At 44.9% G+C, this 243,793-nt stretch overlaps 11 protein-coding genes, 7 non-coding genes and 1 pseudogene across 45 annotated transcripts; 6 read left to right on the forward strand and 13 right to left on the reverse strand.

The window, feature by feature from the left end:
- Positions 1–309: 309 nt before the first annotated feature.
- LOC112584186 lies at positions 310–499 on the reverse strand. Its single transcript, XR_003108525.1, has one exon. It is a non-coding gene; the product is annotated as a U2 spliceosomal RNA (small nuclear RNA).
- Positions 500–4,730: 4,231 nt separating this feature from the next.
- On the reverse strand, positions 4,731–4,921 carry LOC112584179. Its single transcript, XR_003108519.2, has one exon. It is a non-coding gene; the product is annotated as a U2 spliceosomal RNA (small nuclear RNA).
- Positions 4,922–9,812: 4,891 nt separating this feature from the next.
- On the forward strand, positions 9,813–9,919 carry LOC112584041. The gene has a single exon (XR_003108400.1). It is a non-coding gene; the product is annotated as a U6 spliceosomal RNA (small nuclear RNA).
- A 3,757-nt stretch (positions 9,920–13,676) lies between these two features.
- Positions 13,677–13,867, reverse strand: LOC112584174. Its single transcript, XR_003108514.1, has one exon. It is a non-coding gene; the product is annotated as a U2 spliceosomal RNA (small nuclear RNA).
- Positions 13,868–23,263: 9,396 nt separating this feature from the next.
- Positions 23,264–23,454, reverse strand: LOC112584175. The gene has a single exon (XR_003108515.1). It is a non-coding gene; the product is annotated as a U2 spliceosomal RNA (small nuclear RNA).
- A 7,257-nt stretch (positions 23,455–30,711) lies between these two features.
- On the reverse strand, positions 30,712–30,902 carry LOC112584185. The gene has a single exon (XR_003108524.1). It is a non-coding gene; the product is annotated as a U2 spliceosomal RNA (small nuclear RNA).
- Positions 30,903–36,699: 5,797 nt separating this feature from the next.
- On the reverse strand, positions 36,700–36,890 carry LOC112584182. Its single transcript, XR_003108521.2, has one exon. It is a non-coding gene; the product is annotated as a U2 spliceosomal RNA (small nuclear RNA).
- A 14,411-nt stretch (positions 36,891–51,301) lies between these two features.
- TMEM106A (transmembrane protein 106A) lies at positions 51,302–65,562 on the reverse strand. Of its 7 annotated transcripts, none has more exons than XM_025280075.3 (10): positions 65,422–65,562; positions 65,040–65,123; positions 64,020–64,246; positions 63,435–63,498; positions 62,121–62,274; positions 61,417–61,557; positions 61,265–61,308; positions 60,537–60,590; positions 55,525–55,618; positions 51,302–51,467 (listed from the first exon to the last, which is right to left on the reverse strand). In XM_025280075.3, exons 3-10 carry the CDS (start codon positions 64,225–64,227, stop codon positions 51,348–51,350), a joined length of 879 nt encoding a protein of 292 aa, XP_025135860.2. In that variant the 5' UTR covers positions 64,228–64,246; positions 65,040–65,123; positions 65,422–65,562; the 3' UTR covers positions 51,302–51,347. The 7 variants fall into 7 exon arrangements, with proteins under 7 accessions (XP_025135860.2, XP_044794851.1, XP_025135857.2 ...); XM_044938916.2 differs by lacking the exon at positions 51,302–51,467 and adding an exon at positions 52,738–53,683 and having other exon boundaries at positions 55,533–55,618; XM_025280072.3 differs by lacking the exon at positions 51,302–51,467 and adding an exon at positions 52,738–53,683.
- CCDC200 (coiled-coil domain containing 200) lies at positions 53,744–55,565 on the forward strand. The gene is made up of 3 exons (XM_006042611.3): positions 53,744–53,966; positions 54,414–54,463; positions 55,437–55,565. Exons 1-3 carry the CDS (start codon positions 53,792–53,794, stop codon positions 55,461–55,463), a joined length of 252 nt encoding a protein of 83 aa, XP_006042673.3. The 5' UTR covers positions 53,744–53,791; the 3' UTR covers positions 55,464–55,565.
- Positions 65,563–65,683: 121 nt separating the features above from the next.
- NBR1 (NBR1 autophagy cargo receptor) lies at positions 65,684–96,052 on the reverse strand. Of its 7 annotated transcripts, none has more exons than XM_006042613.3 (22): positions 95,912–96,052; positions 92,527–92,637; positions 91,258–91,320; positions 90,519–90,537; positions 89,732–89,754; positions 81,410–81,604; positions 81,020–81,097; positions 80,313–80,527; positions 79,668–79,835; positions 79,035–79,244; positions 78,089–78,248; positions 77,709–77,999; positions 76,518–76,664; positions 75,961–76,036; positions 75,327–75,437; positions 74,908–75,072; positions 74,614–74,691; positions 73,047–73,464; positions 72,508–72,602; positions 71,820–71,877; positions 70,985–71,099; positions 65,684–67,493 (listed from the first exon to the last, which is right to left on the reverse strand). In XM_006042613.3, exons 2-22 carry the CDS (start codon positions 92,626–92,628, stop codon positions 67,320–67,322), a joined length of 2,961 nt encoding a protein of 986 aa, XP_006042675.1. In that variant the 5' UTR covers positions 92,629–92,637; positions 95,912–96,052; the 3' UTR covers positions 65,684–67,319. The 7 variants fall into 7 exon arrangements, with proteins under 7 accessions (XP_006042675.1, XP_006042676.1, XP_006042674.1 ...); XM_006042614.3 differs by lacking the exon at positions 95,912–96,052 and adding an exon at positions 95,548–95,703 and having other exon boundaries at positions 81,020–81,094; XM_006042612.3 differs by lacking the exon at positions 95,912–96,052 and adding an exon at positions 95,548–95,703.
- Positions 95,762–167,383, forward strand: BRCA1 (BRCA1 DNA repair associated). 8 transcript variants are annotated; one of them, XM_025280062.3, is made up of 24 exons: positions 95,808–95,872; positions 96,445–96,714; positions 97,585–97,695; positions 102,610–102,663; positions 111,594–111,671; positions 112,641–112,729; positions 114,795–114,934; positions 115,993–116,098; positions 120,137–120,182; positions 121,175–121,251; positions 122,190–125,606; positions 125,977–126,065; positions 136,502–136,673; positions 141,790–141,916; positions 143,697–143,881; positions 146,497–146,807; positions 149,528–149,615; positions 152,222–152,299; positions 152,794–152,834; positions 158,301–158,384; positions 162,949–163,003; positions 164,543–164,616; positions 165,231–165,291; positions 166,168–167,383. In XM_025280062.3, the coding sequence occupies exons 3-24, from the start codon at positions 97,616–97,618 to the stop codon at positions 166,290–166,292; spliced, it is 5,577 nt and encodes a 1,858-aa protein (XP_025135847.3). In that variant the 5' UTR covers positions 95,808–95,872; positions 96,445–96,714; positions 97,585–97,615; the 3' UTR covers positions 166,293–167,383. The 8 variants fall into 8 exon arrangements, with proteins under 8 accessions (XP_044794847.2, XP_025135847.3, XP_025135854.1 ...); XM_044938912.2 differs by lacking the exon at positions 96,445–96,714 and having other exon boundaries at positions 95,762–95,872; XM_025280069.2 differs by lacking the exon at positions 95,808–95,872 and having other exon boundaries at positions 96,384–96,714; positions 122,190–122,306.
- A 10,545-nt stretch (positions 167,384–177,928) lies between these two features.
- On the reverse strand, positions 177,929–184,085 carry RND2 (Rho family GTPase 2). Its single transcript, XM_006055698.4, has 5 exons — positions 183,880–184,085; positions 183,307–183,394; positions 182,094–182,203; positions 181,280–181,414; positions 177,929–181,092 (listed from the first exon to the last, which is right to left on the reverse strand). The coding sequence occupies exons 1-5, from the start codon at positions 183,979–183,981 to the stop codon at positions 180,826–180,828; spliced, it is 702 nt and encodes a 233-aa protein (XP_006055760.1). The 5' UTR covers positions 183,982–184,085; the 3' UTR covers positions 177,929–180,825.
- A 1,343-nt stretch (positions 184,086–185,428) lies between these two features.
- On the forward strand, positions 185,429–192,221 carry VAT1 (vesicle amine transport 1). Its single transcript, XM_006055699.4, has 6 exons — positions 185,429–185,923; positions 188,812–189,019; positions 189,413–189,583; positions 189,688–189,777; positions 190,312–190,553; positions 190,717–192,221. The coding sequence occupies exons 1-6, from the start codon at positions 185,510–185,512 to the stop codon at positions 190,798–190,800; spliced, it is 1,209 nt and encodes a 402-aa protein (XP_006055761.1). The 5' UTR covers positions 185,429–185,509; the 3' UTR covers positions 190,801–192,221.
- A 149-nt stretch (positions 192,222–192,370) lies between these two features.
- Positions 192,371–206,089, reverse strand: IFI35 (interferon induced protein 35). Of its 2 annotated transcripts, none has more exons than XM_006055700.3 (7): positions 205,924–206,089; positions 194,058–194,147; positions 193,616–193,763; positions 193,439–193,545; positions 193,151–193,337; positions 192,949–193,055; positions 192,371–192,719 (listed from the first exon to the last, which is right to left on the reverse strand). In XM_006055700.3, the coding sequence occupies exons 1-7, from the start codon at positions 205,927–205,929 to the stop codon at positions 192,528–192,530; spliced, it is 837 nt and encodes a 278-aa protein (XP_006055762.2). In that variant the 5' UTR covers positions 205,930–206,089; the 3' UTR covers positions 192,371–192,527. The 2 variants fall into 2 exon arrangements, with proteins under 2 accessions (XP_006055762.2, XP_025135862.2); XM_025280077.2 differs by having other exon boundaries at positions 194,058–194,150.
- Positions 201,980–203,199, reverse strand: LOC112583575 (annotated as a pseudogene).
- A 1,526-nt stretch (positions 206,090–207,615) lies between the features above and the next one.
- RPL27 (ribosomal protein L27) lies at positions 207,616–210,024 on the reverse strand. 2 transcript variants are annotated; one of them, XM_025280079.2, is made up of 5 exons: positions 209,878–210,024; positions 209,554–209,743; positions 208,466–208,635; positions 207,812–207,922; positions 207,616–207,700 (listed from the first exon to the last, which is right to left on the reverse strand). In XM_025280079.2, the coding sequence occupies exons 2-5, from the start codon at positions 209,632–209,634 to the stop codon at positions 207,652–207,654; spliced, it is 411 nt and encodes a 136-aa protein (XP_025135864.1). In that variant the 5' UTR covers positions 209,635–209,743; positions 209,878–210,024; the 3' UTR covers positions 207,616–207,651. The 2 variants fall into 2 exon arrangements, with proteins under 2 accessions (XP_025135864.1, XP_006055763.1); XM_006055701.4 differs by having other exon boundaries at positions 209,554–209,636; positions 209,878–210,022.
- A 5,911-nt stretch (positions 210,025–215,935) lies between these two features.
- On the reverse strand, positions 215,936–224,052 carry RUNDC1 (RUN domain containing 1). 2 transcript variants are annotated; one of them, XM_006055704.3, is made up of 6 exons: positions 223,579–224,052; positions 221,592–221,597; positions 220,363–220,521; positions 219,195–219,393; positions 218,623–218,742; positions 215,936–218,226 (listed from the first exon to the last, which is right to left on the reverse strand). In XM_006055704.3, the coding sequence occupies exons 1-6, from the start codon at positions 224,050–224,052 to the stop codon at positions 217,361–217,363; spliced, it is 1,824 nt and encodes a 607-aa protein (XP_006055766.1). In that variant the 3' UTR covers positions 215,936–217,360. The 2 variants fall into 2 exon arrangements, with proteins under 2 accessions (XP_006055766.1, XP_006055767.1); XM_006055705.3 differs by lacking the exon at positions 221,592–221,597.
- A 402-nt stretch (positions 224,053–224,454) lies between these two features.
- PTGES3L (prostaglandin E synthase 3 like) lies at positions 224,455–230,335 on the forward strand. Of its 6 annotated transcripts, XM_025280082.2 has the most exons (8): positions 224,455–224,591; positions 224,963–225,076; positions 225,182–225,248; positions 225,354–225,452; positions 227,977–228,066; positions 228,890–228,943; positions 229,747–229,774; positions 230,133–230,335. In XM_025280082.2, the coding sequence occupies exons 1-8, from the start codon at positions 224,584–224,586 to the stop codon at positions 230,138–230,140; spliced, it is 468 nt and encodes a 155-aa protein (XP_025135867.1). In that variant the 5' UTR covers positions 224,455–224,583; the 3' UTR covers positions 230,141–230,335. The 6 variants fall into 6 exon arrangements, with proteins under 6 accessions (XP_025135867.1, XP_006055765.2, XP_025135868.1 ...); XM_006055703.3 differs by lacking the exon at positions 229,747–229,774; XM_025280083.2 differs by lacking the exon at positions 228,890–228,943.
- A 3,068-nt stretch (positions 230,336–233,403) lies between these two features.
- Positions 233,404–242,660, forward strand: LOC102401393 (alanyl-tRNA editing protein Aarsd1). The gene is made up of 12 exons (XM_006055706.3): positions 233,404–233,565; positions 233,717–233,848; positions 235,797–235,956; positions 237,667–237,724; positions 238,117–238,273; positions 238,370–238,486; positions 238,715–238,845; positions 239,173–239,239; positions 239,417–239,508; positions 239,941–239,995; positions 241,084–241,178; positions 242,433–242,660. The coding sequence occupies exons 1-12, from the start codon at positions 233,527–233,529 to the stop codon at positions 242,566–242,568; spliced, it is 1,239 nt and encodes a 412-aa protein (XP_006055768.2). The 5' UTR covers positions 233,404–233,526; the 3' UTR covers positions 242,569–242,660.
- Positions 242,661–243,793: the final 1,133 nt, after the last annotated feature.

A 243,793-nucleotide genomic window follows, 5' to 3' on the forward strand; every position in this document is an offset into this window, starting at 1 on the left:
CACGGTTACAACATGGGGGAAGGAAAGGCCGATAATGGTCTGGTTTTTCTGTTCCTGCATTCCAAGAAGACTCTCGTAGGTTTTATCTGCTCTTTCGCCCTTGGGTCACCACAGGAAATAGACAGGGAAAAGCCAAGCACAACTAAGCAATTGAATCAAACTGAAAGAATCAAAATCAGCCTAAAAGAAAACAAAACAAAGACAGGGGAAAAGCCACACAAACCCCACAGCCCAAGTGAAAAACACAAAAGAGAAGAGAAATCTTCCGAGGAGAAAGGCCAGAAAAGAAACAAGCCTACCATTTGGGGGTGCCGGTTTTGTCCTCAGAGAGAGTGCGCCATTCCTGGGAAGTGCTGCAACACAGAGCAGGCTCCGATGCCAACTGCTTGCTCCAAAAACTCACTTAACAGTATTGTTCCCAGATAGAGGAGGTATCAGATGTTAAGCCGGTAAAGAACAGATACTACACTCGATCTCAGCCAAAAGGCGGAGAAGCAATGGTGCTCTTTCGGGTGGCAGCCACCATCCTCCCCTCCTCTCCATTCAGCTCACCGTGAGCAACCTACCCGTCAGTCGTCAGTCAACATTCCTGGCTCTCTAGCCCATGTCCGCTCCAGACCAGTGAAACAACTTGTTCTCCACATTCTGGTCAATTCTCACATCTCTTCTGGCTCCCTGGCCCCCATCCTTCCCGGGACAATGACTCACTATGTGCATGACCCACCCTCCTCCACCCTGAGGGCGCGGCCAGCATCCTCAGGCTCTGCCCATGCACCATAGGTGCCAGCTCCGGTCCGAAGGCAGGGGGACTGTGCTTGGGGCGCGGGAGCTGCAGGACAAGAACGGTCCGGGTGCTCCCGAAGCCCGAAGTGAGCCCGGGGTCGTGGCTGTGCATCCGGGGGAGCCGCGTGAGCCCCAGGCCGCCAGACACCAGACTCCTCCCCACGGTCCTGGCCAGGCTCCTTAACTGAGACCCTGGGACGGTAGCTCAGCTGGTAAAGAATCTGCCTCCAATTCAGGCGACCCCAATTCGATTCCTGGGTCGGGAAGATCCCCGGGAGAAGGGATAGGCTACCCGCTCCAGTACTGTTGGGCTTCCCTGGTGGTGAAATCTGCCTGCAGGGGATCTGTGGGAGACCTGGAGCCCATTCCTGGGTAGGGAAGATCCCCTGCAGAAGGGAACGGCTACCCACCCCAGTATTCTTGCCTGGAGAATTCCACGGACGGAGGAGCCTGGTAGACTACAGTCCATGGGATGGCAAAGAGTCGGACACGACTGAGCGACTTTCACATCACCAGGCGGGCGCTCTTGTCTTTTCTCCATTCTCCGCAAAGCCCCTAGAGAGCTGCAGGGTCTGTGAGACTAGCACAGTGGGCCCTCCCCCTGACCGACTCTCTAGTTCTGTCAGACCTGAGGGGAAAGACCCCCCACCCCCCGCCCCGGGGACTGCCCCGCAGGACAGCCACCTGGCAGTCACTGCCCTGCATTCTTTGCTGTGATCACACCCACTTGGATACTGGACACCCTAGAGAGGATTGACGCTGTTATCATCCTCGTTTCACTGTCGTGATCAACGAGACCAGAGAGGCTAAGAAACTTGCCCTGGGTCACACGGCTAGCAGGCAGCTGACCTGCGGGGTTGACCACTGTGTCCCAAGACCCCGCCCGGTCCTGGAGCACAGGCCCCGCTCACTGATGGTGCCTCCGAGGGGGAAGCCACCAGAAGAGGAAGGCGACTTTGGAGGGGCGCAGGGTTGCTGGCGACACACGCGCCGGTTTGCTGGCACCAGGCCCACAGCACCAGCGTTTCTATAAGGGTGGGTGGCACCTGGGGTCACGGCCTCACCTGACCCTGCCTCGGCTCATGGCTCCGTGACTCCCTGCCGTCCTGGGTTTTCCCTCTCTCCTGTGGGAGGGAAAGGGGGGCGGGGGGGGGGGGTGCGGGGAGTGATCTGTTTCACACCTTCTCAGGGAACCCTAATAACCTGCCAGCCAGATTAGCTCGGAGGCCCCCTCTGGACGTGCCTGGCAGGAGTCAGCCCTCAACTAGCAAACACTAGGGAGAAACAGTGACTTTGCCAGACACTTCTCTGAGCCGTCATCTCCTGGTGGGAATCTCGGTTCTAAGAAAACCTAACGTGGGCCCGTTTTCAGCCATCCCCCTCCCTTCTGCCACCAGAGGCGCCCCTCTGTGCCCCAAGATGGTTTTGAGTTTGTGAGTATCTAGCACCAGAGAGACATATCATATACAAATACACACACACACACACACACACGTAAATATGGACATGTTTTTTTAACTCCGCTTAACCACAACCCCACTTGCTCCAGGCCTTCCTTATCCCTCTCCGCCCTCCACCCCAACCCTCGTCTCACACCCCGCTTAGCCAAAACTGTTCTTATTGTTCAGTGCCAAGTCGTGTCAACTCTTCCTTGACCCCATGGACTGCAGCACACCAGTCCCTGTCTCTGTCCCTCACCATCTCCCAGAGATTTTCCAAGGTCATGTCCAGTGAATCGGTGATGCCACCCAACCCTCTCATCCTCTGTCACCCTCTACTCCTTCTGCCTTCAATCTCTCCCAGCATCAGGATCTTTTCCAAGGAGTCAGCTCTTCGCATCGGGTGGCCATAGTATCAGAGCTTCAGCTTCAGCACCAGTCCTTCCAAGGAGAATTCAGGGTTGACTTCCTTTAAGGTGGACTGGTTTGATCTCCTTGCAGTCCAAGGGACGCTCAGGAGTCTTCTCCTGCACCACAGTTCCAGAGCATCAGTTCTTCGGCCTCTGCCTTCCTTATGGTCCAGCTCTCACACCCGTACATGACTACTGGAAAGACCACAGCCTTGATTATACGGACGTCTGTTGACCAAGTGATGTCTTTGCTTTTTAACACACTGTCTAGGTTTGTCATAGCTTTCCTGCTAAGAAGCAATCGTCTTCTGATTTCCTGGCTGCAGTCACCATCCTCAGTGATTTTAGAGCCCAAGAAGAGGAAATCTGTCACTGCTTCCCCATTTTCCCTTTCTATTTGCCAGGAAGTGATGGGACCAGATGTCATGATCTTAGTGTTGTTTTCTTTCGTTCTTTCTTTTTTAACACTGAGGTGTTTTTCTTCCAAATTATTTATGGATTTATTTTTGGCTGCACTGGGTCCTTGTTGACACATGCAGGCTTTCTCTAGTTGCGAGCGCGGGCTACCCTCTACTTGTGGCTTATGGGCTCTAGAGTGCGGGCTCAGTAGTTGTGCCACAGGGGCTTAGTTGCCCCATGGCCTGTGGCATCTTCCTGGATCAGGGATTGAACACATGTCCCCTGCATTGGCAAGCAGATTCTTAACCTCTGGGCCACCAAGGAAGTCCAATGTTGAGTTTTAAGCCGGCTCTTTCCCTCTCTTCTTTCACCCGCAGCAAGAGGCTCTTTAGTTTCTCGTCCCTTTCTGCCATTAGAGTGGTATCATCCGCAGATCTGAGGTTGTTGATATTTCTCCCGGCGATCTTGGCTCCAGCTTGTGACTCATCCAGCCCGGCATTTCGCATGATGTGCCCCGCGTAAAAGTTAAATAGACAGGGTGACAAGAAACAGCCTGGTCGGACTCCTTTCTCAAGTTTGAACCAGTCACTTGTTTCGTGGAAGGTTATAACTGTTGCTTCTTGACCCGCATACAGGTTTCTCAGGAGACAGGTAAGATGGTCTGGTATTCCCATCTCTTTGAGAGTTTTCCAGTTTGTTATGACCCACACAGTCAAAGGCTTGAGCCGACTCAATGAAACAGAGGTAGAGGTATTTCTGGGTTTCCCTTGCTTTCTCTAGGATCCAGCGAATGTTGGCGATTTGATCTCTGGTTCCTCTGCATTTTCTAAACTCAGCTTAAACATCTGGAAGTTCTCAGTTCACGGACTCCTGAAGCCTAGCTTGGAGGATTTTTGAGCATAACCTTACGAGCACGAGAGATGAGTGCAATTGTCCCCTGGTGCCTGGGCAGATTCCCACAGCAGCTGCTCTTCCCACCACACTATCCGGTGCACTTAGATCAGCGCCCAGCACCTAGATCTTGGTCGCATGCCAGAGTCAATGGGAAAGGACAAAAGAAGACAATATGGGGAAGTCGTTCTGGTTTACACGTGATTTGAACTTTGTGCTGACCCGAACAGCCTGCCTTGTGTATCCAAAAGACACAGTGGCTCTTACTTTAGGCCCTCTTCTCTTCTAAGTAATAATAACTCCAAGTAATAATACAACTTCTTCAGTGGCACTGGCCTCGGTCAGTCAGTCCACCTGTATAAATGAAATCCCAATACAACCAACACACAGACTGAGTTTAAAGCCCATCATTTTAACCTAGACTCCAAGTGGATCTCGGTGCCTTTAAGCGGGAACTGCCTGAAGTCAGAAAGCATGAATACAGGAATAATCTTAAGAGATATCAAGAGAAGGCAGGTGGGTAGAGACAGAAGATCTCATTCCTGAGTCTGAAGGCAGGGTAGAAGGACCTGCACTTAACGAGGTTATGAAACAGAGACCCTCTTAAAGAAGTGGATACAGCAAGCGAGGTTTAAGCCACAGTTTTGGCGCTTTACCCTCATTGAACGTACTCACTTACGCTGCTCTCACAGATTGTCAGGATCGCTTGCAAAGCATGTAGACAAACCTGAAACACTTCCTGCGATAGCCAAATCCTTTACAAGAAAGGGCCGGTTTCTACCTTTGGGTACATCAATAAGGGTCCCCGAGGGGGTGCACCGTTCCTGGAGGTACTGCAATACCAGGTCGATGCGTGGAGTGGACGGAGCAAGCTCCTATTCCAACTCCTTGCTCCAAAAATCCATTTAATATATTGTCCTCGGATAGAGGACGTATCAGATATTAAACTGATAAGAACAGATACTACACTTGATCTTAGCCAAAAGGCCGAGAAGCGATACCGGGTCACCGCCCGTCGCGGTCACCGTCCTGCTGTCGTGCATGTTGCACTCAGAGTGACCCGGGTCCCCGCTCACTCCAGGTCTCCCTTCCTTTGCCTCGTTGACAGTGCTCTGGCGGCATTACACCAGACTCTCGAGCAGAAGTTGTGTTCTCCACATTGTAAAAGAGAAACCCCGCATCTGCCCTGGCTTTGTGGTTCTCGGGCGGAAGAGCCGTCTCAAATCTGCATGCCCCGCCCTCTGTCGCCGAGACGGCGCGGCTCCGGCGGGACCGCAGCGCCCTGGGGACGGCCTCGGGGCGGCGGCAGGGAAGCTCCTCCTTGGTGCTAGTGGAGAGGAGAGACCCGACCGGAGGGGGTGCGGGGTGGCCGGCGAGAGGGACCCGTGCGACGAGCTGTTGGCCGAGAGTTTTCCTGAAGACAAGGTCGCAAGACTCACTCGCCAGAAACGCCCGGACTGCAGTGTGGTACACAGGCCTCCGCCTGCGGAGAGAGGGGCTCCGTAGGGTCGGGTGTGTGGAGGGGGCTTCCCGGCCAGGCGGAAGGCGGATGGCCCACAGAGGGGAAGGGAGGGGGCGGGTGGATGCGGAGGGCGGGGCCGGGCCGCGGGAGGGGTTCACTCCAACTCCAGCGCCCTTGGCTTTCGGTGCTTCTACGAACCAAACCGATCCCGGGCCTCCTACCGAAAGCTCCCTCCGCCTAGGACCTCCTTTCCCTGCTCCTCGTCCTCAGCTGTGGGGCTCGCTGGTGGCTCAGGTTGTCAAGAATCCGCCTGCAAGACAGGAAACCTGGGTTCAGACTCCTGGGTCGGAAGATCCCCTGGAGGAGGAAATTGCAACCCATTCCGGTATTTTTGCCTAGGAAATCCAGTGGACAGGGGATCCTGGCGGGTCACAGGATCCCGAAGAGTCGGATGCTACTTAGAGACTGAAAACAAAAAGAAACATTCTGTTGATCTGAGTTGTCACAGCCACGAGCCACATGCAGCCAGGGAACGCTGGGCAGGTGGTTCCTCCGAATTCAGAGGTACCACTGAATCCAGAGGTACCAAGAATTCAAAGGTTTCCACTTTCAAGTGGGAAACACACATGGGATTTCAAAGACTTAGTATTAAAAATCGTAACATATCTCTGTAATGCTGATATTAACTACATATTGAAATATTTTGTGGTATCTGGTTTGTAGGCGGGGAGGGGAGGGTGTGTGCCCGAGGGTTTGCAAGAACCCTGAGGAGGGATGGGGTGGAAACTTCCCTGCCTCGTCATTGAAAGCATGGAGCTCTAACCACGGACCACCAGAGAATGTCTGAGATATCTTGAGTTAAAGAGCATGTTAAACTTAATTTCACTCACTTCTCTTATTTTTTTATATGCCTAAGAATATTTGCATTTACCGGCAGGAGGGAATACCCTGGTGGTTCAGTGGTTATGCCTGAGCGCTTTCAGTGTGGGAGACTGCATTCCATCCTTGGTTGGAGAACTGGGATCCCAAAAGTCACACAGTGTGGCCAAATTAAAAAAAAAACAACAAAAAAAACAAACCAGTTATGTGTGTGCCTCACATATTTCTTGAAAGCACTGTTACAGATGGAAGTGCTGAGAGGCTAAGCATCTTGCCTAATGTGAAAGAAGTTAGGATTTGCATTCAAGCATCCTGCTAACCACTGGGGCCTCAGGAGTTTCAAACCAGGAGTCCTGCTATTTTAATTGTGAATGATAAGAATGCCTCTCTGATGAGGGTACTTGTGAAGCTACACGAGGAAATGCAGCACATTGGAATGTCTTAATGAGTATATCCTGGGGAAAGTCACTTCTTGCCTGTACAATAGAAATGATTCCATTTGAAGTCTTGCAAACTATCTACACCTACTCACCCTGAGCCTCCTGTTTCACATCCCACTCTCCCTGGTCTTGTATTTCTGCTGGCTGCCAAGTGGCTTTGACACCCATGATGCTCACGTGGCATAGATACACGTGTAGATATGGACGCGGACACACAGAATGTAGGTATAGTCACAAATATACAGTCATTAGTGCTGTATTGCCTTTCACCTTGATGGGAATCCTTTTCTTCGCTGGTCTATTCTCAGCACCTATGGTAGTGCTCTGAATATACTTGATTTGTGATGAATCAATTGATGTGTTGAGTGACAGGATGAGGGTCCAATGAGACAATGTATACCGTGCTTAGGCTGGGTCTGACAAAGTCTTCAAGTTTCTGAATCAGAAATTTTGAAAGGAGGCCCCAGCTCTGTGTTTATCAAGTCCTCCAGATGATTCTGACAAACTCCCAAATTTGAGCATGCAACCATTCGTGTGGGTCAGACAACATGGGTGACTTGACAGAAATCTATGAAATCAAGAAGCCGAATCAGGGACTTCTCGGTGGTCCAGTGGTTAAGTATCCGCCTCCCCGTGCAGGGGACACAGATTGATTCCCGGTCTAAAACTGAGATTCCCCCACGCATCGAGGCAACTAAGGCAACATATTTGCTCTGAGGGCTCTGGAGCCCGTATGTCACAACTAAGACCCAAAACAGCCAGAGAGTAAATACACGTTTAAAAAGCTGAATCAAACATGTAAGATCTCTGGGGATTGGCCCCTGTTGCGAAAGCTCTAAAGAGTCCCTCAGCTCGGATAACTGGCCGACAGCGAGTTCCCTGCACAGCGTGGGTCTGGCTCTCTCCCCTCAACTCACCTCTGTCTCTCTCTGGTGGGCTTGTTCCTCCCCGCTCGCAGTTGTTGGCGGTTGCTCCCATGGCCCTGTCACCCTCTTGGGGCTCTGACTGCTGTTCCTTCCTGATCACCCAGTGCCCCTCTTGATGCCAAGGTCTCCCCAGGTGCCACTGTCCTGTGAAGATGGATGCTGGAATCTGTCCCCGGGTGGATCTGTCTCCTAAGAGGCCACAACCTGCTTCAACTGCCTCTTCACAACCTTCTCCATCCTCCAGCCTCCTCCCGCCTCTGCCTTCCCGGCACCAGCTATTAGGCCCTCAGGAAAAGCATAAGAAATGTCACTGAAATCAAATTTCCTGCTCAGAAAATGTTCATTTACATCTCATCTCACCTCTCCAAAAAACACTCGAGAGGGGTGGTTTTTCCATTCCCAACCTCAAACCGTAGTGAACGTCTGGTCTGAAAAGGAGACTCCAGGGGAATTCCCTGGAAGTTCAGTGGTTAGGACTCCATGCTTTCACTGCCAAAGGTACCCGGTAGGGGATCTAACATCCCACAAGCTGGGTGGCATGGCCAGAAAAAGAAACAAACAAAAAACCTCAGAAGAAGGGGAAGGAACCTGTCCAACACCACACCACTTTGCTTCAGAATTAGGCAGTGAGAGACTCATCCACCAGGGGGCAGCATCTGCTCCTTTTCCGCCCTCCTGGGCTCTGGGACTTGGTTTTGGAGGAGTTGCCTCTGAATGGGCCCCTGGCTGGCGAAAAGGGTGTTTATGGGCCCCTTCCCCTCAGTTTTTCTTTCACATTCATTCTAAGTAGTAGGCTGTGTTTTCCCCATTTTATTCCTTCTTTTCTTGGCCTTGGCATCTTATTTCCCAAACCAGGGATGTAACCTGTGTCCTGTACAGTGGAAGAACAGAATTCTAAGCCTGGACCACGGGGGAACTCCCTCTCCAGTGTATTCTTGAGGAAGCAAAGAGGGAATTTGAAATTCATGTCTTTGTCATTCCCTGGCGGAAGCCGATCTTGGATCTCGTCTCCCCTCCCGTCCCTCCTCCTGCAGACTCCTCTCCTCCCTTCAGTTGTGCACTCAGCAGGTCCTTGGTTGGGATGCAGCGGAGACAAGGATGTCCTCAGCTGCTTCCTAGGTGAGCCTCACCCATCCTGTACCCTCCCCTACTCCAGAGCCTGGGTTGTCCTGGGGAAAGCGACCTGGAATCATCTAAGCCCCACATTACATACTGAGGAAACCAAGGCTCCAAGGGGGGAGGTGGCTTTTCCAAGCCAGTTCACTTGTCAGGACAAGACTCATGATGACTCTCAGCCCAGGGTTCAGCCCACCAGGCCTTGAGGGGGGCCTCTCTCTCCAGGGTCATCCCTTCATGGCCTCTGTTTTTCTCCTCTAAGAAATCCCTCTTCCCCAGTAAAGGTCTGAGGGTTCAGTAGTACCCAGACCTTGCCTGGAAGTACCGGGTTTTTAGGTATCCCTCCAAACCCCCAAGGTGTCAGGGACCGCAGACCAGGAAACTCCTGGCTAAGGCTGGGTGCTTGGTTCCCACACTCAAGGAAACCCTTGAGTATATTTAGTCAATCCACCATGTAGTCATGAATCATGGAGGATTTCCTGATTGCCTGCTGTGTGGCAGGCACAGTGCTGGGCACTGCGGAGCTGTGGCTGAGAAGAACCAGCTTCTGGACTCAGCACTTAGTCTGGTGGGGAGAGAGCTCTGAGGAAGACCCTCCACTCAGCAGCTAGAATCTGACCCAGGTCAGGGGGCCAATGGAAGGAAGTAGGTAGGTCCCAGCGAGTCTGTCCTTCTGTCTGGAATGCTACCTTGCCTCCTGGCCACTTAAACTTGCCTCTGATGTCACCATTGTAGAGGCCTTCCTGAGCACCCCCTCCTCCATGTAAAGTAGTTCTCCCCCCAGTCACTGTCCAGAACATTCCCCTGTTTTATTTTCCTCAATGGCTTGTGTCACTATCTGAAATGACCCTCTTGAGTCACTGTCTGCCTCTCCCTACTTCTCAGTATAATGTTCACTCTATGAGGGCAGGTCCTGATCCATTTCACTGAGGCTTTCAACCTGGCAGGCACTCCATCCATGAATGCTCAAAGTAAGAATGTTTGAATGTTCTCTCTAGGAAATCCTCCAGTGCACTCTGTCCTGGGCTGTGATCTTGTGGACAAGGGCTGCAGAAATGAGGCTGCCAGTGCTTGCTTCAGCAGCACATATACTAAAATTGGAAGGATACAGAGAAGATTAGCATGGCCCCTGCGCAAGGATGACACGCAAATTCGTGAAGCGTTCCATATGTTTAGGACATGGAAGCAACCTAGATGCCCATCAGCAGATGAATGGATAAGAAAGCTGTGGTACATATACACAATGGAGTATTACTCAGCCATTAAAAAGAATACATTTGAATCAGTTCTAATGAGGTGGATGAAACTGGAACCTATTATACAGAGTGAAGTAAGCCAGAAAGAAAAGCACCAATACAGTATACTAACGCATATATATGGAATTTAGAAAGATGGTAACAATAACCTTGTGTACGAGACAGCAAAAGAGACACTGATGTATAGATCAGTCTTATGGACTCTGTGGGAGAGGGAGAGGGTGGGGAGATTTGGGAGAATGGCATTGAAACATGTATAATATCATGTATGAAACGAGTCGCCAGTCCAGGTTCGATGCACGATACTGGATGCTTGGGGCTGGTGCACTGGGACGACCCAGAGGGAGGGTATGGGGAGGGAGGAGGGAGGAGGGTTCAGGATGGGGAGCACGGGTATACCTGTGGTGGATTCATTTTGATGTTTGGCAAAACTAATACAATATTGTAAAGTTTAAAAATAAAATAAAATTTAAAAAAAAAAAAAAAAAAGAAATGAGGCTGCCAGGAAACAAAATGGTCATTAATGGAGGAAGGTTCCATGGGCTCCAGGCTGGATGTGGAGATGGGGACTGGAATTCCCATTTAAAGGATACTGGACTGGGCCAGTCCCCGGTGTTGCCCTGACAAACTGGGTCCCTTCCTTCACCCCCACTTTGTCCCACCTCGTCCTTGCCATTTGTTTATCAACGCCTTTCCTGGCAAAGGCAAAGGATGAAGGATGGGGGAGAGACTGCCAGTTTCAGGTCTCTTATCTTTAATCAAGTGACAGGTTCCCTCTTGGGTGAGAGGCCCAGGAGATGTAAGAGAGGAGCTGCTGCTGCTGCTGCTGCTGCGTCGCTTCAGTCCTGTCCAACTCTGCGCGACCCCACAGACAGCAGCCCACCAGGCTCCCTCGTCCCTGGGATTCTCCAGGCAAGAACACTGGAGTGGGTTACCATTTCCTTCTCCAACCCATGACAGTGAAAAGTGAAAGTGAAGTTGCTCATTCATGTCTGACTCTTAGCAACCCCATGGACTTCAGGCTACCAGGCTCCTCCGTCCATGGGATTTTCCAGGCAAGAGTACTGGAGTGGGGGTGCCATCGCCTTCTCCGAAGAGAGGAGCTGCTGCTAAGTCACTTCAGTCATGTCCGACTCTGTGCGACCCCATAGACGGCAGCCCACCAGGCTCCCCCGTCCCTGGGGTTCTCCACGCAAGAACACTGGAGTGGGTTGCCGTTTCCTTCTCCAATGCATGAAAGTGAAAAGTGAAAGTGAAGTCGCTCAGTCGTGTCCAACTCTTCGCAACCCCATGGATTGGAGCCCTCCAGGCTCCTCCGCCCATGGGATTTTCCAGGCAAGAGTACTGGAGTGGGGTGCCATTGCCTTCTCCAGAAGACAGGAGCTAGGAAGTTTCAAAGATTGTGAAGGAATCAATACCTGTGAAGACGTGGTCACAGTCCACTTCAGCTAATTTCTAGCTGGGTGACTTTCACAAGTTTCTTAACCTTTCTGTTCTTCAGTTTCTTCTTTTAGGGAAAATACACTTGGGTGGAGCCGAGAATTTTAAAAATTCCTAGAGCTGAGAGTCTTCCCCTGGGGACTCCAGCAAACCCACACTGTTTCAGAGATCTGTTAGGTGTTGGGAGCAGGGCCTTGTCCACAGGATAGAAGAAATAATCCCATATGAAAAAGAAACAAAACTATACTAAAGGATCTGGACAGCTCCGTATTTCAGTGGTTTGAAAGTTAAAGGAAAATTTGCATAATGTTGGTCCATGGATAGAACCCTCACAAGAAACAGTACTCCTAAGTAAACCGCCCCAACAGGACAACAGAAAATCACACGTTGATAAAACAAAACAGAAACCTTCACATGAGACAGGTACCCAGAGCAAAACAAGGAAAACACTGGAAAAGATGTAAGAAGCCTGTTGTTCATACTTGCTCTTTTCCCTGAGAGGGGGGCACTATTCCTGCAGGTACTACCATACCAGGTCAATGGGTGGAGTGGACGGAGTAAGGTTCTATTCCAACTCCCTGCTCCAAACATCCATTTACTAACATGTCCTGGCATAGAGGATGTGGTGTTGTTTGGTTGCTAAGTCCTGTCTGACTCTTTGTGACCCCGTGGATTGCATCATGCCCAGACTTCCCGGTGCTTCGGTATCTCCTGGAGTTGCTCAAACTCATGTCCATTGATGTGGTGATGCCATCCAACCATCTCATCCTCTGTCTTCCTTCTCCTGCCTTCAATCTTTCCCAGCATCACAGTCTTTTCCAGGGAGTGGGTTCTTCCCACCAGGTGGCCAAAGTATCGGAGCTTCAGCTTCAGCATCAATCTTTCCAAGGACAATTCAGGGTTGATTTCCTTTAAGACGGACTGGTTTCATCTCCTTGTGGTCCAAGGGACTCTCAGGAGTCTTCTCCAGCACCACAGTTCCAAAGTTCTTTGGCCTCTGACATCTTTATAGTCCAGCTCTCACATCCCTAAATGACTACTGGAAAGACCACAGCCTTGACTATAGGGACCACTGTCGATAAAGTGATGTCTTTGCTTTTTAACACGCTGTCTAGGTTGTCATAGCTTTCCTGCCAAGAAGCAATCATCTTCTGATTTCCTGGCTGCAGTCACCATCCTCAGTGATTTTAGAGCCCAAGAAGAGGAAATCTGTCACTGCTTCCACATTTCCCCCGTTCAATTAGCAATGCAGTGATGGAACCAGATGTCATGACCTTAGTGTTTTTACTACTGAGGTGTTTTTTTTTTTTAATTAATTATTTATTTTTGGCTGCACTGGGTCTTCATTGATGCTAGAGTCTTCTCTAGTTGCCAGCGGGTGCTACTCTCTAATAGTGGTTTATGGGCTGTGGAGTACAGGCTCAGTAGTTGTGTCCAAGGGGTTTAGTTGCCCCAGGGCATGTGGAATCTTCCTGGACCAGGAATTGAACCAATCCCCTATATTGGCAAGCGGATTCTTAATCACTGGGCTAGGAATGAAGTCCAGTACTGAGTTTTAAGCCCGCTTTTTCACTCTCCTCCTTCACCCTCAGCAAGAGTCATTCCTTCTGGCTTATTCATGATTTGAACTTGTGCTAACCTCAAAAGCCTGCCTTGTGTATCCAAAAGACACAGTGGTCTTACTTTAGGCCCTCTTCTCTTCAGAACTCTAAGGAATAATACAACTCTGTCAGTGGCACTGACCTCTCCTTGTCAGTCAGTCACCTGGATAAACGAAATCCCGGTACAACCGACACACTGAGTGGAAAGCCCGTCATTTTAACCTCGATTCCAGGTGGAATTTGGTGTTTCTGAGCAGGAACTTCTTGAAGACAGAAAACAAAACACAGAAGTAATTATAGAGATCTCAATAGGCGAGGGGGCATAGAAACAGATGTTTCAAGCTAGTATTCTGGTTTTATGCTGAAAATGGCATCAGGAGAGACTGGGGATATCAAGTAGGAGCCTGGACACCAGCTCCTTTTGTAAAGTATAAAGTCAGAAATGAGAGCAGGAAAACCACTTCCCCAAGACTGTAAGGCAGAAAAAGGGGTGATCGTCAGGACAACAGAGGCTTAAGCAAATGCCTCAAACTACACCTGCCAAACTGTAGAAAAACAAGAGACCAAGTTCCAGACCCGGTTGATTCCAGCAAAGAGCCAGTTCTGCCTTTGGGTACTTCCATAAGTGTCCCCAAGGGGGTGCACCGTTCCTGGAGGTACTGCAATACCAGGTCGATGCGTGGAGTGGACGGAGCAAGCTCCTATTCCAACTCCCTGCTCCAAAAATCCATTTAATATATTGTCCTCGGATAGAGGACGTATCAGATATTAAACTGATAAGAACAGATACTACACTTGATCTTAGCCAAAAGGCCGAGAAGCGATACCGGGTCACCGCCCGTCGCTGTCACCGTCCTGCTGTCGTGCATGTTGCACTCAGTGTGACCGGGTCCCCGCTCACTCCAGGTCTCCCTTCCTTTGCCTCGTTGATAGTACTCTGGCGGCACTACACCAGACTCTCGAGCAGAAGTTGTGTTCTCCACATTGTAAAAGAGAAATCCCGCATCTGCCCTGGCTTTGTGGTTCTCGAGCCGAAGAGCCGTCTCGAATCTGCATGCCCCGCCCTCTGTCGCCGAGAAGGCGTGGCTCCGGAGGGACCGCAGAGCCCTGGGGACGGCCTCGGGGCGGCGGCAAGGGAGCTCTTCCTTGGTGCTCAGTTCAGTTCAGTTCAGTCGCTCAGCGTGTCCGACTCTTTGCGACCCCATGAATCACAGCACGCCAGGCCTCCCTGTCCAATACCAACCTCCGAAGTTCACTCAGACTCACGTCCGTCGAGTCAGTGATGCCATCCAGCCATCTCATCCTCTGCCCTCCCCTTCTCCTCCTTCCTTGGTGCTAGTGGAGAGGAGAGACCCGACCGGAGGGGGTGAGGTGTGGCCGGTGAGAGAGACCCGTGCGATGAGCTGTTGGCCGAGAGTTTTGCCGAAGACAAGGTCGCAAGACTCACTCGCTAGAAATGCCCGGACTGCAGTGTGTTACACAGGCCTCCGCCTGCGGAGAGAGGGGCTTCGTAGGGTCGCGTGTGTGGAGGGGGCTTCGCTGCCAGGCGGAAGGCGAATGGCCCACAGTGGGGAAGGGAGGGGGCGTATGGATGCGGAGGGCGAGGCCGGGCTGCGGAAGGGGTTCACTCCAATTCCAGCGCCCTGTCCTTCGGTGCTTCTACGAACCAAACCGATCCCGGGCTTCCTACCGAAAGGTCTCTCCGCCAAGGACCTCGTTTCCCTACCCCTCCTCCTCAGCTGTGGGTCTTGCTGGTGGCTCAGATTGTCAAGAATCAGCCTGCAAGACAGGAATCCTGTTTCGGAAGATCCCCTAGAGGAGGAAATGGAAACCCACGACTGTATTCTTGCCTAGGAAATCCCATGGACGCAGGAATCTGGCGGGTCACAAGGTCCCAAACAGTTGGACACTCCTTAGCGACTAAACAACAGGAAATATTCTGTTGATCTGAGTTGTCACAGCCACGAGCCACATGCAGCCAGGGAACTGTGGGCTAGTGGTTTCTCCCAATTCAGACGTACTGAAAGGGGAAAAAACACATGGGGATTTCAAAGACTTAGTATTAAAAATTGTAACATATCTCTGTAATGTTAATATTAATTACATATTGCAATGATGTTTTAGAGATCTGTTTGTGTGTGTGTGTGTGGCGGGGGGTGTGCCCCAGGGTTTGCAAGAACCCTGAGGAGGGATGGGATGGAAACCTCCCTGCCTTGTCATTGAAAGGATAGAGCTCTAATCAGTGACCACTGGAGAATTTTGAGATAAGCTGAGTTAAAGAACATATTAAACTTAATTTCCCCCACTTCTCTTTATTTTTTTAATATGCCTAAGAATGTTTGCATTTACCTGCAGGAGGGAATTCCCTGGTGGTTCAGTGGTTAGGCCTCAGCGCTTTCAGTGCAGGAGTCCAGGTTCCATCCTAGGTTGGAAACCTGGGATCCCAAAAGCCACACGGTGTGGCCAAATTAAAAAAAAAAAACCAGTTATGTGTGTGCTTCACATATTTCTTGAAAGCACTGTTACAGATGGAAGTGATGAGAGGCTAAGCATCTTGCCTAATGTGAAAAGAAGTAAGGATTTGCGTTAGAATCCTGCTAACCACTGGAACTTCAGGGTTTTTAAACTGGTGTCCTGATACTTCCTTTGGGGATGATAAGAATGCCTCTCTGATGAGGGTACTTGTGAAGCTACATGAGGAAACGCAGTACATCAGAATGTCCAAGTGAGTATACCCTGGGGAATGTCACTTCTTGCCTGTAAAATAGAAATGATTCCATTTGAAATCTTGCAAACTATCTATACCTACTCACCCTGAGCCTTCCTATTTCACATCTCGCTCTCCCTGGTCTTGTATTTCTGTTGGCTGCCAAGTGGCTTTGACACCCATGATGCTCACGTGGCAGAGATACACGTGTAGATATGGACGCGGACACACAGAATGTAGGTATAGTCACAAATACACAGTCATTAGTGCTGTACTTTCACCTTGATGGGAAACCTTTGGTTTGCTGGTCTATTCCGAGCACCTAGTGCTCTGAATGTACTTGATTTTTGATGAATATGTGTTGAGTGACTGGATGAGGTTCCAATGAGACAATGTATACTGTGCTTAGGCTGGGTCTGACAAAGTCTTCAAATTTCTGAATCAGAAATTTTGAAAGACGGCCCCAGTGTTTATCTGTGTTTTATCTGTGTTTATCAAGTCCTCCAGATGATTCTGACAAGCTCCCAAATTTGAGCATGCACCCATTTGTGTGGGCCAAACAACATGGATGACTTGACAGAAATCTATGAAATCAAGATGCTGACTCAGGGATTTCTCAGTGGTCCAGTGGTTAAGTATGCGCCTCCCCGTGCAGGGGACACAGTTTGATTCCTGGTGCAGAACTAAGATTCCCCCATGCATGGAGGCATGTAAGTCTGAGTGCTCTGGAGCCTGTGTGTCACAACTAAGACCCGAAACAGCCAGAAAGTAAACGCATTTTTAAAAAGCTAAATCAAACATGTAAGGTCTCTGGGGATTGGCCCCTGTTGTGAAAGCTCTAAAGAGTCCCTCAGCTCGGATAACTGGCCGACAGCGAGTTCCCTGCACGGGGGAGCCTGATTCTCGCCCCTCAACTCCTCCCTGTCTCCCTCTCGTGGGCTTGTTCCTCCCCCCTCGCAGTTGTTGGCTATTGTTCCCAGGTCACTGTCACCCTCTTGGGGCTCTGGCTGCTGTTTCTTGCTGATCACCCAACAGCCCTCCTGAGGCCAAGGTCTCCCCAAGTGCCAGTCTCCTGTGCAGATGGATGCTGGAATCTGTCCCCGAGTGGATCTGTCTCCTAAGACACTACAACCTGCTGCAACTGCCTCTTCATAACCCTCTCCACCCTCCAGCCTCCTCCCGCCTCTGCCTTCCCAGCACCAGCTATTAGGCCTTCAGTAAAAGCATAAGAAACGTCACTGAAATCAGATTTCCTGCTCAGAAAATGTTCACTTACACCTGATCAGTATCAGTATCAGTTCAGTCGCTCAGTCGTGCGACTGAGGTCATGCCAGGCCTCCCTGTCCATCACCAACTCCCAGAGACCACCCAAAGCCCTGTCCATTGAGTCAGTGATGCCGTCCAACCATCTCATCCCCTGTCGTCCCCTTCTCCTCCTGCCCTCAATCTTTCCCAGTATCAAGGTCTTTTCAAATGAGTCAGCCCTTCACATCAGGTGGCCAAAGTACTGGAGTTTCAGCTTCAACATCAGTCCTTCCAATGAACACCCAGGACTGGTTGGATCTCCTTGCAGTCCAAGTGACTCTCAAGAGTCTTCTCCAACACCACAGTTCAAAAGCATCAATTCTTCGGCTCTCAGCTTTCTTTATAGTCCAACTCTCAAATGACTACTGGAGAAATCACAGCCTTGACTGGACGGACGTTTGCTGACAAAGTGTCTCTGGTTTTCAATATGCTATCTAGGTTGATCATAACTTTCTTTCCGAGGAGTAAGCGTCTTTTAATTTCATGGCTGGAATCACCATCTGCAGTGATTTTGGAGCACAGAAAAATAAAGTCAGCCACTGTTTCCCCATCTATTTGCCATGAAGTGATGGGACCGGATGCCATGATCTTAGTTTTCTGAATGTTGAGCTTTAAGCCAACTTTTTCACTCTCCTCTTTCACTTTCATCAAGAGGCTCTTTAGTTCTTCTTCACTTTCTGCCATAAGGGTGGTGTCATCTACATATCTGAGGTTATTGATATTTCTCCCGGCAATCTTGATTCCAGCTTGTGCTTCCTCCAGCCCAGCGTTTCTCATGATGTACTCTGCATACAAGTTAAATAAGCAGGGTGACAAGATACAGCCTTGATGTACTCCTTTTCCTATCTGGAACCAGTCTGTTGTTCCATGTCCAGTTCTAACTGTTGCTTCCTGACCTGCATGCATGTTTCTCAAGAGGCAGGTCAGGTGGTCTGGTATTCCCATCTCTTTCAGAACTTTCCACAGTTGACTGTGATCCACACAGTCAAAGGCTTTGGCATAGTCAATAAAGCAGGAATAGATGTTTTTCTGGAACTCGCTCGCTTTTTCCATGATCCAGTGGATGTTGGCAATTTGATCTCTCATTCCTCTGCCTTTTCTAAAACCAGCTTAAACATTTGGAAGTTCACGGTTCACGTATTGCTGAAGCCTGGCTTGGAGATCATACATCTGATCATACCTCCACAAAAACCACTTGAAAAGGCTGGCTATTCCATTCCCAACCTCAAACTGTAGGGAAGGTCCTGTCTGAAAAGGAGACTCCAGGGGTTTTCCCTGGCAGTTCAGAGGTTAGAACTCCACGCTTTCACTGCCAAAGGCAAGGGGTCAATACCGGCTAAGGGATCTAAGATCCCACAAGCCCGGTGGCATGGCCAGAGAAAGAAACGAACAAAAAACCCAAGAAGGAGAGAAAGGAACCTGTTCAACTTCACACCACTTTGCTTCAGACTTGGGCAGTGACAGACGGAACCACCAGGGGAAAGCATCTGCCCCTTTTCTGCTCTGGCCCGGGCTCTGGGACTTGGTTTTGGATGAGTTGCGTCCGAATGGGCCCCTGGTGGGAGAAAAGGGTCTCTAAGGGGCCCCTTCCCACAGTTTTTCTTTTCACATTCATTCTAAGTATTAGGTTGTGTTTCCCCCATTTTATTCTTTCTTTTCTTGGCCTTGGCATCTTATTTCCCAAATCAGGAATGTAACCTGTGTCCTGTACAGTGGAAGAACAGAATTCTAACCCTGGACCACTGGGGAATTCCCTCTCCAGTGTATTCTTGAGGAAGCAAAGCGGGAATTTGAAATTCGTGTCTATGTGATTCCCTGGCGGAAGCCGCTCTTGGACCTCGTCTCCCCTCCCATCCCTCCTCCTCCTCCTGTTTTTAGACTCCTCTCCTCCCTTCAGTTGTGCACTCAGACAGGTCCTCGGTTGGGATGCAGTGGAGACAAGGATGTCCTCAGCTGCTTACTAGGAGAGCTCCACCCATCTTGTACCCTCCTTTACTCCAGAGCCTGAGTTGTCCTGGGGAAAGCGACCTGGAATCATCTAAGCCCCTCATTACATGCTGAGGAAACCAAGGCTCCAAGGGGGGAGGTGGCTTTTCCAAGCCAGTTCACTTGTCAGGACGAGACTCATGATGACTCTCAGCCCAGGGTTCAGCCCACCAGGCCTTGAGGGGGGCCTCTCTCTCCAGGCTCATCCCTCCCATGGCCTCTGTTTTTCTCCTCTAAGAAATCCCTCTTCCCCAGTAAAGGCCTGAGGGTTCAGTATTACCCAGACCTTGCCTGAAAGTACAGGGTTTTATAGGTATCCCTCCCAACCCCCAAAGTGTCAGGGACCGGAGACCAGGAAACTCCCGGCTAAGGCTGGGTGCTTGGTTCCCACACTCAAGGAGACTCTTGAGTACATTTAGTCAATCCATCATATAGTCATGAATTATGGAGGATTCCCTGATTGCCTGCTGTGTGGCAGGCACAGTGCTGGGCACTACAGAGCTGCGGCTGAGAAGAACCAGCTTCTGGGCTCAGCCCTTAGTCTGGTGGGGAGAGAGCTCTGAGGAAGACCCTCCACTCAGCAGCTGGAATCTGACCCAGGTCAGGGAGCCAATGGGAGGAAGCGGTAGGTTCTAGCTAGTCTGTCCTACTTCTGGAATGTTTCCTTGCCTCCTGGCCACTTAAACTTGCCTCTGATGTCATCATTGGAGAGGCCTTCTTGAGCACCCCTCCCCCATGTAAAGTAGCTCTCCCCCCAGTCACTGTCCAGAACATTTCCCTGTTTTATTTTCCTCGATGGCTTATGTCACTATCTGAAATGACCCTCTAGAGTCATTGTCTGTCTCTCCCTATTTCTTACTATAATGTTCACTCTATGAGGGCAGGTCCTTATCCATTTCACTGAGGCCTTCAACCTGGCAAGCATTCCATCCATGAATCCTCAAAGTAAGAACGTTTGAATGTTCTCTTTAGGAATCCTCCAATGCACTCTGTCCTGGGCTGTGATCTTGTGGACAAGGTCCTCAGAAATGAGGCTGCAGGGAAACAAAATGGTCATTAATGGAGGAAGGTTCCATGGGCTCCAGGCTGGATGTGGAGATGGGGACTGGAAATCCCATTTAAAGGATACTGGACTGGGCCAGTCCCCGGTGTTGCCCTGACAAACTGGGTCCCTTCCTTCACCCCCACTTTGTCCCACCTCGTCCTTGCCATTTGTTTATCAACGCCTTTCCTGGCAAAGGCAAAGGATGAAGGATGGGGGAGAGCCTGCCAGTTTCAGGTCTCTTATCTTTAATCAAGTGACAGGTTCCCCCTTGGGTGAGAAGTCCAGGAGATGTAAGAGAGGAGCTAGGAAGTTTCAAAGATTGTCGAGGAAACAAGATCTGTGAATCAGATATCGTTCACAGCCCACTTCAGCTAATTTCTAGCCGGGTGACTTTCACAAGTTTCTTAACCTTTCTGTTCTTCAGTTTCTTTTTTTAGAGAAAATACACTTGGGTGGAGCCAAGAATTTAAAAAATTCCTAGACCTGAGGGTCTTCCCCTGAGGACTCCAGCAAACCCACACTGTTTCAGAGATCTGTTAGGTGTTGGGAGCAGGGCCTTGTCCACAGGCTAGAAGAAATAATCCCGTATGAAAAAGAAACAAAAGTAGTAAGTGATCTGGACAGCTCCGTATACAGTGTTTTGACACTTAAAGGAAAATTTGCATAATGTTGGTCCATGGATAGAACCCTCACAAGAAACAGTACTCCTAAGTAAACCGCCCCAACAGGACAACAGAAAATCACACGTTGATAAAACAAAACAGAAACCTTCACATGAGACAGGTACCCAGAGCAAAACAAGGAAAACACTGGAAAAGATGTAAGAAGCCTGTTGTTCATACTTGCTCTTTCCCCTGAGAGGGGTGCACTATTCCTGCAGGTACTACCATACCAGGTCAATGGGTGGAGTGGATGGAGTAAAGTTCTATTCCAACTCCTTGCTCCAAACATCCATTTACTAAAAAGTCCTGGCATAGAGGATCTGGTGTTGTTTCATGTTGTTCGGTTGCTAAGTCCTGTCTGACTCTTTGCAACCTTGTAGATTGCATCATGCCCAGACTTTCCGGTCCTTCAGTATCTCCTGGAGTTGCTCAAACTCATGTCCATTGATGTGGTGATGCCATCCAACCATCTCATCCTCTGTCTTCCTCTCCTGCTTTCAATCTTTCCCAGCATCACAGTCTTTTCCAGGGAGTGGGTTCTTCCCATCAGGTGGCCAAAGTATTGGAGCTTCAGCTTCAGCATCAATCTTTCCAAGGACAATTCAGGGTTGATTTCCTTTAAGACGGACTGGTTTCATCTCCTTGTGGTCCAAGGGACTCTCAGGAGTCTTCTCCAGCACCACAGTTCCAAAGTTCTTTGGCCTCTGACATCTTTATAGTCCAGCTCTCACATCCCTAAATGACTACTGGAAAGACCACAGCCTTGACTATAGGGACCACTGTCGATAAAGTGATGTCTTTGCTTTTTAACACGCTGTCTAGGTTGTCATAGCTTTCCTGCCAAGAAGCAATCATCTTCTGATTTCCTGGCTGCAGTCACCATCCTCAGTGATTTTAGAGCCCAAGAAGAGGAAATCTGTCACTGCTTCCACATTTCCCCCGTTCAATTAGCAATGCAGTGATGGGACCAGATGTCATGACCTTAGTGTTTTTACTATTGAGGGTTTTTTAAAAAATTAATTATTTATTTTTGGCTGCACTGGGTCTTCACTGATGCTAGAGTCTTCTCTAGTTGCCAGCGGGTGCTACTCTCTAATTGTGGTTTATGGGCTCTAGAGTACAGGCTCAGTAGGTGTGTTAAAGAGGCTTCGTTGCCTCAGGGCATGTGAAATCTTCCTGGACCAGTATTTGAACCCATCCCTTGCCATTGGCAAGTGGATTCTTAATCACTGGGCTAGGAAGGAAGTCCAGTACTGAGTTTTAAGCCAGCTTTTTCACTCTCCTCCTTCACCCTCAGCAAGAGTCATTCCTTCTGGCTTATTCAAGATTTGAACTTTGTGCTAACCTCAAAAGCCTGCCTTGTGTATCCAAAAGACACAGTGGTCTTACTTTAGGCCCTCTTCTCTTCAGAACTCTAAGGAATAATACAACTCTGTCAGTGGCACTGACCTCTCCTTGTCAGTCAGTCACCTGGATAAACGAAATCCCAGTACAACCGACACACTGAGTGGAAAACCCGTCATTTTAACTTCGATTCCAGGTGGAATTCGGTGTTTTTGAGCAGGAACTTCTTGAAGACAGAAAACAAAACACAGAAGTAATATTAGAGATATCAAGAGAAGGTGGGGGCATAGAAACAGAAGATCCAAGCTAATGTTCTCGTTCTCATTTGAAGATGGCATCAGGAGGGACTGGACTATCAGGTGGGAGCTTGGACACCAGCTCCTTTTGTAGCTTGTATCAAGTGAGTTATGAGGGCAGCAAGATACTCTTCCAAGACCGTAGAGCAGAACAGGGTTCTTTCAGAAAAATAGAGGTTTAAGCGGATCCCACAAATGTACACTTGCAGACTGTAGTAAAAAGAAAGTTCGTTCCTGATCTAGCTGACTCCAGGGAAGAGCCAGTTTCTGCCTTTGGGTACTTCAGTAAGTGTCCCCGACAGGGTGCACCAAGAACGGTGCACCCAGCACCTAGACCTAGATCTTGGTCGAATGCCAGAGTCAATGGAAAAGGAGGAAAGAAGATAATATGGGGAAGCCTTTCTGGTTTATATATGATTTGAACTTTGTGCTGAGCTGAAGAGCCTGCCTTGTGTATCCAAAAGACACACTGGCTCTTACTTTAGGCTCTTTCTCTTCTAAGTATTAACTCCAAGTAATAACACAACTTCTGCAATGGTACTCATCTCTCTTTGTCGGGCAGTGACCTGTATAAACAAAATCCCAGTATAAACAACACACACACTGAGCCGAAAACCCGTCATTTTAACCTAGACTGCAGGCGGATCTTCGTGGCTTTCAGCGGGAAGTGCCTGAAGTCAGAAAACATGATTACGGAAGTAACGTTAGAGACATCAAGAGAAGTAAGTCAGGGGTGCATAGACAGAAGATCTCATCCCTCATGCCAGGAAGAAAAAACAAAGCATGTAGACAAACCCAAAAAACTCCTTGAGATAGCCAAATCCTTTACAGGAAAGGGCCAGTTTCTGCCTTTGGGTACTTCCATCAGTGTCCCCGAGGGGGTGCACCGTTCCTGGAGGTACTGCAATACCAGGTCGATGCGTGGAGTGGACGGAGCAAGCTCCTATTCCAACTCCCTGCTCCAAAAATCCATTTAATATATTGTCCTCGGATAGAGGACGTATCAGATATTAAACTGATAAGAACAGATACTACACTTGATCTTAGCCAAAAGGCCGAGAAGCGATACCGGGTCACCGCCCGTCGCTGTCACCGTCCTGCTGTCGTGCATGTTGTACTCAGTGTGACCGGGTCCCCGCTCACTCCAGGTCTCCCTTCCTTTGCCTCGTTGACAGTGCTCTGGCGGCACTACACCAGACTCTCGAGCAGAAATTGGATTCTCCACATTGTAAAAGAGAAATCCCGCATCTGCCGTGGCTTTGTGGTTCTCGAGCGGAAGCGCCGTCTCGAATCTGCATGCCCCGCCCTCTGTCGCCAAGAAGGCGTGGCTCCGGCGGGACCGCAGCGCCCTGGGGACGGCCTCGGGGCGGCGGCAGGGGAGCTCTTCCTTGGTGCTAGTGGAGAGGAGAGACCCGACCGGAGCGGGTGCGGGGTGGCCGGCGAGAGAGATCCGTGCGACGAGCTGTCGCAAGACAAGATGGCAAGACTGACTCGCCAGAAACGCCCGGACTGCAGTGTGTTACACAGGCCTCCGCCTGCGGAGAGAGGAGCTCCGTAGGGTCGGGTGTGTGGAGGGGGCTTCCCTGCCAGGCGGAAGGCGGATGGCCCACAGTGGGGAATGGAGGGGGCGGGTGAATGCGGAGGGCGGGGCCGGGCCGCGGGAGGGGTCCACTCCAACTCCAGCGCCATTGTCCTTCGGTGCTTCTACAACCAAACCGATCCCGGGCCTCCTACCGAAAGCTCCCTCCGCCTAGACCCTCGTTTCCCTGCCCCTCCTCAGCTGTGGGCTTCGCTGGTGGCTCAGATTGTCAAGAATCCGCCTGCAAGACAGGAATCACGGGCTCGATTCCTGAGTCCAAAAAATCCCCTAGAGGAGGAAATTGAAACCCACGACTGCGTTCTTGCCTAGGAAATCCCATGGACGCAGGAGCCTGGCGGGTCACAAGGACCGAAACAGCTGGACACAGAGACTAAACAACAGGAAACATTCTATTGATCTGAGCCGTCACAGCCACTAACCACATGCAGCCAGGTAACTCTGGGCTGGTGGTTCCTCCCAATTCAGAGGTACTGAAAGTGGAAAAAACACATGGGGATTTCAAACTTAATATTAAAAATTGTATTAAAAAAATCTCTGTAATGATGATATTAATTACATATTGAAATGATATTTTAGATATTGTGTTTTGTTTGTGGGGGTTTTGCAAGGGTTTGCCAGAACTGGAAGAGGGATGGAACCCCTGCCCTTGTCATTGGAAAGCATGGAGTTCTAACCACTGGACCACCAGAATTTGAGATATCTTGAGTAAAGAACATATTAAACTTAATTTCACTCACTCTTCTTTATTTTTTATATGCCTTAAGAATATTTAAATTTACCTGGGCAAGGGAATTCCTTGGTGCTCCAGTGGTTAGGCTTCAGTATTTTCCGTGCAGGAGCCCAGGTTCCATCCTTGGTTGAAGAACTGGGATCCCAAAAGCCACACAGCGTGGCCTAAGGGGAGAGAAGTTATGTTTGTGACATATATTTCTTGAAAGCATTGTTACAGATGGAAGTGCTGAGAGGCTAAGAAACTTGCCTAATGTGAAAAGAAGTCAGGAGTTGCATTCAAGCATCCTGCTAACCAGGGGTCCTGATATTCTAACTGGGGATGATAAGAATGCCTCTCTGATGCGAGTACTAGTGAATCTACCCGTGGAAATGAAAGCACAGGGGGATGTCTTGATGAGTATACCCTAGGGAAAGTTACTTCTTGCCTGTAAAATAAGCATTTGATTCCAGTTTACAGTCTTGTGAGCTATCTCTGCCTACTCACCCTGAGGATTCCTGTTTCATATCCCACTTTCCCTGGTCTTATGTTTCTGCTGGGCTGCCAAGTTGCTTTGATACCCATGATGCTCATGTGGCATAGATATACATGTGGATATGGACACAGACACATAGAATGGGGGTATATTCACAAATATACAGCCATTAGTCCTGTATTGTCTTTCACCTTGATGGTAAATATTTTGTTTGCAAGTGTATTATCAGCACCTATGGTAGTGCTCTGAATGTACTTGACTCTTGATGAATAAGTGTTGAATGGATGGTTGAAGGTCCAATGAGACAATGTATAATGTGCTTAGCTTGGGCCTGACAAATTCTTCAAATTTCTTGATCAGAAATTCTGGAAGGAGGCCCCAGCTCTATTTTTTATCAAGTCCTCTACATGATACTGGCAAATTCCCAAATTTGAGCATGCATCCATTCAAAGCTATGCCCCCTCCCAATGTGGGTCAAACAACATGGGTGACTTGACAGAAATCTATGAAATCAAAAAGGGACTGAATTGAATCAGGGACTTTCTGGTGATCCAGTGGTTAAGTATTCGCCTCCCTATGCTGGGGACACAGTTTGATTCCTGGTCTGGACCTAAGATTCCCCCATACTTCAAGGCAACTAAGTTTGAGTGCTCAGGAGCCTGTGTGCCACAACCAAGACCAGATACAGCCAGATAAGTAAATTCTTTTTTTTAATTAAACCTATAAATTCTCTGGGGATTGGCCCCTATTGTGAAGGTTCTAAAGAGTCTCTCAGCTTGGATAACTGGCCGACAGCGAGTTCCCTGCACAGCGTCAGCCTGATTCTCTCCCCTCAACTCACCTCTGTGTCTCTCTCTGGTGGGCTTGTTCCTCCTCCCTCGAAGTTGTTAGCTATTGCTCCCATGACACTGTCACCCTCTTGGGGCTCTGGCTGCTGTTTTTTGCTGATAACCTAACAGCCCTCCTGAGGCCAAGGTCTCCCCAAGTGCCCGTGTCCTGTGTAGATGGATGCTGGAATCTGTCCCCCTATGGATCTGTCTCCTAAGACATCACAACCTGCTGCAACTGCCTCTTCACAACCTTCTCCACCCTCCAGTCTCCTCTTGCCTCTGCCTTCCCAGCACCAGCTATTAGGCCCTCATAAAAGCCTAAGACAGAGAAAGCAATGGCACCCCACTCCAGTACTCTTGCCTGGAAAATCCCATGTATGGAGGAGCCTGGTAGGCTGCAATCCATGGGGTCGCTAAGAGTCGGACACGACTGAGTGACTTCACTTTCACTTTTCACTTTCATGCATTGGAGAAGGAAATGGCAACCCACTCCAGTGTTCTTGCCTGGAGGATCCCAGGGACAGGGGAGCCTGATGGGCTGCCGTCTATGGGGTCGCACAGAGTCGGACACAACTGAAGCGACTTAGCAGCAGCAAAAGCATAAGAAATGTCACTGAAATCAAATTTCCTGCTCAGAAAATGTTCATTTACATCTGATCTTACCTCCACAAAAACCACTTGAAAAGGGTGGCTTTTCCATTCTCAACCTCAAACTGAAGTGAAGGTCCTGTCTGAAAGGATGACTCCAGCGGAATTCCCTGGAAGTTCAGAGGTTAGAACTCCACGCTTTCACTGCCAAGGGCAAGGGCTCAATACCTGGTAGGGCATTTAAGATCCCACAAACTGGGTGGCATGGCCAGAAAAAGAAACAAACAAAAAGACTCCAGAAGGAAAGAAAGGAACCTGTCCAACTTGAGTGAAGTCAGTGACTGAAGTCGCTCAGTCGTGTCCGACTCTTTGCGACCCCATGGACTGTAGCCTAACCAGGTTCCTCCGTCCATGGGATTTTCCAGGCAAGAATACTGGAGTGGGTTGCTGCTGGGGACCAGCCCTGGTGGATCCAGGGAATTCGAAGGGGAGACGGCTTCGGCGATCAGGAAACAACAGCTTACTTAAATGTTAATTAAAGATATAAAGAGTGGTTAAATAAGGATAGCTCAGTGAGAAAATTTAGTGAAGAAAAGAGGCTGAATAATTCAGCCAGAAGGTGAGAGAAAGAAAGACATGGAAGACCAAGCTTCAGTGAACAAGGCCCGCACTTTATTTTCCAAAGTAGTTTTTATATCTTAAGTTATGCATAGAGGATAATGGGGAAAGGGGTAGAGTCATGCAGTAAGCCAGGCTTTCTTCCTGCAAACTTATCATATGCAAAAGTTTAGGTGATTTGCATCATCTTCTGGCCCGGAGGCCTGTTAACATTTTAAGACCCTTTCTTCAGAAAACTTATTTTTCTCTAAAGGTAATTAGTCAGGCGCCACCCTCCAAAAGCATTAGATAAAGTTGCATTCCTATAGGGCAAAGGTGTGGTGGGCTATAACAAGAAAAAGAATTAACTCAAGGGTCCAAGGTTACAAACATTAAAGCTACCACTTACACCAATTATATTAATCAATACACTGCCAGGGACACAGCAGGTAAGGGATATGGAGACTTAGCAGCAAACATTGGCCCAACAAGTGAAAAACCCTTCACCAATACAATTTCTAATCAATCTTTTAACTGCTCAAAGGAATCTGTATTTAGACAGTTTAGAACATCTCATGCCTCTCACAGTTGGGAGGCTCTGAACAATCACATGTGGCCGGAAAAACCTATTCAGGCAGGCTAGAGGACTTCCAAAGGAGTTTGTAGGTTGAAACACTATCACACCCAGGAACTTTATTAACTGGAGCTGTAAGTTAACTCTTTTTTCAGAGAGAGGTAGTGGGGGACAGCCCCCATAAAGTCAGAGGTGTAGGTGAAAGCACAAAGCAGAAAGTAGGCAGTCTCTGGTTTGGGGGGTAGATGCTCGAGAATTTCCAGGGGGACTCCTGAGGCTCGATCCCGCCTTTGCGTATGCCGAGCCTCCTTCCTCATGACCTTTGCCACGGCGGAGTTCCTCACGCTGGCTCCCGGCAGGTTGCCATTTCCTTCTCCAGGAGATCTTCCCGAACCAGGGATTGAATCCAGGTCTCCTGCATCGTAGGCAGACACTTAACTGTCTAAGCCACCAGGGAAGATCCAACTTGACACCTCCCCTTTTCTTCAGACTTAGGCAGTGACAGACTCATCCACCAGGGGGCAGCATCTGCTCCTTTTCCTCCCTGGCCTGAACTCGGGGACTTGGTTTTGAATGAGTTGCCTCTGAATGGGCCCCTGGCCAGAGAAAAGGGTCTCTAAGACCCCCTTCCCACAATTTTTCTTTCTTTTTTTTTTTTTCACACTCAGTCTAATTAGTAGGTTGTGTTTTCTCCATTTTATATATTAACTAATTAATTAATTTATTTTTGGCCTTGGGATGTTAGATCCCCAACCAGGGATGTAACCTGTGCCCTGTGTTGTGGAAGAAGAGAATTGTAACCAGTGGACAGCCAGGGAATTCCCTCTTTGTTTTATTCTTGAGGAAGCATAGGTGGGATTCGAAATATGGCTCTTTGTGATTTCCAGTCTGAAGCCGCTCCTGGACCTCCACTCCCCTCCCCATCCCTCTACTTGCAGACTCCTCTCCTCCCTTCAGTTGTGCACTCAGGTACTTGGTTGGGATGCTGTGGAGACAAGGATGTCCTCAGCTGCTTCCCAGGTGAGCTCCACCCATCCTGTACTTTCCCCTATTCCAGAGCCTGGGCTGTTTTGGGGAAAGGGACCTGGAATCATCTAAGCCCCTCCTTGCATGTAGAGGAAACCAAGGCTCCCAGGGCGAGGTGGCTTTTCCAAGGCAGTTTACTTGACAGGGCAGGACTCATGATGACTATCAGTTCAGGGTTCAACCCACCAGGCTTTGGCAGGGGGTAGGGGGGGTGTGGGGGGTGGGGGACAGCCTCTCTCTCCAGTTCCATCCCTCCCATGGCCTCTGATTTTCTCCTCCAAGAATTCTCTCCCCAGTAAAGTCCTGAGGGTTCAGTATTACCAGACCTTTCCTGAAAGTGCAGGGTTTTATAGGTATCCCTCCCAACCACCAAGGTCTCAAGGACCACAGACCAGGAAACTCCCAGCTAAGGCTGGGTGCTTGGTTCCGACACTCAAGGAACTCCTTGAGTATATTTAGTCAATCCATCATGTAGTCATGAAACACGGAAGATGTTCTGATTGCCTACTGTGTGGCCAGCACAGTGCTGGGCATTGCAGAGCTGTGGTTGTGAAGAACCAGCTTCTGGGCTCAGCGCTTAGTCTGGTGGGGATCCAGCTCTGACGAAGAACATCAGTCAGCAACTGGAATCTGACCCAGGACAGGGAGCCAATGGGAGGAACTAGATAGGTGCCAGCTAGTCTGTCCTTCTGTCTGGAATTCTTCCTTGACTCTTGGCCAATTAATCTTGCCTCTGATGTCACCATTGGAGAGGCTTTCATGAGCACCCATCCCCCATGTAAAATAGCTCTCTCACCAGTCACTCTCCAGCATATTTCCCTGTTTTCCTTCATGGCTTGTATCACTACCTGAAATGAGCCTCTTGAGTCATTGTGTGTCTCTCCCTCTTCCTCTTTATAATGTCCATTTCATGAGGGCAGGCAGAGACCTTCAACCTGACAGGCACTCCATCTGTGAATGCTTAAAGTAAGAATGTTCAAATATTCTCTGTAATGTATCCTCCAATGCACTCTGTTCTGGGCTGTGATCTTGTGGACAGAAAGGGCTGCAGAGGTGAGGCTGCCAGGAAATAAAATGGTCACTAATGGAGGAAGCCTCCCTGGGCCCCAGGCTGGATTTGGAAGTGGGGACTGGAGTTCCCATTTAAAGGAGACTGGACTTGGGTAAGCCCATAACCTGGTGTTGTCCTGACAAACTGGGCCCCTTCCTTCACCCCCAACTTGCCCCACTACCTCCTTCCCATTTGTTCATCAACACCTTTCCTGGCGAAGGCAAAGGATGAAAGGTGGGGTGAGATTGCCAGTTTCAGCACCCTTATCAGATAATCAAATGACAATTTCCTTCTTGGGTGTGAGGCCCAGAAAATGTAGATGTTTTCTGTTGTACAACGATTGTTCACAGCTCACTTCTGCGAATTTCTATCTGGGTGACTTTGGACAAGCTTCTTAATCTTTCTGTTCTTCAGTTTCTTCTTTTAGGAAAAGCACACTTGGGTGGAATCTTGAATTTAAAAAATTCCCAGAGCTGAGAGTCTTCCCCTGGGGACTCCAGCAACCCTGAACTGTTTCAAAGTTCTGTTAGGTGTTGAGAGCAGTGCCTTGTCACTGGATAGAAGAAATAATCCAGTACTAAAGACAAACAGAACTACAAAGGGAGCTGGAAACAGCCTTATTACAGTGCTTTGAAATATAAAAGAGAAATTTAACATAAAATTGGTGCATGGATATAACCCTTACAAGAAATAGTACTCCTAATTAAACTGCCCAAACAAGAAAATAGAAAAACACACATTGGCAAAACAAAACAGAAAGCCCCGTACAGATCTGTACCCAGTAACAAAAAAATGAGGAAGACATTGAAAAAGATGTAACAAGTCTACTGTTCATACTTTCTCGTTTCCCTGAAAGGGGTGCACCATTCCTGGAAGTACTGCAAAGACAAGGTCTGTCCGTGGAGTGAACAAAGCAAGCTCCTATTCCCACTCCCTGCTCCAAAAACCCACTTAATATATTGTCCTCGGATAGAGGGTATATCACCTACTAAACTAATAAGAAGATAACTACACTTGATCTTAGCCAAGAGGCGGAGAAGCGATACCATATGCTCTGTCCTAGCTATCACCGTCCTCCCTTCAGCTCCAGTAAATGCACGGCGAGCACCCCAATCCTCAGTGGACATTTCTGGCTTACTCTCCTATGTCTGTTCCAGAACAGTGAAACTGCACTTGTTCTCTACAACATTCACATCCCTTTTCGCACCCCTGCCCATCTTTCCTCAGAAGAGGGCCCTAATTTACATGCCCCGCCCCTCAGGGGCGTGACCACCACCTTCCCACTTAGCTCTCTGTACCGTCCGTCCTCCTGGCCCCCGCCGCTCTGCAGAAGCTGCTGTGGCGCTGGAGGTCGCTGCGCTCGCCGCACACTTCCCAGCTCCGGGGAAAACGCAGGGCTTTTGCAGTTGGCCGCCTCAGGGGGTCGATGGAGGGAGCTGCAGGACGAGACCTGCCGGCTTGCTCGCAGAGCAAATCCTGGGTCATCATGACTGTGCATTTGGGAGATTAGGGTTTGTCGGGGGCCGCCAGGCAGACAGAGCCCAAAGCTTGAGCAGAGAGAATTACGAGGGCGGGGGAGGGAGAGGCAGGAACCCGCCTTGACTGAGAACGGGTCTCCGTCCCCCCCGGAACGGCTAGCCTCCTTAACTGAGACCCCGGGGTCGCCAGGCGGGCGCACTTGTCTTTCCTCCGTTCTCCGCTAAGCTGCTAGAGAGCTGCAGGGTCTGTGGGACTATCACAGTCGGCCCTCCCCTTAACCGACTCTCTAGTTCAGTCGAACCTGAGGGGAAAGATCCCTGACCTCACGACAGCCACCTGCCAGGCACTGCCCTGCATTCTTTGCTATGATCGAGCCCACTTGGATTGAGGAGGATTGATACAGTTATCATCTAGAGAGGATTGACACTGTTATCATCTTCATTTCACAGTCGTGATCAACGAGACCAGAGAGGCTGAGAAACTTGCCCTGGATCACTCAGCTAGAAGGCAGTTGACCTGCGGAGTTGATCGTGGTGTTCCAAGACCTGCCGGGTTCTAAAGCACAGGTCCCGCTCCCTGATGGAGTCCAGACCAGTGACTGCACTAGTTGTCTAGAACGTTCACGTCCGTTTTTGCACCCCCGCCCATCCTTCCGCTGAGGAGGATCATAATTTGCATACCCCGCCTTTCTCCGCCCCAGGGGCGTGGTAGGCCCTTCTAGCTCGGTCCTTGGCACTGTCCTGGCCCCTGTCGCTCTGCAGAAACTGCTGTGGCGCTAGAGGTCGCTGCGCCCGCCGCACACTTTGCACGAGAAGAGAGGGAAAGCCACAAGAAGAGGAAGGCGATGTTGAAGGACAGCAAGGTTACTGGTGGCACACACATAGATTTGCTGGCGCCAGGCCCACAGCACCATGGTTTTGATAAGGGTGGGTGGCACCTGGGGTCAAGTCCTCACCTGAGCCTGTCTTGGCTTCTGGCTCTCTGATTCCCTGTCGGCTTGGGTTTTCCCTGTCTCCTGTGGGAGGGAAAGAGTGGGGAGAGTGATCTGTTTCAATTCTTAGGGAACCCTAATAACCTTCTGGACAGATTATCTCTGAGGTCCCCTCTGGACATGCCTGGCAGGAGTCAGCCCTCAACTAGCAAACACTAGGGATAAAGAGAGTTTTTGCCAGACACTCCTCTGAGCTGTCATCTCCCAGTGTGAATCTTGGTCCTAAGAAAACCTAACTTGGGCCCCGTTTTGAGCAATCTCCCTCCCTTCTGCCACCAGAGGTGCTCCTCCATGCCCCAACGTGGTTTTGCCTTCTAACTTGCACCAGACCTGACATGCTATATGTGTGCTTTGTCTGTGATTCTACTATCTGCCTCCCCTTCTGCCCCTCCACCCTAACGACTGGGAAGATTCTCACTTGGACTGCTTTTTCCATCACTCTGTCACAGTCATTAGGCTAGTGCCCAGCACCTACATCCATTTATGGAATGGACGAGTGGGTGGATAAGTATTAAACTAGATATTATATCAGTCACACTTACCCAGCCCCTGACACGTGGTTATTATAATGGCTCTTAGGCTTCCCTAATTCATGATCTCTCTGCTTGGTTTCATGTTCCTCAGTGGTCATTTTATGGTTTCCCAGGTATTTGGGAATTGATCCTCAGACAGTTACATTCCTGCAAGGGAGTGTCTCACATTAAAGTGATTTACATCACCTTCTAGCTCATGCATAGGACCCTTGGGAGCTTGGTTAACTTGAGTAAGTACCCCTTCCCCATCATGCCCTGTTAAAGTACTAGTTGCTTAGTTGTGTCCGACTCTGCAATCCCAGACTGTAGCCCACCAGGCTCTTCTGTTCATGGGATTCTCCAGGCAAGAACACTAGAGTGGATTGCCATGCCCTCCTCAAGGGGATCAAACCTGGGTCTCCTGCATTGCAGGCAGTTTCTTTACTGTCTGAGCCAACAGGGGAAATCCCACCATGCCCTGTTCTCTGCTCAGACAGAAATTCTACTGCTGGCCCCAGACCTCATCCAGATGCCATGTGCCTTCACTAAGGTATTGTATCCTCAGAGTCCCTGATATCCTTGCCGTGAAGGAGTTAGGAGTAACAGGTCAGGATGGGACTCTAGGATGACCCGAAGAAGTCTCAAGCATTTCCTGTTTCTGCAGCCTGAGGAACCAGGTACCTTGTCAGACTCTTGCATTTTTGCCAAACTCACAGGTTATAGATTATATCTCATTGTTGTTTAAATATGCATTTCTATCTTTATAGTTGTATGAAAAAATCATATTTTTTATAACTAATTTTAAAGACTTTATTGAAGGACAGCATACAAAAATAATGTTAAAGTGTAAAACTTGATTAAATTTCACAAAGTAAACACAATTGTAACCATTACTCTGCTTAAGAAAAAGCATTACTATATCCTAAGAAGATGTCCTTCTGTCCCTTTCTTGTCATGACTCTCTTCTGCCTCTAAACAATGATATTTGTTATCTTTCCCAAGAATTGTGATTAAATTTTTTTTATTTTGGGCTGTGCTGGGTCTTCATTGCTGCGTGCGGTCTTTCCCTAGTTGTGCCCAGCGGGGGCTACTCTCTAGTTGTGGTGCCTGCGGCTGTCATCACAGTGGCTGCCCTTGTTGCAGCATGCGCACTAGAGGGCAGGCTCAGCAGCTGTGGTGTATGGGCTCAGTTGCCCTGTGGCCTGTGGGATCTTCTGGGACCAGGGATTGAACCATTACTACCTTCATTGCAAGGCAGATTCTTAACCACTGCACCACCAGGGAAGTCCCAGAACTGTGGGATTTTCTAGCCAAATTTTTTTGAGTGGTTTGCTTTTTTCTGATCACATTCTCAGGTCTCTTTGTAGAATACTGAGTTTCACCCTACCTGTGATAGATTTGCAAATATTTTTTTCCCAGTTTCTTTTTAATTGTGTAGATGTGAATTATATAAATGGATATAATATAAATGTTTATAAACACTTAACTTTCAGAGTCTGAGTTATAGTATGAGTTAGGTCATCAGGGAAGGACTCACCGAGACAGAGTGAGGAATGCAGGAGGTTGACAGTAGGGAAGGTTAATGCTTTGAACGATAAAAGGCAGGAAGCAGGAAAGAAGTTCTGAACCAAGTTGGCAGCTAGAGGAGTCCAGATTTCCACCTCACCCAACCCAACCCAACCCAAGAAATGACTGGGCCCTGTGACTCCATGGAGTTCAGGATTGAGGTCCCCAAGAAGTATGGGGCTCATTGTGTCCTCCGTTGCCTGCCACAGTGGCCTACTGTTTACGTGCCCATTGGGCCAGGCCGGGCATGGCCAGCTACAAATGCTGATGGAGTTATTCTGTCTGTTGATTGTCCAATGCCCTCCTCCTCCTCAATCCTGACAAACCACTTCTTAGATTGGCTGCTGTTGTGGGCCTGACCAAGTTTCCAGTCTTGGAGGCCCGCTATACAGTTTTTGACTCATGGTCTCTGTCTCATGGTAGCCATCTGTCTCTACAAATGCCTAGTAGCTTGCCAGAAGCTGCTTTTGGGAACATGGACAAGCCTCTGTTGCTGTGAATGTTGTGTCCTGGCTCTAGAGCCCTGAGGCCTTGCATTGCGATCCCCACTTTAGCTTACCACCAAGTCCCTCACTTCCCTTCGCTCACCTGCCTGTCTCTAAGATAATAGGGTCTGCCGGATCCGCTGAACTGAGTAGAAGGCTTGCCTCACCTCACTTGCTAGCTTTGCACCCCTTTCAGGCCCAGGCCCAGCTCCAAGCCGAACATGTTTTGGGTCACCTGGCTTATGAGCCCAGGCAGGATTTTTTTGTGTAGAATGTGTTTGAAGTTTACAGAACTCAGAGGCCCAACTAGGCCCTGTGCTCTCTTCTCTGTGGTCACTGTTGAAAGAGGAAACAATTTACCTCTCCTTTGAGAAAGGCTGGGCTGGATGAAGCACAAGCTGGAATCAAGATTGCTGGGAGAAATATTGATAACCTCAGATATGCAGATGACACCACCCTTATGGCAAAAGTGAAGAAGAACTAAAGAGCCTCTTGATGAAAGTCAAAGAGGAGAGTGAAAAAGTTGGCTTAAAGCTCAACATTCAGAAAACTAAGATCACGGCATCCGGTCCCATCACTTCATGGGAAATAGATGGGGAAACAGTGGAAACAGTGTCAGACTTTATTTTTCTGGGCTCCAGAATCACTGCAGATTGTGACTGCAGCCATGAAATTAAAAGACGCTTACTCCTTGGAAGGAAAGTTATGATCAACCTAGACAGCATATTAAAAAGCAGAGACATTACTTTCCCAACAAAGGTCCGTCTAGTCAAGGCTATGGTTTTTCAGTAGTCATGTATGAATGCGAGAGTTGGACTATAAAGAAAACTGAGAGCCGAAGAATTGATGCTTTTGAACTGTGGTGTCAGAGAAGACTCTTGAGAGTCCCTTGGACTACAAGGAGATCCAACTAGTCCATTCTAAAGGAGATCAGACCTGGGTGTTCATTGGAAGGACTGATGTTGAAGCTGAAACTCCAATACTTTGGCCATCTGATGCGAAGTTGACTCATTTGAAAAGAACCTGATGCTGGGAAAGATTGAAGGCGGGAAGAGAAGGGGATGACAGAGGATGAAATGGTTGGATGGCATCACCAAGTCTATGGACATGAGTTTGGGTAAACTCCGGGAGTTGGTAATGGACAGGGAGGCTTGTATGCTGCAGTTCATGGGGTCGCAAAGAGTCAGAAGGCCTGGTATGCTGCGGTTCATGGGGTCACAAAGAGTTAGACACAACTGAGCGACTGAACTGAACTGAGCTAGGAGACTATTGCAGCTGGTGCTCCACAGTAGGAACCCCTAAACATTGCTGCCTTTCTTGTTTTACTGTAGTATCACTTCTCACTAAGTTCACTGTGCTTTGTCAGATTTCTGATATGCCAGCACCTTCCCACTTTTTTTTTTTTTTTTCAAGAGTTCATACCATGGAAAAACGAGTCAATATGATATGTTACACTGCAGCCTGGACAATAAAAAATCACAAAAAGTTCTGTGGAATAAAAGTCTAAAGTAGAGAAACTGTTAGTTCATGTTTCAACCTTCTTAAAAAATAAATAAAAACCAACATTCAAAGTGTTTAGTTTACTACTACAATTTTTTTGAAGTATGATGAAGCCTGAAACTATTTACAAGGACGTAGTTTTAACAGGACTAACTTCGTCTCCTAAGTACTGAAAAGTAAAAGTGAAACTGCTCAGTCTAATCTGACTCTTTGCGATTCTGTGGACTGTAGCCTACCGTCTGAACCACCAGGGAAGTACTTTTTAGTCCCGTTTAAATCTAATTTTTATTACCAAAGATATTCCCCCGAAGGGGTGCACCATTCCTGGAAGTACTGCAATACCAAGTCGATGCGTGGAGTGGACGGAGCAAGCTCCTATTCCAACTCCCTGCTCCAAAAATCCATTTAATGTATTGTCCTCGGATAGAGGACGTATCAGATATTAAACTGATAAGAACAGATACTACACTTGATCTTAGCCAAAAGGCCGAGAAGCGATACCAAGTCACCCCCCGTCGCTGTCACCGTCCTGCTGTCGTGCATATTACAATCAGTGTGACCCGGGTCCCCACTCACTCCAGGTCTCCCTTCCTTTGCTTCGTGGACACTACTGTGAATGGTGCTGTACTGGACTCTCGTGCAAATTTTTTATTCTCACATTGTAGGAGAGAATTTATAACCTGCTGTAACTTTGTCATTCCCTGACGGAGGCGCCATTTCTAATTTGCATGCCCCGCCCTTTCTGCGAGGGTGGGTGTAGCCTTGCGGGTTGACAGCCAGCTTTTCTGCATGGTTTCTGCGCGCATGAGCGGAAGCTGGGCTGGGGCGGAGCTCTTCTTTGGCACTGGCTCAAGGGGAAAGGCAGGATTTGGAGGTGTTGAGGTTGGGCGAACCGAGGAGGGGTTCTGTGAAATTGACCAGCCGACTGGTCCGAGTACGAAAAAAGTCATCTGGTCTTCACTGTGAAAACAACAGGGTCCCACGGGTTGGCTCTGTCCAGCCATAAACCACTCGGAGGCTGGGACTCTGGGAGTGTCTGTCTACTGTCGCCTACCAGGGGCTATCGAGAGAACTTGAGACCTGAGATCTGGCCCTCTGAGTACTGCTGCTCTGTTGTCAGAATCCCCACCCTGCCCCGGCTGCAGGCCCCTAGGGCAAACCCCTTAACCTCCAGAGCTCTAATTCCCCAGAGAGGTGGAAACCTTAAAGCCTATCTTGTGGGGTTGTTGTTCTGTCGCTCAGATCAGATCAGATCAGTCGCTCAGTCGTGTCCGACTCTTTGAGACCCCATGAATCGCAGCACGCCAGGCCTCCCTGACCATCACCAACTCCCGGAGTTCACTCAAACTCACATCCATCGAGTCAGTGATGCCATCCAGCCATCTCATCCTCTGTCGTCCCCTTCACCTCCTGCCCCCAATCCCTCCCAGCATCAGAGTCTTTTTCAATGAGTCAACTCTTCACATGAGGTGGCCAAAGTACTGGAGTTTCAGCTTTAGCATCATTCCTTCCAAAGAAAGCCCAGGGCTGATCTCCTTCAGAATGGACTGGTTGGATCTCCTTGCAGTCCAAGGGACTCTCAAGAGTCTTCTCCAACACCACAGTTCAAAAGCATCAATTCTTTGGCGCTCAGCCTTCTTCACAGTCCAACTCTCACATCCATACATGACCATAGGAAAAACCATAGCCTTGACTAGATGAACCTTTGTTGGCAAAGTAATGTCTCTGCTTTGGAATATGCTATCTAGGTTGGTCATAACTTTCCTTCCAAGGAGTAAGCGTCTTTTAATTTCATGGCTGCAGTCACCATCTGTAGTGATTTTGGAGCCCAGAAAAATAAAGTCTGACACTGTTTCCACTGTTTCCCCACCTATTTCCCATGAAGTGGTGGGGCCGGATCTTCGTTTTCTGAATGTTGAGCTTTAAGCCAACTTTTTCACTCTCCACTTTCACTTTCATCAAGAGGCTTTTGAGTTCCTCTTCACTTTCTGCCACAAGGGTGGTGTCATCTGCATATCTGAGGTTATTGATATTTCTCCCCGCAATCTTGATTCCAGCTTGTGTTTCTTCCAGTCCAGCGTTTCTCATGATGTACTCTGCATATAAGTTAAATAAACAGGGTGACAATATACAGCCTTGACGAACTCCTTTTCCTATTTGGAACCAGTCTGTTGTTCCATGTCCAGTTCTAACTGTTGCTTCCTGACCTGCATACAAATTTCTCAAGAGGCAGATCAGGTGGTCTGGTATTCCCACGTCTTTCATAATTTTCCACAGTTTATTGTGACAAAGTCAATAAAGCAGAAATAGATGTTTTTCTGGAACTCTCTTGCTTTTTCCATGATCCAGCGGATGCTGGCAATTTGATCTCTGGTTCCTCTGCCTTTTCTAAAACCAGCTTGACCATCAGGAAGTTCACGGTTCACATATTGCTGAAGCCTGGCTTGGAGAATTTTGAGCATTACTTTACTAGTGTGTGAAATGAGTGCAATTGAGCAGTAGTTTGAGCATTCTTTGGCATTGCCTTTCTTTGGGATTGGAATGAAAACTGACCTTTTCCAGTCCTGTGGCCACTGCTGAGTTTTCCAAATTTGCTGGCATATTGAGTGCAGCACTTCCACAGCATCATCTTTCAGGATTTGGAATAGCTCAACTGGAATTCCATCACCTCCACTAGCTTTGTTCGTAGTGATGCTTTCTAAGGCCCACTTGACTTCACATTCCAGGATGTCTGGCTCTAGGTCAGTGATCACACCATCGTGATTATCTGGGTCGTGAAGATCTTTTTTGTACAGTTCTTCTGTGTATTCTTGCTACCTCTTCTTAATATCTTCTGCTTCTGTTAGGTCCATACCATTTCTGTCCTTTATCGAGCTCATCTTTGCATGAAATGTTCCTTTGGTATCTCTGATTTTCTTGAAGAGATCCCTAGTCTTTCCCATTCTGTTGTTTTCCTCTATTTTTTTTGCATTGATTGCTGAAGAAGGCTTTCTTATCTCTTCTTGCTATTCTTTGGAACTCTGCATTCAGATATTTATATCTTTCCTTTTCTCCTTTGCTTTTCGTTTCTCTTCTTTTCACAGCTATTTGTAAGGCCTCCCCAGACAGCCATTTTGCTTTTTTGAATTTCTTTTCTATGGGAATGGTCTTGATCCCTGTCTCCTGTACAATGTCACGAACCTCATTCCATAGTTCATCAGGCACTCTATCTATCAGATCTAGGCCCTTAAATCTATTTCTCACTTCCCCTGTATAATCATAAGGGATTTGATTTAGGTCATACCTGAATGGTCTAGTGGTTTTCCCTACTTTCTTCAATTTCAGTCTGAATTTGGCAATAAGGAGTTCATGGTCTGAGCCACAGTCAGCTCCTGGTCTTGTTTTTGCTGACTGTATAGAGCTTCTCCATCTTTGGCTGCAAAGAATATAGTCAATCTGATTTCGGTGTTGACCATCTGGTGATGTCCATGTATAGAGTCTTCTCTTGTGTTGTTGGAAGAGGGTGTTTGTTATGACCAGTGCATTTTCTTGGCAAAACTCTATTAGTCTTTGCCCTGCTTCATTCCGTATTCCAAGGCCAAATTTGCCTGTTACTCCAGGTGTTTCTTGACTTCCTACTTTTGCATTCCAGTCCCCTATAATGAAAAGGACATCTTTTTTGGGTGTTAGTTCTAAAAGGTCTCGTAGGTCTTCATAGAACCGTTCAACTTCAGCTTCTTCAGCGTTACTGGTTCAGTCGCTCAGTCGTGTCCAACTCTTTGCGACCCCATGGACTGCAGCACGCCAGGCTTCCCTGGCCTTCACCATCTCCTGGAGCTTGCCCAGATGCATGTCCATTGAGTCGGTGATGCCATCCAACCATCTCACCCTCTGTCGTCACGTTCTTCTGCCTTCACTCTTTCCCAGCATCGGGTTCTTTTCTAATGAGTTGGCTCCTTACATCAGGTGGCCAAAGTATCAGAGCTTCAGTATCAGTCCTTCCAATGAATATTCAGGATTGATTTCCTTTAGTATTGACTGGTTTTGATCTCTTTGCAGTCCAAGGGACTCCCAAGAGTCTTCTCCAACACCACAGTACAAAAACATCAATTCTTTGGCGGTCAGCCATCATTATGGTCCAACTTGCACATCCATACATGACTACAAAGCATAGCTTTGACTAGATGGACCTTTGTTGGCAAAGTAATGTCTCTGCTTTTTAATACACTGTCTAGGTTTGTCATAGCTTTTCTTCCAAGGAGCAAGTGTCTTAATTTCATGGCTGCAGTCACCATCTGCGGTGATTTTGGAGCCCAAGAAAAGTCTATCACTGTTTCCACTGTTTCTCCACCTATTTGCCATGAAGTGATGGGACCAGATGCTATTGATCTTAGTTTTTTGAATGCTGAGTTTTAAGCTAGTGTTTTCACTCTCCTCTTTCATCTTCATCAAGCGACTCTTTAGTTCCTCTTCATTTTCTGCCATCAGAGTAGTGTCACCTGTTTATCTTAAGTTATTGATGTTTCTCCTGGCAATCTTGAATCCAACTTGAGGGCATACAAAGGGAGCTAAGAAGGCGACCTTGGTTTAATAATCTAGAATGTGGATCCTGGTGTCCAATCAATGAGGTTCCAATGAAGGGGGCATAGCTGTGACACTGGAACAACTGAGCAACTGTATCGCAGAGAGACAACGCAATAAGAAACATTGTTTGGGCCAAGGTTTGCACTGTTTTCCTTACATCAGACTTTCAAAGTTTACCTACAGATGGATTGGTTGAGACAGAGAGGTTAAGCAGCTCTGCCTAAGACCACACAGGGGAAGAGGAGAAATCTGTCTGAAGCCAAGAGTATGGGACCTAGAAAAGGGCAAAGAAAGAGCCATTCTTGTGTGTCCAGCCCAGTATAAGAGTAAGTGTTGCTCAGCCTGACACACAGGTATTCTGTAGAGAGATAAGAACAAGCTGTCTGGTGCAGCAGTTAAGAGCAGAGACTTGGAACACTTGGCCTCTAATCCCTGTTTACCTGTTAATAATCACATGGCCTAGTCATGACTTGACCTCCTCTTAACCCTCTGTCTTCAATATATTATCTGTAAATTGGAGATAATGAGATGAGAAATTACTAGACATAATCTTAGGAATTATGAGAATGCCTGGCATATAGTTAACATGTAAGAACAAGCATTAGGGAAAATATCTCAGGCAAGTCACTTCTCTGTAGCTTAGCCTCTTCATCTAGAAAATGAGAATATTAACATGTAATCCTGTGCTTAATCTTCCCTCACTCACCCAGGGCCCCTACTCTCCCTTACCTGGTTTTATTTTACTCCATAGCATGTATCACCTGACATTTTATACATTTATATGTTGCTTTTAGCCTAATAGTATGTAAGCTGCAGAACAGAGACCTTTGTCTGTTTTATCCACATTTATATCCTCAATCTTTAGAATAAGGTCTGGCATATACTAGGCACTTAGTATATTTTGCCTAAGTAAATAAATGCATAAATATTAAATAATGCAATTTGTACAAATAGAAAGAGATCAGCAAACCTCCCAGCTTGTAGTAATTATTATGATATTGTGTTTCACTACATTTCTGCTTGCTTCCATGTTTATCAGGCCATCTTGTGTTCATTAGTTAAGATTCCTATGTGTTTTGATCTTTGGAATGGGGTGCCTTGGGTTGAAGACATGCATGGTCTGTGATTGCAAAGGAGTATCTCCCTTTGTAAATGAATGAGCCTTCTGGTTCATGCACCACCTTCTCGTGAGTTTGGTTAATGTGAGTCAGTGCCCCTCAGCCAGATCACATCCATGTGTACAGACCAAAGTGCCTATAAAAATACAGGCAACATCTTGGGTGTGGCTGACTGGCGAACCCTTGTCCAAGTGTCCTCCAGTCTCACTATGGACCCAGTTATCATTGATGCCAGGGAGTTGAAAATGGTAAATGAGAACAGAGACTGGAAGAGCACAGGCAGACTTCTCAACCAGTGCCTGTTTCCCACAGCTTTGTCCAACCATGTTATCAAACTTTTGCATACTATCCAATGTTATCTCTTACTGTGAGCAAGCTTGTACAATTTTTCATTTGCTTGAGATTCATTATTATTTTCTGTGAATTGAGTGTTCATATCCTTTGCACACTATCCTTTGAATTGTTGATATTTTTGCATTTCCATCTCTAACCTACTTTACGTGTGTCTTAGTACTTGAATTCAGATATAGATCTGGCTTTACTTTTTCTGGATGGCTACCCAGTTGTCCCAACATCATATATAAAATAGTCCATCTCCTCATCAGTTTCAGATGCCGTCTTTTTTTTTTGTCTTTTGGCCATGCCCCGTGGCATGAGGGAATCTTAGTTCCCTGATGAGGGATTGAATCCATGCCCCCTGAATTGGAAGCTTGGAATCTTAACCAGTGGACTGCCACAGAAATCCCTCAGATGCCACCTTTATCATATTAAAAAGTCTATATGCAATACTTCCCTGGCAGTCCAGTGGTTTAGAACCTCCCTTCCAATGCAGGGGACAGGGATTCAGTTCCTGGTCAGAGAACTAAGAGCCCATATGTTATGGGGCAATTAAGCCTCTGCACCACAACGAAGACTCAGAGCAGCAAAAAAAAAAAAAAAAAAAAAAAAAAAAAAGTCTGTATGTGTCTATTTCTGGACTTCTCTTTAAAAAAGAAAAAAAAAAAACTTTGTGATATCCTGTTTTTAAGATTCTTGGTTGAACTGATTCTTCGGTATCACACCTACTCTGTGCATGCCACTGTGTGGGTCCTGGGATCACACAGGTGAATATGACCTTTCTCCTGTGGTCAGCAAGGGGCACCTGCCCGTGTTCTGCCATTCCTCCTCTGGCTGCCACTCTACCACGTCCACTGCTCTTTGCTGCCATGGAAGCCCGTGACAATCAGATAAGGTCTGCCCACGCCAAGGCAGCCAACTTTGAATGCTGCTGAGTGTTCCATTCCTGGGCATCAGAAGTCTGCCTGGCCCCTGCCAGCTGGGGAGGACACCTCTTCAAGTCCAGGCTCACTGTGTCTGTTTTTCCTGGCCCTGCAGCAGCCCTGCCTTCACCTCAATTTTGACCCGGTCCTTTTGGATGGCTCCATCAGGTTCTTTTCATCACTTGTCAGCTTCCACAACTAGTTGAAGAGACCTGGAGGGAAATACCATCTTGTTTTCTCCTGATCTTCTCTCCCTTCTGTCTGGCCCTATCCTCTTACCCTCAGTTCTCTCCTCCTCCTTTTTCCCAGTCATAGAACAAAAAGCTTTCACTTTTATGACTCGCAACAGAACTGGATCCTTCTGTCTTTGCAGTGGGAAAAGGAGATTGTTTTTCCCAGCAACACGACCAGGGTGTGCATGGACCAGCAGAATGTCTGCTCCTCACCCCACATCCTGAATGTGCTGGGGATCCTGCACACAGTAAGTGTTTGTGTACTAGAGAGCCAGTTTCCTGTCCAACTAGACTGGATCCATAAAACTTGGGCTCAACCAACAGCTGGGCTTTGCAAAACTTGCCTGGCATTATTGAGCCTCAGTGAGTATCTCCAAATACCCACATTTCCTTTTTGGTCTTTCAGCAGCCCCAAACAGAAGGTGTCACACTCAATAATGATGCCTAATTTCCTCCATTCCAAGATGCACATCCATCTTTTTTTTTTTTTTTTAAGAATAGTTTCATTTATTATTTTTGGCTGTGCTGGATCTTCGCTGATGCTCAAGTTTTCTCTAGTTGCAGAGAACTGGGCTACTCTCTAGCTGTGGTGTGTGAGCTTCTCATTGAGGTGATTTTCATTGTTGCGGAACTCAGGCTCTAGGCGCGAGGAAGTCAACAGTTACGGCTCCTGGGCTCCAGAGCACAAGCTGAGTAGTTGTGGCACACAGGCTGAGTTGCTCCACGGCATGTGGGATCTATCCGAATCAGGGGTTGAACCCGTGTCTCCTGCATTGGCACGTGGATTCTTTACCACAGAGCCACCAGAGAAGCCCTATTTTTCACATATTTATATCTCAGAAACCAGGATGCACCTTACATTTGATGCCAGGAGAAAGCACTGCCAGTGTTTACATTGCAGCATGTCTAGAGAAAACAAGGGCACCTCCCATGAATGATGACATCTTCAATTAGTGAAATACTATAATAAAAAAAAGCCTCTGTTTATTGTGTCACATGGATTATTTCCTTTAGTCATCACAACCCCTCTAGGGTAGAGATATTATTACCTCTACCCTGCAGGAGAGAAAACTGATCAGAGCAGTGAAAGCGAAAGTCACTCAGTTGTGTCCAACTCTTTGTGACCCCCATGGACTACACAGTCCATGGAATTCTCCAGGCCAGAAGACTGAAGTGGGTAGCCTTTCCCTGTGGGTAGCCTTTCACTTCTCCAGGGGATCTTCCCAACCCAAGAATTGAACTGGGGTCTCCTGCATTGCAGGCAGATTCTTTAGCAACTGAGCTGTCAAGGAAACCCTGATCCCAGGAAGCCCTGATTAGAGCAGTAGAGCAGCTAGATCATGTTCCCACACCTAATAAATAATTCAGCTCTATTTCACAAGATTTACCTGGTCCACACATCTAACTATACTTTGTTCCTTCCACAACTAAAGATTATGGGTCTTGCATACTAACAAGCTTTATTAAAAGATGAAAATGTCCAAGTGACTACAATCAGGTAGCAGCACGAGAAAGTTCCCCAAGGGCCAATACGAGTTAAAATCCAGATTGGATGGGGTGAAGTGGGACATGGAATGGAATCTAGAGCTGGAAGGAGCTCTGAGGTCAGAGATGGGGTTGGGAGAGGCAGGGTGTACAGAAGCAGGAGAGAGGCTCTGAAAGAGAGATGAGGAGGGAAGGGGCACAGTCTTGGCAGATTTACCCTGAAAATCCTTCCTCTGGCAGGAGGACAGGCTCAGAGGGTTGAAAACAGTTCCCCTAATTCAGCCCAACCCACCTTCCCCACCCTGAGCATCTTTGCATTTGAACCCTATTCTTTCTAGGGTCTGTCCAACCCTTTGCGGCACCATGGACTGTAGCCCACCAGGCTCCTCTGTCCATGGAATTTCCCAGGCAAGAATACTGGAGTGGGTTGCCATGCCCTCCTCCAAGGGATCTTCCTGACCAAGGGATCGAGCCTGTATCTCCTGCATTGGCAGGTAGATTCTTTACCACTGAGCCACCTGGGAAGCCCTCTTTCTAGGGTAGGAAGAGAAGAAGAGGGAGAAACAAAGGGATACAAACAGAAACCCACAACCTCTTTTGCCCATTTAATTATTGAGACAGTTAAGTGCCTTTCTCTTCCTCTTCTAATAGTTATTTTCCACCTAAATGTCTGTAGAATTAGTTTATAGGAAGATATACGTGTTGTGAAAATAAATGTCCAATGACAAGCCTCAGATTCACATTTTGTGTCTGGAAAACTTTGCGTAACTATTGTTGCATATAACACCCCTGGGTGCTAGGAGGAGAAGGGAAAAGCACCTCTTTTAAAAAGGAATAAAAAGGGACTTTTCTGGTGGTCCAGTGGTTAAGAATTCGCCTTCCAATATAGGGGATGTGGGTGGATTCAAACCCTAATTGGGGAACTAAGATCCCACAGGACTTCCCAAGTGGTGCAAGTGGTGCAAGTGGTAAAGAACCTACCTGGCAATGCAAGAGACATAAGAGACTTGAGTTTGATCCCTGGGTTGGGAAGATCCTATGGAGGAGGAAATGGCAACCCTCTCCAGTATTCAGGCTTCCCTGGTGGCTCAGACGGTAAAGAATCCACCTGAAATGTGGGAGACCTGGGTTCAATTCTTGGGTTGGGAAGATCCCCTAAAGCAGGGCAAGGCAACCCACTCCAGTATTCTTGCCTGGAGGATCCCCATGGACAGAGCAGCCCAGGGAAACTACATGCTGCGGCTACTGAGCCCTCCATGCTCTGGAGCCCTTGTGCCCCAACAAAGATCCTGTGTACTGCAACTAAAACCCAATGTAGGGCTTCTTTGGTGACTCAGAGGTAAAGAATCTACCTGCAAATGCAGGAGACATGGGTTGGATTTCTGATCCAGGAAGATCCCACATGCCTTGGAGCAACTAAGCTCGTGGGCCACAACTATTGAGCCTGTGCTCTAGAGCCCAGGAGCTGTAACTACTGAGCCCACTCACAGCAACTACTGAAGCCCAAGTGCCCTGGAGTCCTTGCTTGGCAACAAGAGAAGCCACTGCAGTGAGAAGCTGGAGCAGCAATGAAGACCTGACATAGCCAAAATTTAAAAAATAAAATAAAGATCCAACACGGCCAAATAAATAAATATTCGACTCTTTCTGATACTATGGATTGTAGCCTACCAGACTCCTCCATCTATGGCATTTTCCTGGCAAGAGTACTGGAGTGGGTTGCCATTTCCTTCTCCAGATCTTCCCAACCCAGGGATTGAACCCGGGTCTCCCGCTTTGTAGGCAGATGCTTTACCGTCTGAGCCACCAGGAAAATCCAAATAAATATTACAAAAAATTTAAATAGGAAAAGAGAGATGTAACAAGATTCACAGACCCACTGGCTCCTCAACAGAACTGGGGCAACCCTATCAGCCAGCCATAGCCAGGTCCCCCCATTGATGGCAGGCACTTCCCGCACATCCCATGGTGTCTTCTAATGACCTTCAGAGGAGAGGCTCAGAGATGCTGAGTGACCGGCCTAAGTTCTCCTAGCTAATAGGTGACACAGCCAGGAGTCAACCAAAGTCAGTCTAACTCCAGAACCCTATGTGACTACAGTATACCAGCTGCCTGAATTGACAGACTCTCTATGAACCTGTTCTCTGGTTCAAGGGCTGTATCCTGCACCCTCCCTCCACCAGCACAGTGTTACAGGGTGAGGCTGGGTTTGAAGCCCCTTTTTCACCCACATCCCTCCCTTGTTTCCAGCTGCAATCAGCCTCTGCTGTTTCTAGAAAAATTTATATCAGTGCGGAAAGGCCAATAATCTACTTGATGGAATGACCCCCTGTTCTAGCCTCTCCACCTACTGGGGACCCAAGGAGTTCAAAATGAATCTTCCCAGAACGTGTCACTAATATGTGGGGTGATTCGAGCTCAAGGCAGTGGAGGATCCAAAGACCCAGGAAGAGCTTTTTATCTCTCACTCAATTGCCTAAAAGAATTTAGACAGGGGGCTTGTCTCAGAGAGAGTTATTATCAGAGAGAACTTTTATCTGAGAGACTCATCTGCACAGCAGGGCAAACAACTCATTACCAAATACATGATCTCTTTTTGTCCTGTGATTTACCCTCCTCTGTTTTTTTTGTTTTTTTAATTTGGTTGTGCCGGGTCTTAGCTGTGGCACATGGGCACATGAACTCAAGTTATGGCATTCGAATGCCTAAGTTGCAACATGCGGATCTAGTTCCCTGACCAGGGATTGAACCTGGCCCCCTGATTGGGAACATGGTGTCTTAGCCACTGGACCACCAGAGAAGTACCCCTTCCTCAGTTTTGAAGCCCTAAACTCTTATCCCATTCCTTAGCTCAGAATGGCATATTAGCCTCAACGTCCTTGGGTCTCATATTCTTTTTAAGAAATGTTTATTTTATTTTTATTTTTGGCTGAATCAGGTCTTACCTGCAAAGCTTGGGCTTCTCTCTAGTTGAGGTACCTGGGCTTAGTTGCCCTGGGGCATGTGGGATCTTAGTTCCCCTACCAGGGATGAAACCCGAATTGCCTGCATTGGAAGGTAGATTCTTCACCACTAGACCACAAGGGGAAGTCCCAGGCCCTTATATTCTTATGGGATCCCTGAATATATGTAATTACACTTGTTTTGCTCCTGTTCATCTGTCTTAGGGGTTTCCCAGGGGGCTTAGTGGTAAAGAATCTGCCTGCCAACAGAGGAGACGCAGGAGACATGGGTTCAATCCCTGGATTGGAAGGATCCCCTGGAGGAGGAAATGGCAACCCACTCCCATATTCTTGCCTGGGAAATTCCATGGACAAAGGAGTCTGGGCAGGCTGCAGTCCATGGAGCTGCAAAGAGTTGGACACAACTGAGTGCCTGAGCATGCATGCATGCAATCTGTCTTGTGTCCATTTGATTATTAGACCAGCCAAAGAACCTAGAAGCCCAGAGAATGAATTTTTCCTCCTCAACAGGATGCAAATTAGGTAGAATAATAAAGAATCCTAACCTGTAGCTCAGCAGTTTTATACTTCATTTCATATATTTCTCATCTATTAATCCATTTTGTCCTGTGTGAACCCTGTAACATCACTAGGTCAACACCAAAATCAGATTGATTACATTCTTTGCAGCCAAAGATGGAGAAGCTCTATACAGTCAGCAAAAACAAGACCAGGAGCTGACTGTGGCTCAGATCATGAACTCCTTCTTGCCAAATTCAGACTTATATTGAAGAAAGTGGGGAAAACCACTAGACCAGTCAGGTATGACCTAAATCAAATCCCTTATGACTATACAGTGGAAGTGACAAATAGATTCAAGGGACTAGATCTGATAGACATAGTGCCTGATGAACTATGGACAGAGGTTCGTGACATTGTACAGGAGACAGGAATCAAGACTATCCCCAAGAAAAAGAAATGCAAAAAAGCAAAATGGCTGTCTGAGGAGGCCTTACAAATAGCTGTGAAAAGAAGAGAAGTGAAAATCAAAGGAGAAAAGGAAAGATATACCCATTTGAATGCAGAGTTCCAAAGAATAGCATGGAGAGATAAGAAAGCCTTCCTCAGCGATCAATGCAAAGAAATAGAGGAAAATAACAGAATGGGAAAGACTAGAGACCTCTTCAAGAAAATCAGAGATACCAAGATGGGCTCACTAAAGGACAGAAATGGTATGGACCCAACAGAAGCAGAAGGTATTAAGAAGAACTGGCAAGAATACACAGAACTGTACAAAAAAGATCTTCACGACCCAGATAATCATGATGGTGTGATCACTCACACTCATCTAGAGCCAGACATCCTGGAATGTGAAGTCAAGTGGGCCTTAGGAAGCATCACAACGAACAAAGCTAGTGGGAGTGATGGAATTCCAGTTGAGCTATTTCAAATCCTGAAAGATGATGCTGTGAAAGTGCTGCACTCAATATGCCAGCAAATTTGGAAAACTCAGCAGTGGCCACAGGACTGGAAAAGGTCAGTTTTCATTCCAATCCCAAAGAAAGGCAATGCCAAAGAATGCTCCAACTACCGCACAATTGCACTCATCTCACACGCTAGTAAACTAATGCTCAAAATTCTCCAAGCCAGGCTACAGCAATACATGAACTGTGAACTTCCAGATGTTCAAGCTGGTTTTAGAAAAGGCAGAGGAACCAGAGATCAAATTGCCAACATCCGTTGGATCATCAAAAAAGCAAGAGAGTTCCAGAAATATATCTATTTCTGCTTTATTGACGATGCCAAAGCCTTTGATTGTGTGGATCACATAAGCTGTGGGAAATTCTGAAAGAGATGGGAATACCAGACCACCTGATCTGCCTCTTGATAAACCTGTATGTAGGTCAGGAAGCAACAGTTAAAACTGGATATGGAACAACAGACCGGTTCCAAAAAGGAAAAGGAGTTCGTCAAGGCTGTATATTGTCACCCTGCTTATTTAACTTATATGCAGAGTACATCATAAGAAATGCTGAGCTGGAGGAAGCACAGGCTGGAATCAAGATTGCCGGGAGAAATATCAATAACCACAGATATGCAGATGACACCACCCTTATGGCAGAAAGTGAAGAGGAACTAAAGAGCCTCTCGATGACAGTGAAAGAGGAGAGTGAAAAAGTTGGCTTAAAGCTCAACATTCAGGAAACTAAGATCATGGCATCTAGTCCTATCGCTTCATGGCAAATAGGTGGGGAAACAGTGGGAACAGTGGCAGACTTTATTTTTTTGGGCTCCAAAATCAGTGCAGATGGTGATTGCAGCCATGAACTTAAAAGACGCTTACTCCTTGGAAGGAAAGTTATGACCAACCTAGACAGCATATTGAAAAGCAGAGACATTACTTTGCCAACAAAGGTTCATCTAGTCCAGGCTACGGTTTTTCCTGTGGTCATGTATGGATGTGAGAGTTGGACTGTGAAGAAGGCTGAGCGCCGAAGAATTGATGGTTTTGAACTGTGGTGTTAGAGAAGACCCTTGAGAGTCCCTTGGACTGCAAGTAGATCCAACCAGTCCATCCTAAAGCAGATCAGTCCTGGGGGTTCATTGGAAGGACTGATGTTGAAGCTGAAACTCCAATACTTTGGCCACCTGATGCAAAGAACTGACTCACTGGAAAAGACCCTGATGCTGGGAAAGATTGAGGGCAGGAGGAGAAGGGGACGACAGAGGATGAGATGGTTGGATGGCATCACAGACTCAATGGACATGGGTTTGGGTGGACTCTGGGAGTTGGTGATGGACAGGGAGGCCTGGCATGCTGTGGTTCATGGGGTCGCAAAGAGTCAGACATGACTGAGCGACTGAACTGAACCGAACTGAACCCTGTGAGGACAGTAACAAGTATTAACTTTCTGGTTTTCCAGGTCAGGAAATGGAGTCTCAGAGAGGTAAGACTGGGCCCAAGTTCAGAAGAAGAGATAGAGGGTTGACTTGAGCCCAGCATATTAAATCCCCAGGACTAGGGTAATTTCTAATAAGCCACCTTGTTGTATTCACAGAGCTCAGACCCCAGTGAAAGTTAGTTGGATTTTTTTTTTAATTAAAAAATTTTTGATGGCTGTGCTGGGTCCTCTTGCTGCACTTGGGCTCTCTCTGGTTGCTGAGAGCCGAGGCTACTCTCTAGTTGTGGTGCACGGGCTTCTTATTGCGGTTGCTTCTCTTGTTATGGAGCACAGGCTCTAGGCTCATGAGTTTCAGTAATTGTGGCACACAGGATTAGTTGTCCCATGGCATGTGGAATCTTTCTGGACAAGGGATCAAACCCATGTCCTCTGCATTGACAGGTGGATTCTTAATCATTGGACCACCATGGAAGTCCTTGCATTTTCTTGACTCAGAACAGGGGGAGGAGATGGAGGACTAAGGGAGGAGGAGAGGGATAGGTCAGCAGAGGGCCAGATGAAGATGCTGAAATCCTGGTGTGGGTAGGAGAAAACCAGAGAGAAAAGTCAGACCACTTGGGAATTGTCCCTGGGGTCCATTGAAACTCAAAGCTAAGGTGGAAAGGTGTCTTCTACCTGCTCAGGGCCCCAGAGAGAAAGGTGCTTTAAAGATGTTCTCTGGGAGGCTTGGGAGGAACACCTCCCTTCTTCCCATGGCAGGGGAGGGGGGCCTGCCCAGTTGCCCTGGTAGTGGTCACATTGTGAGGTGGATCTGGTTACAGGCCACAGGGTTGAGGTGAGAGGAGACAGAAGCGGCGGGGGCAGTGGCAGCCTCCTGGGCTCTGCCTGCCCCCACCCCTCTGCCTCTTGTCACCCCTCCCTCCTGTCACCCTCACTGTCATGGGCAGTGCTTACCACTGGGAGGCCCGTCGGCGGCAGATGGCTTTGGACCGGAAGAGGTGGCTGATGGCCCAGCAGCAGCAGCAAGAGCAGGTGCATGAGAGGGGCCAGGTTCACTGGGGTCCTTCCAGGGATAGGGAGGAGATGGGGAGGGAAGACAGATCCCCAGGAAGCTATTATCTGGTGAATATTGTTTTGCTGGGAGCTGGAGGAAAGCAAATTCCTTTGATGTCATGGATGTGTGTGCGCATTAGGGTGACTCAGCTCTGCGGTTATACTAGGCTGAGGCCTCATGTGGGACCGAGGGGTCAGGCACAGGAGGTTTTAAAGCCGCACTGTCTGATAGGGTGGCTACCAGCCTGTGTGCTATAGCCCTTGAGCTAGGAGACTAAGTCTCCTAGCCCGTGGCTAGGAGACTAAGGGACTGAATTTTAAATTCTACGTACATTTATTTAAATATAAATTTAAAAACAAATATCCACTTTACATACTGACAAAATTTTAAGTATGTTTGGAACATCTTGGGTAAGTAAATCTACTTTCTTGATTGTAAATTATATGAACTCGAAATATCAAGTTAATTTTGTCAAACTTGCCTTTCTAAAACGAATTTGTTTTACTTTGCTTTTGGCTGTGATGGGTCTTCGTTGCTGTATGCAGGCTTTTTCTAGTGTGAGGGCTTCCCATTGCGGTGGCTTCTCTTGTGCGGAGCACAGGCTCTAGGGGCATGGGCTTCAGCATGGCTGGTGGGCTCTAGAGTGCAGGTTCAGAAGTTGTGCACGGGCCTAGTTGCCCCATGGCATGTGGAATCTTTCTGGACCAGGGGTCGAACCCATGCTCCCATAGTGGCAGGTGGCTTCTTAACCACTGGACTGCTAGAGAAATCCCCTGATCAAACATTTTTGTTACTATTAATGTATTTGTTTACGGTTGTGCTGGGTCTTCCTTGCTGCTGCAGCTTTTCTCTAGTTGCGGAGAGCAGGGACCACTCTCCAGTTTCGGTGCACAGGCCTCCCACTGCAGTGGCTTCTCTTGCTGCAGAGTGTAGGCTTCAGTAGCTGTGGCACATGGGCTGTAGAGCACAGGCTCAATAGTTGTGCTATACGGGCTTAAGTGCTCCTCGGCATGTGGGATCTTCCTGGGTCAGGGATCGAACTGGTATCACCTGAATTGGCAGGCGGATTCTTTACCATTGAGCTACCAGGGAAGCCCTGCAACCAAACATTTTTTTGAAAAATGTAATGTCTAAATTCAGATGTGCTGTTGAGTATAAAATGCCCTCTGTGTTTTGAAGACTTAGTACAAAAACAAACACTGTAAATTATCAATATTATCATATTGAGTTTTTATGTTTTGGATGTATTGGGTTGAATAAAATACATCGTTATACTTAGTTTCACCTATTTCTTCTTCCTTTGTTATGTGGCTAATAGAAAATTTTAAATTATATATGAAAGTAAAAGCGTTCATCTCCGAATATGGTACCCATTATATTTCTACTGGACAGTGCTGTTTGAGGCATTTGTAAGAGATTATTCTTTACTCTCTGGCACTGCAAATGGCCTTCAGTGCACACAGCTCTCAAGCTAGGAGGTAGGCGGTCAGAGGCTGTGTTTACTGGGCAGGGGCTGTGCCAGGGGGCACTGTTGCTATAGAAACAGTTTAGGGTGTGGGTGGGTGAGGTGAGATAGCTCAGGCTCCAGGCTCAGCCTTCAACTCCAGGGAGCAGAGACCCTGCAGCCACCTCCGCCTCGGGATTCCCTTGTCTTGCTTCCTGCAGTGTCTCTGGCAAGGTGGTGACTGGATGGGGTGGGAGGAGGATTCCACTTGTGGGGGCTTCTTGCCAGGAACTGAAGAAACGCCAAGAAGAGGAACGGCAATGTGAGGAGAAAACCCAGCCACCTCAGGAGTCCCGGCAGGAGTCGCAGCCACCCCTGGCGCAATCACAGTTGCCACCTATGCCACAGCTGCCGCAGGTGCCCCAGCAGCCACCACAGCCGCCTCAGCCAAAGCAGCCAAACGCCCAAGAATGTCTTACTCAGTGCACCTCCCAGTACATCCTCCAGGATTCCCAGAGGCCAGGTCCCCACAAGGACACATACCAAAGAGAGGTGACCAACCCTCATCGTCCTGGTAAGTAAGATGCCTGGCAGTGGGAGGTAGTGAGAAGGGAGTCCCTGGTTAGGGCCCAGATTCCATATTTGGGGGAATCTCCTTTACGTGGGAGTCATTCTCTCTGAGTAGCTTTGTGCCAAGTTAGGGTGGCAGAGAAACCTGCCAACTTCCACAGAGGGTGGCTGAGAAGTTGTCAGTCCCTCCTCTAGGATGAGGGGGACAGATGGGGGAGGGAGCCAACAGAGGGTGGGAGATGAGTTGTAGGCTTAGCAACAATATCCCAACCCCTGTGGGGTCTGGAACAGGGAAGCACAGGCTGGCTTCCTGGTAGAGAATTTTCAGTGTGGGCTGGGTCTGTGCCTTGCCTTAGATAGGGGCCATGGCCTTCCTGGTAAAGAATCCAGCTGTGCCATGTTCCATTCTCAGAACTGCCAGATGAGTAATTGTGTTTTGTTTCCTCATCAGGTGGCAAGAAATCTAGCCCAGATATGCAAACCAAGTACTCACGATTCACGGTGAGACAGATTCAGAGTGTGAAAGCCAGATAGCTTCTGGCTGTGTATCTGAGTGTGCTTGAGTGCAAGTGTGGGGGAGTCTAGAAAGGCTTCCTTGGCAGGACTTGGGAGAGGGGATTGAAGCTGTTCAGTCATTTCTGGATGGCCCATTCCTTGGCCCATAAGAATGTCTTGGTAGGCCCCATTGCTCAGCACTAAGTGAAGGAGCACTAAGTGAAGAAGTCTAGTTGGGAAGGCTGGACAGGTACAAAGAAGCAAAATCTAGGGGCTGATTAGGGTAGAGCCAGCTAGGCAGGAGGGAGGTAAGACCTGAAGTAAGAGGTATGGTCTCAGTTAGGATCACCACTCTCTGGTAGCATGACTCACTCTGAGCCTCAGCTGCCCATCCATTAAAGGAGAATGATACCAGTTCCACAGTAGAGGTGTCATGAGGACTGGGTTAAAAGGGAAGGCATTTGAAGCACTTAGCTTAGTGTCTGACTAATTGTAGACCATCAAACCCAGGAAGACTCTTGAGTGTCTTGGGAATTACATAAAACAGGATGAGCTTTGGAAATAGTTTTTTTTCCTGAAACAGGTGCCAAGGATGGGAGAACCCAATCCTAGTCCTTTAAGATGAGGACTGGGCCACTCACTACATTTCAGTTTGATTCCTTTGGCTTCGAAGTAATTAATTAATTATCGCTCAGTCATGTCTGACTTTTTGCAACCCCATGGACTGTAGCCTATCAGGCTCTTCCGTCCATGGGATTTTCCAGGCAAGAGTGCTGGAGTGGATTGCCATTTCCTTCTCCAGGGGATCTTCCCGACCCAGGAATCAAACCTGGGTCTCCTGCATTGCAGGCAGACGCTTTACTGTCTGAGCCACCAGGGAAGCCCTTTGGCTTCAAAGGGCTTACTTAATACAGTAAGCAAAAGCAGTGGGCCTGGGAACTGCTAACCTGTTTTGCCTCCTGTCTCTCCTTCTTCTCAGTCAACGAATTACATCCAGCAATGGTGATTCAGAAATAGACCCCAAGATCCCACTGGCCATCAGCAAAAAATCAGATAAACGACCCGACCTTCTTACCACCCAGCAACACCTCCACTTCAAAAGCCAGTCCCTCCTGATCCACTCTGGCAGAGGAGCTGAGCCAGGAATAAAATGATTTCTTCCTGGAAAGAATCGAAGAGACTGGTCAGGCTCTGTGAGACTGGGATGAGGAGGAGGGGCAGGAAGAGGATGGAGGGAGTGTGGGAAGAAAGTGGAAGGTAAGTCCCTGCTTCTCCAGGCAAAGCCTATGGGAGAACTTGGCTTTGCGCCCCTCAAGTCTACAGCTCCACTACTGGCCCTTATTTAGCAATGTTCAGTCTGTCGGGAGCTCATCAGGTTCATAACTCTCCATCAGCCCGGCCCCCTGGAGGATGCTTACTGAGATTCAGCTGGGGGAGGAGGGGTTGTATCACACCAGAGCAGACCTAGGGCAGTGATAGGAAGAAGTGGCAGACAGGGACCCCCTCCACCAAGTCCAGCGTCAGTCTGGTCCACAGTGGACACTCCACTGTTGATGATGAGAGGCAGGGACAGAGATAAAGAACTCAGGAAAGCGGGACTGCAGTCTCAGGCACAGGACACCTGACCTTAGGAAGAGGGGGACTCAGTTCCATTCAAGTCGATCAGTTGTGTACGACTCTTTGTGACCCCATGACTTGCAGCACGCCAGGCCTCCCTGTCCATCACCAACTCCAGGAGTTCACTCAAACTCATGTCCACCGAGTTGGTGATGCCATCCAGCCATCTCATCCTCTGTCATCCCCTTCTCCTCCTACCCCCAATCCCTCCCAGCATCAGAGTCTTTTCCAATGAGTCAACTCTTTGCATAAGGTGGCCAAAGTACTGGAGTTTCAGCTTTAGCATCATTCCTTCCAAAGAACACCCAGGGCTGATCTCCTTTAGAATGGACTGGTTGGATCTCCTTGCAGTCCAAGGGACTCTCAAGCGTCTTCTCCAACACCACAGTTCAAAAGCATCAATTCTTCTGCTCTCAGCTTTCTTTATAGTCCAACTCTCACATCCATACATGACTACTGGAAAAACCATAGCCTTGACTAGATGGACCTTTGTTGGCAAAATAATGTCTCTGCTTTGGAATATGCTATCAAGGCTGGTCATAACTTTCCTTCCAAGGAGTAAGCGTCTTAATTTCATGGCTACAATCACCATCTGCAGTGATTTTGGAGCACCAAAAAATAAAGTCTGACACTGTTTCCACTGTTTCCCCATCTATTTCCCATGAAGTGATGGGACCAGATGCCATGATCTTCGTTTTCTGAATGTTGAGCTTTAAGCCTACTTTTTCACTCTCCTCTTTCACTTTCATCAAGAGGCTTTTTCGTTCCTCTTCACTTTCTGCCATAAAGGTGGTGTCATCTGCATATCTGAGGTTATTGATATTTCTCCTGGCAATCTTGATTCCAGCTTGTGCTTCCACCAGCCCAGCATTTCTCATGATGTACTCTGCATATAAGTTAAATAAGCAGGGTGACAATATACAGCCTTGACGTACTCCTTTTCCTATTTGGAACCAGTCTGTTGTTCCATGTCTAGTTCTAACTGTTGCTTCCTGACCTGCGTATAGGTTTCTCAAGAGGCTGGTCAGGTGGTCTGGTATTCCCATCTCTTGAAGAATTTTCCACAGTTTATTGTGATCCACACAAAGGCTTTGGCATAGTCAATAAAGCAGAAATAGATGTTTTTCTGGAACTCTCTTGCTTTTTCGATGATCCAGTGGATGTTGGCAATTTGATCTCTGGTTCCTCTGCCTTTTCTAAAACCAGCTTGAACATCAGGAAGTTGACGGTTCACGTATTGTGAAGCCTGGCTTGGAGAATTTTGAGCATTACTTTACCTTGCATGTGCTGCTGCTGCTGCTGCTAAGTCGCTTCAGTCGTGTCTGACTCTGTGCGACCCCATAGACGGCAGCCCACCAGGCTCCCCCGTCCCTGGGATTCTCCAGGCAAGAACACTGGAGTGGGCTGCCATTTCCTTCTCCAATGCACCTAGCATGTGAGATAAGTGCAATTGTGCAGTAGTTTGACCATTCTTTGGCATTGCCTTTCTTTGGGATTGGAATGAAAACTGACCTTTTCCAGTCCTGTGGCCACTGCTGAGTTTTCCAAATTTGCTGGCATATTGAGTGCAGCACTTTCACAGCATCATCTTTCAGGATTTGGAATAGCTCAACTGGAATTCCAACACCTCCACTAGCTTTGTTCGTAGTGATGCTTCCTAAGGCCCATTTCACTTCACATTCCAGGATATCTGGCTCTAGATGAGTGTGAGTGATCACACCATCATGATTATCTTGGTTGTGAAGATCTTTTTTGTACAGTTCTTCTGTGTATTCTTGCCAGCTCTTCTTAATACCGTCTGCTTCTGTTAGGTCCATACCATTTCTGTCCTTTATTGAGCCCATCTTGGTATCTCTAATTTTCTTGAAGAGATGTCTAGTCTTTCCCATTCTATTGTTTTCCTCTATTTCTTTGCATTGATCGCTTATCGGACTGGCCCCCCTCCTCCCCCAAATCCATAGGCTTCTTCCTCCCTGGGTCTCAGCCTTTCCATGTAGCAGAGATAGGTAAGAGGCTCTAAAGCCCCCAGATATTCCCCTCCCCACTTCCTGAAACTGACAGATGGGGGTCCCCAGCCTCATCTCCTGTTCCACTTTTTACTGGTAAGGGGGGACGGTGCCTGGGTCCTTTCATTCTAGGATGGCCTTTGGGTGGGAAATTAACACATTCTGGTATTTTTGCCTAGAGAATCCCGTGGACAGAGGAGCCTGGAAGGCTACAGTCCATAGCGTTGCAGAGTGAGACATGACTGCAGTGACTCAGCATGCACAAAGGAACCTCTCAGTGCAGTGTTTCTTGAGAGGAGCACTTGGGGGAGGTATGGGGAGGTGGGGGACACAGAACAAGAATATTAAAGTTGGATGGGACTTCAGAGATACGTAATGAGAGAAAGGGAGAGAAGACAGAGAAGGAGGGCATGTTCCCAAGGGGTTCAGGGACTGGGGAAGAGACCTTGATGCCCACCTGGACATTAAGAAATAGGCTGTGAGACAGGGAGTGTCCACCAGCAGCTCCTTTCCTAATTATAGGAGACCTTTATTTTGCTTTTTTAAACACTGTTAAGTACAGTTTAGTGAATACAATATAAATCCTTTACATTTTCCAAACTCCACACAGCACAAGCTCCAGCCTGGACTTCATGGACTTTCATGCTGTTGCCAGCACCACTTTGACCCCAGTTATTCAGGCATGAAAGCGTGCAGAAGGCATGAACTCCTTCCTTCCTCTTGTCCCCTGGTCAGCTAGTCATCAGGTTCTGTCCCCACTTCCCTTTCTCCATCCTTCCTACTTCAACTTTCCCCACCGTCCAAACTCACCTCTCTGCCTGTCTGAGTGATAGAAACCACAGTAAAGGTGACTGTGGCGCCATCTGGCCTGTCTGTGTCCACCCACATGGGCTCAGGTTGTGACCTCCTTCAATAAATACCTTTTAAAATGACTCTGGCTTTGTCTCTGTTTTTCCTATGCAGGCCCAGAAGGTGCCAGGTGCCTCCCTTCCCTCCTCTCCTTTTGTTCCTGCTGTGCAGAGAATAATATTAATAAAAGTGTTTTATGGAGAAGAGAAGCTTTAGCTGCAGAACAGCTCTGTGTTCCTGGGGACCCAGACCATCTATAACCAGGAAGGAGGCAGAGCCAAAGGGCCTTGGCCAAAGGGTGGGCAACAAGTTACCAGGAGAAAAGCAGGCCATCACCAACGATCTGTCACGTGACCAAAGCAAAAGGCCCTAGGGACAGCATGGGCTGATCCCTAAGTCATTCCCATCACTGGGTGGAGAACTGGAAAAGGATCCATGGAGTCAAACCAGATAAAATGAACGTTTTCTCTGCATTCAGGCAGGAAGAAGGCCTTCCCTGGAGCAACAGGCAACCAAGGTGCGCAGCATAGGAATGTGGGTGCTGCTCCATGCCTCTGAGGCAGCTGAGGAAACGCTGGGTCAGACTTTGCTCAAGACACAATCAGAGGCCTCTGGTATTGGCCTCTAGAAGAATCAGGCTTCTGATCCTGTAGAAATCAGAGAGGGTGTGTGTGTGTATTTGTGTGTGTGACAGAGAGAGAGAGAGAGAGAGAGAGAGAGAGAGAGAGAGAGAGAGAGAGAGAGAGACAGACACTGTGTGTATGGGTGTATGTGTGAGAGAGAGACAGTGTGTAGGAATGTATGAGTGTATATGAAGTTAACTTCCACAGGAAGCTTCCCCTGCTGGGGGTGCATGGCGTGGGGAGGGTATGATAAAGTAGGGTTTTTCCTTTGGCAAAGTCACTATGGTCCTACTGGGCACCACGGAGCTGTGGGAAGTATAGATCGGGCCGGCAGGCAACTGAGGCTTGAGAGTAGCGGACAGGTCACGGCGGGTGAGAGACCAGCAAGTGGGGCACAGACGTGTTTCCCCGGCATTCCACATATTCATAGCTCTGGAAGACCAGCTGCTCGGAACGGCTCAGGTAGGAATAGGTCAGGGTGCCCCTGGGGAGGAAAAGCAGGCTTTGGTGCTGTGTCTGGGAGGAAGAGGAAAGCCTTGGCCTTGCTCTGTTCTCTGGGGAGGGCTGGCTTCCTGCTCTGTCATGGCTCCTGGGACAGCTGCCCCATCCGGGTCCCGGGCAGCTCCATGGGTGTCACATCAACAGCTCAGAAGCAAAGTGGACCCTAGAGGAAGGGCTGGACCTGCCACTATCAAGAGCCAACAGATACATGGAGTCAACTTGGATGACTTCCTTCCCACTAGGGGGAGCTGGAGTCAGGAGGTGGGGGAGGGGGGACTTCCCTGGTGGTCCAGTGGCTGTGATTCTGAGCTTCCCATTCAGGGGACCCAGGTTCAATCCCTGGTCAGGGAACTAGAGTCCACATGCCACAACTAAAGATCCTGCATGCTTAACCTAAGACCCAACAAAGCCAAAATAAATAACTATTAAAAAAAAAAAAGAAGAAGTGGGAGAGGGGATACCAGGGCTTCAAATCCTACTCACTGGATGTGCAAAAGCACGTGGTGGACTTTGATTTCCAGCCAGGTACAGATTTTGCTGAGAAAGACAGAGAGGAAGAACACGGGACCACATTTCACACTGAGCAGCCTGTCAGTTCAGAGGAGACCTGCAGTCCCAGGCCCCTGGCCTCCTTTCATGCGGAGGGCAAGGACCCAGGCCACTCCCACCCCCTTCCAGCTCCCTCTGCCTAAGGTGAGCACTTCACTCCCCCAACCCCCACTGGCTTGGCCCAGGCATGTGCTGGTCGTTCCCTTAGTAGAAGACAGCGAGTCAGGCTGAAGAGCCCAAAGTCATATATTGTAAAGGTGAAAGTGAAAGTCACTCAGTTGTGTCCAACTCTGCGACCCCATGGACTTGTACAGTCCATGGAATTCTCCAGGCCAGAATACTGGAGTGGGTAGCCTTTCTATTCTCCAGGGGATCTTCCCAACCCAGGGATCAAACCCAGGTCTCCTGCCTTACAGGCAGATTCTTTACCAACTGAGCCACAAGGGAAGTCCCATATATTGTAAGGATTAACCCAATTCTAGCCTGGTTTTCATTCCAATCCTGCTCCAAACAGGGGCCCTGAACTCTTGCACACTGCAGTCTTGGCCATAAGTATGCAGGCTGAATGCAGGGTTGCTAAGCAATCAAGAAATCTGGTGGGGATTCAAACTGGGTTTCCAACCAGGAAGGAGGTGAGGGAGAAGAGATCAAGGGCTACTTACTATGTGTTTTCATCCCGTATTGTATTGGTCACTGCATAAAACATCTGTCAACCAAATGGTCATAGGGTTAGCCCCAACTGCAGCTGCCCCCTTCCTCCCACCTGTGTCCACACACTTGTGGGGTGTGGGGCTGGCCAGTGAGAAGGAGTCACCTGTTCACTGGCCAAAGGGCCGATGTGGAGAAGGAGGCTGTGGGAGACCTGTCCCACCACGAAGGACAGGTGCAGAACCTCGACGGTCAGCTGGGTCACAGTGATAGGGCAGTAATTGTTATTGGAGATATTCAAGATACTCTGGGGAGGAAGACAGGGAAAGGGAGGGGTGAGAGTAACCATCCTTGGCAAGAAGAAGTCAAACAGTTTAAAAAAACCCCCAGCCTGATTGAGCCCCACCCCAGTGAGAGCTTCAGCTGCTGGGGCACCAGTGCCAGACCCCTTGGAGGGGTCACCATTAACTAAGACCATAAAAGTGAAAGTATTAATCGCTCAGTCTTGTCCAACTCTTTGTGACCCACGGACCAGGCTCCTCTGTCCATGGAGTTCTCCAGGCAAGAATACTGGGACATTAAGCTGTCTCAAAATCCAGTCTCACCCTGCAAGGCTCTTGCTGTTCCCCTGCCCACCTGGAAAGTCTCAGGCATACCCACTCCCTAATACTGCTCTGGCCTCAATTCTAACCTCTCACAGTTCCAATCCTACACAATCTCTCAGGGGCTTCTCCCCAGGCTTCTGACATCCTCTGAGTGCCGTAAGATCCCTGGCTACCCATGTCCAGGGTCAGAACATGGGACAAGGGCTTCAGAGGAGTGGTGCCTGGAAGGTGGGGTCAGAGCCCAGGGGCACAGGCACCCACCCACCGTTATGTTGAGGTAGACATTGGCCACATCAGTGGCCACTGTGGAGGAGTTGAGGCCCACAGGCTGCACGGCGATTGTCCGGGGAAACAGGAAAAAGACGATGAGGGAGGAGGTCACCAGGCAGATGGACACTGCCAGGAACACGGAGAGTTTCCTGTGGGAAAGCAGGACCCGGGTAGGGAAGTGGAGAAGTCTGGACACAGAAGCAACCTGGCCAGGGGTGTTCAGATACTCTTCTCTGTATACAAGGCTCTCTTCTGAGTTCCCCCCACAACTGGACACTTAGCTCCTCAGGTGTGGAGGACCAGCCTAGGGTCAGGGGTGGCTCAGAGTGGGGAGAAGCACAGGACTGAGAAGCCAGCAACTTGGTGTCCATCCCCAGCTCTCTGTACCCACTGGCCCAGTAACTCTGAACAACCCATTTAACTGCCCTAAGCCTCAGTTTCCTTGTCTATAAAATGGAGATAATTCATTGTACCTAACCTACCTCATACAATCTGTTATAGGCTAATTCAGGAAAAGCCACCAATTCCCGGTCCTGGTGCGTAGTCAAAGGCTAAACCAATGCCAGCTATAATCACTGGAAGAAGTCTACATGAATTTTGAGAGTTCTGAATTTTAATACTCATATTCAGAACCAGACATCATCTGTCCATCTAATTCAAAATTGTAATACCCATTAAAGAGACTGCACCTTGGTAGCACCTTCTAAGAGGCACTGCCAGATTTGGACTCTGATGCAGTGGTCGGGGAGGGCTGGGTGGTGGCTCCCAGATGGAAGCTGAGGACCCTGGGAGGAGGAGCTGCAGGGATTCATGTCAAACGACCCAGATGACAAAGAGTCACAGGCCCCCACAGTGAAACTCAGGGCTGCCTCTGAGGTTCTGAAGGGTCCCAGGTCAGGGAGGAGCTGGCTTTCCATCTCTATGGGGAAGAGAACAAGCAGGTCTGAACTGCCATAGCAAAGGAAGTTCTTAGGAAAAATCACTTCCCCAAACCAATGGCAACCTCCTCCATCCTGGAAGGACTTGCAGAGTCAAGAGGTCCTCTCTGTCTTCAAAAGGGAGCCATGCTTCTTGGAAGCAGTGATGCTTTGGATACCAACTAACCTCAGGTGGTCTGCTGTGCCCTGAGATTCTTTAACTAGGAAAATCTGTGGAAACAGGGTGCTAATATGTTTGAGCCCAATGAGGCTCAGGCTTTTGGAGGAGAACCAATGGAGAAAATTTAGTAGAGGAGGGCACATTGGGATGACAAAGAGGAATTGCCCCCATGGGCAATGCCTGCAGAACTCAGGTAGGAAGAGGGGCTTACGTGTGCCTGGGCTTCAGCCTCTGGTCCCCATAGGGGATAAGGGCCACCAGCTGCTTCTCTAGCTCTGTAGAGAGAAAGAGGGTGAGGAGGGCCACGAAGTGTTCATGCCAAGTTTCCTGTACCAGCCTGCGAGAAGCACCCCTCCATCCCACAGAGCAGTCTCAGAAGCATGCTATCTCTGACCCAGGGCAGGACTGGGGACACTGGCTGTTGGCAGCTCAGATTTGCCATCTCTCGAATGGAGGTGAGATTTTCATTAACATGGGTGAAGAATTTCTGCAAGTCACCACAAGTCAGAAAAGCCCAGTTTCTTTGGAGAGGTCATGGTAACTTCCTGAATCCTACGGCAGGGTTGCTAAGGAAGCAGAGAGGCTGGAAATCCCCTGGGGTTGGGTGGTACAACCAGGGCAGGAGGAAGGTCTCTGCAGAGAGCCCAGGGAGGGTTAGAATCTCCCTGGGCCAGCCTGAAACTGGGGACTAGGAGCTGGACTACCTAACAACATCCAGGGAGACTCAGAGGGGCCCGCTGGCTGTTAAGAGCCTTTCCTGGATCCCAGGCTACTTCCAGAGCCTGCGGCTACTCACCTCGAGGAATCTCCCCACTGCCCTGGCAGGTGGGACAAGTTACAAAGCCAGCACTAGCAGCCCTTTCACAAGGCACACAGGAACAGAAAGGCTTGCTGTTGCCCGTGCTGGAGTAGCTGGCAGCCTTGCTGCCAAAGGCTGGGTCGGGGGGCAGGATTAATTTGTTCTCATCCTCCTGAGAGGCCAGCTGGGAGAATGTCTCACCCATTGTTCAGGGGTATTTTTCACTGATGAAAAAAGAACAAAATTCAGTTAGCATGGATGCTGGGTGTCACTCTGGTTTTAAGTTTTTGAGATTGGCAAGGGGCCCCGCCACAATTTCAGCAACCTCAAGCCTAAGAAAGTGAAGGTATGGAAATTCAAGCAGTTAACACAGTGGCTCTCAGATCAAGAATCTCTGCATTTCAACTCCTCTCTTTATAGTAGGACAGCTCAATTCCTGAGAGGGAAAAGCAAAGCAGAGGTTATTTCACTTTAAGGGACTTTCATAAGTGAAAGCGGAGCACTTATTTTGTTCTGGAAAAGTTGCTGAGCTGTCACCGATTACCAAGGAAGGAAGTTAGATAGGGCTGGCTTGGGGGCAGCAACCAGGAGAATCCCTTCATCCTCTGAGACAAGGGATTCTGAAGATGTCTCTCCAGTACCCCAGGGGCAGAAATGCCTGAGGTCTCCCAGCCTGGGTGTGGAAGGAAAGCTTCCATTCCTGAACCTGGGCAGGTACTGGTGTAATAGGAAGGTATGGATTCTTTGGAACAAGAAAGAAAAAGGAAGCTAGACTGGCCACAGATGTGGCTTAAAAAACCCCTAAAAAGGTCGCGGAAGAGAGCATAAACCTCTTCTATGTTGCTTTCTGAGTTGGGATGGGAAAGAATGTCTGGGGGAGGAGCAACGTCTGGGTAAGTCCTTTAAGAGGAAGAACTGAGGCTAAAAATCTAGATTCTACCCTAAAGAGTGGAGTCAAATGAATGGGCATCCTGAGCTGAACTCTGACCTTGGGGGCTAAAATAAAATGAGCCTCACCTGGCTTAGGTCTGAGATTCCCGGGCTCCTCTCAGCTGCCAGAGGACGAGAGATTTTTGGAGTACGTAATTTGGGGACGAGAGCCTGTAAGGGAAGGGTGGTTCCAGAGTCCTGGGGGAAGCGAATGCCCCGTTGGGGCAGGTGGGGAGCCGTGACTGCGGCCTACCCATAGCCCCAGCTGCCTTACGCCCTACTCTGAAGCTGGGCGTGGACTGAGAGGCTAGGATTTCATCGAAAGAGGATTTTAAGTCCCATCAGACACCTCGAGAGACCGTTAGCAGAGCTCGGTACCTGCGTGTTGGGCTAGGAGGAGGAGGCACAGGAGGGGCCTGGGCCCTTGTCTCCCAGAGGAAAAGTAAAGGAATTTCTCAAAGCGCCTTACCCTCGGGCGACCGCGGCGACAGAAACGCCTGCAAAGTAGAACCGAAACTGCGGGAGCCGGGGTCTGGCCCCAACCTTTGATTCAAAGCCTTGGGAGGCTCCGCCCCGGCTCCTCCGAACCCTCCCTGCCAGGGCCCGCCCCCTCCCTGCCAGGGCCCGCCCCTCCCTGCCAGGGCCCGCCTCTCTCAACATAGCGGCCAGAACGTTTCTCAGCTCTTCAAGGGCCACGCGAGGTCCTGGACGAAGGTATCAGCCAGGGCAGGTAAGAGTTTCAAAGTTTATTTCACCATTCTTTAAGCGGTTACGTACAAGTACAATGGGACAGACGACTGGACCCTTACAATACGACTCCGATGGTCAAGACAGATCCCGTCCCAAATCAACCCCAATTAATTACACACAACCGGCCGCTCAGCCTCTACCCAGAAGGCCCCATAAAAACGTTTTAAATAACGAACAGCCTGGTTGGCTTGCAGTCTGAATCCTGGCCTATTTAATAGCATTCAAGAGTTATACTGTAAATAAACATCATTATGGCTAATGATTACATCATCATTCATTGTAATACCAACCAGGTTATACAATACTATTATCCTTCCCCCTTCGGGCTGGGGCCGGGCCGGGGGGTGGGGGTGGGGTGGGGGGGTGGGGTGGGTGTCAGATTTCTTCTTTTTCTGCAAGCAATTTTTATGACTAAAATCTTTAGTGTTTTTTGTTACCTCTTTACCAGCTGTACCCAAGACTCCTTTCTATAAACAGAGTGAGGACTTTGGACCTTTTTAAGCAAGTTCTTTCCCCACTCACTCTGGGGTTAAATTAAACCAAAACTTTTTTCTGTGAGTTTGCTCCCCATCCAAGTTTTGTAAAACAGCCTCTTTTTCTTGTTCTGAGTTCTCCTGAACAGATTTCAAACATTCAAGAGACATTCAGGACTTCCTGAATCCCATTTCAAAGCCTCACACCCACTCATCTGCCTGCACCTGAATTTTACTGAGATTCACATAATAAAGTTCAGTTTTCTCATGTTTCTATACAGCCCTTGCCCACTCTACTGTAAATAAGACCTGCCCCCTGACATAAAGAAAAAAGGTAACTGTTAAATTTACTTTTTCCTTTAATAGAAGAGTTTTCTTTCCTTCTTTATAGGATTAGCAAAATATTTCACACTACCTAAATTTTTTCCCTTAAATAAAATACAAATGTATGCAAAATTGCTACAACAGACACTGTTCAACAGGTGCTGGTGGGTTAATTAGCACACTCCCCGCTCCTTACTCAGAAGTGCAGAGACGGGATATACTTCAACGCATCAGTGGGGTCTTTAGAAAACAACAGTGCTGATTTCCGAGACTTGCAGAGAAATGATTTTCTACTTGAAATGGGAAGAGTAACAAAATTCCTATCATGTTCTAGGTGTCATTTTAATACCACATAGCTATTTAAGCTTGGGACAGGTTAGAGAAATTATGAGAATAATTCTGGAAAACAACTTCCAAGGTTAATTCCTTTTAAAAACTGACAACAGATATCCCCATAAAAACATCCACGTTAAGCAAAGAAAAATACTCAACTTCAGTACAAGCAGAAAGAAAAATGGTTCTATAGGAAGTTTAAGTTATACTCTTCAGTGCACTAAAACAGAGAAAGGAGCTTTATCCAAATCAACTGAAAAATGCTCTTCCTACAATTCACCTAATGTCTACCGTGAAAATTTAAGTTCTGGTTTTTTATTTGCTCCAAAAAATACTGCAATGGCAGGTACTGTCTGGATAGTTCAATGATGGGCTCTATTATAGATTCATCAGATTAAAAAATAAGCAAGGGTCTCTACCCCATGCCCCAACAGAATCAAGATCATCTCTGAGCAGCAGGCAAAGTTATTTAATACGAGGCCACTCCTCAGTAGCGGTGGCTGTACCAGTCGTTGTTGTTGACCTGAAGGAGTTCTGTCACCACCTGCAGGATGTTGTAATTGTGTTTCTTCAGCAGCCTTAGGTTCAACTGCCTGTCACAGAATCCCATTTCAAAGAGATGGGCCATCAGGGCTGCTGTCTGATCTTCAGAAACTATTGGCTGTGTAGAGTCAAGAAAAGCAGAAAAACAGTTTCTGTAAAAATCTGTATTATTTTGTTGAATAATTCTAATCTTTCCAGATTTATTCAAAACACTAGGTAATTAGGTGCAAGACTATGGCACTCCTGTCAACCCAATACCAATGGGTCTTTTGAGGGGATAAGAAGGACTGGGAAAACTCTATTTTGGATGAGGTATGTTTGTATCCCAAACCAGGTAACAAATGAACTGTCTTTAGAACTAGATGAAGGAAGAGATGCAAACACACTCTGGAAACCCTGTGAAGATAAAGGTGATCATGATGATGGGCCAAGGAGAAGAGCTGTTACTAGAAAAAAGTCTGGGAAGTTTAATCAAATACGCAAAGGAGCTGGACCAGAAACTGCTCAGGAAATGATATCCTGGGCAATCTTCTTGGCTTTTTTTTAAAATAAAGAATAGCAATTCTTAATTGCTAATTTACTTAATCTTTTATTTTTACTTTCCTCTTTGGGCCAAGTTCATAACCTTCCTAAATCCTCCAAACACTTGGAACACCCTCTTATTTACTTAACAGCTGTGTCGAGTACCAATTTTCTTCTTAAAAAAAAAAAAAAAAAGAGAGACACAGGTTAGCTAGTATTTTGCAGGTGGTTGAGTGGATTAAAGCTCAACATTCAGAAAACTAAGATCATAGCATCCAGTCCCATCACTTTATGGCAAACAGATGGGGAAACAGTGGAAACTGTGGCTGACTTTATTTCTCTGGGCTCCAAAATCACTGCAGATGATGACTGCAGCCATGAACTTAAAAGACATTTACTCCTTGGAAGGAAAGTTATGACCAACTTAGACAGCATATTAAAAAGCAGAGACATTACTTTGTCAACAAAGGTCCGTCTAGTCAAGGCTATGGTTTTTCCAGTAGTCATGTATGGATGTGAGAGTTGGACCATAAAGAAAGCTGAGTGCCGAAGAACTGATGCTTTTGAACTGTGGTGTTGGAAAAGACTCTTTAGAGTCCCCTGGACTACAAGGAGATCCAACCAGTCCATCCTAAAGAAGATTAGTCCTGAGTGTTCGTTGGAAAGACTGATGTTGAAGCTGATACTCTTAATACTCTGGCCACCTGATGCAGAGAACTGACTCATCTGAAAAGACCCTGATGCTGGGAAAGACTGAGGGCAGGAGGAGAAGGGGATGACAGAGGATGAGATGGTTGGATGGCATCACTGACTCAATGGACATGAGTTTGAGTAAACTCTGGGAGTTGGTGATGGACAGGGAGGCCTGGCGTGCTGCAGTCCATGGGGTCACAAAGCATCGGACACAACTGAGCAACTGAACTGAATGGATTAGGATAAGAAAGCATGTCAATATGTTGAGCACTGTCTCTGGTATTTCTCTCTTCTACTGTTTCCTTCTATTTCAGAGTAAGTTATCCATCCTCCTTTCCAGGTTAGTCCTGAATGAACCTTACTTTGTATCTCATTACCTCTCGTCACCTCGGAAATATTTTTCTACTAATTAACCTCTCTCATTTTGATTGTTAACTTCCTTTGCTACTGGCTCACCTTTAAAAATGTCTCCCTTCGCCTTACATGTCCCAGCTTTCACTCTCCTTTTCCCTTTGTATAGTCCAGCTATTTGAAAGTGAGGCACAGTTGTACTCTTAAAGTCCTCTCTGCTCCTTCACACTCCTGTGCAGCACCTGACACTTCTGGCCATGCCCTCCTCATTAAAACTCCCTTCCCTAAGCTCCAGCGTAGAACTCCCTTCCCTTCCTCATTCTCCTCCTAGTTCTCAGTCTTCTTTGCAGAGCACTCTTTCTTTCCATGATCCTTAGAGGCTGCTCCTTCCTTTATCCATTCTTCCTGGAAAATTTTATCTAATTTGTGGCTCCTGTTATATCTTGTACATAAATGACTTCATTTCCAGGCCAAACTTCTTTTCTCTGTAATTCAAATGTATAAATCCAACTATACTCTGGATAAACTGACCTGGGTCTCAAATTCAACACCAGCCCCAAACCGACTTGATTTTCTTTTCCTCCTGCTCAAATATACCCTTCTTATATATCCTCTCTTAATGAATGTTACACTGACTACCTAAACCAGAAACTTTTATCCTTGACTTCTTTCTACCCTTATGGCCTCCAAGTTCTGCCATTTCTATTTCTCTTCTACCCTTCTTTTCTTCTTACACGTGGATTCTCAGCTGGATTTCTTAAGGCTCCCTTAGCCTCCACACTATGGAGGAGTGGAGTGATCTTACAAAGAACAAATCTGATCATGTTAATTACTTCCCTAAAATCCTTCAGAGGCTGCCCACAGGTTCTAAAATAAAATCCAAATCACTTAACACAGCATCCCACCTACATCACTGGTCTTGTCTTTTCTTTCTCTTCTTAGAACAAATTTACCTTCCAGGCTCACATTTCCAGATCTCTTCACTGGCTACTGTCTGTCTACCCTTTCTGACTCTGATTCCTGGCGAACACTTTTAGGATGACTTCAGGCATCATCTACCAGGAAGCCTTCCTGTGCTGCACTGCGGGGCCAATTATCAGACTGAGGTGTTCCACCGGTCTGAGAAAACTGGCATAGTATCTTACACTGCACAATAAATGTGTGGTTTTTTTTAATTAGATGAAAGATTCCTTAAATTCTATAGTGCTTTTCAATTTTCAAAAGTTTCATAGACAAATGTCTGTTTACTTCACTTGTTTCCCACCACTTTGGGCAGGAACTAGTGTCTGATTCCTCTTGTAGCACTGGCACCTGGGAGAGCTCCACACACATACTAGGTCTGCAACAAACATTAGGTTTTTTTTCTTTCCTCTCTAAACTTAGCCAAAGTCATATAAGAGGAAAGTGGCCAAGTCTTTGTGTTTTAATCAAAGACTAAGTTTTGTGATACATATATCCGATGGAATTACTCAGCCATAAAAAGGAACAAATCTGAGGCAGTTTTAGAGAGATGGATGAACCCAGAGCTTGTTATCCAGAGTGAAGTCAGAAAGAGGAAAACAAATATCGTATATTAACACATATATGTGGAATCTAGAAAGATGGTACTGATGAACCTATTTGTAGGGCAGGAATAGAGATGCAGACAGAGAACAGACTTGTGGAAGGAGAGGGTGAGAGAAATTGAGAGAGCAGCACTGAAACATATATGTCATCATATGTAAGAAACATACATAGCTAGTGGGAAGCTGCTGTATAGCACAGGGAGTTCAACCTGGTGACAACCTAGAGGGGTAGGATGGGGTGGGGGAATGGGCGGGAGGTCCAAGAGAGAGGGGACATACGTGTACTTATGGCTGATTCTTGGCTGCTATACGGCAGAATCCAACACACATTGTAAAGCAATTATCCTCCAATTAAAAGAAGACTAAACTTGAAGCTCATGCTTTCTATGATGATGTGCGCCTCTCTCCAGCCCAGGCAGATGCCACTGTTTTCACTAGTGACTTGGATTTGGTTCAGGAAAATAAAACATACACTGACCTGTGCAGTGACTGGTGGTCCAGCAAACAAGGCCTTGTACGCAGAGGCAGCAACAGACAAAGCCCCCTTTACCAGTCCTCCAGCAATGCTATTCCCGTGATGGTGGTGGTGGTGCCTGAGGAGGAAAGCCAAATTATCTCCCTAAGAAACACTAATTATTATCTTCCTACAAGATAATCTGGGTTCTCATTCTGGAAAGGAAATGAGATTTCCTGAAGAAAAAAAAATCAAATGTAAAATGAGTGTGTGACTGTTTTCCTATCCGTTTTATAGTTACAAATCTAGGTCCGACGTAGGGCTCAGTTCTTACTGTTACAAGATATGGGCACTGCAGAAAACACGTCACTCTGGTTAGCATGCCAGCTTTCAGCCCCAGTGGAAAATTAAAATTAATGTGGTCAAGGGCGCAGTGAGGTACTGGCAGTGTGTCTGCTCAGTTACCATCTCAGAGGAAACATCTCCCAAAGGAAATGTGGTTTTCTGAACACTGTATACGGGGAGGGGCCCAACTTGACACCGCTTTGAGACGACTAGGAGCAGAGAAGAAGGTTTGTCTAAGAACAAGTTACGAGACGCACAATGGGCTGGACCTTCCTGCCCTCCTCTGTTACTAAGCAGGAATTGAACCTTAGGGTGCTTCTTCCGTCTGGACTGGCAACACTCTTAAACATCAACGTTAGCCCTCTGCTCAGGGTTGCTCATGAGCTTCAGAAGAAATAAGAACAAGAAGGGATGATGGCTCTCCTCCGTCACTCTCAGGAGGGGGCACATGCTCTGAGAGGCTAGGACATCCACCTGCTTCAAAGAAGAGGCTGCACAGGCAAGGTCCAGTTACCTTGAGTGGTCATAGCTCTTCGGTCTGCTGTTTACAAGTCCTGAGGAGCCTCTGAGCTCTAAAAGCAAAAGAGCTGTTGGTTAGATGCAGCATCTAGAAATGCCTTGGATTTCCTAACTCCCAGCAGGGCTATTTCTGAGGCAGGTAACAATCTGATCACATTTCAAGCCTTTAATTTTTTGGCTGCACCACATGCCATGTGGGCTCTTAGTTCCTTGATCAGAGATTCGACCTGTGCCCCCTGCACTGGATGCAGAGTCTTAAATCATTGGGCCGCCAGGCAAGTCCAGGTTTTGTTTTCTGAGGAAGAGAGGGATGCCACTTTGAGGGTCTACTCATAACTCCAAGGTGCTATTCTATTTTGTAGATGAGGAAACAGACCTTCAGGTATTATCAACCTGCTGAACCATTGCAAGGTTACACAGTGAGGAAAGGCAGAGCTGGGGCTGAACCTAGACTGGGCTGGTTCCAAAACCTGTGTTCTTTCCACTACAGCACAATGCCAGCTTCTATGGGGTCTCATCTAATAAATATTAAGCTAGAAGATAGAACAAAAAGAGTAGGAGGGAGGAGCACAGAAAAAGTCAAAGGGCAAGTTTTGCAAAACTGCCAAGAACCACAGAGGGCCTACTTATACCTGGTTTCCATGAAAAAAGAGCACCGAGAGAAAGCTCAGGCAGGTCATTACCTTCTCTGATCTGACCAGGGACTGAAGAAACTTCTGGTACGGTAACTGGTAAATCCACTCCTGGGGAACCATGATGCTGTGCACTGGGAGGACTCCTTTCAGAAAGACATAATATTGAAAGTAAGTTGAGAAGGCACCTCTGGTAACGGTGGAGAAACAGCAAACAGGGCACAGCAGAGCTAGATTCTCTACAGAGGTTTCACACTGCTGATCCAGAGCACATGTCTGCATCTAGGGATCAGGTGGGAAGAGCTCACTCTTCTGTTTTCCTCTTCAGCCACAGTCAAGCTAGAAAGACTGGCTGCAGTCTGGTCACTCCCCTGCTAATTACTCAGCTAATTAAGGTTAACTAAAGCAAGTATTTCTTTAAATCCAGGATCCACAAATACTGGGAAGTACAGCTTTTATTCATCAGACTTTACTATGGGAAATCGCCATTTCCCCCGCTGACAGAGAAACAGGTTTTGAGATCAGATTGAGTCCTCTCTCTTTATTCCACCTCTGAAGGACAGCCCAGCAGAGTGGGGTACAGATGGTACCTGGGCAGCTGTGGTGGAGGCCCCACCACCTCTGGGGTTAGGGGCACTGTGTCCAGAGTCTGTGAGGTCATAAGGATGTCATTGATGTTGTGCCCCTGTGGCTGGTTGTCCCCTCCAGGGGGTCTCTCCCCAGCCTCGACTGGTTCCTGCCCAGCCTCAATCCCAGGCTCTCCTTCAGCCCCTCGCTCCAGGCCTGGCTGTGAGAGTGCAGAGCTGTACATGGAGTCCCCCAGGGGGCGGCTGGTGTCAAAGCACTCAGGCAGGATGATGATATAGTCCTCTGAAGAAGCAGAGGACTGACTCCGAACTTCATCTTTGAGCTCATCCTCTTCCTCCACAACAGCCTCTTCTTCAGCAATTTGGACAATCTCCTCCCTCTCGTCTGCAAGTGGTCCCTCTTCAGGTGAGGCAAATTTCACTAAAGGGTGAAAGCATCCAATTTTAAGGTACAAACTAAGAACAGTCCCTCATGCTTACCCTGCCCCATACCAAGCCTTGTGGGTCATGAGCTATAATTATGAAAGCCAGAGGAGAGGGACAAGCCAGAGGGCCATATTCAAAGTCTGAAGCTGCAAAGAACCAAAGTTCATAAAAACAAGGTCAGCAGAAACAATAAAGCTTCTGAGAACACTATGAACCTTAAAACAAGGAGGCCCTTTTCCTTATTCCCTTCAGGTGACAGCTAACGTAACTGTCAGAGCAACCCCAAGGACTAGACAATTCATGGAATTCTCCAGGCCAGAATACTGGAGTGGGTAGCCTTTCCCTTATTCCAGGGGGTCTTCCCAACCCAGGGATTGAACCCAGGTCTCCCACATTGCAGGTGGATTCTTTACCAGCTGAGCCACAAGGGAAGACCAAGCATATTGGAGTGGGTAGTCTATCCCTTCTCCAGTGGATCTTCCCGACCCAGGAATCGAACCGGGGGTCCCCTGCATTGCAGGCGGATTCTTTACCAACTGAGCTATCAGAGAAGCCCCTATCATATTGGGATGGTTTCAAATCGAAATTGCTAAACTAGCTAACAGGGCTATGAGAAGAGAAAACATCTGGTGCTAAGTACTGCAGGGACTATATGACTACTTTTGACTCCTTTCCTCCTCTTCTTTGCAAAGTAATGAGTAGTCATGACAGAAAACTGGCAAAACATGGATGAGTTAAGAAAAAAAATAACAACAAACTACCAATAATCTTATTGAGACAACTACTGTGAACATTTTGGTGTAAGTCCTTCTAGACTTTGTTTAGACTTTTTTTGTTATCCATTTGTACTCAAATGTTTGTGTGGAAATACATATATATTTTTTAAATACATAGTTTTAAAATTTGAGTGTTTGGATAGTATCTGAAATACATGAAATTGCTTCTGCCTATCTGACCTCTAGAAATTCTGCCACAAAGAAATTTATTACAGCAGAATTTAATCCCGAGAAACTTTAGCTTGGTGCTCCTGCTTCTGCCCACTATTTCCTGACTGTTGCCCTTGGGAGAAATGAGACAACTCAGCTTCTGGGGATGGGGGTGGGAGCGTAGGGGAGGGTTCTCTGCTGAGGGGCCATCCACTTACACGAAGACTCCTTATTGCAGAGCCCAGGCAGCACAGTTGGCTGCTGTTCCTCTGTGGCGGACAGCTGTGATTCAGCCCCTGGGAAAGTGCAGAAATGAATTACAGGAGCTGCCTTGCTCCTGATGCACACGTAGAGTCTAAAAAACCAACCATGATCCAACCTCTAACAAAGATCCCCCGTCTCCACTCTCATTAAAGAAGAGCACTTCTACCTGCTCAGGTCTGGCAATCACAAGTCAGGCATCACCCCGATGTGGGGGTGGGGTGAGGTCTGAGAATTTCAGGGACACTCACTCTGCGGGGACTTCTGTCTCCAAGGTGGTTTGTGATCCGGGGCGGCATCCAACGTAAGGGATCGGATGACAGTCTCACACACGAACTGGGTCCCACTCAAATCATCTTCTGGTTCCTCCATGGAAGAAACGTTCTCGGCCTTTTTCTTTACTGACACTGTGGAATCTGGAAAGGACAGAACTTTTGTCTGCACTTGGTGTTTAAAGTGTTGCAGAGCTTTCTCCAGTCACATCCCCATGCTGATACGATGCCAAGGAATAACTGCTGTCTGTGCTATGTGAAGGTGAGACTTCAAAATATCAGAGCCTATGGAAAACCCATTCACACACCAAGGTAAGGTTAGTAGAAGGTATGGATAACAACAGGGCGTGGTATGGAAGGGGAGGATGCAAATGCTTTACAAATATTTAACCCCTTACCAGGAAGTGCTTTAAATCCCGCCCCTTCACTCTCTTCCTGTATCTGCCCCAAGCCTGGCTTCTCTATTAAAGGACTGTCATGTGGCAGAGGAGACATGCAGGGAGTCATATCTGGAGAATGAAGATAGGAGAACCATCAACCAAGAAAAGGCATTGCATCATCAATACTCAGTGTCCAGAAGCAGCAGCTTCTAGGTTTCCTGCCACCTGCAGAACTAAAATAAACCCAGATATGCTCCAAGGCCTGTTGTAAAGAATTTTTCCAGACCATCAAGTACACAAGTATCTCAGGTCAATCAACACAGGAAGGATCATAAACAGTTGTTTGGCTTTGGAAGACCATGGCCAAGACACAGAACCATGAATGTAAAGTAACAAAGGGACACAAACACCTAGGAGAAATGGAGAAGAGGGTCCCTTTATGGTGGGGAAACTCTGTACAAACTTGTATTGTTGCCTCTGACTGACAACAGGGAAATGAAGGAAAATGGGCCCATGGGTGCAGTTTTAATATCACATTGTGGGAGAAATCCTTGCCTACTAATATCTCAGAATGACACAGTAACTACCAGAGTCAGGGGGGCAATACTACTGGGCCTGTTAATAAACAAGGTGGACCAAGTGACATTCTTACCCACAGGAGTGTTGTGGGGCACTCTCTCCAACTCTTGGACAATATTTATATCCAGTAGCTCAAAGGACAGCAGATCCTGAAAAAAAAAGGGGGGAAGGCATGTTAGGCTACTTGCAACACATGCTAGAGCCATGTTTTGTGTTAAAGGCAACTGAGCTCCACATCATCCTAGATTCAACTCGTGTTCAAATTCATGCCTCATCTCAGTCAAGTGAGAACAAGAAGAGTTAATGGGAACCAAACATTCAAATAGCCACTGGGAGAGAGAGCAGATGTAGTGGGGGTGAAGGAGAACCAGTTAGCCAGAAAGAAGAGGCAGCGAAGGGGAAGTTGTGGGAACCACAAGATAAGTTCCCAATTCAAAGAGGAAACATTTAGTTTGGAAACTTGCTTCCACTGGGGATGATCCTGCCATTTGATGCATCTCACTAGATTAGAGTGGTCTATCTCTAACTTCCTGGGCACCACCGACGGCTCTACCCTCCTCCCTTCAACAAGTTAAGAACTTGTTCCCCAGGGTTTTCTGTCCCTTCCCCTCAAAATGCTCAATCTTCCACCTGGGCAGTCAGAAGATCCACAGATGGGATGTAGAGCTCCCTCTTGCTGGGAGCATTCTTTGCCTTCTGTAGGATGCAGGTTCCTGGCCCTTCTGTCTGCTCAGTTGTTTCACCAGGCAGAATTTCTTCTTCAGCCAGAAAAGCTTCCTATGGAGAGAAACCATTGGGACACATTTTTGGCCCTCAACAGAACTCAAAAAGCAAGTTGACGGCTGCCTCCCTAAAATCAAATGCACTGTATATAGTAAAATCTTTTAATTTCACACTTTTCTATGAAGAAGCTGCAAAAAGAGTACAGCTGCTGCTGCTGCTAAGTCGCTTTAGTCGTGTCCGACTCTGTGCGACCCCATAGACGACAGCCCACCAGGCTTCCCTGTCCCTGGGATTCTCCAGGCAAGAACACTGGAGTGGGTTGCCATTTCCTTCTCCAATGCAGGAAAGTGAAAAGTGAAAGTGAAGTCGCTCAGTCGTGTCCGACTCTATCGACCCCATGGACTGCAGCCTACCAGGCTCCTCCATCCATGGGATTGTCTAGGCAAAAGTACTGGAGTAGGGTGCCACTGCCTTCTCCGAACGAGTACAGAGAGTTTACTAATTACCCACTTCATCTAGCTTCCCCTAACGATAGTAACTTAGATTAACCATAATAACAATAGTCAAAACCAGAACATCATCACTGGGTAACTTAAATTTAAGCAGTAAATAGGGAAGTTGCCTTAAACCAACATGCACAGGACTTCCCTGGTGGTCCACTGGTTAAGAATCCACCTGCCAATACGGGGGACACAGGTATGATCCCTGGTCTTGGAAGAACCCACGTGCTGTGGAGCACTAAACTGGTGCCCAAAACTCCTGAAGCCCACGCTCCACAACAAAAGAACTCATTGCAGTGAGTGCACCGCAATAAAGAGTAACCCTAACCCCACTCACTGCACTAGTGATGCCTGTGCAGCATCGTGAGCCAGAGCAGCAAAAAAAAAACAAACAAACATCAGAAAACTGTGCACCAAGTAACGACCAGGGTTAAGCACTGAGGGACACCTGCACGCAGATCTGAAGGACACACAAACAAAGTCCCAGAAGACTAGGCCCAATATAAGCATACTGATGTGTTTGGGGGGAGGGGAGAAGCTGGCCTTTCCAGGTTTCTGAAGGATCCACCAGCTGTGAACAGGCCCTTCCAATGCTCACCTCTTGCTGGCAGGTGAGATCATCACCTCTGCTTGAGCTCATCATGCTCTTTTCACTGTTATCCGGGCTCTCTGTGGAGGGGAAAGGATCCACTATGATGCTGCACCAGACCCGAGGCCCGAACTGCTGGCCTTTGTGAGAAAGACGCCAATGGGAAGTGTATGTCCCCTCCAAGGTTGGGGCAATGAACTCCACAGACACGACTCCCACATGGCCAGCCTTTAGGCAGGGAACCAAAACATCCTTCTTTTCAGTAGAAGCCAAAGTCAGGTTTCCCCACATGAACTTGAGCTGAGAAGAATAGTAACAGGAGAAAGTTTGTCAGTTAAACACTCTGCCATTTCAACCACTTCACATTCACACTTTGTGAGGAAAACTACCTTTGTGTCTGTGCTCCACTTGACATTTCCTGTATTTTTCATCCTCCAGTGTTTGATAAACTTGGTTCCTGGCTGGAGGTGAGTCCCATCAGGCAAATTCTCATCCACAAATGCTGCACTGAGTGTTGGCATAACTGGGGCACAGGGTTGCAGAGGGAGCCTGAACAGAAATTTAGATATTTAACTACTTGTGTTGGGTGTGATGTATTCTGAATATCCAGTATGTGGTTCAATATGCAGACCATGACCCTGGAGGGCATACTAGTGCATCTGCTTTATAATGGGAATTCCCTTACAGTCCAGTGGTTAGAATTCGTTGCTTTCACTGCTGAGGGCCTCGGTTCGATCCCTGGTCTGGGAACTAAGAACCCGCAAGCTTCATGTGGTGCAAAAAACCCTCCAACAACAACAAGAACAAACTATTAACATTTTTTAAGAAAACAAGCTGACCCAAGGAATTCCCTGGCAGTCTAGTGGTTAGGACTCCGTGCTTCCACTGTAGGGAGTACGGGTCTGATCATTGGTCAGTGGACTAAGATCCTACCTGCCCTATGGCACAGCTGAAAGAACAAAACAAGGGGACCTAACTCCTAAGTTAAAAAGCTATGGTGAGGATAACTGAAAGGGTCCATAAATACCACAACTAGAGAGTTGGGCTCTTAAAACATTTGCTCCTTTTGCTTCAAATCCAGACTGCCTTCAGTAAAAAGAGATTACACCAGTTTTTGAACCTTACTGGTTTCTGTTTTTCTGAAGAAGCCAACAAAGGAAGTGTCAAAGATAACTAGCAAACCACCCTTTAAGAACACAAAGATCAGAAAATGGGAAGTTTTAAGGGTTTGAGTGTTAGGAGTTAGCAATAATAAATAAGACAGAAGTTGGCTTAAGTTCCACTTTTAGATGGCTGGACCTAAAGCTCTGGCTCCTGCCCTGGCCCTGGGCTTACATCGGGGTGTTTGACTGCAGCAGGCTCTCGGGTCGACCCAAAGGAGATTTGGGGTTCTGCAGCCCATGAAGCGAATTCCATAGATGAATCTTCCTGTGGAGTTTAAGCTGCTTTTTAAGTTCCTTGACCTCTGCTTTACGCTGTTTCTTCTCAGCCCGCAACCTTTGCTTTTCTGCTTTAAGAAAGTTCTTATCAACTTGCTTCTGGAGCCTGCGAGATTAAAAAAAAAGTCTTAAAATACAAATCTCACAAACCTTGAAGCTATTCTGAGCCACCTGTGGTCTTCATCAGCGTCTGCTTCTAGTTTAGTTTCTTAATTTCTTTCTGCAGTTCTGGTTTCCATCTCATTAGCTCCGGATAATTATCCCTGTCACCGCACATCAACTGGAAAGGAGCTGGAACTAAGGAGACTCTTCTCTTTTGTCTTTTTTTGGCTGTGCCACATGGCTTGTGGGAGCTCAGTTCCTCAACCAGGGATCAAACCTGTGTTCCCTGCAATGGATGTGCAGAGTCCTAACCAATGGATGGACCACAAGGGAAGTCCAGGAGACTATTTAGTTTTGTGATCCCACCCTGTCACCAAAACCAAGAAGCCAACCAGAGAACAAACACCCCATATATATACGGTTTTACCTGGCCTGTTCCAGAGCAGCAGGAAGACGAGGAGTAGAGAACCTCGAGTGAGAAAACGGTTCAGAGGAACCCACAACAGGTCTCCTCAACTTCAGCAGGACATGATTGGAGTCATGGGCATACGGCCCCGATTCACAATCTTCGCAGATATTGTAGGATGGGCAGAGGCTGTGAGAAAAGGAATGGCACAGTGGGAAGGACCTGAGGTCAGAAGATAAGGACCCAGACTTCCATATATTTGCTCTATCATCACTGAGGTGGGAGCCTGAGCATGCCACCCACTCATGCCATGTCTCAATCCTCATGAATCAGTGAAGATGGTGACACTTCATCTATACCTACTTCAAAGGACAATCAATGGGAGGAAAGATATGAAAGCGTTTGGAATAGGGAGACAACCCTTGGGGATCCAATTTCGTTTTGGAGAACTTAATTTTGTCTGGCTCTCTCAATTCAAATGTATACCTGAACACAGCAATCTAATTACTCACTCTTCAAACAGTTATTTTCTCTTGTGGGTGAAGAGTAGCTTGTTTTCAGTACAGAGCTGCTGTGTCTGATGCTCAGAGTAAGTACACGCTTTATCCCCCAGAACATTAGAACCTCCCGCTTTAAGGGGTGTTCATTCCCAAGCTATTGCTTTACCTGCACTGGTAGCGCACACCCACGATACTCCTTTGGCAGCTGCTACAAGCAATATGCCAGCTGAACTGGTTTTCTGGCAAAAACAGTGTTTCCTCTGAAACAGGCATTGAAACTTCTGAGGGACACGAACCTAAGGATGGATGCTGGAGGACAAGCTTCTCATGTAATTTCTGTTCAAGCTTTTCAACCGTTTCTTTAACCACTTGCTCTCTGAACTAGAATACAGAAAAAGCAGGGGGAGGGTGGGGGGCGGAATTCTCTCAGTTCCAAGACTGGAAAAAGGCATGAAGATATAAAATAAACCTGAAACCTCACCATCTCTGGTATAAGAACACAATAATCAGATAATAGATACAGAATGAATGGACAGAAACATAGCAAAAAAAAAAGTCTAATCCTTCCACAGCTAAAGTGGCTTCAAAGCAAATATCAAGAAGCCCTTTGATGAGTAAATTTTTAACACTTCCTTCTCAAGGACAGAAATTTGTCTTTTTCCCTTACATCCTTAAACTCACCCCTTTTCTAGTACATCACTGCAAAAGCCAGGAACTTTCTTGACTAGAACTGCTGTAGTTTGGAAATTATTAGCTACCATTCTTCGTTCACCTGTACCAGAGGCAGCAGCCCTCTGGAGCTAGCTTTCTATCTCGTCAACAATCCATCTGTGCCAACACTGCTGCTAAACCCAAGCTGGAAAGAACACTCACTGTCTCTAGGTAGCTTGTGAACCAGTCAGGGGGCTTGTCTTGAGGCTGGTCTGGATTATGTGGAGCAGGTGGAAGCTGCTGCAAATAAACACAAATCCAAGATACTTTTTTTTCTTCTGTTTCAAGTAATTGTCCTATAATGTATTATTTTGAGGTTTCTTTTGTCAAATAATATTAACGTATAGTTTTTAAAAATGAGCATGAAAAAGTATAAGAAAAATGTCACCCTATTCATGGTCCTCTCCAGAAGTAACCACTGTTACCAGTTCAAAAAGTCAGACAGAGACGGTCACAATTAACTCCCAAACCTCTGAAGAACAGCTCAAATCTTAGACCAGAGACAATGAAACACAGGTCAGAAAAATCAGAGATAAGTCGTTCCCTTCGTACCTGTGTTGCAGGATCCTCTGGGGTCTTCATGTCTGACCCCAAGACTCTCACCAGTGAAGAATAATGTGCAAGTGGCTTCTTTCCTGTCCTAGCAACTGGTCGTTTTTCTGTTCCAGTGGGGGGTGGGGCTTCTTCACCAACACGGCACCCTTCATGGACTTGCATCTGCAGTTGGTTTCCCTGCTTAACTGCCATCTGAGAGCATAAGTTATGAAATAAAAACAATATTATGTGACTCTTTTCCTAAATAAAAATTCAAAGCCACAAAAACAGAAAAGGTATGGGAACATTTGCTGGAAAATATCACGATGTATGCTTCTCTGTATATCTGTAATATTTTTTTAATATTCTTTTATCTTACAGGTAAACTGTCTGCTGATTTCCCAGACTATACCTATTCCTCAAAATGGTTTCTTTCTTTTTTGGGGGTGGGGAGAGTGTTTTTTCAAACTTATTATGAAAATTTTCAAACATACACAAAAGTAGAAGGAGTAGTGTGATAAATCCCCAATGATTCATGCTTTTTTAAGTTAGGTCAAATGACAAACATGCTAACGCTTAGCCTGCTGTTTCTTTGCCAAGAATGTTAACTAGGAATGGTTTTGTTAAAAACGAAGTTTTTAGTGTAGCTCTTCATTAGTTGAGATGTTTTCATTAATTGGGTTTCATTAATTGTGTTGTTTAATTTTTAAAAATGTAAGTGTAACTGAGATAACATTAGTTTCAGATGTACAACGTAACGATTTGACATTGGTATACACTGTGAAATGATCACCACCTTTGTCCAGTTATCATCTGTTAATTGGTTTATAATGTAGGACTCCATTTAGGGATTCTAGTCTCAACTTTACAAAAGTCAATTTTAAGACTCAGAAAAGTTAGACTTATGTCCCATAGTTAAGTCTTTACCTTTCCACTAAGAATAGTATTTTGGGAAGCATGCTTAAGTGGTCACCTCTTTTTGAAGAGAATCTTCTCAAACACTCTATTTTTAAAAAACTCTACTTCAAGGAGCATTTGAGGTTTCAAGAAGGTACTCCAGCATCCAAGGAGAGATTAACGGTCAAGTCTGTGGGGTTCTAGCTCCTCCCACTTGTTACCCAGTGACAAGAACTGTTCTTTTATCTATTTTCACACATTAGACTTCTTAAGATTCCACTTAGAAACAGCACTCTGTGGCCAAAACATCTGAAAGCTCTTCTTATCTTAGGTCAGGGATCAGCAAAATTTCTTTTTTTCTTTAACTGAAGTATAGTGGATTTACAATGACTCAGGTCAGGTGTAGAGCAAAGTGATTGCAATACATATACACACACACTTTTTCAAGTTTCTTGTCCATAATAGGTTATTATAAGACATTGAATATAGTTCTCCGTGCTATACAGGAGGTTCTTGTTGTTCAACAAACTTTCTTAAAGGGCCATATAATAAATATTTTAGGCTTGTAGGCCATTCAACTTCTGCTACAACTACTCAACTCTGCCATTGTGGCACAAAGGTAGCCAGAGACAAAACACAATGAACGGGCAGGACTGTGTTCTAATAAAACTTTATTTATGTGGCCAGGACAAAGACAGAAATATAGATCAATGGAACAAAATAGAAAGCCCAGAGATAAATCCACGCACATATGGACACCTTATCTTTGACAAAGGAGGCAAGAATATACAATGGATTAAAGACAATCTCTTTAACAAGTGGTGCTGGGAAATCTGGTCAACCACTTGTAGAAGAATGAAACTAGAACACTTTCTAACACCATACACAAAAATAAACTCAAAATGGATTAAAGATCTAAACGTAAGACCAGAAACTATAAAACTCCTAGAGGAGAACATAGGCAAAACACTCTCTGACATACATCACAGCAGGATCCTCTATGACCCACCTCCCAGAATATTGGAAATAAAAGCAAAAATAAACAAATGGGACCTAATTAACCTTAAAAGCTTCTGCACATCAAAGGAAACTATTAGCAAGGTGAAAAGACAGCCCTCAGAATGGGAGAAGATAATAGCAAATGAAGCAACTGACAAACAACTAATCTCGAGAATATACAAGCAACTCCTACAGCTCAACTCCAGAAAAATAAATGACCCAATCAAAAAATGGGCCAAAGAACTAAATAGACATTTCTCCAAAGAAGACATACAGATGGCTAACAAACACATGAAAAGATGCTCAACATCACTCATTATCAGAGAAATGCAAATCAAAACCACTATGAGGTACCAGTCCACACCAGTCAGAATGGCTGCGATCCAAAAGTCTACAAGTAATAAATGCTGGAGAGGGTGTGGAGAAAAGGGCACCCTCTTACACTGTTGGTGGGAATGCAAACTAGTACAGCCACTCTGGAGAACAGTGTGGAGATTCCTTAAAAAACTGGAAATAGAACTGCCTTATGATCCAGCAATCCCACTGCTGGGCATACACACTGAGGAAACCAGAAGGGAAAGAGACACGTGTACCCCAATGTTCATCGCAGCACTGTTTATAATAGCCAGGACATGGAAGCAACCTAGATGTCCATCAGCAGATGAATGGATAAGAAAGCTGTGGTACATATACACAATGGAGTATTACTCAGCCATTAAAAAGAATACATATGAATCAGTTCTAATGAGGTGGATGAAACTGGAGCCTATTATACAGAGTGAAGTAAGCCAGAAAGAAAAACACCAATACAGTATACTAACGCATATATATGGAATTTAGAAAGATGGTAACAATAACCCTGTGTACGAGACAGCAAAAGAGACACTAATGTATAGATCAGTCTTATGGACTCTGTTAGAGAGGGAGAGGGTGGGAAGATTTGGGAGAATGGCATTGAAACATGTAAAATATCATGTATGAAATGAGTTGCCAGTCCAGGTTCGATGCACGATATTGGATGCTTGGGGCTGGTGCACTGGGACGACCCAGAGGGATGGAATGGGGAGGGAGGAGGGAGGAGGGTTCAGGATGGGGAACACATGTATACCTGTGGCGGATTCATTTTGATATTTGGCAAAACTAATACAATTATGTAAAGTTTAAAAATAAAATAAAATTAAAAATAAATAAATCAATAAATATGTGGCCAGGGTGAGGTCAGCAGCAAGGTGGTAAACAAGGAGTTTTGGGACATACGGCAAATGAATTTTACCGGTCGGATTCAGAAATAAGAACCTGAAACAGAAAACGTGGTGACCTAACCACCAATCATCTATAGACCTCTGTGGGGAAAGTTCACAAGGAAAGTTCATTTCCTAGCAAGGGAAAGCTTTACATTTTGAAGAAAACTAAAAAGTCAACAACATAGTAAGAAATTGCTATGGCAGGAGATGAAGGCTTAAACCTCACAGGAATCTCAATTTACAGATTTATATCCTGATCATTTGAAATATCTCTAATTAGCTAAAGAGGAAAGATTCAGGAAGCAACCTAGAAAAGTTACCAGTCCTTGTCAGAACTAGAAGTTGACCATCCTTTGTCAGAAGAATGAGTAGATCAACATTTGCTAGAACAATGTAGTACTGGTCAGGCTTTGTCTGAAGAACTCTGAGCTTTGAGCAGTCTCAGCCAGAAGAACAATGTAGCATAAGAGTAAACCCTCCTGCTAGTCCAAAGAAAAATATTAATTAAAAGAAAACATCATACCAAAAAACACAGGAAGAGGGACTTCCCTGGTACAATGGATAAGAATCCACCTGCCAATGCACAGGGCACAGGTTCAATCCCTGGTCCGGGAAGATCCCATATGCCATGGGGCAACTAAGCCTGTGTGCCACAACTACCATGCCCACATGCCTAGAGCCTGTGCACTGCAACAAGAGAAGCCACTGCAATGAGAAGCCTGTGCAACCAAGAGTAGCCCCCTGGAAACAGAGACAGCCCCCATGCAGCAACAAAACCCCAGTGCAACCAAAAAATAATAATTTAAAAAATAATTTTAAAGCACAGGAAGAATGTGAACAAGTACAAGATAACTGTGCTATTAGAGAACAAGAATTAGGAGGAAATAAGAGAGAAGAAGCTCTAAGGCTTTACTAAAAAGGCCAGTATCTTTTTTTTTTTGGCTGCACCATGTAGCTTATAGGATCTTAGTTCCCTAACCAGATAACCTGTGCCCTCCACGGTGAAAGCTCAGAGTCCTAACCACTGGACCACTCGGGAATTTCCACCAGTACTTTCTTTCTGGTGGAAAGGATTAAGATATCTGTTGGCTATTGAGTTCGGGTATGTACTATCCCTCCTAACACTGAACTAAATTTGTCAACAGAAACTGGACTGCTAAGCTATACTGAAAACGTTCAAACACTGTTTTTGTAAAAAGAAATTACATCTAAATACATGATTCCTTTTCTTCCTTTCACTTTTAATTTTTGTCCAAGCTACAGGGCATGTGGGATCTTAGTTCCCCATCCAGGGACTAAACGTGAGCCCCCCCTTTCAGAAGTGTGGCAGCTTAACCACTGGACCTTCAGAAAGTCCCTCCTTTTTTTTTAACTGAGGTATGGTTGATTTATAATACTATATACTTTCAGGTATATAACCTAGTAATTCATAATTTTTAAAGATCATATTGCATTTATAGTTATGATAAAATATGATATGGCTAAATTCTCCATTCCTTGTAGCTTATTTATTTTATATATAATAGCTTGCATCTCTAAATCCTTTAACCCTTTCTTGTCCTTCCCTACTGGTAACCATTAGTTTGTTTTCTGTATTGGTAAGTTTGTTTCTTTTTTGTTATATTCACATTTTACTTTTTAGATTCCACATATATGACAACATACAGTATTTGCCTTTCTCTTTCTGATCTATTTCACTAAGCTACATTCATATTATTGTAAATGGCAAAACTTCTTTCTTTTTTATGGCTGACTAGTATTCCTGGACTTCCCTGGTGGCTCAGTGATATCCACCTGCCAATGCAGGAGATGTTTATTCTCCCTGGATCAGGAATATCCCTTGGAGGAAATGGCAACCCACTCCAGTATTCTTGCCTGGGAAATCTAATGGACAGAGGAGCCTGAAAGGTTACAATCCATGGGGTTGCAAAAGAGTCAGACATGACTTAGTAACTAAACAACAACTTACTGTGGGTGTGTGTACACATCTTTATCCATTCATCTGTTGATGGACATTTAGGTTGCTTCCATATCTAGACTAGTATAAATAATGCTGCTGTGAACATTGGGTGCACACCTCTTTTCAAGTTAGTATCTTCATTTCCTTTGTATATATACTCAGGAGTAAAATTGCTGGGTCATACAGTAGTTGTATTTTTAGTGTCTTGAGGAACATCCAAACTGTTTTTCATAGTGGCCACATCAAATTTACATACCCACCAACAGTGTACAAGTGTTCTCTTTTCTCCATAGACCTGCCATCATTTGTTATTTGTGACCCTCCTGATGATAGCCATTTTGACAGGCGTGAGGTGATCTGTTTCTTATTTATTTACCTCTGAAGGAAGGCTAGCCTGGAGAACTGAAAGAACCTTTTAGTTGAGTGACAGGTGTAATACTTCTATCATTTAAATTCAGATGAAATACAATGTTCACAAAAATTTTTAAGTTTTATATATATATATATATATACACAACACACACACACACACACACTTAGAAAAGGCAGAGGATGCTAAGTCACTTCAGTCGTGTCCGACTCTGTGTGACCCCATAGACGGCAGCCCACCAGGCTTCCGCGTCCCTGGGATTCTCCAGGCAAGAACACTGGAGTGGGTTGCCATTTCCTTCTCCAATGCATGAAAGTGAAAAGAGAAAGTGAAGTCGCTCAGTCGTGTCCGACTCTATCGACCCCATGGACTGCAGCCCACCAGGCTCCTCCATCCATTGGATTTTCCAGGCAAGAGTACTGGAGTGGGGTGCCATTGCCTTCTCCAAAGGCAGAGGAACCAGAGATCATATTGCCAACATCTGTTGGATCATCGAAAAAGCAAGAGAGTTCCAGAAAAACATCTACTTCTGCTTTACTGACTACACCAAACCTTTGACTGTGTGGATCACAACAAACTGTGGAAAATTCTTAAACGGGAATAGCAGACCACCTGACCTGCCTCCTGAGAAATCTTTATGGAGGTCAAGAAGCAACAGTTAGAACTCGATATGGAACAACAGAGAAATTGGGAAAGGAGTACATCTAGGTGACGTACACTGTCACCCTGCTTATTTAACTTATATGCAGAGTATATCATGTGAAATGCTGGGCTGGATGAAGCATAAGCTAGAATCGCGATTGCTGGGAGAAATATTAATAATCTCAGACATGCAGATGACACCACCCTTATGGCAGAAAGTGAAGAAGAACTAAACAGCCTCTTGATGAAAGTCAAAGAGGAGAGTGAAAAAGCTGGCTTAGAAGTCAACATTCAGAAAGCTAAGATCATGGAATCCAGTTCCATCATTTCATGGCAAACAGATGGGGAAACAATGGAAACAGTGCAACTTTATTTTTTGGGGCTCCAAAATCACTGCAGATGGTGACCACAGCCATGAAATTAAAAGATGCTTGGTCCTTGAAAGAAAAGCTATATTTTCTAGCTTTTCAAACCTAGACAGCATATTAAAAAGCAGAGACATTACTTTGCTGACAAAGGTCCATCTAGTCAATGGTTTTTCTAGTAGTCACGTATAGATTTGAGAGTTGGATCATAAAGAAAGCTGAGCACCGAAGAATTGATGCTTTTGAACTGTGGTATTGGAGAAGACTCCTGAAGAGTCCCTTGGACTGCAAGGAGATCCAACCAGTCCATCCAAAAGGAAATCAGTCCTGAATCTTCATTGGAAGGACTGATGCTGAAGCTGACACTCCAATACTTTGGCCACCTGATGCGAAGAACTGACTCACTGGAGAAGACCCCAACGCTGGGAAAGATTGAAGGCAGGAGGAGAAGAGACGACAGAGGATGAAATGGATGACATCACTGACTCAATGGACATGAGTTTGAGTAAGCTCCGGGAGTTGGTGATGGACAGGGAAGCCTGGAGTGCTGCAGTCCACGGGTCACAAAGCGTTGGACATGACTGAGCGACTGAACTGATGCGCACATGCACATGCGCACACACACAGACAGACACAACCAGCTTACCAGGTATAGTTTGTCAACTCCTATTCTAGGCCAGAAACCAAGAAGGTTTTTCTAAAATACTTGGTAGAGTCTGTGAAAAAAATTGCTCAAGAAACAACTATAATGAAACTGTGTCAAAATATAAATGTGGGATTTTAAATATTATATAGTAATTATGTAAAAACTATGCATATAAAAGAAGTCTTGCTTCCTAGGGCAAGACAGGCTTATATAAACTCTAGACTCCTGATATCCAAGATTTCTGACTGAATGGGTAAAATAGTGAATGTGGGAAAGGTAGAGGAATTCTGAAGTTTTAAAAAGACTTTTTTAGTGAAACTACTGTAGCTTCTGAGAATTGGGAAATCGAAAAGCTGGGAGAGTTGAAGAACAGTAAAGGGGTGTTAGGGAACATCATGTGAGAACAGCTTAAAAGCAAAGAGCAAACAGGAAGATCGCATGAAAACTGGGGCAGAGAGAAATTATAAAGCATGTGAAATTCTTAACACAGATGGGTATTTCAACTGTGAGAAACCAGGAGAGGACATGGATATCTAAAACCAAGAGACTGGCTGGGAAATAAAGATTTCTCAGTAAAAAAACAAGAAAAAATTGGCTAAATGTTTGAAACAAGTGGCACCCAGAACAGCAGTTTTGACCATGAACTGGAAAGGGTAAATCCAGCTCCTGATTTAAAAAAAGAATCTTGCCTTTCCCTTCTTCTCTCCCTAGACCAAAAGTGATATGGAAAATGACTTAATCTGGATTAGAAGTTCAAAAAGGATAGTCAATGAAACGTCAGCTTAGCACACCTTAAATAAGTGACCTTGAGGAATGCTCTAATTGATCACTGACAAACAAGAGGCTAGTTGTAACTGCATGGTTACACCTTAAATTCTTCCACATTATAGTGTAATATTCTACAGGGAACAAAGTGAAGGAAGGAGATGAAAAGTATGAATCAGAAAGCATCAATCCGGAGTTTTTTGAATTCTGAAATGCCAGGATGGCGGCTTCGAGATCAGCAATATGAGATGCCATGATCAACAGAAAGAATCTGTACATTAGGATGTACCTTTTGTTGCGTGGTATGCCAAACTCAACCCAGTCTCCCTAAAAATGGGTTTTGCTGTGTTTACAGTCATTAGTTTCTCCCCATGGCTAACGGAATTCAGGCTCAAGTTTTAGTCCATAAATATTTTTTGAATTATTTGAAAATAAGATGAAATAATCATTACCTTAAGTGCTTCTTCATATTCTCCTAAAAGGACAAAAATACATACTGTGATTTTTTTTTTTTAACCAGCCCAAAAGATTCAATTAAGTACAGTAAATTCTTACTTTTAAAAATTCTTAGCTTACAAAAAAAAAAAAATTTTTTTTAGCTTACAATTGTTATACACAAACAGCTACTACCTTTTAGCTGACAAACTCCCTTCTCATGCTGTCATAAATAGAAGCTACTTGCAGATTAGTTCTCCCACTTAAATCCTTCTCTCTTTGCTACCGGAGCCTTCCAATTACAAAAACTCAATCCAGTTCCCTTACACTAGGTTTAATGAAGCTCAGGACTCAAGAAAGTTCAAGGATAATGTTAATACTATCATTTCAGCCAGTTAAAAATATACCATTGTTCCTATGGAAAATGCACCCATGTTCTGAACAACCATCTTATTTATACATGGACTTTAACACATACACCAAGTCAAGGAAAAAAGCAATACCAGGATAACAAGTTAAATGTGTTGAACTGGGAAGTGTATTTTCAAAAGATTAGCATCTTAAATATAAGAGAACCTCTCATTAAAGAGGTCCTTTGGGTCCAATCAAGGTACCAACCTACACACAAAAACTGCTAAAAAATAAAAATTTGCCATGAATCTAATGCCCATGGGTAAATGAGTGCATTTATCCCAAATTCTACTCTATTACCGCAACAAGATTTGAGTGTAAATGGAAAGACCAATGCCCATGACCAGATTAAGATTTTTAAATAAAGCTCAATAGGTTTTCTTAGGGACTCACCTTGACTGTTGATGGATACCTGTAAGGAAAAAAAACAACAGTGAATTATAAGCCTCTCATCAACTGAGCAATTCAGCATATCCAGCCCCACAGGACAGATGCAAAATCTAGGTTAGCGGTTCCCCTTTTCCAGTACCTGAACTAACTGTGAATAATTAATTTTATTGCTTAACTATTACATCTACCTTTATTTCGGGTCCACTGAGAAGCAGCATGGTATAGTGGCTAGGAGACTGGGCTTTGGAGCCAGAAAGTATGAAGTATGTGTATCAGAGGGTATGAATGGTACCCTACTCTACTACTTCCAAGCTTTTGCTCTTTTAGGCGAGGTTACTGAAACTGTGCCTCAGTTTCCTCATGAGTAAAACAGAAATGATGATAATAGTGTATACACATATAGTACTGTTGTTAGTGTGACACGTTATAACCACTCAATGAGGGTTTGCCATTATTTTTTATTATTATAGACTAAATAGCAGCTTGTGATATAGTTGAACATAAGATCACTATGTAGTTTTAAAAGTTATCTCTCAGATTTTCTTCTTCAATGTTGCTTTCCTATTTCTCAACTCCATTTCAGCTGCCACAAGTTGGCTTAGAACATGCAATTATCAAATATATTTAAATGCCTACACAAATGAGATAAACAGTATTCTGATATTTTTGAACACCATATCCCTCTTGAGAAATAAGATTCTCATTCTGGATACCTGGTCATGGGTACTATAATATACTTTACCTCTTCATTTTCCTCATCCAAATATTTTATTTGAATAGTGTTCAGATCAAACGAAACTTTTACCTGCAAATAAAATGTTCACACTATATGATCAAGTTATCAAAAAGGCAGGTTGCAATAGAACCCTAGAAATCATAATATAAAGGATGGACAGGGACTGCCCTGCTAGTCCAGTGGCTAAGATTCCACGCTCCCAATGTAGGGGACCTGGATTCGATCCCTGGTCAGGGAACTAGATCCCACATGCCGCAACTAAGAGTACATACAGGGCTGTTAACACTGATTACTCCTGAAGAGGTTGAAAAAGTGGGTGAAGGGTGAGGGGAGTGGAGGGATATTAATCTTTTCATTATATATATCTGGATTGTTTCATTTCTTATAACAGGCACATATTATACTTTTATAATTTAAAATTTACCATAAAGAAAAAAGGCAAGCTGTCAGCTCATTTAACTATTAGGAAAAGAAAGATAGCTGTTTTTGATTTTCAGATCATTTGACAAACAAGCTCCAACTTTCTGGATAATCATCTGTCCAGGCAGTATAAATATAAAGAAATCTTTCCCAGAAGACAGAGGACTAGATCAGATCATCTTTTGAGGTCTCTCCACCATGTCTTACCATAACACATAACCTAGTAAAAGTAGGTTTTTAACCAAAGCGTTTCATTAGACAAACACAGTTACACAGGAAGTAAAACATTCACTATCGCAAATCAAACAAAAACAGAACAAAGGGCAAACCTAGAGGAGGAAAGGCACTACCAGTAACAACAAAAGGAACAGAATGAGCTGCCGTGTGAACATCTGTGGCAGTTTTCCTGCTCAACTCTGAGACACTCATCCTCTTGACCTACCAATAAAAGCAACTGATCAGATCTTGAGAAACACAAATTGTATCTTTGGTGGTTCAAAACCCACAGTAACCTGTCTGCTCTCAATCAAGAGAATGTTAACCTGAGGGCTGGTTAGGGTGGGGCCCACACCAATTCATTCCTTAGGCTGTATCTAGAAGGAAAGAATTTCTAAGTCATATTTCACTTAAAAAAATAGTTTTACCTTTCCTTTCTAAACTCTTCAAGATGAATTTGTTTCCTCTATCAGGTACATCTATATGAACACAGAACTCTTGACAAAAATTATTTTCCAAAAGGTTCAGAAATGGTAAGTATGACAGACTTTACAGCTAAGAAGCATGGCTAAAAATAACTACTTTAGGGGAAAATATCCCTTCTTAAAGGATGAAGAAACAAAACAAAATAACACTCACCATAGCTTCCACATCAGCCCAAGTTGTATTTTCTGGGTCAGAAACTAGAAAGCTTTGAGTTTCATTTTTAAAAGTCACATTTAGTGTAACCTGTGGTTCCATGTTGTGGGGCTAGAAAAGGATGGGTGAGGGAGAGAAAACACATTAGACAGGTTCTGTAAATGCATAAACATTCAGTCAGCTAATATCTGTGAGGACCTAACATGGGCTAGGCTAGGAGGACACAGCAGTGGATGAGAAGATAATGTCCCTGCTCTTCTGCTATTTACAGTCTAATAGGTGGTTTAAAACAAATCTCATTGCCATATGTTTGCAAAGAGAATGTAAATTTTGGTCACATTCATAGAAATCATCTAACATTTGTAAAATCCTTTGGATTTTATGAACTTTATGATGACTGCTTAATTAAACACATACCTGCTGTTACATATCTACTAGTAGGATACCAGGATGAGTAAGGGTAGGACTGTACCCTTGGGGAATTTATATTCCTAAAGCTTGAAAGAGATGTTCTAATACATTTTTCTTGGAAAAGATGCCTTTTCCTAAACTGAGCAACCTAGGGTCTCTATTAGATCTATTTTAACAATTTAGAGGCTGAAACACTAGCCAAGAAACTACACAGGTGTAGCACTCAACACCCTTTATTCAAGTTCTTTTTTTTTTTTTTTTTTGGCAGTCTACTTTTTTTCTTTTATGGAGAATTTGAAATATACATAAAAGTGGAGAATAGTGATGATCTAACTATAATGATCAACTCAAAGTTACCCTCATTTCATCTATACTCTTCCATACCCCCAATATGGATTGACTATAGTCAACTAATGTTTAAAATCTAACTATTATGGGAAAATTTAAATCTTTACAAAAGAAGAGAGATAAATATACAATGAACCTTGAAAGACCCATCGACTGTCTTCATAATTACCAGCAACTCAGAACTAATCTTGTTATAGCAATGCCCTTTCCCTACCGGATTATTTTATTATTATTGTTTTTCTTTCTTGGCCACATCATGCCACATGCAGGATCTTAGTTCCCCAACCACGGATCAAATCTTGTCCCCTGCATTGGGAGCGTGGAGTCTTAACCACTGGACTGCCAGGGAAGTCCTTCTACTGGATTATTTGACAGCCATCATTTTATCCATAAAATAATTGAGGGTTTTACCTCTCAAAGAATTTTACTTACAAATTGCTAGACTGTTTTTTATGATTTTATAAAAAAGTTTAAATCTAAACGTAAGTTGTAATGTAAAAGAACAGCCTTTTCATGTTTCATATTTTTTTTTAAACATATTCATTAATGAATCCTGACTAAGCATCTACAGATTCAGATTCTGCTCCAGGCACAGACACTGCAGAGGACCAAGATTAAGTCTCAGGAGTTTACAGTGAAGAAGGGAGGGAGTAAAGTGATTTAGAAGAGCTCTGGCACATTACTAGCCATGTAAGTGTGAGCAGGTCATTTAAACTCTGAGCTTCAGTTTCTGAACCTGTAAAATAAGCCTGAGATTTCCATTTTGCTAACCTCACAATGCTATCATAAGGATTAAGTAAAAATGTGTATGCTGGTTCTTTGAAAACAGTACTTAAACATGAAAGTTATTATTATATAAATCAGCCTTTAGAATGTGACATAGTGCTGTTTTCCACAGTATAATGAACTGCCCTGTGAAACAATATAACTGTGAGACTATCATTAAAAAGGACCTTGAACTCTGAGAATCAGGGATTTGGGGGGATTTTTTTGTAAATACAAACACAAACATCCCCCAACTTTTTCCAATCTCTGTCTCCACCTAGAGCCAAGAGCGTTATCAAAATAGTTTCTGGCACCAATCCTGCTGCACCCCCAGAATGCAATTCTTGGGGTCCTTAAAATTTGGACAAAACTCTTGTCAACGCCCCAGAATCCTGGGCAAAAAAATCGAGGCGACTGACTAATTCATTCTGCCTATTGGATCTTCTAAAACACATTTCTCAGTTTTCAACTTCTGAGAAACACAATTCCACACTTTTGAGAATCCAAAAGGAAGCTAACCTTCTTCCCTCTTTCTCAAATTACACAACTGGAAATAAGTTCAGATACTTTGGAGCTCATCCAGCTGGCTGACTAGGGAGGTGAAAACAGGAAGTGGGAGATTCTAGTTTAGCTGGACTATAGCCTGGTCTTCAAAAAGAGTCGCCTATTTATTTGCCTTGGATGTGAAATTCTTTCAGCAAGAGCATTAGTCTTCAACTTGTGAAAATACCAAAGCTGTGGTTAGTGTCCTCTGTCACTGTAGTCAGTCAAGTCAGGTAGCTGGGGCCTAGGCCTTCACCTTTCATTAACTGGATTATATTAAATTCATGCTCTGGCTCAGCTTTCCCTGGCACAAGTCAGCTTTTCCTCTAAGTGGATTTTTCCAGGATCTCAAACATCCCTTTAATGAAGTTGACCTGGAACCTGAGCTTTGATTACTGTCTCCACCTGAGGCCTATCCTGGAGTTAAAATGTGTGACCTGAAAGCTGTGTGTTCCATAAAAAGGAAAAACGGTGCCTTTCCAATACCAGAGGTCCCGGAACAAGGAGACTTCCTTGTGAGGCTCCCCAAAAGTGGGATGAGGGGGAGTGAGGAGGCTGTATGGGCAATGTCATCTTTTTTTTTTTTTCTTGCAGACTTCATCCTAGTCTTCCAGTTATCGTTTCCTAGCACTCCTTGTCCCGAAGACAGTGTCACCACCCCCTGAGGACTCTCTCGTTTACTCTGCCCAGGCCTTTTTTGTCCTGGGGGGAGTATCGGCGTCCTTCACTAGAAGCTAGGCGTTCTGAACCACGGACCCTCCGTCCCTCCTGTGGTATCCGCCCCCTCGGCCCCTCAGAACACGAACGGCTTTCCCATCCGGCCACTGAAAGATCGGTTGTCCAAGTCACGGAAGAAGTCGCCCCTCTCCTTTGGAGGCTTCCTCCCGTGAACTTCCCCAAGTCCTCTCAGTGAGACGTGACACCACCCCTAGGTAACCGCAGTTGTTTCCTTACCAGCTTTCCGCCCCCGGGGGGCGCCTGCCGGAGGCCAATGCAAGAACCGTACGCTGCCAGCTCTCCTGCTATCCCCTGCGGGGTGAATCTAACATGGCGGACAGAGACAGGGCCTAGTCCCCAGGTTCTCTGAGTTTTCGACAAGATGATTGGTTCTTACCAAGTGTCCCTCAAAACTACAGCCCCACTGATTGGTCGAAGATAAGTTTGCGGGGGCGGGGCAGGAGGAGCTTGACCCTCACAACAATAACAAACACGGGGCACAGGGGCGGAACTGGGAGTGCGCAGCCGTGGGCCGGGGCCCCGGATGATTTCCCCTTCCCAGGTAAAAAACGCGCCCGTTGCATTTCTTTAGGTCACCGACCTTAGAGGACGACTTGCTGGAGATTCGCGGGGCTGGATGGGGACTGTAGTCTTACTAGGACTTGTAGGTTCTTTACTCGATATACGAAAACATAACACTCCAATCCATATCTGTTGACATGCATAAAAGCGCGAAGCTCTTCAATTTATCAACTGAGTTGTTAGACTCGTGTCTGCCTCCCGTATCGGAAGTTCCTCTCCATAAGACTACAGTTTCCAAGGAACACTGTGGCCAAGGCCTTTTGATCCGCAATGCATGCTGGAAATCGTAGTTTTCCCCTCACAACCCTATTTACCTAAACTTGAAACTCCCATTGCGGCGGAAAGGGTGAGGGAGCTGGGCCTCTCCTGCGACTGCTTTAGGCACTATCATGCGCTCATATTCGGGGTCCAGGGAGCGATCTCGACCTTAGTACAGCAATTACTGTGACGTAATAACCCTCAACTGGAAGCGTAGAAGTGAGAGGGAGGGCGCCTATTAGAAAACTCCGGGAGAACTTGGTCTCTTCCGTCTCTTTCTAATTACGTAAATAGGGAAAGAATGGATAACCAATCGGGAGCCCCCGAGAGACTCAGCGCTTTCTGCTCCGCCCTTCAGTTACGTGTCCGGTTCTTGCATTCTGAGAGGCTCTCGCTCGCGGCAGCCGCCGGTTTCCGTGGCAACAGTAAAGCGCGGGAATTACGGATTAGTTGAAACTGAGACTGCGCGGTGTGAGCTCTCGGGACCCAGGACTGTCCGGGGGCTCTTTCAGAGAACTGGGCCTCTGGGCCTAGGAAGCCCGGACCTCTTGTTCTGGGTAAAAGGTGAGAGAACCGTGGGGAAGGGAGAGCGGCCCGTGGGGTGCTCTGGGGCAGTAAACAGGTGTGGGGAGAGCCGGGGAGAGGTGACTCCTGAAGGCGAGCAAGACGGATGTTATCGGGCGGGGGGCGGGCGGAAGGTGGAACCTGAGAAGCCTAAGATGTTGAATCTGGGGAAGTCGTGGGGAAAGGGTCTATTTGTGGGTCACGGGATCTAGGGGGAGGTGTAGATGATAAGGGCGGGGGCAGGGTGTGTCCTAGGGGGAATCCTGATGGGTCCTGAGGGGGACGACATGGTATAAAAAGACGAGCTGGTATATTTGAGAAAGGGACCCTGAGGGAAAACGGGGGCAGGACTGTATCTGGGAAGAGGAAGAGAAAGGCCTTTGTGCGAGGCAGAGCCCTTAAGAACATGATTCTTGTGAGTTTCTGTGAAGGGGCCAGAAGGAAGTAGAGGGAGGAGCCTCCATAGGCCCAGATGCTGCTGGTACCGATGTTTCTGAGGAGAATCCTGAGTGTAGGCCAGTGGGAAAATCTGGGGAAGGACAGGGCTAGGAGCGTTGGTTGGTGTTGATTTTTATTTTAAGGACGAGAAAGAAAACAACTGTGATGATTGGAGAAATAGGAGGTTACATCACTCACCCAGTCACCCCACTGTGGCTTTCCCTTTCTTGGAGAACGAAAAAAAATCAAAAGGAAATGGTTGGAGGCTAGATGTGCACAAATAGAATTGAAATGGTCTTAATTACACAAAACGTTTAGAATTTTTTAAAAAATAAGGCTTTGGTCATTAGTTCTATGGTCTGATTCTAAAGCATTCCAATCTTAAATAACACTTAATGAAACTAAACTGTTGTTTATATAACCATTTTAAAGTGATTTATTTAGTGCATTGGAACACGAAGAAATGGATTTATCTGCGGATCATGTTGAAGAAGTACAAAATGTCCTTAATGCTATGCAGAAAATCTTAGAGTGTCCAATATGGTAAGTTGAAAATTTATTAATTTGAGATTCTTCTTGAATATCCAATATATCTTATGCAAATGAATGGAATTGACCTTAAGATGGTAAGGAGAAAAATTGTTATGTTTGTTAAGATTAAGCTATTAAAGTTGCTGCTTTTCTTAGCTGAAGACCTTTAAGAATATAGGAAATTTCTCCATTTTTTCCACTTGGGCTCTCCCTTTCCCTTTCTGTCACCTCAGCACACACAGCTCCCTGTCTTGAATGTCCACAAAGTGTCTTGATTGGTTCTACCAATGTAGAACCAGGGATCTGGTTTAGCTTAAGTGATATTTGGAGTTTTCATCCAGCTCTGTAACTAGCTTGATTACTTGGAATGGACATAATTGATAATGGGAATATAAAATCACGAATGCTTGATGTCAGTGAGTGGGTATGTCCTGGGAAAACCTTTGGCTGAAATTAGCCCTGTATATTTAAATGAGAATACTGCAAGTCCTCAAAACCTTTAGCCAGTTTCTTTGACTTTTATACCCCTTCATTTATTTAACAATTTTTATTTTCGTACAATTTTTAAAGATTGCTCTCCATTTACAGTTATTATAAAAGATTGGCTATATTCCCTATGTTGTGTTGGTTTGGCCAAAAACTTCATTCAGTTTTCCTGTAGGATGATGTGGAAAAACATGAACAAACTTTTTGGCCATCCCAATGTACTACATCCTTGTAGCCTGTCTTACACCTCTCACCGCCCAATCCTATTGTGCCCCTCCCCACTCTTAGACATTATGAGTGAACCTTTGTTTTTCTTTATCTACAATATAAGGAGGGGACTAGAATTCTAAAGACTTATAATTTACATACAGTGAAATGCAGAAAACATAAGTGTACAAGTCTTTGACTTTGGATAAGTGTATGTGTCTTTGTAACCCAGTCAAGATATGGAATATTTTTTTCAACCCCAGAAAGTTATCTTGTGTAGATTCAGGAGCTCTTAACTTACTGACCCTCCACGACCCTTGGAGGCCTATAGATACAGCTATATTCCTATATAGTTTCTTAATGAAATTTTATATCTTGTATTTTATATATTTAAAGACATTACTGTGAGAAGAGGATTCATGAGCTTTATCAGCTGCCGAAAGGAGTCAATGGTACAACAAAGGTTATGAACCCCAGGCTAAATGGTCTCAATGGTATCTATTAAATAAATTAAAATAAATCTATAAAATAAATTGAAAACCATATCTCAGAATTTCTTGGTGAAAAGCCAGAAAGGAAATTTAGAAAGTTTATTGATTACCCTCTCTCCTCTTATTCTCTAGTCATTCTGTCCTCTTCACTGATCTTTAGACATTGTCCTGTGTCTGAACTTTTTTGCTTGCTGCTCCCTCTGCCTACAACGTTCTTCCCCTAGTAATTGCATGGCTCACAAATCTTGATGGAAATACCATCTTTCAAAGAGGCAGACAGTGTTAATTCGAAATTGAAACACTCCCACCCTCAACATACTCTATCCCCCTTTCCTCCATAATGCTTAATTTTTTCGTAACTCATTACTACCTGACATTCTGTATCATTTATCCTTTTTCTCAACCCCTACAGAATATAAACTCTGGGCAGGGGTTTTTTGTTTTATTTACTTTGTATCATCAGTAGTTAGAACAGCATCTGGGACATAATAGCCACTCAGTCGACATTTGTTGAAGGTGTTAATAAACTAAATTGGTTCTTTGATATAGTTGTTTTTTTAATATGGTGATAGTGGTGAGTATTATTCAAAAAATAATCTGGAAAGTTGCACCTTTCCTTTGTTCTTCATGAAAGTTGTTTTTCATATTTGGAGTCAAGAAAATAATATGAAAGAAATGCAAGTTGTGTTTTCAGAGAGAAACAAAATTTATAAGTAACCTACCTTCCGCTTTCCTGGCCCTCAACATTTCAGCTAAACAAGAACCCAAGCTGAATGAGCTTTACAGCCAAATTTATGAGCCATCAGAGCCAGGAAAGCAGGAAATGACAATTGGGGGAAAATTACTTTTGAAACAGCATAAAACTTATTCATGATAATTACAAAGAGTGATCAAAAAGTCCTTAATAATATGGTATTTGGGTCCATTTACTTTACAATTTCCATGAGACTCAGTCATAATATTATATTCTTTCTCATTCTGGCAAATTAGTCCATCAATTAAAAATCTCAGATAAAGTAAAAATTAAAGACGTGAGAATGAAAGTTAATGTTAAATTTTATTATCAGTCAATTGTGTATTTTCCAGCTCTTTTTTTATTTTTTCAGTCTGTTTTCTATTAGACATAGACATGGGTTTTTAAACTAAAACTATTCTTGGTTGTTGTTAAACCTTAAACTCATTTAAGTGTAGGATGGGAATCATATTTAGTTCATTTTTTTTTAAACGTTGCCCAGAACTACAATTTTCAGTTATGTTTTAATAAATGATTCCTGATTGTGACTGGAAACAGTATTACTTATGTTAGCGGTAGGGTAGGTTTCCATCTTTTTTGAGGTCTCAAGCTGAAATTCCTTCTGCTGGCCTCTGAGTCACTATTGGCATTTATTTCTGATAATTGGTTTTTTTTTCTAACTTTTTACATGAATATATAAATTCTTTGACTTTCAGAAGAGTTTGCTAAAGTGTGTATCCTAGTGGGTGGTATGGTTGTATTTCGAACCTAACCTAGCTGCTTTTTCCAATCATTTACCATGTTGGAAACTCAAAATGTAATTAGTAACTTGCATTCAAAATGTAGAAGTAGGCCTAAAATATTTCCAGGTTTGAAGAATGTTTAAAAAATTCAAATCACTTTTATAGTAAACATTTACTCTCATCATGACCTAGAAGAAAACATTTACATTTTTTTTCTTTCATTCCCATTCTCCAGGCTTTTCCTTCATCAGTCATTACCTTTTTACATATTGGAATTTTCATCTGTTCAAAGTTTGTGTTTACAGTATGTTTGTATAGCTTAGTTTTTAATTACCATACTGAAATATAATTATTTCAATATTGAGTCAGTGGTGAGAATGAAAGCCATCTGGTATCATAGCTAAATCCAATTTCTCTTTTACTGAGAATTTCTTTTGCTATCTAGCCTATCTGAGGAATAATGATTTGGTAACAAATCAGAATTCTCTTTGTCCAGTTGTTTTTCTTCTTAAAATCACACTCAGTGCCAATAATAATACTAACATTGGTACAAATCATCTCAGGTTGTAAACATTTTCCCAAGTAGCATTTACTTTTGTTCTCACAATAGCCTTAAGACATTGGTAGAGTGGGTGACTGAGAAGGAAACTGAGCTTCAGGTAGAGTGGTTGGCCTGAGATCACTCTGCTAACAAAGAGAATTGCAGTAGAAACCCAGTCTTCTGACTTACTCTGGTATTTTTCTTTTCATTGCCCTATGCTGCGTCAGAAACCCCATGATTGCAAGAGTTATGTTACCGAACCTTCACAAGAGACTATTGTCCCCCAACTTTTCTTGTCATCCCTTTCTAAAATGTTAAATATTTAACAAGCCACATTCCTGTCACATACACAGGTTACCTGTTCTTTGATGCTTTGCTTGGACTTTACCAAAAATCAGTTTCTGAAGCGCTCATTCAGAATAAACACCAGAGACTTAAAACAGCCTGTAGGTCCCTCCCTACTCAGGCCCCCAGCTACATCTCTGACCTCTTCCACTAGTATCTCCACCTTAATCATTCTATCCTGGCCCCTGGCCTACTCACTGTCCTTCAAAAACCCTGCGCATGGTCCTGCTCAGAGACTGTCTTCTCTGGTCCCCTGCTGAAATGTTCTTCCAACCTTTGCACAACTGGTTTCCTCACATTGCTCAGCTGTCCACCAGTGTCACCCTTTCATGAGACCTTTTTTGACTACCTTGTGTATACACCCCTCTCCCCAACACACTGTACCCCCTTTCCCCTTATCCTGGTTTATTTTTCTTTTTAGCACTATTCCCATATATCTTTGTTTCTCAACCAACTATCTACCACAGCTAGAATGTAAGTTCTATGAGGGCAGTCTTTATTTTGTTTGCTGCTGTATTTCTATCTCTGGGAGCAGTACTTGCACATAGGAGAAGCACAATAAATACTTAATAAATTGTTAAATGAATTAATCTCAGGAGTGCCTTGAAATTTTGTGGTTAGATGGGCAGGGATGGCAATTTGGATGATATATTTTCTTTTCTGGAGACTTTATTTTTGTAAGTGTATTGTTTTCTGAATTTTCTTCAGTGAGGGTTTTTTACAGTGTTCTTACAAAGTAATCACAAACCAAACATCATGTACCTCCTGCAGTGATGTAATAAAAGTACACAGAACCATCTGTAAAGTGTTCTCGCCAAAAATTGAACCTGGTGTTGATCAAGCCTCGTTTACAGGAAGTAGAGATTAGAGGGACAAGTTAAACCATATTATAGCGTTATAATCAGCAAAATCCAGAATCTGGGAAATTCTACAGGTCAAATGACCTAGTTTTTAAAATAAATGACAAGGAAGGAAAAGAGAAGTCTGTAGATTAAAAGAAACTTGAGACATATCCACCAAATGCAGGATGTGTATCTTGTTTGGATCCTGACTTAAATGGATGTAATGATTAAATTTTTATAAGACAGTGAAGGAAATTGGAACATTAGTTGTATATTAGATAATGTTAAGGAAATTATTTTTTAGGAGTAATAATAGCTTCATGTTTATACTAAAAAAGTCCTTATCTGTTTTTTGGCTGCGCTGCACAGCTTGTGGGATCTTACCTAGTTCCTGACCAGGAATCGAACCCAAGTCCCCTGCATTGAGAGTGCGGAATCTTAACTACTGGATCACCAGGGTTAATGTACCCCAGAATACACTTATTTTTAAATGAATTACTGACCTTTGTTTATTTTCTCCCCCCTCCCACCTTTCTAGTCTGGAGTTGATCAAAGAGCCTGTCTCTACAAAGTGTGACCACATATTTTGCAAGTAAGTTTGAATGTTTTATGTGGCTCCATCATTAGCTTTTGTACTTATTCTTCATAATACAGAAAACAACTACTGAAGCTTTAGCTTCTTCAATTATGTGGAAAAGAATTGTAAGTTGCTTGTAGCCATAGTTTGAGGTACAATATTGGCACATTTATCTAGTGGGATATGAAATTACTTTGAAGAGCTGTTTGTTTTTTGTGTCCAAGGGTGGAAGCAGATTGCAGGCAATTGTGAAATTAGCAAATTGTGTTTCACCTGTCCCAGTTTTCTCCTTTCTGTTCATTTCTGGATGTCCTTCTGCTCTCTGACCTCTACGGTTCAGTGTTTGCCTGCTTCATAATCTTCATGAAAATAGAGAATCTGATATCAGTTTATATTTAGGCTGAAATTCATTCATACCAGTGATTCAAGTTATATTTTTAAGGATCTTCTCCTTTGGAATGGATGTTTCCTTTTTTTTAAGCCAGTTGGGGTTTGTTTTTTTTTTCCTTGTAGTTATTTATTTGTTTTGGCTGCACTGGGTCTTTGTTGCCACACTTTGGGCTTTCTCTATTGCAGTGAATGGGGTTACTCTCTAGTTACCATGTGCAGGCTTCTCATTGCGGTGGCTTTTCTTGTTTTGGAGCACGGGCTGTAGGATGCGCAGGCTCAGTAATTGTGGCGCGCAGGCTCAGTAATTGTGGCGTGCAGGCTTAGTTGCCCTGTGACATGTGGAATCTTCCTGGACCAGGGATTGAACTGGTGTCTCCTGCATTGATAGGCGAATTCTTATCCACTGGACCACCAGGTAAGTCCATGGATATGTTTCTTGGATAGAAGAATTTCAGAAAAGTTTGGTAGGTAATTTTGTAGAACAAGGGTTTTCTCCTTTCCCTGATGTTAAACTATGATTGAGACTTGCCCTGAATGCCAATTGTTTTTAAGTTTTTTTTCTATTTTAATTGGAAAGCTATGTCCATGGTAATGAGTCTACTAGCGTAAAAGGTTGTATGATGCAAAGTATTCTTTGCTCCTACCTCAAAACCCCTGCCTCCCCCTCCATCCCCAGGAGGGGGAAAAATCAATTTCTTAAGTAAGAAATTTTTAAATTCAAAAGTTTGTAACTTAGGACTCCTGAATGGTTTTCTTTAATTTCCTAAAATTATATTGAATTTTAAGTTCAATTATATTAAAAACTATGGGCCTGTGCAATTTTCTGGGAAGATACTTCATAATTTTCATCAGCTTGGAATGTTACTATAACCTAAAAATTCCTGAAAAACTTCTCATTTAAGAATAATAAGATGAGAGGGAGATTCAAGAGGGAGGTGACAAATGTATACCTATGACCGATTCATGTTGATGTATGGCAGAAACCAACACAATATTGTAAAGCAATTATCCTTCAATTAAAAATAAATTAATAAAAAAAATTATTGGAAAAAAAGGACTAACTGGAACTGGAGGAAACCTTCCCTTTGGAGGAATATCCTCTGAGCCCAAGGCTGCCAGCTGGCCAGCCCCTTCCTTCCTCTGAATCTTACTTTCTTCTTGCTATTTAGCTGTCTCAGTAAGGATCCAGAGGCCATTTCCATGGCCTCTCACACCTTTCCCAGGACAGCCCACTGGCCTAGCTCTCTTCCCAGCAGTTTCCTTCTCATTCCTCAGGCCCGTCTCCCTGGTCAGGTGCCAAGGCAGCAAGGCTTTATCACTGCTTCAAGAATTTTTAATTTTGTGGCCTCTAGAGGGAAGCGTCTCAAACTATCTGTGGTATAGGGGCAGTTTTTTTGTAGATCAATTTTTTTTTTAAGAAACTTTTTTTTTTCTAATATTTTTTTGCCTGTGCTGGGTCTTCATTGCTGTGCTCAGGCTTTCTGTAGTTGTAGTGAGCAGGGACTACTCTCTGGTTGTAGTACATGGGCTTCTCGTTGTGGTGGCTTCTCTTGTTTCGGTGGGTGGGTTTCAGTAGTTGCGGGATCCTAGTTTAGTTGTCCTGTGGCATGTGGCATCTTCCTGGACCAGCGGTCAAATCCATATCCCCTTCATTGGCAGGCAGTCTTAATTATTGGGTCACCAGGGAAGTGTGATCAATACTTTTGTAAAACATTTTAAAGTCCCAGTATTTAAAAGGTTACACACACAAAAAAAAGTAAAGAAAAGAAAAGGTTACAGAGCGCTGAAGACTAACCTTTTAAATGCTGGGACTCTCACTGTTGTTTGACAAGAATCTTTCTGAAATGTCCTGTATGCTTTCCTATCACCTGGAATAATGAATACACAGTATTGTAGTGTGTAAAGGAGAGATTAAATTATGAACATTCATTTCTTTGAGAGCCTGTGGAAAAAGGCACTTTTACAGACAGAGGAAGTAATAGGACCAGAGATATGAAGAGAAGAAAGAATACGTGCAGGAAAAAGAAACTAACTTTTCCTGTGTATTCCGTTCAGTTCAGTTGCTCGCTCAGTCGTGTCTGACTCTTTGCAACCCCATGAACAGCACAACCAGGCCTCCCTGTCCATCACCAACTCCTGGAGTTCACACAAACCCATGTCCATTGAGTCGGTGATGCCATCCAACCATCTCATTCTCTGTCGTCCCCTTCTCTTCCTGCCCTCAATCTTTCCCAGCATCAGGGTCTTTTCAAATGAGTCAGCTCTTCTCATCAGATGGCTAAAATATTGGAGTTTCAGCTTCAACGTCAGTCCTTCCAATGGACACCCAGGACTGATCTCCTTTAGGATGGACTGGTTGGATCTCCTTGCAGTCCAAGGGACTCTCAAGAGTCTTCTCCAACACCACAATTCAAAAGCATCAATTCTTTGGCGCTCAGCTTTCTTTATAGTCCAACTCTCACATCCATACATGCCTACTGGAAAAACCACAGCCTTGACTAGACGGACCTTTGTTGGCAAAGTAATGTCTCTGCTTTTTAATATGCTGTCTAGGTTGGTCATAACTTTCCTTCCAAGGACTATGCGTCTTTTAAGTTCATGGCTGCAGTCACCATCTGCAATGATTTTGGAGCCCAGAAAAATAAAGTCAGCCACTGTTTCCCCATCTATTTGCCATGAAGTGATGGGACTGGATGCCGTGATCTTAGTTTTCTGAATGTTGAGCTTTAAGCCAACTTTTTCACTCTCCTCTTTCACTTTCATCAAGAGGCTCTTTAGTTCCTCACTTTCTGCCATAAGGGTGGTGTCATCTGCATATCTGAGGTTATTGATATTTCTCCTGGCAATCTTGATTCCAGCTTGTGCTTCCTCCAGCCCAGCCTTTCTCATGATGTACTCTGTATATAAATTAATAGAGAGGAGCTATACTAGAAGAGAAAGGAGCCCTCAGAGGGGAGATACTTGCAAAACAGAGAAGGTGCAAGAAGAGACAGAAGGGACTGAAATAGAAAAGGGATGCAAGAAAGAGAAATGTTATTTATGAACAGTAATGAAGGAAAAGGAAATTAATTCTATAGAAAGATTTTGAGATAGAGTAGGGGTGGTTGAGGTAGTTGAGCTCAGTGAAGTTGGAGGTGAAGACATCTGTTGAGATTGAGAAGGTTAAATAAAGTTGGTAACTAGAGGAGAATGAAAAAGGCTTGCAATTCTTAATATGGAGGATATGACAAGCAGAAAAGGCAGCCATATTTTAAGTGGTATATTAGAATTAAAATTGTAATATAATGCCTGTGTGATATATCAACTTTTCATGAAGTAGCTTTTGTAATACCTTTATAGTCTAAATAACACCTTGATCTATATGAAAAGAAAGCTCAGAAAAATACCCCCAAGCATTAATTGGATTTTCTGAAAATGGACTCTAATTCTAACAATAAAGCAGCTTTGTTTTTGTTTTTGTTTTTAAACATTTATTTATTTATTTAGGCTATTTTATTTATTTATATAGGCTGAACCAGCCCTCAGTTGTGGCATGTGGGATCTAGTTCCCTAATTAGGGATCGAACCTGTGTCCCCTGCATTATGAGCACAGAGTCTTATCCACTGGTCCACCAGGGAAGTCCCTAAAGCAGCTTTGTTGACCAAGTAAGCCTGTAGATCTGAAGTCTTTCCTGAGATATACAAAAGCTACAGTAGTACCAGTTTAGAAAATGTTAGGTCATTCCTGCATTAGCTTGTAGTTTCTAAACAACAGATGAAATGTATAGTACTTTTTGAAAGCTCTAGACCACATTGTCCAAAGAGATATAATCTGAGCCATAAATCTAACTGAAATTTTCTTATAGCCACATTATTAAAAGATTTTTTTTTTTTTTGCTGTGCCAAGGCATGTGGTATCTTAGTTCCCAGACCAGGGATGGAACTTAATTCCCCCTGCAGTGGAAGTGTGGAGTCTTAACCACTGGACCACTAGAAAAGTCCCTACTAAAAGTTTTTTTTTTTTAGGTGAAATTAACTATAGTTATATATTTTTAATCCAGTTATGACTAAAATTTTATCATTTCAAAATATAAAAATGTTAGTGAAATAATTGACATTCTTTTTTGTGGTAAGTCTCTGAAAGCCTGTGTTTTTCCATACTTAACATACATCTTAGTTCAGACTGACCACACTTCGAGTGCTCAGTAGCCACATGTGGCAGCTGTGTTGGATAACACAACTCTAGAAAATTGACTACTCAAAGTGGGACTCATGGCTCTGCAGCAACCACATCACATGGGAACTTGCTAGAATCTCAGCCTTACCCCAAACCTACTGAATCAGAATGTGCATTTGAACAAGATCCCTAGGAGATTCTTATGTACATTAAAGTTTAAGAAGCAGTGTTCTGAAATGGTGACCTTTCTAGATACTTACTTGGAGGATAGTATTAATAAGAGAGACTAGAACAAGCATGGCTGAGGTTGAAAGACCAGAAAGACCAAGTAAAGCAAGTCTTGGGGTCAGTTAACTGAGGAGATCCAGAGAAGTGGTAAGTCAGTGTCAGGGAGGTTTCATGGCCAGATACATTAGATCATGATATCAGGGAATTCTGGAATGTAGCAATAGGTTGGTATGTCAGAGGGCCAGAAGTAGGCAAGAGATGGATAATCTAGCAAGTAGATGAATGTAGTCTTGCAGGAGTCTAGCAGCAGAAATGAGAAGTTCAGGGTGGCAGTTACAAAGGAAGAAAAGTGACAGCAACCCAGCCACGGGAGGTTGAGGGTCAGCAGTAAGATTCTCATCCTGAGGAGACAAGAGCCTTGACCCACGGGACTGTGATACTCGTGAAGGAAGTCAGGCAGAATCTCCCAGATGAAGAACTCAAGATAGCTTCTTAATTGTTGGAACTAAAGTACAAACTAGAGGTTTGATCAAGAAAACAGAGCCTTAATTACCCAAACTGACAAGGTTTGGTGGGACCAGCAACGTAAGTGGATGCTGAGATGCTAAGCGACGGAGCTGTCAGGGTCTTTATTTCCTCTAACAAGGGACCATATTAGTCCATTGTCTTAGCTCTGTTGACAGTAATCCAGGGCACACAGTATAACAATGTAGCCAAAAGTCAGCTTGCCTTTATTTTGCCTAGACTTAAAACTATTAATTCTTTACTTCCTGCCAGGATAGACTTGGACAAGCAACTCAAAATTAGATGAGTTTCCATAACTTGTTAAACTGTTCAGGGTACAGATATGCTCAAAAATGAGTACTCTGAAAAGTCCCCCAAATTAGTTTTGTGGCACTGTGATTTTACTATTCTCCATCAGCTTTTTCTTGTAAAGCTGAAGCTGCCCTTTGGAAAACATAACTACATTTGCTTTAAAAATGTATTGCCTTTCCTTAAGCATTGGGCTTTAGAAACCCAAGAAACCGGAAACTTGTCTCAGACCTTTTTGTTGAGAACCTTGTGTAGAACTTGTATACGTGTTCTCATTTAATCAGTGTATCACGTAGATTCTCCAGAGCTCTAAAATAGAGTTTAATAAATTCTTCAGAGCCCTGAAAGACATGCCAGTGTTCTGTTGATCTGTCAATGTTTTCCTTACCTCAGTCTTTTCAAATCATGTACAAGTTCATTTTCTCTTTCGAATTTAGTTAATAACCTTTATGCGTCTGTCCTTTTCCTAGCGTAAAGAAAGATTGCAACCCATATCTTGGTTGATTTCTACATATCTGCTTCTCTGGTGTTATTTGTGTAATTATGTACAGGCTACAACATCTATAGCTTAGCTTATCATCCTATAGCTTCCCTACTGTATTCTGCAGTCTTGTGTTTAGGGAATGACCTCCCTACCTCTACTCTGAATTGTTAAATTGTGCCATTTGCCAGTGCGATGCTTTGATGCCTCCTAGAGCCATTATGGTAGAGTGCAGGTAGTATTTGCATTTTCTCAAGGAGTGGTGGGAGAAGGCAATGGCAAGCCACTCCAGTACTCTTGCCTAGAAAATCCCATGGATGGAGAAGCCTGGTATGCTGCAGTCCATGGGGTGGCTAAGAGTCAGACACGACTGAGCGACTTCACTTTCACTTTTCACGCAATGGAGAAGGAAATGGCAACCCACTCCAGTGTTCTTGCCTGGAGAATCCCATGGACGGGGGAGCCTGGTGGGCTGCCGTCTATGGGGTCGCACAGAGTCGGACACGACTGAAGCGACTTAGCAGCAGCAGCAGCAAGGAGTGGTAGCCTCTATTTTGTGGCTCTTTTTTTTTTTTTTTTTTTTTTTTTTAAATTAAAAAGTTTATTTTTTGGCTACACCACACCAACATATATCTTAGTTCCCCCACTGGACCTCCAGGGAAGTCCCTGTTTTGGCTCTTTAAATGGACTTTTTATACAAAGCAGCTAACTTTTTGACACCCCCATTTCCTAACCTATATGCTGTCAAGTGCAATGTGGTCGTTCAAGCATCTATATAGGTGTAGAGGTGTAGAAGGACCCCTGGGTCTCCTTGACCAACCCTACCTACATTTACTTTATCTGGTGGAAAAGCCATGGGCTTTGCTATTGCAATACATTTAAGTTCTAGATCCAATATCACCTTTACCACTTACTTGATTACTGTGTGATCTGGGACAAATCTCTACTGTAAAATGAAGATGATACTTCAGGGTTGTGTTGATAGAGCAATGCATGTTAAAAAGGACATGCCCAGTAAAAAGTGCTTCTCTTAAGTGTGCTGACTCACCATTCCCACTGCCTTTTCAGTTCCCATAATCTTTTCTTTCCTGGTATCTTCTCTCTAATCCCTTCCCCACTCACCTCCCTCGCCATAATATCATGCCCTTTATAATGGCAGGGGTTTTATTTTCCTTTTTCACTGAATTTCTTGCATTAGAATGATACCTAACTTATTAAATATTGGTTGTATGAGTGAATCACTGCTTTTAATAATCATCACCACAGCTACTTCTACTGTTCTCTTCCCTTTTCTGTCTACCTCTGTTTTGGGTCTTTTGTCTTTTTCCTAAGGGAATGTTGATCTTTATGGACACCACCAGCCAATGGGAGCAGTAGTTTGCTTTATTAAGGAAGCTGACTCTGAACACATTGCAAAAGATCATCAAAGTCTTCTTAGCCATATTCACTGTCTGAGACAACCAAAACAATTGTTCTAGATGCCAAGCCATCCTAAAAGCCTGAGTGAGCCTCCTCCATTTCTTTGAGGTCTGGTGAATAGCTTGGTTCAACAAGTGTCTGGTTGAACAGACACTCTTTTGGGCCTTGTAAATATAAAAATGAGCATGTTTTCTTCCTGCTTTGAGGTTTTTTTTTTAAACATGTCTTATTGAGATATAATTTACATGCTATAAAATCCATCCATTTAAAGTGCACAATTCAGTTTTTTGTTTTGTCTGTTTTTAAAAATATTTATTTATTAGGCTATATCAGGTCTTGATTGCAGTGAGAGGGCTTCTCTATAGTTGGTGGTGCTCGGGCTCAGTTGCCCCATGGCATGTGGGATCTTCTTGGACCAGGGATTGAACCCATGTCCCCTGCATTGGCAAGCAGATTAGCAACCATTAAACTACCAGAGAAGTCGCTTTTCATGTGCTTATTGATCACTTGTTTATCTTTGGAGAAAATGGCTCTTCAAATCCTTTGCCCATTTTTTAATTGGGTTACGTCTCTTTTTTACTGAGTTTTAAGAGTTCTTTATATATTCTGGATACAAGTCCCTTATCAAATATATGATTAACAGATATTTTCTCTCATTCTATGGATTGTCCTGTCAGTTTTTTCATGGTATTATAAAGTTTTTAAGTTTGATATTCCTGTTTTTTCCTTTGGTTGCTTGTGCTTTTGCCATTTCTTTATTTAAGAAACCATTGCTTAACCCATGGTCACAAACATTTATATTTTAGTTCTTGCATTTAGTTCTGTGACCCATTTTGAGTTAATTTTTCTGTATTGTGTGAGGTAGGAATCTATATTTGGTTTTTTTTTTTGCATGTGAATATTTAGTTGTCTGAGTACTATTAAGATTATTCTTTTTCCATTTAATTGTCTTGGTGCTATTGTTGAAAATCACTTGACCATAGATGTATGACTTATACTCTCATTCTGTTCTATCTGTTCATCTATCTTTATGCTAGTACCATACTGTCTTGATTACTATAACTTTTGTATTGAGGTGCTAAGTTTTTAAACTAATTATAATAATTTTACCTGAGGTACCTACCATTTACATCTGATTATGCAGCCTGAAATGCTTATGAGTATATCATTAAATATGCTATATTAACTTTTAGTAAGTTTAATTTGATCATAACAGAAAGACATATGGATGTAAGTTCAGTTTTCATAGATTATTGCTTATGTAGTTTGGTTTTCTTCTTATGTGGCATCTAAAAACAATTAAAGAAAGCCACTTGTTGTAATTCATCTGCCATTACGTTTAAAATGGCTCTTAAGTGCAGTCAAGAGATTATCTTTTCATGGTTATTTGCTTTTTGAATATTCTCTCTGCAGAAAAAGAATATAACTTGAGTTCTTTTCATTCATTATAATTTATAGATTTTGTATGCTGAAACTTCTCAACCAGAAGAAAGGGCCTTCACAATGTCCTTTGTGTAAGAATGATATAACCAAAAGGTATATAATTTTGGTAGTTGATGGGAGGTTAGAAGTGACAATATCAGGAAAAAGTGAAAATTCCTTAATAATATAGTTGGTGTTTCTATCAAACCACTCATCAGTAGAAAAATATATAAAAGGGTGTTTAGCTGACATGGTAAATTATGTTCAAAATCATTTTTCTGAGAGTTTTATAGTACATCTGCCTTGTACAGTTATTTGCAATTCATTGCCTTTTTCTAATCCTTCTGAATGATATAAGAACTTACAGTCTTACCTAATATAGGACTGTACCACCCTTCCCCCATTATCTTAATGCTGATTTTATTTTTCTTTCTTGCACTTATTTCTACTTAATTTTTTACACACAAACACAGTGGATTTATATATTGTGTGTCCCTCTGGCCAGGATGTAAGTTCTGTTAGGACACTGGCTTTGTCTATCTTGGTCAACACTGTTTATCCAATGTTTGGTACATGGTAGTCAGTCAGATTTAAATGAATAAATAAATTATATTGTCCTACAACTTTCCTAAACCAAAATCTCTCTTTGGACATTGTTATCTATCTGTGATTTCAAAATGGTGTAATCATCATTTGGCAGAAATCCCTGAGAGCTAGAATTGGGGGTTTGGGTGGATGGGATTCAGATGTCAAGAATACTAAATTCTGTATGCAGTGGATTTATATCTACTGTGGATTCAAAGTACTATTATTTTAGATAGTTATAGGCTTTTGATAAGCTTGAATGGCAAAAATACATGTATATAAAAACAATACTGCTGTATGGTTTATTTTGCTGTCAATGATGTTTTGATTATAGTGTAATGTCACTTAATAGCTCTGTTCTTATCAAATAGTGTTTTTTGGTTTTTTTTTTTAACTTTTGCTGCATCTTTTTTTATTTGTTTAATGTCTTTTCTTATTTTAGTGTCCTTAAGTTGATAATCTCCTGCTAAGTGTGTCTTTCAATCAATTTACTTTCAGAAGCCTACAAGAAAGTACAAGATTTAGTCAACTTGTTGAAGAGCTGTTGAAGATCATTCATGCTTTTGAGCTTGACACAGGATTGCAGTGTAAGTACTGCATAACCCCAGGTACCAATGCTCAGTTCAGTTCAGTCACTCAGTCATGTCCGACTCTTTGCGACCCCATGAACCACAGCACAGCAGGCTTCCCTGTCCATCTCCAACTCCCGGAGTCCACTCAAACCCATGTCCATTGAGTCGGTGATACCATCCAACCATCTAATCTCTGTTGTCCCCTTCTCCTCCTACCCTCAATCTTTCCCAGCATCAGGGTCTTTTCAAATGAGTCAGCTCTTCACATCAGGTGGCCAAAGTATTGGAGTTTCAGCTTCAACATCAGTCCTTCGAATGAACACCCAGGACTGATCTGCTTTAGGATGGACTGGTTGGATCTCCTTGCAGTCCAAGGGACTCTCAACAGTCTTCTCCAACACCACAGTTCAAAACCGTAAATTCTTCAGCCCTCGGCTTTCTTTACAGTCCAACTCTCACATCCATACACGACTACTGGAAAAACCATAGCCTTGACTAGACGGACCTTGGTAGACAAAGTAATGTCTCTGCTTTTGAATATGCTATCTAGGTTGGTCATAACTTTCCTTCCAAGGACTAAACGTCTCTTAATTTCATGGCTGCAATCACCATCTGCAGTGATTTTGGAGCCCAAAATATAAAGTCAGCCACTGTTTCCACTGTTTCCCCATCTATTTGCCATGAAGTGATGGGACCAGATGCCATGATCTTCGTTTTCTGAATGTTGTACTTTAAGCCAACTTTTGCACGCTCCTCTTTGACTTTCATCAAGAGGCTCTTTAGTTCTTCTTCACTTTCTGCCATAAGGGTGGTGTCATCTGCATATCTGAGGTTATTGATATTTCTCCTGGCAATCTTGATTCCAGCTTGTGCTTCCACCAGCCCAGCATTTCTCATGATGTACTCTGCATATAAGTTAAATAAGCAGGGTGACAATATACAGCCTTGACGTACTCTTTTCCTATTTGGAACCAGTCTGTTGTTCCATGTCCAGTTCTAACTGTTGCTTCCTGACCCGCATATAGGTTTCTCAAGAGGCTGGTCAGGTGGTCTCGTATCCCCATCTCTTTCAGAATTTTCCACAGTTTATTGTGATCCACATAGTCAAAGGCTTTGGCATAGTCAATAAAGCAGAAATAGATGTTTCTCTGGAACTCTCTTGCTTTTTCCATGATCCAGTGGATGTTGGCAATTTGATCTCTGGTTCCTCTGCCTTTTCTAAAACCAGCTTGAACATCTGCAAGTTCACGGTTCACATATTGCTGGAGCCTGGCTTGGAGAATTTTGAGCATTACTTTACTAGCGTGTGAGATGAGTGCAATTGTGTGGTAGTTTGAGCATTCTTTGGGATTGGAATGAAAACTGACCTCTTCCAGTCCTGTGGCCACTGCTGAGTTTTCCAAATTTGCTGGCATATTGAGTGCAGCACTTTCACAGCATCATCTTTCAGGATTTGAAATAGCTCAACTGGAATTCCATCACCTCCACTAGCTTTGTTTGTAGTGATGTTTCCTCAGGCCCACTTGACTTCACATTCCAGGATTTCTGGCTCTAGGTGAGTGTGAGTGATCACACCATCGTGATTATCTGGGTCATGAAGATCTTTTTTGTATAATTCTTCTGTGTATTCTTGCCACCAACGCTCAAGGAGCCATCTATTAAAATGGAAGTTTGTGCAGTTATTTTATATGAATAGGTGATAAGACCATACCTTTTGGCCTAGGTTAATTTTAACTACCTGTAATTTTTTTTTTTAATATATGTATGTTTAAATTTTATTTATTTATTTTTGGCTGTGCTGGGTTTCTGTTGCTGTGCAGGCTTTTTTCTAGTTGCAGTAAGCAAGGGGTACTCTCCAGTTGCTCATTGTGGTGGCTTCTCTTGTTGTGGAGCACAGGCTCTAGGGTGCACAGGCTCAATAGCTGTGGCACATGGACTTAGTTGCTCCGTGACATTTGGGATCTTCCTGGATCAGGGATCTCCTGCATCGGCAGGTGGATTCTTTACCACTGAGCCACCAGGGAACCTAATACATTTTTTTTCTAACTGCAAAAATAGTGTTTCTCTTTGTAACTCACAGTTGCAAACAGCTATAACTTTTCGAGAAAGGAAAATAACTCTCCTGAGCATCTGAAGGAGGAAGTTTCTATAATCCAAAGTATGGGCTACCGGAACCGGGCCAAAAGACTTTGGCAGAGTGAACCTGAAAATCCTACCTTGGTAAGGCCACTTTTGTGTGTTCTGATAATAACTCTTTATGGAGCATGAGAGTTAGTGAATGCACTGGATGCTTTTGGATTTATATAAAGTCAAGTAAACAAGGGAAGATGGTCAATTAAGTGTCTGAACAAGAGTTAAAGGAGTTGAGAGAAGGTCCCTGGTTTTAGTGCTTTATCCATTCTGATGCTTGTCTAAGATGGCCACAAGGACACTGATGGTTTTTAGCTTGCTAGCTTTTGTTTTATTATTATTTATTTGCTAAATTTTAAAATAACCGTCTTATGGCACTTCTCCAGACATGAAGAAGTATCTTCTATTTTACTTCCTCTGAAAAGTTGCCGGGGGCGGGGTGGGGGGGGATCAGTTTTTAATACTTGAAAATTGCTTCAACTTTAAGTGTAATTGTCAAAGAAAATACAGAGATTTGCTCTATTGTTACTCATATGTGAATGAATAATGAGGATCTTAAAAATAATAGTTCTCATAGGACCAGCATTCATTTCTGAGTAGATGCTGAAGGGCCCAAAAAGAAGGAAAGCTTCATCAGAGTAATGTTGGGTATCCAAATATTCTTTCCTGTACTGAATATTAAGCTTGCTGGATTTTATTCTTTTCTTTTCTTTTTTTATTATTTTCATTTATCCTTTTTAAAAATTTACTTTATCTTAGTTATTGCCTCTGTTATCAGATGTGATTAGAAGTGTGTAGTAAATCAATTTCATTCCTTTTCTACACTATAATATAAAGTATTAGTTTAAAATATGCTTTCCCCATTTAAAAAAGAAAGAAAATGAAAAGAAAAAATATGCTTTCCTTATCCTTAAAAAAATTACACAGATGATACACACTTAAGTATAGAAAAATTTAGAACAACTGAGAGAGGGAGAAAGTATTCAAACCACAGAAGACTCGTACATCTTAGTGCATAGTTTGCCAAGTGTTTTTTTGAGGTTAGCTCATTGACAACTGTCTGTTTGTTTTGTCCAGAGCTTTGAGTTTCTCTTAGGGAAAAAAATGCATAGACCTTGCTAACGATTTGTTGATCATTTACTGCTTAGCAGGAAACCAGTCTTACTGTCGAACTCTCTAACCTTGGAATTGTCAGATCTCTGAGGACAAAGCAGCAGACACAATCTCAGAATAAGTCCGTCTACATTGAATTGGGTAAGAGTCTCAGATTTTGTAAGTTTAGAATAATAGTTGCTGGATTCCTTGTCTAAGAGTTTTACTAAAAACCTTGGTCACAATTTATGCAATGGCAGGGAGCCCTGAAAAGTAAGAATAAAATAAATTTTCTAGCCTTATGATGTGTGATAAATAATGTAGGAAGATGCAGGCCTCACTTTAAAGCACCTTACTTTATAAAGAGAACAAAACGAAGGATATGTGGTTTTCAGTTAAGTTCAGTTCAGTCGCTTAGTCGTGTCCGACTCTTTGCGACTCCATGAATTGCAGCACACCAGGCCTCCCTGTCCATCACCAACTCCTGGAGTTCACTCAAACTTAAGTATGTGCAAACACAGTTTGGGAAGATGGAGAGTAGGGCTAAGAAAGAACATGATGGGTGGGCTATAGCATTTGGGTCTAAGATTTGGAAGACTCAGCAGTGGCCACAGGACTGGAAGAGGTCAGTTTTCATTCCAATCCCAAAGAATGCTCAAACTACCACACAATTGCACTCATCTCACACGCTAGTAAAGTAATGCTCAAAATTCTCCAAGCCAGGCTCCAGCAATATGTGAACCGTGAACTTGCAGATGTTCAAGCTGGTTTTAGAAAAGGCAGAGGAACCAGAGATCAAATTGCCAACATCCACTGGATCATGGAAAAAGCAAGAGAGTTCCAGAGAAACATCTATTTCTGCTTTATTGACTATGCCAAAGCCTTTGACTATGTGGATCACAATAAACTGTGGAAAATTCTGAAAGAGATGGGGATACGAGACCACCTGACCAGCCTCTTGAGAAACCTATATGCGGGTCAGGAAGCAACAGTTAGAACTGGACATGGAACAACAGACTGGTTCCAAATAGGAAAAGAGTACGTCAAGGCTGTATATTGTCACCCTGCTTATTTAACTTATATGCAGAGTACATCATGAGAAATGCTGGGCTGGTGGAAGCACAAGCTGGAATCAAGATTGCCAGGAGAAATATCAATAACCTCAGATATGCAGATGACACCACCCTTATGGCAGAAAGTGAAGAAGAACTAAAGAGCCTCTTGATGAAAGTCAAAGAGGAGCGTGCAAAAGTTGGCTTAAAGTACAACATTCAGAAAACGAAGATCATGGCATCTGGTCCCATCACTTCATGGCAAATAGATGGGGAAACAGTGGAAACAGTGGCTGACTTTATATTTTGGGCTCCAAAATCACTGCAGATGGTGATTGCAGCCATGAAATTAAGAGACGTTTAGTCCTTGGAAGGAAAGTTATGACCAACCTAGATAGCATATTCAAAAGCAGAGACATTACTTTGTCTACCAAGGTCCGTCTAGTCAAGGCTATGGTTTTTCCAGTAGTCATGTATGGGTATGAGAGTTAGACTGTGAAGAAAGCCGAGGGCTGAAGAATTTATGGTTTTGAACTGTGGTGTTGGAGAAGACTGTTGAGAGTCCCTTGGACTGCAAGGAGATCCAACCAGTCCATCCTAAAGGAGATCAGTCCTGGGTGTTCTTTGGAGGGAATGATGCTAAAGCTGAAACTCCAGTCCTTTGGCCACCTCATGCGGAGAGTTGACTCATTTGAAAAGACCCTAATGCTGGGAGGGATTGGGGGCAGGAGGAGAAGGGGATGACAGAGGATGAGATGGCTGGATGCCATCACTGACTCGATGGACATGAGTTTGAGTGAACTCTGGGAATTAGTGATAGACAGGGAGGCTTCTCGTGCTGCGATTCATGGGGTCGCAAAGAGTTGGACACGACTGAGCGACTGAACTGAACTGAAGATTAATTATACTAGACTAGAAAGACTTATCTAGACTTTATCTACTACACCAACACCTTTGACTGTGTGGATCACAACAAACTGTGGGAAATTCTGAAAGAGATGGGAATACCAAACCACCTTACCTGCCTCCTGAAAAATCTGTATGCAGGTCAAGAAGCAACAGTTAGAACTGGACATGCAACTACAGACTGGTTCCAAATCGGGAAAGGAGTACATCAAGGCTGTATATTGTCACCCTGCTTATTTAACTTATATGCAGAGTACGTCATGCGAAATGCTGAGCTGGATGAAGCACAAGCTGGAATCAAGATTGCTGGGAGAAATATCAATATGCATCCTTATGGCAGAAAGTGAAGAAGAACTAAAGAGCCTCTTGATGAAAGTCAAAGAGGAAAGTGAAAAAGGTGGCTTTAAACTCAACGTTCAGAAAGCTGAGATCATGGAATCCAGTCCCGTTATTTCATGGCAAATAGATGGGGAGACAATGGAAACAGTGAGAGACTTTATTTTCTTGGGCTCCAAAATCACTGCAGATGGTGACTGCAGCCATGAAATTAAAAGACACTTGCTCCTTGGAAGAAAAGCTATTAACAACCTAGATGGCATATTAAAATGCAGAGACATTACTTTGTCCACTAAGGTCCGTCTAGTCAAAGCTATGGTTTTTCCAGTAGTCATGTATGGATGTGAGTTGGACCATAAAGAAAGCTGAGTGCAGAAGAATTGATGCTTTTGAACTGTGGTGTTGGAGAAGACTCGTGAGAGTCCCTTGGACTGCAAGGAGATCCAACCAGTCAGTCCTAAAGGAAATCAGTCCTGAATATTCATTGGATGGACTGATGCTGAAGCTGAAGCTCCAATACTTTTGCCACCTGATGTGAAGAACTGACTCATTTGAAAAGACCCTGGTGCTGGGAAAGATTGAAGAAAGAGGAGAAGGGGATGACAGAGGATGAGATGATTGGATGGCATCATCAACTCAAAGGACATGAGTTTGAGTAAGCTCCAGGAGTTGGTGATGGACAGGGAAGCCTGGCGTGCTGCAGTCCATGGGGTGGCAAAAGTTGGACACGACTGAGTAACTGAACTGAAAATTAATTATACTAGACTAGCAGAGAAGGGAATGGCACCCCACTCCAGTACTCTGGCATGTAAAATCCCATGGACAGAGGAGACTGGTAGGCTGCAGTCCATGGGGTCGCTAAGAGTCAGACACAACTGAGTGACTTCACTTTCGCTTTTCTTTTTCATGCATTGGAGAAGGAAATGGCAACCCACTCCAGTGTTCTTGCCTGGAAAATCCTGGGCACTGGGGAGCCTGGTGGGCTGCCGTCTATGGGGTCGCATAGAATCGGACACAACTGAAGCGACTTAGCAGCAGCAGCAGCAGCAGAAAGACTTAAGAACAGCTGAACTCAGTTCAAACAGGTCTCTCTATGCTTTATCCTGTAGAATATATTTATAATTGGAAAGAATGGCCCTGCTTTGGGCTCCCAGACACCACCATATGTTTGCCACAGCACTAAGCAGATTCTTCAGAAATTTCTTGTATGTCTTTTCCCCTTTTAAGATCATAAGTTCCTAGACTACAGATGTTGCCTCATAAAAATAATTATAATAGACAATATTTAGGAACAGTTACTGTAGTCCAGGCACTGGGGTTTTACTTGTGTGACTCACATAAGATGCATGACAAACCTGAGGTGGTTCCAACTATTACACTGTTTTATAGATGAGGGAATTTAAGGCACAGAGAGGTTAAGAAATTCTGCCAGTGTCGTAAAGCTAGTTAATGACAGAGCCACAATTTACACCTGGGAATTCTGGCTTCAGAACCTGTACTTGTAACCACAGTTCTCTATTGCCTGACATACGTATCATTGTTCCTGCCATGTAGTGTATGTGTGCTAAGTCACTTTAGTCGTGTCTGACTGTTGCGACCCCATGGACTGTAACACGCCAGGCTCCTCTGTCCATGGGATTCTCCAGGCAACAATACTGGAATGGGTTGCCATGCCCTCTTCCAGGAGATCTTCTTGACCCAGGGATCAAACCCATATCCTCTCCTTCATTGGTGGGCGTGTTCTTTACCACTAGCACCACCTGGGAAGCCCTGCCATGTACTGGGTGCTCAGTAAATATTCCTTGAAAATATGTTTTGCAACAAGTACAGTTTTTTGAGTTTAACCCTTTCAATAAAAATCCTTTTATTGATTTCTTATTTGGGGGTCTTTGGGGAATTTTTTTAGGATCTGATTCTTCTGAAGACACAGTTAATAAGGCCAGTTATTTCAGGTGAGTCAGCGTGCCTTTTTCTGTGAAACTGGCATTTTTGTATTTAGTTAATATTAAGGATTGATACTTCTTTAGGTCAGAATCATGGCATTGGAATAGACCTTAAAGATAATCTACTTTAACCTTCTTATTTTATAGCTGAGAAAATATCCTTTTTGTTTGTTTGGTTTCTTAGTAAAGCATTTGTAAGAGTTAAAGTAACAGTAGAACTCTGCACAGACTTGCTTCCAGCAGATGGCTGTGCTCTGGCTTAGTTCCTTGTGTACAACAGTGTTGACTCAGTGGTGATTGTGGCTGCTGAAAACATTACTCAGTTTTCAATTTTTCCTTCTACTGTTCCTAATTCTGTCTGTAACTCAGACTTTCTCTACATCAATTAAACCATAATTTGCAAGCAGCCCCAAAATGGATTACTTGTTAAATTGCTTTCCTTAGGAATTATTGCATGACCCTAAGATCTGTGATAGCTTGTCTGAACTATGATAATGTCACTGTCAATGAGATTTTGTTTGCAAGTGACATTTTCCTGATCTCCCGATTGGGAGAAAATGGTTTTTAGCTTGAGAAAAAGCCCAGAAGGCAGTGTTGCAAAGTGATATGTTCTTTGCATTCTACTGGAATGTCTGTTCCATCCCAGTGCTCCCTTTGTTTAGGTAACTGTGCTTGTGTTTTCATTAATACATACTTTAGGTTTTGTTGGTTTTTTCTTTACTATCTTTTAGCTATTATTCAACTGTCATTTAAATTTTGGCTCATATTTGTGTGTCCATAAAGCAATGTTCTATACTCCTGCTCTGATTTTTTGTGTTCTGTCTATGACCATTTCATTTTGACTAGAAGTTACCAAAGGAGAGTGCTGATTTCAGAAAGTGAATCAAATCGATCAGCTTATCACAGCCCTACCTAGCAAAGCTAAAATATTTGATTGTTTGACAACCCTGTGCACATATAAACAACTGTTTTTCACTAAGGCTTGTGTCTTTTCCTTATAGTGTGGGAGACCATGAATTGTTAGAAATCACCCCTCAAGGAGCCAAGGCCAAGACCAATTTGAATCCTGCAAAAAAGGGTAATGGCAAGTCTTCTAACTTAACAGACACTAAAGAGAGAATAGGTAGATACAGTATGGTAATTAGAGTATTTTGAAGAACCATTTAGAACATTTTTATAATTTACAATATCTTTTGGCAGAGTTAGGATATGGTGCTTTCCCAGATGTCATAGTACAGCCTGATCTATTTCAATGGCACTAGACCGGTTTGGTTATAATAGTACCCTATGTGATTGGTTGTTGCCTTTTTACTTTTAATTGCTGTGTTTGTATTTCATATTTTGCTTACTAGTACTCAGATACAGGGAATATTAGTCTGAAGATAGAATGTTATATATCTGATGCCCAAACTGCTTTTTTAAATTGAAGTATAGTTGATTTACAACATTGTGTTCATTTCTGCTGCACAGCAAAGTGATTCAGTTACATATATATAAAATACACATTCTTTTTTTTTCCATGTTCTTTTCTATGTTATGGTTTTATCACAGGATATTGAATATAGTTCCCTGTGCTATACAGTAACACCTTGTTATTTATCTATTCTATATATACTAGTTTGTATCTACTAACTCCAAATTCCCCCTCCATCCCTCTTCCAACTCCCTTCCCCCTTAGCAACCACTTGTCTGTTCTTTGTGTCTGTGAGTCTCAAACTGTGCTTTTAATTCACTGTTAAAGGTTAGGGAACTAGAAGGTGTGATTTATGAGTAGGGAGAATTCTGAAATTAAAATTTTAATTATCTTGAGCAGAAATAATGAGAATCTAGACAAATAGGAATTAAGCAAAAAAGTATGAGCTACATCTTCAGTATACTTGGTAGTCTGAGGTTAATTTCTCTAAGAATAGCCAGTTTCTTCATTACCCTCCAACCAAGTTACTAAGTTGTATTAAGTACATATTGTTTTCATAATAATTCTGTTTTTAAGCACCTTGTTGTTGTTGTTGTTTCCAGCTGCTTGTGAGTTTTCTGAGAAGGACATAACAAATACTGAACATCATCAACTCAGTATTAAAGATCTGATCACCTCCCAGAAGCATGCAACTGAGACGCATCCAGAAAAGTATCAGGGTATTTCTGTTTCAGACTTTCACGTGGAGCCATGTGGCACAGATACTCATGCCAGCTCATTACAGCATGAGAACAGCAGTTTATTGCTCACTGAAAACAGACTGAATGTAGAAAAGGCTGAATTCTGTAATAAAAGCAAACAGCCTGTCTTAGTAAAGAGCCAACAGAGCAGATGGGCTGAAAGTAAGGGCACGTGTAAGGATAGGCAGATTCCCAGCACTGAGAAAAAGATAGTTCTGAATACTGATCCCCTGTACAGAAGAAAAGAACTGATTAAGCAGAAACCTGCATGCCCTGACAGTCCTGGAGATTCCCAAGATGTTCCTTGGGTAACCCTGAATAATAGCATACAGAAAGTTAATGACTGGTTTTCCAGAAGTGATGAAATATTAACTTCTGACGACTCATGCGGTGGGGGGTCTGAATCAAATAATGAAGTAGCTGGTGCAGTGGAAATTCCAAATAAAGTTGATGGATATTCAGGTTCTTCAGAGAAAATCAACTTAATGGCCAGTGATCCTCATGGTACTTTAATACACGAAAGAGTCCACTCCAAACCAGTAGAGAGTAATATTGAAGACAAAATATTTGGGAAAACCTATCGGAGGAAGTCAAGTCTCCCTAACTTCAGCCACATAGCTGAAGATCTAATTCTAGGCGCATTTACTGTAGAACCTCAGATAACACAAGAGCAGCCCCTCACAAATAAACTAAAATGTAAAAGGAGAGGTACATCAGGCCTTCAGCCTGAGGATTTTATCAAGAAAGTCGATTTGACAATTGTTCCAAAGACTCCTGAAAAGATGATTGAGGGAACTGACCAAACAGAGCAGAAACGTCACAGGATGAATATTACTAGTGATGGTCATGAGAATAAAACAAAACATGATTATGTTCATAAAGAGCAAAACGCTAACCCAACAGAATCATTGGAAAAAGAATCTGTTTTCAGAACTGAGGCTGAACCTATAAGCATCAGTATAAGCAATATGGAACTAGAATTGAATATCCACAGTTCAAAAGCACCTAAGAATAGGCTGAAGAGGAAGTCCTCTACCAGGAAAATTCCTGAACTTGAACTAGTAGTCAGTAGAAACCCAAGTCCACCTAATCATACTGAGCTACCAATTGATAGCAGTTCTAGCAATGAAGAGATGAAGAAAAAACATTCTAGCCAAATGCCAGTTAGGCAGAGCCAAAAGCTTCAACTCATGGGAGATAAAGAACCTATAGCTGGAGCCAAGAAGAATAACAAAACATATGAACAAATAAGTAAAAGACTTGCTAGTGATGCTTTTCCAGAACTAAATTTAACAAACACACCTGGTTATTTTACTAACTGTTGTAGTAAACCTGAAGAGTTTGTTCATCCTAGCCTTCAAAGAGAGGAGAACCTAGGAGCAATTCAAGTGTTGAATAGTACCAAAGACCCCAAAGATCTGATATTAAGAGGAGGAAAAGCTTTGCAAATTGAAAGATCTGTAGAGAGTACCAATATTTCCTTGGTTCCTGATACTGATTATGGCACTCAGGATAGTATCTCATTACTAGAAGCTAAAACCCCAGAAAAGGCAAAGACTGCACCACATCCATGTGTGAGTCTGTGTGCAGCAATCGAAAACCCCAAGGAACTTATCCATAGGGATTTTAAAGATACCAAAAACAACACAGAGGGCTTTCAGGATCTACTGGGACATGACGTTAACTACCTCATTCAGGAGACAAGCAGAGAAATGGAAGACAGTGAACTTGATACACAGTATTTGCAGAATACGTTCAAGGTTTCAAAGCGTCAGACATTTGCCCTGTTTTCCAATCCAGGAAATCCACAAAAGGAATGTGCCACAGTCTTTGCCCACTCGGGGTCCTTAAGGGATCAAAGTCCAAGAGACCCCCTCAAATGTAGACAAAAAGAAGACAGTCGGGGAAAGAGTGAGTCTAAAAGCCAGCATGTACAGGCCATTTATACAACAGTGCACTTTCCTGTGGCTGATCAGAAAGATAGGACGCCAGGTGACGATGCCAAATGTAGCGCAAAAGAAGTAACTAGGGTTTGTCAGTCATCACAGTTGAGAGGTCACAAAACTGAACTTGTTTTTGCAAATAAACAAGGGGTTTCAGAAAAGCCAAATCTTATACCATCACTTTCTCCCATCAAGTCATCTGTTAAAACCATATGTAAGAAAAGCCCGTCAGAGAAGTTTGAGGAACCTGTAACGTCACCTGAAAAAACATTGGGAAGTGAAAGCATCATTCAAAGTGCAGTGAGCACAATCAGCCAAAATAACATTCAAGAAAGCACTTTTAAAGAAGTCAGCTCAAGCAGTGTTAATGAAGTAGGTTCCAGTACTAATGAAGTAGGCTCTAGTATTAATGAAGTAGGTTCCAGTGGTGAAAACATTCAAGCAGAACCAGGTAGAAACAGAGAACCTAAATTAAGAGCTTTACTCAGATTAGGTCTTATGCAACCTGAAGTCTATAAGCAAAGTCTTCCTGTAAGTAACTGTCACCATCCTGAAATAAAAAGGCAAGGAGAAAATGAGGACATGCTTCAGGCTGTTAAGGCAGATTTCTCCCCATGTCTAATTTCAGATAACCTCGAACAACCTACAGGAAGCCGTCATGCTTCTCAGGTTTGTTCTGAGACACCTGACAACTTGTTAAATGATGATGAAATAAAAGAAAATAGCCACTTTGCTGAAAGTGACATTAAGGAAAGATCTGCTGTTTTTAGTGAAAGTGTCCAAAAAGGAGAATTCAGAGGGAGCCCTGGCCCTTTCACCCATACACATTTGGCTCAGGGTCACCAAAGAGGGGCTGGCAAACTAGAGTCAGAAGAGACTGTGTCTAGTGAGGATGAAGAGCTTCCCTGCTTCCAACAGTTATTGTTTGGTAAAGTAACCAATACACTGTCTCCATCTACCGGATGTAACACGGTTGCCACTGAGGCAACAGTGTCTAAGGAAACAGAGGAGAACCTAGAATCATTGAAGAGTGGCTTAAATGACTGCAGTGGCCAGGTAACATTAGCCAAGGTGTCCCAGGAACATCACCTTAATGAGGAAGCAAGATGTTCTGGTAGCTTATTTTCCTCACAGTGCAGTGCAATGGAAGACTTGACCACTAATACAAACACCCAGGATCCTTTCTTGATGTTTGAGCGTCCTTCCAAACAAGTGTATCAGTCTGAAAGCGAGGAAGTTCTGAGTGACAAGGAATTGGTTTCAGATGATGAAGAAAGGGAAACTGGCTTGGAAGAAGATAGTTGCCAAGAAGAGCAGAGTGTGGATTCAGACTTAGGTATTGGAACCAAGTTTTTGTGTTTGCCCCCATCTGTTTTGTAGAGATGAGCTAAATGTCTATGCCTTTGGGGGAGCACATTTTAGGAGTTTCCAAGCACAGTGAAAGTAACTGTTTCTTAAACTTTAAACATGTTCCTCCCAGGGTGCTTTTCCTTTAAAAAGTCCATTACCCAGCTAGAACATCTTTTCTATTCAAATGAGATTTAATGCCCTAATTACTGGCAGACTTACATCTGGTTTTCGTTATGATTTCTTAGAGGAAATCATCTGGGTGTCCCCAAAGAGTATAATCATTTTGTGTGACATGAAAGTGAAGTTTGTCTTGCCATCTTTTTTTACATCTGAATCTATTTGTATTATAATTCAAGGTGAAGCAGTATCTGACCATGTGAGTGAAACAAGCCTCTCTGAAGACTGTGTGGGGCTGTCCTCTCAGAGCGATATCTTAACCACTCAGGTAAAAAGCACAAGGGAATGTGTATGCAGTGTTCTTTGCATTCACTGCTGTGCCTTCTGCCTTTTTACGTTTGCTTATATCATCCCTTAGAATTAATGGTATAACAGATGTGTATGGGATCTAGTCTCCTCAAATTGAATTGTAAATACCCAGATGGGACACATGGTGCCTTCTGTCTGTCTGTCTCTCTCTCTCTCTCACACACACACACACTTACCAGTTTATTCATTGCAGAACATTAAATACTGAACTTAATAAGAAAGTGAAACCTTCAGAACCGATTTGCCCTATAGCAAAAACGTATGTGAAAGCACTACTTTATCAGACAGAGGGGTGTGTTTCTTCTCAGTACCAAATTGTTACCTACAAAGTTCTCTTCTTATTAGAGACTATCTAACCTTTCACTGTTTGATGAATATTTCTTTCTGTTGTTTCTTTGTTATTCAGCTAGTTATTTGTTCTATAGTGCTGATAAGTCATCTTTTTAAAAAAAAAAACATACACAGTTTTACTTCCTGTACCTAGTGGTCAACATCCAATATTTTGGTTACATGTGAGGGACATAACAGCTTTGTCATATCTACAACATTTAGTAACGTAACTATTTCAGTGCTGCTGGCAGAATAGTCTAGAAAAAAGCCTTCTCTACTGAAAATTAACATCATAGTCCTCCCAGAACCTGGCTTTGTCTCCTAATTTTTATATTGTAGAAGTGGCACCAAACTTTTCAAGTTCTTATATTCAAAAATTCAGGCTCAGCTTATTTTTTTAGAGTACAATCACAGTGGTTGCTGGTGTGATACTGAAAAGAGTTCTATACCTGACTGTGTTACTTATTTCTGAACTATGATATACACTTTTTTTTTTTCTATTTTATTTTTTTTATTTTGGCTGCACTGGGTTTTTGTTGCAGCATGTATGCTTAGTTGCCCTGCAACATGTGGGATCTTAGTTCCCAACCAGGGATCAAATGTACATCCCCTGCACTGGAAGGCAGATTCTTAACCACTGGACTGTCAGGGAAGTCCCAATGCACATTCTTAAGGTGCAGATATCTGGACTACCTGGAATCATCCTGCCCTGACTTCTTTTTCTTACCAAATCTTAAATACACCTTCAGCTACTAGCAAGTGAATGACTTTTTTTTTTTTCTGAACTTCATGAAATGCCAGATTAGATAAAACTGAGAAAAGCCATATAAAGTTATATATGTGCATCATAGAAAACCTAGAAAATACAAATAAATAAAAATCATTCACAGATGAACCTTGAAAACATCATTAAGTAAAATAAGCTGGGTACCAAAGGACAAACTGTATGACTACTTTTATGAGGGACCTAGAATAGTTAAATCCATAGAGACAGAAAGTAGACTAGTAATTACCAGGGACTCGGGGGTGGGAGGAGTGGAAGTTATCCTTTAATGGGCCCAGGGTTTCAATTTAGGATGGTGAAAAAGATATGGAGATAGATACTGATGATGGTTGGACAACAATATGAAAATACTTTATGCCACTAAACTATATACTTAAGGATGGTATATTTTATCAGTTTTAAAACTCACCCAAAGAGAATGGTTCGGTAAATTTTAACATTTATCTCTGGAAGCATACACAAAAGATAGATAATAGAAGTTGCCTTCAGGTGGGGAAATAGATGATTAACAGAAGGAGAAAGCCTTATTTTTCTCTGAATATCCTTTTTTGTCTTGAATTTTATATCATGTCCTTGTATTAGTTATTTTTAAAATTAAATTCTGTGAGTTAAAAATCATTACTATTAACTTATTGGCATATATTCTTCTACTCTTCCTATTGTACACAAGGGTATGTGTTGTGTATATACCTTATCGTTAAAAATCATTCAGTTATATAATATATTTAAATTTAAAAATTTAAAAAATCATTCAGTTAATACTCTACATACTTATATTTTATTAATTTATTTTAATTGGAGGCTATTTACTTTACAATATTGTGATGGGTTTTGCCATACATTGACATGAATCAGCCACGGGTGTACATGTGTCCCCTATCCCGAACCCCCTTCCCACCTCCCTCCCCAACCCATCCCTCTGGATTATCCCATTGCACCGACTTTGAGTGCCCTGTTTCATGCATCAGACTTGGACAGGTCATCTATTTCACAAATGGTAATATATATGTTTCAATGCTATTCTCTCAAAACATCGCACCCTCAGCTTCTCCCACAGAGTCCAAAAGTCTGTTCTTTATATCTGTGTCTCTTTTGCTGTCTCACATATAGGGTCGTCGTTACCATCTTTCTAAATTCTATATATATGCGTTAATAAAATGTATTGGTGCTTTTCTTTCTGACTTACTTCACTCTATATAATAGGCTCCAATTTCATCCACCTCATTAGAACTGATTCAAATGCGTTCTTTTTAATAGCTAAGTAATATTCCATTGTGTATATGTACCACAACTTTCTTATCTATTCATCTGCCAATAGACATCTAGGTTGCTTCCATGTCCTAGCTATTGTAAACAAGTATTGTAAGTGCTGCAATGAACATTGGGGTACATGTGTCTCTTTCAATTCTGGTTTCCTCAGTGTGTATGCCCAGCAGTGGGATTGCTGAGTCAAATGGCAGTTCTATTTCCAGTTTTTTAAGGAATCTCCACACTGTTCTCCAGAGTGGCTGTACTAGTTTGCATTCCCACCAACAGTGTAAGAGGGTACCCTTTTCTCCACACCCTCTCCAGCATTTATTGTTTGTAGACTTTTAGATAGCAGCCATTCTGACCGGTGTGAGATGGTACCACATTGTGGTTTTGATTATTTGCATTTCTCTGATAATGAGTGATGTTGAGCATCTCTTCATGTGTTTTTTAGCCAATTATATGTCTTCTTGGGGAAAATGTCTGTTTAGTTCTTTGGCCCATTTTTTGATTGGGTTGACAATTATTTTTCTGGTATTGAGCTGCATGAGCTGTTTATATGTTTTTGAGATTAATTCTTTGTCAGTTGCTTCATTTGCTATTACTTTCTTTCTGAAGGCTGTCTTTTCACCTTGCTTATAATTTCCTTCATTGTTCAAAAGCTTTTAAGTTTAATTAGGTCCCATTTGTTTATTTTTGTTTTTATTTTCACTACTCTGGGAGTTGGGTCATAGAGGATCTTGCTGTGGTTTATGTCAGAGTGTTTTGCCTATGTTTTCCTCTAGGAGTTTTATAGTTTCTGGTCTTACATTTAAATCTTTAATCCATTTTGAATTTATTTTTGTGTATGGTGTTAAAAAGTGTTCTAGTTTCATTCTTTTACAGGTGGTTGACCAGTTTTCCCAGTACCACTTGTTAAAGAGATTGCTTTTTCTCCATTGTATATTTTTGCCTCCTTTGTCAAAGATAAGGTGTCCATAGGTGCGTGGATTTATCTCTGGGCTTTCTATTTTGTTCCACTGATCTATATTTCTGTTTTTGTGCCAGTACCATACTGTCTTGATGACTGTAGCTTTGTAGTCTGAAGTCAGGCAGGTTGATTCTTCCAGTTCCATTCTTTCTCAAGATTGCTTCGGCTAGTCCATACAAATTTTCAAATCTTTGTTCTAGTTCTGTGAAAAATACTGTTGGTAGCTTGATAGGGATTGCATTGAATCTATAGATTGCTTTGAGTAGTATACTCATTTTCACTATATTGATTCTTCCAATCCATGAACATGGTCTATTTCTCCATCTGTTTGTGTCATCTTTGATTTCTTTCATCAGTGTTTTATAGTTTTCTATATATAGATATTTTGTTTCTTTAGGTAGATTTATTCCTAAGTATTTTATTCTTTTTGTTGCAGTGGTGAATGGGATTGTTTCTTTAATTTATCTTTCTGTTTTTACATTGTTAGTGTATAGGAATGCAAGGGATTTCTGTGTATTAATTTTATATTCTGCAACTTTACTATATTCATTGATTAGCTCTAGTAATTTTCTGGTGGTGTCCTTAGGGTTTTCTATGTAGAGGAGCATGTCATCTCCAAACAGTGAGAGTTTTGCTTCTTCTTTTCTAATCTGGATTCCTTTTATTTCTTTTTCTTCTCTGATTGCTGTGGCTAAGACTTCCAAAACTATGTTGAATAGTAGTGGTGAGAGTGGGCACCCTTGTCTTGTTCCTGACTTTAGGGGAAATGCTTTCCATTTTTTGCCATTGAGGCTAATGTTTGCTGTGGGTTTGTCATATATGGCTTTTATTATGTTGAGGTATGTTCCTTCTATGCCTGCTTTCTGGAGAGTTTTTATCATAAATGGGTGTTGAATTTTGTCAAAGGCTTTGTCTGCATCTACTGAGATAATTGTATGGTTTTTATCTTTCAGTTTGTTAATGTGGTGTATCACATTGATTGATTTGTGAATATTGAAGAATTCTTGCATCCCTGGGATAAAGCCCACTTGGTCATGATGTATGATCTTTTTAATATGTTGTTGGAATCTATTTGCTAGAATTTTGTTGAGGATTTTTGCATCTATTTTCATCAGTGATATTGGCCTGTAGTGTTCTTTTTTTTGTGGCATCTTTGTATGGTTTTGGTATTAGTGTGATGGTGGCCTCATAGAATGAGTTTGGGAGTTTACCTTCCTCTGCAATTTTCTGGAAGAATTTGAGTAGAATAGGTGTTAACTCTTCTCTAAATTTTTGGTAGAATTCACCTGTGACGTCATCTGGTCCTGGACTTTTGTTTGTTGGAAGATTTTTGATTATAGTTTCAATTTCTGTGCTTGTGATGGGTCTGTTAAGATTTTCTATTTCTTCCTGGTTCAGTTTTGGAAGGTTATACTTTTCTAAGAACTCGTCCATTTCTTCCAAGTTTTCCATTTTATTGGCATATAGTTGCTGATAGTTTTCTCTTATGATCCTTTGTATTTCTGTGTTGTCTGTTGTGAGTTCTCCCTTTTCATTTCTAATTTTATTGATTTGATTTTTCTCCCTTTTTTTCTTGACAAGTCTGGCTAATGGTTTGCCTATTTTATTTATCTTCTCAAAGAACCAGCTTTTGGTTTTGTTGATTTTTGCTATAAACTCCTTTGTTTCTTTTTCATTTATTTTTGCTCTGATTTTTATGATTTCTTTCCTTCTACTAACCCTGGGGTTCTTAATTTCTTCTTTGTCTAGTTGCTGTAGGTGTAAAGTTAGGTTATTTGATTTTTTCTCTTGTTTCTTGAGGTAAGCTTGTATTGCTATGAACCTTTCCCTTAGCACTGCTTTTACTGAATCCCATAGGTTTTGGGTTGTCGTGTTTTCATTTTCATTTGTTTTTATGCATATTTTTATTTCCTTTCTTATTTCTTCTGTGATTTGTTGGTTATTCAGAAGCATGTTGTTTAGCCTCCATGTTTGTATTTTTAGCCTTTTTTTTCCTGTAGTTGACATCTAATCTTACCGCATTGTGATCAGAGCAAAGATGCTTGAAATGATTTCAATTTTTTTGAATTTACCAAGGCCTTATATTGTTTTTCCTATGTCACTAAATTTTCTTCAGTGAAAATTTGAATTGAGGGTTGAATATGAGGGTTTCAGGGCAAGATACACAGTTTGCTATCATGTACAGCACTGTAGTCTTATCTTGATAATTAAATAATTTGCCCATATCCCCAATGACTTTCTTAGTATGGAATTTTGGTGTTTGACACATGTTATTAATTATTCTTTAGGAAGACTGAACCAAGCTGTGCTTCTCCAGCCCTTGGAGCTACTTGGTAGCTCCCATTTTCCTATACCTTGGCCAGCACTGGGTAGTATCCAGTTTTAAACTTCTAAGTCTTGGCATCACTCTGAGGACTGTAGGTAGAGGGCTTGTCTCATCTTGGCCTGTTTTCTACATGGAGCAAATCCTTCTAGGACTGAAGCCTTCTGGAGTCACACCACTGCCTGTTCTCTGCCTGAACTGTCGCCAATATTCTCCACTTCTGCAGGATTGCCATGGTGACTAAATTTATGAAAGGATTTAGGAGGCCTTTTCTTTTTTATCTTTTTTGGCCATGCTGTGCGGCTTGCAGGATCTCAGTTCCTCAACCGTGGGTCAAACCTGTGCCCGCTACAATGCAAGTATAGTCTTAAACACTGGACCACCAAGGAATTCCCTAGGAAGACTTTTCTCTGCAGTTCCTATCATCTTTTCTGGGTGTGGGTTTGAGGCTCTGTCAACATGGCTTTCACCTTTTTATACTTTATGTTTTAGAGTTGTGTCTGGTTTCTGATTCCATCTGCTTTAGCTATATTGTAGAATATATGACATTCAATAAACTAAACTATCTCCTTGTTTTCTATATTTCTGATCTTACTCCTAGAGATGTATCTATTTGTTCAAGATTCATTTTGTAAAGTGTTTTTATCAAGCATTTACCCAAAATAGAGCCAAAGACAGATTTCAGGGCTAACTTAAATCTAGAGTACTGCCAACAAGCAAAATGGTTGAAGTGGGATCTTTTCCCAAAGTCTGTTTATACAGAACTGGGGAGACATTTAGGGGATAAATGCTAATTCAGTATCATTAGTGTCTGTTCTTTATCAAAGACTGATTAAATTCATTAATTCATGTCTGCATTAAATACTTACTAAATGCTTACTGTCTGCTGGGTGTTTTGAATACAAGAATGCTTAAGGAAGGATTCTTCCCATCTCGGAGAGTCAGGTATTACACTTTGGTACTAATACATTAGCAATATAAATGAAGTAGACTGAGGAATTATGTTCCTGATCAGTTCAGTTCAGTTCAGTTGCTCAGTCGTGTCCGACTCTTTGCGACCCCATGAATTGTAGCACGCCAGGCCTCCCTGTCCATCACCAACTTGCGGAGTTCACTTAGACTCACGTCCATCGAGTCAGTGATGCCATCCAGCCATCTCATCTTCTGTCATCCCCTTCTCCTCCTGCCCCCAATCCCTCCCAGCATCAGAGTCTTTTCCAATGAGTCAATTCTTCGCATGAGGTGGCCAAAGTACTGGAGTTTCAGCTTCAGCATCATTCCCTCCAAAGAAATCCCAGGGCTGATCTCCTTCAGAATGGACTGGTTGGATCTCCTTGCAGTCCAAGGGACTCTAAAGACTCTCAACACCACAGTTCAAAACCATAAATTCTTCGGCGCTCAGCCTTCTTCACAGTTCAACTCTCACATCCATACATGACCGCTGGAAAAACCATAGCCTTGACTAGACGGACATTTGTTGGCAAAGTAATGTCTCTGCTTTTCAATATGCTATCTAGGTTGGTCATAACTTTTCTTCCAAGGAGTAAGCGTCTTTTAACTTTATGGCTGCAATCACCATGTGCAGTGATTTTGGAGCCCAAAAAAATAAAGTCTGACACTGTTTCCACTGTTTCCCCATCTATTTCCCATGAAGTGATAGGACCGGATGCCATTACCTTTGTTTTCTGAATGTTAAGCTTCAAGCCAACTTTTTCACTCTCCACTTTCACTTTCATCAAGAGGCTTTTTAGTTCCTCTTCACTTTCTGCCATAAGGGTGGTGTCATCTGCATATCTGAGGTTATTGATATTTCTCCTGGCAATCTTGATTCCAGCTTGTGCTTCTTCCAGCCCAGGGTTTCTCATGATGTACTGTGCATAGAAGTTAAATAAGCAGAGTGACAATATACAGCCTTGATGTACTCCTTTTCCTATTTTGAACCAGTCTATCGTTCCATGTCCAGTTCTAACTGTTGCTTCCTGACCTGCATATAGGTTTCTCAAAAGGCAGGTCAGGTGGTCTGGTATTCCCATCTCTTTCAGAATTTCCCACAGTTTATTGTGATCCACATAGTCAAAGGCTTTGGCATAGTCAATAAAGCAGAAATAGATGTTTTTCTGCAACTCTCTTGCTTTTTCAATGGTGCTGATGTTCCTGATAGGAGATGTATTTTTAGTGGGGACTTCCAAAGGAGATATTCAAGCTGGACCTTAAAAAATGAGAAGAATTTTTTTCCAGGTGGGAAGAGAATGGAGGCAGTAAATCAAGGCAAAGTCACAGAAGCATGAAATGCCCAGGAAGCACAAAATTGTGACTGGAAAATAGGGCATATGTGGTGGTTTAGGGAGAAGTAAGAGATAAGATCAGAGTATGAAGGCCTATTTTGAATGCTGTACTTAGGAATTTATCATGAGAGCAGTAACAAGTAATAATTATATAGTATTCAGAAAGTGTTAACTTATTATCTGAGCAGTGGTGAACTACTAAGCTCCTAACTGGAAAAGAAGAGATATGATAAACATGGCTTTTAGGGAACCTTAGCTGTAGTGAAAGTAGAGATTAGAGTAGCAGAGTAGAAATAGATAAGAAAAGTAGGACTAATTCAAGAAACATAAGAATTCTAATCAGGAAAACTTGGTAACCAATTTGGGTTTAGTCTGCCAAATGTATCTGGCCAGTATCTATTGCGTATAGGGGAATTTGTCTGAGTTATGAAGTAATTGCTTTGGAAAAACCTAAAGGAAAGTTATCTACCTATTATTCTCCCATTACTGTTAATATTTTCTGGTTTTTCTAACCTATTTAATGGCCACAGAAGTTAGAGGTGATGATCATGACAGTAGTGACCAATAGAGCTCCTGAACCTCATCTGATATCTGCGATTTCATCCCAGATTACTGGGAGCCCTTGACTAGGAGGATCCAATCAATGATGGAACTACTCAGAAGCACCACGTGGTGGCAATGGTGCTGCTGTGGACACTCTGGCAGCACGGCAGTCTCAGGATAGCAGTAGAAGCCTTTGTGGAGCAGGGAATACATTTACCAATCATAAAAACCTCCTAAAAACTGTGAATTCAGTATAGCAGGAGAAAGTAGATGACTTGTTTTTAGTAGAGAGCAAAGTCATTTGCAAGGATCTGAAGAAGAAACAGAGTGAAGCAATTTGTATTTCCCCGGGGTTTGCTGGCAGCCATACATGCTCCTTCTAAAAGTAATGAAGAATTGTGTATTTTGTGACTTCCCTGGTGGTACAGTAGATGAGAATCCACCTGCCAGTGTAGGGTTTGATCCCTGGCCCTGGAAGATTCCACATGCCACACAGCTGCTGAGCCCATGCTCTAGAGCTCACGAGCCACAACTAACCAAGCGCACACACTGCAACTACGGGAGGCCATGTGCCCTAGAGCGCGTGCTCTGCAACAAGAGAAGCCACTGCAATGAGAAGCCTGTACACTGAAACTAGAAAAAATTCTCATGTAGCAAGGAAGACCCCACTCAACTAAAAATAAATTTTAAAAAATTTTTACAGAAAATAATTATATATTTTGGAGAGTGCCTTACTTATCTGATACTTTGCTAATCAAAAACCTTAGCCTAAGCAGGTTTCTTCTTCATCTGGAGAAATAAACATCAGGAGCCCCATAAGCAAGAGGAGCCTGTTATCTTGAGTTGAAAACAGTAACAGCTTACAGGCTTTCTGAGGGCTCTTTCTGTGGGCCCCTTTCTTCTAGCAGGTTCTTCGTGGAGATGGATCTTTAGGTACCCTGTCACTGTCTAGAAAGGCAGCACCACGAGGGCTGTATCCCCAGCCTGTGACAGTGCCTGGCACATAATAGGTGGTCAGCAAATAGTTAAATGAACAAATAGATAAGTTAATGAGTTAACTCGGTGCTCTTCCTGTTATAGATAAATGTTCAAAGAATCCCCAAAAAGGAAGAGACCTCACAAGCCAGAAATCAGACATTTTTATATGGACTAACTCTTATGCTAATTTTTTTTCTCTTAAACAGTAGTCTTTATTTTTACACAAAGCAGTATAAAATGAGGTAGTTCTTCAGTGTGTGACTTGGAGCTCGAAAATCCACCCTGAGTGTGAAAGAGCAACCCTTTGCGACCCCATGGACTGTAGTCCTCCAATCTCCTCTGTCCATGGGATTTCCCAGGCAAGAATACTGAAATGGGTTCCCATTTCCTTCTCCAATCATGCTAACTGTAAATACCAAAAAAGTACCTTAATTATTCTTTCACTCCCTAGCATTAAAAGAAAATAACTAACTTCAAAAGACCATCACCATTGGGAATTTCCTGACGATTCAATGGTTAAGACTCTAAGCTTCCATTGCAGGGGGCATGGGTTCGATTCCTGGTTAAGGAACTAAGATCTTGCATGCCCTGCAGCATGGCCAAATAATTTAAAAAAAATTTTTTTAAAGACATCACAGTTGGGACTTCCCTGGCAGTCCAGTGGTTAAGACTCTGTACTTCCACTGCTAGGGGATACTTGAGAGGGTTTGAGGAATTTTTCTTCCTCCTCTAACATTGTTTTGAAATAATTTCATGGGCATTAATTGTGTGAATATAGTCGAGTTAAAAGGTGTTCAGCCAGAACTCATAATTCCATACGAGGTGATTTCAGTTCCCATGCTAAAATTAATTGGTTTGACATATTCTTGCTTTCTGGCAAGTTTCTATTGTAAAAGCATATGACTTTTTTTGTTTCATTTTCTCGTGTCTGCAGCAGAGGGATACCATGCAAGATAACCTACTAAAGCTCCAGCAGGAAATGGCCGAGCTGGAAGCTGTGTTAGAGCGGCACGGGAGCCAGCCTTCCCACAGCTCTGCTTCCCTCACAGCTGATTCTCGTGGCCCAGAGCACCTGCTAAATCTAGAGCAAGACACATCAGAAAGAGGTTTGTAATACTGGCCAATCTCTGTTACCTTAAGCAAAATTCTTCCCTCTCTAAGCCTTTATCTCTTTCTGAAAGGTATGAACCCAGCACCAATATTTTATGATCTTTGCTCAGCATGTATTTGCTGAGTCACGTGGTGGGAAATCTTAGAGCCTTACTTCTAGTTCCTGCTTACAACTAATTTGCCATTCAGAGGGACCAAGAGTGTTAGTAAGTGTTGCTTTCTGACTACCCACAGTAAGAAAATGCCATGGGGGTGCCCACAGGGACCTGAATGTCATGGGGCAGGCTGGAAATAGGTGACCCCATAATTTTAGAAAGCTTACTAAAAACCACTCGACTTAACTCCTTATAACACTGGTGTCAGATCACAAAACTCTTATTTAATGTACTTTTTGGTTTGTAGAGAGATGTCTAGACATACTTCATGAGCTTTCCAGTTGGCTCAAGGGTAAGGAATCCACCTGCCAGTGCAGGAGACAAAGAGATGCAGGTTTGATCCCTGGGTCAGGAAGATCCCCTGGAGAAGGAGATGGCAATCCACTCCAGTATGCTTGCCTGGGAAGTCCCCTGGGCAGAGGAGCCTTGCAGGCTTCAGTCCATGGGTCACAAGAGTTGCACACGATTTACATACTTTAGGAACTGCACCTTGATCCACAGAAAGCCCAATTATTCATGACTGTTATCACCAAGACAAGAGGAGGCATTTGGAGTAACCGGACAGGTAGAGTTGTTCTGAGTTGGAAAAAGTGAGCACTGACCTGAGGAATAACCTCACATAAATGAAAGTGAGATGAAAATTTGAATTTTAATTAGAAAAGGGCTATGAAAGACAACATATCAGTCACTGTTCTAAATAGAAGCAAATATGTAGACACACAGATAAAATGCAAGACACAGGCCTGGGTCCTAGGGGAGAGCTGGTGCTTAGGAACTGGCAGGTATGGTGGGCCCTCCCACAGTGCTCTTTACAGCTATCTCAGTGATAGCCATCTAGCTAACTTAGTGTTAAAGTCCCTTCTTCATTGCTCCTTTCATCAGTGCTACAGGGGCCAAAGGGCCTTCATTTGAGTCTTTCTAGGAACTCTACTCTTAATTATTCAGTAGAATGGCCTTGATTGTAGAGTGTGCCTTGCAGTGTTTTTATGTTCAGAAACAGTAGCTCATGGATGAGAAGCTAGGAACTCTGTTGCTATGGCAGTGGTTCAAAATGTATTTGCTTAAATACGTTCTTTGTAACTTTATCTTCATTTAGTTCACCTCCCAGATAACGAAGCCCAAAATCTCTAACCCATCACAATTCTCTTTGATGATTTCACCATCTTCAGCCTAAAAACAGATGACTTTCAGTTTTAATGCACCAGATACAAAATGTTATTGTCTGGCTTTGAATATGTCTGTAAATTTGTTATCTCATCTTTGTGGGGAGGGTGTTTATTTTTTCCTGAAGATCTGTACACAAAATGTTTGTGTTTTTTTTTTCCCCAAATTTGCTATAGTTTTATATATTCTGTTTTACTATGAATTTGACAAACTGAAAATTTCTTCCAAATCTCTATATAAAACATTTTTCTTTAGAGAAAGCTTTTATTCTATCCTTTGTAATAAACGTATTCATTGGTCTGCTTTCTTATGAAATTATAACGTCCTCAGAAGGTAGTGGGTAAATGTTGAGAGGAGGGGAGGAGAGGATTATGAGAAGTTCCCCATTAAAAAAAAAGTTCCAACTCCACAGGGAGTATCTGCCATGACCACTTTTATTTGCATAATTTGAATATGTTGTTCAAAATGCTGAAATGCTACTTCTCAGGATCACCCATAAACACAATATTTTTTAATCATGATTTTTAAGTCTCTGATTTTTCCAGGCCCATTTTACCCTGTTAGACTGTTACTTTTTTTCATAGCCCTTATTAACTTTTAACAATATCTAATTTGTCTTGCATATTGTTTAGAGTTCCTTATTACCTCCCACTAGAGTATAAGATCCATGTGGGCAGAGAACCCTTACACCTGTTCCTGGAACACAGTAGGTACTCAATAAATACATTTTTTTTAATATATTTATTTATTTGGCTGTGTTGGGTCTTAGTTTCAGCAACAAAGTTGTGGCACACAGGCTTTCTAGTTATGGCTCATGGGCTTACTTCATGGCAGTGTGTAGGACCTTAGTTCTCAGACCAGGGATCAAACCTATGTCCCCCCTCGTTGTAAGGTGGATTCTCAGCCACTGGACCACCAGGGAAGTCCCCTCGATGAATATTTTAATTCACTTGATTAAAACTCTGAAGCCCAGGGACTTCTCTGGTGGTCCAGTGGCTAAGACTCTACACTCCTAACACAGGGGACCTGGGTTCAATCCTTGGTCAGGGAACTAGATCCCACATGCCACAACTAAAGATCCTACTTGCCACAACTACGACCCAGCTCAGCCAAGTAATAAATATTAAAACAAACAGAAAACAAAACTCTGAAGCCCACTCTAGAGTTACTGAAAGAAAATTTCTGGATATGGATTTTGGAGTTTTGTGGGTTTAGTTATGAAACATTTTGAGCATCAACTTAATAGCTTAAGTTTTGTTTCTTTTTCCCTCTTAAATTGGTGTGATTCTAACTGAAATTCAAGGAAACTGTTTTTTTGGCTACAGTGCCGTGGCATGTGGGATCTTACTTCCCCTACCAGCGATCAAACCCACGTCCCCTGCATTGGAAGCATTGGAAATCCTCACGCGGCTTCTTATCTTGGGAAAAGGAGTTCTGTTTACCTTCAGCTGTATTAAAATAACTTGTTTTTTAAATAAATATTTTATTTTTGAATAACTTTAGATTTCCTGAAAGGAGCAATGATAGTACGGAGAGTTCCTCCAGGAACTCTACCCCTTACCTAGTTCAGGTTCTCCAGATGTTGTCGTCTTGCATTACCATGGTACAATTGTCAAGACTAAGAAGTCAATATTAGTACATTGCTAGTAGTGAGTGACTCGACTTGATCAGGTTTCACAAGTTTTTATTTAAGATTCAGTATTCTTAAAGATGATAAAAGCCCCCTTTCTAAGGTCTATATCAAATGTCCTGTCCTCAGCCTAGATCTGCCCTACTGTTTATCTGAGGGTCATCCCCAAGTCTACATAATATTTTTGTGCAAACGTGTATTCTTAACCATTACAAATTATGTGTACTTCCCTCTGCAGGTAAAGCTATTTCATACCATGCACTTTGCTTTTTTTTTTTTGCTTTTTGTTTTCCTCCTGGATTACCTGTCATTCGTAAAGCAAACATTAGCATTTGTAACATCATAGTCTATTATAGCTGAGATAATTTTCAGGTACATCTGAGCTTTGTTGTCCTACAGTACATTCATTCAGGACACTTAGGGCTTATCACAAGTCAGTATCTCTTTCCTCCCTCTTCATTGTCTTTTCCTTTGATTCTTCGCAATACTTTGCATCAGTGCTTATTAGTACCTAATAGGCAGTCAGTAAAATTTATTAAATGTTTGGTCTGACCCATACTCCATACCCATGAAGAATATAACTAATGTTAAGATCCACAGATGAAGGAATGATTTTGGGGAGATTACAGTACTATTCCAATACTTGGGCACTGGATCCCTGCTTTTATGAAAAAAGGATTAAGGAAAAAGAAGAGCGGTAACATTTTTCCTGTGTTTTTTTAGGTAATACTGAGTTATTGCATCCTAACTCAGGGTAGCTTATTTTCTTTGTAGTTTGGGCTTTATTATAGTGAAAAGAGGAACTCGTATGTTAACTGTCCAGGTGATTGAATGACTTTTTAATATCTGTGTTTGTCTCTGAGTCCTTTCCCTTCCCACTCTTTCACTTTAAAAACAACCAAAAAAAAAAAAAAGAACCTTTTCCAGTGGTTAATTGTTTGATTTGTTTCCTTAGAGACTGCACATTACCTTCTATCAGTGATCACCCTATATTTAGGTGGAAAATGATGCCTATATTAACAACACTTTACTTTCCAGTTGAAAGAAAAACCCGCTGGTTTATGGTTAGACCCTCCTTCATTTCAGCACCTTACCCCCAGGGTGGGGTTCTTGTGTTCCTAGAAAGGCACAGGTCCAGAAAAGATGATTATATAGGAAGCTATAAATAATGTATTTGAGGATTAACTCAGGAAATCAATGATTGTTTCCCCCCAGGCTACTCAGTGTCTTAAAAAATAGTTTAATTAATACAGCCCTTTGTTTACATTTTTCTGTCTAGATTTATGGAGTTTGGCTTTCCTATAAAAGCTCAAAATAAATTACAGTTGTCAGTGACTTTGTAATGGATAGAAGACATTTGTAATGTTTATTTGTTTTTGCTTTTTAAATATTTCTGCCTTTAAGCCACTTTCTAGAAAGAAGTGGCACAATAATACATTTGGAGGAATTAATAAATAAAAAGGATGTACTAACATGCCAGAACTTTGCCTTGGGTCTCTTCTGTGTTTTTTCCTTTCTTGTACCAGTTCATCATTAGTTCCATATATTACTTCTAGGTTCCTTATCAGTGGGCACCTTGAGTTTTTCGTTTGTATTGGTTTTTCAGTTTATTATTTTCTTAATAATTGAAAATGTGAAGCAAAATGTCACCTCTTTTCTTTCTCATCTAACCCCTCCCTCATGTTTCCACACACTTGTAGAAGCTTAAACCCCATCCTATACAATCTTTGATGTGGAGGCAAATAGGGATGGAAGAGGGGTGTGCTTTGTGCCTTCTAGTACTTTCTTTTCCCTATTATATGAGAGGATTTGAGTGTAGTTTGTAGCAGAGATAAAAATTCATTTTCCTATTCTTGTTTCCTTATCATTCAGGGTCAAAAAATATAAATATATGATTTTTTCAACCTTGTCTCAGCTGGGTATCTTTATTTACCCAGTTTTAAAGTGTTCTTTTTTATTGTCATTATTATTTTTTAGTCATTTAGTTCCATTTGGTGCAGTATTGCTTGTGTTTATAGAATTCTGTCTGGTATACCTGTTTAAAAACCAATTTGATTGTCACAGATTGCTGCTTTTGAAAAAAATCAATAATCTCACCTAAATGATCACCATCAAGACAAAGCAGTAAAGTTGATTTCTTTGTTTTTTTCATTCCACTTAAAGCAATATTAACTTCAGAGAAAAGTAGAGACTATTCTAGAAGCCAGACTCCTGAAAGCCTCTCTGCTGACAAGTTTCCAGTATCTCTGGATAGTTCTACCAATAAAAATAAAGAACCAGGAATGGACAGGTAAGAAGTAATAAATATCAAGTCTGGGAAGCTAAATAGCACCTGTACTGACATTAAACTCTTATTGTTAATTTTTTTTTGCCATACTTTCTCTAGGTTTTTGTACATAGACATTTCTAACCTCTCATTGCCATAGGACACTTCTTTTGTTTAATTTCATGTTCGCTTTTCGGACCTATACCAGGCATGAGCTACAACATGAGGCATGCACAGTAGATCTACCCCTTCTCGATGTTGGAATAAAATAGAGAACTAGTGAGGGGTGGGAGGGAAGGAGGTTCAAGTGCAGGGATATATGATTCACTTCGTTGTGTACCAGAAACTAGCAACAATGTAAAGCAATTATACTCCAATTTAAAAAATGTTAAAAAAAAAAAAAATATATATATATATATATATGTATATAGAACTAAAACCTCAGTAAGCCTGGAGGCTGAAGGTAGATTTCTCTAAGGCCATACTTGCCCTCATTGAAGTTTTTGCCTTCCTAGAGAAAGTTTAGCTACTGATTTACCCCAGTAAATATTCAGAATATTTTTTAAGAGATGTTATTCACATCACTATTGATATAAGACTATGAAACACTACCTAGTTTTAAAAGTACCTTCATTTGATCTTGATAACAGTGAAAATAAAAGGACAAGTTCTGGACTTATTCCAAATTGATAGTCCAGTAAAGAGTCTCAGAACTGATAGAATCACACATCTCACCACTCCAGGAAAGAAAGAGAATTCATAATGTATGGAGCTTCTACCAAATATATGTCTATTTCCACTTATCTAACTGGGAATAGTGATATATTGTCAATAATGTAATCACACCATCTTTTCCAAACCTCTTGAACTGAACTGAGGATATATTTTTGAGGCTGGGATGCTGGCCTGGTGGCTGTGATAGAGAGTGAAAAGATTGGACGTCCATAGGCACTGAACCCGTGTTTAGAGGTAATGGCCTCATTGCCATGCTTTATCCAATTGAGCTAATCACCCATTTAATATTTAGATGAAATATTCCTCTTCCTCCTTCCCCATCCCAGTGTACCCTCCTGAGACTTCTATTAAAGAACCTACACATTGATTGAACTTCATCCCTCTACTAGACTCTTGAGCAACAGTTCAGGTCTTGCTCATCTTTAATCTGTAGAGCCTAGCTTTAATGCCTGACTCATAGTAAATACCCAATAATTGCTTGAATTAATTATCTGATCTCTGAGGCCCTTTAAATCTGTAGGTAAATATCTTATTCAGCAAAGTTCTAAACACCTGGAAGAATATAGTAATTACAATGTACATATGCTCTTCTAATGATACTTTATAGCTGATTTTTGTTTTTAGAGTGATTTTGGACATTGAAAAGGCAGGAAGTAGGGATGGTTCTATGAATTTTGCTAAAATTGGGTAGAAAGAATGAGTGTAACAATGTCAAAATTAATCAATTTTCTATTTTCATGAGAGCTGATTCTCATACATTCATTTGAAATAGTGTATAGAATATGAGTGTCGGTGGATAATTTGCTGAAATTTGCTGACCTGCTTTTAAACAGCTAGGAGATATGCTGCCTCAGACCAGCACCTGAGGGGAGATGTTACATGTCAGCCCTGACATGTTGGCAGACATCATGAATCCAGTCTCCTAGCCATCTCTTGTGTTCTCTTTCGCTAGTCATTCCCAATCTCCGAGACAGTGAGCTGTTTCACTTATGCCTTGGCTGTTCAGAAAGTGTGATTAGTCCTTTCACAAGCTGCAGCAGTGGTTTTCTGCTTTCTTCCTTTTTTCCAGGTCTTCCCCTTCTAAATTCCAGTTGTCGGATAATAGGTGGTATATGCACAGCTCAAGGAGTCTTCAGGACAGAAACTGCCCATCTCAAAAGGAGCCCATTAATGTTGCTGACATGGAGGAGCAACAGCTGGCTAAGTGTGAGGCCCAAGATTTAATGGGGTCTTTTTTGCCAAGACAAGATCAAGGTAATATTTCATCTGCTCTGGTGGAGAAAACACTTTTATTTTACTCTGAGTCTTACCTAAAGACATTCTGGGTGAATCAACTTTCTAATGTAGTAGTCTATCAAGAATGCATCTGTTATATGTAAACCCGTTAGAAAAATAGCTTGAATGTTAATCCAAGTGGAAAATTATTGCCACTGTTAATCTTTCTATATTGGTTTAACTCTAACAGTTTTGAGGATGAGAGAGTTCTTGGTACTGTCTAAATATTTTACTTCAACTGTTAAATAAGAGTTCTAGGGCCCTAGGGTAAAGTTTTAGGCCTGTCCTTTATTGAAAAATGAGTCAGATCTCTAAAGTAAGCTCTTGTTTTATGAATTAATGAATATAAATTGCTATATATCTTAGCCTTATAAATCACTATAACTGAAAGGTGTGTTTTATGGCTTGTAAATCAAGGTTTTAATCAGTAAAGAAAGTTTTAAATTAATCCTCAAAAACACATTGTCATAAAAGGTGCTCTTAGGCACCTAAATGTATTTGGCCATATTCACTGGGGTCTTTTTAGTAATCTCATACATTCTACTTAGCTGTGCTTACTTGCTGATGTAGTTACATTTTCTGAAATGCTTTGGGGATGGTGTATTTTTTTAATTTGGTAATGATAGCTGATAATTTATTGAGTGAAAAATTTAATGATACCATCGTAAGTAGCTGTCTCATTTTCAACCCTTTTTCCTTCCTTACAAAAGTATTAATATGTTCAGTACCAGATGGTTGGAGAATATAAGTAATAAAAAAGCCATTTCAAACTACCTATGTTCTTGTCATCAATAATGAAATATGCTGTATATCTTTAGCCAATTTACATAAACTTTAATTTTTTAATAAAAAATCATGATCAGTATTTCTTTGCCATCTTTAATATATCAGAAGCATGTCTTTTTTTTTTTTAATTTAAAAACATTTTGATTGTTTTTAGTCAACTATTTGTATTTTTTTTAAGTTTCACTGATATAGGCAGTACCAAAATCTTCACAAACAGTCCAAAGATTAAAGTATACATTTGCTTATAACTGAAACACTTTTCTGTATACCTGAAACTAATACAATGTTGTAAGTCAACTATATCCCAATATAAGATAAAAACTTTTTTGAAGTATACATTTGAATCAAAACCATCCCCTAAGAACTAAAATAGATAAATGACAGAAATTATAGAAAGCAGGCTTTATAATATTGCATCTAAGGGATTCTAAGATACAAACATATTTCATGTTAAGACTGAAATAAGGTAGCATCTTAAAAATCAGTGGTATCTTAGACTTCCCTGGTGGTTTGGTAAAGAATTTGTCTGCCAGTGCAGGAGACATGGGTCCAGTCCCTGGTCTGGGAAGATCCTACATGCCTCAGGGGAACTAAGCCTTTTTACCGGTTATCGGGCCTGTCCTTTAGAGCCCAGGAACCACAACAGTAGCCCCCATTCACAGCAAACAGAGAAAAGCCCAAGCGGCAATGAAGACCCAGCACAACCATAAATAAATAAATAAACATAATTCCTTTAAAAAAAAAAAATGGTATCTTTTAAAATTTTTAAGTTTATCTTTAATTGTGGTAAAAATACATAAAATTTACCTCTTAACCATTTTTAAGAGCTCAGCAATATTAAGTATACTCCCATTATTATGCAGTAGATCTCTAAAATTTTTCATCTTGTAAAACAAATTCTGTACCCATTAAATAGCAACTCCCTTTTCTCCCTCCCCCCATTCTCTGGGAGTCAGCATTTTACTTTCTAAGAGTTTAGCTATTCTAGATAGCTCATACAAATGGAATCATGCAGTATCTATCCTTTTGTGACTGACTTCTTTCATTTAGTATACTGTCTTCAGCATTCATCCATGTTTGTAGCATGTGACAGGATTTTCTTTAAAAACCATTGTGTGAGGGACTTCTCTGGCAGTCCAGTGGTTAAAACTCCATGCTTCCAATGCAAGGTGTTCGAGTTCTATCCCTGGTCAGGGAACTGGGATCCCACATGTCAAGCAGCATGGCCAAGACGAACTAAAAAAAAATTAACACAACTAACAAACAAAAAAACTGTGTGTGTGTGTGTGTGTGTATCACATTTTCTTTAGTCATTTATCCATTGAGACATTTGGGTTGCTTCCACCTCTTGGCTATTGTGAATAATTCTACAATGAAGGTGCGTGTGTACATTTCTCCATTTTATTGTAATTCAATGGAATACGTGATGAGTAAGGACTCCATTGTGATGGATGTGGCATGATTTTTTAAATCTCATTATTGGACATTTAGTTTGTTTCTAAAACTTTACTGTTATAAACATTGTTGCAGTGAACCTTCCCATGACTACACTTGTGCAGACCTCTTTAATGTCTTTAGGATACATTTCTAAAACTAGAATTGTTGACTGCGAGTATAAACACACAAAGCTTTTGCACGTCGTGCTAGATTTCCTTCAGAAAAGTTGTCACTTGGCACATCTACCAGGTGTTATTAATGTACCCATTTTTCTCTTAACTAACTTAATCTTTTTAATTCTTAGCAGACTAGATGTTATAATTCAAGATACATGGCCATATAGATTAAACTTCTTTCTTCATTCCTTCCAGAGGGAACCCCTTACCTGAAATCTGGAATCAGCCTTTTCTCTCATGAACCCGAGTCTGATCCTTCTGAAGACAGAGCCCCAGAGCCAGCTCATGTTCACAGCATGCCACCCTCAGCCTCTGCACTGAAATTATCCCAATTTCGAGTAGAAGAATCTACCAAGAATCCAGCTGCTGTGCACATTACTAATACTACAGGTTGTAACCTGAGGGAAGAAAGTGTGAGCAAAGAGAAGCCAGAAGTGATATCTTCAACAGAAAGAAGCAACAAAAGACTTTCTATGGTGGCATCAGGCTTGACCCCAAAAGAACTTGTGAGTGTCTCCAGATGTGTTTCCCTAATGACCAAGCCTTCATTAACATACTGCAGATGGTTTTAAATGGGTATTAACTGTAAATAACCTATAGGAAGAAATCTAGCCAACAAGCTCATTTCTATGTAATTTAATTTCCATTACTAATTTCTAAAAATTCATACCTAGATAAAACTATAGCATGAGTTATTTTTGTATATATTTATTAAAGGAAATAGTTATTAAATATTATCAGAAAGGTTAGAGTGTTGAGTATGATACAGAGCTTTTTTAATTTTAATTTTCTTTCTATTGAAAAAAGTAAGTATAAGGCATCTTTTTCCTACCTTGAGTGAACTTACCAGCATGATTAAATTTCAGCTGATTCTAAGCACATCATCAGATAGTAGCATTTTTCCATTGCTTATTTATTTTTATCCTGGCTTATTACATTGTTTTGATGTTGTTATACTGTTATGATAGAATACACACAACATGAAATTTACCTTCTTAACCATTTTTAAGTGTATAGTTCTGTTAGTGTTAAGTTTATCACATTGTTGTGCAACCAATCTCCAGAAGTTTGTTCATCTTGCAAAACTAAAATTCTATTCCTATTAAACAATAACACCTCAATCCCCCTGGCATCACCATTCTACTTTCTATCTCTATGAATTTGACTGTTCTTTGTTGTTGTTGTTGAGTTCTTAGTTGTGTCCGACTGCAACTCCATGGATTGCAGCACGCCAGGCTATGCCAGGACACTTCACTATCACCAGGAGTTTGCTCAAACTCGTGTCCATTGAATCAATGATACCATCCAACCATTTCATCCTCTGCTGTCCTCTTCTCTTCCTGCGCTCAATCTTTTCCAGCATCAGGGTCTTTTCTAATGAGTCAGTTCTTCACATCAGGTGGCCAAAGTATTGGAGCTTCAGCTATTTTCACTATTGAAAAGATTCAATAGTGGATGTCATTTATTGCATGCAGAGAAATGATTCACTCATTCTTAAATGAGGCCTCCCAGGTGGCATTCATGGTAAAGAACCCACCTGTCAATAACAGGAGGCATCAGAGATTCAGGTTCAATCCCTGGATCAGGAAGATCCCCTGGAGGAGGGCATGGCAACCCACTCTAGTATTCTTGCCTGGAGAATTGCCTGGAGAATCACATGGACAGAGGAACCTGGCGAGCTGTAGTCCATAGGGTCACAAAGAGTCGGACACAACTGAGGCAACTTAGCATGCACACACTCATTCTTAAATATCTGTCTTGATATATCCTTCCTGGGATAGAAGCCATTTCTCATCCTAGCTTGTTGATAGGTTAGCAGCTCCACCTGATCTCTGTGGCCAGATGTGTCTCATTACCAAAATGGCAAAAAGTAAGCTATGACTGCCCTAGTAGAGACAGTGAATCTCATCAATAATGCAAGAAGTCTCACCTCATAACCATGTGCCCAAAATAGCTGTTTGCTCTAATAATTCATATGTATGTCTGATAACGTTGCTTTTGGTCTTTTGCCAACACATCTAAAATTCTCATTTATTCGTTGAAAATTAGCATTTCTCATTCCTTTGTTTTGTGAGATCAGCTTTTCACAGGAGGCTAAAATGATGTAATCTTTCTTGCCCTGGGCAATCCTGAACTGCATATTAGATTCTAAGTGGCTTGGGTACTGTTGTCTTTAAACAAGCAAAGAGGAAAACTTTTCAGCTCTATTCAGACTTGCTGAAGTGTAGTAAATTTATTATGAAAGCTTCTGACTGTATTACACATGATTAATTCTGAAGCCCATATTAAGATGATCTTTTCAGCAGTTGCTCTTCTAACTGAACACTGTTTCAAGGCTGGGATTTCAGCAATTAATCAGTTCAGAATTGCTAATGATCCTGGCAGAGGGCAGTGGGAAAGGGGGGAGGATATCATTAACTTCTCCAGCTTGTCTTTTTCAGTGCCCTGTGGCAGTATGGAGTGAGGCAGCATGAAAGAAAGTTGCTGGGCCTCCATTGCAGTCTCGTGGCACCCATAAATACTGGCGTGGGTGGTGATGGCTAGTCAATGATGACCCTTAGTAAACAAAATTATTTACCAAGCAGTAGCTGCTAATTATGTCAGCTGTGTCCATAATGGATCTGGTTAATTTCTTTTACTGCCTATTGATTTTTTTATTTGGTTGCTAGATAATAGCTCAAAGGCTCTAGATTTCTTTTGAGGAGAGTGTGTGTTTCTTCCAATCCTTCTCCTTAAGAGAAATTGATAGATTTGTATTAACCTTTAGAAGCATCTTGAGTTGACTGTTTTGAAACTGTCACCAGGGTGAATCTAGTTCTTTATAAGCCACTTATCTGAGCATAACTTTCTGTATAGGCTAGTTACCCCTCAGTTTATAAAGTATAGACTCATAAATCTAAATTATAGTATAAAAGGGTGTCACTCCACAAAGAAACTGTCTTAGGGAATCAAATGATATCTTCATATCTGTTATTAAAGGGAAAATTAATATTATTTTGAATCTTTGGTTATAATTCTATGTCTGCTAGCACAGACTACTTCAGAATTTCTTCCTCTGATTTGTACATAATTTTTATTAAATTACTACTTATTTTGAGACTTCATATTAGAATAAAAAGGGTATACTTTTTATGAGAAGAAATGGAAATTCAAAACTGGGATAACTAATTCTCAAGCTGTGTACTAGAGGTAATTTATTATAATGTAATATTTGGTTTGGTTTCAGATGCTTGTGCAGAAATTTGCCAGAAAACATCACATCACTTTAACTAATCTAATTACTGAAGAGACTACTCATGTCATTATGAAAACAGGTATGCCAAGAGCCTTTACAGAATATGCTATATCTGTTGTGTAAAACTACATGAAGAAATGGGAGTATTTGTTAAGCATAGCATGAATGATCCTCTTCCAATAGTCAGTAAGTTGTTACCTGATGAAAGAAAAATAATAAGTTTTGCTACTTCCTGAACCTCTTTTGAACTGTGGTATTGGAGAAGATTCTTGAGAGTCCCTTGGACTGCAAGGAGATCCAACCAGTCCATTCTGAAGGAGATCAGCCCTGGGATTTCTTTGGAAGGAATGATGCTAAAGCTGAAACTCCAGTCCTTTGGCCACCTCATGCGAAGAGTTGACTCATTGGAAAAGACTCTGATGCTGGGAGGGATTGGGGGCAAGAGGAGAAGGGGACAACAGAGGATGAGATGGCTGGATGGCATCACAGACTTGATGGACGTGAGTCTGAGTGAACTCTGGGAGTTGGTGATGGACAGGGAGGCCTGGCGTGCTGCGATTCATGGGATCGCAAAGAGTCGAACACGACTGAGCGACTGAACTGAACTGAACTGAACCTCTTTTATTTTGGGTTAATATTGGAGAGTGATAAGCCAGAATGATGAATCACTTCTAGTCCACCCTGCCTGGACTACGCTGTGTGAGGGCTTTCTGGGTAGGACAGAGCCCAAGTCCTAAGAAACACATGGGGCAAAGAGAGGAATGAGTAGAAGTGAAATCTACTTATTCAAAATCTAGGTGGTTGGAAACCCTGGTTCCATGTCCACTCCATGTCCTCACTCCACTCAAACTCTAGTTTCAGTGTGGTTGAGAGTTTTTCAGGAAACAAGTCCAGTTATTGCTCTGAGATAGCCTAGCATATGAAAAAGGAAAAATTCATTTGTCCAACACCTTCCCCTTTTAAAATCTTAAGTTCCACTTATGTGATGACAAGGGAGACCTCAGAGGCTTTTAGTTGACTGTAAGGTAAATCTGAGTAAACATTTCAGGGCCACTAACAAAGCTCATTTGAAATTGGGCCTTACTGATACAACCCTAACACCAGAGCAAGTGAGATGATGATCCTGACACCCCCCCACACACACAACCCTACCCCCTCTAGAGCGAGCTCTGGAAGATACATGCTCTGTTTTGAGCACCATGCTTTCTTTTCACACTGGTCCCTGACAACAGTTTATCCAGAGGTAGATGAAGGGAATGGGGAAAGGGAATTCAGAGCAATGTCATTTGAAGAAGAAATGAAGAAATAAGAAGACCTAAGGAAACAAGACAAGTGTCTTCAAATATCTGAAGAATCGTTGTCTGGAGAAGGGGTTAGGCTTACTCATGGGCTCTAGAAAGCAAAGACGGGTTCCTGTGGCAAACAGAAGATGCAGGTTGAAGCCCACCTCTTAAAAACTGCCTAACAAAATGGATTCTCTAGTCCTCTCGGGTTTTCTGTTCATACAACTGTAGGTTCTTGAGCGTGGGGTCAAGACTCCTTGGCAGGGACACATTGCCTTAAAACCTCTGTAAGAGCTTTGGTTTCTACTGTATTACGATTGTACCACAGGGACAGAGGATAATGCTCACAGGAACCAGACAACAAAACAAGGTACCATGAACTAAGTACTGTTTTAGAGATGAATATCTTTAAACTTGAATATATCTTAAGCTATAGGTTTGGATCAAGGCTGCTGATAGTTGAAAAGAAAACTTTAAAATGCAAATTACATCGAAAGTGGTTCAAGTCTTTAAACCTAAAGGCAATAATACATTTGTTGCTTTTAAACTAGAAATGACCTAAAATTTCTGGGTTTAAAACATATTATTAAATCAACCTTCACAGCAGTTAAACAAAAAGCTTTAAACATTGTGTGTGGGCGGGGGTGGGGGTGAGGGGCAGAGATTTTTTTTTAATTTGTGAAGAATTCGGTTAGGAAGAACAGCAGTTGCTACTCCTGGCAGATGGCCTGCTGTGTTCAGGATTTAGTTAAATACATTTCTCCTGTTTAAAACTAAGTGTTCTTTCCTGAGTTACCTTAGTCCTTCACAGGGGCCTTTAAAACACAAAAAAATAAACAGAAGGGATTCTTCAGCTGCTTTCTAAAATACTTAAGTTGAAAAGAGGAAAACTATGAAAATACTTTTTTTTTTGGTCACTTGCAGGAGAATTAGGAATTAGGGTTAGGGTTCCCCAAGTAGAAGTTCTAGAGGTGAAAATTCATTGCTTACATTGACATTTCAAATTTAGGATTTCAATAATACTTTTTCCTTCTCCTTTCACATGTACCATCGAGTAAAATAGATCCTCCCCGTCCACACATATCAATACTACCAACATGGGTAATTCGTTGAGCACAATGACAGACACCTTTAACTGGCCTTGGCATCTAGAAAATAGGGCTGACATTTCCCGTGGTCTTGCCTTCCTATCAGCCGTTTCCAAACTTCCAAAGATCCACACTGGCTGGTTAGAATTACAAGTGCTTTCAGCCTCTTGAGTCTATCACCAGAGGTGTTGGAATCATCCATCTAGACTGATCTCAAGTAGTGTAAGGTGCCTGGGGTGCTTCAGCTTCTTAATGGCAGCCTTTCCTAATTGTGTTTTAAACTTCTAATCCTTTGGATGTTTTCCATTTTGCAGATCCTGAGTTTGTGTGTGAACGGACACTGAAATATTTCCTGGGAATTGCAGGAGGAAAATGGGTAGTTAGCTATTTTTGTAAGTACCGTATAATTTTTCCCCTCCTCCCTTTAACACCTCCAAATTGCATTTTGACACCTAACATTTTAACACCTAAGGTTTTGGCTGATGTTGAATCTGAATTAAGGAAAGGTCTTTAATGGTAACACTGAACTAAGTTTTATCTTTAGTGCATATGTCTTTGTTCAGATACGCTGGTGGTGTGGGGGGAAATGTTTTTCTTTTGATAACTAATAGGACCTAATCTGCTCCTGGCAATGTTAAGCATAAAATCTAGGGATTTATTTAATTGTAGGCAGAAATCCACATGCAGCAAGCACTTTTATAATGTTAAATTAAGCATCAGCAGTCTCTCTAGAAGGAAGTCTATTAAGGAGCTGTGGTTTTACAAAGAGAGGATCACTGTTCAGTGTTATTTCTCCCACAGTCTTATGTGAATCACTTCACCATCCACCTCCATGCAGGGAGGTCTTCTGCTCTTGTGTAACCTGTCTTTTCTATGATCTCTTCAGGGGTCACCCAGTCTATTAAAGAAAGAAAGATGCTGGATGAGGTAGGTACTCTGTTTTACAAACTAATCAAAGAGACTTTATACCATTGAGGCATACAGTCACCAAAAATTTATCTGCTTCCTGCTTTGCACTACTTTCTAAAGATTTTCTTTGACAATATGGATCATCAAGAGTTATGCAGGGATTTCTCTGGTGATCCAGTGGTTAAGAATTTGCTTTCCAATGCAGGCAATGCAGATTCAATCCCTGGTTGGGGAACTAAGATCCCATATTCCGCTGGGCAACTAAGCCTGCACACCGCAACTAGAGAAAGCCCACGCACTGCAGTGAAGACCCAGTGCAGCCCCCAAAAAAGAAAAAAAAGAGTTATGCAGAGCAAACTAGGCAATTCTGTGTTCTCACTTGTTTGTTTCAATAGAAACAATCCTTTCCTCAGAGAAAAGAAAAGGAATTTATAAAGTAGCAAACAAAGATTCATAAGCAGGAGAAACAGGCCCACCTAAATCTTACACACATACATACACCTTTGTAGAAAACTCATTCACAGTTGAAGAAGAATCCTTCATATTAACATGCAAATGTGTCTGTTTAGAAATCTGATTCCTTCAAAGAGATTTTACTCTTTGATACAGAGAACAGTGAAAGGTAAATAAGATAGAGCGTAGGAGGAGGAATAATTTTAGCACGACCATCTTAGAGCTGCTGGTGACAACAGATCAGGCAAAATAAAATACCAAAAAAGTTTTAAACTATTATGCACTATTCAATATATTCATAATTAATTGACATTTCTGTTGGTTTTAACTTTCAATGACATTATTGGGAGCCTACTATCTGCTGGACACCAGGGATACAGCAGAAAGCAAGACTGATAGGCCTCTGCTCTGGTGGGATGAATGTTCATTGGGGGGTGGGAGATACATAATAAATAAGATAAATAAAGATAAATAGATAAATAAAGATGTGTTTAAATATCAATAAACACTATGAAGAAATATACAGAACAACAGACTGGCAGTTGACTGGGGACAGAGGTTAACTATTAATATTTAGGTAAAGAGACCCAGGAAGCTTTCCGAAAAGCTTGAGCTGAGACCTAAGAAACAAGAAAGAATTGGCCTTGAAAGATGTAGGGAACAAATGTTATAGGCAGAGGTCTTAAGAAAGGAATGAGCTTGATTTGTTAAAGAAAAACAGGCCAGGGAGGAATTTCTCTGATGGTCCAGTGGCTAAGACTCTGCACTACCAATGCAAGGGGCCCAGGTTCAGTCCTCGGTCAGGGAACTGGATCTCACATGCTGCAACTAAGAGTTCACATGCTGCAGCTGAAGATTGTAGGTCCTGTGTGCTGCACCTAGGACCCAGTGCAGCCAAATAAATAAATATTTTAAAAAAGAAAGAAAAATGGGCCAGTATAGCTGGGGAGTTGGTGAATCTTATGTAGGCAGCTGAGGTTAGACAAGAGGATGGAGAAGGTCATAGACAAGGGCCAGATTTGGTGTGAGTCATGGTAAAGAGTTTGAATGTTATCTGTACAGTAATGAGGCCTGGAAATGGTAAGAGAGTTTAATTTGCGATGGTTGGAAATAAGACTTACTAATAGGTTAAATTGGAGGATAGGGTAAAGAAAGGAATTGAGAGGGTAATGCTAAATTTTTGTCCTCAACAATGAAGTGGATGTTCGGTTCAGTTGCTCAGTTATGTCCAACCTTTTGCCACCCCATGGACTGCAGCAGGCCAGGCTTCCCTGTCTATCACTAACTCCCAGAGCTTGCTCAGACTCATGTGCATTGAGTCGGTGATGCCATCCAGCCATCTCATCCTCTGTCATCCCCTTCTCCTCCTGCCTTCAAATTTTCCCGGCAACAGGGTCTTTTCCAGTGAGTCAGTTCTTCGCATCAGGTGGCCAAAGTATTGGAGTTTCAGTTTCAGCTTCAGTATCAGTCCATCCAATGAATATTCAGGACTGATTTCATTTAGGATGGACTGTTTGGATCTCCTTGTAGTCCAAGGGACTCTAAAGAGTTTTCTCCAACACTACATTTCAAAAGCATCAGTTCTTCGGTGCTCAGCTTTCCTTATGGTCCAGCTCTCCCATCCATACATGACTACTGGAAAAACCATAGCTTTGACTAGATGAACCTTTGTCGGCAAAGTAATGTCTCTGCTTTTTAATATGCTGTCTAGGTTGGTCATAGCTTTTCTTCCAGGGGCAAGCATCTTTTAATTTCGTGGCTGCAGTCACCATCTGCAGTGGTTTTGGAGCCTAAGAAAATAAAATTTGTCACTGTTTCCACTGTTTACTTATCTATTTGCCATGAAGTGATGGGACCAGATACCATGATCTTTGTTTTTTGAATGTCGAGTTTTAAGCCAGCTTTTTCACTCTCCTCTTTCATTTTCATCAAGAGCCTCTTTAGTTCTTCTTCACTTTCTGCCATAAGGGTGGTATCATCTGTATATCTGAGGTTATTGATATTTCTCCCAGCAATCTTGATTCCAGCTTGTGCTTCATCCAGCCCAGCATTTCTCATGACATACGCTGCATATAAGTTAAATAAGCAGGGTGACAGTATACAGCCTTGATGTACTTCTTTCCCAATTTGGAACCGGGTCTTTGTTCTGTACCTAGTTCTAACTGTTGCTTCTTGACTTGCATATAGATTTCTCAGGAGGCAAGTTAGGCAGTCTGGTATTCCTATCTGTTTAAGAATTTTCCACAGTTTGTTGTGATCCACACAGTCAAAGGCTTTGGCATAGTCAGTAAAGCAGAAGTAGATGTTTTTCTGGAACTCTCTTGCTTTTTGCTATGATCCAACGAATGTTAGCTTTTTTTTTTTTTTTTTTTTTTGAATGTTGGTAATTTGAACTCTGTTTCCTCTGCCTTTTCTAAATCAAGTTTGAACGTCTGGGAAGTTCTCAGCTCATGTACTGTTGAAGCCTCGCTTGGAGAATTTTGAGCATTTCTTTGCTAGCATGTGAGATGAGTGCAATTGTGTGGTAATTTGAACATTCTTTGGCATTGCCTTTCTTTGGGATTGGAATGAAAACTGACCTTTTCCAGTCCTGTGGCCACTGCTGAGTTTTTCAAATTTGCTGGCATATTGAGTGCAGCACTTTCATGGCATCATCTTTTAGGATTTGAAATAGCTCAACTGAAATTCCATCACCTCCACTAGCTTTGTTCGTAGTGATGCTTCCAAAGGCCCACTTGACCTCACATTCCAGGATGTCTGGCTCTAGGTGAGTGATCACACCATCGTGATTATCTTGGTCATGAAGATCTTTTTTGTACAGTTCTTCTGTGTATTCTTGCCACCTCTTCTTAATATCTTCTGCTTCTGTTAGGTCCATGTTGTTTCTCTCCTTTATTGAGCCCATCTTTGCATGAAATGTTCCCTTGGTATCTCTAATTTTCTTGAAGAGATCTCTAGTCTTTCCCATTCTATTGTTTTCCTCTATTTTGCATTGATCACTGAAGAAGGCTTTCTTACCTCTCCTTGCTATTCTTTGGAATTCTGCATTTAGATGGGTATATCTTTCCTTTTCTCCTCTGCCTTTAGCTTCTCTTCTTTTCTCAGCTGTTTGTAAGGCCTCCTCAGGCAACCGTTTTGCCTTTTTGCATTCCATTTTCTTGGGAATGGTCTTGATCACTCCTCTTGTACAATTGTCAGGATGGTAAAACATCTGCCTACAATGCGGGAGACCCGGGTTCAATCCCTGGGTCAGGAAGATCTCCTGGAGAAGGAAATGGCAACCCACTTCAGTTTTCTTGCCTGGAGAATCCCATGGATGGAGGACCCTGGCAGGCTACAGTTCATGGGGTCACAAAGAGTCGGACAGGACTGAGCAACTTCACTCACTCACTCACTCTGATTGTCAGGAACAATGAAATGAATGTTAGTGATGTTAATTAGATAAGGAAGACATGAGGGAGGAGCATGTTGGGAGGGGGAAGAGTGAGAGGCAGAATTAGAATCAAGAGCTCTGTTTTATTTATTTATTTTATAAATTATTTATTTATTCATTTTCAGCTGCTCTGGGTCTTCATTGCTGCAGGCAGCCTTTCTCTAGTTGCAGGAGAGCAGGGGCTACTCTCTAGTTTTGGTGCACAGGCTTCTCATTGCAGTAAGCGTCTCTTGTTGCGGCTTGCAGGCTCTAAGGTGCAGGCTCAGTACTTGCGGCTCACAGGCTTAGTTGCCCAGAAGCATGTAGGGTCTTCCTGAACTGGTATCCCCAGCATCGCAAGGCAGAATCTTAACTACTGGACCACCAGGGAAGCCCCATGAGCTCTGTTTCAGATGCATGGATTTGGGAAATTATGTTGTGTGACACCCAGTTAGAGGGGTTAGTAGGCACAGCAGTACGACGAGGACTGTTAATTTTAGGTGAAGTCGCTCAGTCGTGTCCGACTCTTTGCGACCCTGTGGACTGTAGCCTACCAGGCTTCTCTGTCCATGGGATTCTCCAGGCAAGAATACTAGAGTGGGTTACCATTTCCTTCTCCAGGGGATCCTCCCGACCAGGGATGGAACCCAGGGACTCCAGGGACTCTCCAGGGGATCCTCCCGACCCAGGGATGAAACCCAGGTCTCCCGCATTGAGGGCAGACGCTTTAACCTCTGAGCCACCAGGGTTCAAATAGATAACATATTTATCTCTAGACCCTTCTCACTCACATGACCAGGAAATATTCAGAGTTCTTTTTTTTTTTTTGACCATACCACGCAGCATTTGAGATTTTAGTTCCCCAGCTGGGATGGAACCTGTGCCCCCTGCACTGGAAGCACAGAGTCTTAACCGCTGGACCACAGGAAAGTCCCAGAGTTATTTCACCTAATAATAGCCTGTGATTATACTCATGGCTTTATTTTTCTTTGTAATACTCTTAGCAACAAATGTGGTCCCTGACAATCTGAGTTTCAGTAAGAATATTTCTAAACATTCTTTTCCCCAAATTCTCCCAAAAGCTCTAACCTCTCCAATTTGATTAGTCTTTATTTCCTCATCCTTGACCAGTCAAAATATGATTATGAAAAGCCTCTTTCTTCAGTATATTAAATGTATACTTTGTCATTTTGGTTTCATTAACCATAAATCTCTCAATGGGAAACCTGAGAAGCCCTTACTTTTTTAGATGGTAATACAAATTGATTTAAAAGATCAGGAATTCTCCAGTTATCTTTAAATAGCCCAGTATTAGCAGTTTAATCTAAATGCTAAGTGAATGTTTTGAGAGAAGATAGATGTTGAAAATTAAAATACATCGAGTCCCAGTGAGCTGAAAAGCCAATTGTTAGTTTCTGTCCAGAAAGATTTGCTTCAATGAATTGATTTCAGCAGCTGAGATGCTGGTCATTTCATTCATTCCACCAATAAGGATGATTTTGGGGGAAGGGGGTCAAAACTGCCTGGCAATACATTCCATAAATATTACGTATCTCCTCTGTTTCCATTGAAGGAAGCTTTTTCTCTGACCCTTGTGGTTTGGGTTTGGTTTCTTTCAGCATGATTTTGAAGTCAGAGGAGATGTTGTCAATGGAAGAAACCATCAAGGCCCAAAGCGAGCAAGAGAATCCCGGGACAAGAAGGTAAAGCCCTTCTCCCCAATGTTGACAAAAAGCCCACCTACTCCTCTGCATTCGGACCCGCTTCAAGGAGATGGTCTCATTCATCTTATAAGGGGCTTATAAGATGGTCCCTTACACTGCTGGAACAAGTAGGTGCGTCATAATAGGTTTTTTTTTTTTTAGCTTTCCTAACCCAACAAAGTAAATAAGTACAGTCGTTCCTCAATACTCTTGGGGAATTGGTACCAGGACACCCTGAAGATAACCAAAATCCAAGGATATTCAAGTCCCTTTTAAAAATGATGTAGCATTTGCATATAATATCTTCCCTTATATTGTTTTAAAATTTTTGCTTTGTTTGCTGTGCTCAGACTTTCTCTAGTTGCTGCGAGCAGGGTCTACTTTCTGATTCGGTGACTTCTCTTGTTGCAGAGCATGGGCTCTAGGGCATGTATGCTTTAGTAGTTAGGTCTCATGGGCTCTAGAGCGCAGGCTCAGTAGCTGTGGCACCCAGGCATAGTTTGCCTCAAGGCATGTGGGATCTTCCCAGAGCAGGGACCAAACCCATGTCCCTCCTACTGGCAGGCAGATTCTTAACATTGAACTACCAGGAAATTCCATTTCCCATATATTTTAAATCAACTTGAGATTACTTCTAATATCTAGTACAGTGTAAATGCTATATAAATAGTTGTCAAAAAGCAAATTCAAGTTTGCTTTTTGGAACTTTCTAGAAAAAAAAAATTTTTTTTTTTTTTTTTCCCCAAATATTTTCCATTGACAGTTGATTAAATCTGGACATAGAACTTGTTGGATCCAATAAGGTAGTAGGCCAACTGTATTATCTGTTTTATAAATGAGGGAGCTTAGAGGTTTAGAGAAGTTATGTAATTTGGATTTCCTTCTAGGGTGCAAATCTTAGCTGATAAATGGCAGAGCTGGCATTTGAGATAGATGTGAATCTAAAACCTTTGCACTTTCTCCTTTGCAGTGCTGTTTCTCTACAGCAATGTGGTAAGTGCTGTGAGGGGGGTGTACCCAGTGCTGTCTGGGGAGCATAGAAGAGGAATTGAAATCATTAGCAACATCTGTGCCATGTTCACTATATCCAGGGACTGCTAATTAATTAAGAATTTTACAGCAACTCTAGGAAGCATGTACTATAATTATGCCTATTTTATAGATGAGAAAATTAAGGCTCAAAGAGGTTGAGTATATTGCTCAAGCTCACACAGCTGTTTGTGAGCCCAACTAGAAGCTGAACCCCTGCAGTCTCCCTCTCAAATCTGACTCTTAATGACAACACCATAGTTTCCTGGCATGTTATAGAAGGTTTCATACAGGAAGAAAATTAATTATTCTAACAACTTTACAAATAAAAGACTATAGGCCCAGGAAGATTCAGTGACTTTCCTCCCCAGATCATACCATTGTGGATCATGTAGCCAAAATTATGTCATTCTCTCAGGGAGAAATCCAGGCAAGATTTCACACCTTCAGAAAGACACACGTACCCCAATATTCATTGCAGCACTGTTTACAATAGCCAGGACAAATCCATAAGTGAATGGATAAAGAGGATTTTGGGTGTGTGTATACACAATGGAATATTACTCAGCCATAAAATGGAATGGAATTGGGTCATTTGTAGTGATGTGGATGGACCTAGAGTCTGTCATATAGAGGGAAGTCAGAAAGAGAAAAAGAAATATTGTATATTAATGCAAATGTATGGAATCTAGAAAAATGGTACTGTTGAGCCTGTTTGCAGGGCAGGAGTAGAGATGCAAACATAGGGAACAGACATGTGGACACAGTGCAGGAAGGGGAAGGAGAAATTAATTAGGAGAGTAGCATTGACATATATACACTACCATGTGTGAAATAGATGGCTAGTGGGAAGCTGCTGTATAGCGCAGGGAGCTCAGCTCAGTCCTCTGATGACCTAGAGGGGTGGAATGGGCTGGGGAATTGGGAGGAAGGTTCACGAGGGAGGGGATATATATATATACACATATAGCTGATTCACGTCATTGTGCAGCAGAAACTAACACAACCTTGTAAAGCAATTATACTCCAACTTAAAAAAAGAAAGAGATTTCACACCTGCCTGTCAGGCCTGAGCTGGCTGCTCTTGGGTCGCTGAGTGCTGATGCTCCTGGTCTGCATTCCCTCCTTTTTCAAGTGTGCACCGCTGGGCATCTCAGAACATCCCCATACAGAGCACCTCCTATTCCTTTATAGGACTTGAGAGAGAGCCAACAGAGATGCTTTTCTGAGGAAAACTGCTTTGGGAGATGAGCACAGATCAAGCTCTGGAGCTCAGAAACCCTTGGGGTTGGCGTACCCTCACCCTTTGAGTCTATCAAGTAACTTCCAGATGCCAAGAAAAGTTGCTGCCCTGTTCCTCCTCCTGCTTGGGCCCCAGGGCAGCTCTGTGTGAGCCAGTCAATTGTTTTTATTCCACTGGATGCAAGGCAGAATCAGCACCAGATTCTTCCCTCCTTAAAAGGAAACTCCAGCGTTTGGAGTTCTGTCCTGCGTTTGTAATGGCAGTGACAGAACATGCTGGTCAAAGTAATGTCATTCATAAGACACCAAGTGTCACCGTAGTGTTTTCTTGTGGGAGAGAAATGTATTTGACGAGGTAAAATTTCAGATTTCCTATCTCATAACTAGACATCCTCATCAGTCAATGTCAGCCTGGATGTTGACATCCAGAATGGAATTAGGAACTAGAATTCCTAATCTTTTGTACTATTTGCAGCAACATTTGGCTCCAGTTGGGCTTCCCTGGTAGCTCAGTTAGTAAAGAATCCGTTTACAATGCAGGAAACCCTGTTGATCCCTGGGTCAGGAAGATCCACTGGAGAAGGGATAGGCTACCCACTCCAGTTTTCTTGGGCTTCCCTCATGGTTCAGCTGGTAAAGAATCCACCTGCAATGTGGGAGACCTGGGTTGGAGACCTGGGTTCAATCCCTGGGTTGGGAAGATCCTTTGGAGATGGGAACAGCTACCCACTCCAGTATTCTGAGAATTCCAGGGACTGTATAGTCCATGGGGTCCAACGAGTCAGACACGACTGAGTGACTTTCACTTCACTTCACTTGGCTCCAGCTGGCTGTCTGGAGACAACTTTTAGCATCATAATCATGTAGGTCCTGCCAACAGGTTTGGGATGTAGTTTATTTGTAGAGGTAGTAAGAATGGCACAGATGGAGGTTATCATTTACAACCTCCATCTGTGCAGAAGCAGACTTGTCCTGCTGTCTGTCCTTATTCCTCTGGCTGAGGTTAAAGTGGGAGGGGAGGAAGGAGAGAGGTGACTATTTCCTAAAAGGCCATCATGTGTTTTTAGTTTCCTGATTTTTCCTCTGCTCCAGTCTCTCTTGAAGCCATGTGAGTTGTAGGCTAGACAGTTTTCGTTTTCGTGGAATGGAAAGAAGGTGGGTCAGGAGAGAATACAGGCTACCAAAATCGTATGTATCCAGCCAATTGGCACAATTTCGACTTTTTCTTTAAAATGATACCTAATTCCTTCCCTAAGAACCTGTGCCAAAGCATGTGTAAGAATTTGCTTGTCTGGAAAGAGTCGCTACCAGCCACATGAAGCTGTTTACATTGTGATTAACTAAAATTAAATAAAATAGGAAGTTCAGTTCCTCAATCATCCTGATCACATTTCAAGTGCTTGTTAGCTACAGGTAACTCATTAAAGCAAATATAGAACATTTCCACCATCACAGAAAGTTCTTTTGTACAGTCTGTCGAGTACTGTGAGTAGAAGAGGTACCTGCAAGTTACAGTGTGATCTGTCTCCTGAAATTTATGCAGTCAGCTTAGCGGAGAGAGGCAGAATCAGGCTTCACTGTCAGATTAAAGACAACTTGGGTTGCCTGAAGGAACAATGGCCATTCGAAGAGCAGTGTGAAGGCAGGAACAGATGTTCTGGGACTAGAAGAAAAGGAGCATGTACACATAAAATAAGTATAAACCTCTTTGGCAATTAGGGTCAGGGTTCGTACTGATTTATCAAGTCCGGATAGATATCAAACTTCAGATGATAACTTGAATCTTTTGCCATCCAAGCCTTTTCTTAAATATAAAGGAGGACCAGTTTTTTTCTTCTCATCTTACAAGAAGTATATAGTTTACCTGCACAGGTCAGGGGAGAGCCTGAACCTGACTGGTAGCAAGGTGGGATGCTCAGCCCTTGAACGACAATGAATGACTGTCTGTAGAGTAAATACATATAGCACTTAAATTCTTAGAAAATCCATCAGTGTTGTGGACACTGGGCTGATTATCTCTGGAAAATAGCAGCAGAAATTATCAGGTGTTAAAGAAAAGGAAAAGTTCTTACTTTTCAGAGTCTCTATATTGCTTTGGGGGGGAAGTTGCCCTCCATGGCATGTGGGATTTTAGTTCCCCAACCAGGGACCAAACCCTTGCCCGCTGTTTTGGAAGTGCCATCATAACCACTGGACCACCAGGTTAAGTCCTCTATATTGCTTTTTATAAAATCTGTATCTTTTACAATGAATGTTTCTTTCTCTCCACCCCTCTGTCCCTCTTTTCTCCCAGATCTTCAAGGGCCTAGAAATCTGTTGCTATGGACCTTTTACCAATATGCCCACAGGTAAGAGAACTGCTGAATCCAGCACCAACCTTTCCGCTACATCATCACGTTATGGGGGTTCCCTCAGGTGGATGAGATATTCTAGAGGTTATTCTCTTTCTCTACCACCCATCAGACAAAACTGCACCTAAATAGCCTATGGCAGGGAACTAGCCCAGTGCCCCTTCTCAAGAGCTAGAAGGCAGTGAAGAGTTAGCACACAGTATGCTCTGTGCTCAGTGGGATAGAGCTGCTTTTACTGCCCTTTGGTCTAAGAAAGGGGGAAATAATAAGTTAGGGAGAAGATACCTTTTAGGCTTATAAATGTCAAGAAAGAATTCTGCTCCTCCTAAACCATCTTTATTTGAAACAGACAAAAGCACAGCAGCTGCCTAAGCCCTGTGGGCCTGGGGCCCCACTCAGGCCCAGAGCAGAGGAAGACTCTTGATGAACATTTTCTAATTAAATTCGATACTGAATGTAATGTTATGTTGAGAAGTGCTGTGGAGCTCAGCTCTGGAATTGTGCAGCACTGAGGTCCTGAGGTGTGTATAGATTTGGTTCGTTCTTTTCCAAACAGAGGCTACCGTCTGGCTACCCCGCTTTGCCTCTGTACCCACTTCTGTCCCAGATATCAGGTCCTCCTACTCCCCCAAGGACCAGATGAGCAGAACCTGGCAAAGTAATTTTGCTTTTGTCTTTATTGTTTACTGATTGGATTTTTATGAAATTTCCAAGTGCCACTCAGAGCTTTCTCAGTGTTTCTGTACTTTGATATAATGAGAACCGGGGTCTCTAGCAGCTGTCATTTTGGAGGTGAGTTAATGGACCTCAGTGTACTCAGCCAAACAAGAAGGAGCATCTCAGCAATCCCTAGAAATGGACTGACTGATGGCAAAGAGAACTTGAAGCTGCCTGGAAGCCACCCAGCAGTCAGTTCTGCTGATTTTCCAGGTCCAAGTGGCATATCTCTATGATCTCTTCTGATTTTTCTTCCCCCAAGTGATTTGATTCCAGCTCTGTAGACAGCCTTTCCCCACCCATGTGCTGAGTCTCTGTCCAGAGTGACTTGTATTTTTTTCTTGACTGAATGAATTATCTTCCCGTCTCTTGACATTTACAGTAATTACCACCAAGCATGGTGCTCTCAGTGGTTTTGATTATCAATTACCAACACAGAATTAAGCAAGGAAGGAGGGATGGCGGGTGGGTATTTTTTCACAGTATCTTAGCCAGTAATTTAGCAAATGAGTGGAAATTAGATCTTCGGTTGTTTTTTTTTATCTTCCGAAGAGTTTCATTTGAGAGACTTTGACCTTATCTACCAAGTGGCCTTATGGGTACTGATAAGCAAAGTAGGTAGCATATCAGTGGCAAATTGACTTACTTTGTAGAATTAGAATTTGTAGTTTAAGGCTTTTCTGTCCGTTTGGAGTGGCAAAACACGGACTCTCCCACTGAGTTGTTTTCCTGTAAGCCTTCATCCAGAGGAGGATGGGGTAGAGAGCTCAGGTAAATGTAGATTACTGTGGTGATTTTGAGTCTAAATGTCCTGTTTAGATCAACTAGAGTGGATGGTGCAGCTGTGTGGGGCTTCTGTGGTGAAGGAGCCCTCATCATTCACCCCAGGCCAGGTAAGTGTTTGGTGCCCTATCAGGAAGGACATAGTATCCTGTCCTGAGATTGAGCAAGACAGAACCCATGAGTCCCTAGGAACCCCCCAATGTACCCTCAGGTGCCTCACCTCACCCTGACCCTTCTCTGACCTTGTACCTGTGCCAGAAGACTCTATCTCTAAGGGATAAGTGAGAACCTAAGAGCTCCAGGTATTTAGCACACCTAGGGGATACTCTTTGCCTCTGTGGCATGTGTGCTCAGTTGCTCAGTTGGATGCAACTCTGCGACCTCATGGACTGTAGCCCGCCAGGCTCCTCTGTCCAAGAGATTTTCCAGGCAAGAGTGCTAGACTGGGTTGCCATTTCTTCCTCCAGGGGATCTTCCCAACCCAGGGATCAAACATGGGTCTCCTGCATGTCCTGCATTGGCAAGTGAATTCATTACCACCGAGCCACCTGGGAAGCCCTCTTTCCCTCTGACCCTGCTTTTTTACCATGTGCCCTTCTCCCTCATTTGTGTGGTCGTCTTCAGAGTATAGTCTGCTTCAGCAAACCATTGAGAAGTGGTGAAGTGACTGTCGCAAAAGTCCTGTTCTGACACCCTCAATGCTTTTTCCTTCCTGGGGGTGCAGGGTACTCACCCAGTTGTGGTCGTACAGCCGGATGCCTGGACAGAGGATGCTGGCTTCCATGGTGAGTCTCTGTAAGCCTTCATCCTGAGGAGTCTGGGGTAGAAGGTCCAGGTTAAGTGTGCAGATTACTGTGGTGATTTTAGGTTTAAATGTCCTATTTGTATCAACTGGGTGGAGGGTGCACCTGTGAGGGCTTCCAGAAGGCCATAGGCTTGTACCTGCGTCCTATGGGGCGGGATGCATTTTATTCACTACAGATTACCCAGTGCTTGATTAACACGGTTCTCAGCACACTTTACGTTATGTGCTCAATAAATATTTGTTGCATGAATGAATGAATGGCTGAGATGTCCTTTCAAAACATGTTTATTGTTTATTTTGTATTTTAAAAGTAGTGCCTGAATTGTTTCCCCGGGGGGGGAGGGTTAAATATGAAAATTCATCACATAAAATATAAAGGAGCACAAACACAATAAAATAATACCAGTAAGCCCAAGATCGTCCACTTGGAGAGGATCACCAGAAAGTTCTTCTAGGCCTCTGTGTGTGTGTGTGTGTCTGTGTATACACAGGTATGTTTTATACAGATGTGATCATGCTTATCAACTGTTTTGCTTTTTCACTTAAGATATTGCAAACATGTTTCCACATCATTAAATTGCAATGCTGTTTTGCTCTTTCTGTTGATTTTTCCTTTAACAGATTGGAGCTCATGTTAATAAAGTTGCTAGAGGCTGTAGGCTTTTACCAGTAGTCACTCCTGAGCTTCAGAGTAAGGTTCTATTAATATATCCTGAAGCATTGCTGAGGATCCGTGATTTTGCTCCTGCTGGAGGAGCTCTACAAACTCATCCAACCAGTTGCCCCGAGTAGATTTAGAGTCTCATCTGGGAAATGTGAACTGATACTAATCTGTGCTTGTGTTCTTTGTCCCCAGTGATCGGGCAGATGTGTGAAGCACCTGTGGTAACCCGAGAGTGGGTACTGGACAGTGTGGCCCTCTACCAGTGCCAGGAGCTGGACACCTATCTGGTCCCCCAGGTCGCCCAGAGCTGCTGCTGATTCCAGCCAGCCGTGTTTATTAGAGATAGGGCCTGTCTCTGCAGGACCCCAAGAATGAGCTTAAGAAATGGTCTTTTTCCAGGTCTAAGAGGCGCCTCTTCAGTACTTCCACAGCCCTGATTACTAAATATTTTATGTACATCAGCCTGAAAAGAACTTCTGACTCTGCAAGGGTCACTTAAAGATTTTCTGCCTCAGGTCTCCCTTTGAAATTTGCCATGAGCACAAAATTGTAGTAATTTTTCACCTGAAAAGAATTTAAAATAATTTAAACCCCACCAATTTAACAGGATGCTGATTCATTATTTATCAGCGGTATTCTCCGTCCGAGGGTGAGCTGGAGGCACAGAGTGGCTGGCCTCAGGAGAATAGCTGGTTTCCCCAAATTTGTTTCTCAAAAACCTTGTGTTCTTAAAGGCCAAAAGTCAGATCCTTCAATGGAAGGTGAGTGCTTGGGGATCTATGACATGACTTAAAATCAGAACAGTCCGAGGGCAGCTCTCAAGTGTTGGAATGGAGCATTAGGGAGTGAATCCAGAGGCAGGTAATGGATATAATATAAAATTTGAGGGTTATTTAGAAGAGAGGGGAGTCATACTGGTCCTAATCTCCTATAGTCTGGGCCATAGTTGTTGGATTTCTAAAGAATTTCTCAGCACTAATGTGCTCTAAAACAGAATCTTTTCAAGAACTGGTGTCCAAAGAGAGTCTTCTAACTCCCCATTAGTAATAAATAAAATGTTTATTGTAGCTCTGATATGTGACCCATTCCTCTTGAAATGTAAGATCTCTGATATGAATATTTCATGTCCATAAGATGACAGATCCCACCACGAAAGGAGCTTTTTGCTTTCCTTGAGGTAATTTTTTTGCTTCCTATTGCTGAACTGTACAGATTCATAAATAATTTTGTTTGCTGAAGGAAGAGAAAGTGTTTCATAAACTCATGATCCAGGACTGTTTATAACTGTTGGAAGGACTATGTCTTCCTTACTCCCCCAGTGTGTGGGGCAGTAAAGACTTGATTATACAATATGTTTTGTAAATGTTGTATTTTCACCTGCAAATAAACTTGGTAGCAAACACTTCCACCAAGTCTGATGGCTCACTTGCACACTTGCTCAGAGCTTTTTCTCACTGTACGTTCATCTCCTCTGTTGTTGTTGTTTAGTTGCTAAGTCATGGGTCCAACTCTTTGCCACCCCATGGACTGTAGCCCATCAGGCTCCTCTGTCCATGGGATTTCCCAGGCAAGAATACTGGAGTGGGTTGCCATTTCTTTCTCCAGGGGATCTTCCCAACCCAGTGATCCAACCCAAGTCTCCTGCATTGGCAGATGGATTCTTTATCACTGAGCCACCAGGGAAGCCCCTCTCATCTGTTAAATGGTGGTAATAATAGTACCTACCTCCTAGGATTATCAAGGGGACTTCAAAATCTTATTGTACTTGTTTTGTGTTGCTGCCATAACAAATTGTCACTAATCTAGTGGCTTAAAACTACACCATTTATTATCTTACAGTTCCTTAGGTCAGAAGTCCAAGACAACTCAGCTGGTTTCTTTGTTTCAGGTTTCACAGGACTGTGTTTCTTCCCAGAGGCTCTGGGAATTAATGTTTCCAAGTTCATTTCATGTTGTCCAGATTGTTCCTTGCAGTCTTATGACTGGGATATCTGTTCTTTGCTGGCTGTCAGCCAGAGGTCATCCTTAGCTTCTAGAGGTCACCCACATTCCAAACTCATGGCCTCTTACCTACATCTTCAGAAGCCAGCATTGCCTGCTCAAATTGTCTCACTTACGGGATCTCTCTGACTCCTGCTTCTACCTCATAACTCCTGCCAGACAAATTTCTGTTTCTGGTAGGAGTGTACCCACCAGGTAATCCAGGGTGCTCTCCCTATCTTGAGGTCCATAATTAGAGTTTCAAAGTCCCTTCACAGCAGCACCTAGCTTAGTGCTTGATTGAATAACCCCTGGGGCCAGAAATCCAGGGAGGACATCTTTAGAATTCTGACAACCCCTCCTATTTAACATGCTTAATCCACTGATAACTGTATCATCTTTTCTTGGTCTTTTCTCTGTTCAGAAATTAGCATCCTTTTTGACACAAAGAGAGGGAAATCCTTGCATAATTCAGTACTGCCTTATTTGTAAGGAAGGCAGATAGGTGAGGGAGAAACTAGAGAAAATGGAACTACCTGCCATTATTATATTTTTATCTCATTTAGTCCTTTTATTTATTTATTTTTTGTTTTGCTGAGTCTTCAGTGCTGTGCGTGAGCTTTCTCTAGTTGCAGTGAGCGGGACTCCTCTTGGTTGTGGTGCATGGGCCCCAGAGCAAAGCCTCAGTCGTTGTGGCATATGGGCTTTATTGGCCCTGTGGCATATGGAATCTTCCCACACCAGGGATCCAACCATGTACCCTGCTTCACCAGGTGGATTCTTAACCACTGGACCACCAGGGAAATCCCTCATTTAGTCTTCATCACAGCTCTGTGAGGTGGGTATTTGTCACCTCATTTGAAGACCAGGAGCTAGAAATTCAAGATTTTACTCAGAGTTTGCACAGCTAGTAAGTGACAACGCAAAGATCTGAACCCACACCCTTTCCATCCCACCATTCAGCTTTTCACCTGCATCTGTCACTGACCGTGGGTCAGAAAGCAGCGATTCAGGTCAAGGGAATTTGGGGAGAGGTGTGAATTATAAGAGGAATTAGTGCACTTTGGCTTTTTTTTTTTTTTGGCCACGCCATATGGCATGTGGGATCTTGTCGCCCACCAGGGAATTAAACCTATGCCCCCTCTATTGGACTGCCAGAGGAGTCCCTCTCTGGTTTCTTTTATGGTCTGTAGTGGGAGGCAGTAGAAAATTCCTACATCCTGATGGCAGCTGTCCTTGGAAAGCAGCCCTAGGCAAGGGGATTTACATGACTGGATCCTAGCTTCCTCACTTAGGGTTGTTTATCTTTCAGTTGTCCAGATCAGTCCAGTTCAGCCTCACCCACTGCGCAGCCTCTCTTGGGCCCAGGGCAGCTTCCTGTCTACCTGACAGAGAGTCCATAAAGGCAGGCAGGAAGCAAGTACTTCACAGTCTTCAGTCTGAAATGTCTCATTCCTGTGACAAGCCATGGCTTACTGGACCCTGAGAGTAAGCTAGGCCTCATCCTCCTTCCCCTATCATTGATGGGTTAATAGAAAAAGTGACATCTGTGTAGTATATCGTGCCTTCCCAGGAATCCTGGGTGAAAGCAGACTAAGAAGTTTTCTGTAATTGTTTCTTAAGATGTCCCAACAAATATCCACCCAATCTCTTTTCCCTGCTCTGCCTAACCTCTCCCAGAAGTCAGCTTCTGGGCCTGGCCTCATGATGCTTGGCAGAGCTTAAGAATCTTATCTGACGATGGAGTAAAGCTACTTGCTTTTTTGACCTCTGGCTTTAAGGTATCCTCCCACTTTTCCATCCCACAATCTTCAGCCCTTTCTGGGCATAGCAGCCTTTGGGGAATGATTTCCTGTACTGCCTTTTATCTCATTTCATGAAATGAACTTCTGCAAAGAAGCTGGAAGGGAAGGAGAAGAGGAGGGATTATCATTCAGGCACAGGGAGAGAGGCCTAGAGAAGAGCTCATAGATTATCTCCCTCCTAAAAAATGCAACCAGAATCATCCACAAAGTATCGGCTCAAAAACATTCAGGGGAAGAAAGGAATCAGTGTTGGGGAGGTTGGAGCGGAAGGAGCCAAGGTGCCCAGAATGTATCCTGTGAAGGCTGCAAGGAGCAGATAAGAGCAGCCCCAGAGGCAGGGAGCACAGGGAGCAGGGGAGGGTGAGGCGGGAACTGCAGATCCACCTATAGAACCCAAGAGAGAGAGTGGGGCTCTCTGGCCAGGAATGGGGGAGCTAGCTGTGAAATGGCTAAGCCCGGGAACCCTGTACCAAACTCCAAACTCCTTCAACAGCCTATAAATCTGCCCCTAACAAGGAGGAAATTAAATGAATCTGGGCAAATAGAAAAGGAGAACTGGAGACAGCCAGCTGCTGTGGAGAGCAGGGATCAGGGAGGTGCAGGAGGAGGATTCCGAAATGAGTCTCAGAGATCAGGAAAATCTTAAGTAATGGTTTGAGGGGCTGGAAGAAATGGAGAACAGGAGACTCCCTGCATGTTGTGGGAGCCAGCCAACCAGAGCTCAGGGACCTAGAATGAAAGGGCAGGTTAGCACAGTGATTCTCAAACCACAGTCCCCTGATGGGGAGTGAGAGGGGAGGCTGAGACAAAACCTGTTAGCTATGCAGATTCCAGGGCCTCACTCTAGACCTAGTGAATCAGAAACTGGGGGAAGAGCCCAGCAGTCTGAGATTCTGAAGCAAGTTCAGGTTTGAGAACCACTGGCTTAGTGGAAGGGGCTGCTAATTGGTATAAAATGTCACCCATGGTCTATTCTTTTGTCTCCAGGAGAAGTAGGTCTTAGGCCCCTTAAGGAAAACTAAGGTTCCTGGGGTCGTGAGTGGATCTATCTACAGAGCTGGCTCCAGTTGACTCCAGAATGGCTCTTTAAACAAATATGAAGCAAAGGACAAAGATTAAATTATATTAGCAACCTAGGAGCCGAAGAGCCAGGCTGCTTAAAACAACAGCTTGAGGTTTAGGAGGTTTTATTAATATTTAAATTGCAGTGAAACCACAGCTGCAGCCTTTGACTCCAGCATAGAGATATGCAAATGTGGCATTGCAACAAAAGGCAATTTCAGACAACCCTCCAGGTAATGAGAACAAATACAACAAATGATTTTATAATTTATCTTTATTGACTGACGGAAATCAAGCCCTTACGCAGTGAGAGGTAGCCACCAGCGGGCTCTGAAGGGAGAAGAGAAAGCTAGCCTGGAAGGAGAAAGGCAGGGAAGCCTCTAATGACAGGAAAGGCCCAAGGATGGCAAAACCAGAGGCCAATGGGAAGAAGAAGACTCAATTAAAAAGAGAAATGGAAACCCAGTCCTGGGTTCTGGGGACCATCTGATCTTGCCAGCTCTCAGGAGCAACAGTAATAATCACAAGGGACTTCCCTGGTGGTTCAGTGGTTATGAACCTGCCTTGCAATGCAGGGGTCAATCCCTGGTCTGGGAACTGAGATTCCCAACATACCATGGAACAGCTAAACCTGTGTGCCACAAATGAACCGGAGCCACAACTAGAGAATGAGCAATAAAGGTCCTGCATGCTGCAACTAAGGCCCAAGGCAGCCAAATAAATAATCATAATCATAAGTGACTGATCATTTGCAGCACTCCTACAAAGTGCCAGGCTCTATTCCCAACTTAAAAATGACATTTTGAGAGGTCAAGCAGCCTGCCCAAGTTCACACTACAGAAGGAGGTGGCAAAGGTTTGATTCAAACAAAGATTTGTGTAAGGCTAAATTGTGCTGGGAACCAGTCCTAGGAGATGATAACAAGGTTAATGATTGAGGGGTGACTATGTGCCGGTTCTATGGTGGACTCTTATGTGCTAGGCTTGTGGAAGAGTGGAGGAAAGATCCATTCCTGGCCTTCTAATTGCTTACTATTCAATGGGTGGAGCAAGGAAGCCACTGAGTACCTTTGCAGAATTGTATCTTCTGGGGGGACTTGCCTGGTGTTCGAGTGGTTAAGAATCTACCTTCTAATGCGGAGAATGCATATTCGATCTCTAGGCGAGGAACTAAAGTCCCACGTGCTGTGGGGCAACTAAGCCCGCGCACCACAACCAAAGAAGCCAACGTGCTCTAGAGCCCATGCTCCACAAGGAAGACCCAGCACAGCCAGGGGAAAAAAAAGAATAGCGTTTTCTGGTTCAGAAGTCCTTTGGGGGCTGTGTGGTGGGCTCTGCCTGCTGCGGGGCACCTCACATCTCCACATTATGAAGGCTGGCAAACAGGAACTTTGAGACCTAGTTTCAGAGACCCAGAATGATAAGGCCATTTGGCATGCAATCTTAGTGCAATGATTCTCAAACCAAGCCATGAGCCCCTGATGGGGAATGGGGGTGGGCGGAAACTGCATTCTCTAGGAACTTGTTAGATAGCAAATTCCATGGACTCACTTCAGACCCACTGAATCAGAAACACCATGAGGAAAGCAATAATTCCAAAACAAGCTCGAGGGATTTACCTGATGGTCCAGTGGCTAAGACTATGCACTCCCAATGCAGGGTACCCAGATTCTATCCCTGGTCAGGGAGCTAGATCCTACATGCTGCAATTAAAGATGGAAGATCCTGTGTGCCACAGCTAAGACCCAATGAAGCCAAACAAATAACTATTAAAAAACAAAAAGCTGCTCAAGTTTGAGAACCACTGGCTTAGTATTAGGGGCAAAACATCTCAAACTGACCCTTGGAGCTTGGATAGGATTTGGCTAAGTGGAAAGTCAGAAGATTCCAGAAGTCCCAGTTCACCCCTAACTGGCAGAATTGGGGGAAGGGTCCAGAAGAAAAGTTGGAAAGTCTTCTAAGGATGTATTTCTCTGACCTACCACGGCTCAGACTGTCCCTTCCAAGCTGAAGCCCATCCTCATCAATGCCTCACCTGCTGTTCTTTCAGGTATCCTAGCCACCATATATGGGGATTCACAGATTTCTGCTCACATTCTGTCTTGTCTTCAGTGTGTCCTGTTCTGTCATCTCTGCAGGCCCCAATATTGCCCATCCCACCTCCTCCACAGAGCCTTTCCCACTTCTTCCAGGCCAGAATCCCTCCCCAACCCCGCTGCCGTCCCCAAACATCCCAAAAGTTTTGCTTTATTTATGATACTTTCTAAGTTATTCTGTACATATTCTATGTTCTCTGTTTGACAAGAAGGTCTTTATGGGCAGGATTAGTATCATTTTATCTTTGTTATAACCTAGCTCTGTTCTTGGGGATACCTTGTTGGGTACCCAGTGAATATTTGCTGAATGAAGGGGTTGAAGGATAAATGAATAGACTCATTGAGTAAAGGCCTTATCCAACTGCTGGCCCCACCTGCAAGAAAACCAGCCACATTCTGCCACCGAGAGTGCTAATTTCTTTCAGTCCGTCCCACCCATTTTTCTAGCACCCAAATTCATTCTAGAAACAGTATGAGAGATCCAAATGTCCAAGAATCACTCTTCCTCTTCTAAGCGCACACCTACAGATTTCCTCCTTGATCTCATGAAGCCCACTGCTTTGTGATGAGTCAAACACCTACCTACCCAGACAAAGAAGGTGTTTCCCCACCCATGTGTCCTCCAGCAGGCCTTCCACAGACTGAATACTCGCAACAGATAAGCTGCTGTGCCACCATCACTGGAGAAATAACTAGGATGCTCACTATAATCTCCTTGCAAGTTTAAAGCACTGCCACAACCATTATTTCTCTCTCCTTGCGGGCTCCCTAGGAGATCAATAGGATAGAGATTGTGATCCTCACTTTATGGGTGATAAAACTGAGGTCCATGGGAATTCCCTGGTGATGCAGTGACTGGGACTTGGCGCTTGCACTGCTGAGGGCCAGGCACTTGCACTGCTTAGTCCCTGGCTGGGGAAACTAAGATCCTGCAAGCTGCACCACGCAGCAAAACAAAAACTGAAGTGTCCAGGGTCTGGTCAAAGGTCACCCAGTCAATTGATGGCACACCTAGAACTGACTAATCCAGGACTCCCTATTTATTAGAGCACAGATGAAAATACTCTCATTATGGTGTCTGAGCTATGTTTTGTCTGAGAGACAGTGTGTGGACTCCGGGTGAGTAGGGATACGGAAAGATAAAGTTTGTGACCCTGTAAAGCTTTTCCTCTGCAATCCTACAGCAGTTGGCACTGGTTAGTTCCAGAAGAGATTTTGTGGGGGTTTTTTTTGTTGTTTAAAACATCACCACATGTCCCAGATTGGGGTGGGGGCGGGAGGCAGGAATGAGGTGAATCCAAAGATAACAGACACAGGTAAGCAGATGTTTGCCATCTTCTCTTGAAAACAATCTCAAACCAAATGGCAGGAGAAACTCAAATGACTACTTATGTGGGTCTTCCCAGCTGTTAGGCTGTGGGACTCTGCAATAAACTAGTCCCAAGTGGAGAGAAAAATCTTCCCTTGGTGAAGCCTGGGGTCTGGTGAGGGGAGGTCTCTCCTGGAGGCAAAGGGCTTTGGGGGCTGTCTCAGGGCACTCTGCAGCTGCCAGGGTGAGAAGCCTTCTGGTGGGATCATTATCTAGCAAGCATACAGAGGCTGTGAAAGCCATGGAAACCGAGATTTGTGCTGGAGCCTCTGATTTCTAACCCAATGTCGGAAAAATTAAGGGAAAAATAATCTCTACAGGAATTCAAGAGGCCATTTCCTGGGACTTCCTTGATGGTCCAGGAGTTAAGAATCGGCCTTCGAATGCCAGGGAAGTAGGTTCAACTCCCAAATGGGGAACTCAGATCCCACATGCCCTAGGGCAAGTAAGCCCGTGGGCCTGACTCAGGGGTCAGGCCCTTTAATTAATTTAATTAATTAAAATTAAATTTTAATTAATTTAAAAAACAAGAGCCCTTTCCCTGAAGATGTGGTCCCAGGGCTGTGCTGGAGAAGACAGTGATAACCTCTTGCTTCCCACCAAAGCCTAATCTCTCTCCCCAGGATCCATCCTAAAGCGCAGGCTTTGTCTTCTCCGCACCCCCAGGCCAGCCCTGGGCTTTTCTCAGCCTCTAGCCCAACACCAACCTCCATTACTCCAACTCTTTGCTGAGGCCTCGGTAGCTTCCCTGTGCCTCTGGAGCCCGTGGGGTGTGGAGAGGGACAGAGGAGCATGACACCCTTGCCCAGAGAGGCGGTGGTTGCACTACACCGTGAATGCACTGCATGCCACGGAATTGTACACCTTAAAATGGATAGTTTCACCTTATGTGGGTTTCACTTTAATTAAAAAACAAGAACAGAGCTGCCCTGGCAGCTCTTTGGCGAGGAAAGAGAAGCTGGGCCTCTGGGAGGCTGTGAGGGTGGAGCCCCCTTGCCGGGAGTGGCAAAGAACGACAATGGGAAGGCCAGTCTGGGCCCACCCCCTCCTCCAGCAGGACCAGATGGGAACTGCGGCTGGGGAGAAAGGCCCAACTGGGGCAGTGCCGCCGCCGCCGCATACAGCACTCAGTGAAAGCGAGGAGGCCGCAGCCGCCGCTCATTTGCATCATAAGTGATTGGTTTTCCCTGCTCGTCCCTCATTAGGACACAATGGACAGTTGTTTGCTGGCGCAGCAGATCCATTTACTAAGGGAAAGAGGACACAGAGCAAGAGTGACTGATGGGCCATAGTAAGTTGGGGGGGAGGGGGGAGCCCGCCTCCCCTCCCCTGTCCCCTCTCCCCCCCACTGCAACTCCTGTTCTCACACAATGAGAAGGGACCCCAAGAGCAAGGCAACCCCCTCATTTTACAGATGAGGAGACTAAGATGCTAAGAGAGGATGAGACTTGCTAAAGTCAAACAGCGAGTTCATGGCAGAGCTGGGGCTTCTAGAATCTATAGTCTCACTTCTAAACTCTCATTTCAGGCTTCATTCCACTGGCCTGCCACACCTTTTCCATTCCCAGCTTGCCCCTCTACCTCTCTGTGGTCTCCTTCCTTCTGTTCCAGGCCTTGGATTTCATCAATTCTCTCTCCTGTGTCTCTCTAATCTATGTTCCCGCTCTCTCTGTATTTTTTCCTCCTGGTTTCTAGGCAGCTAGGATAATTACTAAACTTCTAATTAACCCCTGCCCTAACGAGGGTGGGTCTGGCAGGAGAGGCAGCAATTTTGAAACTGTCTTCGTGTGTTTAGGGGATTGTTGGGGTGTGGGAGGGCGGTTTATAAACCAGGCACTAGAACAGACACATGATACATGTTGCCTCATTCCATCCTTTCAGTTGTTGGAGGCAGTGATCTTACAGACAGGCTCAGAGAGGCTGGGGAAATTGCACAAGAGCACCCAGCTGCCAAATGGCAGCTATCTGACTCAAAAATCTCCACCTCGCTCCTCATCGCTCTCTGGTACAGAGGCTAAAGCAGGGTATGGGGGCCCCTGATTCCAGGTTCATTTAGGTACAACCTTGCTGAAGGAGGCCACTGCTTTGTTGCTTCCCTGAGGCAGAACCTGCCTCCCCCTCCCTACTTTCAGGTCCCACCTTCCTCTGGGCCCCTTTGGCATGATGGTGAAATTTCACAGATGCAAGCTTTTGCCCCTGGTTGGGGTGGGGGGTTGGTGAGATAGCAGTCAAGAGGGAGAAAACTGACAGACCCAGACTGTGGCAGTCCCCCTCCTGCTGACACCTCCTCCCACTTCCTTGTCTGCCCCTCCCCTTTGTGGGTCAAGCTTGCCAGCATCTGCGTCTGTCTCATTGTGCTCTGGGGGAAGGGGAGATTCGGGGTGAGTGGGTGTCTGTGTGCATGAACATAAGGCCTCCGGGTTCATTCTGACACTGAATGAAAAACTCACCAATTATTCGTCCAATCCCATTAATATGCAGACAGACATCTGTTATTTAGGAGTCAACAGCAGAGGCATTTTCTTAGGGGGGAGGAACACTCATGTATGTGTCCCTCTTGTTTCTTTGGCTGCTGGGGAGCAGGGGGGTGGATTGGGGGGGGCGGGTAGCTGTTTGGGAATCACCCCACATGCCTACACTGGGAGCCTCCCCTCTCTCTGACCCTCACTCCCAGCCTTGAGGAGAAGGAGTAGAAGGTTGGCTAGAAATGGAGAGAGACCTGGGAACCCAGCTGGAAGGGGGAAGAGGGGGAGGGGGCTGCACTGTATAGAACTCCTTTGTTGGCAGAGAGGAAAGTGGGGGGTTCTCTGAAGAGCTGAACCCCTTTCCTGGGGAAGAGAGTGGAGCAAAGGAGACAGCTGTACTAGGATCGCCTGCCAGGGTTCTGGCGTCCACAAGGAACCTCAGGGACGTGACCTTAGCCCCCAGCTCTGACCAGTCTGCCTGTATCTGGAGTGGGGTTACTATGGCAACATGGGGCCCTCACCCAGACTTCAGAAAAGGTAGTAATAAGTGGAGTTCAGAAAAATGGAGACCAAAGGACATCAGCCTTTGGAGGAGTCCCTAGAGCTCTCTCTGGCCCTCAGGATAGGTGTGGAGACATCTGAGCTCCCCTTCCTGTCTTCTGGTCTTCCTCCAGCCTGAAGCCCAGCACAAGAGGCCCCCTCAAAGAAGCTTTTCCTGCTTCCATCAGGTCTGCTTTAGAGACAGTCAAGCCTGGTGTCTATGTGGTAAATAATAAAGCTTGACAGCAACTCAGACCCAAAGGGGTCTGATCCAAAGGGTCAAACAACTTTTGTACATTCTTTCTCCTCTCTGAATCCTCAACAGCGCAGTGAGGCAGATATGGCCATCAACTCCCTTTTCCATGTGTGAAAACCAAGGTTCAGACGTGTGCAGGGCTCCTCAAAGGCTCCCCAGGGACGCAGCAGCAGAGCGGGGACCCAGACCCTTGGACCTCTGCCTCCAGATCTCAAGCACTTTCCATGACCGTCCCTTCTGGAAAGGCTGGGATCCTGAGGGGGATGAACCTCTGTCAGCTGTAGGCTCTTCCCCTCTGCCATCCCTTCCTTCCTCTCCTCCCTTCAAGGCAGGCTGATTGGGGGCGGGGGAGTGTGTTAAGAAACACTGGAGGCATCACAGTGTGATTAGTTGTTTATTTCATTAAATGATTAACGAGGCTACATTGTTTCCCAAAGGAGTATCTAATTTGTGGGGGAAACAGCTGCAGGGGAGGAAGCTGGATCTGACTTCTGCATCTGGGGTGGGGGTAGATCCCCCCCATTCCAGCCGGCAGGGGCCTTTGAGGATCTAGGAACAGAAACAGTCCCATTCCCTCCTCCTATCCTTTGGGCTCCTCAGCCCAGAGGCACAGCCTCCTCCGTGGAAATAAAACGTCTGGCAGCCCAGACCTGCAGAGGGGACAAAAATCTGTTCCCGGTGGTACTGGAAATGTATTAAACTTTGGGGGTTCCTCCAGCTGATTTATCTTCCTAATTATGTTTGCTTTAGGCAGATATTGAAATGCATTTGCGTTCCCTGAGCCCGGCAGGAGAGGGAGGTTGGGATGTATTTTGGCAGCTACAGGCTTGAGCCTGCTTTGTACCAAGGTGATGAGAAGCCACAGCCCCAAAATCCCAAGACAGTGGTAGTCAGGCCCCCTTGGAGGAAGGGTCAGGCCTCTAGGGCCAGACTGAGATCCACAGAGCTGGGCCCCAGCCCTCTCCAGCGCCCTCGGTCCAGGACTTGCAGAGGATCTTGGAGTTAGCCCCTAAGCTGGTCTCAGTTTCAGAGGGTGGGGTACCCAGTGCCCTTGAAGCTGTCCCAGAATCCTTGAGTAGACTGGCTGAGATGGACAGGGTCTCAGAGGAAGAGGGAGAATATGGAGTGTCTGACAAGCCAGGAGGGGGTGGGGATTTCCTTTCCTCTAAGACTGGACCCTGGCAAAGGGAAGGGAGAAGCTATTCGGCCACACAATGCAGTATGCAGGATCTTAGTTCCCTGACCAGGAACGGAACTCATGCACCCTGCAGTGGAAGCAGTCTTAACCACCGGGCCACCAGGGAAGTCCCAAGGGAAAAGCTATTTTAACAGCTTTAATAGCATCACAGAGCTGAACCCCCCAGCCCACCCCCCACCCCCACCCTGGGTCACCTCATCCAAACAACCATCTATCTAAGAAACCAAATCTGGTCACTTTATTTTCTGCTTGAAACCTCTTTGGCCACCTCACATCCCCAGAATGAACTCCTGGTTCCTTTGTGGGGCCTGCATCGATGTACCTTCCCAGCCTTGTCTTCCTCTCTCCCCGCCATGGCAGCCACAAACGTGCCATGTTCTTCCTCATCTCCACGTGTTCACACATGCTGTATCCTCCACTCAAGAGTGCCTTTCCTACCCCTTCCCTGCCTGGCAAACTCCTCTTCAACCCTCAAGGACCTGGCTCAGAGAATGGGCTTCTGAGGCTGTAAGGAGCTCCCACAAATGAGGCACCATCACACCGGGGGTACCTCTCTTCCCCACTGGGCTGGCCTCGAGCGTATAAGACTAGTGCTTTCAGAATCCCAGGCCAGTGTCGGGCACACAGTTGGTGCTCAGTACACACTTGTTCAATGAATGAGGGAGGGAGGGGCTGTGAATTAGAAGGGGGGGATCCCAGCAGATGGGAGGGTAAGGTCTGTGTTCTCTCCCAGAAGTGTGTCTCAAAAACGGGCTGGCTGGGGGAGGGGAGAGCCATGGATGGTTCCTGGGGGAGAATGTCACCGAAAAGAGGCCAGTGGGATCAGAGCCAGGGAAGGAATACAGGACAATGTGAAACCAGACTCCGGAGAAAACAGACTAGCACTGTCTTTCTTGACAAGTACTCTGGCCAGTCCCTCCACTGGCTTTCCTTCTCTATCGGAGGTTGAGGAGGTGTGACCCTCGACTCTTATCTTGTGCTCCCTCCAAAATTATCAAGTTGCTCAGGATGGAAAGATGGATTCAGCCCCTGCCCCAGCCACCAAGGAGATCCCAGAATCAAATGACTGTCCCCTTGGGAAACTTCACTCTGCATGGGGTCAGCTGGATGCAGAGGCTTTTAATGTCCTACCCCAGAGCTCCCAGGGCACCAGCTGATTCCAAGTTGGGGCTGGAGATAGTGATCAAGGGTCCTGGACCACTTCAGCAGGCCCCCTCCCACATTAGCTGGGGGCCCCAGTTGGGCTGAGTAATGAATTGCACATCAGTCCACTTTAAAACCCCCTAATGGCGTTAGGATTGTCTGGCTCATTAACTGAGATGAATAGTCCCAAGACACCTCTCTCTCCCACCTCTGGCTCCTAAAAGAACACTGCTGATCCAACCCACAGCTTTTTCCTCTGCTCTATCTGTGGGCATCGACAGGGAAGTTCTTCCTGAAGCCTAACTTTCCCTCCAGCTACTAGACACTGGTAGATATTTTTTTTTTAAGAAAGCAACAAAACTAAAGCCACAGTCATTTTCCATGGACATGGGCTTTATTTGGACTCTACTGGGGGAAGGGAGGGAGGGAGCCAGGACTGGTGGGTAGATGGGGGCAGGGGGAGAGGGAGAGGCTCCTCAATTTGCTTTTTAATTTAGTGCATGTTGCCTGGAGGTTAGGATGAGTGAGAACAGCTGTGGAAGTGAGAGGTGAGGAAGAAGGAAGGTCAGCAAGTGGACACTTTCCTTGGGGAAGCGTGCCAGGACCAGGATATGGGGACTGGAGGTGGGGAGGAAGGCACCCCTCATACACTGAGACTCAACCAAGGTCACTGCTTGCTGCTGGCTTCCCCAGACCCCTGGCCCCATCCCAGCCTGCTGCCCAGATGCCTGCTCTGCTAGTTTCCTCAACTTGCCTTGGACAGAAGCGGAATGAGGATGTGGGGAACAGTGGCACCCTTCTGCCTCCAACTCCCTTGTCAGGGAGAACTGTTCACTCGCCCGCCCTAAAGTCCCAAACAGAGTCAGGAGATCAGGAAGCCAGGACCAGCAGTGGGACAACTGTGCCCCAGGCCCCCCGCCTCCTCCCACAGGACCCCTCACATGAGGTTGCAGCTCTTGGCTCTATCCTTGTGTATCTCGCCCTCGTTTCCGTTCCCATTCCCATTCCCCCGGTCTGGCCGTCCTGCCAGCTGAGCAGATCGCTGTAGTCCCCGGCGTGAGTCAGTACGGCGCAGCTGCCTGTGGCCACGGCCGAGGGAGGCCACGGTGGCCACGTGGAAGACATCTCTGACGCTGCGCTCAGAGGACCGGGAAGAGCACTCTACATAGGACACAGCCCCCACCTGCTTGGCCAGCACGGTGCCCTGGAAGGATGGAGTGAGTGGAGAGGGTCATGGGACTTAGCCTGCAGTTCAGCAAGGGGGAAGGAAGCTGGGGCAGGGGGTTAAGGGATCAGGTCAGAGGCCAGGGCAAGGGATTAGCCAAATAGGGTGTTTTCAGAAAAGAGGCTGGGAGGGGCAGAGGTGAGAGGTCACAGATCAAGAGGCCCACCTGCTCATGCGTAACAGGGATAAGCCTCTGCTTGGACAGCTCCCTCAGTGTGGCCAGGTCAGTCCGCATGTCCAGTTTACAGCCAACCAGCACAACCTTGGCATTGGGGCAAAACTCTTGAGTCTCCCCTTGCCACTATTTGGAGCAAGAAAACAAAGTTATGCAGGGGTAGAAGGAGGCACAACATGTAGGAACCATCCCCCTGGCTCACAGCATGCAGGAATCATGCACCCCTCTAGTCTCTCCCATGTAATTAAGCAAGCAGGTGACACTGGTGGGCTTGGGCTGAAAAGCACGCAGAGCTGTGGGAGAAGGGAAAGAAGGAGAAGGCAAGGGTGGGGGCCATGCAGGGTTGGCCAGCTTGGAACCTTCCCATTCCCACCCCCTTTCCCAAATTTGTTCCTGGGAAGACCAATCCCCCCTCTCTTCCCACAACTGCAACTGAGAACTGGGGCTGCCTTAGCGGACTTCTGTCCATTCACCATGGGCTTTTCTCATGGAAATAGGGGCCTGCAGAGGACACCACAGGGGCTTTCCTGAGCTCCAGCAGCAGCATTCCCATCTCCACCATCCAGGGGCTCCCACATCCAGGGACAAGTAATCCCTTGAGTACTTCTCCCTGTTGTCCCTCATGTCCCCCAGATGCCATATCCAGCTCTAGGACTGACTTCCAGGAAGTCAGGGATGATGGGAAAAGTTGAGGGTGTCACACACTTTCTCCCTAATGGCCATGCTCAGCTTTAATTCCCTCCTCCTGGCCCATGCGTTTCCCTGTCCCCCTCAGTCTAGCTGTCCTGCTTCCCCAGGCTCCCACCTTCTTAAGGACACTGTCCAGTGTTTCCGGTCGGCTAATGTCGAAGCAGATGAGCACAGCGTCCGAGTCAGGATAGGCCAGAGGCCGGACGTTATCATAGTAAGAGGAACCTGAGAGAAGACAGGGAGGGAGGGGACAGAGGAGGGTCCTGAGAGTGAGGAAAGCCTGGAAGGGAATGGGAGACCTTAGCAATCCTGGCGGTTAAGGCATGCTGAGCAGAATGGGAAACAGTGGGTATTAGTCCCCATCAAGGAGTCTGTTTCTCCGAGGAGAGCAGACAGAAGGGAGATTAGGGGGCAGAAATAAGCTCTTCACTTCCCTAGGTGGGTCTCTAAAAGTAATCATTCTTAATCTCTTCTGGGTCTTTGAGAAGCTCATGAAATCATTCAACATTCTCACAAAATTTTGCATGTGCTTTCTGGGCTTTGACAGACATCTTCTATAGCTCTCCAGGGGAGCCAAGCAAAAATTTAAAACAAAACAAAACACCCTCCCTTTTTGGAGATGAATGGGCAGGAGCAGAGCTCTTCCACTCTCCTCCTGGGAACTGATCTTGGATTTCTACAGTTCAGTCTAGAGAAGCAGTTTCCTGCTGCACCCCCTCACCCCAAGAAATTCTAAATGTCTTTTCTAAACCCAGCCTTAGCTCCTAAGAAATATGTTCCAAAACAAAAGTCATTCCTTCCCAACTTTTCCAGGTATGCAGAATCCAGCTGAGGGGACAGGCTTTCTCCTTCAGGTCAAGGTTTCTATGTGTCTCTGAAAGCTCTGCCTCAGTTTCCCTGGCTTTAAGCAAAATATTGATTTTCCTTCCTCCTAGAATTGGATGGACTGGAGAAGACGATGGCACCCCACTCCAGTACTCTTGCCTGGAAAATCCCATGGACGGAGGAGCCTGGTGGGCTGCAGTCCATGGGGTCGCGAAGGGTCGGACACGACTGAGCGACTTCACTTTCACTTTTCACTTTCATGCATTGGAGAAGGAAATGGCAACCCACTCCAGTGTTCTTGCCTGGAGAATCCCAGGGACGGGGGAGCCTGGTGGGCTGCCGTCTATGGGGTCGCACAGAGTCAGACACGACTGAAGCAACTTAGCGGCGGCAGCAGCAGAATTGGATGGACGGGCTGGGTTGAACTAGAGCCTAAGGATCTAGTCCAGGGAGGGATTACTGGGAGGCCTGGAAGTCAGGGTGACCCCGAGGGACTTGGCTACCTGAAGTGTCCCACATGTTGAGCTCAATGCGGCGCTTGTCGATCTCAAAGCTCGCGGTGTAGTTCTCAAACACGGTGGGGACATAACTCTGCAGACACGAATGGGTCAAGATGAGATCCTCCAGTCCTCACCCCAGACAAATGCACTCCTAATTCCCACACCCCGTGTAGCCCAGCCCCAGGACCCAAGTTGGTCCGGTGTTGGGCAAAGGGGAGATCCCGGGAGCGGCTGCCTCAGCGGAATTTCTGCCAGGCTCCCGGACCCCCCTCTCGGTCCTTTCAGGCCCTAATTCTTCTTCTTTCCAATGCCTAGGACCACCCCCCTCGACATTTCCCTGGCGCCCCCTCCGGGATCCTCTGGTTCTTCCAAGCCCCATTCATCTCACCCTGCTCCCCAATTCCTCCCACCCCAAACCTCTGCAGTCTTTCCAGAAACCCTAACGCCTTCCCCAGTCTTCCAAACCCCTCTCTTGGATCCCTGGTTACCTCAGCACTCATTTCCGTCCGTCCCCCAGGCCCCAGAAACCCACCCCCGCGGCCCCAGCGCCCCCCTCCCAAGACGCCGGTTCCTCACCCCGGGGTAGGCGTCCTTGGCGAACACCTGCAGCAGCGCCGTCTTGCCGCACTCCGCGTCCCCCACCACCACGATCTTGCAGCGGCCGCTCTGCCCCTCCATAGTCCCGGCTACGCGCCGACCCCCCGCGCAGCCCCCCTCCCGGGCTCCGCTGCCGCCTCCTCCGCCGCTGCAGCTGCAGCCGCTCGGGCCGCCGACACCGGCATCTCTCGGGCCCGCGCCGAGCCCCCGCCCGGGGCCGCGGCCCCCCCCTCCGCCCCGCCCCCAACCCGGCGGCCGCGCCCCCAGCCCCTCCTCCCACCCCCGCTGCCGGGGGGCGGGGCCCAGAGGAGAGGGGCGGGGCCCGGGGCCCAGGAACAGGGTTCTTGCGCGCGGAGCGATAGGGCCCCTGCGGTTTTGGGGCCCGCTGAGCGGGGTTGTTTGACTGACTTCACTTCCTCCGGCCTGGGATTGGGGCGGAGTTCGGGGAAAGTTCTGAGAGGCAGGGTAGGAGCTGCACACGCATGAGGCTTGGGCCTTCTGCGTGCCCACGCGTGAACGTCGGTGTGTTACTGAGGACACGCGCGGGGGCACCCATCCACTTTCTGAACTGAAGGGGGCGCGAGAAGGTAGGGGGGAAAAGGAGTCTTTTTGGTTTAGTGTCTCTCTTCGACTCTCAAGTCCCGGCAGGGAGTCTTGAGGATATGTAGGAAAGGACTCCAACACACCTACCAGGACAATGGTGACGTCATGGCTTTCCGTTTCCATGGCAACGGCCGGTCGGGTCTGGGGCTGCAGTGATTTAACCGCGGGCCCGGACTAGCAGGGAAGCATGGACTGAGCTTCTCCAGCCAAGAGCAGGGTGGAAAGTTTTTGGGAAGCTGCGTCCTCTGGTGGATGCTTCGCGGAGAAGAGAGAAAGAAGAGGAAGACAGAACTGCCCAGGGTGACAGCCCTGCTGGAAACAGAGACAAGCTCTAAAATCATTTCAGGCTTGATTCGGAGCCTAACATTAATTAAACCTGTTTTGCATGTGCATGGCATCTTTTACCTTTCAAAAGCGCTTCTTTAAATAGAGGATACTCGATTTAATTGTATCTTTACCCTGTAAGGATAACTGGAGCAAGCAACATCATTTCCATTTTACGGAAGGAACAATTGAGGCACAGAGCTTTAACAAAGATAGATGGCTCGGTCACCCTGCTCCAGTTTTGCCACTGCAAGAACACAAAGAGTGGATCACATATGGGTAGTGTCAGAGCCTGAGGACCAGCTGGGTCGAGTTCCGCTCCACAGGTGGCTGGCTCCCCACATCTGACGGAAGTTCAGGTTTTGGGATCGTCCTTCAGACTGTCCCTCAATATATTTTAAAACTTATTTGTCATGAATACATAAATTAACTCGCTGTCTTCCTGATCCCAAGAATGACCTCGCGTGAGTCCGTACCCATAAGCTCGTCTCCCCTTCTCGCGCTCCCGCCGCACCTGCCGGGTGGCCCTAGCTCTTTAAGTCGGCGCACGAGGCCCCGCCCCCGCCCTGGCGCCCCGCCCCTCCCGCTCAGAGTCCGCCGCCTGCGCTAGTCCTGACGCGCCCCGCCTTCCCCAGAGGTGCACTCTCAGTCCAGCTGTGCGCCCACGTCGCGAGTCTCAGCCATGTCCGCCGAGAGAGAGGTAGCCGAGGCGGCCACCGCGGTGGCGGCGGCCGAGGCAGGGGCTGGAGAAGATGCCTCTTCGCAGCCCCCGAAGGCGGAGGCAGCCTGCGACGCTCAGCCGTCTGCGGCCTCCGAGGGGCCCGCCGCCCCCTCGCCGCCGCCGCCGCTGCTGCGCTGTTTGGTGCTCACGGGCTTCGGCGGCTACGACAAGGTGAAGCTGCAGACCCGGCCGGCCGCGCCCCCAGCCCCGGGGACCGGCCAGCTGACGCTGCGCGTCAAGGCCTGCGGGCTCAACTTCGCTGACCTTATGGCCCGGCAGGGGCTGTACGATCGGCTCCCGCAGCTGCCCGTCACTCCCGGCATGGAGGGCGCGGGCGTGGTGATAGCTGTGGGCGAGGGCGTAAACGACCGCAAGGTGAGCGGGCCAGTGCGGGGCAGGGCGGGGAGAGGCTGAGCAGGCTACCGGGCAGTGGGGCACGAGTGGGCGGGCGCCGGGGGTGTGGCAGCGCTGGGGAAAACTGGCACGAACCCGGGTAGACGGGCTCGGAAGAGCACAGGACAGGAGACTGTGCTCTGAGGCTCCTGGAGAACTGGGCTTATATTGGGGAGTGGGGGTTGAGATGGAACCCTTGCCCGCTCCCCAAACGTTTTAATCGTGGCCGCCGCCCAAAAGCGGCGGTGGTGCTGGGTGGGTGGGAAAACAATAAGGAGCCTATGCGCATGCGCTCAGTGAGCTTCCCGGCCGCACCCCCCCCCAACTCCCACCACCCATGAAACCTATTCGGTACCCCTGCCCCCTGAACTCTCCGCGGGTAATTGTCGTCTGTGACTCTGAGTGACGGTGGGGGCCTTTCCCCTCACCCCTGCCGAGGAAGCTTGAAGAGCTCTGTAGTCGGAGTTGGGCGGGGGCTCGGGGCCGTGCCAGAGCGCTAGTCACATGCTGCCCCGTGGTCTGTGGGGGTGTGAGGCGGCCCCTCCCAGAGCCCGGCCAGGGAGACAGGCACGCCCATCATGAAGGAGAGGGAGTCCGCCACCCGCTTCCCCGCACACCGGCCTTCCACTGATCGTGGGGGTAGGGGTAGGAGTGGGACTGCTTTGGGGGGCGGGAGGCGAGATTGGGTGTCTGGATCTTTGTCTTGGGCTCTCTGTCTCCCGTGACTGCAATATCTCCTCCGCCCGTGACTCAGCCAAGCGGACCACGACCTCAGGGGCGCCGCCCTTGGGAACTTGGGGCAGAACCCACCTCTGCCTTCCTCGGAGGGGCCCTTCGCCTCAGGAACCGAGCTGGTGCCCATTTGGACTGGGAAGGGGGTGGGGGTGTGGCACCGTGAGCAGGTTGGCCCAGCTCTGCCGGTCTGTGTCTCCTTTTTATTTATCATTAATCTTGGCCAAAACCCCAGACACCGAATAGATCCAAATGATCAACTGTTTGAGAGACCTGGGGTAATAAGGCCTTTGCACGTCGTTTGTTGAGGGGTTTTCTTTTCAAATCAGGCCCCTTTCTGGAGAGACTCACCAAAGGCAGGCTTCATCATGCCAGACCTACGGGCCCCAGATCCCAGAGCTGAAAATTTTGGATTTATTGTACAAGCATACATCGCCTTCCTCCTTAAAGGGCTTCTCCCTGGATTCAGCTTCCACCCCACCCTTTCCCCTGACTTCTAACTAATCCTACTCTGAGAAGGTGCTAAGAGGAATTTTTTTTTTTTTTTGATGGAGTTTTAGTTCATGTTACTGCTCAAGGCCAACTACCTAACCCCTTCTCCCCACACTTTCCGCTTTGAAAATACAGGATATCCTGTCCAGGGTAAGAATCTGATGTAAGAGGCTGAATTCTGAGGGGAGAGCCCTTCCTCACTTCTGATATCCGAGCTGGGGAGGGGTCCTGGGCTGAGGGATGAGCATTAGCCTTGGTGAGTGGATCTTGTTCTGGACCAAATCTGGGACTGGCCACCACCTAGACTGACCAGTACACTTTTCCCAGCTCTCGATGGTTATTTCTGAGTCCGCTAGTCCTGAGTCCTGGGGAGGCCATTCCCCAGACCTCCTCAGGCCAGTGCTTGTGAAGAAAGATGCTAGTCTCCCTCAGTACTCCTCCTCAGTGGAGTGTGGGGGCTTGAGGGCATGAAAAAAGGGTATGTGTGGGTGTCCCATCCCCCTACCCCATGGATCTCAAGTCTGGTTACTATGCCAAATTCCCATCATTCCTGGCAGGATCCAAGACAGACTCAGATTGTCCTGGAACAGATCCCACACCTCCCTCTTCACGCTCTTCAGAGAACCATGAGAGGCTTTCCTCCACAGACTGCCCCCTTTCCCCTGTCCTCCTCTTGACCCTGGTTGTTAAACTGGAGGGAAAGCTCCTGTTTTCTTTGCTCCCTTTCCCTCCTGCTAGGAGGCTCTTGTTCCGTTGGCTGAGGGCCTGGGGAAGGAGAAGAGGATGTCTTTTCCTGATAGGTGGGATGGTGTGGGTGGCTTTCCTTGTCCACTGCCCCTTTCCCCAGTCACTGGGTGAAGGTTCTTTCTGAGCCCTGGGTGCTACTCAGAGACCTTTACTTGCACTTCCGTATGGCCCTTAGCACATACTGCCCTATTCCTTCAGCTTTAAGATTGGTGACTGCCCCTCCTTGCTTCTGGTATTGTCATCATTGTCATGATTATTAGCTAACACTACGAAGTTCTTACTGTGTGCCAGATATTAGGCTAAAAAAATCACTGAATGATATATATTTTTTTGCCACTTAATCCTCATTAACTGCCCTGTTTTACAGATAGGAGACCTGGGGCTCAAAAAGGTTAGACAGTGTTTATTTGTCCAAGATCATACTGTCAGCAAACAATGGAGCCTTTTTTTTTTATAGCCAGAGCAGTTTGATATCTTCACCGGTATTTCATGCTGCCCCAACTATATGCTTCTTACACAATAGTAAAGTGTAAGATTTGTAAGTGGAGATAAGGCCAGTATCTTCCTCAGGGAGCTGACATGAGTTTTGAGTGTTTATATACAGTGATTACAATAGGCCCTGACCCTTGGTAAGCAGTCAATAAAGATACATGGTTATTGTTTTTGATGATATTACTACTATTATTATTATAACCATTACTCTGAGCCCTGCTGCTGCTTGTACTATTACTTCATTGCCAGGAAGAGGGCCTTGTGCACAGTGGAATGTCGTAAATTACTAGCAGGTGAATGAATGAGTGAATGAATGATGCTCTTTTTTTTTTTATAGTTGATGTACAATGTTGTGTTAGTTTCTGGTATACAGCAAAGTGATTCAGTCTCTTTTTCCATTCTTCAAGATAGGGGACCGAGTGATGGTGTTGATCCGGTCAGGCATGTGGCAGGAGGAGGTGACTGTGCCTTCGGCCCAGACATTCCTGATGCCTGAGGCCATGACTTTTGAAGAAGCTGCTGCCTTGCTGGTCAATTATATCACAGCCTACATGGTCCTCTTCGACTTTGGCAACCTACGGCCTGGCCACAGCGTCTTGGTACACATGGCTGCAGGTGACAGGCACCCTCCATTTATCCGCTTCCCTTATCCCACCCAGATTTCCTTCCAGGCCCCTTCCTTGCTGCATGTCTGGACTGTTGTCATGGCAACACTGGCTGCCTTGGCCTATGGTGCCCAGAGGCCTCTGCAGTGTTGTTGCCATGGTAACATTCAGGCACCAGGTCCAACCTGGTGTGCTATCCATAGCAACGTGCCCCCACCCAGCAGCCCCTCCTTGCCAGTCACCCTCCCCCCAGTTGTCAGTCTTGGAAATTAGACATGGGATGATGGAAGAAAGCCTCAGAATGAACCTAGGCAAAATGACGGGCTGGATCCTTGAGGGGTGGGAATGGGGAGTGGTGGCTAGGCAACCCATATCCCCTCCTTATGAAAGTGTCTTGCTTTAGGGGGTGTGGGTATGGCTGCCTTGCAGCTGTGCCGAACAGTGGAGAATGTGACCGTGTTTGGAACAGCCTCAGCCAGCAAGCATGAGGTGCTGAAGGAGAACGGAGTCACACACCCCATCGATTACCACACGACTGACTACGTGGATGAGATCAAGAAGATCTCCCCCAAAGGTCTCAGGGAATGGGAAGGGCTCGGGTGGCATGGGACTGGGGAGGGGGCGTGTCTCCAGATCTGTGGCTCCTAATGCTGTTCTTGGCCCCCTACTCTGTGACAGGTGTGGACATTGTCATGGACCCTCTGGGTGGGTCAGATACTGCCAAGGGCTACAACCTCCTCAAACCCATGGGCAAAGTAGTCACTTATGGTGAGTGAGTGGGCCAGATCAAGGGGGAGTTTGGGAAAGCATTGTGGGTCTGAGGGGTGGGATATTAGGGGCCCGGGGCTTTTGAAGGCAGAAGGTGTGGAGACTCCGGTGCTCTGAGAAAGCATTGCTGTTAGGATGGTCCTGGTTATTGCATTCAGGTTGCTGCCTCCTGGGTGTACCTACTGTCCTCTTTCATGAGTCATAGCAAATTCGGTGTTGTGTGTTCTTGTTTGGGGATTATTCCTGATACAATATCAACCTGTCTGCTTTCCTCTGTCCTACTTCCCGGGCTTCTTGGGCCAGATGCATTTTCATTTAAAAAACTACTTCACACCCAAAATAAATAAGTAAAGCTCAGAGCAGTCTTTGAGTCAGTTGGGCCAGGTAGCCAGCAGGTGGTAGAAGGTTCTTCTGTCACTCCTGGTGCCGGCATAGATAATTGTAAGGGGTCTGTAGCGGCAGATGAGCATGAATCCAGACACGCAGGGATGTGCCTGGCCCCTGGATTCACAGCTGTGTATCTTTATGCCTCAGGAATGGCCAACTTGCTGACGGGCCCCAAGCGGAACCTGATGGCCCTGGCGCGCACATGGTGGAATCAGTTCAGCGTGACTGCTCTGCAGCTGCTGCCGGCCAACCGAGCCGTGTGTGGCTTCCACCTGGGCTACTTGGAGGGCGAGGTGGAGCTAGTCAGCGGTGTGGTGACCCGCCTCCTCGCTCTATACAACCAGGGCCACATCAAGCCCCGTATTGACTCCGTGTGGCCCTTTGAGAAGGTGAGTGTGGTGGCTCTGCAGGGAGGGCCTGGGTAGGACACCCAGGAAGGCTTGGGGGTCCCCAGAGGAGGAGTCCAGGGAGGAGGAGGAGGGCTGACCCCTTTAGGCCGGCTCTTAGAAGAGCCGGATGGTGCTGAAAGCAGAGTCTTGTCTTCCTCTCCAGGTGGCGGATGCCATGAGGCAGATGCAGGAGAAGAAGAACGTGGGCAAAGTCCTCCTGGTGCCTGGGCCGGAGAAGGAGAACTAGGCCGGGGGTTAGGCAACCCTCGGGGCCCGGGAAAGAGAGAAGTTAGGAAGCCATATGCTGTTGGCCACCAGACCCTCACTGTTCGGTCCATCCTCCGTTGCCGCACGTTGCCCTCTCTCCCCGCAAGGCCCCTGTGGCGATGGCCTCTCCCATGCCCTGTTCTTTCTCTTTAGTCAGGGCTTCCCCCTCCCACCTTCCTGCCCTCTGAAGAGGTTGGGAAGTGACCACTTGGATGTCTGGGCCCTGCCAAGGGGACAGGGAGGGTCAGAGGGAGGCCAGCTGCTTCCTGCCCCCACCCTTTCCCCAGGCCCACTGTGCTGCTTTTGTGCCAAGATTAAGGTTAGCCAGTCCCTTCCCGTCTTGTTCTGTGTGCTTCCGCCTACCCCTCATCACCCGCCATGCCCCTGCCCCACACCTCCCCAAAGAATTGAAATGTCAGCTCAGGATATGGGGCCAATCTATGTGAATCCAGCATGTCCCTGTGTTGCCCTAGTGTCCCTTCAACCCGGGCCAGCCAGAGTCCCCCTTGTCGCAAGGCCTCGTCCTGTCGCCAACTTCTCGAGCACAATCGGGCTTCTCCCACCTCCAGGTGTTCTGCCGCTCTCAACCAGAGGTGCCTCTTCCAACTGGGGCGGGAGTCAGACCTGCCCCCTCTGTGGGAGGGACGTGGAGCCCCCTCAGCCCTCACTGAGTTCTCTGGATTTGCTCTCAGTGCCTTAGCAAAGGAAATCTTGCTTGTGTATGTGGGGGTCCCTGCCTCACACCTCCTCCCCGCCTTGTCCTCCCCAGTGCCTTCCTTGTTCTGCTGGAGCTGGGATTTCGCTGCTCCCCAGTCCCACAACACTGCCAAAAATCTGTGTGTGTGCCAGTGGGTGGGGGGCCAGCCCCTAGCCTCCTGGGGCCTGGGCCATGTCCTGTCTCTGGGGCCGTCGTTTCTCTGTGGTGGTGGAGGAGAAAGAGGCAGGGGAGCTTTCCCAACCTTGCAGCTAAGTGTGGCATTTACCAGCCAGAGCTCTGAGAGACGATGCCATCTGTGTCTTGTTCTGGGACCAACGTAAAAATCAAAGCACATTCTCCCTGCCGTCAAGGGAGGCAGCTTTTCAGTCAGCCCCAGACTTTGTTTACGTGGGTAAGGAGATAGAATAGGGGTTCAAAGTGGGGTGGTTTAGGACCTGGGCCACTGGAACCAAAGTGGGGACTTCCTGGGGCAGGGGTACAGTAGCTCCCTCTGCCCTGGGATCTGGGATGAGGGAGGGTTATTGCCCGAGCCATTGCCAATGGGAGGTGAGGGGGAGGGGCTCAGCCTCTTCATCGTCTGAATGAGGCAGAATAACATGTGAAGTGTGATTGTTTTCGCTTTTGTGTACCACCCCATTACCGAAGCTGCCTTTGTGTTTGTGTCAATAAAACACCAAACCCTGCGTCCTGGATCCTGCCTCTGATAGTGAAGGGGAAGGAGCTTGTGGAAGGCCAGCACAGCTAGCGGAAGGCTGAGGTTTCCCCCTCCCCCAGCCTCCTTCCATGCCCCGATCAAGTTTCCTTTCATGAAGTGAAATGAGGAAGAGGATCATGCCATGAGGGCACTTTTACTGTTCTTGCAGCATTTCACCGCTCCTAATCCCTCCCTCCGTTGACCAGCGTCATCACTTTCTCCTGTACGTGCCTCCAGCCCCAACCTGGTTTAAGAGCCTTGGCATAGGGGTGGGCTTAATGAGCAGGGCAGGCTCCTAGCCTGACTTCGAAGTGAAGACTGCCAGGCCCCGCTGTCCCGGGGGCACGACTGTCACAGCTTCCACCTCCCCGCCACCACGGGTGGGTTTCTGGAAGTGGATCTCCAGGACGTCTTGTAGCTCCGGGCCATCCAGGACATCAGGAATGTTGAGCACCAGCACCGACTGGGGCACAGGCTGGGGCCTGACCTGGAAACGGAGCCAGGAGATGGGTAAAGGCTCCTGTGGGCTGGGCTTGGGGAGGGGTAGAGGTCGGGGCAGGTGGTGACCCTGGGAGTATGGGAGGGGGCAGGAGGCCTGGAGAGGTGGGAAGCGAATAGGTCAGTGGGGTTTTGGGGCTGTGATTCCCTCCTTGGGCAAGTTTCTGGCATGCAGACAGGTGGCCTGGCCCAGTCCCCATCTTCATCTTCCCACTTACCTCGGCCTTCTGGATTTTCCCGCTCATATAGGGAGAGACTCTCAGACAGGACTGCTGTTTACCCAGTGGCACCATGAACTGGCCCATCTGGCACAGGTGCTGGGCCACTGCAGGGACAGGGAGCGGGAGACCTTCAGCATCCAGGGCTCTCCCTTCCCGTGGCCTGATGCCCCGGCTCTCATCTCACCAGCAAAGCCCTTACCTCTATCCTCAGTAAAGCCCAGCATGACACCCTCTTGCAGCAGTTCCCTCATCTCCACGTCACCACCTCCATTCTTGGTCTTGCCAAAGAAGATCTCCAGCTTGTCCAGCAGCTCTTCCTCACTTAACTTGAGCCCAGCAGGAAACCCACTGACCAGCACTCTCTGGTCATTCATCTGGCTGGACACCTGGGGAAAGACAGGAGGAAGTGGTCCCAGGCACAGCCCAACACCTTTGTGCCCAGTGCCTGGGGCCCCCTGCAGGTCCTAGGGCCCTGCCACTCTGTCACCTGGATGGTAGTCAGCATGGGTAGCTCCAGGGGCTGGACTTGAACCCTCAGCCGGAACCCTTCCACATTGATCTGATGCTCCTTTTGCTGCAGCACCTGCTTGGCCACTGGGGAAGGAGAGCAGGATTGGTCCTAGGAAGCCTCCCAGCCTCCCTCCCCGGGTTTCCTGGAGCTCACCATTGGGGTCATCAAAGGTCACCAGAGCAGAGCCTCCAGGCAGAGGGTAACAAATCCGCACATGGGAAACCACAGACTTGGCCATTGCCTTGCCCTCCTCAAAGTGTCCTCGGAACACCAGGGGGGACTCGGGCACAGGGAATGGGACCTGCGGGTAGGGGAAGAGAGGGTGATGCAGACTTCAGGGTTGGGGAGAGTCCCCAACTCCCTCTCAGGAGGGAAGCACCTCCGATTATATGTGACTGATGCTGAGTGCCAGAGATTAATCCTGAAATGAGAGCTGGGTGAAGAAGTGGAGTAAGTGAATAAGTGGATAAGGATACACAGAAAGGAAATGGCAGAGCAGGAGTGAAATTACAGAGTCAGACACGACTGAAGTGACTTAGCAGCAGCAGCAGCAGCAGCAACTTTCTCTACAAGGCCACAGCCCCTCGAAGCTTACCTTGTCTTGGGGGCAGTCCCTGAGATTCCTCTGCAGCTCCTGCAGCCTCATCTTTAGTCTGGCCTGTTCCTCCTGAAGGGCCTGGAGAGCCTGCTAGAGCAGAAGGGAACAACCAGAGAATGAATGAGCCAGGGGAAGGGTGCCGTGCTCTTCAGGACTCTCCAAGAGCAGGGCTGATGCTCAGCCTGAGAACAACCCAATCCATTTACCCTGGCCTGGGCTTGTCCTGGCCCAGCTTGAATGCCCTCATCTGCCGCTCTCAAGGGCAGGAGACTTTGCAGCAGCCATGGCTGGGTCATTCCTGGAGCCCTAGAGTTTAACAAACGCTGATCAAGGGACTTTCCTGGTGAGTCCGGTGGTTGAGAATCGACTTTCCAATGCAGGGGACGTGGGCTTGACCCCTGGTCTGGGAATTGAGATCCACATGCAGCCAGGAAACTAAGCCCACGTGCCACAACTATTCAGCCTGCGTGCACCACAAGCAGAGACCCAGCACAGTCCAAAATAAAACAGAAAACATCGATTGAGCTCCTGCTATGAGGGACTGGGCATGACACAGGGCAATGGAAGACAAAGGTCCAGCCCTCAGGCCTGTATAAAATGGTACTCAAGACAGTTCACAATCACACAATTGATGGTGGAGGACAGCAGGAATTTGGAGGAGGGACAGTCCTATAGGGGTTAACACAGCTAGGGAGACCTAGAGGAGGAATAGGGGCTTAGAGTTTTAAGATAAGACTATCAGCTAACATTTATTAAGCACTTACTGTATATCAGGCACTGTGCTAAGCCCTTTATATGAATTATATCACTCACATCTTGCAACAACCTTATTAAATAAATACACTCTTGCCCTTATTTTGCAGAGGAGGAAACTATAGTTCAGAGAGATCAAATGACTTGCCCACAGTCATCTGGCCCTAGGCAGTCTGACTCCAGACTCTTAATCTGTGCTTTACAGTGAAGAAATCAAAGTTAGACTAGGGGAGTAATTTACCCAAGATCTCCCAGCCTGTCCCATGACTGCCACCCTTTCCACTGTGCCAAGCAGCCTTTCAGACTGGGCGTGATTTGGGGCAGGTCCAGAGAGAGAGCGAGAGCTGACAAATGGCTAGGGGAATGACACCAGGGTTGGGAATAAATGCACCTTTGTTTGTGGATCGCTCACCCTGCAGTTGGAAGCCTGATAAATAAGGTCAGCTCAGGGAAGTGTGATCTCACTAGGAAGGATGGGACTCTGTCCTGGCCATCTCTGTGTCCCCAGCACAAAACAGGCATTCAGTAAATTGTGTGTTGAGTGAATGAATGAAGTGAACGAACGACATAACAGAAGCATATTACAGAGGGTGCTGAATCATTCAGGGTGAGTTCACTCTGTTTTAAGCAGACAAAACCTAGGGTTTGATCAAATAATGCTGGGTAATGAGTAGTGAGAAATAATCAGTGATTCTCAGAGGCAGCAAGATGACATCCATGAGTCAGGGGAGCCCATGTAGTGTCATGTGGAGAGGTGGGGACTCTGACATCCTGGAGACAGCATGTCCCCACTAGAGTGGCAACCCCATCTTGGCTCTAGCCAAGTTTTCTTCACATGGAATGTGGTTTCAGTATCCTATATCTTCCCATTTCTAAGGGAAATCAGAAACCTGGATTTTTTTTATTTGAAAAAGATGGCTTGACTTTAAAAAAATATGACAAATAAAATGCATTTTTCAATTGGATTCAGTCCATAACCTATCCTCTTTTTACTTCTGCTTTAAATCTTGATCTAATTATACATATTGTTTGAAAACCTAATAATTGGCAAGGCTATTCAATACGTAGCTTTAAATATGTAAATGTATTTATTTTTAAAAGCTTCATAAATACAATTTAAAAAAATATTCAAGAAGGGGAGTTTATCAACAGGGAAATGGAGAACTAGTGAAGATTTCTGAAAGGGGGAGTGAGGTGATGGATACAGTGTTTAAAAGAGCTCAAGTTGCCCATCAGAAAATGGGCAGAAGACCTATATAGACATTTCTCTGAAGAAGACATACAAATGGCCAGGAGGCACATGAAAAAAATGCTCAGCATCACTAATTATTAGAAAAATGCAAATCATAATTACAATGACCTCAGACCAGGTCGGAATGGCCATCATGAAAAAGTCTATGAATAATAAATGCTGGAGAGGGTATGGAGGAAAGAGGACCCTCCTGCACTGTTGCAGGGAATGTAAATTGGTTCAACCAATATGGAAAACGGTATGGAGGTTCTTTGAAAAACTAAAAATAGGGGCTTCCCTGGTGGCCCAGTGGCAAGGGATGTGGGGTGATCCCTGGTTGAGGAACTAAGCCCATGTGCCGCAATTACTGAGCCCTTTCGCCACAACTGGAGTCCGTGTGCCTGAATGAATGATCCTCATGATGCAAGGAAGACCCCATATACTGCAACTAAGAACTGACCCTGATGCTGCCAAAAAATAAACAACTAAAAATAGAATTACCCATATCATCAAGCAGTGTTGTTTCTGGACATATATCGGGAAAAGATGAAAACTCTAATTTGTAGAGTTTTCACTGACACATGCAGCCTAACGTTCATAGGAGCACTATTAATAATAACCACGACATGGAAGCAAGTTAAGTGTCCACCAGTAGATGAATTTGGATAAAGATGTTTTATACATACAATGGAGTATTAGTCATAAAAAGAATGAAGTAATGCCATTTTGCAGCAACATGGATGGACCTAGAGATTATCACACTAAATGACATAAATCAGATGAGAAAGACAAATATCATATAATATCACTTATATGTGGAATCTGAAAAAAAAGATGCAAATGAATTTTTGACAAAGTGAAGACAGACATAAAGAACAAACTTACAGTTACCAAAGGAGAAAAGGGGTGAGGGAGAGATAAATTAGGAGTTTGGGATTAGCAGATGCACATTACTATGAAGAAAATAGATAAACAAAGGACCTCTTATATCACACAGGGAACTTTATTCAATATCTTATAATAACCTGTAATAGAGAAGACTCTGAAAAAGAATATGTATATATGTATAAGTGAATTACTTTGTTATATACCTGAAGCTAATATAACATTGTAAATCAACTATACGGGAAAAAAAAAAAAAAGATTTCTATCTGACAGTGATGGAAGGATGAACTGGAGCAGCAGGAACTGTGGAATGAGGAAACAAACCCAGATTCTGCAGCTCTAATTCTTACAGATGTGACAGGAGCTGACCTGAGCCTCTGGCGGTGGGTACAAGGAACACGTGTGGGTGAGTATGTCCCTTGAGGAAAAGCCCCCAGACTCTGGATGTTGTATTAAGGAGACAGAGGGGACAGACTGGAGAGACAGTGCTGAGGTCGCACCTGGGTGTTCAAGGGTTTGGTATAATGTCATTGACCCAACAGGCAAGGGAAGAGAGCCAGTAGTTATTGGGGACCTGCTAAATGCCAGGCACAGTTGGAATCCATCCCATTTAAGTATCATAAAACTGCTTCCTATCTCCAATTCCCAGTGGAAACTTCAGACTTTTCAAGGACAACAAAGGCTGATTATAGTGATTTACTTGAATTCAGGACTGCCCTGATAGCTCACTTGGTAAAGAATCCACCTGCAATGCAGGAGGCCCCGGTTCAATTCCTGGGTTGGGAAGATGTCCTGGAGAAGGGAAAGGCTACCCACTCCAGTATTCTGGCCTGGAGAATTCCATGGACTGTATAGTTGATGGGGTCGCAAAGAGTTGGACACAACTGAGCAACTTGCACTTGAATTCAGCTATACATGCTATTTATTTCTTTAACATTATAACTTGGTCCCTAAGTGGAAGCCAACATCCATCAGGTGCTCAACTGAAAAAAAAAATTGCTATCCATTTTACATTGAGCTTATTGAGACTGTAAATTCTGGATACTTAGGAGTGAGTTAATGATTTGAGGTTCATTTGACTACATGCAAACATTCTTCAGAATGCTGAAGCTCCAATATTTTGGCTCCCTGATGCGAACAGCCAACTCATTGGAAAAGACCCTGATGCTGGGAAGGATTGAAGGAGAAAAGGAGAAGAGGGAGGCAGAGGATGAGATGATTGGATAGTATCACCGATTCAGTGGACGTAAACTTGGGCAAAACCGGGAGACAGTGGTGGACCTGGAGGCCTGGCATGCTGCAGTCCATAGGGTCGCAGAATGAGACATGACTTAGGTACTGAACAATAATAACAACAAATGCATTCTCCTCCTTATTTGTGAAGTTTAGAACCTGACCACCCCTACGATAAAATCTCATGCTGTCTGTGTTCATCATAGCAGTAGTGGCAGGCAATGTAACGTGACAATTAAGAACATAAATTCTGGGGCCAAATCTCCAGGACTGACATCCAGCTGTTCTTACTACTGCAAGACAATGGGCAAGTTGTTTAACTCTCTGTGCCTTGGTTTCATCTATAAAATGGGAATACTAATTTCTACCTATGTATAATTTTATTTGTAAAAGTAGTTTCTGGCATCTGATGAGTGCTATGTTAAATGTTTTGTATTTAAAAATCCCCATTTGATAGTTGAAGAACCTGAGATCCGTTAAGGTTAAATAATAAGGGGAGTTTCCTGGTGGTCTAGTGGTTAAGATTCTGGGCTTTCACTGCCATGGCCTGGGTTCAATCCCTGGTCAGGGGACTGAGATCCTCTAAGCCAGTGGTCCCCAACCTTTTTGGCACCAGGAACCAGTTTCACGGAAGACAATTTTTCTGTGGACTGGGGAGGGGGATGGTTTGGGGACAATTCAAGTGCATTACATTTATTATGCACTTTATTTCTATTGGGGCTTCCCTGGTGGCTCAGACGGTAAAGAATCTGCCTGCAATGCAGGAGACCCGGATTCGATCCCTGGGTTGGGAAGATCCTCCTGAAGGTGGGCACGACAACCCACTCCAGTATTCTTGCCTGGAGAATCCCATGGTCAGAGGAGCCTGACTGGCTACAGTCCATGTGGTTGAAAAGAGTCAGACATGACTGAGTGACTAACACTATTTCTATTATTATTACATCGGCTCCACCTCATATCATCAAGCATTAGATCCTGGAGGTTGAGGACCCCTGATATAGATTTTCTGCTCTGCACCATGCAGTCCCATATTACAGACTCTGGAGACATAGCAATGAAAAAAAAAAGGAAATTATGTTCCCCCTTCATCGGGTTATGTCCTAGTGCAAGTCATGCAGTGGGACCAAAAATAACAAAAAAGACCCTTAGTGGGCAAAAGTGAGTCAAACCCAAGGCTGTTGAAGACACATGGTGTCAGGAACAGGACTTGGTGGATAGGACTTTGGGTTAGAACAGTATGTACTAATGATAGAAGCCAAGAAGATGGAAGAACTCATCCAGAGACAGAATGAGTGATCTTTGGGACTTCCCCGGCAGTCCAGTGGTTAAGAATCCACACTTCCACTGGAGAGGGCAGGGGTTCGATCCCCAGTCAGGGAACTAAGATTCTGTATACTGTGCAGCACAGCAGAAAAAAAAAATCTTTGAAGATACCTAGTCAGTTTTCAGGAAAGATAAATGAACGCAGAGGATTCTCAGGTGGCCCTAGGGGTAAAGAAACCACCTGCCAATGCAGGAGATGCAGGTTTGATCCCTGGGTCGGGAAGATCCCCTGGAGGAGGAAATGGCAACCCACTCCAGTATTCTTGCCTGGAGAATCCCATGGAGAGAGGATCTTGGTAGGCTACAGTTGCAAACTCTTTGCATAGGGTTGCAAAGAGTCGGAAACAACTGAAGCAACTTAGCATGCACGCACGTAAAGGAATGCTGAGAGGAAGAAGAAGGCATAGTCAGGACAGGCCAGGGCCAGAATTAGGTAGTGTCAGAGACACAAAGGAAGAAGAAAAATAAAACAGCAAAAGAAAAAGAGGGCTACAGGGAAGTCCCCTCCCTCATTTGCTTCCATATTCACTCATACAACTATCAACTACGAGGCACTACTTTGTGCCGGACCCTACTCTAGGCTCTGGGGATACAGTAGTGACCCAAACAGAGAAAACTTCACTGTGGAGCTTTTACATTCTAGGGGATGAGCCATATGTGTGTGTGTGTGTATTTGTGCTCAGTCCTGTCTGACTCTTTGCGACCCCAAGCACTGTAGCCCTCCAGGCTCCTCTGTCCATGGGATTTTCCAGGCAAGAATATTGGAAAGTGAAAGTGTTAGTTGCTCAGTTGTATCTGACTCTTGCAACCCCATGGACTGTAGCCTGCCAGGCTCTTCTGTCCATGGGATTGTCCAGGCAAGAATACAGAGTAGGTTGCTATTTCCTTCTCTAGGGGATCTTCCCAACCCAGGTCTCCTGCATTGCAGACAGATTCTTTACCATCTGGCCCACCAGTCATTTCCTTCTCCAGGAGATCTTCCCAACCCAGGGATCAAACCTGCATCTCCTGCATTGGCAGGCAGATTCTTTACCATTGATATAGGCCATGAGTATAAACATGAGAATTATCCATGCAGAGATATTTAAAGTCACAAACTAAATGAGATCAACAAGAAAGGGTTCAAGTGCTGATTTCTGGGGTATCCGACACTAAGAGATCGGGGAACAAGGTAGAACCAGCTGAAGAGTATGCAGAAGAGAGGCTAGTGAAACTGGAGGGAGAGCAGGCATGAAGAACAACACGTTTAAGGAGGAAGAGCCTGGGCTGGGTACAGTGCTGCTAACAGGCCTTCTGCCAGGAGGCATGATAATGACCTCTGAGATTGAGCAAAAAAACCCAAAAAAAACAGTCCTGCTTATCATAAGGAAATGGTTGGCACACACACAAGGATGATTATTGTAGCCTTGTTTACAACAGGAAAAAAAAAAGAAATCTACATGGCCAGCAGGAGAGAAACAATTCAGTATAAAATATTAGGTGCTATGTGTTTAGTCTGTCTGTTTGTGATCCCATGGCCTGTAGGTCGCCAGGCTTCTCTGTCCATGGGATTTTTCAGGCAAGAACACTGGAGTGGGTTGCCATTTCCTCCTCCAGGGGATCTTCCTGACCCAGGGATTGAACTGGCATCTCCTACATCTTCTGCATTGGCAAGTGGATTCTTTACCACTGAGCCACCTGGTAAAGCCCATATATATATATTACATAGCGATTAAAACACATAGTAATGAGGAACATTTAACATGAAATGCTCACAATAAACCAAAAAAGCAAAATATAAAACTGCCTATAAATATTCACCCCACTCCAGTACTCTTCCTGGAAAATCTCACGGATGGAGGAGCCTGGTAGGCTGCAGTCCATGGGGTTGCAAAGAATCGGACACGACTGAGCGACTTCACTTTCGCTTTTCACTTTCATGCATTGGAGAAGGAAATGGCAACCCACTCCAGTGTTCTTGCCTGGAGAATCCCAGGGATGGGGGAGCCTAGTGGGCTGCTGTCTCTGGGGTCGCACAGAGTCGGACATGACTGAAGTGACTTAGCAGCAGCAGCAGCATTCTTCCTAGTCTGTTGATTTTAAACATTTTAACTCATGAAGATATTTATTAAAGTATAGAAATGCAAAAAAATTCTTGGAAGATGGACATCACAGTGTCATTAATAGAGGTTGTCTCTCAGCAAAGAATTTAGGGTGATTTTTTTTTTTTTGAACTCTAATTCTAGGTTTATTCAACACAATTCTTTTACTCTACTCAACAAACACAACATTATCTAAAATGCTACAAAGTTACAAAACTCAAAACAGAAAATTTATAGTACTGACTGTACAATAAAAGCCAGAAAAGCCATGTACACATTGCCAAGGTAACCTGCAGGACCACCACGAATACCAACACAGTGGGGGTTCTGTGGTGACCTGGCACACCTGGCTCTCAACTTACCAATTTCAGAAAGAGAGGGAGACGTGGGGGGTGGTGTGCACACACACGTCTAAAAAGAACCATTTGGGTAGATAACTGGAGATATCTTAGCCTAGAGGTCAGAAGAGGACTCAGGCAGGGGAGCAGGGCCAGGCTAACAGGAATGGCTGTTGTGTAAAAGCATGTCCTTTCCTGTGGGACTCCACAGGCCTCCAAGTCATCTGTAGAATGGGAAAACATGTTCCCACACTGGCGTTGACCCCTCACCAGGAGCCCCCTGTTCATCTCTGCTGGCTTTGCCACTGAACCGACTCTCAGGAAATAGAAATGTGGAAGCTTTCTAGCTAGAAAACAGGAGGGGATCTTTACAAGCAAGTCGCCAACCAAACCAAACCCACAACACTCTGCAGCCGGAACTCTGCTGCCCCAGGAACATCTCAACTGCTCCCTTCACCTTCCAAGTCTGCCCCTGAGGAGGGATTTCTTTTCTACCAATCCTTCTTCGGCTAGAAAAGTGACCGAAGTGAGTTGGATGGGGTAGAGCTTCAGTGGCCCTGATTATCAGGAGGAGTTGGAACTAGAGTGTCTCCTGTCGTGGCAGCAGCCCCGGGAGAATGGGATCGTGGGAGCGCCAGGGACTTGCGCCTGTCAAGGGGAACATGACTTTCTCCTCATCCCTGGACCTGCGCCATGTGGGAAGCAGTAGCAGCATTCTTCGGGGGCGGGGTGGGAGGGGATTTCCTGGGGGTTGGCCATAGCCAAGGGGCCATAGAAGCAGTAGCCGTGATGTTCTGGTCATTGATTTATTCTCTGTCCATGAGCTTCAGCGCCTTCTCAGTCTTATGTGGATTTTCAAATTCATGCATAGGCACAGCCTTTAAACAGATGGGGGTGGATGCTTTCTACAGGCATATGTCAATCATTTTAATTTTCCCAGAAGTGGAGAATATCTTCATGATGTGATCCTTGATCACATTCCAGGTGAGCCTCCCCATGTGTTCTTTGGTGGGTTTAGGGGAAGGGTTTTCCTTTCCATCTCTTTCGGCTGGTTTACATTTGGAGCGTGAACGCCACCTGTTGTCATGTCTGTGCCAAGAAGGACTTGGAGAGCCAGAGGAGCTGCTAGAGCTGGAGCTGGGGAACATGCTGGAACTTCCTGAGCAGCTTGATGCTGAAGATGAGCTGGAGCCACTGATGGAGACTGTGCTGGTGCTGGAGCCCAGACTGGAGGCAGAACTGGACCGAGACCTGAAACTGCTGCTACCACTGAAAGTGCTGTGCCTCTTTGACTTTTATCTCTGCAGGGACATCACTTTGCCAACAAAGGTCCATCTAGTCAAAGCTATGGTCTTTCCAGTAGTCATGTACAGATGTGAGAGCTGGACCATAAAGAAAGCTGAGCACCAAAGAATTGATGCTTTTAAATTGTGGTGTTGAAGAAGACTCTTGTGAGTCCCTTGGACAGCAAGGAGATCAAACCAATGAATCCTTAAGGAAATCAACCCTGAATATTCACTGGAGGGACTGATACTAAAGCTGAAGCTCCAATTGGCCACCTGATGTGAAGAGCTGACACATCAGAAAAGACCCTGATGCTGGGAAAGATTGAAGGCAGGAGGAGAAGCGGGTGACAGAGGATGAGATGGTTGGATGGCATCACCGACTCAATAGACATAAGTTTGAGCGAACTCCAGGAGATAGTGAAGGATAGGGAAGATTGGCGAGCTGTGGTCCAGGGTCTATGAGGTCTCAAAGAGTCGGCCACTGTTCAGCGACTAAACTACAAATGATCCTTCTTGCTTGACTCCTTGATGTCCCTTTTATCTTTAGACCCATACTTGGACTTTTCATCTGAGTGAACTTGGCATTTAGTAGAAGGCACCCTAGTCCTGGATTTCATATTATTTTCTTTGACTCCTAGTAAGCTCTTCTTACTATACAGAGGATAAGATGGTTGGATGGCATCATCGACTCGATGGACATGAGTTTGAGCAAGCTCTAGGAGTTGGTGATGGAAAGGGAAGCCTGGCATGCTGAAGGCCATGGGGTCGCAAAGAGTTGGATATGACTGAGCGAATGAACTGACTGACTGAAGCTCTTTTTTTCCAGTTCCGATGAAACCATTCCCCCTTCCTGAGGTGTTCAAAGCAGCAGTGGTGGTCTCAACTTATCTGAACTCTCACTTCTAACTTGAATCTGAGAAAGGATCCTTAATTGACTGCATTTGTGCCAAAGTGCATCATCTTCCCACCACTGTGGCTTCCTCCTACTCTCAGGGTGATTTTTCAAAATTACAGTTTCCTGAAACTACCTTCCTTATTTCCTGTTTAAGAGGAAAGTCCCTCTAAGAGAGTAGTTTTAGGACTTCCTTGGTGGTCCAGTAGTTAAGAATTTGCCTGCCTGGGATAAATTGACAGAGTAGCATTGAAGTATATACATTATCATATGTAAAATTTGATAGCCAGGGGAAATTTGCTGTATGACGTGGGGAGCTCAAATCCCGTGCTCTATGACAACCTAGAGGGTGGCATGGTGTGGCAGATGGGAGCAAAGTTCAAGAGGAAAGGGACATACATATACTTATGGCTGATTCATATTGATATATGATAGAAACCAATACAACATTGTAAAGCAATTATACTCCAATTAAAAATAAATACATTTAAAAAAATCCACTTGCCAATGTAGGGGACTCAGGTTCGATCCTTGATCTGGAAAGATCCCACATACCTCGGAGCAACTAAGCCACAACTACTTGGCCTGTGCTCTAGAGCCCAGAAGCCACAACTACTGAGCCCATATACCTAGAGCCGGTGTTCTGCAACAGGGAAGCCACTGCAATGAGAAGCTGGCATCCCGCAACTAGAGAGTAGCCCCCACTCACCGCAACTAGAGAGAGTCTACTTGGAACAGCAAAGACCCAGCACAGTCAAAAATAAATAAAATAAATTTTAAAAGAGAGAAAGCAGTTTTAGCAGAGTGGTAGGAGTGAGGTGGGGGTTAATCAAGATCGTCCTGGGGAACTAGGGTTCTGAAAATGTTGGTAATGTTAACAATAATGAGCAGGTATTGAGCACTTAGTATATGCCAAGCAGAGTGCTCAGTGTTCACTGTGTATTTTAGGGATTATGTAGTTTAATTCTTGCAGATAGGTATTCTTCTGTGGAAGTGTTACTGTTACTCCCACCACACAGATAAGGGAATAGGACTTAGATTGTAAGCATTAGAGAGGCTAGTAACTTGCCCAGGGTCACACAATTGGAGGAACCAGGCTCTGAAACCAGTCAGGCTGCCTCTAAAGTCTGTGGTCTTTCTTCCTACATTTGAGAGGCAGATGAAACATTTCCAAGCAAGAGATCTGTGTAACAGATGGGGTAGTATGAGGGTGAGAAAGGCTGAAGAATTTAGATGAGATTCATTCATTCAACAGGTGTTTACTGAGTGCCTACTGCATGCCAGGTACTGGTGATCAAAGTTGGACAGGCTGAAACTAAGCAGAGGGCTTAGTCTACCATGAGCAGGGGCATTCATGGGTTGGGAAAGGGGAGACCAGAGCAGACACGGGTTGTGGGGTGGGGGTTAGGTCTCAGAAGAGGAACACTTCTTCCCCTCATCCTGAAGAGAGTCCTAGGTTAAGCTGAAATGGAAATGTTAAGGAGGGGAGGAATTTGTTAAGGAAGATCTCAGGAGATAAAGGTGTGAGCAATTCCTGAATTTTTAGGGGTCACATAACCCTTTTGAGTATATAATGAAAATGATGGATTCTTTCTCCAGAAAAATGCACATCCACACAAGGAATTCATGATCTCCTGAGGTGCAGTTTTTAGAACTGTCTCTGAGGCAGTTAGAGGACCAACACCCTAGAGATGTCCCAGCCGGTCTCCCCCTGGACCTTCTGCAGGTCTAAGAGACTGGGCAGGAAGAGGCTTGCTTGCTAGACTCTGAGAAACCGGTAGATTCCTGGCCAAAAGGGGCGCTCCTCTGATTCTTCCCACCCCCAAGACCCTCCTCCTCACCGACATAGTCTGGGATCCGGTTGGCAAGAGGTGAACCTTCAGAGCTGGGCACACATCGGCAGAGTCCCCAGGAACTAAAATCTTGCTTGCACTTTGAGGAGCTTTGGTCTCGCCCACCGGAGCCTGGAAGACACTTCTTCCTTATGCAGGCTGTTTGCTTTCACTTTCTTTTCACCCAAGTCCCTGCCCCTCCCACACTCCACCCCGGGTGGCTTCCTGGTCTTCAAAGTCGACTTCCCCCAGCTATGAGGCCTCGGGGAAGTTACCCTACAAGCAAATACAAACTGAATGCTGGCCCATTCCTTCCAGCGTAGCAATCCCAGTACAGGCCTATTCGTAGAATTTTGTCTGCTTTGTTAATGGCTTAGAATGTTACCCAGAACATGCAGATGTTGATAATTGCAACCATGGTAGATAAAAGCCCCAAGTTTGCCAAACTGTGGTTAATAGCCAGCATTTGAGAGCTGTTACATGTCCAAGTCTGCTTTTCATGTATTAACCTTCAAAACAACCCCTCAAAGTTGGTTTTATTTTTTCCATTTTACAGATGAGATTCTAAACTTGTAGACACAATATAGAAACTTGCCCAAAGTCCCACTGCTACAAGTGATACAAACATCCAAGTACTTGAATTTTTGCCACAGAGGGTTTATATTTTAGTTCCATTTGTGACTCTTGAGTACGAAAGCTGTTGACACTTACTGGAGACATCCAGGGCTTCCCTGGTGGCTCAGATGGTAAAGAGTCTGCCTGCAATGCAGGAGCCCTGGGTTTGATCCTTGGGTTGGGAAGATCCCCTGGAGAAGGGAATGGGTCCCCACCTGTATTCTTGCCTGGAGAATTTCATAAGAGCCATCCAGCACTTAAGGGTGAGTCAAATGCAAGTATAATTAAATACTGCAGGATGTCTTCTATTTTCACCCAATCCAGGGTTTCCCACTATTTTGGGCCCCTTTCTCAATCTCTCTACCCCTCATGTTAAGTATGCCAAGTTTGAGGCTTGGCAAGTAGGCCCATTTGAATCCTAGTCCATTTAGTAGCTTAGAACCAGCTTAGCTAGAGAGCCTATTTCATCAGTAAAACCTGGTCACAGTGAAGTACCCAATGAGAGGTGAAATGTCAGCTAAAAGGGCCAAATGCCTTTTCTGCAGTACAGTGGTGCCAAGTCAGAGCCTAAACCCCTTTCTTGCCAGACCATTTGGGATCTCTCCCTTGTGCAACCAGGAATGGCAGCACTGTGGCTCAAGCCTTCATTGCTGGTGTCCGTCCCCATCTACAGCAGTTCTCCAGTGTGGTCCTCTTCTAAATAGGACTTGAATAATCTGGCACAGGGGTTCAACAAACCACAATTCAGCAATTCTCAATCCAAAGGAGATGGTGTGCTCTTAGAGGGGTCTTCGGATGTTATAATGTGTGTGTGTGTGGGGGGGGTTCTCTAAACATGTAATGGGGTGGAAGCCAGGGAAGCTTAAACAAGTCCACACCTAAAACTGTCCACAGTAGCTCTCCTGGGGCAACAGTTCAGTATCACATTTTACCCATTCAGTCAGACCAGGATTATGGGGCCGAGGACAGAAGTAGCCCATGTCTCATAAAAGCAGACATAGCTTTTATTTTACATTTTCCCACAATCCCTCATCCACTAATGTCATTTCCCAGTTTAATAACACAGGAAACAGGAAGACACATGCGAACTTTTTAAAAATATTTTTATTAACTGAGACAGACCTAAAACCGCAGCTTCTGGAAGAACCATTTGTTCTTGCCGGTCTTGTATCTGGAGGGGGGAAGAAAAAAGACACAAATGAGAGGAATCACAGAAGACAAAACTGTCTTCATGGAGGACAGTGAAACCACACTCCAACATTCACTACCAAAGCCTTCTTACCTCTCCTCAAACTTGACCTTTGCCTCTCGTCGGGCCTTGCGTTTGAGAGCAGGGTCTCTGAAGACATCCTTGTTGACAACAGTTTTGTCCAAGGGGATATCCACAGAGTACCTGGGGACAATGGCAGGAAGATAGGAGCAGCCCACAGGCCGCCAGGGCCCTCTCCCCTCCATCCCACTCCTGGGACATTGGCATGTTATGGCCTGACTCTACAAGAGTTATCATCAACACAGGCTAAAGCCGCAATGATATTTTCTGGAAACATCCAATTTTAACAAAATCATCTACAAAGATTCAAGCCACTGAAAAACTTCATGCTTCCTTCTCTCAATTTCCCACAACAACCCTATCCTATACTATTATCCTTGAGAGAGAAAGAGGGCAGGCCAGATCCTGTGTTTTACTGTGGCTGGAAACAAATGGAACAATCTCTACTTAACACCTAAGCTTGGCCAAGTCAGGCAAGACACTTCAGAAGTGTTTTCACAGGAAAAGTGAACAGTAAAAGAGACAATACTGGAAACCACTGCCAATGACAAATTCAAAATGATGCCTCTCCCCAAACTACAGTGGCTACCAGGTTGTCATCTTATTCAGTAGGGCAGAGAAGGGGAAAAGAGAAGTCACTTTCATTTCCATTCTTGAAATGCTCACCTTGTGGGCATGAGGTGATTATAATTATAAACTTTCACAAAAGACTTGATCTTTGACCTCTTGGCGATTTTCTTCTTGCCCATGGCAGCTGTCACTTTGCGGGGATAGCGATCAATTCCAGCAACCAGAGCATGGCTGTAGGGTCGGTCTGAGGTGCCGTCATCAATGTTCTGAAGGAGCAAGAATTACATGTTATCAGCCATTTAGGCCCTGTGCTAGAATAACCCTGTCCCTAGGCCTCTCAGACCCATTGCTGTAAAAACCACACAGCAAACATTCTAAGTGCTAAGCTAGATGCCCAATGAGTAACACCGAAAAGGGAGGTATCTTTCCCACTAGGAAAAATCTGGAAGGATACTTGGGAAGTAAGAGACTTAAATTGTAACAGTGAACGATTATAATTAGTGATTGCTATATGTCAAGCACCAGTTCTCAGGACTTGACATCTCTTAATCTCCAGGACTGGAACGGGTAGAAGCAGGGCGCCAAATCTGGCCGTCTAACTCCAATACCAGCCTCAGGGAGATGGAGGAAGGGGAACCAAGGGCGCCCCGGTCAAAAACAGTGGTGTACGTGACCAGAGCTTGGGGAAATGTCATAAAAGGCTGGAGACGTAGGCAGAAAGCAAACACCGAAGAGCTAGGTTATGCTAAGTAACCATTTGGACTAGAAACGATTTCTCCTCTTCGTTTCACGGAGTCCCTGCAGCGGCACTTACTACCTGATTGACCTCAGGTGAAACTATACCTCTAAACCTCTGCAGTAGAAAGCAACCCTACAGTAACTGTAAGGATTGGACATGACACCGATAAGACAGTGCCACGGACCAAGCAAGAGTTCATAAACGTTGGCCATTACTATTATTAAAAGCCTCTTTGACAGAGGACAGCGTTAGGTGTTAACTATCCAATTCAACTCCCGTTTGTTTATTTTGGGTCATTCTCAAAAGGTCTCATGCATTCACAAACCCTCCGCCCCGCAATGCTCGGGGAGAAATGCCCCCAAACTAGGTCTTGAATTTCAAGCTGCCCCGCCAGCCCAGCCCATTCACGGGATACAAAGGCGCACAGGCCCGGGGGAGCTGGTACCTTCACGATGACCGCTTTGCGTCCGGAGTAGCGACCGGCCAGGACCAGCACCACCTTCCCGGGTTTCATGAACTTGCCCATTTCTGCAGAGGAAGGAGAGGGGGTCGCTCAGAAATCCGCCAGCTCAGGCTGTGGGCCCCGGAACTTCAGCTGCGCTCACTGTCGTCTCGGTTCAGGTTGCCTGCGGGCCCTGCTCGCAGAATAGGACCTGGTAGGAAGCCGCCAGAGACCGAGGAAGGGAAAACACCATGCACCACCCCGCAACTCGACCCCTAGGCCGCGGATGGCAGCGGATTGGAAACCCCAAACACAGCCACTACTCACCGGCAGCTACCACTCGGGACTACAGCAGAAAGGAAGAAAGGGCACTTCCGCTAACCTTTCACCCCGGGGAGCGTGATCTCACTTCCTGTCCCGCCTCCTTGGGCTTCTCCCCGCCTCTTCCGTGGCGCTTAGAGTCTGTGTTGAAGGAGGAAGAAGCTCTTGAGAGGAAAGTAAGGTCTGGCGGCTCGTTTATTCAAAACAAACTTTATTAGCAGCTCCAGCAGTAGACGGGGCAAAGGAATTTTGTCTCCCGAGGAAGGCTTTTAAGATGGACACAGCTGCTCCGCTGCTCCACTTGTTGTAGGTCCTTTCTCTGGCGCTAGAGGGTGGGGAGACACAGTTTGAAATTTTCTTTTTTGCCTTGGAAGAATCAAACAAAATAGGACATTTATTAGTGCCAACTGTGTGCACTCACGCATAATGACGAGATGAAGATCAAGCAGACGAGGGTGCTTGCCCTCAACCTTTAGAGTTTAGCTACGTCAGAAACCGACTAAAATAAGTGAGAGGGTGAAAGATGAGCATGGTGATGCTAGCAGCTGTATGCCTTGTGTCAGGACAGATCAGATCAGATCAGTCGCTCAGTCGTGTCCGACTCTTTGCGACCCCATGAACCGCAGCACGCCAGGCCTCCCTGTCCATCACCAACTCCCGGAGTTCACCCAGACTCATGTCCATCGAGTCAGTGATGCCATCCAGCCATCTCATCCTCTGTCGTCCCCTTCTCCTCCTGCCCCCAATCCCTCCCAGCATCAGTCTTTTCCAGTGAGTCAACTCTTCACATGAGGTGGCCAAAGTACTGGAGTTTCAGCTTTAGCATCATTCCTTCCAAAGAAATCCCAGGGCTGATCTCCTTCAGAATGGACTGGTTGGATCTCCTTGCAGTCCAAGGGATTCTCAAGAGTCTTCTCCAACACCACAGTTCAAAAGCATCAATTCTTTGGCGCTCAGCCTTCTTCACAGTCCAACTCTCACTTCCAAACATGACCACAGGAAAAACCATAGCCTTGACTAGACGAACCTTTGTTGGCAAAGTAATGTCTCTGCTTTTGAATATGCTATCTAGGTTGGTCATAACTTTCCTTCCAAGGAGTAAGCGTCTTTTAATTTCATGGCTGCAGTCACCATCTGTAGTGATTTTGGAGCCCAGAAAAATAAAGTCTGACACTGTTTCCACTGTTTCCCCATCTATTTCCCATGAAGTGGTGGGACCGGATGCCATGATCTTCGTTTTCTGAATGTTGAGCTTTAAGCCAACTTTTTCACTTTCCACTTTCACTTTCATCAAGAGGCTTTTTAGTTCCTCTTCACTTTCTGTCATAAGGGTGGTGTCATCTGCATATCTGAGGTTATTGATATTTCTCCCGGCAATCTTGATTCCAGCTTGTGTTTCTTCCAGTCCAGTGTTTCTCATGATGTACTCTGCATATAAGTTAAATAAACAGGGTGACAATATACAGCCTTGACATACTCCTTTTCCTATTTGGAACCAGTCTGTTGTTACATGTCCAGTTCTAACTGTTGCTTCCTGACCTGCATACAAATTTCTCGAGAGGCAGATCAGGTGGTCTGGTATTCCCATCTCTTTCAGAATTGTCCACAGTTTATTGTGATCCACACAGTCAAAGGCTTTGGCATAGTCAATAAAGCAGAAATAGATGTTTTTCTGGAACTCTCTTGCTTTTTCCATGGTCCAGCGGATGTTGGCAATTTGATCTCTGGTTCCTCTGCCTTTTCTAAAACCAGCTTGACCATCAGGAAGTTCACGGTTCACATACTGCTGAAGCCTGGCTTGGAGAATTTTGAGCATTACTTTACTGGCATGTGAGATGAGTGCAATTGTGCGGTAGTTTGAGCATTCTTTGGCATTGCCTTTCTTTGGGATTGGAATGAAAACTGTCAGGACAAGTTAATGTATTTACATACATTATCTTTTGATCCTCATAACAACACTAGGAGATAAGTACTGTTATCTCTATTCTACCGTTGAAGATACTGTACTGTAGTTTGGAGAGGTTGAATAATTTGCCCCAAGTCCACAACTAGTAAGTAATTGAGAAAAAAGCAAAGCAAAAGCAAAGTGTTAGTTGCTCAGCCATGTCTGATGCTTTGCGACCCCTGGACTGTAGCCCGCCAGGCTCCTCTGTCCATGGGATTTTCCAGACAAGAATACTACAGTGGGTTGTCATTGCCTCCTCCAGGGGATCTTCCTTCCTCCAGTTTGATCTTCCAGGGATTGAACCCAGGTTTCTCGCATTCATCGCAGGTGGATTATTTACCCTCTAAACCACCAGGGAAGCTCTTAGACCATGAGACTGTTTGCCAAAGAAAACTCTTCAGGGACTCCCTGGTGGTCCAGTGGCTAAGACTCCACACTCCCAATGCAGTCTTCCAAGTTCAAGAGAAACCATCTTACAGTTTTTGCTCATCTGAACACTTACAAATCTGTAGGTCTTGGGCAAGCCATGGGAACAATCAGGGTTTCATCATTTCTCCTCTCGAGACTCTTTGGGGACCAATTTCCCCTGCAGCCCTCAGGACTTCAATGGTTTATCACCCTAATTATATATCAATACTTACATTTTTATATTAAAATGTTTTAACTCAGAATATGATGTTTTAGAGTTGGAAAGGACCTCAGAGGTTATCCAATTGGGCCTCTCAAAGATTAGAGGACAGTTCTAGAGCAGCAGTCATAGAATTGGTGGCACAGAGCAAGGCCCCCCCATTTCCAAGCCTGTGCTTTTGCCACTGCACCACACAACCTATCCATTTCCACCTCCATGGTCTTCTTTCAGCTCCCTTATTTGCTTCTGTCTCTTTTGCTGTTTCTCTCTTGGAAAATAGAAACAAAACCCTGAAATCTTATGTCTTGAACTCTTCTCACATGCTAAACTCTCCAAATCAAATTAGTAACTAAATCCTGTGAATTTCACCTTTTAAGTCAATTTTTTTTTTCCCACCAGCCCCCTAACTGATCCAGCTTCAGTTGTCTTCTCCAGTCCCTCCTCAAAACTTTGGGTGGATCAAAATTGCTTGGGATATTTATTAAATATGCATCACCAACTGAAGAGACCAATTCGGGTCTGGAGTGGACTCATGAGCTATAGGTCTTATTTTGAGGAACATCTCTAACACAACTCTTTTTAAAAATAATTGTTTATTTTTGGCTGCACTGGGTCTTCATTGCTGTGTAGGCTTTCTCTAGTTGTGGAGAGTGGGGGCTGCTCTTTAGTTGTGGTGCATGGGCTTCACGTGATGGTGGCTTCTCTTGTTGTGGAGCACAGGTTCTGGGTGTGTGGGCTTCAGTAGTTGTGGCTTGTGGGCCCTAGAGCTCAGGCTCAGTAGTTGTGGCGCACAGGCTTAGTTAGCTGCTCTGCGGCATGTGGAATCTTCCTGGACCAGGGATTGAATCTGTGTCCCCTGAATTGGCAGGCAGTGTGTTATTCACCAGGCAAGTCCTAAACACAGTACTTAAGTACTGCCTCTTAATCTGCCTGAAATCCTTTGTTGGCTCAAACCAAAGTTTGAACTCTCCCTTCCTGTCTTCCTTGCAGTATAAGTTCCTGTCTCCTCCACATCACCCTTCACATCCCCCCAGGTTCCAGCCAGTTCAACTACTCAAAGATCCAACCTCTTCTGAGCCCAGGGTCTTCACTCAGGCTGTTCCATGTTTCTTTATTCTTCGCCTCCACTGTAGCCAGGCAAAATCCTATCCAATCCATCCTTCAAGGCCACTCTAGAATTCTCCCAGGCAGAATTCATCTCTTCCTTCTTTATGCTCCCTCAGCAATCCAGTCCACACTTAATTTATTGTAGAGCATATTTTAGTTGGTTTGTGACAGTGGTTGTCAGAGTATGGTCCCTAGACCAGCAGGATCAGTGTAAGTGTAGGAACTTGTTAGAAATGCAGCTTCTGAGGCCCCACCCCAGAGCTACTAAATAAAAAATGGGATAGATCCCAGCACCTTAACAAGGTACTAAAATCTCCAATCGGTTTGGTATCTCCTTTGCTAAATCTTGTTCCTTGAAGGCAGAGAGAGGTAAGTCCTGAGCGCCTAGCCTGGCCCAAGCAGTTGGTGTGTGGTCAGTAGTGAATGAATGAAGGCAGAGCACTTTGGAAATCTTTAACACCTTGCAGATCATACCACGGACACTGCATTTGCACTGGATACATATCCATGGCTCCTTTTCATTTTGATGTTGCATAGCCTTAGACCTGGGCTGACAGTTGTTCCTCTCCTCCTTCATCCTGTCTGCCTCACTCCAAGCCAAGCAGAGACCTCTGTCCTCAGTTATATTACAAATGTTACCAGTGACTAGACGTGTGATGGCTGGCATACTTGTCTCTGTCTCTGATCTTTAAGTTTCATGAAGCACTTGGCACAACAATGGCTGTCCATCTCCCTACAGTCCAGTCATTTGGCAGCTGAAATTTCTGGCAGGTATGTGGAAAATACCTTGTTGTCCCCAAAGTGATGGTGAAGTGATGGGGTGGATAAAGGAGATAAAAAGATTTCGAAGCAGCCTGATGCAATGAGGTAACATAACAGTATAAAGATGATAGGATTTGGATTTGGGCAGCTTGAATTCAAATCCCAGCTCTTCCAACATGTAAATGGGGACAAAATATTTAACCCTATCTGCAGAAAGTTTTCCTCAACTACACAAATGGGGATAATATTGTCCTGCCTTACAAGTAGTGAGAATTAAATTAGGAAGGCACACACACAAAATGCTTCTCATGATGCCAGCATAAAAGCCTTCATACCAGTTAAGTTTTTGTGAGGATTATACTGGGGTGGGTGATCCAGTGCTATGCCACATGGCTATAGCACTTATCACCCACCCTAAACAAAGTTATGGTTTTTCTAGTAGTCACGAATGGATGGACCGTAAAGAAAACTAAGCACCGAAGAATTGATGCTTTTGAACTGTGGTGCTGGAGAAGACTCTTGAAGAGTCCCTGGGACTGCAAGGAGATCAAGCCAGTCAATCCTAAAGAAAATCAGTCCTAAATATTCATTAGAAGGACTGATGCTGAAGCTCCAATACTTTGGCCACCTGATGCAAAGAACTGATTCCTTGGAAAAGACCCTGATGCTGGGAAAGATGAAGGCAGGAGGAGAAAGGGACGATAGAGGATGAGATGATTGGATGGCATCACTGACTTGATGGACATGAGTTTGAGCAAGCTCTGGGAGTTGGTGATGGACAGGGAGACCTGGCGTGCCGCAGTCCAGACATAACTGAGCGACTGAACTGACTGACTGACTGAATTGGTATCCAGATGAGAGATTTTTTAAATACACTTTTATTTATTTTTAGATTTGGTTGTGGTGCGTCTTCCTTGCTGCATGGGTGTTTGCTCTAGTTGTGGAGCGCATTTCTCAGTGTGGTGTTCTCTTGTTGTAGAACATGGGCTCTAGGGCACACAGGCTCCAATAGTCGCAGTACGTGGGCTGAGTAGTTCCAGCTCCTGTGCTTTGCAGCACAGCCTCGATAGTTGTGTGTACAGGCTTAGCTGCTCCGAGTATATGAGGTCTTCCCGGATAGGGATTGAACCCGTGTTTCCTGCGTTAGCAGGTGGATTGTTTACCACTGAGCCACCAGAGAAGCCCCAGACATATGAATTTAGAAGTGCCAAATGTGGGACTTCCTGGTGGTCCAGTGAAGACTCTGAGCTCCTAATGCAGGGGGCCTGGGTTCAATCCCAGGAACTAGATCCCACATGCTCCGACTAAGACCTGGCAAAACCAAAAAAAAAAAAAAAAGAAGAAGAAAAAGTGCCAAATCCAAAAGTGGTACGTGTTGTTAGATTTGCTGTGGGGACAGGACTGTAGGCCTGAATAGAATGAGATGAAAATGGCAAGGGCACTTTTTCGTGAATTTTTCAAGGGGTAGGGGCAATACCACCAAAGCTGAGTTGATCTAGGGCAGAGGGCAGAGAAGAGGCAGAAAGGCTAGGAGCCAGACGTTACTCAAGGAAATACTGATCTGGATCAGATGGGCTGACAGCACTCAGACTTATAAACCAAAGCCAATGGTCTCTAAGGTCTTTGCAGAGAAGCTACACAAAATACTATGATTTTATTAGCAATCACAGGTATCATTTTCCACAATATTTTACACTTATCCTGTTTCACAGGAGGGAAGACTCATTCTAATGAATTACCAAGAATAGATCTTAAATAATATTTTACCCCCCAAATTAAGTTAAAATGCACTAAATAACAGTGCAGACACAAAGTGCAGCTGGCAATTTAATACATGAAATGATGCTGAGTCAGTAGTGTTGGGGAACCTATTTGGCTTTCCAGAAGGTGATACACTTTGCTCATCTTTGGTCAGTCCCAGAGCAGTATGCAAGCTGAATAGCAGATATGAACTAAAAAGGCTAAAACAGACCAAATATGACCAATCTAGAGTCAGTTATACAAAGAAATGCTCAGCCCGCTCTCCATCGCCAGTGATCGGCCACAGTTCCCACCCCTGCTGTAGTACTATCATGAGGTCAGACCTCCTCCACCAAGCAGCCTCCAGGACTCACGGAGCACAACCTTGAACACCTTGAACACATTTCCTTCTTGGGAGCTGGCAGGTGCACAGAGGAAAGGTTACTTGCCAGGGGACATGGTACCAGATGGTGGTTGTCCTTGTAAACCAGCTCCGAAACTAAAAGACCATCACCTGGGCCATGACTACCTCGTCAGAGACAGAATTCAGTTCTTACCTCTACGTGAAAAAGGGCTCATATTAGAATCAACCATGGGGAATTGCCTGGCAGTCCAGTGGTTAAGATGTGGCACTTTCACCACTATAGGCCTGGAGTCAATCCCTGGTCAGGGAACTAAGATCTCAGAAGCTTTATGGCACCACAAAAAAAAAAAAAAAAAAAAAAAAAAACCAATTGTGGTTAATACCCTTAGAAATACTGTTCTCAGATACTTCCACTCCCAGTTTTAGAGGAAGCTATGGAACAGACATGGCCTCCCCGATCCTGGGCTCAGGAAGACAGAGCCATTGGTATTCACAAAAGGAATTTAAATTCTGACCCAGGACTCTCACAAACCTGCTTCAAGTGAAGGAAAATGACTCCCAACTTGACTGACAGGAGCCTCAAGTTAAATCTCTTCCAGGACCAACAACTCACTCACCACTGTGAAGAGAATGCTTACAGCAACCTGGATTTTCTAAAACTCAGGTGTGGCATGATGAAGGTATACCCATGACTGACTTCTTTTCCACAGGCTCAAGTACATGTGCTCATATGTACACACACACCAGGGCTGAACCTTTTAACAAGAGGGTCTCCAGCATATCTTTCTGAGATGCTAAGTTGATGGGGAAAAGACTTTGTATTATCTGGCTGATGAAAATGTCTTTAGTCCCTCCTCCTAATTCTTGCTTTTACCCTAGAAGACAAGCATCTATCTGAGCCACCCACTGAGCAAGGTGCTGGTCTGGGGCCAGGGCACTCTCATCAAAAGGCATCTTTGATGTTCTTGAGCTGGCGCACAGCCAGGTCTACAGGGAGGCTGAACTTGAGGCTGCTGAGGCGGCTGAGCAGGTTGAGGGCGCTCTCAAAGCCTGTGTGTGCCATGTAGCTCCAGGGCTGGTAGTGGGGCTCGATGAGCGACCCCGACTTGCAGATGAGGTTCATCCAGGACACGAGACGCTGCTCGTTCAGTGCCATGCACACCAAGGCCTTCAGCTCCGAGTCTGCACTGCGCTTGAAAGGGTCGTGCTCCGTCAGCACCATGTGGATGGCTGTCAGCAGGCTCTGCTTGGGCGTTACCACAGTGTCTCCTGTGACAGGCAGGGCAAAAGACTGCGAGAGCTTTCGGGCTGGGGATTCCACATACGCACGGCCGTTCTTAGCATGGTAGTACTTTACAAAGAGCTCCCAGGGGTGCATGGCCTCGGGGGCCGAGGAGAAGGCAGGCAGGAGACAGGCGATGGGGGCCATGACGAGGCTCATCCCCGGTGAGGGGGCATACAGTCCGTGGGCCAGCAGGTCCCTCACAGCCACTGTCAGCTCCTTCCGCACAGCCACGGTCAGCTCATCCTTGCCTCCCAGAGAGAGGTCCTGGAGGCTGGCGGAGGTGATGATGTGGTCATGCGCCTGGTGCCTCAGGGCAAGCAGCTTCACCCTGTCGACTGATGCCTCCAGCCTCTTCAGTAAGGGAGAGTAGTCCCTGTCGCCCTGGCCCCTCGGCCACAGGGGCTGCGGGATCTGGCCCGTGGCACACCCGAACTGGCTGACGGCAAAGATCTGCAGCACTGCCAGCGCTCGCCGCATCAGGTGCAGCCCTGTCTCCCGAACTCTCTTCACATCTTCTGCCTTCGCTGTGTAGGAAACACAGTAACTTATCAGTGAGAGGCTGTAGTGGTCAGAGGCGCCACCTATAGCTTAGAAGCTGAGATTCAGTCTGGCTTCTGACCTCCAGTACAGGTCCTGCATGAAGCCAAGAGCCACCCAGGATGGCACCAGACTTACCTATTTTGGTTAATAACAACTATTTTGAGATATAACTCACGTAACATTCAATTGACCCATTAAAAGTGTATGATTCAGTTTTTGTTTTTTTTTTAATATTCAGAGTTGTGCAGCCATCCTCTCCCAAAGAGACCATGTAGCATTGGCATTTTCCATTACCCATTTCTCCCCAATCCCCAGGCCTAGGCAACTGCTAGTCCACTTTGTGTCTCTCTAGATTTGTCCATTCTGGAATCTGTACTTACTTTTGCTGTTTCCTGGAGGCAGTCTGCTGCTGCCAGTTCTGCTGAAGTCACTTCCTGTCTTCCCACTGGCCTTGCACTCACAGTGTCCACTCCCTGTCTGTAACGGGCTTCCTACTTCATCTGCAATCAGAGTTTATGAAGAGAAGACCCTTGTTTAGCCTCATTTTGGCAGGTTTTTAAAGGAGAAATACTATTTACTAGTGCCTACCATGTGACAAAACTTTTACAAATAGTATTTCATTCTGTGGAACAGTGACTAGCAATATACTAGCTGGCTCAATACCTATTTGCTGAGTGCAGGAAGCATGAATCATAATTTTATGGAGAAGGAGAGCCAGACTAAAGAGGTTAGGAAACTGCCTACCCTCTTTAGTCCATGAAGGACATGAAGTCGGTAAACAGGGCTGAGATTTTAACTCTATGGTTCTAAAATCCACGTCCTTTCCATGCCACTGTGTTGGCTCCCTTACCAAGTGATCAAACCTCTTTAACAGTTCATCAAGGACTGACCCTATTATGTTAGTACTCAAAAATACATGTAATTATGATGACGTCCATCCATCTGCTCTGACCTTGGATGAAGCTGATGAACATCTCGAGGTCTCGGATCTGAGTTTTCAGCTGCTCAACCAGCTGTTCTTTCACTCGGGCTGGGTTGACGATTTGAGCCACAGCGGCATCCACACGCTGCCGAAGCTCCTCAGTGGACAGTGAGCTGAGGTCCTCATTCAGATTCATGTCCAGTTTCTTTATTAACTCATCAATGATCACCTACCAAGACCAAAGCCATGAGTACACCCTTTGGAATTTTCAGGGACAGAGTTAGGGAGAAGGAGAATCTTGACTAGTTGTCTCCCTCCTACCCTTAAATGGAAATCAAATTTGTGGAAAAAATGGTGCAACTGCTGATCAAGGTGAGGGCACAGGCCCTTTACTTCTCTTATAGACATAAGGACACTTGGTTCCAACAGAATGGCTCTTCTTGCTGCAAATTGTCTACCTGGCCGGGTAACCTTCACTCAGGAGAACAACAGTGTGAATGATCCAAAGTGGCTGATGATCCCAAAAGCCCCATAAGTAGATTCCCTCATGGCCTCCAAGAGAATAAATACTGATTTCCCCTAGTCTCTAGTCCTTCTCATCCCCCATTGCGCTATTCTAGGCAACTAAAGGAAAAGCTCTGCAAAATACTCAGGCATGTTACAGCCAAAATATCCCAGTGACTATATGAGGAACAATGTGAAAACCATATAACTCCAGCTGTGCCAGAAAAACAGCCACATCACAGCTCCAGGAAGACAAACATAGGGGAGGCTGTTTTCTGACCAGCAGATTTACCGGTCTGCCCAGGTGTTGCTTTAATATATGCAGCATTAAAATCAGGAGTCCTGGAATATTTCTTACCGGGTGCTGGGGGAAAACTAGTTTATAAAACTACTATGAAGTGCCCAAGTAGAATGGTTTTAATGATCAAATGAAAGAAATTATTGTTATTATTATATGACTATTAATAATAACCACCACCACTTAAAAAAAAAAAGGCTCCATCATATTAGAAAGCTTTGGCACTTGTGTTTCCACGAGTGAATAAAGACTGGTCCCAGGTAGTAGCAACACTTCCCTTTGATTTGGGCCAGTGGTGAGGCCGAGGGTGAGCAAGCTGGGAAGGGCTATCCTGTGAATGCTGGAAGGGACAAAGGAAACCGAGGCAGTAAAGGAGGAGCCTCAGGGTCTGCTCACCCGCTGTCTTTCCAAGACCACGGACTGTGGAAGGGAATCATAACTGCCCTCTTGATAGGCAAACGTTTCCAGGTCGTCGAGCTGGGTTTTGAGCTGCAGGATCAGTTCCTTTTGCTTCTCCCTTTGGGTTTCCAGACGTTCCCGTTTCTCCTGCTCACTCTAAGAAAGGAAAAGATTTAGGTCGATTTCACAGGAAAAGAAAAAGTCAGGACATATTAAGAATCCTCTTAAGCCAATAATGACTAGTAAAATGTAAAATGCTCCCAAGTAACCCAAATGAAATACAGAATTCATGAGACAGACTCAAAAAGAATTATTTCATCCGGGAGAATATATTAAATGTGTGTTTTCTTTAAGAATTTCTCCTTCACTGGAAATAGGATATGAATACAGTGGGGCCTTTTGTTAACACTGCTTCCCTCTCCCACCCCACAAAATTCTAGTTAAGATTGACACAACTTATTTCATTCAGGAAGCCTTCCAGGAATTAAACATGCCATCCTCCATAGCCAATTCTCCTGAACAGTTGTGGCAGCCAAATTGTACAAGAGAATCTGGAGGTAAGGGTGTAGAGAAAGGCTTGGTAACTCATAACTAGTTTTTTAAGGTCAAAGCTCCTCCAATATATTGCAAAATCAAATGAATAAATGCAAGTGCCTAAGGCAGCAAAAAAAAATCTAAAGCCAAATAATAGGGATGGGAAGGTAATAAGTTTTCTTAAAAAAAAAAAAGGCTGGTAAGGTTCCCTAAACAGTGACTCCTTTTCTCACTGTTGGCCACCAGATCATTTCTGCATTTAAATGCTTAAAAATCCTTTGGAGAGGTTCTTCCCTGGTGGTCCAGTAGTTAGGAATCTGTGCTTCCACTGCAGGGGACGTGGGTTCAATCTCTGGTGGGGGAACTATGATCCCAGATGCAGTACTGTATGGCAAGAAAATAAAAACTCTTTGGAGGGATAAAGTCTTGCCAATATGTTCTCAAAAACTGGTTCTTCCTTGCCTTACTTTTTTTTTTGGCTGCACTGAGCAGCGTGAGGGATCCCTAGTTCCTGGACCAGGGATTGAACCCACACTCCCTGCAATGGAATTGCAGTGTCCCAGTCACTGGACTGCCCAGGAAGCCCCTCCGTTGTCTTTCTTGAGTATAAAAAGCAAAAGCAGCAAATTATTTGCAGGTGTAACCCTGCATTTTAAACTAGATATTAAATTTAATCTTAAAATGGTACTTACCAAGGCCTCCAGAAGTAAGGTATGAGAGAGAACAAATGAAAAATAACAAATTAACTTTTGTTTAGCTACTTTAAAAAGCAAGCCTCTTGCTTTAGTTTTGTCCAATAGAAAAGCAAGCCTTTTCTTGGGGGATATCGCTCTCCAATCCTTTCCCAAAGTCGTAGTTTTTTTCTTAGAATCCTGTCCTCTCCCACTGAGTGAAGGCCTATATCCTCTAAGAGGTTTCCTCGATTCCCCAGGCAGAACCGACCACATCCTCTGTATTTTATACACACTTTTACACTAGCTCATGTTACATTATAAAGATCCGTGTAGGAGTCTGTCTCCCCAGTTCTATGAACCCCTTAAGGGCAAAGGCCTTGATTGTACCCCCAGGGCCAAGCTCAGTGTCTGGCACAGGGTAAGCTCTCAGTATACATTTACTGTGTGTTACTGAACTCAATCATGTTCAGAAGGACACATAACTAAATACTGAACTCTTATGGTGAAAGTTGTTTAACTGGCCCAAAGGGAAAGAAGTAGCGAAATTTTGTTTTCATTGTAAGCCTTCCCAAGCTATGAAATCCAGGAAGAAAGAAACCAGTCATAGATAACTGATTCCATCTGTATGAGTGTACCAGCTGAACGCTTCACCTGCAACGGTAATTACTGAGTACGCTATCAATGGGAGTATGGGCAAACAAGTTTACTAGGTGAGAACAATGAGCTCTGGTGCAAGACAGGAAATAACAAATAATTTCCAGTATGAAGTGAGATAAAATACTGGTTAAAAAGCCTGAAAAACTGAAATCGATATATACTAAATCATTTGGTTCAAACACATCCCCACTTTGGTGCCACTTGTTCACGTGTCAATATATGCACACAAGACTGCAGCTGCACATCAGCTGTTTTGATCTCAAAACTTTTTTTTTCAGTTTTACTGTGCCTCCAAAAGTAAAAATGAACAGCCAAACATCCACAGAAAACCTCTGGTGCTCCTCACTCCTGAACAGAGCCCAAACACAGTAATTCTATCCTATTTGTTCCTTAAAAGCCTGGCAATTTGGGGACTTGTGCAAGGAGCTGCGGGTATGTGGAGAGAAGGGTGGTACAGTAAACACAGGATTGTACTGGAAACATTCAGATTAAAATAAGCAAGTCAATATCTGCTACTGATAAGTCTTCTTGGCTAAAACCAATTTTAGTGGGAAGAAAGCCACATGTGGATTGTAACCTAAACAATAAAAAGGTGGGGAAAAGAGAGCCCAACAAGCTACAAGCTATCTACAATTATGCACTTACAGAGGTTCAAAAACTGTAAGGAAATGTTGCCTGTGGATGTCATACAAATTCTCAGTACTTAGTGTCAGCTAACTGAATGAATCGTCACAGCTGCCAAAGGTGCTTCCTTCAGAATATCTAGTCATTAAGTAGGATGGGAAGGAGTTGTAAAATACCAGCATTAGTAAATTTATATAATCAGGAGTTGTGTTTCTTTCAATTACTGAGAACTTACTGTTTACCAAAGCTCTCACACAGGAGAATCTAAAGATAAAAGACATTCTCTAGATTCTAGGAAAGCACAGATAAGGAGTAGATCTAAATTTCCATGGATTTCAATTCGCTTGCTCTTCGCTAACCAATTTTCTCAATCCCCGGGGTCGGGGTACTCTATCAGCAAACGTGCTCAAGACTTAGATACTGCAAGCGATGACAAGGCGAGTGGGAGCAGTATTGTTTCAGCTGGTTGCTCTACTGTCTGAATACCCTCCTCATTCATCGCTCTTTTGCTTTTTATGTCACCACATCTGCATCTCTTTCCACACCTTTGGTGAACACCTCTCATCATCAGCTTTCCAGGCCTCTCCGTCTGGCCTCTTCTGGGACACACATACCCACCTAGACGAGCCGGTTCCTCACCAGTGCTACCTGCTTTCGAGTTACCATCCCTACCCACCCAGCCTTCTATTCCCATATCCCTCGGGGCCCGGCCCCAGCTGTTCACCTGGTCCTCGCCCCGTAACTGTGGTCGGTCCCCCGGCAGCCCGTCGCCATCATCGCTGGCGGGGTCCTCCAAGCCCCCGTAACCCAGGACGTGAGGGCAGCCGCGGAAGGCGAAGTCCTCGAGCTCGCGCAGGAGGCGCTGCTGCTCCGCCGGCGCCCCGCGCACCACCTGCCGCAACCGGAACTGCACCTGCGCGAAATGCGAAGACAGCGCAAGCAGCGCCGAGTCCAGCCGCCGCCTCTCGGCCCGCAGCCTCCTCAGCGTCCGGCCGGGGGAGTCCGGCGGGGAGCCGGGGACCACTCCGGGCTCCTCGGCCGCCGCCTCTTCGGAGAACGCCACGGCCCCGACTGGCGCCCAGCGCACTGCCTCGCACGGCGGCAGCGACTCCTCTTCCTCCTCCTCTTCGTCCTTCGCCTTTGGTCCAGCGCCCGCCAGCCCAGTTACCGGCTCCGCAGCCTCTTCGACAGCCGCCATGTTTCAGGAAACGCCGCCGCACGTCAGCCGCGCCCCCCTGATGCCATGGCAACGGCGCGCCAGCTGGGAAACCCGGGGAGCTGGTGGGCGGGGCTCAGAGGTCACCGAGTTCAGACGTCACCTGGGGCCCGACTTCCCTCGGTATTTAATTCTGCCCAATAGTTTTTTAAATTGAGTGCCTGGTTTGTGTCGGGCACTGAGTATACTGAGCACTGGAGAAACAGGTGAATGAAGCCAGGACAAGTCCTTCCGTGTGTATCGACCTCTAGCTCTTCCTCTGGTTCCGGCTGGCGGGTCGTCTGTTCCTAACCTGTATATTTCTGGAGACCCCGAGATGTGAAGGTCTGCAGGGACTGTGCTGTCCCAGAGACCCTTTAGAATGCGAATCCCTTGACTTAGGCCACGTTTCCCGTTCCTCTAAACCCTTTCCCCGACCATATAAGGAGAGGCAGCTGCTGGGGGCGTCCCCAGGATCTAAAGATAGCAGCCCCTGCCTCGGACTCCAAACGCCACAGGGCAGCGGGAGCAGCCATGGCACGGTAAGTGCTTCTGGCCGCCTCTTTCACTAGAGAGTCGCTTCTCTGTTTTCTGGGCGCTCCAGGTTCTGTGAGGTCCCAAGAGAGCCCTGGACTCCGGGTCTGTACCCTTGGGGTGGTGAAGAGAAATGTGACCTGAATATTCTCCATGTCTCCCTTACCTCTCTACTCTCTCACTTCTCCGCTTCTTCTCAGGTTCCCCCTCACCGCACACCCCAATCCTGTCAGCCCCTCTTCCACTCCCTTCAGTCTCATTTGGCCCCGCTTTGACCGTGCTGTAGCATAAAACGTCACTGTGTTTTCCCTCCACCTTTCCCAAATTCCCTGTCTTCCCTCTCACACGGGTATGAAGCCCCACCTCAACTCCTCTTCAGGCAGCATGCCCGGACCCTGTGGTACGACAGGCCCAAGTATGTGTTCATGGAGTTTTGTGTTGAGGACAGCACGGATGTCCACGTGCTCATCGAAGACCACCGCATTGTGTTCAGGTAACCCCCGCCCCCCTCCCCCTCCCACTTCCTGGGAATCTTTCCTTTCTCTGCTGCCCCCCACTCTCAGCCTTCCTCATCTCTTTAGCAGTATTGTCTCCTCAGCTGCAAGAATCCTGATGGAGTGGAGTTTTACAATGAGATTGAGTTCTATGCCAAGGTGAACTGCAAGGTAAGGGTGGGGTGGAACAGTAAGGACTGGATGGGAAAACTGTTTGGGAAATTGGAGATTCATTCTAAACCTCGGACCCTAAAAGTGAGGCTCTTTATCTGGCAGGACTCCCAAGATAAGCGCTCTGGCCGCTCCATTACTTGCTTTGTGAGGAAATGGAAGGAGAAGGTGGCATGGCCTAGGCTCACCAAGGAGGATATCAAGGTGGGTGTGTGGGAAGTGGCTGCTTTTTCTCCTATGTGCTCTGTGTACCCAGGTACCCAAGTTAGGTCTGGGAATCAGCCTTGGCTACTTTCCCACAAACATTCTGTTACTCACCAGGTCTTGCCTATTTGACCTCCTACATAATGCATTAAAAAAATTATTTGCATCAGGTCTTACTTGCTGCAGGCAGGATCTTTCATTGGGGTGCATGAACTCTAGTTGTACAAGGGCTTAGTTGCTCTGAAGCATGTGTGATCTTAGTTCCACAACCAAGGATGGAACCCAGGTCTTCTGCATTGCAAGTCAGATTCTTAACCACTAGATCCCCAGGGAAGTCCTCTCCTAAATAGTCTTGAATCCATGATTTCATGTCTTCCTAATTCAGGCCCTATCCATTACTGGGTGAGGTTTGTTGCATATTTTCAGCCCCTCTGCATTCAACATGGTCTGTCCGAAATACACATTTGACCCTGTCATTCTTCCTCTTAAAACCCTCCAGTGGCTTCTTTTTCTCTAAAAGTTGAAAACTGGCTGCCTGCTGGCTGGATCTGGCTCTCAGATTTGTTTTAGCAGTCTTCTCAGTGTTGAAAATTATTTTGAAGGGTTACTTACATTTAAAAATGTGGAGATTTCACCTCTTGGTCAGAACCACTATCTTCCAGTAATTCACCAAAATGACCAAGAGGGAAAGAGGAGGGGCACTCACTACATGTTCTCTAGGCCTTTTAGAAAACGTGGAGTTGTTCCTTTGGCCACATACATGTGAATCTACAAGAAAGGTGATGTTGTAGATCTAAAGGGAAGGGGCACTGTTCAAAAATGAATACCCCACAAATGTTATAATTGGAACATAGCAACACTGGAAGAGTCTACAGTGTTACCCAGCATGCTCTTGGCATCTTTGTAAACAAACAAGTTAAGGGCAGGATTCTTGCCAAAAGCATATTAAGCATTCTAAAAGCTGAGGTAGCTTCCTGAAATGTGTGAAGAAATATGGAAGGAAGCCAGAAAAAGAAAAGAAGCCAAAGAGAAACATCCTTGAGTTCAGCTGAAGCACCTGCCTGCCCTATCTAGAGAAGGACACTTCATGAGAACCAAAGGAAGGGAGCCTGAACTGTTGCAACCCATCAAGTTACGTGTAAAGAAAATAAAAGACCTGGATTTTTTTTTTTTTAAGTAGAGATTACGAAAAAAAGAGATTTCACCTAAAAATCCAGATTCTCAACTTCTCTCGGAAACTGAAGACTCTGACCACATTGGTCTAAATTCTCAAATGCCTAGAGTTTGAGCTTTAAATAGGGCATGTGCTCCACTTCACTTCACTCCTTTTCATTGTCTGACACGCTTAGGCATTTGAATGTGTAGCTTCTGCCGTTTAGGTTGAAGTCTCAGCACCACAGCGCAGTGTGATATATAAGCTTGTGATTTTGCTATTCCTGCCTTCTGCAGCCTCACACCACTTTACTCTCTGCCTCAGACTGCACATTTCAGCCACAGCAAACTGTTCGCAACTCTTTTTCATGCACCAGGCTACTGTTTACCTCTTACTGTGCCTTCTTCCTGGAAACTCTCCATTATCACTACCTTTGCCCACCTAACCCCTGCTCATCCTTCAAGGCAGAGCCCTGAAACCCCAAGAAGCCTGGTTTCCCATGCTACCCCCTACCTAAGCCACTGTCACTCTTTCCACACTGTATTATAATTTATTTACATTTCTCTTCCCTACTTCTTTTTATAAATTTATTTTTCTTATTTATTTGGCTGTGTTGGATCTAGTTGTGGCATGTGGGATCTTCACTGTGGCATCATGCAGGATCTTTTGTTGTGCCTGGACACTCTAGTTGAGGCGGGTGGGCTCCAGAGCATTCAGGCTTCAGTAGTTGTAGCTGGTGGGCTTAGTTGCTCCGTGGCATGTGGGATCTCAGTTCCTCAATCAGAAATCAAATCTGCATCCCTTGCATTGCAAGGTGGATTCTTAACCACTGGACTACCAGGGAAGTCCCCTTACTTGCTTCTTGATGGCTGAGACTCAGTATTAAATGTTTTAATAATCCCAGTGCCAGCCTCAGAATCACATAGTATGTGTTCAGTAAACACCTGTTCAATGAATGAGTGAACAACTTCTTTCCCTGTCTAAGCATGGGAACTTAGAATATCGGTGTCCAAGAGTTGTCTCTGATTCCAGGGAATGCAGCTTTGTTGACTCCTAGGATGCTTTATGATACAGTTATTTTTCTAGATGTGTTATCTCTCTAGTCAGTCTGCTCCTGGAGGGCAGAGTTTATGCTTTTCCATCTTCTACAGTGCCTGGCATTGTGCTTGGCACTTAGTAAGTTCTTGGTCAACCTTTGCTGCTGCTGCTGCTGACATGGCAGCCCAGAGTGGGGGTTAGTCAAAGGGGAAAGATGATACCCCCAATGACTCTCTTTCCCCCAAACATGATCCCACACACATGTCCACACTCATCTGTGCACCTCTGCTGCTGCCTTCCTGACCTGGGGCTCTATGTGCTTTTCTCCTGCAGCCAGTGTGGTTGTCTGTGGACTTTGATAACTGGAGAGACTGGGAAGGGGAAGAAGAAGTGGAGCTGGCTCAGGTGGAGCATTATGCAGAGGTAATTCCATTTTCTGCCCATCTCAGTCATTTCTGGTGGTCCTCTGCACACACTCAAGGATTGTCATCAACTGTGCTGTGCTCTGCTTAGTCACTCAGTCGTGTCTGACTCTTTGCGACCCCATAGACTGTAACCTGCCAGGCTCCTCTCTCCATGGGGATTTTCTAAGAATACTGGAGTGGGTTGCCATGCCCTCCTCCAGGGTCATCAGGCTAGGCAGAAGTACGTGAGCTCCCCTGCAGGCTGCTTATTGGTGTGGTAGTCTTTATATGTTTTGTGCATTGTTTAGTAGGGATGCAAGAAATGAATATTCTGTCCGTGAAACTAGAAACAGATTCATTTACTGTTTAGAGTAAAGCCTGTATTCTGAAGAAGTTTGGCAAAACCTTTTCCTACTTTTCTGTATTCTTGTTCTCTCTTCTGTTTTCTTTACATATGTGTGTGTGTGTTTCATGACCCAGACAGCTTCAGGGGAAACTCAAACTGTGCAATCTAAAAATTCACATCACAGAATAAATCACTGTCTCCCAATAAATTGCACCTTGCATAAGATATTTGGTTTCGGAATTTCACCTACCATTTATTCAAGTTGCAAAAACACTAATAGACGCTAACCCAGATTTGTTAGGGGGTGTGTGTGTGTTTAAATTTCCTTTTAAAAAGGGGATCAACGTACTTTTCTCCAGTTATTCCAGTGTTATATTAGGGGCTTTAAAACTGGGCAGCTGTTTGCCTGGGATCATTTTCCGGTGGTTCATTGATATGCAGGTTGCTCTTCCCTCACTCCTCTTATCTTTTGTGACTCCTCTTCTCTTTCTACCAGCTTTTGAAAAAGGTCAGCACCAAGGGACCACCCCCTGCAATGGATGATCTGGATGTAAGTAAAGTCTGTTCCTTAACTCTTCACTTTCCTTTCTGTCCTTAAAAATAAAGATACTAGAAAGGTCCCAGTCTCTAGCATATCATGATTCTCAGTGCACGTTAGCCAAATCGGAATTTGACACAGGAGGTCAAATGTCCTTCTTTAATGCTTTAGAAAACCCCAGAAAGCCCTTCCTCCTTTCCATCTCTTCCCTTCTGCTTCTCCATTTTAGAGCAGGCCTGGCCATGTTTATTATCTTTACAGCTGTAAGGACCAGTATAACATTTGTTGAAATTCTCACATTAAATGATTCATGGCACAGTGCTGTTTATTGAGTACCAGTGGCTTATTTTATCATCCAAAATTTAAATCCTTCTGTGTTAGGCTCCCTAGAAGTTGTGTGATTTAGAAAATCACCAAAGAAAACTTTGGAGGGAGTTACAGGGAGTGACAGAGAAGGCAATGGCACCCCACTCCAGTACTCTGGCCTGTAAAATCCCATGGACTGAGGAGCCTGGTAGGCTGCAGCCATGGGGTCGCTAAGAGTCGGGCACAACTGAGTGACTTCACTTTCACTTTTCACTTTCATGCATTGGAGAAGGAAATGGCAACCCACTCCAGTGTTCTTGCCTGGAGAATCCCAGGGATGGGGAGCCTGGTGGGCTGCCATCTATGGGGTCGCACAGAGTTGGACACGACTGAAGCGACTTAGCAGCAGCAGCAGCAGTAGCAGCAGCAGCAGAGCGAGTGAGCAGCTTTTGTGAACACAGATGTCCACTGCAGACTCTACAGGTGTTTCTGTCTTCTTTTTTCTCTAGGATGATTCTGACAGTGCTGATGCAACAAGTAATTAACTTTCTGTGACAGCAGAGCTGAAGAGGAAGCTGTGGCTATAGTTTAGTCACTCTAACAAGCCAGGACCTGCATCTTTGTCAGCTCCTTGATGGTGCACCAGCGTCCTCTGAGATCTCTGAGCTTTCCTAGAAGCTTTTTTATTAAGGGTCTTCCTTCTTTTTTTTTTTTTAAATTTCTTCCATTGCTTTCATTTTATTTATTATTATTATTTGCCGTGCTGTGCAGCATGTAGGGTCCTAGTTCCTTGACCAGAAATTGAACCTGCACCCCTTGCATTGGAAGTGCAGAGTCTTAACCACTGGACTGCCAGGGAATTCCCTCCTTCATGTTTTATTTTTTTTTTTCTTAGGCGCTTGATGTGGCTGCTGTATCAAATGGCAGGATAGGAGAGGAGCAAACAGATGGGGCCTTTGACTTCCTACGGATTGGCCATAATCTTTGTATTTGTACTCATCAAGGCTTTCTTGAGTATTTGAGCCTGTGTGTGTGTATGTCTTAAAGCAAAACCCACAGAAGCAACATATAGATTATAATAAATCTCTAGGAACTGTTCTCTGTCTCTTTCCTTCTGGTACTTCTTCCTCCTGGAGGCAAGCCTCTTCCCCCTCTATAGCTCCTTTCCAGTGGAGAAGTGGGTGTCAGATATCCTGGCCCTTACTGTCGAGATTGGAAGAAGAAAGGTGTTGGGAGCAGACTTGTAACCAAGCTGAGGAACTTTTCCACGCCCAGACCTATGCTTTGATCTTCAGAGCAGGATCCAGTCTTTCATTGTATGGCTAACACTGCCACATCTAGCATCAGCCAGAAACCCACTTCAGCTTCCTGCATACTCCAGAAATATCTTTACACTTTTAGAGCTAATTGTTACATTGGTTAATGCCTATGTCTCTTTACTCCTCCATTCATCAGCTACCTCATTCATCCATAAACATTTTTTGATTGCCTAATGTGTACTTAAACTGTGACTTAAACAAAATTCAATACCCAGACCTTGCCCTTGAACTCAGGGTAAAGTACTGAGATTTGTTTAAAGAAACTCTAAAATTTATATCAGTAATTTATGGACATAGTTTAAAAAATTAAATGTATAGAAAGGTGTACAATGTAAAGTAGGATTTGTATTCTCTTAATAGCTGTAACCACTAATAGTTTCTTCAATAAACATATCTATATACAATATTATATTATAAATTATATAATACCTATAATTTATATAATTATATATAAAACAATATACAACATATCTGGAACATAAACATACAGTATCCTGTATTGTGTATATACAGTACAATATATATTAAAATTTAACACATGCATGGGCAAATGCAGTGTGTGCGTCTGTAGTGGGACTCACACTATTATATATATCTTGCACCCTGCTTTTTTTCACTTAATGTATATTGGAGTTCTTTCCAAGTCAGTGTATATAGATCTGACTCTTCTTTATGGCTCCATGTTATTCAGTTGAACATATTTTCCATAATTTAACTAGTTCCTTATCAATTTGGTCTTTTTCAGTTTTCACGAAGGTAAAAACTGAAATTTCCTTGCATTAAAAAGTACATCTTTACATGTTTGGCAAGAACATTTGTAGGGTAAATCCACACCACCCCTCACCTCTACCCCCTGCCAGAACCAGGTGGGATCCTGTTTCTCCCACCAGGAATTGAACCTGGGCCCTGGCAGTGGAACCACTGAGTCCTAACTACTGGACTGCCAAGGAGTACATATAGTGTAAATTCTAGAAGTGAAATTGCTAGGTCAAAGAGCAGATACATGTAAACATTTTGAAAGCTGTTACTAAGTTGTTCCTAGATGAAATACTGATTTTCACTTCCACCACCAAGAGTGCTCCATTCTCCAAACCTTTTAGGTATTTGCCAAGATAAAATTATACTTGGCTTGATTTGCTTGATTTATTTATTTTATTTCCAGCTGTCCTGCAAGGCTTGCAGGATCTTAGTACCTGGACCAGGGATTGAACCCAGGCCTTCAGCAATGAAAGTGCAGAATCCTAACCACTGGACCACCAGGGAATTCCCTGGTTTCATTTGCTTTAAATTATGAGATCGCTTATTGTTCTTCAGTGACTAATGTTTCTTTTTAGAACCTCCCTCAGTAAAGAATTTGCCTGCAATTCACGAGACCTGGCTTCGATTCCTGGGTTGGGAAGATCCACTGGAGAAGGAGATGGCAACCCACTCCAGTATTCTTGCTTCGGAAATCCCATGGACAGAGGAGCCTAGCAGGCTACAGTCCATGGGGTTGCAAGAGTTAGACACAACTGAGTGACTAAGCACAAGTATTTATATATTATCTAAGAAAACTTTATGTCTTATTTGAACTTCATATCAACCTTATAAAATAATTAAGTCTTTTCTTAATAGTGCTCAAACAGGTTACAGTAAGTGGCAAAGCTGGGACCTGAACTTGTATAGCATATCTCTCTTCACCTACAATTCTGAAAACTGAAAAGTTCTAAAATATGAGTTTAAAAAAATTAACAACAAAACTCATCTGGCATCAAAACATGACCTAAAATGATGTTAGGCTATTTATGCTCCTGCTGCTAAGTCGCTTCAGTCGTGTCCGACTCTGTGCGACCCCATAGACGGCAGCCCACCAGGCTCCCCCGTCCCTGGGATTCTCCAGGCAAGAACACTGGAGTGGGTTGCCATTTCCTTCTCCAATGCATGAAAGTAAAAAGTGAAAGTGAAGTTGCTCTTTATAGTCTTTGTTTATTCGGTTTAGTGCATTTATTTCTCAGCATAAATATATTCATACATTTGATCACAGGGGGTTGCTCCAGAGTTCCAAATGGAACACATTAAGTAACATATAGGTATGGTCTGCATTACTGCCTAAAATCAGGAAAATCCTAAATTCTGAAGCATCTGGAGACTTCAAGCTTTTTATTAGTTAATTTAAAAGAACAGAACCTGGAGGAGGAAATGGCAATCCACTCCAGTATTCCTGCCTGGAAAAATCCCATGGACAGAGGAGCCTGGTGGGCTACAGTCCATGGGGTCCTAGAGTCCGACACGATTGAGCACTTAGCAGCAAAATAGCAGAAAGAAAGTTAATCTAAACTTTCAACTCGTTTAACGTTTTAAGACACTGATTGCAGTTTAGCTTATTTTAATCTTTTTATCTGCACTGTCCAATCAGGTAGCAATGGTCACACATGGTCACTGAGTACTTGAAATATTGATAGCCCCAACTGAGACGTGCTGTAAGTGTAAAATACACAGCACGTTTCGAAAATTTTGTACGGGGTGGGGGAGAAACTCTTATTTTAAAATACTCATTACATGATGAAAAAATTTAGATATGGTCATTTAAATAAAAATATTATGAACATATGTGGCTTGCATTATAATTCCATTGGGCGGCGCTGCTGTGTATTTTCAAACCACTACCATCCACGTTTCTATCGACTGGGCTTCAGCGGGTCCGAATTATGTCCCTCCCTTAGGTCCAAAGGGGCCAAACGAAGTGCTTTGACAAGTTCATACCGCAGTTCTGTCTTGTTTTTTTCTGGTCCTTTTCACAAACAGTCGCTAAACAATTCCGAGCGCCTGCAAGTCGCGTTTTGAATAAATTTGACCAAACCGCATCCCGTTCTTTGCCCTGCTGCGCCTGCGCAGAGACGCTGCCGGAGTGACGATTGTCCCGCTTTGCTCTCCGTCCGCCGCCGGGTGTTTCAGTGAGCGCGCATCCCCGCGTCCTGGGAGACAGCAGCGATGGCGTTTCGGTGTCAGCGGGACAGCTACGCCAGAGAGGTGCGGCCAGCGGGGCAGGGAACTTGCTGCTCCGAGCGGGTGCAGCGGTGCGGGGCGAGGGGGCGCCGCATGGAAGGGGCACCGAGCTGGATTCAGTCCGGTGCGCTGAGGGTTGGGGTCGGGGCTTACTTTCGCATCCCTTTCCACCCAGTTCACCACCACAGTGGTCTCCTGCCGTCCCGCGGAGCTGCACACCGAAGGAAGCAACGGCAAGAAGGAAGTGCTGAGCGGTTTCCAAGTGGTACTGGAAGACACGCTGCTTTTCCCCGAGGGCGGGGGACAGGTACCAGGCCCATCTCGCTCCCCTCCCCTCCCTTCCCTTCCCAGGAAGCCCTCAATTCCTTTCTCACCCAGTGGGAAGTGTCTTTTTTTCTCTCAGTCTCAGCTGTAATGAATACAGTTGGAAATTAGCTCAGTTCAGCTCATTTGTTCACTCAACAGATACTTATCAACAGATACTTATCTAGCCCTAACATATCCTCTTTGGTACTGTTCCAGGCTCTGAGGATAAAGCTTGAACAAGAAAGTGTCTCTGCCTACTTAGTGTATTTGTTGGAGGAAACAGACAAAACGGTTACTAGATAAAAAGTATACCAGCTCGGATAAGTTCTATGAAGAAAACTAAAGTTTGAGGGAAAGAGAGTGATGGGATCATCTCCTAGGTAGGGAACAAGTTATTTTAGTCAAGAACTACGGGAAGTGGGGGGTAAGCCGTTCCTGTCATCTGATGGTGCTGGTGGGGGTGGGGAAGTATTTCCAGGGAGGAAGAGTAAGTGCAAAGGACCTGAGGTCGGAATTCCATTAGCATGTTTAGCACAGTGGAAAAAGTTTCCTCTGAAGGAGCACAAGAAAGGGCAGACTTACCAGTGCTGTGATGGGGTAGGGACAAGATCCAGTGAGAACTTGAGAAAGAAGGATACTCACCTCAAAGGTGGGCATTGTGGGAGAGGCTTTCCCAGCAGAGAGAGTAGCACAGTGGAAGGCAGGGAAGCCTGAAAGAATCTGACAAGTCTGGTTAACTTCAAATAGTCCCATATAGTTGGAGCTTATGGTATGTGTTGATGACAGGCTGGAGATAGCTTTGGAAAGCTAAGTAGGGGCCATTTCAGAGGGCCTTGAAGAATGTGTTAAGGTATGTGGACTTCATTCAGGAAGCTGTGGTGAGCTATGGAAGTACTTAGGCAAAGAAATTATGTGAGAGAATGTACTCGGTAAACTGCCCAGCGTAGAGGTTTTCTGATCTGCTGAAGGAAAACCTGTGACATCCGGTATCCATAGTGGGTCTCATTTTATATACCACCTCTTCCAGGAAGTCTTCCCTGATTTCCCAAGATTGTTAGGTCCCTTTCCTTTGAGCTTCCCTAGAGCAATGTACTTTTTTGAACTATAGCAGGCTGTAGGTCCGGAGAAGGCAATGGCACCCCACTCCAGTACTCTTGCCTGGAAAATCCCATGGACGGGGGAGCCTGGTGGGCTGCAGTCCATGGGGTCACTAAGAGTCTGACACGACTGAGCGACTTCACTCTCACTTTTCACTTTTATGCATTGGAGAAGGAAATGGCAACCCACTCCAGTGTTCTTGCCTGGAGAATCCCAGGGACGGGGGAGCCTGGTGGGCTGCCGTCTATGGGGTCGCACAGAGTCGGACACGACTGAAGTGACTTAGCAGCAGCAGTAGCAGCAGGCTGTAGGTCATTTTGTAATTGTCTGTTGACATGTCTGTATCTTTTCCAGACTCTTCATTTGCATCAGGGACCATGTCTTATTTACATTGTATTCTTGGGCAGGCACAGTGTCTTGTAAGCACTTGTATTTTGTAGTACTTCATATTTTTATAGTTTAATTCTAGTAGCAGTGAAGAAGATAGAATGGAAGGAGGGAAAAAAATTCTGATCATTTTAAAAACTATTGAAAGAGAAGAATCTAAACCAAGCAATGAAAGTGAGGATTAAGTTCTTTGGGTTTTACTAAAAGTTTCCTTGCTATAGTTACAGTGTTTAATTCTGTTATTCTGTTCTGAAGACCAAGATATACAGGTGTTTAGAGTGAAGAGGACAGAGACAGTCCCCTCCTAGAACAAAATGGACCACCTCACTTCGCGTTGCCTTTCTCCCTTAGGGAATCTCAAATTCTGGGTGTGTTTCTCACGTACTTGCCCTGTAGAGTCTTTGATTCCAGGAGTTAGGTGAGCCCTGCCTGCCACCACTGATTATCTTTACTTCTTTACGCAGCCTGATGACCGTGGTACAATCAATGACATCTCTGTGCTGAGAGTGACTCGCCGGGGCACCCAGGCTGATCATTTCACGCAGACGCCCCTGACCCCTGGGACTGAGGTTCAAGTCCGGGTGGACTGGGAACGGAGGTTTGACCACATGCAGCAGCATTCAGGTAGATGGGCGGGATGGGACACATCTAGCAGGGGCAGTTGCTGTTTGGGAATGTCAAGATGATTGAGATATGGTGTGGGTTCTCCAGGAGTTAACCTTTTAGAAGAAACAGACATATTCAGAACCAGGATTCTGGCAAGATGTGATAAATGTTATAAACGCAAAATGAGCAGGACTTCCCTCGTGGTTCAGTAGTTAAGAGTGCCTGACAGTATGGGGGAAATAGGTTCAATCCCTGGTCCGGGAAGATTCCACATGCGCCACAGCTACTGAGCCAATGTGCTGCAACTGCTGAAGCTCACATATGTTAGAGCCTGTGCTTTGCAACAGGAGAAGCTGTTGCAGTGAAGAAGCTTGGGCACCACAACGGGGAAGTAGCCCTTGCTCATGACAACTAGAGAAAGCACACGCAGAGCAATGAAAACCCAGCACAGCCAAAGAAAAGAAACCTCCAAAATGAGCAGTTAAAGTATTAGAATAACTGCTGGATTTAAGCTACTAACCCCCACTGGATGTTTTCATCTGGATATGTCTCATAGCCTTGTTATACTCAAAATGTCCAAAATGGAATTAAAAAGCCACCCTCTCCCCCAGATCTGGTTTTTCGTTTGCCTTCTCTATGGTTAGTGCATGGCATCAGCATCTACCCAGCTGCTTGAATCCTTGGAGTCTGCTGAGACCCCTCTTTAGGGACAGCCAGTCAGTCTGCGTCCTGTCAGTTTACTTTCTCAATACTTCTCTGCCCACTTCCACTGGCAACGCCGTTGTCCTTGTCCCACCTCTCGCCATCTCTCCCCCGCCCTCTGTAATAGCCTCTTGGCTACTCTCCCCACATTCAGTCTTGCTACTTTGCAGCCCATTCTCCATAGAGCAGCCAGAATAATCTAAAACTGAAAATCCGATCAAGCCGCTTCCAGCTTTCAAGCTTTTCAAAGGCTGCCTGTAGCTCATGCTAAAGCCAAACATCTTGTCATGGGCTGTAAGACCAGCCTGGGCTTGTGCTTATCTACTCCAGCCTCATCCAGTACCCCTGCTTCCCGCTGTCTGCATCCTGGCCTTCTCTTGATTTCTTCAATATACCCTGCTTGTTTCCTCCTTCAAAGCCTTTGGCTGTCTTGTTCCCTTTGCTTTCACAGTTGGCCCTTCTCTTCCTCTTGCTTTTTTTTCCTCCTCCTCACTGTCATTGATCAGGGATAGCACCATATCTCTAGTATCAAGCCCTGTTCCTTGTATGTGTAGGCACTTGATAAATTTCTGTCAAATGAGTTCCCTGATGGCCTACTGGTGAGGGTTCCAGGTTTACGGCTGTGACCCAGGTTCAGTTCCTAGTTGGGGAACTGAGAGATCTTGTAAGTTGTGCAGTAAGGCCAGGAAAAAACAAAAATTCAAAACAAAAAAAATGCCTAAAAAATTTTCTTTTTGTCAAATGAATGGATGTGGCTCAATGAGAACTTGAGTTCAAATCCTGCCTCTGACGAAGTACATTGCCTTGGCCAGTCATTTATTTGATCTCTAGGCCTCGATTTCCTCATTTATGAAATGGCGTCATAAAGCTTGCAGAATTCTCCTGAGGATTTTCAATAAAGTATCTCTCGAGAGTATTATCCAGTGTCCAGCAGGTCTTCAGCAGAATTTCTGGGATGACATTGACATGGGGATTGTGTGACTGCCGGGGCTCCTTACTCTTCTCCTGTCTCCTCTCTCTGTTCAGGGCAGCATCTCATCACCGCAGTTGCTGATGATCTTTTTGGGCTGAAGACAACATCATGGTGAGCAGGGGACTGTCCGGCCTGGGTCCCTGACTGCCAGCTCCTCATGGGTTGGGGCAGGAAGATAAAATCTGCTGTGCTCACCTGGTCCCCATGAAGATGGGGTGGTGGATGACTTTGTGTTTTCCCCTGAGAAACATCTGCCTTTGCTTAGGATGAACATAGAATTTGGAGCCCAGTGACCTAGAGGGTGAATCCCAGCTGCATGACCTTGAGCACGTTCCTTAATATTAACCCCCTCACCTGTAAAATGGAAGTGACAGTCCCTGCCTTGTGACATTTTTGTGAGGATTCAATAACAGCATGTATATGAACATGCTCTGTAAATGATAATCTTCCTTATACTGTTCATCGTCCCCATCAGCATCCTGTGACCACTCTACTTCTGGCAGGGAGTTGGGGCGACTCCGGAGTGTCATTGAGCTGGACAGCCCCTCTGTGACTGCAGAGCAAGTAGCTGCCATCGAGCAGAGTGTCAATGAAAAAATCCGAGACCGGCTGCCAGTGAACGTGCGAGAACTGAGCCTGGATGATCCAGAGGTGGAGCAGGTGAGGGGAGAGCCAGCGGGGTGGCTTCTGGAGAGTGCCCACCCGAGGGCTCCTCATCAAAATTCAGACAGCCCTCCTCCTCTCCTCGTGTTCCAGGTGAGGGGCCGGGGTTTGCCGGATGATCACGCTGGGCCTATTCGAGTTGTTACCATCCAGAGCGTAGATTCCAACATGTGTTGTGGGACCCATGTGAGCAATCTCAGTGACCTTCAGGTAGGTGAGAAAGGGCTCTTGAATGGATGGGAGAGAGGGTGTCAGGGGTGGGGGATCACAGCAGGGCTGGGAGTGATGGAGGGGACACCTGAGGGGTCCTGAGTGAAGTCACTCCATTATTGCTCCTGAGCTGTTTTGGGAGATCTTGGTCTCTTTTACCCTCAGGTCCAGCACCTGCTGTGGCTTATCCATGTATATGTGTGTATGTTACATTCTTGCCTCATGTAGGTCATTAAAATTCTGGGCACTGAAAAGGGGAAAAAGAACAAAACCAACCTGATCTTCCTGGCTGGGAACCGGGTGCTGAAGTGGATGGAGAGGAGTCATGGCATTGAGAAGGCGCTCACAGCTCTGCTGAAGTACGTACGCCCCCTTCCCAGGCTCGACTCTCAGCTCCTGGGCAGCCAGAGTGTAGCCTGCCCACCCGTACTGGAGACAGAATACTCTTATCTCTGGGAGGTGAGATGCAGTCATAAATGCTGCAGTGCTTTGGGTAGTCAGCCGGATGCACACAGAATGGTTTCTTCCTTTATATCCTCTCCCCCCAACCTCCTGAGGCCCCCTCGAAATGTCCCCGGGTCCCATCTGGAGGGAGACACACTATCAAGAGGGGCATTGTTGATTTATGCCCAGCACCAGAAGCAGTTGGGAAACTGGGGAGGCCTCCACGAACCTTTCTCTTGCAGGTGTGGAGCAGAGGACCACGTGGAAGCAGTAAAGAAGCTGCAGAACTCCAGCAAGCTCCTGCAGAAGGTGATTTATCCATGGAGGGTGGAAAGGGCATGGGCTCTGCCTGAACAGGCTCCCAGACTCAGCCCCTCACCTGACCGGATGTGCATTGTGTCAGCAGTGAGGGGCAGGGGGAGGAGACAGTGCTCCCTCTGGTTACCCTTTCCCCGCCGGATGACTGAGTGACAGCATCCATTTCAGAACAACCTGAATCTGCTCAGAGACCTGGCTGTGCACATTGCCCACAGCCTTAGGAACAGCCCGGACTGGGGAGGTGTGATCACATTACACAGGTGAGACAGGCCGGGGGTGCTGGGCTTTGGGCTCAGCCTCTTCCCTGCATGGAGTGCAGGAATGGGAGGCGGGTCACCCCCGTGGTATTCTCAAGACTGAGAAAACCCTAAGTAATGTGTTACCTTCCAGGTTTCCTGGGTTTGATACAAACATCTTCACTGTAACTTTCTTAGCACTTTGCCTCAGGTCCTTCACCATCTAACAATTCTCCGGTTACCCCAGAGAATCCTGTTTAAGGGAAGTAGAAACAACGTAAAGCAAAGCTTATTGTAACCTGCTCAGGCAGAGAAGGTGGTCGGGCTGGCCCTCCGTTTGCCCTCTTTCTTTGGCACTTTGCAGGAAAGGCAGCAGGGAGGCCAGTAGGAGGAGCTGGGCTTCCTGCAATTTCCTCATTTGCAGCCTGGGTCTCACGTCTGTGCCCTTTGTTTTAGGAAGGACGGCGATTCTGAGTTCATGAATATCATCGCCAATGAGATTGGGTCAGAGGTAAGAGGAGCGTGAGGTTCTGTGTCCACCCTAGTTGGAGACCTTACAAGGTGTCCTCCTCATGAACATGTGAAGAATAGGAAACAAATTCATTCAGTGACATTTTCTCAACACTGCCCATGAGCCAGGCTCTGTTTTAGGTGTCAGACTTGGTCAGTAGTATTGACCTTTCTGGGACTGTGACATTTACCAGCTTCGGAGCTCCTTTTATCAGAACTGTAATTCCTCCATACCACCCAGATTTATGTGTGCCAAGGGCCTGATTTCAGAAATATGGGGCTTGGCTTGGTCCTTAGAAGGCCATCCTTTCTGTTTACCTTTGCCTCAGGCAGGCGTTCCTCCCGGTCCTGACTGTCTAGAGTTTAGTGGTTTCCAGGTCTCTCTTTTGCCTTTACTCCAAAAATACTCTTTGAAATATTCACTCTTGGCCAAGCAGTGTGTACATCTCTCTTCATAATTCTGTGTAGAGAGTACAGATTCTCAAGGAGCTCACTTTTATTTGGGAAGATAGCTATGTATGCTGATCTTTGTAATTTAGGGTGGTCGATGCTTGAGTGAGAGGAGTGCATTCTCTGTTGGGCTGAGGAGGCTTCAGGGCAGGAGCCTAGAAGACTGCTTAGGAGTCGGCGGACACAGGAGCCAGGGCGGCCAGGCTGAGGGAAACATGGAGGTTTAGGCAGTGGCAGGCACAGTGTAGGAGGGCAGAGGGGTGGCCAGGCTCCAGAGGTTGGCAGGAGTCAGATCATGAAAGGCATTTTATCCTTGATCATGGTCAGCAGCCTTCTGCCCCCTACTTAATGTTCAACTTGAGTTCCTAAAGCCACTGTCAAAGTTTCTTGTCCCTTATGGGCCCCAGAATGAAGGGGCTGTCTTATCATTCATCAGGAACATCACTTGTGGTTTAGGGGAAAAGCTGTTTTTCTTTAAAGTACAACCAACATATCACATTGTCTAAGATGTCAAGTGTGTTGATACATATATTGCAGTATGATAAAAATGTGTTCATGAGGCTGAAAAGAGGGCAGTTTAGAAGAGATTGACTGCGTGTCTTTAAGTATCAGGGCTGATCTTCTTGTCTTGCATCCTAGGAGACCCTCCTCTTCTTAACTGTGGGCGATGAGAAAGGTGCTGGACTCTTCTTACTGGCAGGACCAGCTGAGGCCGTGGAGACCCTGGGGCCTAGGTAATTTTCTGTGGACAGCTGTGTGCGGGTGGGAGAGCCTGTACGCCTAACCTGCTAACACAGCCCTTGGTGAATGCAAAGGGCCACTACATCTTACGTTGGTCACATCACAGCCGTGTGAGGCTGGCTGAGCAGAAATAACGATCACCACCATCATTCCCACTTTTCCGCATGAGGGACCGCACGTCCTGTGCCTCAGGTCTCACTGTTAAAGTGAGAGAACTGAGGCTCAAGCCCAGGACTTTTTGTCTCCAAATCTAATGTACTTTGTGTTTTTTCTTTTAGAAATTGAGATTCCTAAGTGATGCGTGAATATAGGTTTTGGATTCTCCCTCGGCAGATGAAATAGGTGCTTAAGGCATCCACAAAATAGAGGCACAGACAAACTTGGGGGAAAAAATTAGGATTTTGACACTGAATCAAAAAAGGCATTGATATAGTTATTATAGAAAAATTAGAATTGTGTTGGACTTTTACTTTTTGTATTTTCTTATTTTAAATTAGCTATGGAGGTGGAGTATGTCATATTCTTTGTGGCATTTAGGGTTTTTGAAGTCCTTGATTGGCTCTGATAAATACATGTTCATTGTAAAACATTAAAGGAAAACAGAAGTATTTAGAGCAGAGGTTTTTGACAGATGGCCAGATGAGGCCTATCTGTCTCCTGACAGTTAGCCAGATGAGGCTTATCAGATAGACTGCTTTGGCCTGTGTACTCTTTTAAATTTTCAAAATTAGTTGCTACCTTTTAAAATTAGATTTTTACTTAAAAATGTATAGAGTTCTAGCTTTTTTCAAAAATGGTGGGGTGGGAAAAGGCATGCTCTGGCATTTCTGTGTCCACATGCCTGCGGGTAGCGTCTGTGAGGAAGTAGGCGCCGGCCGCCTCTTGAGACACCATAGGCTCGGCCAGTGCCGCGGGCCCTCCCTTCTCACTCAGCCCCAGTTGCTTCACTCACTGCTGTTCCCACAGGCCTTTGTGTCTACAGCTCTTTACCCCTAATTATGCTCGCCCTGCTCCCTGGAGGTTGCCATAATTTAGTCCATTTCTAGGCACTTCCATTGTTTCTAGTTATTCACTCTTGAAATCAACACGGTACATATATCTTTGTGCCCACATACAACTATTTCCAGAAGCCTACTTTTTCTCTCCCTCTCCCCTCAGCCCATGAGGAAAGCTTCAGGGCTGGCCTTGTTTTTCCTGTGACTTTTCCCTAAGAGACACCCCTCCCTGACCGTCTCTCTGCTCCCCAGGGTGTCTGAGGTGCTGGAAGGCAAGGGAGCTGGGAAGAAAGGCCGCTTTCAGGGCAAGGCCACCAAGATGAGCCGGCGGGCAGAGGTGCAGGCGCTTCTCCAGGACTACATCAGCACGCAGAGCGCAGAGGAGTGAGGACTCGGGTGCCTCGCTGGTCCTCCGTTGACAGCGGGCCTCCTGAGACCACAGAAGGAGTCTCTTGGACAATAAAATAGTTTGACTTGAAACGATTGTGGTACCATGCATATTTATATGACAAGTGACGAATTTGCAGTGTATTCCAGTGTGCTTATGCAGTCAGTATCTTTGTGAATAAACAGCTTTCTTCCTTTTTTAAAAAAATTTTATTCAAGTACAGTTGATTTTCAGTGTTGTATTAATTTCTGCTATATAGCAGAGTGATCAGTTATACAAACTATACATTATTTTTCATAGTCTTTTTCCATTATGGTTTGTCACAGGACAGAGAATATAGTTCTCTATGCTACACAGTAGGACCTTGCTCTTTATCAGTTCTATATATAATAGTTTGCATCTGCTAATCCCAACCTCCCAGTCCTCCGCCTCCCTCCGCCCCCGTGGCAACCACAAGTCTGTTAAGTCTGTGGTCTTAAACAGCTTTTTTATTCGGCTCTTAAACAGCTTTCTTATTCGGCTCCTGTTAGGCATACCCTACCCATGAATGTTATGTTGATGAACTGTATGAATTTATCTAAACCCAGCTGCAGTCTTTCCTTGTATAGAAATGCAGCTGCCAAAGGAGATATGAGTCAGGCTGGAGGTTTGGCTTAAGGACTTAGACTCACATCTCCTTGTTTTCTCTTACTTTTTTCCTAGTCTTTTGTTTCAGAATTAAAAACTATCAATGACTGTAAATAGGTTAAGAATCCACAAAAATATTTGTAGAAAGATGTTCTAAGTCTGCTACTGAGGCAGGAAAAGGATAGAAAGAGATACCAGGCAAAACTAACCAAGAGAAAGCTGGGGTCATTGTTAATATGAGACAAATGAGACTTTAAGGCTCTAAGACTTTAAGGATCATTATTGAAGCATTATCTTGAGGTTAAGAGCACAGACTTCGGATTTGCACAGACCTGAGTAGAAATGCTGGCTTTGTGCAGCTGTTGCTGCTGCTAAGTCACTTCAGTCGTGTCCTACTCTGTGCGACCCCATAGACGGCAGCCCATCAGGCTCCCCCGTCCCTGGGATTCTCCAGGCAAAAACACTGGAGTGAGTTGCCATTTCCTTCTCCAATGCATGAACGTGAAAAGTGAAAGTGAAGTCAGTCATGTCCAACTCTTAGCGACCTCGTGGACTGCAGCCTACCAGGCTCCTACAGGTGGTTAAATTATAAAGAAAA

Source organism: Bubalus bubalis, chromosome 3 (assembly GCF_019923935.1).
Source record: "Bubalus bubalis isolate 160015118507 breed Murrah chromosome 3, NDDB_SH_1, whole genome shotgun sequence".
Classification (NCBI taxonomy): domain Eukaryota; kingdom Metazoa; phylum Chordata; class Mammalia; order Artiodactyla; family Bovidae; genus Bubalus; species Bubalus bubalis.

Excerpts from the sequence above, each read along its gene's own strand:
- CCDC200 (XM_006042611.3), top strand. The coding sequence starts at position 53,792 with ATGCCACAGCTGCCGCAGGTGCCCCAGCAGCCACCACAGCCGCCTCAG. Across the intron at positions 53,967-54,413 it reads GACCAACCCTCATCGTCCTG|GTGGCAAGAAATCTAGCCCA; the intron begins GTAAGTAAGATG and ends TTTCCTCATCAG. Across the intron at positions 54,464-55,436 it reads CCAAGTACTCACGATTCACG|TCAACGAATTACATCCAGCA; the intron begins GTGAGACAGATT and ends CCTTCTTCTCAG.
- TMEM106A (XM_044938916.2), bottom strand. The coding sequence starts at position 64,227 with ATGGGTGAGACATTCTCCCAGCTGGCCTCTCAGGAGGATGAGAACAAA. Across the intron at positions 61,558-62,120 it reads ATGTCTACCTCAACATAACG|AGTATCTTGAATATCTCCAA; the intron begins GTGGGTGGGTGC and ends CTTCCTCCCCAG. Across the intron at positions 61,309-61,416 it reads GCCCTTTGGCCAGTGAACAG|ATGTTTTATGCAGTGACCAA; the intron begins GTGACTCCTTCT and ends TTTGGTTGACAG.
- NBR1 (XM_006042613.3), bottom strand. The coding sequence starts at position 92,628 with ATGGAACCACAGGTTACACTAAATGTGACTTTTAAAAATGAAACTCAA. Across the intron at positions 71,878-72,507 it reads CCCTGGTCAGATCAGAGAAG|AGCTCAGAGGCTCCTCAGGA; the intron begins GTAATGACCTGC and ends TTTTGCTTTTAG. Across the intron at positions 67,494-70,984 it reads GACCACCAGTCACTGCACAG|CCAATAGTTTCTGAAGATCA; the intron begins GTCAGTGTATGT and ends GACTCTACACAG.
- BRCA1 (XM_044938912.2), top strand. The coding sequence starts at position 97,616 with ATGGATTTATCTGCGGATCATGTTGAAGAAGTACAAAATGTCCTTAAT. Across the intron at positions 102,664-111,593 it reads TGTGACCACATATTTTGCAA|ATTTTGTATGCTGAAACTTC; the intron begins GTAAGTTTGAAT and ends TATAATTTATAG. Across the intron at positions 114,935-115,992 it reads AACCTGAAAATCCTACCTTG|CAGGAAACCAGTCTTACTGT; the intron begins GTAAGGCCACTT and ends TTTACTGCTTAG.
- RND2 (XM_006055698.4), bottom strand. The coding sequence starts at position 183,981 with ATGGAGGGGCAGAGCGGCCGCTGCAAGATCGTGGTGGTGGGGGACGCG. Across the intron at positions 183,395-183,879 it reads CCAAGGACGCCTACCCCGGG|AGTTATGTCCCCACCGTGTT; the intron begins GTGAGGAACCGG and ends TCGTGTCTGCAG. Across the intron at positions 181,093-181,279 it reads TCCCTGTTACGCATGAGCAG|GGCACCGTGCTGGCCAAGCA; the intron begins GTGGGCCTCTTG and ends CCATCCTTCCAG.
- VAT1 (XM_006055699.4), top strand. The coding sequence starts at position 185,510 with ATGTCCGCCGAGAGAGAGGTAGCCGAGGCGGCCACCGCGGTGGCGGCG. Across the intron at positions 189,584-189,687 it reads CAAGAAGATCTCCCCCAAAG|GTGTGGACATTGTCATGGAC; the intron begins GTCTCAGGGAAT and ends ACTCTGTGACAG. Across the intron at positions 190,554-190,716 it reads CCGTGTGGCCCTTTGAGAAG|GTGGCGGATGCCATGAGGCA; the intron begins GTGAGTGTGGTG and ends CTTCCTCTCCAG.
- IFI35 (XM_025280077.2), bottom strand. Across the intron at positions 193,764-194,057 it reads GGGACTGCCCCCAAGACAAG|GTCCCATTCCCTGTGCCCGA; the intron begins GTAAGCTTCGAG and ends CCCTACCCGCAG. Across the intron at positions 193,546-193,615 it reads GACCTTTGATGACCCCAATG|TGGCCAAGCAGGTGCTGCAG; the intron begins GTGAGCTCCAGG and ends CTCCTTCCCCAG.
- RPL27 (XM_025280079.2), bottom strand. The coding sequence starts at position 209,634 with ATGGGCAAGTTCATGAAACCCGGGAAGGTGGTGCTGGTCCTGGCCGGT. Across the intron at positions 207,923-208,465 it reads AATCACCTCATGCCCACAAG|GTACTCTGTGGATATCCCCT; the intron begins GTGAGCATTTCA and ends CATTGTCCCCAG. Across the intron at positions 207,701-207,811 it reads AAGGTCAAGTTTGAGGAGAG|ATACAAGACCGGCAAGAACA; the intron begins GTAAGAAGGCTT and ends TCCCCCCTCCAG.
- RUNDC1 (XM_006055704.3), bottom strand. The coding sequence starts at position 224,052 with ATGGCGGCTGTCGAAGAGGCTGCGGAGCCGGTAACTGGGCTGGCGGGC. Across the intron at positions 219,394-220,362 it reads TGGTCTTGGAAAGACAGCGG|GTGATCATTGATGAGTTAAT; the intron begins GTGAGCAGACCC and ends TGGTCTTGGTAG. Across the intron at positions 218,227-218,622 it reads GCCTCCAGGAAACAGCAAAA|CGAAGGCAGAAGATGTGAAG; the intron begins GTAAGTACAGAT and ends TTTCCTACACAG.
- PTGES3L (XM_006055703.3), top strand. Across the intron at positions 225,249-225,353 it reads ATGCCAAGGTGAACTGCAAG|GACTCCCAAGATAAGCGCTC; the intron begins GTAAGGGTGGGG and ends TTTATCTGGCAG. Across the intron at positions 228,944-230,132 it reads CTGCAATGGATGATCTGGAT|GCGCTTGATGTGGCTGCTGT; the intron begins GTAAGTAAAGTC and ends TTTTTTTCTTAG.
- LOC102401393 (XM_006055706.3), top strand. The coding sequence starts at position 233,527 with ATGGCGTTTCGGTGTCAGCGGGACAGCTACGCCAGAGAG. Across the intron at positions 235,957-237,666 it reads CCACATGCAGCAGCATTCAG|GGCAGCATCTCATCACCGCA; the intron begins GTAGATGGGCGG and ends CTCTCTGTTCAG. Across the intron at positions 239,996-241,083 it reads CCAATGAGATTGGGTCAGAG|GAGACCCTCCTCTTCTTAAC; the intron begins GTAAGAGGAGCG and ends CTTGCATCCTAG.